Source organism: Biomphalaria glabrata, chromosome 18, assembly GCF_947242115.1.
Source record: "Biomphalaria glabrata chromosome 18, xgBioGlab47.1, whole genome shotgun sequence".
NCBI classification, from domain to species: domain Eukaryota; kingdom Metazoa; phylum Mollusca; class Gastropoda; family Planorbidae; genus Biomphalaria; species Biomphalaria glabrata.
The window spans coordinates 18,833,556-19,121,913 of NC_074728.1; the positions used below are offsets into that span (position 1 = coordinate 18,833,556).

The 288,358-nt window shown below is 36.2% G+C and overlaps 11 protein-coding genes and 1 long non-coding RNA gene across 29 annotated transcripts in view; 7 read left to right on the forward strand and 5 right to left on the reverse strand.

The window, feature by feature from the left end:
• Positions 1 to 656: 656 nt before the first annotated feature.
• Positions 657 to 7,509, reverse strand: LOC106053373 (uncharacterized). Its single transcript, XM_056017457.1, has 6 exons — positions 7,484 to 7,509; positions 6,252 to 6,365; positions 4,742 to 4,858; positions 3,569 to 3,790; positions 2,709 to 2,840; positions 657 to 892 (listed from the first exon to the last, which is right to left on the reverse strand). The coding sequence occupies exons 3-5, from the start codon at positions 4,781 to 4,783 to the stop codon at positions 2,730 to 2,732; spliced, it is 375 nt and encodes a 124-aa protein (XP_055873432.1). The 5' UTR covers positions 4,784 to 4,858; positions 6,252 to 6,365; positions 7,484 to 7,509; the 3' UTR covers positions 657 to 892; positions 2,709 to 2,729.
• Positions 7,510 to 17,411: 9,902 nt separating this feature from the next.
• LOC129923919 (prion-like-(Q/N-rich) domain-bearing protein 25) lies at positions 17,412 to 30,888 on the forward strand. Its single transcript, XM_056017008.1, has 7 exons — positions 17,412 to 17,768; positions 18,807 to 18,858; positions 22,470 to 22,601; positions 25,884 to 26,012; positions 27,255 to 27,357; positions 27,877 to 28,001; positions 29,674 to 30,888. The coding sequence occupies exons 1-7, from the start codon at positions 17,751 to 17,753 to the stop codon at positions 29,685 to 29,687; spliced, it is 573 nt and encodes a 190-aa protein (XP_055872983.1). The 5' UTR covers positions 17,412 to 17,750; the 3' UTR covers positions 29,688 to 30,888.
• Positions 30,889 to 31,120: 232 nt separating this feature from the next.
• LOC106062217 (protein mono-ADP-ribosyltransferase PARP14-like) lies at positions 31,121 to 41,562 on the reverse strand. Of its 3 annotated transcripts, none has more exons than XM_056017006.1 (7): positions 41,379 to 41,562; positions 40,315 to 40,379; positions 39,579 to 39,689; positions 36,206 to 36,322; positions 35,398 to 35,619; positions 34,645 to 34,789; positions 31,121 to 33,266 (listed from the first exon to the last, which is right to left on the reverse strand). In XM_056017006.1, the coding sequence occupies exons 1-7, from the start codon at positions 41,389 to 41,391 to the stop codon at positions 33,052 to 33,054; spliced, it is 888 nt and encodes a 295-aa protein (XP_055872981.1). In that variant the 5' UTR covers positions 41,392 to 41,562; the 3' UTR covers positions 31,121 to 33,051. The 3 variants fall into 3 exon arrangements, with proteins under 3 accessions (XP_055872981.1, XP_055872980.1, XP_055872979.1); XM_056017005.1 differs by having other exon boundaries at positions 36,206 to 36,319; positions 40,315 to 40,382; XM_056017004.1 differs by having other exon boundaries at positions 40,315 to 40,382; positions 41,379 to 41,561.
• Positions 41,563 to 44,989: 3,427 nt separating this feature from the next.
• LOC106050491 (peroxidasin homolog) lies at positions 44,990 to 71,373 on the reverse strand. Of its 2 annotated transcripts, XM_056017884.1 has the most exons (9): positions 71,211 to 71,373; positions 68,296 to 68,431; positions 64,276 to 64,424; positions 62,038 to 62,247; positions 58,142 to 58,231; positions 52,810 to 53,022; positions 52,019 to 52,099; positions 48,079 to 48,202; positions 44,990 to 46,164 (listed from the first exon to the last, which is right to left on the reverse strand). In XM_056017884.1, exons 1-9 carry the CDS (start codon positions 71,260 to 71,262, stop codon positions 45,969 to 45,971), a joined length of 1,251 nt encoding a protein of 416 aa, XP_055873859.1. In that variant the 5' UTR covers positions 71,263 to 71,373; the 3' UTR covers positions 44,990 to 45,968. The 2 variants fall into 2 exon arrangements, with proteins under 2 accessions (XP_055873859.1, XP_055873860.1); XM_056017885.1 differs by lacking the exon at positions 71,211 to 71,373 and having other exon boundaries at positions 68,304 to 68,436.
• A 2,795-nt stretch (positions 71,374 to 74,168) lies between these two features.
• LOC106050581 (protein mono-ADP-ribosyltransferase PARP14-like) lies at positions 74,169 to 90,273 on the reverse strand. 3 transcript variants are annotated; one of them, XM_056017269.1, is made up of 8 exons: positions 90,084 to 90,256; positions 88,841 to 88,964; positions 87,553 to 87,630; positions 84,454 to 84,564; positions 84,157 to 84,267; positions 82,260 to 82,481; positions 80,716 to 80,890; positions 74,169 to 78,522 (listed from the first exon to the last, which is right to left on the reverse strand). In XM_056017269.1, exons 2-8 carry the CDS (start codon positions 88,916 to 88,918, stop codon positions 78,314 to 78,316), a joined length of 984 nt encoding a protein of 327 aa, XP_055873244.1. In that variant the 5' UTR covers positions 88,919 to 88,964; positions 90,084 to 90,256; the 3' UTR covers positions 74,169 to 78,313. The 3 variants fall into 3 exon arrangements, with proteins under 3 accessions (XP_055873244.1, XP_013061039.2, XP_013061018.2); XM_013205585.2 differs by lacking the exon at positions 88,841 to 88,964 and having other exon boundaries at positions 90,140 to 90,273; XM_013205564.2 differs by lacking the exon at positions 88,841 to 88,964 and having other exon boundaries at positions 90,084 to 90,254.
• Positions 90,274 to 90,602: 329 nt separating this feature from the next.
• Positions 90,603 to 115,231, forward strand: LOC106050566 (neuroplastin-like). Its single transcript, XM_056017431.1, has 9 exons — positions 90,603 to 90,767; positions 96,817 to 96,955; positions 98,480 to 98,613; positions 101,427 to 101,615; positions 104,962 to 105,051; positions 106,956 to 107,165; positions 108,604 to 108,681; positions 110,247 to 110,364; positions 113,249 to 115,231. The coding sequence occupies exons 4-9, from the start codon at positions 101,459 to 101,461 to the stop codon at positions 113,256 to 113,258; spliced, it is 663 nt and encodes a 220-aa protein (XP_055873406.1). The 5' UTR covers positions 90,603 to 90,767; positions 96,817 to 96,955; positions 98,480 to 98,613; positions 101,427 to 101,458; the 3' UTR covers positions 113,259 to 115,231.
• Positions 115,232 to 119,953: 4,722 nt separating this feature from the next.
• LOC106050557 (zwei Ig domain protein zig-1-like) lies at positions 119,954 to 137,748 on the forward strand. The gene is made up of 9 exons (XM_013205532.2): positions 119,954 to 120,464; positions 125,791 to 125,914; positions 126,398 to 126,531; positions 126,739 to 126,906; positions 128,074 to 128,163; positions 128,903 to 129,109; positions 129,484 to 129,564; positions 131,689 to 131,794; positions 132,992 to 137,748. Exons 1-9 carry the CDS (start codon positions 120,392 to 120,394, stop codon positions 133,023 to 133,025), a joined length of 1,017 nt encoding a protein of 338 aa, XP_013060986.2. The 5' UTR covers positions 119,954 to 120,391; the 3' UTR covers positions 133,026 to 137,748.
• A 779-nt stretch (positions 137,749 to 138,527) lies between these two features.
• On the forward strand, positions 138,528 to 161,526 carry LOC106066407 (neuroplastin-like). Its single transcript, XM_056017045.1, has 7 exons — positions 138,528 to 138,657; positions 148,297 to 148,470; positions 149,754 to 149,834; positions 150,073 to 150,285; positions 151,758 to 151,838; positions 154,358 to 154,481; positions 155,784 to 161,526. Exons 1-7 carry the CDS (start codon positions 138,591 to 138,593, stop codon positions 155,836 to 155,838), a joined length of 795 nt encoding a protein of 264 aa, XP_055873020.1. The 5' UTR covers positions 138,528 to 138,590; the 3' UTR covers positions 155,839 to 161,526.
• Positions 161,527 to 165,548: 4,022 nt separating this feature from the next.
• On the forward strand, positions 165,549 to 203,341 carry LOC106050507 (uncharacterized). 10 transcript variants are annotated; one of them, XM_056016924.1, is made up of 27 exons: positions 165,549 to 165,637; positions 169,607 to 169,765; positions 170,246 to 170,489; positions 171,919 to 173,256; positions 173,875 to 173,990; positions 174,704 to 174,868; positions 174,960 to 175,134; positions 175,742 to 175,807; positions 176,965 to 177,173; positions 177,625 to 177,745; positions 178,151 to 178,292; positions 179,422 to 179,611; positions 180,158 to 180,302; positions 180,718 to 180,988; positions 181,346 to 184,455; positions 185,199 to 185,355; positions 185,484 to 185,626; positions 186,323 to 186,607; positions 187,709 to 187,963; positions 188,734 to 188,810; positions 189,470 to 189,647; positions 189,951 to 190,056; positions 191,718 to 191,817; positions 192,194 to 192,340; positions 193,692 to 195,787; positions 196,112 to 196,190; positions 197,465 to 203,341. In XM_056016924.1, exons 2-27 carry the CDS (start codon positions 169,652 to 169,654, stop codon positions 197,561 to 197,563), a joined length of 10,128 nt encoding a protein of 3,375 aa, XP_055872899.1. In that variant the 5' UTR covers positions 165,549 to 165,637; positions 169,607 to 169,651; the 3' UTR covers positions 197,564 to 203,341. The 10 variants fall into 10 exon arrangements, with proteins under 10 accessions (XP_055872899.1, XP_055872897.1, XP_055872896.1 ...); XM_056016922.1 differs by lacking the exon at positions 165,549 to 165,637 and adding an exon at positions 166,597 to 166,933; XM_056016921.1 differs by lacking the exon at positions 165,549 to 165,637 and adding an exon at positions 166,947 to 167,099 and having other exon boundaries at positions 169,547 to 169,765.
• A 4,750-nt stretch (positions 203,342 to 208,091) lies between these two features.
• On the reverse strand, positions 208,092 to 239,019 carry LOC106052811 (uncharacterized). Of its 4 annotated transcripts, none has more exons than XM_056017739.1 (15): positions 238,954 to 239,019; positions 237,536 to 237,599; positions 236,549 to 236,760; positions 234,275 to 234,464; positions 231,947 to 232,158; positions 227,510 to 227,696; positions 226,245 to 226,453; positions 224,488 to 224,674; positions 221,580 to 221,797; positions 219,310 to 219,496; positions 217,360 to 217,568; positions 215,412 to 215,601; positions 213,940 to 214,043; positions 211,507 to 211,744; positions 208,092 to 208,299 (listed from the first exon to the last, which is right to left on the reverse strand). In XM_056017739.1, exons 1-15 carry the CDS (start codon positions 238,954 to 238,956, stop codon positions 208,208 to 208,210), a joined length of 2,502 nt encoding a protein of 833 aa, XP_055873714.1. In that variant the 5' UTR covers positions 238,957 to 239,019; the 3' UTR covers positions 208,092 to 208,207. The 4 variants fall into 4 exon arrangements, with proteins under 4 accessions (XP_055873714.1, XP_055873713.1, XP_055873712.1 ...); XM_056017738.1 differs by lacking the exon at positions 238,954 to 239,019 and adding an exon at positions 238,782 to 238,936; XM_056017737.1 differs by lacking the exon at positions 238,954 to 239,019 and adding an exon at positions 238,770 to 238,932.
• Positions 239,020 to 242,547: 3,528 nt separating this feature from the next.
• On the forward strand, positions 242,548 to 246,649 carry LOC129924057 (uncharacterized). The gene is made up of 4 exons (XR_008775973.1): positions 242,548 to 243,044; positions 244,239 to 244,345; positions 244,693 to 244,761; positions 245,122 to 246,649. It is a non-coding gene; the product is annotated as an uncharacterized LOC129924057 (long non-coding RNA).
• Positions 246,650 to 249,113: 2,464 nt separating this feature from the next.
• The window catches only part of LOC106062887 (uncharacterized), a 43,958-nt gene continuing 4,713 nt past the window's right edge, over positions 249,114 to 288,358 (forward strand). Inside the window, exons 1-14 of the mRNA XM_056017846.1 lie at positions 249,114 to 249,431; positions 251,081 to 251,139; positions 255,956 to 256,170; positions 260,730 to 260,904; positions 263,378 to 263,571; positions 267,625 to 267,805; positions 270,354 to 270,460; positions 271,816 to 272,071; positions 275,996 to 276,210; positions 278,230 to 278,419; positions 280,696 to 280,880; positions 283,895 to 284,090; positions 287,091 to 287,197; positions 287,960 to 288,209. Coding sequence (XP_055873821.1) covers positions 251,094 to 251,139; positions 255,956 to 256,170; positions 260,730 to 260,904; positions 263,378 to 263,571; positions 267,625 to 267,805; positions 270,354 to 270,460; positions 271,816 to 272,071; positions 275,996 to 276,210; positions 278,230 to 278,419; positions 280,696 to 280,880; positions 283,895 to 284,090; positions 287,091 to 287,197; positions 287,960 to 288,209 — 2,317 coding nt within the window. The 5' untranslated portion in view covers positions 249,114 to 249,431; positions 251,081 to 251,093. The remainder of the gene's footprint in view (positions 249,432 to 251,080; positions 251,140 to 255,955; positions 256,171 to 260,729; positions 260,905 to 263,377; positions 263,572 to 267,624; positions 267,806 to 270,353; positions 270,461 to 271,815; positions 272,072 to 275,995; positions 276,211 to 278,229; positions 278,420 to 280,695; positions 280,881 to 283,894; positions 284,091 to 287,090; positions 287,198 to 287,959; positions 288,210 to 288,358) is intronic.

Genomic DNA, 288,358 nt, shown 5'->3' on the forward strand with positions numbered 1-288,358 from the left:
CTCATATCATTTTGAGTGCGTAATTTGCTTTTTTTCTTACACTGAAGATGTATTTTTTAGCTTCAAACCCCCCTGACGGGGAGTTTAAACTCAAAACCCCTTTGACTACACTCAAAACATTTTGAGTGTATAATTTGCTTTGTTTTTATTATTAAAGAGGTATTTTTTACCTTCAAACCCCGCTGAAGTGGGGTTTAAACTAAAAAACGTCAAAACCCATTTAGCTACGCTCATAACATTTTGAGATCGTAATTAACTTTTTTTTTTATATCGAAGAGGGGGTTTATCGTAAATTTTGGAGGGGGTTATAAAATCAAAATCTACCTTAACTGTGCTCTTGGAATTAGGGGATTTTCGTTTGCATTTTTGTTTTGTTTTGTTTTATAGAAGAGGGGGTTTTAACTGCAAAAACCCCAAGTAGGGGGTTTAAAACTCAAAACCCCTAGTAGGGGGTTTTAAACTCAAAACCCCCTGGTAAGGGGTTTTAAACTAAAAACCCCATTGGTTGTGCTGGGGCAATTGATGGTTAAGTATTAAAATCTCACCTAAAATAAACAAAATCAAAGCAAAAAATCATTCACTAAATTCCGATACTCCCCCACCCCCATGGGGGGGATTTCATTTCGGGGGGGGGGGTTGAACCCCAAAACCCCCCCCCCTGGCTACGCCCATGGGGAAGACTATTGAGAACAGATGGATTCTCCAGCCTAGAGTTGGCAGGTGACCCTATAAAATATGACCTAGGATATAGCACAGTCACGGCCTTGTTTGTTGCGCTCTTTGAGGGTTTGAACCATCACCTCATTGTAAGCGTTTTGAAAAGCTTTGTCCAAGTGGGTGATGATGGGATGTAAGCGGACTTCCACCTGGAACATCAGTCCACTGGGAAGTGCTGTAAGAAGAAGACACATTCAATGACATTTATGTTAATCATACTTATTTCTCTTTATTTTATTTCTAATTTTTCTATTCATTTCTTATTCTGCGTTACAAAGGTCCCGAGTTTGAACCCTGTCCGCTGCGTTCCACTGTCGTCCTAAAGGAGGTTTGAACTAGGACGTACAAATACAACTTCCTTAAAAGAGCTATCTGGCAGACTGCAACAATTGAAGAGGCATCGACTCCTCTCAGTCCTAGGTAAAGAGTGCAGTTCCCTTCTGCTACGACGGTTAGAAAACAGGCCGCAGACAAATGAACAGACAGACTTCCGAAGAAGAACATCATGAACTGAACTGAACAGATTTACGTCCTGCCCTATATTCCCAAATTATTTAATGTGCACTAATCTAAAGATAAATGCTTGAAACCTATAGACCTAGCAACGCCATCTCTATTTAAGTAATTAATTACGCCAGCGTCACATAGAAATCGCCAAGAAACGGCTGGCTGCCTGGTCGTGTGGTATGCGCTCGGAACTGTCGCTCGGTGGTCTATAAAGTTCCGGGATCAAACCCTGCCGGCTGCCATTTCCCGTCATCCTGCGGTAAGTTTGGGCTAGTATGTAATGATCTTCAGAATCTGAAGGAACATCCGGAACATGTAAAACAAACGATCAATGCGCCGAAAGTCAATCAAAAGAACTTTAACTTTTAATTGGAAAAAAAACAAACTTGAAAGAACTTGAAACCCACACAACACGGCAGTTGAGATTACTTTATGTGACGCTGGCGTGAAATACTATTCCCTACTAGTAAACAGTAAGTCTGTGACTGAACCTCCTGCGTATTCGGCAATATAAGATTTGGTGAAAATGAAAAAAAAATCTCCACAGAGGATTGAATAATGTAGCAGTCGAAATTGAAATCATAGTATCATGGTATCAAGCCAAGGCTTGTCTTCGGGTCCCAAGCTTAATGGAGTGCAGGGTTATTATACACACACAAAACTACAAGCGAAAAATCGCACTAGAATTTAATTACAAAACCAATCCTCAGAAATAATTTTATATCAAGCTTAAAACATACAATGTACTACAGTCATCCATATCCTCTCTAGCCCCGGCATCCTACCCTGCCTCATAGTGGCGCCCTGGTGGAAACGATCGTAGGAGGAAACGATTAGGCTAAAGGGTAGCAAAACAAGACTCCCGTGGGGGTGCCTTATGGGGTGCGAGAGCATCCTCATTGCACTGTGCGGATTTGAAAAAAAAACTCCCACAGCCTTGTCACAATCCAGGCGCCGTTCCTCAAGGGAAGTTACATAAATGGCGTGACATGAAGAGCTGAAAATTTACAGAAGTCTCCATCTCCAAAAGTCAAATTAACTTTAAAAAAAAACTACTTCCCATGAACGATATAATTGATTTTAACTTATAGAATCAAATGTGGTACAAACAAATCTGTTTCGGCTTTGCAACTTTGACAGATTTGATTAGGTGACACTATTTTTAGCCTACAATTTGCAAAGATAGGCCCAGGGCTATATGCAGCCTACAACTCAGGCCCCACTCCTTACTTAAACCGAGACCTTTTGTTATAGAAGGCCTCAACGCCGTCGTGCAGTGTCACAGCTTGTGGGCAGTTTAGACCAATAACTCGTTTCCACGTCGTACAGACCTGCGACGTGGCATCGAGCTATTGGTCTAGACTACCCACACGTTGTGACGTTGCAGGTCAGTGTTGAGGCTTTCTATTACGAGTGGCCTTGCTTGAACCGGCACTGATGAAAATTGTGATTGCCTATATTTTAAGCTCGAACAGTAAGATCACCTGGTGCTGTCTGGTTCTCTTTTAATCTCGACACAGTCTCATTGTCAATGACAAGAACCAATTTGCATAGCTGAACTCTGCTAACTTATCATTGCACAAGTTGCTAAATAGAATTGAACTTCTGGCAAAACTCTGGGGGAAGAAAAACGAAAATAGAACAAAATTCTCAAAAATTAAAAACAATTTAAAGCATTTTTGCGAAGCTTATATCAACTCACTCTGTCAGTCTGTCTTGTAAAAATTTTGAATGCGTTATTTCTCCCACACCCATTCTGGGATCAAATTGAACCATTTTAAAATTATTCATTGGCGATAACCAATAATCTATTGACTAATTTGTTAATTTTGTAATTGATTCATTTTTTGTTAGGTGCAATAAATAATTATTTAAAATTTCAACTTGATCCGACAATGGGTGTGAGTGAAATAACGTGTACCGTTATTTAAGGGGGGCGAATCTCAATCACTGAAGGATTAATTTTTCTTGTTGGTATTTTAAAAAATGATTAATAGCCAGTAATTAATTGACTAACTGGTTGATCTTTTTTTTATTGGTACATGCCTTGTCTACGCCCATGAATAATTGTATAAAGTTTCAACTTGATTCGGCAATGGGTGTAGGAGAAATAACGTTTTCTAAGCTTTTACCAAACAGACAGACAGACAGACCGAGTTGATATAAGCTATGTTTAAAAAGAACAACAGGCTTTTTCAGTGTCATTCACAACGACAAAAGACTGTAACGTACCCAGAACGGTTCTTTTAATATTTCTTTTCAAAACTATCCCACAGTCACACACAAAGACACACACACATACACCCTCAGACACACTCAGACAAACATACACACGCAATCTTACCCTCAGTATAGACTCGTTCACCCCGTGCACTGATATATGAATGTTTTTCACTGTTGTCCTGGGCGTGTCTGCGAAAAATCGACCGATCGCTCTCAACATTGCCATCGCCACCTCATAAGGAGGATAACTCAGTCCGCCCATTCCCAAAGCGGGCAAAGCGACAGTATCGTAAGTCTCTCTCGAGGCATGTTTCAGTGAGTCGTAAACCACCTGATACAAATCCTGTGAAGGTTTGCAAAAATTAAAATGTTAACAAGCAATAGAAAAAAAAAGTACTTTTTAAAAACAAAACTGATGTAAGGGAAGGAACCCTTAAGTACTGCCATTAACATGAAAATTACGGGGTTTATCTCTCTGTCTGCTATTTAAAACAAAACTAATTAGTTAGTACTAAATGATTATTTAGTTGGTTAATTTTTCGATTCATTCATGAATTGTTATCGGCTATGAATAATTATGCAAAATTTCAACTTAATCCGAGAATCCACATCAAACAAGATTATTAATTGCCATTTATCTGGTATCTAAATGTTTGTTTTTTGTTGTTGTTGTTGTTTTTAAATTGATATATGTTTTTTCAGGTGTCAGGTTCAATGAATAATTATGCAAAAGTTTTAATTAAATCCGAGAGTAGGAAATGGGAGAAAAACTTGGCTTGGCTTGGCTACCTATGAAGGGGGCTCGAGATTCGATACCCGACTCGGGCAGAGCTGTGTTTGCTGAGTTAACTGAGCGCCTGAAGGCACAAACCTTCTCCTAGATACCCCCTCCCCCCACTGGTTCACAACTGAGATTGGACAAAAGCGCTCTGAGCATGCTATAAGCATGAAAGTAGCGCTGTATAAAAGCCATAATTTAATAGCGTAACAGGTGCCAGTGGGTTTGAGTCCAAGAAAATGAGGGTGCATCCCTCCCCTCCCGGTAAGGTAGCTTTGTTATAATAACCAAATCGAGTTAAATATGTGTTTCTTTTTTTTTTTTTTGGGGTGTGGGGGGGGGGGCTCCTTATGATTATGGAGTAACTCTTTCCCGCCATAGTTGTTACACAATTGCTTAGCATTTTGAACAGTTGTCTACTTGTGATTCTTAAAACTACTCAAAGATTCAACGAAGATATTATAAATGGCATGATTTTAAGCACTCTCCTCCCCAGCCCTCTTATTTCTTCAGTACCTCCTTGCAGTCGTCCTCCCATGACGTAAGGCAGACAAACATAAGTTGACTGAATTTGTGTTTCAGGTTGCCTGGTGACGTCACGATGCGATGACAGCGCTGGAGAGTCTCGGTACTCTGCAGAGAACACAAGCATGCATTATGTCTTTCAATCAATATCTATCTGCCTTATCCTACAAGTGTTTTCGAGCCAATGGTTTGTAAAATATAGGCCAATCAAAATTAATATTGGATAAAAATAAGGGTTATTACTTGAAAATAATAAAACATCATTACGTCAATTAAAAAAAAAAAAAGATTGATCACATTGAAAAAAAAAAAATTAAAAAGGGAGTTTTCATACAAACTCTTAGAGCAGAGGTGCTCAAACTTTCTTTCCGTACAGCGACCCATTTTCAAGCCTCACTATTTTAGCAGATCCCTGACACAGCTTGATTTCTCGGCCCAAAACACGTATGTGTAAAGCCGTTGCAATATTCAATTATCTCTACGCAATCATGTGTGCTTTTTACTCTGCGCTATGCAATAATATACGAAGGCTGAAGACCGTTTTTATTCACTGTTGTTGAATTGTTAATAATTTTCTGCTGATAAGCATACACTTCTCTTTCATGTTTTAAAAAAAATCAACGAATTTGTGGTTAAGTTCATAATGATTTGTTACTAGATGACGCTTCATTTTAGCAGGTTTGAAACTTTCGTTCGCTAACGCACTGAATCATAAGACACCTTGTGGCTGTTATCTTTGTACGGTAGAAATCCCGAATTGCAAATATTCAGGAGCATATTTACCTAATTTTTGGTCTTATGTGGTCGGTCTCTCTTACGGCATCGTGTCACAGTTCATTGCCACTATTTCCATTTAACTCTAGCTCCTCTTGAGACGTCTGCTTAAGTTTCAAACTTTTATTTATAAGCTTAAGTTTAGATTGGCGTGTTTGTTTAATTTTCAATAGCTTTTTAGTCCTAGACAGACCAACAGACAAAAAGCATTGACGTAAGCAGCTTTTATTCTTATGGGGAACTAAACAAAAAATAAATAAAAAATCTGATTATTTAAAATCTTTTATGGGAACTAATGTTACACAATGCGGTTGAGGCCGTCACTCTACTGCAAGAAATTCGCTGCATAAACAGTCCATTTTAAAAAATGTGAGTGATATTTACATACAAAGTGCATTCTTAGCCTTTATAAACGAACATAAATGTTTTCATTTAATTTTAGCAGCTAGTTAACATTTTATAAACAATAATATCTCCCTAACATTTATTTATTGTTTTAGAATTGAAATATTTTTTAGTAAAAAATCGCTTGCGAAGTTAATTTTATAACTAAATGATTTGCTTTTAGAAATAAAAAACGTAGCCGTTGCAGCTAACTTTGCAAGCCACAACGCATGGTGGAATAAGATTTTTCATTTCTCTTCTAGATTTTGACAGATTGCACAAACCTAATAGCGGCTTTTCCCCTTAGGGGGGGGGCCTCTAAAAATAAATATTGTTTACTTACTTTTGTATTGATTTCTGTTTGAATACCAGCTCCCGCTTTGTGTAATATACTAGAAGAGAGACGGCCATTGCGCAAGTTTTTGCTGATGTGTATTGTTGAGACACACAGCGAGGCCTGCAATAAATGAGAGGTGGTGACGTCAGCACTCAAAGACACCAAGAAATGGTTCATATAAAAAGCTAAACTCGTTTCATCAGGTGGACAAATAGAGGGGGTAGCTAGGGAGGCGTCTAGATAGGGAGTGGCACCTAGAGAGAGAGAGAGGGAGAGAGAGGCGTGCAGATAGGGAGTTGCACCCAGAGAGAGAGGCGTGCAGATACTGAGATAGGGAGCGAATCGTTTATTTGATTCCTTTTGAATGTAGAGAAATATTAGTACTTACAAGTATCAGTCCTGGCTCTCTCTCTCTCTCTCTCCCTCTCTCTCTCTCTCTCTCTCTCTCTCTCTCTCTCTCTTGAAAAATAAAAAAGAGGACTCTAGAACTATCTTTTTATGCTATTAGTTTGTTGTTGTTTTTTTGTTTTTTTTTCGAGAGCATCTTAAAGGAAGCGGAAATGATGTAAGGCAAATTAAAAATAAGTTGACTTAGAGGAAAAAAAAGAATTCGCTTTAAAAATACGCATTTTCGTACTTATTCTTTTTATGTTTTACTGGGATTTAGGGGAAATACCGGAAATAAAGTACAAAGGTAAAGGTTTGATAGAAAGCCTGTGCTTTTTTTTTTTTTTTTTTTTTCAAATTGCGGCGTTATAAAGCGAATCTTTCTAAACTGCGTTTTATCAAGAGGTGAAAGGAACCTGGGTATGGAATTTCATGCGAATCCCTACGGCAGTTGTTGTGATCTCTTGATACGTAAGTCATTCAGTGAGTGGTATTTTGCGCTCATAATATAGATTTAAAGCCTATATTCGGTATGTATCAATGTTTCAAAAAAAAAAAAGTACTGGAGGTCCCGGGTTCAAATCCTGGTGAAAACTGGGATTTTTTTTTTATTTCGGGATCTTTAGGGCGCCTCTGAGTCCACCCAGCTCTAAAGGGTACCTGACATTGGTTGGGGAAGGAAAAGACGTTTGGTCGTTGTGCTGGACACATGACACTCTCGTTAACCTTGGGTCACAGAATCGTATGATTTTTACACCATCTGCCCTTTTGACAGGTCTGAAAGGGAACTTTAACTTAAGTACCAACAACATTGACAACATTTCATCATAAAAAAACAACACATTAATTACTGGTAGTGTCGTCACGTCTGCATGATGTTTGTTTGTAAAATGTTTTACATGTTTCGGATGTTCCTTCAGAGTTGAAGATAATTACTTCCTAGTCCAAACCTCCCGCAGGACGACGGGGGATGGGAGCGGGCAGGGTTTGAACCCGGGACCATCGATAAATCTGAACGACAGTCCAGCGTGCAAACCGCACGACCAGGCAGCCATCCACTACCAGTAATTAATGTAATAGTAATTAATAAATGCTAAGCTAAGATTTCAGCAGCGTTTGTTGGGCTTGTCCGAAAGGTGCCACAAATGAACCTTAGTGCCTGTGATTGTACTCGGTCGAGTGATTCGAGGGCAGTTTTACTAGCATATACTTGAGCTGTACTCAATGTGTGATCTGACTGCCCCTAAGTACAATGTGCGTAGCATGTAAGCTTTGGCACCCCACTTTGTGCTGGCCAGCTTTCTTAGTAACACTAACTTCTCCGAGGCTTTTCTTTCAACTTCCTGGACGTGCTGGAGCATTGACAACTTTCTATCCAGGGTCACCCCTAGATATTTTGGCGTGTTTTCACGTTGGAGTCGCAGCCCACTAAGTTGAAGCTCGAATGGAGCCTTAAGAATGTCGATCCATAGGCTGAACAGGGACCAGGTCGTTTTGGCAATGTTTATCTGAATCTGTCATTTGTCGCAATACGAGGAGATGGTTTGGAGGTCTGCTTGTAATGCCGCCTGTATTTGGTCGGCTTTCTTGCCGGTTGACCAGAGGACAATGTCATCCGCATAAAGCAGTTTCTTTGACCGCAGTGAGGTGCGTTTCTTAAATTTCTTAAGTCTAAAGAAGCATCGAGACAATTTCAAGTCACATCATTGCCAGAGTCCACCGACTATAGGCGAGATGTTAATGGGTATGAATTAACTGAACAATTAAAAGCAACAAAGCAAGATGAGACGGTTATCATTCAGAAAAAAAGGATGAGGCCGACATCATGAAAAGAAGAAAATACTTCAATGCCGCAGGTTCTAGAGACTAAAGGACAGCACACAAGCATGTCCTCAAAAATTCATACTGAAGAAGCTGAACCATCAGACAGTGTAAACAATACAGAAAGCAGGATAATAAACTCTAGACTGAACGACATTGGAGATTGGCCTGATGTCATCACAGATAATATTCGCATACACCTTTTCACTCAAGGATCTGAAACAGTTCAGCGTATGGACAGTCAATTCAGAGAGGCGTATAGACATCAAGAATCAGCAAAAGGAAAGGCTAGAAAGCTTTCAAAGGCTTGGTTTTTCCGGCAAATGTCAAACGGCGAGAAAGTTCTTAGAAAGTGGATGTGTTATTCTCCAAAAAAAAAAATATTATTTTGCTTCCCCTGCATGCTCTTCTCAACAAGATCAAGTACCAAATCTTCATTTAAATCCAAAGATGGATTCAATGAGTGGTTGAGGTTATCCCCGAAAATAGAAAAACATGAGACCAGCAGAGCTCACATTCAGTCATCGCTTGCTTGGAGGGAACTTGATGTTTGCCTGAGAGTAGGGAACAATATTGACAACAAGGCCCAAGATTTGATTATACAAGAGACGAAAACCCTGGAGAGTTAGTAAAATTACTATCAAAGTACGATCCACTCTTGAAGGAGCATGTGCTTCGAACTAAGCTTTGTTCCATATCGAATATATACATGTCTCCACAAATACAAAATGAATTTATTACAATATTGGGGGATCACGCTAAAAAAACAAATCATACAGCAAGTAAAACAAGCCAAATATTTCTCTATTATTTTTGACAGTACACCTGACATCTCAAAGCTGGATCAAATTTCCCAAATTTTACGGTATGTTGTCATGGAGAATGACAGGGTGCAGGTTCGTGAGTCTTTTGTTGACTTCATCGACACAAAGGCTATGATAATGCTGCGGTCATGAAAGGTCATTAAGGTCATGAAAGAATTAACAATATTTGATTAATGAATAGGCCTACATATTATTTTGAAAAAAAGTAAGGTTTTGCAATGTTATTAATTAGTTAGTTGTTTTGTGTTGTTTTTTTTTTTGGGGGGGGGGCATCAAGATGAGGTACCGCACCAGGCATCATATACTCTAGCTACGCCACTGGCTACATCTGACATACATGCATCAGTTACACTGCATCTCCGTCAAATCTTTGCAGAATTCATCGCTGTAAAAAAAAAAAAATCTAAAGCGTTCCCCTTCCTGATCTCGCGATCTATTGGGCAGACGATGTAAAAGTCCTCTGTTTCTGTGGCCCACGGTTAACGAGGGTGTTAAGTGGCCAGCACAACGACAGGTACTAATTAGAGCCGGGCGGGCTAAGAGATCCCGAATTTAAATTCCCAGTCTTTCCCGGGGCTCGAACCCGGTTCGAAACCCAAGCGCTTTGTCACCCAACCACTGCGACATTCCCTGTGGTAGCAATATATATCCTTCCCTTTCTAGAAGAATGTCTCCTCTGACACACAGAACAACAGTACCCCTCAAGACTAAACAAAAGTATCCTACCTCCTTCTTCCGGCTACTTCGATTACTAGATTCTTATCTCCGTCACTCCATTTAAGAATTTCTTCCACCTAGTGCCGGATTCACAATAGAAGTGCAGACGTTAGGGGCCTTGCCCTTAAAGTGGGACTCAATATTTTAGAAAAATTAAATTTTAACAAAAAAATACCTAGGCCCCTATTAAAGTGACATTAAAGTAAATTAAAGGAAATGTGTATTAAATATGTTAAATTGACTAGTAGGGCCTGTTCTATTTTCTTTCGTTACAAATATGAAAAAAGTTTTGGGATGTGTTGATGTTATTAAAGTAGGCCACTAGTGCTGTGTACTTCAACTACAAAATCGGTGACTGGTTTAAACCACAGTTGGAATGAGACCAGGCTGCCTACTTTCACCAACTCTTTTTTTCAATATCTTCCTTCAAAGGATAATGGAAGTTGCTCTCGAGGGCTTTGACTGTGCAAAAAAAAAATCAAATCTTGGGATTATATTGTACCAATAAGTCTTCCTGCTCGATCTTACTTTAATCAAATTAACTAAACTGTTAGTCAAAGCAAGATGGCATTTAATGCAAGAACCAAATGGTCATAATTGAGATACGGACTTTTGCAAGCAAACGCGATGTCATCAGAGTGATGTGATAGTGGGGTCGGCAAATTCGGAACCTCCCCCATTGGGTCATTACTCCTCTTTTTTTTTTTTTAAACAGGCTAAACAAAGTGCGCACTGACCCAAATTCAATTCTTCATGGGTAGAAAGTAAAGCCAATAACGTGGTCGCGTTGTTTTTTTTTCGTTTCTTTAATAACACCCCCCCCCCCTTTTTCACACCCTTTGCCCCCAGCAAAATGTTACTTTGCCACTTATATATACTCTATATACTTATATTAAATCAGACTTACGTTGGCTGCAAGGGTTTAAAAAAACTTTTAGAAGCACAAAACTAATAACAGTAACTCTCCCGATGGAATTAGAAGTCAGAGAACTTAAAGAGAATGTCATCAATAGTAAACATTTATTTACGATAGGCGTCATTACGGGAATTCCCGAAACTTGACATTTGCTTTCCGTAGAAAATTTTTGACACAGCATTGACCGTTTCACACGGTTGATCAGGTCACAGTTTGATAACTTTGAAGTCAAAGGATGGCTGCCTGCTCGTGCGTCATGCCTTCTGCACTCTCGTCTCGATAGTTCAGGGTTCAAGTCATGCCCGATGTCATCCTTCAACTTCCTGCTGAAGGTTTGGAGGCTAAGATGTCATTTCTATTTTGAAAGAACTTCCAAAACATACAATGCAAATAAAGTCATAAACTGTTCCAAATAATCTTTTCTCACTTTTTTAAGAGAATATCAAAGTGAGCATTCTTCCAGCCCACCAGAGAGAGAGAGAGAGAGATGGATCAAAGTGTCTTCAGACTTGGAATGGGTGATTCGTTTATTTGAACAAGGAAATGCTCACCCTGCTAATTCTACAAATAATTCAGCCCAAAATGTGCACGTAACAAAAACGTAATAGAAACTTAAGAAAAAACGTAAGAAAAATAAAAATATGAATGGGAGAAATTCTGAAATCAATACATAAACAATGTCAAGGACGATGTATTGAAAGATCCCAATTACCAACTAAAATAAGAAGACAACTTGTGCTCCAAACAAAACATTCTTTTATGTTGAAAAGTGGTGGCTGAGTGGTAAAGCCCTTGGCTTTCTAACTGAAATCTCCCGAGTACAAATCTCGGTGAAGATACGGTTTTTTTAGTAGACCCCCGAGACCATCCAACTTTATTGTGCTGATCACATGACACTATCTTAAACCGAAACAGATAATCTTCACAAAAAAGGTACTTTGCTTTACATAACAAAAAAAAAAGGTCCGCTTATCAATAGGCCTATTCTGCATGGATTCCTCCAGGTAGGATAAAAAAAAATGTGTGAAAGATTTGTTGAGTGAGAAAATAAAAGGTTTTAGACTTTCAAACATATAGGCCTATGTGATAGACCAGCAACCGAAAGCTAGGAATATGTGACATTAACATTTCGACTCCCCAAAAAAAGTGTTCGTTTCGTGTCAGACTCTTAAATAGCCTAAGGAGATAACAGACAACTTGGTATTATCTACGGTAGTATCTGATACCATTTGTCTCTTGAAATTAAAGGCCTTCAAGAGAAACCACATAGAAGGTCATGATAACTGCATCAACACATTACACAGGCTTTGGTGTTGGTTGAATATATGTCGTAACCTAAGTGAAGGTCTGATGCTTTAACTCTATAGAAATGTATATCTTTGTTTCTAAATCTTTAAAACAAAATTAGCTGATGATTTTACGCGATGATAGTGTTATGATCATAGACATAAATAAATGTAGACTGGCCGATTAAAGAGTTTTATGAAACGAAAATTTGTGACTTGCAATTTTGTGTACTTTATTATACAGCATTTATGAGCTGTGATTGTTTTTTAAATACCTTTTACTATGTTCCGTTAATAAATTAAATGTGGTGGGGGGTGGGGGGCAGGGGTACTAAGCATTACAAAAAAAGATAAAAGGGGTAAACATAAGTCAAACGTTTGGATAGACTGAAATGAGCCTAGAGGACATAAGTAACAGAGGATGTAGGACACGGTCAACTAAACATAAAGGACATAAGTAACAGAGGATGTAGGACACGATCAACTAAACATAAAGGACATAAGTAACAGAGGATGTAGGACACGGTCAACTAAACCTAAAGGACATAAGTAACAGAGGATGTAGGACACGGTCAACTAAACATAAAGGACATAAGTAACAGAGGATGTAGGACACGGTCAACTAAACATGAAGGACATAAGTAACAGAGGATGTAGGACACGGTCAACTAAACATGAAGGACATAAGTAACAGAGGATGTAGGACACGGTCAACTAAACATGAAGGACATAAGTAACAGAGGATGTAGGACACGGTCAACTAAACATGAAGGACATAAGTAACAGAGGATGTAGGACACGGTCAACTAAACATGAAGGACATAAGTAACAGAGGATGTAGGACACGGTCAACTAAACATTAAGGACATAGTGAACTGAACGTGGTGGTTGTGATTTCTGTTGCTTGATTGCCTGACAGATTATGGATTAGTATTATTCTTTCTATACAACTTTAACTAGTGGACCTTCAACTGTTTAATAACTCAACACAAGAACCATTTACAATAGTTACTATGCAAGGACCCCGACTACCTAGCTTTCCCCCAATTTATACTTTGCTAAACCGTATCTTCCAGAATCTTAGAAACTTCTATTCTAAATATTTTATTAACTATGACTTTCTATGCGATTTTTTTCCTAACCTCTTTCCCTGAATGGATGATTATAATTAACGTGTGTTTGTTCTGCGTCTACTTTGACCTGACCCCGGATTGTAGAAACAGGTCGAATTAGGTCACACTATCGATTCGTGACAGAGGTAATAAATACGCTTTACTCCGGTGGCACAGTTAAATGAGCGGAGGGGACAGGGTAAAGTGAGCTTAGAGAACATCGACACCGGAACATGATGAGGAGATGACGAAGAGATATACGGAACAGACGTCAAGTCTTGTCTCCCGCCACCCAGTTCTCTCAATGTTAAACAGTAAGTAAAGTACCCATGTCAGACCTTGTGATCTATAGTGCAGATGATGTAAAGGTCATATGTTTCTGTGGCCGACGGTTAACGAGAGCATTATGTGCTACAAAGAGCAGGGTGCCAGGACATCCTCTCTGTTATCAGCAGCAGACGCCTTGGCTGGCTTGGCCACGCTCGTAGAATGCCAGTAAGTCGACTTCCACAGGACATCCAGTATGGCGATCTAACAGACGGCAGGAGAGCCGCTGGTCGCCCACTTTTACGTTATACGGATGTATGCAAACGCGACATGAAGCTCTTCAAAATCAACACTAGCAGCTGGGAAGAGGTAGCACTGGACAGATCCACATGGAGAGAGAGCATAAAGGAAGGGTCAAGGATTGCAGATGTCATACACAACAGAAGCAGAAAGAAGGGTGAAAATGCAACGGCGCCTGGTGATTATATGTGCCCAACCTGCGATCGCAGCTGTGTATCAAGGATTGGCCTCTTTAGTAAAACAAGAAGTTGCAAAGGGAAAAGATCATCTGTCGAGACGTAAAATGCCACAGATGTGTGGCCAGCACAACGATCTACCACCTTTACTTTCTTAAAGGTCTAAAAATCCAATAATTCAATTCCAAGTCTTCATCGAGAATCGAACCCAGGACCCCAGGTTCGGATGCCAAGCACCTAGCCAACGCGTCCCTTTAATAATTGCTAGTAGTGTATATTTCAAATGTGTGGCTCAAATAATTCAAAGCTGTGTTAATACTTTGCTAAACTTCTTGAAATGGAAAATAAAATATATTTGGAAAAAAGAAAAAAATGATTAATTTGACATTTTGGGGAAGGAAAATGCTTTATGTCACAAATGACGTTGGATGTCTGAGACATCTTGACATCATGTCACTTTCCTTGACGTATATTCATTGTGTATGTGTGTGTTATGTTTTTACTTGTTTAAATGTTTCTTTTGGTCAATTGAGTAAGAATTGAAGGGAGGCGACTCAAGAAATACAGATGTTTTATTCACATCACTAGCACATAATAACAACGTCTGCGTAGCTTCTTCATCAGCTCTAGACCTCGTTCTCCTCTTCAAAGTCAACATTGTTTCTCAGTCTCTAGCAGTGCACACCTACTGCACTAGCTTGGATGGCGGTGTGCATGGCAGGGCTATTATAAATTTAAGAATTAAATTTTTTTAGCGCTGTTAAAACATAATGAATGATTTAGGCGCTTTGAGAAAATAATGCACACAAATAGAAGTTTTAGAAGGCGCGAATGGCAAAGTTTTCACAGGTCTGCTTTTTACAATACCTCTATTGAACTCATAACTTCATGGAAAAAAAAATTAAACACTGATCTCGAAAACGGCACGGGGTATCCTGTCCAATATGAAGACTACAACGTCATAGCAATAACTCGTCTAGGTTTTTTTTCAAGCCGTGTAGTGTGCAAGTGCGCTTATAGTATATATAACTTCTTGACTATGGATCATTTCATGGAAATGAGATGAATGCCTGGGCATTAGCTGTGGTCCACACATCAGTTCCCCCCTCTCCACTCAGCTGATGTATCCAAAGGAACGGCAGTGCCGATACACTTTGGGGTCAGCGGCGTCGCAGGTTCTTCCAGGATGTAGCACTGGGTGCTGCAAACTGCCTTAGGGTCGCCAGCTCCTGTTTTTTTCTCAGGGTTGACTCCCGAAGCCTTTCCCATGTTTGGGTATAGCTGCAAGGCAGCAGATGTTTGAATTCAGAGTTTTCCTTCTCCTAGGTGGGCAGCCAGCCATGGCTAACGAGTTCTCCTGCCCGAAGCTTACTGGTTTAGGCACCAGTTACTCGCCTTTGCCCCTTCTTCTGTTAGTGAGAACAGTCCTGCCGGACTCAATATCTGAGCCACGCATGAAGGAAGGCCAGGAGTTGGACTGGTTGTCAGAGGTTATTTGAGACGCATGCCATTAAGAAGCATTTTATAGGTAGTGGAGTGCTTACATTTGTTACCACTTCCGGCAATGACAACCTTGTGGAACTTAGTCACACATGAACTACATACTTTTTAGAAGCTAACAAGCTGACATACAAACTCTTTTAAACAGCTGAAATGTTGACCACGCCTAATTAGTCAATTAATAACTGGTAATTAATTATTTTTGTTTCATGCCAAAAAGTGAAATTAATCTTTCAGTATTAAGAGATATGACTAAAAATGTGGGACTATGATCCGTAATTTCTAGCACTCCTTTTCTAGAATAAAGTTGAAACATCACATAACTATTTATTGTACCTTAAAAAAAATGAGTAAATTTAAAAATTATCGATACTTTTTATATAAAAAAAACGGAAAAAAATCTACATTATTGGAGATATAGAGTTATAAATGTGGTGTTATTCCCCCCTTTTTTATTTTAATATTTTACTCATTCTATTATTTAAACAGAAGATGAGCCTTTTCGGATTGCTTGGTTTAACATCGACAGTGGTAGCTAGCAACAAGCGGCACACTCTCTTGGCGCATCACTGTTCGGGTTAGGCAGGGCCGGTCTTAGGCCACTGCAACCAATGCGGCCGCAGTGGGCCCCACACTTTCATAGGCCCCGCGCGAATTTTAGGTGTAAATTATTAAAATAAACCTTTTTAACTTAATATTAAAGAGTTTCTCGAATTCTTCTGAAATTGTAAAATATACGTAAAAAGTCATGAAAATCTCTTGAAATTATATAAATTTTCTGAAAACTGATGCACATCTACTTAAAAACAGACAAAATTGTCATTTCTGGGTGTCATTCAATATGGGAACGCCAATCCAACTAACAATTTAAAAAAAATTGCATTGTCAGCTTTCATTTAAAAAATTGTAATAATAAGGCGAATTTTAACCAAAACAAGAAGTTCAAATTCTTAATTTACTTTAATAGTCACAGGCATACAAATATACATCTAAATCTATCTCGACCTCTAAAAAAAAACAACAAAAGCGATATTTTGATAGTCGATGGTAAATCTAAAAGGCATGTTTATCAGCTTTTTGTTGAAAAACTACTATCTTCTGTAGATGGCTCGTAAAGCTAATTTGCCAGTGATTTTATAATTAGTAATTAGTATGAATAAAATGCAAACACTAATTTATTTTCTAATACAAAATCTTAATTTTCAGTTATTATCCTTATCACAACCCAGAATAGGCCCCGCGCAATCCGTTTCGCATAGGGCCCCGCAACCTGTAGGACCGGCCCTGGGGTTAGGAGTTAAGAGGCTGGCTGAAAGTATCAATTAAAATGTGACAAAACACTGAGATTATTCTAACATGCAGCGGACGCTGTAGCATGCCTAGACTTAAACTCATTCTGTGTTACAAAAGGCCTCGCCTAGCAAATATGAATACTTTTGCCAAGCCTTCAGCCCGGTGAATTACGGAATTAGTTCTCAGCGGTTATGAAGGATGACAAACAATGCTCCGGTTAAAGTTTATAAACAAAGTTTCAATGACTGCTACGCAAGTGTGCTACTTTTCCACTGTAACCCCCCCCCACCCCCTCAGAAAAAAAAACGACGCTTTTCTGGCTATTTAACAACAAGGCTTCAGTAAAAAAAATACTCTGAACTCTTCGAAAACCAGGTAAAATTGGTAAAACATTTAGAAGCATAAAGCCAACGTCAGCTGTAGCCTATTATTAATGACTCCCTGTTTTGAATTCTGCCCCCTGCCCCACTTTTTTCTTTTTTTGTTACCTGTGCTCACGCCCCCCCCCCCATATTTCTGTATCGGTCAAAAGCTAATTAATTCAACTCTCTATTGCGTATACACTCTTTTCTGTCTTTAAATGAAATGCAAGCAAGGAGCTCGCAGTGTATACAGAACTCAAGGAAAGAACTCTTACCAAGGGATTGTCTGCCGATCTACCTGTGTTGTCTCCGCGTTGTAACTTAAGATGTTATGACTTTATTCACAGTGCTTTCTCTGTTTTATGACAAATTTTGTCAATACAATTAACATTGAAACGAGTATTTCAGTTATGTTGGCTTTAACGCGGAAGCAGCGATGAAGCCTAGCTTGGAAACATTAAATAAAAAGATCACGTGAGCATAGAAAAGGTCATCACCAAGATTTGGAGTCTCAATTTATAAGAAGGCATAGAAAAAAAAAAAGATGTTGGCAATTTTTAAGGTTAGTAACCACAGTCTTGTTGTAATGAGTAATTCTAGCATTTGATCGTTTTCTAAAAAAAATAATAATAATAACTAGTCGCCTGGCGGCGTAGCATACGCCGCTATTTTGCAGGGCCAACCTTAGGCCACAGCAACTTATGCGACCTCAGTGGGCCCAGCACCTTTATAGGACCCGCGCTAATGTTAGGTGTATAAATTATTAAATTAAACCATTTTATAACTTATAACAGATTTCCCGCGGCCTCCTGTCGATTTAACAGGAAGTCCTGGAAATCTCCTGAAATTGCAAAATATAATGGAAATATTCGGAAATCTATTAAAATCTTTTGAAAACTCAAACAAATCTCCTGAAATATACAGACGAATATTGTCTTTTTTTTTTCGCTCTTAAATTACCTAGGACAACTCTCTTCGTCCTAGCTGCAAAAATTAAAGAGTGATCTTTCCGTTGTGTCCCAACTCTTCGCCTCGATAATTACTACAGAGTACATTACTCCCCCCCCCTTTTTTTTTAAACGTGAGGTAGAAAAAAAAGAGTGATATTGCAACGATCCTGCCCTGCTATGTTGTGATTACGTGTTCTCCCATCCCTCTTGTTTTCTCGTGGACTATCCGCATATCCGCAGAGTGATCTTTCCTTTACTTCTTACTACTCGACAAAACTCTTGAGGGAAGAAGAGAATTATATATTTAGATAGATAATCGGACAGATTTGATATCACGTAATTATCATTACGGTATTTTAATAAAATTCTGCACATGACCATTTCCTGACCATAATTCCTGGCCCTTTCGCGGACTGGCTGGCCAAATCACAAAATAGCCGGCCATTTCAATGTGAAGCTATAATGGACAGTTTGAGGAATGGCGATGGTTGACCGAAAAACATCTGGATTTCATATGGGTTTCTTCATTCATTATTTTGTTTGTATAATTCGCATATCGCTATAGTGTTTTGGATTTAATGTCATTTTATCAATAAAATTTGTCTATTTATTGTTTCGCGATTGACCATGTTCTGATTATCTATTGATAGCAACTGATGACTTCCTTGATGGCCATCTCGGCATACAGAATGGTTGCAGCCGGTGAGTGAATCTTCTACTTAAACGGTCTTCATTGTATTCCAAAGGCTGATAATATTTTCATTTAGACTCACTTAATCATTCTTGGTTTGTTTTGTACAAGCGAGTAAATCTCGTGGACAATGAAAGTAATATTTTAAACGACTTTGTGAGTATTTGCTTTGAGAGTGTTGACGAATATTCAATAAACGTATTCAAGAGATATACTGTTTAGGTTATTTTGTGTAAGGAAGTTAATTTTTTTTTTATTAAAACTAGTCTTTAAGCCTAAACCACATAAACACACACACACACACGTGCACACACACACACACATGCACACACACACACACGAGCACAAACAAAAACGGTATTAAGAAGGTGTGCAAATATATTAATTCTAGCCACACCTAAAATGTCAAAAATTGTCCCATCTTTTGATAACTTCCTGCTTAATATTCACATTCACCTATTCTTAAGCCTGCTGGACCGTTTGGGGCACCACACAAGATCTGATGATCGTCTTTATCCATTCCTCTCTGTCTTTAGCTTTCGATGGAATCTCCTTCAATGACAAGCACGACCTGTCCCATCGCTTTCTCTGCCTCTTCTGCGTGTTCCTGGTATTGTTCCCTAAAAGAAGGTCTTTGCTAAAGTGAAGTATTACTCTGTGATGAACAGCAAAGTCAATTATCACTCTGTTAGGACCAACTAACTAAAGTATCACTCTATTAGGATCAGGTAACTGAAGTATCACTCTGTCAGGACCAGTAAACTGAAGTATCACTCTGTCAGGACCAGTAAACTGAAGTATCACTGTCAGGACCAGCTACTGAAGTATCACTCTGCCAGGACCAGTAAACTGAAGTATCAATCTGTCAGGACCAGCTAACTGAAGTATCACTCTGTCAGGACCAGCTAACTGAAGTATCACTCTGTCAGGACCAGTAAATTGAAGTATCAATCTGTCAGGACCAGCTAACTGAAGTATCACTCTGTCAGGACCAGTAAACTGAAGTATCACTCTGTCAGGACCAGCTAACTGAAGTATCAATCTGTCAGGACCAGTAAACTGAAGTATCACTCTGTCAGGACCAGCTAACTGAAGTATCACTCTGTCAGGACCAGCTAACTGAAGTATCACTCTGTCAGGACCAGTAAACTGAAGTATCACTCTGTCAGGACCAGTAAATTTGAAGTATCAATCTGTCAGGACCAGCTAACTGAAGTATCACTCTGTCAGGACCAGCTAACTGAAGTATCACTCTGTCAGGACCAGTAAACTGAAGTATCACTCTGTCAGGACCAGCTAACTGATGTATCACTCTGTCAGGACCAGTAAACTGAAGTATCACTCTGTCAGGACCAGCTAACTGAAGTATCACTCTGTTAGGACCAGCTAACTGAAATATCACTCTGTCAGGACCAGTAAACTGAAGTATCACTCTGTCAGGACGAGTAAACTGAAGTATCACTCTGTCAGGACCAGCTTACTGAAGTATCACTCTGTTAGGACCAGCTAACAGAAGTATCAATCTGCCAGGACCAGTAAACTGAAGTATCACTCTGTCAGGTCCAGCTAACTGATGTATCACTATGTCAGGACCAGTAAATTGAAGTATCACTCTGTCAGGACCAGTAAACTGAAGTATCACTCTGTCAGGACCAGTAAACTGAAGTATCACTCTGTCAGGACCAGCTAACTAAAGTATCACTCTGTCAGGACCAGTAAACTGAAGTATCACTCTGTCAGGACGAGTAAACTGAAGTATCACTCTGTCAGGACCAGCTAACTGATGTATCACTCTGTCAGGACCAGTAAACTGAAGTATCACTCTGTCAGGACCAGTAAACTGAAGTATCACTCTGTCAGGACCAGTAAACTGAAGTATCACTCTGTCAGGACCAGCTAACTGAAGTATCACTCTGTCAGGACCAGTATAGTGAAGTATCACTCTGTTAGGACCAGTAAACTGAAGTATCACTATCAATGAAAAGCGATATCAAACTAATTAAATTTTAATTATTAAAGAATCGTTAGAAATAAAAAGAGATGTGTATAAATATCGAACTTTAAGGAGTCACGATTATTTGAAATCAGATTTTCGAACAGTAAAAAGTGAAACAGGAGAACTTCGTTCTGAACGAAACACTTTATTACTCTAATTGCTGCGTTAAGTGTAAAACCTGCTTTCTTTTTTGCCACCAGATCTGGGATTTGTGGAAAATGTTCTTACTGAGACCACGTTTGTCCTTTCGGTTCCTTTCATTAAAGCTCTTGTGGGAAGCGCGGTCGAGAGGCTAAGTACGCTAGGCTTGGCTTAACTATGAAGGGAGCTCGGGTAGAGTTGTGTTTAATAAGCGCCTAATGGCAGCACTCCCAGATACCCTCTCCCTGGTCCTCAAATCTGAGCATGCTATAAGCATAGCAAAACTATAATTTATTTTATTTTATTGTTTATTATAGTGAAGTCAACTTTGTTCTTGTCTTTATAGTGAAGTCATCTTTGTTCTTGTCTTTATAGTTAAGTCATCTTTGTTCTTGTCATTATAGTTGTCATCTTTGTTCTTGTCATTATAGTTAAGTCATCTTTGTTCTTGTCATTATAGTTACATCATCTTTGTTCTTGTCATTATAGTTGTCATCTTTGTTCTTGTCATTATAGTTGTCATCTTTGTTCTTGTCATTATAGTTACGTCATCTTTGTTCTTGTCATTATAATTTTGGTCATCTTCAAAGATCATTTTAAAAAAAACATATGATAATTTAAAAAAAAAAAAAAAAAAAAAAAGTATTTCTTGTCATTTGTATATAAAATTAGTCACGACTATTTCTTTATCATAAACACAGGCTGTAAATTAGGCTATTAGGCCATTACTTCCTCCCACACAGGTGGGGGGGGGGAGACTTCTTTATTCATTAAGTCATTGCTGAGGCTCATGTTGAACTATAAACATGTGCACTTACTTTTGAAAAGTGTTTTACTTATTAAAATGTCCAAGTGCATTTGTAAATGCCAAAAGCAGCAACAAAAATTGATCTAGGTTAATAGAAATTGTTGATAGTGATAACCATTTTTATCATTATCTAGGTCAATCATAATAATTATTATCAAAAAGTAATTATTATTATTATTATCATCATTGTAGGCCTAGTGGTAGCGTATATAAATTTTCACTTAAAATGCCTAGCAAAAAAAGAAACTAACTATTAAAACTATTGTATTGTTAAGAACTACAACTAAGGGATGAAGATGGTTTCCCGCTGGTGTGTCGTTCGGATTTATTGATAGTCCCGGGTTCAGATATCCCCCGTCGTCATGCGGGACGTTTGGACTGTGATTAAAATTATCTTCAACTCTGAAGACCATCCGAAGCATGTAAAACATTTTACAAACATACGAAATAATTTATTATACTCTTCGTTTTTCCTTTTCATTAATCCGTATTAATTCGCTACTTATACAGGAACGGAATTTTATTTTTCTTTTAATTTCACTAAAAGTTATACTTGTGCTATACATATTTGACAAAACTATTCAGCTCTCTCTATATCATTAGCATTCATTAACTCTGTTCAGTTTGTAGATTGGTGTTACAGTTAATTTGAGAAAATATCTTTTGTTCATTGGCAGCTTTGACAGATGTGAGACTCTGTTCTGGACCAGGACAATGTCCTCTTCACTTCGACTGCACACTAACTGCCAGGGGCGGACACTGTGACTGTATCTCAGGGTACTTTTTAAACGCAGGGGAATGCATTAAAGGTTTGATTTTTTCTTAATCCATTTCAACATGGGGAGTCGTCTTTGAGTTTGTCTGAAAACAAAAACTTTACTTGTAATCTTGTTTTCCTCTTATTCAATCTCAACATCGAGGGCTGCCTCTGACCTTGCATATGCAGATGATATTGCTTGATTGGGTAAAGACGCCTCTGACATTGCTGGAGCTTTCACTCAACTGGAAGAAAATCAGGCAGAAGAAAAATATATTAATACTAGTCGACCGGCGGCGTAGCATACGCCGCTATTTTTTATGGCCGGCCATAGACCACAGCAACCTATCCGACGCAGTGGCCCCACACTTTCATAGGACCCGCGCTAATTCTATGTGTAAATTATAAATTAAACCATTACATAACAGATTTCTCGCGGCCGCATGATTTACCAGGAGCTCCTGGAAATCTCCTGAAATTGCAAAATAAATGAAAAAGTCATGGAAATCTCCGGAAATTATTAAAAATCTTTTGAAAACTCAAACAAATCTCATGAAATATATAAACAAAAATTGTCATTTTGGGGTGTCATTCAATATGGAAAACGCCAACCCTAAGGGCGATAAATAAAAACGAATTATGTATTAGCCGTAATTGTGTAATCTGGTGAAAGAAGCTTCTCGCGCCTCAAACTAATGAAGAGTTACTTTAGTTAAACAGTTCTCGTAGATATATTGAAACCATAGACTTATATATACTACTCTAGACTGGACATGGAGATTTTTAACACTACAAAAAATACCGTGAAAATGTTTTAGAAAGTTGGATCAAGGCGTTGTTTTGTAAATTAGTTAAAAGAAGTAAAGTTGTCTTTTTTTCAACCATAACCTATGTAACATAATTTAAATTTTATATCTAAATCTAGCAAAATAAGAGTACTGTAGTCTCATAATTATTATTTTGCAATTTTTAGATACATAATCTAGAAAGATCTAGGTAATCAATATATTTAAATGTACATAAGATGAATTATGAGTTATTTCGATCTAGGATTTTTAAAACATTATCTCAATGGAAACAAACAGAAAATGACTTTGTTTCATATATTTGCGTGAATATCCGAGAAATGATTTTGCATTATTTCTAAACTTTGAAAACAAAAGATCATTACTTACTTTTCTAAGACAGAAAAGATTGATTCGGGCGTCTCCCCTTAGAGCCTGAAAAAAGAGTTTACTTACATATAAATCTATATATGGATAGGTCTGTGAATCTATCAGTCGCGGATAAGAATATATTTCCGGTTTTTTCCAGTCTAGATATACTATATAAGTCTATGATTGAAACGTCTGTATATTGTTACTATTGAGCGTGATCTATGTAGGAAATAAAATTTTCATGATACACTGTATGACTTCGCTACACGCAAGGCTCGTAAAGTTCGTGGGATAACTCTATCCGCAGAAATAAAAGAGTGATCTTTCCTTCTTCTTCTCGTCCAAACTCTTGAGCGAAGAAGAGAATTATATATATAGATTACTAACCACAAGTTTGAAAACGTAGAAATGTTTAAATATTTCAGCGTGATACATTCCAACAATAAACAAAGGTCAGAGGTAAAGAAACGATAAGCGGGAGGCAACAGAGCTTTCTATAACACACAACACATACTTAAAAGCAAACGTGTATCAAAGAAAACAAAGAACGCCATTTACAAAACCATCATCAGACCACTGGCGGATCCAGGGGGGGGGGGGCGGTAGGGGCGATCGCCCCCCCCACTCGGCCGACCCCCCCCCCCGAAGGGGGGGCGGACGAACTTTAGTATAGGATTCACACAATTTGTATACGAATTTATTACTTATGTTAAAAATATATACTAATTATTTATATTTCAACTTATTTTTAGATTATTTCGCCCCCCCCCTCTAGTATGTTGGCCGATTTGGTGGGGTCGGGAGGGGGCGATGGTATCAATCCCGCCCCCCCCCCTACACTTTCGAGTGGGGGGGCGGTCCAATTTAATGGTAGAAATCACAGCCTGCTAACAAATCAATTAAATATCTATATCCTTGTAACTTGTTATTGATATTTTAACCGATCTTTATATTATGTCGTTCCCTGTTTGCCGATTGGTGGGGGGGGGGGACGAATACCTCTTCTGCCCTTCCCACCTAAACCCTTTGAGTGGGGGGGGGGCGGTCCGTTTTCATGGAGAAATCATAGTTTGTGAACAAAATTAGTTGAATTAATATATAAATTTTATATTATGTTTCTCCCTTTCTGGTATTTTGGCCGATTCGGTTGGGTGAGGGGGGGGGGGGGCGATTGCATGTACGGCCCTCCCCACTCTAGTTCTCTGAGTGCTGGGGGGCGGTCCTATTTTTTTGGAAAATCATAGTTTGTGAATAAAATTAGTTGAATATCTATATAATATAAACTACGTATTGATATGTGACCCATTGTAAATATGTCGTACCACACTCTAATCTCAAATTGTATCATTAGTAAATTTAAATGAAAAAGGGTTGTACCAGGTGGGAGGGGCGATACATGCAATCGCATTTCCCCCATCGGACAAATCAATACTTTTTCTTTTTGTATTATAGTTAAGAAATTGCAAAATTTAAAAAATCTGTCACTAATATAATTTATATATACTATAAATTAAATTCTTATATCGAGTCGCCCCATACCTATTCTTTAATGCCAAATGCAATCTTTAGCAGAAATTAGTAAAGGAGCGAGGATTAATCGTTTTCACTCTACCGCCATTCCCATTTCCAGACAGAGTTTTTGTAATTTCACATGAAGTTATCATAAGTATTTTAAGAAAGACTTTGCATTGGAAAAGTTAGAATTCAAACGAAATTTTTCAGTATAAGAGTCATGATTGAGATGAGTTCTAAACTCAAATAACATTTTTATAGTCACCTTTTCCCAACCTTTTCAATCTGATATTTTTCTAGCTAAATAAATTTGGGACTATAACTCACGATTTATACTCGAGTGTGGAGTAGTAGCCTACTTATTTTAACCTTTGTCCACGGACATCTGTAACACTACCTAACTTCATTCTGTCAACTATTTAGCATTAGATCGTAATACACCGTTACATGGAGAGATGAATGTATAGTAGAATGTGTAGATAAAACAAATACAGAAACATTGCAACATGTTTGATACATCTTTTTTCCCATTATAATCTAACATAATAATGAGAAAATTTAAGGGTTCTCTTGCGAGTGATACAGATTCAGTCTACAGCCTAGCCAGCATTGAATTTTTTTAAGTATCTTACAATAATTAATAAATGGTTTTCTATTAATTTCAGCCATCGAGCTTGGTCAAACATGTCGCGACTATGGCCAGTGTGTCCAGCACGCGGAGTGCGGAGTGGACAGGTCAGGAGTGTGTGAATGTAAAAGTGGCTATTACGCAAGCGCAGGCGTATGCAAGTCAGGTAGGCCTGGACAGGGGTTCAGCTTGGCAGTCTGAGAGGTCACGGGTTGGAATCCTTTTTCAAAGAGTTTATTTTAATTTATTAATCTATAGGGCGATATGCGAGATTTTGCAATGTTTACATTGGTAGTAAGCTGCTTGGGATTGTTACGATAATCTGAGGCCAAAACTATTGACAGGATATAAGGAAAAGTGGTAGTTCTATTTGTTGATATATGTTGTAATGTTGCGTGAGTGTTAGTTCCCTTAGCGGATTCAGAAGTGTGTGTTGCTGTTCGTTATCTAATATGGTGGAATAAAGCATGTGTGTGTGTTTTGTAAATCGGCCTTGTCGTTTATCTATTTCTACTGGTATCTATAAGCTTATTAACACTATTATTATCTTATAAATTACAAACGTTACTTCAAAAGAGAAGATGACTACGTCCTACGCGTGTCCTTGGTCAATCTAGTCATCAGTGTCTTAAACTCTGCTAAGTCGTTGGTTTTCCTGGCTGATTCAGGCAACCCATTCCATCCTCTACTAGCAGTAGTGAAGAAGGAGCATTTGCACATTTGTGCTTTCGGAATTGCTGCTTACATTATATGTAGCTTCCATTATAATTCTGTGTGCTGGTACTGTGTCATTTTTTAAAATTCGTTAAACAGCTAAGGGATAAATAAAACTCGTTTTAACTAGTTCAACTTTCATTAGGGCCAGTGCATTACTATCTCTACTGCGTACTGCTTTCTCTCTCTTTCTCTCTCTCTCTCTCTTGTATTAATCTATGGTAACCCCAAAGCTACTATGGTGGATCATCTCATAGAAATATGAATGCCTGGGCATCAGTTATGGTTGGAAAGATGTCGCCCACACAGCAGGTGATGCATCCGAAGGTGCTGCAAACTAACTTAGGGTCACTGAGTTTTCATCAGGGTTGACTCTCGAAGCCTTTCCCATGATTGGGTATAGCTGCAAGGTAGTTTTCCTTTTCCGAGGTGGGTAGCAAGTCATAGCAAGGAGGGCCTTCAGCCGAAACTTACTGGTTTACGCACCAGTTACTCGCCTACAACCCTTCTCCTATCAATGATAATAGTTCTGCCGGACACACCTGAAGGCCTTGGGTTGGACTAATTGTCAGAGGCTATTTGAGATACAAGAAATTAGGAAGCATTTTATAGGTAGTGGATTGCTTGTATCCATTACCACTTCCTGCAATGATAAATAATTATCTGATGATTCGACATATTTTTTTGTCCTCAGCAATCGGTTTAGGGGAGCAATGTGTCCAGGGAGAGAAGTGTGTCAACAAAGCTGAATGTGTCGGCAGCAGATGTGTCTGTGGTCAAGGCTTTCACAATTACAGGTAAACTGTTTATTTCATCTGTATTTTTATTATTATTATACCCTTGTCACTTAATTGTAAGCGGCAAGTTCTCAAGAGATATGTAAACACAATGTTTACTTTTAAATATTGGTTTTGAGAAGCAACTTACCTGGTGTCCACTGCTCTGAAGTCCTCCATAAAAGTGTGGCGCCAAGTTATACGAGGACGTTCCTGTTTGCGCTTTCCTCGTGTTGTCTACCCTGTCATTGCAATTCTTGGTATGCGCAATTCATTTTAAAGGAGGTCATGTTCCTCAAACCTCATGCGACGCTCGGTCACTACCTCATTATGTTGTAAGGAGTCCCTACTGGGAATAGGATTTCTTTGTTGGAGAACCGATCTCTGTAACTAACTACTAAAATCTTAAAATCCGTCAGCAGTTGCACATCAGACAGATCATTCATCAATATAAATTATTTCCTTTCTTTCCGAAGCGCGACCACTAAAATATGACCCAGCTCTAGTTCTTAAATTTATTTTAAAACAAATTTCTTTCAGAGGTCACTGCACAAAGTCAAGCCTCGCGGGAGAACTCTGCTTCTCATCTGAAGAGTGCATCCGCACCACTCATTGCTCGGCAGATCACATCTGTGTCTGTGATGTCGGTGTCGCCAATGCGGACGGTGAGTTCGACTATTATTATGAAAAAAGGGTTTTGAACTCAGTAACTCTATAATGTAAGCCTTGTGAATAAAAAAAAAGTTGCCAACTTTGAGATGGAGCAGTAGATAAAAACAAGAGGAGCTTAAACTTCAAATTCCTTAGGAACATTTAAAACAAAAAAAGAATATCCATGCTGTCCCTTGAACAAAACGTAAGGCCTACGTCAAGATGGATGAGGGTGGGGGTATCCCAGTTGGGATATTTACTTAAAACATCGGGTATCCCAGTTAGGATATTTACTTAAAACATCGGGTATCCCAGTTAGGATATTTACTTAAAACATCGGGTGTCGCAGTTAGCTTTTTTACTTAAAACATCTAAAAAAATCCAGAGAAATGATTGCAAAAAGCGAGTATAGGGCGCTTAAACTCTAAACCCGGGTAGATAAAGCTCGTTAATAAGATATAGTTATTCATCTAGAGGGGACAACTCCGAAATAAAGCAAGTGCTGTCTTACAAATGATCTTGGATGATCAAAGGCTGTGGGAGCATTTCCAGAAAGAAAGGCAGGCTGAGGTCGGAGTCATTGGGCCTCCTGTCACATAACACATTGACACGCAACTTCAACTATGTTGAGGAGTTCAGAAATTGAGAACGAAGAAGAAGAAGAGGAAGTCAAAATACGAGTCCAGAGCGAGACGGAGAAGCCAGTAAGGTTCTATACAGCAGTACTGTTATCAGTGGTGATGCATGTTAACGGTCGAGTGTTGCGTGTTGCCTTGGCACGGTACTGGCAGCGAATTTATGAGACATTAGGGAGTTACGTTATTTGGAGTTCAAGGTTGGTTGGATCATACATATGTTTGCAGAGAGCCTGATTTTGAGAGAATCGTTTCATTAGTATAATTAATTCTTTTTTCACGTTTTGATTACTATGTTATAGGTTTTTTTTGTTGTTGTTTTTTTCTTGTATTTTCGAAATTTATATACATCTTTTCTTATTCTGATTTCATGACTGTGCTCCATTTTTTTTTTAAGCAAACAATTAAATAGAAATAAATTTGAGTTTTATAATTGGTGCTCATGTTAGCAAATGATTTATGATCCGAAAGATTTTGTAAACAAAACTAACTCCAAATTTTACTAATTCCATAGGTCAAATGTATTAACCAGCCGCCTATCCTTGTTCTACTTATTGTAATTCTGTCTCTTGACCTCAGCTTAACCCAATATCTTCCATTTATTTTTTTTGTCTTTCTGCTTTTTTGGTGTTATCTTAGATGGTCTAATAACATACGTTTTTTTTTTAACGGAGTAGTTCCGCTTTGGTGAGTCAATGAAGTGGCTAGTGGCATGTATTCATATAATATTAACCCAACAACCTCAATAAGAAATTAAAGCCAATTTTCAAAATACATTTATAATATGCAGATTATGGAGGCAAATCCATACATAGAAAGATTTTTGGCTTATCCGATGTATAGAATACGAAAGTATTGAAAAACTTTTACAGTTTTAAAACCGCGAAATAATTTTTTGCACTTCTTTTTACCACTTTCGAATAAAAATAATTGTAATGCAAACAAGAACAAATTGCTATGTATTATTCTTAATATCAAAAATCCCCCCGTATAAAATTAAATAAACTGTTTAACATTATTAACATTATTTTTATTTTATTTATTTTTGCAGGTTTATGTGTGTAAGTTGAATTTAAGGAATGCAGAAATTTTGTTTTTGTAAAATGGTTGCAACTTTGAAAGATTACAATATATAATACAAAAAAAAATACATTTGTTTAACTTATTCATCTATTGACAATATCTGTTTTCACATATGAACCAGAGAATCTGGCATTGGATTTACTGAGGATGGAATAACGTATTTTCGCGCATATACCCCGCATACGAGTATAACCCGCACAAATTACAAAATAAGTGGAAATAAAATCGTAAAATTCTTATATACCCCGCATGTGCAAAGCGTTGCCATCCGTAAAGCTGTCTCAATTGATTGGTGGTATATATTAAAGATTCTCTGCCGCATCGGTACTAGTTGTTTTCTTAAGTTTAGTAGGAGATGTCCATAAAGCTTTCCAATGTACATGTCACAACCACACAGTGAACTAAAGAAGGTATAAAGAACAACTGGTATGCCCTTAGTTTTGGTTATACTATGTTTATGAGTAAAATAAATTAGTAAACCCCATACCTTTGTATACCCCATAAGGCTACCATTCCTTTGTAAAAACTTGTATAACTCGCGGGTTATATGCGCGGAAAATACGGTAGTTAAACTAGGCCTCGTTTTGAGAACGACTGTAGAAAATATGCAAATGGGATAAGATTGACACACTTGTTGCTACACATGTGTTAGACAAAACAAGTATAGAGACAAATCTAGGTCACGTTATGGACACACGAAACAAAAGCCATTTTTTCTCTTACTTTTACCATTGAAGCCTCCCGCCGCCTCTTAGACCAGAAAATTTACTTCTGGTTTCTTTGTCCATCACTTATTTCAATATGGTCCAGATTGAATAATAGGCTTCCGTGATCAATCATGGATTCCTATAAATGTTGTAAATTTAAGTGTATTGAATTTTAGTTAATTTAAAAAAAAAATAATTTTTTTTTAATTTACAGATTAGTGAAAAAATTCAGGCCTTAAAAAAATATTATTACATAAAATCTGATTATTAATCATTTTGCGATCTCACATAAAGCAATGCTGAAGAATTAGATTCATTACGTCTGCCAATAGTTACAGCTTACAACAGAGTGAATTCCCCTTGTATCTCATTAAAAAAATTACATTTTTACTTAGATACTTTTCATCATCCTAATTGTGATATTATAATAATTGTGGCACACTCACTCTTGTACACCCTGTGGTATTTTATGTTTTATTGAATTGGAAAAAAAAAGTATTTAGATTCCGAAGTATAGAAATAAAAATGTGTTTCTTTTTTCTTTATTTTTATCAACCAATTTTCTAAATTAAAACCAACTTTCATTAATTCTATTCCATTCCATTTGAAGTAATTGAATGGAATTAAAACATATATTTAAACAAAAAAATTAAAGTATTATAAAATCTTTGTAGATGGATATTGTATATAAATGACAGCACTCTAGGCAATGTGAATACATATATTGTTATTTAAAAACACGTGAACAGGATAAAATGCATACCTTTACATCTCAAATTCTTATCATGACAAGAATTTTTCTACAATCCACATCAACGAATAAAGTAAACAAAATATACATTTTTTAATAAAATAACATATTTTTCTCTTTGAAGATTTCAAAGTAAAATCTTAATTCCTCGAAAGAGAGGAAAGCTGTATGTGTGAATAAAGAGCTTGAAACAACCCAGGTAAAAATGGGTGGACTTTTAAGGAAACAACACAGGCAGAGCTATGTACAAGGAAATGACCATGCCAAACAATCTGGACAGCATTAACTTCCTCCCCCGCAAAGAGCAATCTACAATCTTCCAACTAAGTACAGGACACACACCTCTGTTAAATTACCATCCTAGCAAAATAAATCCCACACAACTTCCCCTTTGTAGACACTGCGCCCACCCTTAAGAGTCCGTAAGCCACATCCTCTTTTTATACCCCTTCCAATTCAATTTAGGCAGACCCTACTACCATTTCAGCCCAGCATAAGCAACACCCTGTACGGCAGTGCTGAACAACTGAAGAAAACAGCACACTATTTTTCCTTGGCACAGTCTGAAAAAGAGCTCACAGCTCAGCAGCAAAAATCTGACTAGAGGAAGATGACGAGTTTGAATTTTAAAACAGTGTAACAGTTCAGTCACAAAATGTTTGTACAAAATCTCTACATTTAAGTTAATGAAACACGTTGTTAAAATTTGTTTAAATTATTCGATATTTCCAGAAATAAAGAAAAAAATAGTTCCAGATATCTAAGTGGCACCCATTGGTGCACTGTGACATGTGGAGGCAGGGTCGAACTGGGTGTCAAAATCGGCCCGGGCATTTGTATACCTTTCGGACAATAACTTCTTTATCATATAATGGGCATACAATCCTAATTCTACCTGTCCTAAAAATCATTTTGTAAGTTTGATAATGTATCGATAACTTTACGCATGCATACAATGAAATCTATATCTTTATAAGAAATATAGGCCTTATGCTGCTTTTTAATTGCTAAGTGTGTAGGCCCTTAAAAGATAAAGCCTAATAGAAGCACTGTCAACGGGTGTAGGCTATTACATTATTTCAGAAAATGTGATAGATTAAATTAGCATTACACTGTAGAGTCTGTAAAAGAATTATTCTTAAAACACGACGCTCAGTGGGCCCCTCTTACAACAGAATATTATAAAACCTTTAATAATTGAATAGTTTCTAACTTTCTATAGTGGCATTCATGAGGCCCTTTAGGTTGCCCTACCGGTCCATTTGAGTACCAGCCTACAGAACATCTGCCCAAACGCCCATCTAGGCAGTCTGCCCCTGATGTGGAGGATTTGTGGAATACTAAAAATAAAACAAATGCTTTAAGGTCATTAAGATTTAAAATTTTAACATAAACAGAATATTCAAAGTTGTCTAAATACGATTAAAATCCTCTTTTTTTTTTCCTCGGTATAAATATAGTATGCGTAATATTGAATGACAAGGGAAGGAATCCATTCTCCTCTGGGAAATAGTTGGTCACAAATATTTATATAAAGGATCCGGAGATAAAATTTGTTTCTCTGGCAGGAAATGAAAGTAAATAATGAGTACTCCCTTTGTAAAAAAAAAAAAATGAGTGATCCATGCGGAGAGGTTCCGAAAAAAAGAACGGTATATTTAATCTAAATAATGTGAATAAATGAATTCGACTGATGTAAAAATATGCTATTGCAGTAAAGAACAGAGTGAAAGAAGGACAATGTAATAATTAATGCCTAAGCTTTCCGGACATGTCCTCTTTTTGCCGGACCTATGGTAACCTTACAAAAGCAGACTTATCCCAATGATTAAAAAATCTATTTAAAAAACAGTAATAAAAAATTAATTTCAAAATTACAATAAAACTTTTATGACAATTTCTCCTTAATTTTTTGCTTTACAATGTTCCAGCCTTTTTTTAAGGCCGCCGGAACATAAATTTTTACTTCGCCGCGGAAACTCAATTCAGAGAGACTTATAGTTTTCTGGGCCGTCACGGTCATTGCATCGTTACTGTACAGTACAGTGGCGTCTCCAAGACAGTTGATAACACTCAGGGCCTTGGAAGAAAGACTGTTAGAGACTGGAAGGATTTGGGTAAAAAAAAAAGACATCGTGTTAATAGACGTTAAAGATAAATAAAAAAAAGAAATCCACTTACATATGGCTAATGATAGATAGATAGATAGATAGATAGATAGATAGATAGATAGATAGATAGATAGATAGATAGATAGATAGATAGATAGATAGATAGATAGATAGATAGATAGATAGATAGATAGATAGATAGATAGATAGATAGATAGATAGATAGAGTGATAGAGTGATAAAGTGATAGAGTGATAGAGTGATAGATAGATAGATAGACAAAACCGGACATATTTAACCATAATTGTGAATACTGGATTAGTTTCCCTTGTTGGTATCAAAGAAAATAATCAATAACCGGTAATTTATTAACTTATTACTTGTTTTTTTTTATTTCTGTAATGTCTACGCCAATGAATAATTTTGCAGTTTCAACCTCATTCAAGAATAGGTGTGGGAGACTAAATGTGGCTCAATAAAGATGGCTAAGACGGATTTTAGGAGCCAGTTATAGAGATCGGGTCTCAATCAAGGCAATCCTATGCCAAACTGGGAGTCGACCCTTTAGTAAGGTTGTGACAGAGAGTCGCATGGGGTATGTTCTCTGACAAAATGAATTACACATATTAAGAGTTGCGATGACATGGAGGCCAATACGAGGAAAGATGGCTGCCTGGTCGTGAGGTTTGCGCGCTGGACTGTCGTTCGGATTTATCGATGGTCGAGGGTTCAAATCCATCCCCCGTCGTCCTGCGGGAGGTTTGGACTAGGAAGTAAACTATCTTCAACTCTGAAGGAACATCCGAAACATGTAAAACATTTTACAACAAGTGCAAACAGGGACATCCTAGTACAACTTGGACCCACACTTTTATGGAGGTGAAGGTGGGAAGAGGCTTCAGACATTGCCAGAGACAAATTTTTGTGGAAGCAGCTTGCCCCCCAATGCGCCGAACGGCGTGAGAGGATCTAAGCAAGTAAGAATAGCAGATTAAATTTTTGAAATAAAACTTTTTAATAGCAGGATAATGCACTGAAGATACCTCAAAATATACAATTTGTTGGCTTTCAATACTGGAAATAGTGCTTGGAGGCGGGGCTCCGCCCCGAACCCTGATGAGGAATCTCGCAGCGCTCTCCCAGAGCCCATTGCTGGCAAGGGTGGGAAGTCTAAAATACTCCATGTAGAGCCTATTCTAGGGTACAATAAACGTCTTCCAAAAGAATGAAGGGTCGGTATGTAAAAAAGATTAATTATATATACACACACATACAGACAGACAGTGAGTTGATTTAAATTTTGTAAAAGAAAAGGAGATGAACATCTACAGCTGGCCATCAATCAGGAAACAACAAAAGTTATTGTTTACCTTTGGCTGGCTTGGAGCGTATCAGCTCAGTTAAATGTTGACCACTAATGGTCAGCCAAGAACCTTCGTCACCAGGCTCTGTTCGTTGCAAGTCCAGCTGGGCCTCGACTCCTCTACAAAATGCCATGACACACTGAACAAACGTCTGTTGAAAAAAAGGAAGCAAAGTAAAGTTATCTTTTGCCCACCACAATCCTGTTCGTCCCCTCTCCCAAGGCACAGACACATATTTTTTTTTTCTGTACGCATTTCATACAAAATACTTTAAAACCTCAAGGGTCTACATTACAGATATCACAAATTGCAGAGGACAAGAGAACAGCGCTGGCAAAAAAACCTTTACTATTTTAACTGTGAAAAGACTTTTGTTTTTAATAACTTAACTAAGTAAAATTTAGCTCTTGTGGTATGAAGGGAGAGTAACCTTCTAGGGATTACAGGCACGACATGGCCTAAAGTGTGCCGATGTGCCGAAAAAAAAAACTCAACTCTTCTCCCTCCTCTTTCTCTCTCTCTCTTCCTTTTCTGTCCATGGCCTCTCCTCTCCCTTCCTCTTATTCCTCCCTTTCCTCATGAGCATCATCTGCGAATCTTAAGTTTGTTAACAGAGAGTCTATTCATTTAATTTCTTGTAAAAAAAATGTTTTAGAGACTAGAAATGGAAAATGGGACCTTATATACTTTCAATAGTATTCACGATATAATGATTGCTAAAAATATATTTGAAAAATGTAAATTAAAATAAACACGGACCCTGATGGAGTCTTGGTCTGGATCATTCAAAGCGATGTAGACTGTATGTAGCAAAGTGCCAGGGTTATCATACACAAAGGTAATGATTGCTTCTAATAATGCCATGGCCACTTCGAAAGGAGGGTATTGATTTCCACCCATTCCTAAAGCAGGAAAGGCAATAGTCCTGTAATTCTTGTTTGAGGCAATCTGTAGACAATCTCCAATAGCATGCTTCAAATCCTTGTGAAAAAAAAAAAGTTGATAAAGTAACACATATTTGTTAACAACAGTTCACGTGTACAAAGCACAGACCTATGTATAATCTATATATAGAGATCTATGGTACAAACTTTTGACCAGACAGAGAGACAGAGTTGTAAATTTCCAAATTTTTTTTTAATATATTCTGCTTTCGCTAGTTAGTTTACTATGAAGACTATGTTTAGGCCTCGCCCCAAAAGTTGTAGCCTACTATGCCATATTTATTATATACAGACAAATAACACAATATTGCATTACTAACAGTGCTAAGTCATGCAACTGAACATCTGGCGTTTACATATGAGACTAGATTAACTCTTTCTCACCGTAATTATTTTCCTCGTTCCAATAGTATTATTCATTTTGCTCATTAGTATTTCACTATGCTATTCAGTTTAAACTTCAATAAATTTTTCGTTTGTTATCAGAAAATGTTATATTTGGTATCGAATTATAGGAGAACGCACGCTCTTTTTACACAGCACAAATTGTTTATAAATCTATCTATAGATTCTATATAATATTTTGAAACTACAAGTTCAAAAAAAAAAAGAAATTCCCATACCACTTCATTGCCATCTCTCCAGTGGTACAGACACATAAACATGACAGAGTTAAAGTTCTTTAGTGCCCCTGGATTACATGTGACGATCTGCTTAAACTGGAGCTCGCCACGAATCTTCTAGTGTCAAAAAAATAAAAATTAAATATAAAAAGAAATATTGTTTCTTTTGGGACATTTTCGCAATAAACTAAACAATTTCATGGAAGCCAAATTAAATTTTAACTTTAGTATACTATACCAGTGGCGTCACTAGGGGGGGGGGTGCGGGGGATGCGGTCCACACCGGGTGACACCCATTAGGGGGTGGGGGTCACAACCGAATGGAAAAAAAAAGGAATATTAGCAAAAACTAGAAAATAAAAAAAAACTATAGATATATACCTAAATATGTCTAGGCATATCTACTGTACTAATCTAAATCAATATATTTTATTTTAGGCCCTATTGTACATATTTTATTTTCTTTGGTACAAATGTCAAAAAAGTTACTTGATAACAAGGGGGATGCAAAGGCAACCTTTTTTTAAGAACGAAAATTTGTTGCATTTGCATAGTTATTTTATATTTTAGTATCAATTAGGCAAACGTGACTTTGTTAAAAAAATTTAAGAATAATTAAATTATTAATTATTGCACATCACTTCATTGTTCAATTAGAACTTTTCTACTTTAGCAGCAAGATCGATTCAAAAGGCTTTTTTAAACAAAACGTTTTATTGCCTCTTCAATATGATTTTAGAGTCTAGCCCGTTTTCACCCGACCAACGTACTATCCTACTATTGACGTTTTTTTGTTAGAACAGAACAGGCCCGCTACAAGACGCCTTCTAAAGATGAGGATGATCCTAGGACAACAAGCCCATTAGAAACTCGCATAAACCACTGCAGCTTTCCTCAAACTGTGGAGGGGTTCACCACATGGGGGAGGGCGCGACGTCCTAAGCAATGGGGAGGGGTGAGGCAATTCAAATTATTTTTCACTGGTAAAATTTAAAAGTTGCCTGTTCAAATGTTGAATAATAACCCAGTGAAATGGCATTATAAAAGTTTAAAATGTTAAAATATTGTAAGATAAAGACTACTAATAAGGATCTGTTCAAATGTATACCAATTTTGTGTGAGGCATCTCCAAAAAAAGCGATTAAAAAACGTCTCTGTTGACGTGATACTTTTTGAATGGTCAGAATGGTCCAAATTCTCTCATGTGTTTAACGTCGCTATGTTGACGCCTTTTTGTGACAAAAACGACAAGCTCGCGGCAAGGCTTCTGACTGAACACGAAGATGATGTTAAGACATACGTGCGCTATAAGTAGCTCGAACATCCCTCGTATAATAGTATTGGCCAATGCTACCTCCTTCTTTATTAGACTTAATTTGAGCTACTTTTTAAAAACTAGTATAAATATTGCGCTCATTGTCGGAACGTCCCACCCTGTTATATTTTAAGACTGACATGAGCTCTTCTTACTACGGGAAGAAATGTGCGTTGAAGGGGAGGTATCCCTAGAGAAAATTCAGTTTTAGGTCTAGGATATCGATTTTTAACTAATAACATAATTAAGTAGATCAATCATTTTTCTTTACATTACAATCATTTTTATTGCTTAAATCTGTGTCTAAAACATGTTTTTTTAATGTTTTTGTAAGGGCTATGAGACAAAATCTTAATAAAATGTATACTTTAAACTCATTTTTCTCAAAATGTTAGTTTTTGCACATGTCATTGTGCCTTACTAGGAATTTCTCCTAAACTACTTGATAGATTTTGATGAAATTTGAAACAATTCTTAAGGACATCATTAACTTAACTCGTACAATGATTGTTTTTCAATATTTTATTTACTTTTTTTTTAAAGTATTTTTAATTAATATTTATCCTGTTTTTTAGGTCTAAAAAATACTAAAAATTCAAAAATTTGTTAAAAATTTAACATACTTAAATCTTTAATTCTAACGTTGTACCAATTTAGAGGATCCTTTTTTCTTCTTTTTTAATTCAATTTCATGTATTTCTGATCAATAGTTTTTGCAAAATTCAGAGTTTTAATTTGTACATAACAAACAATATGCCTGCCGTTACCATGGCAACCATCATTCAAAAAACGTTTTTTTAGCATTATTTATTTTAGAATATCATTATATGTTACCATAACAAATTTCAAAGGCCTAGCTTTAGAAATAACAAAAATAAGATTTTTAGGGATACCTCCCCTGAAGACGACACAAGCTGAGAACGAAGGAAAACACTTGGAGGAGCTTCAACAGACCACCTTGCTGGATGGATAGGGAACCTGACAGTGCTGATGCCTCTCTTTCGGTTATACAAAACACTTTAAAATTATATAAAAAACAGTATTTGTGAAAAAATGTGGGTGGAGGGCGCCAACGGTAAAAGTTTGAGAAACTCTGCTCGTTTGCCTCTAATGTCTCTCACGCTTCAGATACGGCCCATCTATTCTTAATTTAATTTTATTTGACGTGCAATCTTCTTACAACTCGAAATCGTATACGCTACGGAGAGTGAGTTTCTGAAGCCCAGAAATGCTGAAAAATGCTTGGCGCCCGGACATCGCTAGAGGATCTTTAAACGCTCCCCGAGACAAATAGATATATAAAATAACGGCAAAGTTCATATTCTCCTTTAGGTGGTTATCAAAGTTTGAATAACACAGCGAATGTTATACCGTTTCCTGTCTGTAAGACTAACAAAGTAAACATATTTAGGTGATGTTAAAAAAATTATATTGTAAAATATGAGAAACTATATTAAAAATATCATAGACAATGGGATTTAAAAATAGTATTGCCACTCATTTTACATTTGTGCAAAAAAGTAGGACATCAGCTCTGACTGTATTGGTTCAACAAAAAAGTAGGACATCAGCTCTGACTGTATTGGTTCAACAAAAAAGTAGGACATCAGCTCTGACTGTATTGGTTCAACAAAAAAGTAGGACATCAGCTCTGACTGTATTGGTTCAACAACAAGAATTAACGATAGTTTCTTTTGGATAAAGTTGATGGCGGGGGGTGTGACACCCTGAGCTAGCCGCACCGGGTGACACCGACCTTAGTGACGCCACTGTACTATCCTATACTAAAGTAGGCCTAGAGCTAAAACTTAAAGTGCTACACTGTAATCAAGTGTTTTTAAATGCCCTATCGAATAACACTTTTAAAACCAAACGTGAAGAAGAAGTGTTTACTTTTGTGATTTGTTTAGAAAATGAGTGGAGAGCTTCTTATCTTATAAAATAGAGACGTTACTTCCAAAAAGAAGATGATTACGTCCTACGTCATGCATTTTGACCCTGGAGATGTGAGAGGACAGTCCAATGGAAACGGATTACTAGTTCACCTGTACTACTTACCTCGTTTAACTGATTCTGCAATGATGGACCAGCCTTTCGGCTGATGTGTCTTGAAAGTGGTCCTCTGGACAAAGTCTTACTACGATGAACTGAACTGACCAACGCGTGTGCCTAGAATTTTTATAAAGAGATGGATTACAGACTGACATGTAGATAGATAATAGATGTAGACTGCCATATAGATAGATAATATAGATAGATAATAGATGCAAAACATTAGATATGTATCATTCTTTTAAAGGCAAAATAAAATGAACATTTATAATATATCTAAAACATTCAGCCTCAAAACGACCACTGCGCCAAAACGGCGTCACCAAAACGACCACTGCGCCAAAACGGCGTCACCAAAACGACCATTGTGCCAAAACGACCGCTGCGACAAAACGGCGTCACCAAAACTAACACAACGACAAAACGGCGTCGCTAAAACGACCACTGCGCCAAAACGGCGTCGCTAAAACGTCGTGTTCCGGCAGGCAGGCGTACAAACAGACAGGTAGCTAAGTACGTAGATAGATATGCAGGTGTGCAAGTAAGTTGGCGGATATGTGAGGAGAAATCTGTTAGCCACTTATATAGCATAGCGACGCACCAAAGTTGACGGACTCTGCAATAAATACACCCGTACAAGAAACTCTAACACCTCCTAAGTTATCTGTCAATGTCATTCAGCCACACACAACCTGCAAGACAAACCTATTACAATAATAGATTAAATTAGCTATAGACTTACATTCAAGTCAGTTATATCCCCTTGGTAAAGCTCGATCTTCACTTGTACACTCGACATTCTCTTTTCTTCTGAAGAATAAAACAAAAACACAAACACGATAACCTTTCAATTACATACAAAAATGCAACATTACATTTACCAAAAATCAGTAATATCATAATACAACTAATCAAAAGGCTAACTTCATGGGGATGCGTAGCTATCTAGCACATCTCTCCGCAGCTCCATTGGATAAGCACACCCCCATGTCTGGTAAACTAATGCCTCCAGTTTCAAGTTCAACTTCTAGGCACATAATTTTGTAGAAGTGACTGTTCAAAGTATTTGAAAACAATGTCTCTGAATGATTTTCAGACTCTATGCTAGTGTTTTGTTTCGCAGATATTTCACCCTGGTGGGGGAGGTTATAAAAAGAGGCTTTACGTATGAAAACCTTTTTGCTTTATGTTTTACCTTATGGCAGGTCGGGGCGCGGTGGCTGAGTGGTTAAGCGCTTGGCTTCGGAACATGGGATCCTGGGTTCAAATCTCGGTGAAGACTTGAATTTTTAATATCGGGATTTTTAGAGCGTCACTGAATGGGGGAGCGTTTACGTGTGGGCCTTTTTATAATTATTATTACAAGTAAAAAAAGGAGAGGGCATAGCCTAATAACAATATTTAGCCTGGGAACAAATCAAAGGGCGTAGCCGGTAGGTAATGGTAATAGCGGCTAAATAATCTCTTTAAAAATAAAAAAGTAATTTGTAATAACTAATTAGAATGTCTATCACGTCAATCATAAATGATAAATTGTTTAGCTTTTTTTCTCTCAAGACAAAGGCATAACATGCCATTATGTAATTCTTATCTTATCTTATATAATACAGACGTTACTTCAAAAAAGAAGATGATTATATATAATATATCTAGTAAAAGTGCTTTAGCAAATCATAAACTACTAACTAACTAGGCGGAAGTTTTTAGATATATGGAAGTTCGACAAGACCTAAATCTAGATCTAGACCAGAAATAAAAATAATAAAAGAATCGCACTAAAAAAAAAACTATGAAGTCTATACTTACGGGAGAACGTCATAACAATACTCTAGATTTTATACCATAGGCCTACATGGAATATTCCATTGTCCTGAGTCCTCAGTTTAGACTTCATGGAGAATTAGAACAGTAACATGTAGTCTTTGTGAAATTCACTATTTCGTTGCTGACCACTTTGAATGACCTAGATTTACGCAACCGAGACATCGGGCTTTCCCCCTCGTGGTTTTGAGGGAGATAGGTAATTCTGGAATTCCCGGAATGATTTAAGCCACAAAAATTGGGTCGTCCAAAGAAAAGCTGGCTGGAGAATGTAAAAGAATGGACCAGCCTCTCTCTTGACATCCTGCTGCTGACCGGGAAAGTGGAGGGATATGGTTACACAAAGTATGACAGCACCCTTACCACAAAAGAAAAGGGACAGATGAGATGAGATAGAATTCGGGAGAAAAAAATCTGTTTTTGGCGGAGCCATCTTACAATAGCGACTGGCGGCCACTTTACTGATGCTTTTGTCTTTCAAATCTGCATACTTTATCAAATGGTTAGATTGAGAAACTTGTCCCAGAACATAAACAAAATATAAAAAATCCTTTTGAAAAAAAAAAACAAAGCTTATCTAAGGAGTAGAACCTCACATTTACATCTTTATCACTCAAGAATTTAGAAGTTATTTCCCTTTTTTCGAAATAAAAGAAATTAATGGCCAATAAAGAAATTTACTAATTTGTTAATTTTTTAATTGATTCATGTTTTGTTAGGTAAAATAAATAATTTGTTAAAGTTTCAACTTGATCCGAGAATGGGTGTGGGAAAAATAGCGTGTGCAATTATTTGTTATATTGTGACAGATATAAATAAAATACTGTAGACATTAATTAATAATAACAATAATAATAACAGACTTTGTGTTCATACAAGTAGACATAGAAGACAATCTTTGTTTATGTTACGTCACATCCTACTTTCTCATAAAGCATTCACAACTATTCACATCCTTCTTTTAAAGTTCTTAAGACTGATATCTACTAGGAACTTTAACAACTCCACCACTTCGGGTTGTCTTGACTGGCACAAAGTTCTCTAGACGTTGGTCTATAACTGTCTGTTTGTTGCAACAGTTTGCTGTTCATTGTCTTCATCGGTATCATAGTTCCCAGAGATGTCTTCATCGAAGCTCTTATTTAAAAAACGTTGATTTCTTACGTAGGTTTTCCCATCATTTGTCTTTAAGATGTAAGATCTGGGTGACGAATGTTTTTTAACAACTGCTTTCTGCCATGTTTGTCCTAGACGAACTCTCACTTTCTCTCCGACATGGTAATTTTTAGGTAGCCTTGCTTTTGCATCGTAAATCACTTTGCTTCTCATCTGTCGTTCTTTTACTAATGTTTCTGCATTTTCAGCTACTGATGGTTTCAATAGTTTGGGATCAGTTGGAATGATGTCCCTGAGTCTTCTACTCATCAGCAGTTGTGATGGTGAATACGGCAGTCCGCTTATCGGAGTATTTCTATACTCGAGCATAGCGAGAAATGGATCTTTCCCACTTTTGTATGCTTTGTTGAATATCTGCTATACGATACCAACGTACACCTCACTTTGACCATTTCAATGAGGGTACCTGTGGCTTGACGTTGTCATCTTAAAACCCCACTCAGAAGCAAACTCTGTATATTGATAGCTGTTGAATTGCATATTGTCGCTCACTATTTCTTCTGGTATGCTATGTCTAGCAAAAATACCTTTCAGTGCCTTAGTAACACATTCTGCTGTTTTGCTCTCCAGTCGTTTTATTTCAGGGTATTTGGAGAAATAGTCCACAACTAGCAAGTAGTCATTGTTCCGCCATTCAAACAAATCTGTCGCAACCTTTTTCCATGGTCTGTCTGGTACAGCATGAGGTAGCAATTTTTCCTTCACATTATTTCTTTTGAACATTGCACATGTTGAGCATTTCATTATTGTCGAAAAAATATCTTTGGACAATCCTGGCCAAAACACACTCTCTCTTGCCTTCAATCTGGTTTTCTCAAGACCAAAATGAACTGCGTGCAACTTGTCGAGAATTTTATTTCTCATACTAGAAGGAATTATAATTCTGTTCTCATAAAACAATAATCCATTCTCGTCATGAATACTATCTTTTAATGACCAGTACTTTTAGCAATTTAGAAACCACTTCCTGTTTAGTTATATCTGTGAATACTGAAGAATTTATTTCCCTTGTTGTTATCAAACAAAATAATTCATAACTTGTAACTAATTGGTTAATTTTTTTATTGATTCACGTATCCTATATAAAACCCTGTACCATGATTTACAAATACAAACCCTAATTTTTACAAGAATACTCAAAAAGACTCAGAAAGACAAAGGCTTATTTCTTATTCCATATGCTCGCTTCTGATAGGCTGAACCGGTCCGGATATTATAATTTCTGGAAGTTTATGCGCCATTTATGCGGTTTTGTCAATAACCTGAACTTCATAGCATCGTCACTTCTGTCTGTTATAATATTCAAAGTGGAAGTAGTGAATGCAATACTTACAGACCCAGCATATGTTCATATTCTGGTTTCTGGCCGCTGCCTTTGCTACATTGTTCAGATTAGATAGATAGATAGATAGATAGATAGATAGATAGATAGATAGATAGATAGATAGATAGATAGATAGATAGATAGATAGATAGATAGATAGATAGATAGATAGATAGATAGGTTGGTAGGTTGGTAGATAGGTAGGTAGGTAGATAGATAGATGACATGGAGGCCAATACGAGGAAAGTGCAAACAGGGACGTCCTCGTATAACTTGGTGCCACACCTTCATAGATAACCTCAGAACAGTGGACACCAGATGGGAGGAGACTTCAGTCATTGCCAATAACAGATCTTTGTGGAGACAGCTTGCCGCCCAATGCGCACAACGGCGAGGGAGGACCTGAGATAAGATAAGGTAGATAGATAGATAGATAGATAGATAGATAGATAAATAGATAGATAGATAGATAGATAGATAGATAGATAGATAGATAGATAGATAGATAGATAGATAGATAGATAGATAGATAGATAGATAGAGATATAGAGAGATAGATAGATAGATAGATAAATAGATAGATAGATAGATAGATAGATAGATAGATAGATAGATAGATAGATAGATAGATAGATAGATAGATAGATAGATAGATAGATAGATAGATAGATAGATGGATAGATAGATAGAGAGATAGATAGATAGACAGATAGATAGATAGATAGATAGATAGATAGATAGATAGATAGATAGATAGATAGATAGATAGATAGATAGATAGATAGATAGATAGATAAATAGATAGATAGATAGATAGATAGATAGATAAATAGATAAATAAATAGATAGATAGATAGATAGATAAATAGATAAATAAATAAATAAATAGATAGATAGATAGATAGATAGATAGATAGATAGATAGATAGATAGATAGATAGATAGATAGATAGATAAATAGATAGATAGATAGATAGATAGATAGATAGATAGATAGATAGATAAGATTATGAAATTCTTAGTGTTTCAAAAGGCAACAACAAAACCACAAGAACACTAAAGAACTAAAATGGTTTCACTACTAAAAAGCAAGTCATTTCATTGTTGTGTTCCAAATTTATTTAATGTACAAAGTCTGATCCTAACCTTCCTATTTAATTTAATTTCTTTTCCTTATATCCAGGTTCATCGACTGTCTCTGACCTGAAACAATGAAGCGACTTATACGGAGATGCTGCGTCTTTAGCTGTCGTCTGTCATCAATCAAGGCTCGTCTCAACACAAGCCAAGAAGATAGCTCTATGAACTTAAGCCCAAGTGGGCGTTGTTTAAATAGGCGTACTCTTTGGCTTCTCTAAGTCGTCAACACAAAGGCGATCCTTCGCAAAACTCATGAGGCAGGAAATCTTGTCTTTCTCTTATGAGTAGGAACCGGCTTAAAACATTTTGGTTTTCCTGCAAAGGAGACGCACTTTGTTGCTAATTGAAGTACTTCCTTCCTGTCTTTGATGTCACTAAAGTCTTTGATCGCCAAAATAATACAAGAGAAAAAGGTGCAACAGTACATACAAAGCTGATAAAAACCACAGTCCGTCTATTGTTATGCTGTTAACTGGAACAGCTTCAAACTGCCATTGGCAGTACGATAATACGGTTCAAACTTGTTTCTGAATCGTAATAATGTAAATCTCTCATATTCAACTTTTTTTTGCTTTAATTGCTTTGAAAATAAAACATCCTTTCCCATTAATTTAACTGTATTTGTGAAGGCTCGCACGTTCGTTCAAAGTAAACTGCTTTTGTGGTCAACTTATTTTTACAATGTTTGCTGCTATGTTGAGCTGGAAAAAAATCTTGTCAATATTTTACTTTTCTGAAGCTCTTTTATGGTCAACGCCTATGTTGAAATTAAAAGCTCTGTTAAAGTTAAGGTCAACACGTATTCTATAGTTAGTTCTGTTAGGGTCAATACCTATCAATACCAATTCCGAAATAAGAAGCTCTGTTGATGTGAACAGCTATTCTGAAGATTAAAGTACTATTATATACGTCCACTGCTATTGGGTATTTAAACGCTATTCTATAATGGCCTCTTCGGGTGGGCTGTGCCAGGTCTCTTGCTGGATATTATCCTCTGACGAAGTTTGCTGTAGTGGTGAATTTTGCATTCTGTTGCCTTCGGAGGGTGACTCGACTTCTTCCTCCCGTAGCTCTGCCTGGGAAACATTCACAGGTTCATCAAGTGTTTCTTCCATTTCAGTATATAACGTCCTGCGGTGGACCAAAAAAAAAACAAGTCTGTCAGTGTAATCATGCTAGTCCAATGATAGGTACAACAATAGATGTTTTGTTTTTGTCTATCACTTACTGTCTTAGTGGAGTAAACAGGATATGACGTAATAGTCAATGAAATTAAAGTGAGATAGATGAGGCTCTTCATATTTAAAGTAAAGCAATTAGAGAACACTAACGGATGCGAGGTGGCTGAGTGGTAATACACTTCACTTCCGAACTGGGGGGGGGGGGTTCGAATCCATTTTTTTTTAATTTCGGGATCTTTAGGGCGTCTCTGAGTCCACACGGCTCTAATGGTTGGATTCAGGGACGTCCTCTTATCGAAACTATCTTGCTTAAGTGTCCTGAGCATTATTGTAATAATGGATAACTGCGTTAGAGACATGGTGTTAAGCCAAAAAAAGATACTAGTTGTTATGATGAAAAAATTGTATTACAGACTAGTTGTTAAAATGAAAAATTGTTAGAGGCTGGTTGATATAATGAAAAATTGTGTTAGAAACTAATTAGTAAGTATAGTTCCCCTTTCAAACCTTGTGGGCAGACGATGTAAAGGTCATCTGTTTCTGTGGCTTACGGTTAACGAGGGTGTCATGCGGCCAGCACAACGATCAACCGCCTTTACTTTTCCCAACTAATGTCAGGTACCGATTAGAGCTGGTTGGACTCAAAGGCGCCCAAAGATTCCGAAATTAAAAATCCCAGTCTTCACAAGGATTCGAATTCGGGACCTCCGGTTCAGAAGCCAAGCGCTTTACCGCCCAGCCACCACACCTCCTAGAGACTAATTATAATGATAAATTGTGTTAGAGACTATTTGTTGTAATGAAAAATCTTGTTAGAGACTATTTGTTGTAATGAAAAATTGTGTTAGAGACTATTTGTTGTAATGAAAAATTGTGTTAGTCTCATTTATTGTAATGAAAATTTCTATTGTAATTAAAAAATTGTGTTAGTCTCATTTATTGTAATGAAAATTTCCATTGTAATTAAAAAATTGTGTTAGAGACTTTTTGTTGTAATGATAAATTGTGTTAGAGACTATTTGTTGTAATGAAAAATTGTGTTAGAGTCTCATTTATTGTAATGAAAAATTGTGTTAGAGACTATTTGTTGTAATGCAAAAATTGTGTTAGAGACTACTTGTTATAATGCAAAAATTGAGTTAGAGACTATTTGTTATAATGCAAAAATTGTGTTAGAGACTATTTGTTATAATGCAAAAATTGAGTTAGAGACTATTTGCTATAATGCAAAAATTGAGTTAGAGACTACTTGTTATAATGCAAAAATTGAGTTAGAGACTATTTGCTATAATGCAAAAATTGAGTTAGAGACTACTTGTTATAATGCAAAAATTGAGTTAGAGACTATTTGTTGTAATGCTAAAATTGTGTTAGAGACTACTTGTTATAATGCAAAAATTGAGTTAGAGACTATTTGTTATAATGCAAAAATTGTGTTAGAGACTATTTGTTATAATGCAAAAATTGAGTTAGAGACTATTTGTTATAATGCAAAAATTGAGTTAGAGACTATTTGTTATAATGCAAAAATTGAGTTAGAGACTATTTGCTATAATGCAAAAATTGAGTTAGAGACTACTTGTTATAATGCAAAAATTGAGTTAGAGACTATTTGTTGTAATGCAAAAATTGTGTTAGAGACTATTTGTTATAATGCAAAAATTGAGTTAGAGACTATTTGTTATAATGCAAAAATTGAGTTAGAGACTATTTGTTATAATGCAAAAATTGAGTTAGAGACTATTTGTTATAATGCAAAAATTGAGTTAGAGACTATTTGTTATTAAAAAAAAAGAACACATTGAGCTTGAAACCAGTCGTTAAAATGACAAACACTAGGACTTAGTGAGAATGAAAAGGTTACCTTATTTTTTCTTCCCTTGCCAGTCTTCTTTTGTTTTGTCTGTTAGTCAAGACAATAGTTAGAATAACGGTAATGTTAACTTCAAAGATTAACATCAATACTGGAAATACCCACTCGTATCTACCTGTGCAGACAAAGAGGCATTCAAAGTGTTGAAGCATGGTGTGTCTTGATAAATTGGACATTGTTTCTGCAAAGCTTATATCAACTTACTCTTATCTTATCTTATATAATACAGACGTTACTTCAAAAAAGAAGATGATTACGTCCTACGCGTCATGCATTCAGTCATGCATATTAACCAAGGACTTAAATTCTGCCAAGTCACTGGTTTTCCTGGCTAGCTCAGGCAACTCATTCCATGCTCTAATAGCACTAGGGAAGATGGAGTATTTGTACAAATTTGTCCTAGCATATGGGATGAGGAACATGCTGTTATCTTTGTGTCTTTCAGAGTATTTTTATTAAATTTTGTATTTGTATTTGATTGTGGTTCAGTGTTTTATGTATAATTGCTACTTTACTTTTAAGTCTTCTGTCCTGAAGGCTTTCTAAATTTAGTGATTTTAATAAAGGTGTTACTCTAGTCAAATGTGAATATTCGTTTGTCTGTCAGTTACTCTGTCTGTTTGGTAAAAGGTTTGCACACGTTATTTTTCGTACACCCAATCTCGGATCAAGTTGAAACTTTGCACAATTATTTCATGTACCTGACTAAACAAGAATTAATAAAAAAAAAAAAAAACAATTACGTAATTAACTATTGCTAATACATTTTTTGTTTGGTATTGAGCCAGGGGACAAAATTGTACTAACCGATGTCGTGGTATAAGTTGAATTAGTCCCCTTGAGGAGGCTTGAGCCCTAAGTACATACAACTTTTTTTTTTAAATGGATTTAAAAAGCGATCACTGTAACATTCACACAAATACACCCTTCTTCTTCCTCCCTTCCCCTCCCCCACTCTTGTTTTTATTTCTAATCGCAATGATTTCTTGTTTTTGGGCTAGATTTATTAGACATTTAATCACGTGACTGATCCAAACAAATTGATACGATTGCACTTAATGCAAGCTGTGTTTTTTTTTTAAAGTATTTTTGATATTTTTCTTGTTTGTTTTCATCCGAAAACTTTCAGAAGTACGTTCATGAGTGATACTTTGTTTCTTCTCTCGCTACAAACTTTCCTACAGGCAACAGTACCAGGAAAAAAAGAAGGAGAGGCAGACAGAGAACGCGATTGGGAGACAATATAAAAGATTGGACGGGCCTGTTACAGAGGCTTAGTCAGCAAAACGTGTGCCTGGGGCAAGAAACTTTATTACCGCCCCCCCCCCACCACCTGCATATTCCATGAACATCACAAAGAAAATATAGCCTTATATATATATATATAGAAAGTACTTAATAATAATAGAATACAAATAACCTTAAAATGTATTACCTAACTAAAATATCTACAATAATTTTACTTTTTTGGGGGGGGGGGCCTCTTTGCGTGTGACGCCCCCCTGAGGATGGCACCCATGGCATCGTGGCCCCTAGCCCCCTTCTCACTACGCCTCTGGCCTGTCATTGAAAGAAATTTTATCCAAGAAAAAGACAATGAGGAATGGAGAAAGACGGTCCTACAGACTAACGATGTGTGGAAAAGTGAAGTTTCGAGAGGTGGGCAAGGGGTTGGCAGAGGGCGTGACACGAACTCACGACTATCACGACAATAGTACAAAGCGTACACTATGACCACACAGCTATTCATATCAATGAGAAGAAACAAAAAAACGTCCCGGAAAAACAGTCACGTGACTTGGGCGAAAAAAACAAGTAACATATTTAAAAAAAAAATACTTTAAAAACAAAACAAAACAAAGCTTATATTGGGTGCAACAAGTAAAATATAAGCAAAAAAAAAAACAACATAAAAATAATAAAAAAAAAAAAGTTTACATTAAGTGTACTTTTATGAATTAGCTTGAATCAGCCATGGAATTATAGGTATGATTGACCTATACATTAGAAATATTTTCACCATTTTTTTTTGTTTAGCTTTTAGCTTTCTCAATGCGCTATGATCCTATTCAGTTGGGGGGGGGTTTACATTAAATATAAAATATATAACGCAAAATGCAGGGGCCCCCAACGAGGTCAAGCCCCCCGGGCCCACAAATGATGGAAAATTCCTAACTACACCCCTGATCCGATCACTTGTCTGGACCAGTTGTGAAAGGGGGAAGGAAGAAGATGGTATCGTGGTGAATGATCGTTTTTCTAGATGTATAAAAAAAAATGTTCACTCAGGGCTGAAGAGTCCTCAAGGGGATTAATTTAACTTATACCACCACATCTGTCAAGTACGATTTCTTTCCCTTGTTCAATATACCGAACAAAATAATCAATTACCAAAGATAATTAAATAATTAGTTGATTTTTTTTTAAATTGATGCGCATGTTGTCAGTTAAAAGAAATAATTTAGTCAAAATTGTCAGCTTCATCCGAGATGGGGTGTGGGAGAAATCAGGTGTACAAACTTTTACTAAACAGACAGAGTGACTCCCAGTCCATTTCTTATGTTTCGAAAAGCGGAGTAGAGTTGTTGTCTGCAATATGGGAGGGGAAGGGGGTGGTTCAGCAATAAGCAAATAAAGAGAAAGACAGAGAAGTAAGGGAGAAAAACGGAAAAGAGAACGAAAGAGAAAGGAAAAAGTGAGGTACCAGGAAGTGGGTGAGGCGAAGAGGTAAGGAAGGGAGAGACGGAGAAGTGATGGGGAGAGAGAGACAGAGAAGTGAGAGAGAGACAAAGAAGTGAGGGAGAGAGAGACAGAGAAGTGAGGGAGAGACGGGGAGTTGAGGGAGAGAGACAGAGAAGTGAGGGAGAGAGACAGAGAAGTGAGGGAGAGAGACAGAGAAGTGAGGGAGAGAGAGACAGAGAAGTGAGGAAGAGACGGGGAGTTGAAGGAGAGAGACAGAGAAGTGAGGGAGAGACGGGGAGTTGAGGGAGAGAGACAGAGAATTGAGGGAGACAGAGACAGAGAAGTGAGGGAGAGAGACAGAGAAGTGAGGGAGAGACGGGGAGTTGAGGGAGAGAGACAGAGAAGTGAGGGAGACAGAGACAGAGAAGTGAGGGAGAGAGACAGAGAAGTGAGGGAGACAGAGACAGAGAAGTGAGGGAGAAAGAGACAGAGAAGTGAGGGAGAGACGGGGAGTTGAGGGAGAGAGACAGAGAAGTGAGGGAGAGACGGGGAGTTGAGGGAGAGAGACAGAGAAGTGAGGGAGAGAGACAGAGAAGTGAGGGAGAGACGGGGAGTTGAGGGAGACAGAGAAGTGAGGGAGAGACGGGGAGTTGAGGGAGAGAGACAGAGAAGTGAGGGAGAGAGACAGAGAAGTGAGGGAGAGAGACAGAGAAGTGAGGGAGACAGAGACAGAGAAGTGAGGGAGAGAGACAGAGAAGTGAGGGAGACAGAGACAGAGAAGTGAGGGAGAAAGAGACAGAGAAGTGAGGGAGAGACGGGGAGTTGAGGGAGAGAGACAGAGAAGTGAGGGAGAGACGGGGAGTTGAGGGAGAGAGACAGAGAAGTGAGGGAGAGAGACAGAGAAGTGAGAGAGACAGAGAAGTGAGGGAGAGAGACAGAGCGTTGAGGGAGAGAGACAGACCGTTGAGGGAGAGAGACGGAGAGTTGAGGGAGAGAGAAAGAGACAGAGAAATAAGAGGTGACGGAAACGTGAGGATGAAAGAAGCATTGAGAGCGAGAGAGACGGAAAAGTGAGGGAGAGAAAGAGGGAGAAGTGATAGAAATAGAGACAGGGAAGTGTGTGAGAGAGAGACGGCGAAAAAGAGGGTGAGAGGAAGGGAAAAAGGAGCGAGAAAGCGAGAGAACAAGAGGAAGCCAGAGAAAGGTGGAGACAGAATGAAACAAAGAGAGCGAGAGAGTGTCGCCTCACTTTTTACGTATATCCTTATACTTCTGTGTGGTCTGTGTCTGAAAACCTCATTCTTCGCAAAACAGGAATACATTCCACTATCTGCACAGAATAGGAATAGTTCCGTTTTAGAATCAATGCTAGATCTAGATCTACATATTTTAAGGACTTGGAAAACATTCCACTATCTGCACAGAATAGGAATAGTTCCGTTTTAGAATCAATGCTAGATCTAGATCTACATATTTAAAGGACTTGGAATACATTCCACTATCTGCACAGAATATGAATATTTCAGTTTTGGACTCAGTGCTAGATCCAGATCTACATATCTTTAAGACTGCAGTAAGTTTACAGACTAGGGGGGTTCTAACAGCGAATCATTGACCATCAGATAGCCTACACTTATGGTTTGGACTGTATAACAAGATTTAATGAATTAAAACGTTGAAAAGGAGATATCAATAGCAGTGACCCCTGGGCAACTTGCAGAATACATTGCTTAGCGCCGTAGACTTGAAAAGCTATTTGAGATGTGGGGTTCTTTTGCGGACCTTTATATATACGGCCAGAAGAGGACAAAATTGAGTACAAAACCTTAAAGAGAAAGAAACACAAAAAAAGCCAAAATAAATTTAAAAAAAAAACTAAAATTATTTATTGGATGAAACATGTCAATAAATTAAAGGCTGCAACATCTGTAACATCTTTCTAACAATAGTTGGGGGTGCGGTGGATGAGTGTTTAAACGCTTGGCTTCCGAACCTGCCTGGGGTCCTGATATTCTAAAGCAGAATAAATGAATTCATCACCTGATTCCTGAACGTCGTTGATGTTAAGAATGCTGTTATTGTGCCCGCCGAAGTGACCGTAACTAATTCGAAAGGCGTCGTTTGTCAAATTTAAACTGTCCGACTTCCAGGTCACGACTGTTTTCGGGAAGCTTATCACTATACAGGTCAAGGTCGCGGTATGTCCAATCGTAGCAGCGATTGATCTTGGTGGAATCAGAATAATGGGCGAAGCTGAAACAAAGACAATCAGTGTTGGTTTGTTTTTCATTGTTTTGTTGTTGTTGTGTGTGTGTGTGTGTTTATCAAAGCTAAATGACAGTGGTCTGTGTGTGTGTGTGTTATAATCGCACAACTAAGACACAAAGATAAAGGCACATTCCTCATTCCATATGCTAGGACAAATTTGTACAAATACTCCATCTTCCCTAGTGCTATTAGAGCATGGAATGGATTGCCTGAGCTATCCAGAAAAACCAGTGACTTGGCAGAATTTAAGTCATTGGTTAATATGCATGACTGAATGCATGACGCGTAGGACGTAATCATCTTCTTTTTTGAAGTAACGTCTGTATTATATAAGATCAGAAGCAGAGCCGGTCCTACAGGTTACGGGGCCCTATGCGAAACGGATTGCGCGGGGCCTAATTTGGGTTTGCGATAAGGATAATAAGTGAAAATTAAGATTTTGTATTAGAAAATAAATTCGTGTTTGCATTTTACTCATACTTTACTAAGTACAAAATCACTATCAAATTAACTTTACGAGCCATCTACACAGGGGCGGACTGGATGTCTAATTCGGCCCAGGCATTTCTATACACCACAGCAAATATTGTATATTATATGATGGGCCTCCAATTATAGGCCTATCTGTTCTCAAAATCATTGAGGTTTTTTTTATAATGTACCGATAACTGTATGTATGCTCTATATCTTTATAAGAAATATAGACATTATGTTGCTTTTGAATCGCTATGTTTGTAGGCCCTTAAAGGATGAAGCCTACTAATAGTACTGTCTACGGATGTAGGCTATTATATTATGTGTTAGATTAAATTAGTTTTACACTGTAGTCTGTAAAAGATGTTTTTAACATGACGCTCACATATCCCCTTATATATGAGAATATTATAAAACATTAAAAAATTTAATGCGTGACATAGTGGCATTCATGAGACCCTTTAGGCCCGTTTGAGTACCGGTCCACCGGGCATTTGCCCAAATAGACAGTCCGCCCCTGCATCTACAGAAGATAGTAGTTTTCCAACAAAGATCCGATAAACATTCAGATCTGCCTTTTAGATTTACTATCGACTCGCAAAATATCGCTTTTTTATTATATATAAGAGGTCAAGATAGATGTAGATCTATATTTGTTTAATATTGACTATTAAAGTAAATTAAGTATTTGAAGTTCTTGTTTTGGTTAAAATTCGGCTTATTATTACATTTTTATTAAATGAAAGCTGACAATGCCTTTTTTTTAAATCGCGAGTAGAATTGGCGTTTTCCATATTGAATGACACATCAAAATGACAATTTTGTCTGTTTTAAGATTTGCATCAGTTTTCAGAAGATTTTAATAATCTCAGGACATTTTCATGACTTTTTCTTATTTTTTATAATTTCAGGAGAATTCCAGGAATGGTTTAATTTAATAATTTACACCTAGAAATTGCATCGCGCGGGGCCTACGAAAATGCGGGGCCCACTGCGGCCGCATAGGTTGCAGTGGCCTAAGACCGGCCCTGATCAGGAGATGAGATAACTACACCCGGCGCCCGAGTGAAAACGATTTGTCCAAAAGTGCCTAAGAAGTACGAGAGTTCTCTCATTGGACAGGTCGGAGCTGCAAAGAGCGGGTTGTAATAAAGAGTGGAGTGTGGTGAAAGAGTGGAGTGTTGTGAAAGAGTGGGGTGTGGCGAACGAGTGGGGTGTGGTAAAGGAGTGAGCGTGGTAAAGGAGTGTGGTGTGGTGAAGAAAGGGGTGTGGGAAAGGAGTGAGCGTGGTAAAGGAGTATGGTGTGGTGAAGAAAGGGGTGTGGTAAATGAGTGAAGCATGATGAAGAAAGGGGTGTGGTAAATGAGTGAAGCGTAGTGAACTAGTAGGGTATGGTGAACGAGTGGGTTTGGTGAACGAGTAGGGCGTGTTGAGCGGTAGAGTGTGGTGAAGGAGTGGAGCGTAGTGACGCCACTGCTCTAAGATATATCTCGAGATTTAATTTTTTTTTCAATGTGTCTCCTTTTGCCAAGTTATAATTTTTCCAACTTGATCGTCACCCCCCCAAAATGGTGTAGACCGGAGCGGATCGTACCGTCGCCAACCCCCGCCCTCAACGACGCCACTGCGCCAAGATACCTTCTTCTTCCCAACAATTTCCATTAATATATTGGAGTAGACGTAGTATGAAATAAAATAAAAGGGGGGCCTGCACAACTTAACAGGTTTCCCATGCGAACAGAATAGGCTTAGGATTGGTAGGCCTACTACTGAGTTACAATTTCACTTCTTGATGTGACACTGCTGCTTACATAATAAATAAACCTACATCCTTTAAAGTTGTTAGAAGATACACTTTTTTCTTAATGGATTATAAATGTAAGTTTTGTTCAAAGTGTTAAATATAATTAAATCTAAATCTAGATCTATGTCTGACCTCTATTCATTGTGGTGTAGATTGTCGTCAAGTGTATAGCCTAATGACGATGTGTAAAAACTGAGCGGTATAAAAGTGGTTTTCACTTCTTTGTTTGTTAAACTTACAATTGAAACCGAAATTCGTATTAAAATTCTTTTTTAAAATCAACTTTTGAATCAGTATTCTATTTCATGAGTTACTTAATAAATGAAAAATCTATTTTATAATGATCCATTGATACTTTTTCAAAGTGGTGTAATTTTTTTTTAAAATCTGCTTGCATATATAATTTAAAAAATTAGATCGTTGACTTTCGGAAAAGAAAAAAGTAGCCGTTGCATCAGAACTTTGAATGATCTAAAATATGATGTCCGAATTTTCATTTTTTCTTGTGGTTTCTGAGATCTAAACGGGACGGACGGATAGACAGGCCACACAAAACACAAATAGCGTCTTTTCCCCTTTCGGGGGCCGCTAAAAATCAAATCTACTATATATTTGTAAGTTACCGCTGACTCATTCATTGATCAAGAGATCTTTTAAACCGTCGTACATATCCGCATAAAATTTCGTACACAGGTTCTTTTTTACCTCCTAGACGCTCACTATGAACGTTTTTTTGAAAGAGTCACAGCCTGAGGACCGCTATTCGCGAAAAAACTGCAAGCTTTCTAACAAACATTTGTATTTTATTTTCGGTATTTCCCCAAAAGTCTAATTAAAAAGGTTCAACAGAAATATGTCACAAAATCCACATTTAAAAAAATATGTTTGTTCTTTTGCCCTAAAGTTTACTTATTTTAATAGGCCTTACGTCATTTCCACTTCCTTTTAGACGCCATCTAAATAAAAGAAAAACAACAACAAAAAACCAAATCCTAATAGCATTAAGATAGAGCTAGAGTCTTTTTCTTTTTTTTTTTTTTTTTTTTTTCGATAGAGAGAAAGAGAGAGAGAGCAAGGAACGGTACTTTGTGACACTTTTTAAAAAAGTTATCCTAATAGCATTAAAAAGATAAATCTAGATTTATTGTCTATGCTCTACATTCAAAAAGTGGTGAGATAATCTATTACAGTAAATAAAAACAAATTGATATTTTTTTTTAGATACCAAAATACAAAAAAAAATGTAAGAAGGAGGAACGAGAATGTGGCATTCCATTGGGGCCTTCGAAAAATGCATTTTTTCTTTTGTCTCTAGCCCTGAAACTGGTGGTATGCAGAAATGTATTCGCTGTCTTAGACCGTACATTACTTGCATTAAGATTAAAAGTTGAAAAAAAAAGAAAGGGGCACTCGCGATCGATATATACATTGAATTAAGGAGCCGAAGAAAAGTCATGGAGTGTACGAAGGATGAAGGGGCGTAAGCGGATAAGCGAAAGTGCTACTATAACTAACGTCTATGTGTGGGGAAGGGGGCGAATAATGAAGCGCGTCTTTCCAAATCAGGTCAAGTCAAAAGTCTATGTCGGAGAAATGACGAAGCGCTGGTTAAAAAAACAAAACAAAAATGGCGGTTCCAGAGAACGAAAATGCGGGAGAGAAAGAGAGAAGGTTATAGAGAGCGAGTCGTAAAATTGCAACAAATTCAATAATATAAAAAAGATGTTAGGTTGATCGTTAAACTGTGGCTCGTTTATTATAATCCAAAAAAAAAAGAAAGAAAATAAGGTGATTTCCGGTCATAATTATTAATATAAAGCCTAGGAACCAATCCATGGGCGTAGCCGGTGTGTACTGCTTGTACTATATATTTAGTTACTTTCTGTTTTACTGTATGACTTTTAGTGTATCTGCCAGGCTGGACTAATGGTCTAAATTAATAAAACTTTACACATGAACAGTCTTGATATTTTCACACAAAAGTTATACAGATGTAATAATTGAAGATTAATAATACTTAAACATATACACAATTAAAGCATGAAAGAAAATTATAATACTGTACAGGGTGGCCAAAAGTAGGTTTACAGTTATTAAACTACCTTTTATATGGTTGAAGTTACTTGCTTAGTTATACCAATGTAAACATTCCTGTTGAGCATCTGAGAGATTCAATTGTTTATGTGTAAGTTAACAGGTGTACGAATTTCCAGCTGTTTTTAGTGTCCAATTTTCAAGTCAATAGTCTACGTGATGACTGTAAACCTACTTTTGGGTTACCCTGCATATTTAATAACAAAATGTAGGCTCGGTCAGATTTTGGCGCATGTCTGCCTCATTATGAAATTCTTCAGGATTTATTTTTGTAGGTTTGCCACAGTCACGACGCTCATTGGACCAAGAACACCGTGAAAAAGCGGGACAGGGTCCGACCGCTGACCATCACAGCGTCAGTCCGAAGACGCCTATCACATGACCAGGCAGACATCCATCTTTAGACTAAGCCAGTTCCTCTTGTTTAGATAAAGACTGTAAACTAAGTCTTAACAAAACGAAAACGTTTACATCAGTGATGCCCAACCTACGGCCCGCGGGCCACATCCGGCACCTCGGAACGTTTACCCACTAGGAAGCCAAAGAGGCTGTTATATTGGACACCACAATTTAGTTGTATTATTATTATAACCATCATAATTATTATCACAGTTACCTTATTATTATCATTATTATTTTTTTTTGTTTTGTAGTGGTACGGCCCGTGTTGGGAATGCATATAGCCCCAGGGCCAAACAGGTTGGGCACCACTGTGACAGACGGCGCACTAACCTTCAAGAGCCACCAGACACCGATAAGACAAGGTTGTATGTGGGTATACGATGGCGAACTCGGAGGTGTAGAAGCCCGAGTCATTGCGAACTAGTGTGTCAGGGAAACATTCATCAGAAAACAAAACAAGAGGCAATAGGGAATAGTAAATGTAACACCAAAAAAAAAAAAAAACTGCATTCATCCATTCAAAAGTCTTCAACGCCTAGGGATGGCAATGGTGATGAGCTCCCATTGTCTATTACCTTGCTGTTGCATGTACCAAGGCCGGTTGAGAGTTTAGTGTGGGGCTAGCGACCGCACCCTGTGCAACCTCGACTGCTACAGAAACGGTAAACTTTAAACATGAAGATAACGGCCATGGACCAAATCAGTCAGGACACGCCCAATGCCTGATACGGGAAGCGTAGTGGAGGAGCTATGAAGACACCCGAGTTGTGTTTACTGAGCGCCTAAAGGCAGCACGGAAAACCTTCTCCCATATACCCTCCCTCCACTGGTCCACATATGAGATTGGACCATAGCGCTCTGAGCATACTATAAGCATGAAAGTAGCGCTATATAAAAGCTATAATTTATTTATTTTTATTTACATGGCAAGCCCTTCAAAGCAAAGACCTAAAATCCGTGGGCAACAGTTAGAAGGGGGTTGTGAAAGTTGTCCGATTTCTATTGAGAGAGCTTGTCGTTCTATGCGTTGAACGTCGCGGTAGAAGCTAACTCTGTGGAAGTCTAAACAAATACTTCTAAAAGGCAAATAGCTTGGACACTACGTCCAGCACAAGGTCTGCATCTACGGATAGATAGTAAAAATGGCGATATAGCTTCTTCTGGCATTTAGAGTGACAAGTGAAGGCAGATACCGGGCGCTTCTAAAAACCAGGAGCTTCGGACAGAGCTCGTCTGCTTAAGTATGCTGATTCATCTATATATACATCGATATTATTTATGGTCGGGTCGATGTCGCCCACACAGCAGTACCCCGGCTGTCCTGATTTTTCCTTAGGATTATCTCCCAAAATCGTTCCCATGTTAAGCCAGGTAGCGTAGGTTTGGATTCAGACTTTTCCTTCTACCAAATGTGTAGCCATCCAAGGTTAACGAGCCCCTGCTGTCCGAAGCTTACTGGAATAGGCGCCAGTTGCTCGCCTTTGCCCCTTCTCTGAGTAGTGTTAACAGTTCTCCCGGGCTCAATATCTGAACCACAAGTGAAGGCTCTTACTAGTTGTCAGATGCTATTTTAGACGCGTGCCATTGGAAGCTACATTTGCTTCAATCTTTCGCTACGTCGCGAGGCTTCTAGAGTCATCCGCGAGAAGAAACCTGGAGAAGAGTCATTTCAGCGTTAAATCTTTAAAACTGTCATCCATGGCATTCTTTCTAACACACCCTGCCAGTCTTGCGTTAGTCGAATAGCATTCCATGAGCAACCCGTGATTCGTTTATCTAACGCTTAGAAATGTACCAACCGGCATATCTTAAGTCTCTCGAGTCAGAAAAATCCACAATAGTAGGCCTAACAGTACACAAGATGACCGACTTCGAAACAAGAGGAGATTCTTTTTTATCGAATTTAGCTACACGTTCAATGCTATCATGGCACGGAATCTTGTGGATTCATTTGCTTCTTAGCCTTAAGTATGGTCATTTTATAGACATAGCATAGATCTAAGCAACAAGCACTGTAACAAAAAAAAAATTAAGTTCCACTTTCAGGCATAGTGATCTATGTGGCAGATGATTTAAAGGTCATCTGTTTGGGTGGACTCAGAGGCGCCCTAAAGATCCCAAACGTAAAAATCTTAGTCTTCACCAGGATTCGAACCCGGGTCACCGGTTCGGCAGCCAAGCGCTTTGCCACTCAGCCACCGCGAATCCAGACAGCATTTTACTAGTCTATATAGATCTAAGCAACAAGCATCGCACTTGTCTATATAGATCTATAGATCTAGGTAGGGCTTACACCTGCATGGCATATGCATCTTTTCATGTTCAAAAGCTCGGTCATGTGATATTCTAACGAAACTATAATAGTGTATAAATACCATATCTTTAAATACATCTTACAGGCCGCATATTACCCGCGACCCGCAGGTCTTTATTTGTGTATCACTAATCTAGTGCCTTAGAAACTAAAATGAAAACAAAATACGAATGCTTGAAATCTAAAATGTTAATTAAAATTAATTAATTTAAAAATTTGAAGGTAATTTGGATATAAATCTAGCTCTAGAACAGTGTTTCCCAAACTTTTGACCAATGATTTCCCCTTCTAGAATTTTCGTAACGCTGAATACCCCTCGCCCACCCTACCCCCACACACACACACAAATAAAGGATTTATTTTAATAACAATCACATTTTTTCTGTAGACCTACACATTCACAAAATAATGGTGACTCTATCACAATTAAGTTTATTGAGTTTATTTTTTGCATGTTTCAGAGACACATCAAATCCATTCTTAAAAAAATGGAAAATAGTATTTACATTCAAAAAGTGGGCGTGTCGAAGGAAGTTTCCTAAACATTTCCTGATCTTTGTAGAAATTCGTCTAAAAATGTAAAATAGCGCCGTATTTGAGTTTGTAAAAACTTCTTTAAAAAATAATAAAAAGGATTTAAAACTTGTTATATTTTAATCTAGTTTTAAAAAACAAATCGGGTATTTTAAAAAGAATCAGCATAGTTAGCTATGTGCAGCGCGTACCCACTTCAAACTCTTCCCGTACCCCTGGGGGTACGCGTACCTCACTTTGGGAGACCCTGCTCTAGAATGTAAGGAATATTCATGGCATAGCTGCTAATGACTAACACTTTGATCTCGTGTTGACCTACATCGCTTTATAAACTGAGAGGTTAACGTTATATATCCTATGCATAGTAAAGACTTACCAGGTCTTATATAGTAGACTAGTAGCAGATTTATGAAATATAAGTAAAGACTAGTAGCAGATTTATGAAATATAAGTAAAGACTTATATAGTAGACTAGTAGCAGATTTATGAAATATAAGTAAAGACTTATATAGTAGACTAGTAGCAGATTTATGAAATATATAAGTAAAGACTTATATAGTAGACTAGTAGCAGATTTATGAAATATAAGTAAAGACTTATATAGTAGACTAGTAGCAGATTTATGAAATATAAGTAAAGACTTATATAGTAGACTAGTAGCAGATTTATGAAATATATAAGTAAAGACTTATATAGTAGACTAGTAGCAGATTTATGAAATATATAAGTAAAGACTAGTAGCAGATTTATGAAATATAAGTAAAGACTTATATAGTAGACTAGTAGCAGAATTATGAAATATATAAGTAAAGAGTAGTAGCAGATTTATGAAATATAAGTAAAGACTTATATAGTAGACTAGTAGCAGATTTATGAAATATATAAGTAAAGACTTATATAGTAGACTAGTAGCAGATTTATGAAATATATAAGTAAAGACTAGTAGCAGATTTATGAAATATAAGTAAAGACTTATATAGTAGACTAGTAGCAGAATTATGAAATATATAAGTAAAGACTAGTAGCAGATTTATGAAATATAAGTAAAGACTTATATAGTAGACTAGTAGCAGATTTATGAAATATATAAGTAAAGACTTATATAGTAGACTAGTAGCAGAATTATGAAATAGAAGTAAAGTAAAAAAAAAAGTAAAGTTCCCCTTTCAGACCGTGCGATCTATAGGGCAGATAATGTTCAGGTCATCTGTTTCTTTGGCCAACGGTTAACGAGCAGGGTGTCATGTGGCCAGTAAAACGACCAACCGCTTTCACTTTGCCCCAACTAAGGTCACTGAGCTGGGTGGACTCAGAGGCGCCCTAAAGAGACCCAAAAGTAAATATATATATATATATGTTATAATAGAGACTTACTTACTAGGACTCCCAATGACCAGGTTGCTGGTCACTAGTTTGCCCGCGAATCTGGTCATAGTCACGATAGTATAACGTGAGCCTTCCGTCAATGGGAAGGAGCCATAGTGCCAACCGTTGAAGATTAATGAGCCCTCGTTATCCAATGTGGACAAGTTGCAGCTCAAATCTACCCTTTTCATCTTCCATTCGAACGTGACGTTTTTTTTCTCCGCTGCAAAACCAAAGTAGATCGCAAATGCATTTTATTTTCAAGCAAAATATTAAAAGCAATAGACAAAAAAAAAAAGAATACTTTAAAAAAAAAAAAAAAAAAGCTTATCTAAAGGGAAGAACCGCCATTGATCTAAAAAATTACAGAGTTTAGCTCCCTTTCTGCTTTATAACACAAAAGTAATTAATCAGTAGGCTACTAAATGATTAACTAATTGGTTAATTTTTTTGGATTGATTCGTGTGTTGTCATTGACTATGAATAATTATTCAAAATTTCAACTTGATCCGAGAAAGGGAAATGGGAGAAAAAATACATGTTGAAACTTTTTACCAGACAGACAGAGTGATGCAAGCTTTGTAAAAATCCTTCTATGAAAAAATTATCAAAGGGAAAAAGCTCTGCACTTACAACTGTGTATCTTAATAATGTAGAAGTTAGTTCCCTTATTCTATTTCGAGCAAAATCATTTTTTACCAAAAATTAATTGACTGATTGGTTAATATTTTTTTATTGATTCTTGGCTATGCCAATGATTTATTGTGCAAAGTTTCAACTTGAAGAATGGGTGTGGGAATAATAACGTGTACACACTTTTTACCAGACAGACAGAGTGATTTTTTTTATAAGTTTTGCAAAAATAAAACGGCCTCCGAAAAGGGGGGAAGTCTCTATTACTTTTTATTTGTCGTTCTATCGTCCGTCTGTCACGGTTACATAAAAAAGTAATAATAAAAAAGCTATTTAAAAATACGATTTCATAATATTGTATCACAAACTCTACTCAAATCAGAACTTCATGAAGGAAACTGGAACCTAGACACGGATCTCAAAAACGGCTTTAATGATTTTCCAAGAAATTTAACAGTTGGTGTATTTTGGTGAGAAAAGAATTACTAGCTCATTGGCCACACAGGGAAAACTTTAGTTTGACCGTTATAATTTTTCAAAGTAAAAAAAAAAATAAAAGAAATCTACTTTAGAAAATGCGAAACACTACATGTTCTTGTAACACTTGACTTTTGTAATAGTATGTCTGCTTGTTGTTTATTGCCTTCGCCTAGCAATTCAATAAAGAAACTCCGTTTTAGTTAAGCAAACAACAGCAACCAACTTTATTACTGAAACTTTTATATACATCTTACGCCTCTAGGTCCCTAACGTCGGCTGCTGGTAAATAACTCACGGTCATACGTTGGTCAGACAGTACACCCACACACCTGTATGTCTGTCATCAATACAGAATAACGTCCCTCTATTCCTACATTAGTTTTCTATGTAAAAATTATCAAGAGGCTGGAAGAGGATTGGATCTGCTAGAACAGCAGTTCTCAACCTTATAAGCTCGGCGACCCCCTTTTACAATCCCCCACTCTGCCGCGACCCCCCGACCCCCCACATACACATACAGCAATAGAAGAGTAGACAATACCAATACATATTTCGATGGTCTTAGGCGACCCCTGGCAAATGGTCAATCGACCCCCAAGGGGGTCGCGACCCACAGGTTGAGAACCCCTGTGCTAGAAACAAGGACACAACAAGAGACTTACCAATGCAGCTCCTCCTTCGTGGTCCAAGATGAGCGCATTTCTCATATTAATTCGAATCCTCGCTTTGAAAAGCCGGCCACATACATGGCATGGGTAAGTTTGGTATAATGCGGATAAGCCTGCTTCTTCTCCCAGCCTTTTTTTTTCCTCTCTGCGTTCATTCATGCTGGCTGCGCTCCTTCCCTCGTATCTTCAGACTCTGACACTCATAGCTTCACGCCATCCTGAGCGATCAAGAGTCAGTGTTTCCCAGCCGTGAATGTCGATATCATACTCCTTGAAGGAGCTCTTAGGGGTGTCTTTGTAACGTTTGTGTTGAACCCCCCCCCCCTCCCTCTCTCCCTTTCCGAGAGCGCTTTCCTGCACACAGCTTTCCACGAAGAATTAGTTTGGGGGGAGGCGACTTCCTGGCACACGGACTTAAGGCCCCCGCCCCCCAATCGAGATTGGGAAATAACAAAGAGACTAAGACTTACCGAAGACGGCGAAGACCGTAACGTCGACGTGATTGTTGTTCCCCATGTGACACATATACTTGCCGGCGTCGCCCAACTGTAAAGATGTGGAGATGACAATGGACTTGATGATGTAAAGTCCGTCTGCTAGCTGGTTAGCTTGCCGAAACCTGCGACACCGACCAGGGCAAAACAAGGTCATGTCTGCTAAGTTACATTCCCGCTGACCATATAACCAATGCTAGCCTGATGTGAAGTCGACATAGCAGCAGGGCAGGGCCCATTTACGACAGAGCAAGACTGTGCATGTGGTGGGGGGGGGTCGCGCTCAGGACTTCATCCCTTTAAGTAAGCCTCCACACTTTCAAAAAATATAAGATTTTAAATAAAACACGCATATTGAATATATGAAAACGAGGGGGGGGGGGCGGGGAATAGCATTCACGAGTACTTTCTATCTTTCTTCACAAATATGGCATGCTTTTAGATTTATTCATTCAATTAGGGATGGCTGCCTAATCTTGCGGTATGCGCTCAGGATTGTCGTTTTGTTCTTCTCGTTGGTCTCGGGTATCTACCCTGCCCGCTGCCTTTCCCCTTTATCCTGCGGGAGGTACTTCAGCTCTGGCGCAACATCCGAAACGTTTTACAAACATGCTAACAAGTGCATTTATAGTATATATTTATATTGGGCCCCCAAACGATGGCACATTCCTTGCTACGGCACTGGTAGGAGTATCCACAAAATCCTGCCCATGGGCTCCACAGAAAAAACTCTGGCGCTGCATACTAATTCAATGGGTCTGTCCGATAATCATTTTAAAGATTGAGAGTATCAATAAGTTGATCTAGTTTTGTTTTTTTTTAAATTGCTTTTATTTACATCTACTTTCATTCTGCATCGGTCAGAACGCAAATGAATGAAACCAATCTCCGACTGCAAGGAAAGAAATTGACTTTCATTGATCATATCATTTTCTCTTTTATCGAGATATTAAATCTATTTGAAAGAGTTTTACACTCTCACATAGCTTATTTGTTGACGAGTTACTGCCTAAGGACATCGATATCTATGCAATTCACCTAACAATGCTCTATGAAGAAACGACGATTCGCTTCTAGGATGTAAAGTTGTAAATAAATAAAAATAAATATATATAAATAACAATGATTAAATATCTGTTACTGATGTTCATATTGAGTTGCAGGAAAAAAATAATTTACAAAATTATGTCTTCAGTAGAAATAATGTTAACCTAGGAGGCACGACAGAGATATGGCTGCACTTAAATGTTTCAGTAAAACTCCAAAACTGTGGTCGAAAATGGAGCTATTTATTACCTTTTTTCTATCAACATACATGTTTAACCTAGATTTAGTGCGTAACAAAATGAATAAGCAAAGAAATAGACTGGATGTAGCCACTAGAGGAGATCTTCGACTTGTTTTGTCAAATTTAAAGCTTGAAATTTCTAAATATTGTCAGACTGCAGGAGGCACAAGGTTTCCATTTCAAAGTGAATTCGGCAATAATAATGTTTTTATTAAAAATAAAACTGAATTTACAATTAAAACTAAAAACGGTTGGCCCTAATATTCAATAATTTAAAAAGGGACTATTCTTGGGATTTGAAAGAAAGTCATGACAATGAGATTAAGTTTTGTGTGTAATCAGTGCAAATTATTTGACATAATTTTTGTATAATGATAATAATGGCAATGTCTTCTATTCCGAAGATTAAGGCTGAGTGCAGTGTTTTACATGTATTACATAACTACGCAAACCCAGTTGCGACCTACATATTTTACCGAATTTTATGCAGACAAAGCCGTTGTCTGCTGGCGGTCTATTTAAGTTCTCTTTCCGTCTTTTGCGCCTTTCTTCAATAATGGCTTTTCTTGGAGTCTCAAATCTTTGTCCCGCAGCTCATGTGAGAGCTCTCCAACAGTCTCTCTCAGAGGCCATCTGCTGCCAGATACTTTCCTCTATGCCAGTAGGGGGGGGGGACGAAATGGCGCCTAAGTTGATCGTTATTGCGCTTACAAAGCCTGGGGAGGGCACCTCTGTTACACCGTCTCTTTTAAACTCGCCAAAGAAGATCGCCTTTGGCATGCGGTCGTCTCCCATGCGGGATAAGTGTTATTACTTACTTAGACTTAGGATCTCCCGCGCCGTTCGGCACATTGGGCGGCAAGCTGTCTCCACAAAGATCTGTCACTGGCTATGTCTGCAGCCTCCTCCCACCTGGTGTCGACTGTTCTGAGGTCCTCCATGAAGGTGTGGCGCAAAGTTATACGAGGACGTCCCTGTTTGCGCTTTCCTCGTATTGGCCTCCATGTCATCGCAAAGTCCTGATATGCGTAGTTCATTTTGTCGGAGACAAACTTCATGCGACGCTCTGTCACAACCTCACTAAGTTTTTGACTCCCAGTTAGGCATAGGATTTCTTTGTTTGAGACCCAATCTGTGTAACTGACTCCCAAAATCAGCCATTTTTTGTTGAGCCACAATTAGTTTTTTTCAGTTTTGACAGATGACTTCCATGTCTCACATGCATATGTTGCTGTTGGGATGACGATTGTGTTGAGACGGTGTACTTTTGCCTAGAGCCCAATGGCTTGGCTTGTCCAAATAGGCTGCAGCCTTTGGAACATGCATCATGGTAGGCATCCCCATCAATTGTTATGATGCTGCCAAGGTATGTGAACTTCTCCAACTCTTTTATGGTATTTCGTAGAATGAATATCTGCTCTGCACATGATCTGCCTCTTCGAAAGCCTGCTTGTTCTTCTCTGAGCATCTACAGACAATGCTGAAAACTTTGCCAGGGACAGAGAGGAGAATAATGCCCCTCCAGTTGTTGCACTCTGTCAAGTTGCCCTTTTTTTGGAAGCTTTACAATCACTCCTTTTTGCCAGTCCTCTGGGACTTTTGAAGTTCGCCAACAGAGATTTAAGAGATCAGTCATTCTTTTAACAATGCACTGCCCACATGTTTTAGCATTACTGCTGACACCGTGTCTAGCCCTGGTGCTTTGCTGTTCTTTAGCACTGCAATGGCCATGGTAACCTCCTCTGCAGTTATTGGGTCTGTCTTGACCTAGAGATCATTGTCCGGAGAGGGGGGTCCTAAACGCGTAAGTCACATTCAAGTGTTAATTGACAGCATACAAATTAATAAATAAATGACAATTTTGTTCAAATTTGCCTTCCCACGCTTCTTTATAAGCGCTGGCGGATTTTTTAATTAAAAGAAAAAAAAATACGAAAAAGGGTGCGGTATGCCAAAAATGGTTGAAGAACACTGATCTAGACTAATAATAGTAAATTTGTGAGATTGGAAAATTTGTATTAATTGTTTTTTTTTTTTTGTTCGGCACAACTTTCATGCTCAGACAATGCTAGGTGCGCAATGGTCCAATCATTTTCGTGCATCAGTGGGGTGGGGAGGAAATGGGTATCTGAAAGATCAACGTGCTGCCTTTACAAAAGCTACTTTAAAAAAGCTGCTCGCATCTGAATTCAACCTCGAGGTCTCAAGCCTTAATGACGAAGTCCAACATGTCAGCCACTGAACTATCTAAGTAGCCTACTTATAAAATTAGAAGGTTTAATAGTCCATTAGAATTAGGTGGATTCAGATCCCGAAATTAAAAAATCCCTGTCTTTACCAGGATTCGAACCCGGACCCCAGGTTCGGAAGCCAAGCTCTTTACCGCTCAGCCACCGTGCCTTAAATTTGTTAAGATACTATTATGTCACCTAAATTTTCTACAAAAAAACTGTATTAAAGTTGAAAGCTGTCTATATATACTGTAAATAAGTTTAGTTCAATGTTGTTTGAAAAGAGGTTTGTTCAACTTTTTTCCGCGTTAGTAAATTAATACGCCTACAACGGTTAAGTTGAACTACTTTCTAAACTACAACCCAATAACCGTACAGCAACGATCAAATCATATTTACTTGTTAGCATTTTTTTTTTGACAAAAAACTTATTGGCTGCCTTTTCGTGAACACATTTAAAAACTAACGAGTACTCACATACTAACATTGGCTGTTTTTGGAATATGCCAGGAAGGAATTAGTGCGTAAATCCTAGAGTAAAAAGTGCAGGTGATTTCCAGTTTTTCCCCTAAAGAAAGTACTATATTTCCAGAAGGTTCAAGAGTAACTTTTTCTGAAAGAAAAACAACAATGAACACTCAGTATCCCTATATGGTAACTATCACTATGAAATAGTGTGTTGCATACTTCTGGTATGTTAAGATGTTAAATCTGATATCTCAATGTCCAGTGTATGCCAGGGATACTTGGTTCGGGGAAGAAATATTGGAATTCGTTTTATGGAAATTAAATATTTTAATCCTCAAAGTAGAAATGATAAAACACACACTATAGGCCCTATATATGTGGCGATTTAAATTTGTAATCGATCTAGACTGATAATAATAAATCTATGCGGTTAGAAATATTTTTAACTATTGATTTTGGTTAGCACAATTTCATGCTTTTAGCTTTCTCAATACGCTATGATCCTATCACTTGTCTGGACCAGTTGGGAAGGGGGTGGGGGAGGGTATGGGAAGAAAGAATGGGGTATCTTTGTTATCATGATAGCTTTTAAAATTCATTTTTTATTTCAAAAATTAAACAATCTAAACTCAAGGGTCTTAATTCTCATTAAGTAAACAAACTAACTACTGTGACAGAAAAGTGCTTATGAAAATAAAAGTGTTTATAGTAATGTATTGTTAGTTTCAAACTTTCAAGTGGTGACCAATTTCTTTCTGCAAAGTATAAAGGGGGCTAATTCAAATTATACCACCACAACAGTTAAGTACAATTTCTTTCCCTTGTTCGATATAAATTGAAGTAACTATCATTAGTTAATAAACTATTTTTTTTAAATAGATTCTTGTTTTGTCTGGCAATAGAAATAATTGTCCAAAGTTTTAGTTTGATCTGAGATTCGGTGTGGGAGAAGTAACGTGTGCAAACTTTTTACCAGACAGACAGTTGGTGTAAGTTTTGTAAAAAAAAAAAAAAGTTTTGAGTTGATCTTGTTAAAGACAATACTTAGACAAATGTTATTTCTGACAAGGCTTCGGTGATCTCATTCAGTGACTCGGCTTCGTGTGCATACGTGTTAGTATTGGCTGAATAGGATGCCGAGAGACAGTAGGTGTGTTTATTGCCATTTTGAATTCAGGTCGTTCAACTTTTTTTTTAAATGCATTTAAAAAGCGATCACTATAACACTCACACAGATACCCCATTCTTTCCCTCCCCCACCCCCTTCCCAACTGGTCCAGACAAGTGATAGGATCATAGCGTACTGAGAAAGCTAAAAGCATGAAACTGTGATTTCCCGCGCTTTTACACCAGCGTAGCTCATTTCTTTTCTGCCTCGATAGAGAATAACATCGGACAGATAAGTTCAATTAAGACTATTTTGTGTTAATTGTTTGTCATTTTTTCTGTTTGTTTTGTAGCTGATGAAGGCCTCGTGGCCCAAACGTCATTTGTTTAATTTGGTCCTGCAGGGTTACATATATGCATGCTTTTCGTATTTCTAAATGATAAAGGCATTAATCACCCTGAATTAGAGAACGACAAATGGTTGCAAACATTTTACTTTATGGTGGACCGTGGATATAACAGAGAAATTAAATGAGCTGAATCTAAAACTGCAAGGAAAGGAAAACCCAGCCTATGTTTTGGTAGAAGAATTCATATGTTTTGAAGAAAAATGTATACTTTTTGAAGAAGATATTCAGAGCGGTCAATTACTTCATTTTCAATTTGTAAAGCAATATTGTGATAAAACTAGTGCAACTGTTGACACGAGTTACTTAAGCACAGTTATAAAGAAAAATTAAAGATGAATTTGCTGACTGATTCGAGCAATTCAAAACAAACAAAACGACTGTAGCGTTTATAAAAACAAATTCTCTCATTCAAATAGTAACGAAATACACATTGAGCACATAGGCCTACACATTTGAAATTGATACTGGATCTCTAGACATGCAATTGATCGATTTAAAAAGTAAAGCTTTGTGAAGTGAAAAATTTACAGAGTTGAAAATCAATTTGGAAGAGTATGTGAACGTATAAAAAGTGGACCGCATGTCGCGAGATGAGGCACACATACTGCCTGGGCGTGCGGTTTGCCCGCTGAACTGTCGTTCAGATTTATCGATGGTCCCGGGTTCAAACCCTGCCTGCTCCCATCCCCCGTCGTCCTGCGGGAGGTTTGGACTAGGAAGTAATTATCTTCAACTCTGAAGGAACATCCGAAACATGTAAAACTTTTTACAAACATTTTACAGTCAGGTGAAACATGCCATTCTTCACCTTAAGAAGGCTGACTATTTTCGTATATATTCGAGCGAGCAAGCGTTGTCTTGCATGGATATAATTAAAATGAAAGAAAGAAGCCAACTAACAAATGAAAATTTAAGAGTCGTGTTTGGAACTAAAAACAAGCTTCGAGCCAAATGTATCCAAACCTTCTAAATCCATGCAAAGCCAAAGTTACTATTGAATTTGTTTGCTCACCTGTTTGTTATTGTAGTAGAATTTTTAGTTGTATGTAAATGTTTAATTGGTTAAATAGTAGGCTATACTTAAATAATAAGTAATTATCTGGTAATACCATATAAATATGTATATATAATATCTACTTTGCTGTGGAAAAACACTTTTTATATAAAGATAAATATATTTTTTTTTCTTATAAATAAATAGATTCGCTTTTTTTTTTAATCAAAAAACTTTATTTATGCGAGCACTATTTATTGTTTGGAGAAAAAAATGTGTGGCTCTTTAGAAACGTTGAAATTGTGTAAATTGTAATTTTTGGCTCTTCCGACTCATAAGGTTGCTAACCCCTGATCTAGTCTTCTCACATAAATGAATTAATCTACAAAGCTGACATACGCTTTTATAAATACCTAAATGCGTAGACGTGAAGGATAATAGGATTATAAAGGCAATGTGTTGCATAGTATTCAGCGTGGATCTATTCTGACTTTGGTCGAACTTTTGTCTGGTTGTTTGTTTAGTTTGTTTACATTGCGGCTAACAACCGTCGGCCGACAGAGCCAGATTTTTAAACAATGTTTCGCCAAAAACATAGGCATATGAAAATATTTTTTTTTAGATTTAGATCTGAGTGATGAGAAAACGTAGGCCTATGAAAATATTTTTAAAAATTTAGATCTATGTACGAGTGATGGGAAAGATAAAAAAGGATGTAAATTATTACATTTCCATTACCGATGGCTCGTACCCAAGACGCTCGGGCAAGAAGCTAGGTCAAAGGCGGAGCACACAGGGGAAGTTCCCCGTTATTCCTTCTCTGTACCACATCGAATAGATGTCCACTTATGGTTCGAGATGACCGCATCCCTTTTATGAGCCATGTGACCCGGAAAAGGGTTTTATCCCGTGGCCAGGTTGAGAAATTGGCTCATCACCAACTCCTCTGTCAGGACTCCCCCGGCCCAGGCAACTTGGTGATCATGTAGTCACACCCGGCTTGTCATGTTGCACCGTCCTCCTAGCCTCGACATGAGTTCCTCCTCCCCTCATGCGGGGCCGGAGGCCCAAGCCCCACGTGGGGTTCCTTATGCCAATACTGTGCCACCGCATCCGTGAGGGGACCATCACCACTCGTATGGGCCCCGTTGGGGAACGGAGCGGTGGGTTTCGGTCTGGTTAGCGAGCACATCCCCACCACGTGCAGGTACACTCGCTAGAGCATACAGTGGTAGCTCACTGGGAGCCATGTCTCACATCCCCACCACGTGCAGGTACACTCGCTAGAGCATACAGTGGTAGCTCACTGGGAGCCATGTCTCACATCCCCACCACGTGCAGGTACACTCGCTAGAGCATACAGTGGTAGCTCACTAGGAGCCATCTTTGCTCTCGTTCTTAGCCTATCCACTTCCCCGGGCGGACGGGAGCTGGTAATAGTCCGATGAACCATCAGCCTTGACTTAGTGATAGTGATATGGTTGCTGAGGCTTTTTTCCATCCCGCCAAAGCAATGGACTCGATCTTTGGGGACCCCATAGGGCGGGGGTATTTTATGCTTCCCTATTGGCCTAATTATCTGTTTCCACCCAAGCGCCACGTTGAGACAAAGAAGCATTGCCCGGGTTAATATAGACTTATTCTAGATTTTGTTCGTCCAAGGCCTAGCGCACGATACCTAAATAGGAATATGTAGTGTCTCTTCCGTAAATTTGTAGAATATATGTATTAGATTATGCGTTTTCCGAGTGGAAATCCGCTTGGCTACCTATCAAGAAAGTCTAGTTCGAATTCCGATTTGAGCTTCGTTGTGTTTGCTGAGCGCCTAAATGAAACAAGAAACTATTCAGGTTATTCTAAATATTCTTCAGAAGACAGAAAGTTCTATCTTAATAAACCAGAAAATTCTGTCTTGGCTAAACTTCAGAAAGTTCTGTCTTGACTAAGCTTCAGAAAGCAGAAAGTTCCATATTGAATTAAACTTTAGAAGACAGTTTTATCTTGACTAAACTTCAAAAAGTTCTATCTTGCATAAACTTTAGAAGACAGAAAGTTCTACTTTGAATAAACTTCAGATGACAGAAAGTTCTATCTGGACTTTATTTGAGAAAGTTCTATCTTGACTAAACATTAGAAAGTTCTGTCGTGACAAAACTTCAGAAAAGTTCTATGCTGGTTTAGCTTCAGAAAATTCTATCTTGAATAAACTTTAGAAGACAGAAAGTTCTGTCTTGACTTAACTTCAGAACACTTAGTTCTATGCTGACTAAACTTTATGGCATACTAATTTATACATTATCAGATGATATATACATATAATGAAATACCAGTATATAAAAAAATATACAATAATGTATGTATATATAAAATGGTGACCGGCCACTTCATCCCCGGTCACTTCATCCCTGGTCATTTCATCCCCTGGTCATTTCAGTCCCTGGTCACTTCATCCCCCGGTCACTTCATCCCCCGGTCATTTCATCCCCTGATATTTTAATCATCTGATCATTTTATCTAACAAATTGTAATTTTAAAAAGCATTAAGTGAGCAATATTTAATGTATTCCTTTTTTATTTAAATGACAAAATTGTAACACTTAAGATTAGAATAAAATTAAAATTAAATGCCATTAAAAACTAAAAAAATTTAGCATGTAAAAATAAAGAGGTAATGTAAAAAAAGTGTTTTTGTGTTTATCTACATCAGTAAGATAGATAAGCTATCGATTGTAAGTACAGAAGACGATCCATCGATTCATATTGATGAACAATGTTTGTTATTCTCTTAGCCAGTGTTGCATCTTTCAAGGCTAAAAATGACTCGCCCATTTTCAGGAAAGAGCGATTGAAAAATAAAATAAAGTGAAACATGGTCGTACTTTCACCACAGCTTGGCCTTTGATGATAAGTTATCAGCGGCACGGTCATAATTATTCTAATCGCACTTCTATCTCTCAAAAGATTCCCACTACTTGAACCACACCTTGGCCTTTAATCATTACGCTATAGATAAGTACACATCCAGATTTACCATATAATATTAGATTTCTCATTAAGAATACAAAGTGGAAGAGGAAACACTATAAACGCATCAGTAATATGTTATAAAATGTAAAAAAGAAAGCATTCTACATAATCATATTTATATATAAAATATTTAATTGGGGATGAAATGACCGGGGGATGAAGTGACCGGGGGATGAAGTGACCAGGGGATGAAATGACCAGGGAATGAAGTGACCGGGGATGAAGTGAACGGGGATGAAGTGACCGGGAACCATATAAAATAATTGTACTTAATTTTTTTGTTATCAACACAGTATAAAAAAAAACATATTACGGACAAAAAAACTAAGACAAACAAAAATGTATGAAGTGTTTGTGATTCTTTTAAATACTCTTTAGCAACCATAAACAGTTTATGAAAAATTAAAATTATTTTTTAGCAATTATCACATTGTAGGTAGAAGGGCAGTTTCAGGGTGTGGGTTTGTGGTACAAAAATGCATGTGGTCTATAAAGTAAAGTTTAACATATTGACATTCAAAATATAAAACATTCTTCACTCCCAGTTTTAAATCAAGCTTTTTAAATTTAAATATGGTTACAAAGGCAGTTTGTTTGGAAACACACGTAACTTAAAATCGGACTCCGAAGTGGTCTACCCACGCAGGTAAAAAGGCAGGTTTCAATGTTTTCAGAAAGAGCACTAGAATTAACATAAAATTAACATTAAAAAAATATTTTTCAAATCCTTGACGAAACCTAAAAAAAAAAAGTTCCATCTTGGCTAAACTTCAGAAGACAGAAGTAAGTAACTAATACATTTGAACTACCAATACTATTTTATTTTAGTTTACAACAAATCTTTTGACATAACTATAACTATAATTATACAAACATATGTTGTATTTAGGTATACTACATAATATTTTGTTAAAAGTCTTTAAGTCTAAGCATGTAGGCATAAAACTACACTTGTATGGCAAAGTACAATTTCCTTGGAGTGAACATAGCAAAAGAAGAAATAACAAAGGTTGATTTTGAAACTAATTCATAGGCACAACCATGCATCAGCTGTTTGGTAAGTTTGAGTTTTAAAAATTTAGGAAAAGTTCATATATAATAAACTACAAACTATCAATAACACAATGCTATCTTCCCCATACAAATTGTACATTTTAAACATCACTGCCTGCGATCACTCATATCCATGAGTTCGTAACAGGATTTTCTACATGTAGACAAAAAGAAATTTTGGACATTTTGGTGTAAACACTGTGTTAGGAAGTGTTTAAAACTTGTGACTTTTAAAAAAATATGCATTTTTATATGCACACAATGCACATTCTACATTTTTAAAAAAAAAAGCATTTTCAGTAGACCATAAGTATAATTTTATACATAAATAAATGTTACAAAAAAAAATTCACCTTCTTTTGATAAACCCATTCATTACTATTAGTTGTTAATACTATACAAATCAAATCTTTTAAGTATTGTTTTAAAAAATATTGTATAAAAAAATGTTAGCGTATTTAATTTTAAAAAAAAAAGGGTGTTCCTCTTCAGAATACCAGAAGTAGCTGTTGAGGCTACTTTTAGAATGCTACAAAATATGGTGAAATTGGATTTTTAACAGCGTTTTCAATTTGTGAGATCTGAACTGACAGCTGGACAAAGATACTACACAATACTAATTGCAGCTTTTCCCATCTTGAGGGTTGTAAAAAATAAAACTCTGAAGTTTTAAAATTAGTATGAACAAAAAAAAAAAGGAATTAAATAACAAAAAGAAATGAAAGTCAATATTTATACTAACAAGGTAGTTCACAGTAGTTCATAGATAAAAGTTCAAATGAATCAAAATAAAAAGTCACAACCCATACTAATAAACAATAAAGAAAAGAAAACTTTAAAAATGACTTAGGGAGCAGATTGCACACAAAATAAATAGAAATATCAGAATTTTAAAGACTTTTGATGCTTGGAAGAGATTAAATTTCTCTTTACACAAAATGTAAAATATTGTTATAACTTTGCTGGTGATAGGGAGAGGGCTAATTGTGTGTATGTAATCAGATGAAACACATAACACCAGCCAGCGCTAAACAAGCGGTCAACCGTGACGAGTGGCAATGCTTCAGGAAAGTCACATCATAGTCAGATGATTATTGAGAAAAGACTAGCAATCTTCCATTGCTCTTGAAAAGGCTTTCTGGGACCCAATATAAAGGTGTCACAGTCGAGAAGGTATGGTTTGGATTCAGAGTCAAGACCCAGTCTGGTGCAGAGTCCAGTTTGAAGTCAGTCCTAAACAGATGAACCCAGTGCAAGTCCACGACAAGACAGAGAGGCTAGAAACATTTGTCACAGCAGTACGGAATGTATACGGCAGTATTGTTATCTATGGTGAAGCATTTAAACAGTCAGTGTTACTTGAGAGTTGTACAGTATTGGCTGTGATTTATTAGACATTTAAGTGTTACATTATTTTGGAGCTTTGAGTTGTCAACTTCTTTGAGTAGTTGTTGTTTTGAGCCTGGATAGAGAGATTCTTTACAATATCATTATACAAACTCTTGCCCCTAACCCTAATACTCTTGGTATAACCCAATTATGCCCAACCTAATTCGAATTGCGGGCCATTTTAATTTCTAGCAATAGCGTGGCAGGCCACATCAAGAAAAGGTACAAAAATGAAATAAAATTGACTCAAAACTATTTTAATAGAAACCCGAAGTGATCTAGCATTTACTATAATTAATTAAATATTTAAAGTTTACCTTTTTTTTACGCGTCGGAAAATGGCTTCAATTCTTTACTTAAAATGTGAGCAACATTGTAGCCAGCATTACCATGGGCTCATTTTCTGGTCTCTTTTTTGGTAAATATTTTCATGGATTCTCCAATCTCTAAGCATAGCTGAAACCAAGAATACCGCCATATTTGTTTCATAATTCCGTTTTTATGTTGTTTTTCAACTAACTACATTTTCTTTATAAAACGAACATATTGGCCTATCATTATGTTCCACAAAAAAATAAAGATCCGTTCACTTTTCCTGGTCCTACATTCTGAGTCCCATGTCTCAAAAGTCCAACTGTTAAAGGTCACGGTACCAATCTATCAATTAAAAAATGAAGCCCCTCTCAAAGGTAAAGATATGTTTTTCAATTTATTATTCTTTTGGTGGGGGGATGGAACCATGTTGCGGGCCGGATGGGCTGTATTTTGGCCATCACTGGTTTAACCTATTGTAAACAAAAATAAAATATATAAATATATAGAGAGAGATATACAAATTTAATAGTCCATAATGACTTGAGGTTGCCTGCATTCAAACTTATCCTTTGAAAGAGACAAATTAAGATTTTAAGAAGTAAAACATTTTTATATGTATTAGAAATCTAGCCGACACCAAAAAAAAAATAGACTTAATGACTATCAACAATAAACTTGAACCACATTCGACCTCGATCAGTAACGCTTAGCCTCATTCAGCACTGACCCACTTCTACATCAGTCCTACATAACACACTTTATTAACATCTCTTTCAACCAAATACTAGCAATAAAGGTCAATTTATTTGTCCATACACTGTCCCACACAATACACTGCTAGTCACTCAAAACAAACACACTTACTGTCACCAGCAATATAATTAGTGATAGGAAAGAGATTAAATAGGATTCGGTTTTAGGGATAAAATTTTAGAAACTTTTGAGACAGGGCAATGAGATGGTGTGGCCTGAGGAGGGAGAGCATGGAAACTACAAACTCTACAACCTGAGATCAAATAGGATTCGGTTTTAGGGATACTATTTTAGAAACTTTTGAGACAGGTCAATGAGATGGTGTGGCCTGAGGAGGGAGAACATGGAAACTACAAACTCTACAACCTGAGATCAAATAACCTTGTACCCCTGTGAATGGAAGATTTAAATATTGAGTAATACTGATCAATTACAAGTTACAAACTCTACACCATGAGATCAAATTACCTCGTACACCTGTGAATGGAAGATTTTAATATTGAGAAATACTGATCAATTAACAGTTACAAACTCTACACCCTGAGATCAAAATACCTTGTACCTCTGTGAATCAAAGATTTAAATATTGAGTAATACTGATAAATTACCAGTTAACAACTGTACATTGTGTTGGTAATGAGTTGTTAGGTTTAAAAAAAATTGAGAGAAAAAAAACTTTGAGGGACATTCTTGGGTTGACAGAAGAAATATTTCAGGCAGAATATTTCTTATACAGAGAAAAAAAAATGTGTATGTTGAATTTTTTAGTTTTCTCACCAAGCTCTGAATAAGTAAACAGCTATATTATATGTCCATTTTGATATGTCCATTTTGATATGTCCATTTTCATATTATATGTAACATAAAAAATTTGGACAAGTGCTATTTTTTTTTAATTTTTTTAAGCCATCATTATTTTTTTTTAATTTAAAATTTCAATTTGTTATGAATTTTTGTTTTAATTCAAATATTGAGTCTTCTACTTTTTGAAAAATCTTGCAAACAGTTTTGGAAGGCTCAGTCGTATCTCTGCTTTTAAAGTGAATGACTTGTCAGAAAGATTAAATCCAGGCTCTATTATGAAGGCGATTGGTGATGTTGAATTTCTGGCACAGCCCAATCTGATCCCTTTGGTTGGAAGCATTGAAGACACCATCGAAGCGATTTGAACAGGCAAAGCAGAAGCACCTATATTAAATACAGGAAATTATTTTGTTTTACTAATAATAATCTAGGTAACAAGAGGTGGCCATAGGGGGTGGCGAGTGGAGCAACTGCCCCAGGCCCCATGCATGAGAGGGGCCCCACAATATGGACATTTTTTATCACCACCTGCCCATCAAACAAAAAATGCCACCCATCTAATGAACCGTACCACGCTACAAGTTGATTTTATTTTTAACGATTGACATAACAAACACCTTTTAGGCATGATTGTTGAAACTTCTCTGGCAAATACAAATATAACAATTACTGTGAAAGCTTTTAGCATGATATTTTGGATTAGAAGTAAGCATGTGACATTCGCCCAGGACTAAGGCCACCTCTGTGGTTTATTATAGTATTTGATTATGAATGATAAATGAAATGGTCAAAAGCATAGATGTTGAGCTAAAGGTCCTGAGTTGTAGCCCTGGTAGAGGCAGGAAATTAATTTGGAGGACATGAAGACTTAAACAGTCTCAGATAAAAAGGACATCCCATAAAGCCCTCAATATCCATAGGATACAGATACTTCAATAAAATCTGACATATACTAACTAAAACAAATATAAATAAAATACTTTTAAAAAAAAACTTATCTAAGCAAAAGAACTCTGCATTTACAACTATATCTCTCAGTAATGTAAATGTTATTTTCTTTTTTTCAACATCAAACAAAATAATTAATTACCATTAATTAATTGACTAATACATTCTTTTTTTTTTTATTGATTCATGTTTTGTTAGGTACAATATATAAATGATTGTCTCAAGTTTCAACTTGATCTGGGAATGGAATAACTTATACAATTATATACATGGAGTGAGCCCCAAATAATTTGCCATATCACTTAATACTGAAAGATTAATTTCCTTTGTTGGTATAAAAAACATTACCAATCATTAATTGACTAATCATTTAATTGTTTTTATTGATTTTGTCTAGTCTATGGTAATGTATAATTGTGCAAAGTTTCAACTTAACAATACATACTAATTTATTGTTTTTAACCAATTTTATTTGTGTCCCTCACACACACACATACAAATTAGTTTGTTAGGGTTGGGATATTTTAACCAATTTGTATTGTATGTTGCGCTACATTCTAATACAATCACTAGTAAATATAAAATGAAAAATGGTGGTCGTTACCATGTGGGACTATAGGAGGATCAGTAGATGCAGTCTTCACTCTCACCACACCCAACATAACTTAATCTTGGGAGAGGGTGTATTTTAGTGAAATAATTGCATAATTTGTGGGAAAAAAAATGTCTATAATGTAAGTTATATATGCTATATATTACATTCTTGTATCAAGTCACCTCCCCGTATCTAATGTCAAATAAAATCATTAATAGTAAATTTAAATGTAGACAGGACCTGTATATTCTTAATCATTTTCATTCTAACATCATGATAAACATGATATGGCTACGGTTTTTATGTAGGTTTTTAAATTATATACAACATAAGTATATCATAATTATTTAAAGAATGATTCTGTTAGGAAAATGTAGAATTATTAAGTAAGTTTTAAGTGGAATAAATGAGATAAGTTTTGAACCTAAATAATTTTTTCCTAGTCGCCTTTTCCCAACCTTTTCTCAGATTTTTTAATCATATAAGTAGCTTTAGGCCTATAACACACTTTCAAATTATGCTTAAACTGTTTAAAATACAGAAAATATAGAGTAATAAGCCTATTTCATTTCCCTTTACATTCCCAAACTGTTTTTTCAGAGCTTTGCTAGAATAACTACAGTTCTGTAAGAAAATGAAGTTTTTCACACCACATATTGAAAAATATTAATTACAAAGGTCTTTTTATATATTATTTTTCTAAGACATTTTGTTTTCGGCTGCAACCCCCAAATCTCCCTTAATCTAAATTCTCAACCTGAGGAGCACATTTCGCTGATTGGGATGAGGGTTTGAAGGTATTTAGGGCTAAAACAATTGTTGCATAACGGTTCTGTCAGTCCCAGCTAAGCCATCCATGAAAGGCAGATGTTGGACTGGTTATCCAAGGCTATTAGAGACCCGTGCCATTGGAAGCTTTTTATACTTTTTTATACTATCCATTAAGAAAGTAAATATTAATTAGCTAACAACAACAGTCTGAAAGTGACAATGAAGGGCAGATGATGCTCTACTATATTCCAAAATAGTAATACCTGCTTGAACAGAGTGTGTTGACTTATCAGGAGGGGCCTTGTTAGAGGGGAGAGGCTTGGGTTCAGCTTCCTTCGTAGGTAGATTTTCAAATTTGTCCAGGCCATTCACATTTAGTTCAGTATCTTCTGCTTCTATTGTTTGCATAATAAAAGCACAGCAAGTGTCAATAAATGTCTGGGGGGGAAAAATCAAAGAAAGAAAAGGATAAAATGTGCATGTAAATCTTAACTAGATCTTGTCTTATAAATTACATCTTAATCTAGGGCTCAGGATGAAAACTTATCTCTTTTGACCCCGCAATGACGCTCCAACCGTCAATTTGACCCAGCCTTAGTGTGAAGATTGACGCTCCCAACGTCAATGTTCTAAATTTTTTTTTTTCATTTTTTTTTACCCGTTTGTTTTTAATTGCTTAAAGCATTTTCTTGGATAGTTTCCCTTTGCAACACATCCAAAATTTCTTTCCTTTAACATGATTTTACTGAGAAAGATGTTTATAAAGAGTGGGGGCTTAAAAAAGCTCTATTTTCTTGAGATTAATGTTCCAGATAGTAGCGATATGGGATAACAGCTCAAGACAATCATTTTATGTCTTATGTCTCATTCATCCATTGGCCTCCTTCAGTCGTAGAATGACTATGGTTCATCTCGCACACGTCCTCTTGTGGCTGTGGAGCCCTATTTTGGAGAGACACTCCCGTCCACAAATATCGCAGGTTAAGGTGGCTTTTGCTTCGGTGGTAGAGGAGCTGGCCATTTTTCGCATTGTCGGTTTTTCTTCCAGGGCTGAGGCCCATGTTCTTTCGCTATAGCTTTCTTGGTAACTGTCTCTCTCCATCTGGTGCAGTCTAGAGCTATGTCTTCCCAATGGTCAGTATTGATGTTCACTGATTTGAGGTCCCGTTTTATTACATCTATGCAACGGAGGGGGGGGTGACCAGTTTTTCTTGAGCCGGTCGCGAGTTGTGCATAGAGGATGACCTTCGGGATGCGCTTGTCCTCCATCCTCCATCCGGCGAACATGTCCAAGCCAGCGCAAGCGGCGTTGTCTGAGGGCTGTAAAGATGCTGGGAATAATTGTTCGTGCAAGGATCTCAGTGTTGCACACTTTTTCTTTCCAAGTGATTTTCAAGATCCTACGGAGACATCGCAAATGGAATGAGTTAAGTTTTCTCTCTTGCTTTGCGTAGGTGGTCCATGATTCACTACCTTACAGTAGTGTACTCATAACGCATGCCTTGTAGACTTCTATTTTGGTCACTGTAGTGAGCTTCTGGTTTTCCCAAACTCTTTATGTCTATATCTGTTTCCCTTGTTGCTATTTTAAAAAAATTATGAATTACCAGTAATTAATTGTCTAATTTGTTACTTTTTTTTATTGATTCATGTCTTGTCTATATCAATGAATAATGGTGTAAAGTTTCAGCTTGATCCGAGAATGAGTGTGGGAGAAATAACATACTTTTTACCAGACAGACAGACAGAGTGAGTTGATATAAGCTTTGTAAAAAAAAAAAGCTCAACAAATGACTAAAATCTTCACCTGAACAAGTATAGGATCCTTATTTTGAACTGCAATGTGAACTGCTTCTAATGATGATTCTGGACAGTCATCAAAGTACTGGACAATAGCTGTCAACATTGAAGTGGCACATATAAATGGCTTGTACTTTAAACCTCCCATGCCAAGAGCAGGGAAGGCTATACTTGTAAAGCTGCTATCATTAGCCTTTTTCAAACATTCATACACACTTTGACGAAGAGCCTAAACAGAAATATTTATTCCTATTGTTAGAAACATGCCCATGTTTATATCATGTACATTTTTCAGTGAGTTGAATTAGGACTCTTACAATGCATTATACTAAATATGTTCATTTAAGCATAATAAACTTTTGTAACAAAAAAAGAGATTTATCTAACTCTTGATATACCATAGATAGGAAATTGAGCATTTTTTCTATGTAATAAAGTTGGCAATTAAATGTATACAATCCAACTTTCTGATGTAAACTTCACATGTAATGTTTGATTGAAATTGTGGTATGAGCATATATTTTGGCGACTTCTGTATAAATGTTTTGTTCTGTGTAATGCACTATTGCCAAAATGTTTCTTCATGGATAATCATGATATAGTAGATTTTTAGATTTCTTTGTAGTGCCTGCCACTTGCTAAAAGCTTTATTTGACAACATACACTTAAAATGGATGAAAAAAAGACCACACTCTTATTGAGTCTCATTATGCATCACACACTTAGATTAGTCAAAGTGATGCAAAGTATGAAACCATGTAATTGTTGCGAGGAGTATTCTTGCTAAAGAGCATAACAAAATTTTTTTAATTGACGTCATCCGAACAATATCATAGATGAAAATATGTAAGGCTATTTCATTTATTCTACTGATTAAATATTTCTGAAAAATCATACAATCAAACCATAGATTTCAGTGTGTTTGACATGTTTCTGATCTGAAGATGAATTAGCCAATGATTTTTTCCCCAACGATATAAACAAACTGTCAAATTTTTAGGATAATGGTTTTGAAAATAAAATTTAGATCTACAAGAACATTTCCTTCCATCTTTTTCTTTCCACCCATGAAGGAGTGCAAGCTGACAGCAGGAATTGTAATAATTTGTTAAATTATTAACTCTTTCAGTGCTTCATTACTCTCAGGGAGTAACTACGCTAGCACTGGTGAGTAGCGTTAAATTGGAATACAATATTTATTTCACTATTTTTATAATGTTACACTTCTTATTTCTCTCTTATTTTTTATTTTCTGCATGTGAGAGTGACTGTTCTTTGTTTAGGTTGTAAATAGGATGCGGGACCTAGACTTTTCTTTTTAAATGACAAAATGGTGGGACCCAAAAGATTTTTAAAATACAATTTCTTAGTGAATTTTGTCACCTTTTAAATTTAAAGTGACAAATAGTATTGAGTTTGTGATTTGTCAATATTTATAAATTATAAATAGAATCCTAAAATTAAATCTTTTTTTTATGAATTTTTATATATTTTGTTTTTCCGTACTCAAATTTAATGAATTAAAAGAATTTTTTTTTTAAATAATATATTTTTTATTACACTTTTATAGCAAATTCATTGTCCTTTAAAATAATGACAAATATGTTAGATTTTATAATAAAATAAAAAAGTTACGTAAGTTTTAGTAACACTACCCCTCTTGCTAATTTTTTTTGTCCTGGAAAAAATCAATTTTTTTCTTTCAAAATAATTTGCACTGAAAGTGTTAGTACATAATTTGTATTAGAATTCGAAAATTGCAAAGAATGTTTAGGATATGATTTTCTGACTTTGTTTACAAGTTATATAAATAGGTAATCTTGAACAATATTATACATATTAAATATAAATAAAAACTCAAAAAACTCTTTCACATAGGTTTGGAAAATGTATTCACAGCAAACCTCTTCGTTTTCTCCATTCCATTCTGCAAGGCAAACAAACAGAATGCATTTTGATGTCAGCTTACCAGGTGATGTCTGCAAAATCTGTCCATAGATTAAATCTGATGAATCCTAACAAATAATAATGAAAATAGTTTATATAACAGAGTGTTTTAATTGCCCACCAAGTGGAAGGCTCTACCTCAGTTATTTATGTCTAAAAAGTTTTTACTTATATCTTTTACCGACATTATTAAAAATTATTTACTACTTATTTACTCAAAAGCTTTTAAACGTTCACTTATATTTTCAACATACTTTTAATACTTCTTTGCATATTTCTGGGCCTCCATTGGTGCTAATGTGACGAGACAAAAACCCATTGGACAGATTCTTACTTGGGTGGATGGAACTGACTATTACATCAGCCTGTAAGTTTAAAAGCATTATAATTAAATAACAAGAAATATAAAAAAAATTTCCAAAAATATAAAATAAAAAACATTTTTTTTTTAAATATATTGTACTCTCCCATTTTTTATAAACTTTTTTTTTTTTTTTGGCTTATTTTGGTTTATCTCAAGACACCATCAATAGCTACCTCACAAAATAACACAAAAATAAAATACATAAGATAATGTCCTTTAACTTTATTTGCTACATGTCACACTTAAACATCTTTTCCAAAAAAATAAAAAATTCCTCTATCTTTTAGAGACTGGTGGGTGTCTTGGAAACACCAAATTAAAGAAGTCTTCAGTAAGATGCAAGATTAAAGCTCTTGGTGATAATATTTATTTATTTATTATTGGGCTATTACAAGTTAAGCGTCAAACTATGTTATAATAGCATGAATGCAATGTTATAGTAGGATGGCTGCCTGGTCTTGTGGTAAGTCCTCTGGACAGTTGTCTCAATGGTCCAAGGTATGCCATAATTAAGCAATCTTTCAGTGGGATGTGAGATAAAACTCTTAGGGATAGAATTTATTATCAAGTAAAGTTCCTCTTCAGACCTTGCAGATGATTTAAAGGTCATCTGTTTCTGTGGCCCATGGTTAACGAGGGTGTCATGTGGCCAGCACAATGACCAACAGCCTTTACTTTTCCCCAACTTATGTCATTAGAGCTGGGTGGACTCAGAGGCAACCAAAAATCCTGAAATAAAAAATCCACCAAGATTCAAATAAGGGACCTCTGATTCAGAAGCACTACGCCTAACAGCAGAGTTTCTCACCAAGGCTCTTTGGGAGGACTAATCCTTCCAGTCTTGTTACCTATTAGAGTTCATCTCAGTTTGGGGCCGGGATGGGGGGGGGGGGGGGTCAGAAGCCTAACACTCTACTGCGCAGCCATCACGCCTCCTAATAATAATAATAATAATTAGCCCGGATCTGCTGTTCATCGATAAAAAAGAAAAAACCGCTACCATTATCGATATCGCCGTACCACTGTCTCATAATTTAAGAAAAACTGAGATAGAAAAACAAAGAAAATATGGGAACCTGGGCTTGGAGATTAAGCGTCTATGGAAATTGTCCAAAATAACAATATACCCCATTGTTATATCAACCGAGGGGATAATAACAACTGACCTCACAGACACATTCAAGGCCCTTAACATTCCTAGGAACATATTCGTTGCCTGTCAGAGGGCGGTACTGCTGCAGACCTGCCACATCACCAGAAAATTCCTCAGTGGAAACTGTTAAAGGGACTACAATGAATTTTGTTTCTCTTTAGCGAAACTCGACCCTGGCAGTGCCAGAGAATGACTACTCGTTCATTTCTAACATAATAATAATAATGGCAATAACTTAGATTCCGAAGATTAAGGATGAGTGCAGTGTTTAAAATGACTACGCAAATCCAATAGCAACCTGCATATTATTCCGCTCATGTAGACAAAGCTGTTTGTATTCTGGACAGTCGTCTTGATGGGTCCTGAGTTTTAAATCCTGCCCCCCATAATTAAACCACTTTCCATTAAAGCCCTTTGTGATAGAATTTATTATCTGGTGGGCAATTAGAAGTTCAGGCTCCACTATGTTATAAAAAGATGGCTCCCTGATCTGATCATGTGGTATGTGATCTGGACTGTTGTTTTGATGGTCCTGGTTTCGATTTCTGCCCGCCAAAATACACCACTGCCCTGCAAGAGTTTCAGCTGCAATAATCTTCACTTCTGAAAGAATGTCCAAAACATGTGAAACAATAAAACTTCTTCTTCGTTCTCATTTTATATGTCGGATAGTTCAGATCAGTAATCCTATATCTGAGATGAACTGCACAGTGGTTTCCAGATCAGGCAGTTCTTCGGTTTTGGGGCCAGAGTCTTGTTCATGACATAGCAAGCAGGTTTGAAGGACATGGTTTGCATTCTCAGGTGATGCTCCCCAAGGGCAGGTTTCACTCGTCCCGACTTCAAGCTTCCAGAACATATGTTGTTCATTCTGTTGTATCCAGTTCTGAGTCAAAAAATTATGCGTTGGTCATGTCAAGATACTTTATAATAGGTGTCCTTTTACTTGTAATTGGGTTGTAAGCTGGTCAAATTTTCATTTATTCTACAATCTATTATTTTCATAATTTTTTGTAGGTAAAGAGGGATTTTCATTTGTTTGTTCATTCTTGCTGTTGATGTTAATGTTTACAAGAGCTGTCCTGAGTTACTTTATATAGGAAGTATCCAAGTTTTCCAGGCTTCAAAGGACTGTTTTGACATCGGTCAGTAAGACAATTCGGCTGTTGGGTGTACATGGGTAGTTTATTACTGTGGTAGCTGCTAGTTCCAGCGCTTACCTTTCTGCTCTATGGCTGTCTGAGAGATCGCCAGTTGCAATAATAAAACAAGATGAGCTCCTTCATTAAAAACAATTAAATCTTGTTTTGCTTTTGTAGATGAAACACATTAAAAGTATTTCAGGCAATGATAACAATGTCATGAGGAGGAAGCAGATAAATTTTGTCTCAGTATTATTAAAAGCATAAAGAAAATGTTAGTGTGATAGTAAAGGTGCTTTATTTGACTGACCAGTAAAGTTATTGTAATGTGCTGACAAGCTCAGATCTATGTTGATGACATATTGAGTGAATGAGAGGATAAAAGGCGCAGTAGTTAGTTCACAGAAGAGGGTATATGCGGAGTACTGAAAGTATGGTAGCATTGGCAGGCCTAAATAATTGAAGACTAATAGAAGTTCATAAAAATTTACATAAAATTATTATATATCCTGAACTATGTGTTAATCTAGTCATTGAAATTCCTAGTTGTAGCTACACAGACATGAAACTGTTAATGTTTTATACCTTCTGTTACAGTCAGGCATATTTCACTTTAAGCCTCATAAATCTTTGAATTGTACATCTAAAAATATTAAAAATGTAGATTCTTACATGGCTAACAAAAAGAAATCACCTTAATAGAAATGATGTCTTCAGGAGTCATTAGTATACGGTGACCAGATTTTGTATGCTCCATGATCAATGAAAAATTCTGCAAACAAAAAACATTATCTTTTATGATACAGACATTAACTCAAAAAAGAAGATGATTGCGTCCTACGCGTCATGCATTTAGTCAAGCATATTAACCAATGAGCTAAATTCTGCCAAGTCACTGGTTTTCCTGGCTAGCTCAGGCAACCCATTCCATGCTCTAATAGCGCTAGGGAAGAAAGAGCATTTGTAAAAAATTTGTCCTAGCATATGAAACAAGGAATGTGCTTTTATCTTTGTGTCTTTCTGGGTATTTTATTAAATTTTATGGTTCAGTGTTTTATGCATAACTTAACTTTTAAGTCTTCTATCCGGAAGGCTTTCTAAATTTAGAAATTTTACTAAAGGTATTACTCTAGTCGAATGTGAATATTCATTTGTTATGAATCTCAGTGCTCTATTTTGTGTCTGTTCCAGTTTCTTAATGTTTTCTTGAGTTGAGGGGTCCCAAACAGAGGATGCATATTCTATTATTGGCCTAAAACAAGGTTAAATAACATTTTAGTTTTATGTTCTTATTTGATTAATAGAAATTTCTTTTCATAAACCCTAATGCTTTGTTTGATTTTTTGATATTTTTATCAATATGGGGATTCCATGACGGTTTTTCATTTATTATAACACCTAGGTATTTTGCGTTTTTAGTCTGTGTTACTGGTTTACCATGAATAAGATAAGTGGAATTAATTTCTTTTAGTTTTTTTGTTACTCTTAATAACTGACATTTTTCTGGGTGGAAAGACATGCTCCAATTTGATTCCCATTTCTGTAATTCATCTAAATTCATCTAAGTCTCTTTGTAAAATTTCAGTATCTTGTGTTGTTAGTAATGGACCTAAGACTGTTCCTTGAGGTACACCTGAGTTTACTGTTATTGGTGTTGATTTAGAGCCATTTATTATTACAGTTTTTCTCTTCCTATCAGAAAATCTTTAATCCACTGATGTAACAGACCATCAATGCCAAATATTTTAATTTTTTAAGCAAACTATGGTGGTGAACTTTGTCAAAAGCCTTGGAAAAATCTAGTAAGATAGCATCTATTTGCTCACTATCATCTAAATCTTTTGAAAAATCATCAATTAGTCCTATTAGTTATGTTTCACATGATCTATATTTCCTAAAGCCATGTTGGTATGGAGTAAGGACATTATGTTTGTCTAAGTGGTTTATGATGTTGCTACATATTATGTGTTCTAGGATTTTACATGTGATGCTGGTAAGTGATACTGGTCCGTAGTTTCCTGGGTCAGATTTTTCTCCTTTTTTAAATAGGGGGTTGACATTAGCTTCTTTCCAGTCCCTTGGTACTCTGCCCTGGTAAAGAGATGCCTGAAAAAGTATTTTGAACACTGGTGCTAGCTCATTGCTTAGTTCTTTGAGTAATCTAGCTGGAATCTATAAACAGGTTAAGTAATTACAATTTAAATGTAGGCTATTCAGCTATGTATTGATCTAGTGACATGGTCAAACATATGATGAATGGAGTGGTTGAGAGAGGGAACTTGGGGTAAGGCATAAACAGACTAACCTATAAGGGCACTAAAAAAATGTCAACATCATTCCGTAGTAGTCCAACAAAAGCTAATATCCATAAGAAATTTCACGAAAATTTGTCTTACAATTTGTGCATTAGTCGTTACACCAAACAAAACATCATAATCATTATTATTATAACTATAATATAATTGACTATATATGTCTATATTGTTATATATAGAGTAGTTTATTAATTCTGGACATTACATGAGTCCGTACAACTCACTGTTTTTGTGGCCATTACATCTTTATTTTGATATTTAATATGAAACTAGCAAGCTGTATATAAGTGCTTGTCCATTTTCCAATGATTCTGACCCAATTTCCTTACATTTAGTTGTCTTTTTAAGAAAAAAGAATTTCAAATTTGTAAGTCAGTTGTTTTTTTCCGATGTTACCAAGATGACTTTACCTCTTCCTATGGTTAAGACTATATTTTTTGGTAGGCTAAGTCTATGCTAATGAGCCGGCCAAAATTTATTCTGTTTTTGGAGCTGATTTATTTGATTCATAAGTCAAGTTGTTTGATTTCATGCAAAAAAAATCTAATAGGGTGTTTGTATTAAATTACAATTTTCTAACCAAAATTTATTCCAAACAACCAGTTTTGGACATCAATATTAATGATCATATATTATATGTTTTTTTTAATGATTTAATGTTTGGAGTGAGCTTGATACATTAAATGAAGTTAAATGCCTAGATTCTAGATCTAGTCTAGACTCTAGACCTACTAGACGTCTAGATAGATCTAGAATAGATCATTTATAATTTATATAGAAATAGAGAGAATATAGTCTATTATTATAGAGGCAGGGCAGAGGATTCAGCTATTTAGTAATTTAGAATTTAGGCAAGAATGGCCATCCTAGCCTGTCCATACTAGAGATCTACAAGTTACATTACAATTACAAGACACGACTAGTCACAAGAGATCATCTGACATCTGTGGTGGACTCCAGACTCACTCAAAATTTAAATCTATATAGATCTATCTAGACTCGTCTAGACTCTAGATCTAGAAATTCTAGATCAACTCAAACTCAATCAATCACAATCAATGCTCAATGCCTGAAAAGTGTTATCGGGAATTCTCATCGGGGACACAGACCTAGATCTATATATAGACTCTCTCTCTCTCTCTCTGTCTCTTTCGATCTCTCTATCTATATATATAGGTCTGTGAATGGTAAATTTTCACGCTAGACTTAGCAATGTCAAGGACGCTAAAGGGAACATAATGATTTTTTTTTTTGCCAACATAGATCTAGATCTAGAATATATATATATATATCTATATCTATATCTATCTATATATATTTTTTTTTTGAAGTAACGTCTGTTAATTACTAAGATGGGGGTAGTGTTGTGTGTGTTTTGGACTAGACGAGTGACAGTACGCGCCAGTTCGGCGAAAACCCGTCTTGTAAATATTACGCACGCAAGTCACGGCACATGTGATCAACCAGTTGTCAAGCGACGTTCCATCCGATTCTAGAAGGCCTGTAAGGAGTCAAGACCACGTTACCTCGCAATGTGACCAGTACGAGGCGAAGTCAGAACCAGCACGGTGTGTGAAATCAGTCCGGAGCAGAGGCAGGTTTTTGGATAGTCAGTTTAATGTTGTTACCAACTGTACAGTATTTGTGACGTATTTGAAATTAAACTGTTACTGTTTCTTTAGAGCCCGGGTTCAAACCCTGCCCGCTCCCATCCCCCGTCGTCCTGCGGGAGGTTTGGACTAGGAATAAATTATCTTCAACTCTGAAGGAACATCCGAAATATGTAAAACAAACAAAACATTTTACAAACAAACGTTACAATATTTTAAAAATATTATAATCCTTTAGACTGAAAACCGGAAACAAATTCTTATCCGCTATTGATCAATTCACAGGCATAAATATAAACCAGTAAGCTTCGGGCAGGAGGGGCTCGTTAGCCTTGGTTGGCTAGTGGCTACCCATCTAGGAGAAGGAAAACTCTGAATCCAAACCTCCGCTATCTTGCGGCTATACCCATGGGAAAGGCTTCGGCAAGACAACCCTGAGGAAAAATCAGGAGCTGGTGACCCTTAAGCAGATTGTTGCACACTGTGCTGCAGTCTGTCAGAGCCTGCGGCGCTACTGATCCCAAACTGTATCGGATATTCCGTTCCTTTGGTCTCATCAGCTGCGCGGAGAGGGGGGAACTGCTGTGTGGGTGACATCGTTCCGACCATAAACAATGCCCAGGCTTCCATCTCGCTTGTTCGAGATGAACCATAGTCGTCTCACGGCTGAAGGAGGCCAATGATGATGATATATATAAATATATAGAAAAGAAAATCTAAATCGACCACCTGCGGACAATGGTTAATATGCTTGCCCTGGATGTGGCAAAATATGTAGGTCACAGCTAGGGATGCGCAGACATGGGAAATACTGCATTCCTCACTAATCTTCGGACTCGAAGACAAGGCGTATTATCATGGGCGTAGCCAGGATTTTTTTTCGGGGGGGGGGGGGGGGGGTTTGGGGGTGAATTTTTTTTCTCCTCCCTCCCCCCCCCCGGCGAAAAAAAAATTATATGTATTTATGTGTGTGTGTGTGTGTGTGTGTACATAATCTTTATTACATTCTGACCCTTCATTCTTTCTGAAGACGTTTATTGTGCCCTAGAATATGTTCTTCCATGAGTTAGTGGAAAAATTGTAGATTCCGCGACATAACTAGTAAAGGGTCTGGGGGAGCGCTAGGAGCTCCCCCAGCGCGGGGCGAAGCCCCGCCGCCACGCACTATTTCTGATATTGAAAACCAACAAAATGCATATTCTGAGGTATCTACAGTGCATTTTCCTGCTATTAAAAAAAAGTTCTATTTCAAAAACCTAATGTGCTATTCTTACTGACTTAGACCCTCCCTCGTCGTTCGGCGCATTTGCCATCAAGCTGTTTCCATAAAATTGTAGACTCCCCCGCCATTACTAGCCCTGTTCGTCTATTGACAAACCTGCTTTCGTCCCTCTATGAGGTTTGTAAAAGCTTCTAGATCTGGAACTACATCATCTAGATCAGGGGGTGGCCAATTTTTTTTTGCTTCCATGAGCCAATTTTTTTTTCACTTCTAATTCAGATGCGCCACTTACAACTTTGGAAGTCTTAACTCTTTAAAGTAAGGTAATTTGTACATATTTGAAAAAAAAAATAAAAATAAACTTTACTTATGGAGTCTTTGTTAACATTTTTTGTTTGCATTTATAATTTAATTAATTATTTCTGAATTACCTATATATGGGTTTCTGGTATATATAGGCCTAACATGCTGCAAGTTCAAAGGTGTTAAACACAGCGTTTACAAAGCAATGATAGGTCAATCTCAGAGAAGGCATCTGTATTATACAAAGTAAGATTACTGTTCCAGTAGCTCTATATATCATGCAGTCATTTAGCCTACAGCTTAGTTTACTTTAGTTAACTTTATTTAATTGATGATTTCCTAAACATAACTTTGCTTCCTCAAACATACGTCAGACCATCTAGTTTTCTCCTTGGAGTGATATAAGCCAATAATCTCTTTAAAAATGTTGAAGTTATCATCATTTATTCTAATTAAGGGCTAAATTGGTAACATTCAAATGTCCAAAGATTACAAATTCAATGCTAACATTTACATTGAAGAAGCGAGCTTTTTTTTTATTTGATCTGATTAGTTTCGGTCAATTTGGGCGTCGCGAAAAGTTTTTTTACCCCTAGATATCGGTTATTAGGTCTTTAAATATTTTTTTTGCGAACATTTTCTTTATATAGACAGCTTTTTAAATTACAGTGTGCCGTTTCTGCCCAAAAGGATACGTTCGCCCAATGCGCATTAAAAAAAAATAATTGAAACGATTTCATAGTTCTAGATATATATTTCTTGTATATTATATGTATCTAATCGAAAAAAATCATATAATTAAAATTGATAATATATATATCTAAAACATCTTGGTCAAGATAAGATAAAATAAGACCTGAATCTTTATCGCGATTAAGTTTTTAAAAAACTTTTTACAAAAATCTTACGCTAAACAAATATATTTTTTTAAGTTACCTGAGCCTGTAAACTGGCACCGACTATTGTCGTTTGTGTATTTATCCAGTAATACAAAGTTAAAGATGGTGAAAACTCAGAAAACATGAGAAAATAAGTTTTTAAAGAATGCAATTTTACTTTTGTATATTTTTCTTATTGTCGTGGTCATATGCAACTGATATCATAACTTCAAATTCTGGTATATAGATCTATCTCTTTTGGTATTAGATCTATTTTTAACGATCTGGAGGGGATAATTCTAGACTAGAAACTAGATCTATAACTATTGAAATTGACTCAGAAATGTTCAAATGACAGTATTTACTATTTATTCAATTTATTGTGATAATTGTCAGTAATGACAGTATTCAGTATTGACGTACGGTAATCATGGTATGCTGCGGTATGGTATTGTAATTGTGAATTCAAGAATTGTGTCAATGTGTGTGTCACTGACCGACAGTCACCGTGGACAGTGACTTAGGACTCACTTAGTGACTAGACTAGTAGTAGTTAGTAGATGTAGATCTATAGACCTACTCGCCTACTTAGCTACTAAAATGTAACTAAGCTACTAGATGTACTAAAAATTATTAGTCTAGTTGAGTAGGCCTACTAGATCTAGATCTTGATCTACATCTAGTCTAGTACTACTCTAGGCTCTTGTGTTTCCTCTAGTCTCTACTGACGTACTCACAGTACTGTGTGTGTCGATGTGTTGTCTGTGTCCTACTTATTCTTGGACTTACATCTACTTTTAATTAGGGCTGCTACTCTAATCTCCACTAATCTACTTCTAGATAGGTAACTAGTAGTTTTCAATCTAGATCTACTCCCACTGATGGCATTTTCAATTTAAAATACCATAATATCTACATCACTATGACCACTACATGCAACAAACTCATACAAGTGCTCTTTCTTCCCTGGTGCCATTAGAGAATGGAATGGGTTGCCTGAATCAGCCAGGAAAACCAATGACTTAGCTTAGCAGAGAATTGACACTTAAAATGCGTAGGACATAATTATCTTCTTTTTTGAAGTAATGTCTGTAAAATATAAGATGCAACATCCCCACTCAATTTTTCTCTACTTTGTGACAGAATGGTCAAAATTCTCTGTTTTATATTGTTATGGTGACAACTAATTTGTAGCTAAAAAAAGATGTCTTACTAAACTAAGAGAGCATCATACTACACTCATATCCATCACAGTGATAGGTGCGCTATTTGATTTTAACACATAATACAGAGCTTGACAGAAGGGCTCAGCGTCTGAAAGTTAAAAACAAATTGGAAATGTAGAGGAAGTTCTACACTCAGATGGGATCTACTGACCAAATATGTGTACTTGTAAATGCATTCAATCAACTTGACACAACATTTCTCAGTAAATCATGATTTCTAATGGGTAAAGTTTGTGTATTTGATGTAATTACTTTTTAAAAAAAAAATAGCATGTTTACCCCTAAACTTTAAGTAACTGGTTCACATAAAAACACATAAATAATTTATATCTATATTTTGCATTTCATTATTTTGAAAAATAACAATTATAATAAATAAAAATAATAAAGATTTCTTCTTCTTTGATGTGTTATTTCAACATTAAAATAGTGGTCGAATCTTCTAGAGGCTAAGATAATGAGATTTCGAGTCCTGTTAGCTATTGAAACTCAATTTCCATGTTCTGGTAGCAAGGTACAACATAAGCAATAAACTGCATGTTTCCCTGCCTAATTAAAATCATAATATGTAGGTCTTGTTTTTTTTTTTTAATGATGGATCATTATTTTAAAAAATATCCTTGACCCATGACCTACTTCATTCTTCCCAAAATCGATCAGCCAACTAAATATCTGTTCATCGGTAGCGTCAGTAGCAACAAAGCAATGACCCCTGTCTTAATAAAGGGAGATGTAGTCTATCCTGCTTAGTCCAAATTAAGGTTTATTTCTTTCAAGCTCTTAACAGAAAATGACATTGAATTTTCAAAAATAATTCTTTTGTTATAAAAATTATATACTATACTGTATCAGTTGTCGTTCTTATGTTTACATGTGCTTGTAACTCGTCCATAAGACTGTGTTTTTAGAAATGTGTTGTGTAGTCTTTCAGTGTATTAAAGCCATACTAAGTGGACATGGTTTTCGACTCTATTATTATTATGTTAATAACAAATTTTTAATATGCTGTTATTGATTTTAGTGGTTCAAGTTACAAGCTATGTCATACAATGTTTAGGGTAAAAACTCTGTGTTTGCCTCCATCAACCCTACATCCCCTTTGAAATCAGATTTATTTTTAATAAATAATACATTTTATCATATACCTATTTTTTATAGACCAATGTTAGATGCTTTCCATTTTTTTTTCTGGAGTTATAAAAATTCAAACATAAAAAATGGCATCAACTAGGCTCATGGGTGAGCAGAAGTAGTCCTTTACTATCTATAATATAAGTGCAAAATACCACTCAGTGGCTGATTCATTGATTATAAAATCTCTTGAACTCTTGTACATATCTTGTACATAATTTCGTACATAGATTCCTTTTCCTATGGGCTTACTAAGAACAGTTTTTGACAGATTCGCCACCTTAGGACTGCTATTTGTGAAAAAACGCAAGCTTTCTATCAAACTTTTGTTTTTTATTTTTGGTATTTTCCCAAAAGGCTACAATTTACATATAAAGCATTTTTTTAAATATCATGAATTCCATATTTTTAAAGCAATATTTTTTCTTTTTCCCTAAGTCTATTTATATTTAATATACCTTACAACAGATGGTCAGACATATATGAAGAAGCAAAGTCATGTCTAGGAGATCATCAATTAAATAAAGTTAACTAAAGTAGTGACAATGACTGGTAGAGTTACTGGAACTGTAATCTTGCTTATACCTGTCAGATACTGACGCGAGCAAGCATTTTCATTGATGCATTGATCAAAAATAAATTAAGGTCACGAAATTAACTCTTAATATTAGAAATTTGGTGAAAGTAAAGAGAATTTAAAGAACTTGTCAAAGTCATATAATATATAAATATATATTGTCTTTTTGTTTATTTTTTTTTTAAATTTAAAACTGCTAACAGTGTTCATAAATTATAATTAGTCTATATAGAAATAATAAATTAAAATTATAAATATAAACTAAAAATGTTAACAAAGACAGACATAATAAGTAAAGTTTATTTTGTTTTGGTTTTTTAATTCCCCTCCTCTACTATACACAAATGTGTACAACAATCCAAATATTTGCAAATGACCATACTGGGTCATCTGAATCAGAAGTGAAAAAAATTGGCGCATGGAGCCAAAAGGTTGTCCACCCCTGCCTTACGTCATCAAAGTGAGATAGATGCTTTAGATTCTCCTTCATAAATAAAGATCATTAAGTCACAACTCAAACCTCCTGCATGATGGCAGGGGGATGGGAGCTATTGGAAATTTGAATGATTGTGATGGCTGTTGGATGAGCTCACCAATATAGGTACTGGTACCTGTACTTATGAAATAGATATACATGTATATTTAAATACATATTATATAAATTTAGAATGATTCTTCTTTTTTTCTTTACTCTAGAGCACGAATTGCAACTGTTCCCTCCATATAGAAATGCTGCTGTAGGAATCGGAGACAAAGCAGTTTTTGATTGTAGCATTGATCCAAGAAATGGTGGTACACCCGCTTGGAAAACTAAAACTGGAGGCAATGTCCAAGTGTAAGTTTAAATGTTTTTTATAAAAATTAAAAAGTTGACGATTTGAAGTCAAACTCAAGGGTCTCAAGCCAACACACTAATCACTGTGCCAGCAAAGTGCTTATGAAAATAGAAGGTTTCAGAGCTATTTATTGTTAGTTTCAATTTGTTTAAGTGACTACCTAATTCTCTACTTGACTTATACCGTCACAACTTTTCCTTGTTCCATACCAAACAAAATAAGTAATTACCAAAATTAAGTAAAATTTCCCCTTTCAGACCTTGCGAGCTATAGAGCAGATAATGTAAAGATCATCTGTTTCTATGGCTGACAGTTAATGAGGATGTCATGTTGCCAGCACAACAACCAACCAATTTACTTTCCCCAACTAATGTCACGTAGTTGGGTAGACTCATGTAAATATTTAAATGTTTCTCACTTATAGTTTTGGCCCCATCCATGAAACGATAATGCTTAAAAATATTGGTTAACATTTTTTCCTGAAATAGCAGAAATAAACCTTAATGCAAGGGGAAACGATTTATTTTTATACATTATATTTGTTTTCATTGTTATAGGCCTTGTATCTATTCTCCTACTTATCTTATCTTTGAAAAAAGATCATTTATTCGTCCGTCGCATTTGTTTCAACCTAGTTATACAGGTTAAGCAGTGAAGTCTATAGCTCTCTTGGCTGATCCTTTCTCTAATGACACTAAGGAAGAAAAAACATCTGAAGGTGTATGGACTAAGAAATGTGCCTTTATCTTTATGTCTTTCTTTGTACCGGTATTTTATTTTATTTTGTTTTTCTGTTTGTAAAGTATGGTTCAGTGTTTTAGGAATTATTGCTACTGGGTACTTTACTTTTTATTCTTCTGTCCTGAAGTGTCTCTCCATGTAGTAATTTTACTAATGGTGATTCTCTTTATCAAATAAGAATATTCATTTGTTATAAATCTCACTGCTCTGTTTTGTACTTTTTCTAGTTTTTCATTTATTATTACACCCAAATAGTTTTAGTTTTTATAGTCTGTGTGACTGGTTTACCGTAAATAAAATGTTTTTTGTTACTTTAATAACTGGCATTTTCCACCAAGAAAGACATGCTCCAATTTGATTTCCATCTCTGTAATTCTTCTCATTCTTTTTGTGTTTTTTTTTGTTGTTCTTTATATTATGCAATAGTCTGCAAATAATTTAACTTTTGTTCCTGAACTAATGCTATTAGGTAGGCCATTTATATAAATGAGAAACAGTAGTGGGCCTAAGAATGTTTCTTGAAGTACACCCAGTTTACTATTATTGGTGTTTATGTACAAATAATGATCTTTTAGCCCATTTTTTATGCTGTCATTATTATTTATTTTTTTTATTAATAAAATTGAGCAGGCATGAATACTATAATTGATTTGCTTCTCTCAAAGCAGAATTTTAAATTCTTGAAGAGTCAACATATTTATTGCTTTTTCTTTTATACTTATATTCTTCTTATTCTAAAATTTTATGAGTATGTGACATGCTTTTTATAAATGTTCCCTTAGTACTAACCAGGATTTCACATCCAGACTTGAGTTTCTACATTTTGCAGTGCACAATGTTGGAACTTATTTATGTGAACTGGCAAAGGGTAACGAACAACAAGAACAACTTTACCTTTCAATAGTAGGAGTTGATGGTAAGTTGATCATCCTGAGTTATCTCTCTTGAAATGTGTGTTATATTACGTATATAAAGGCAGCACTAGGTGGAGTTGATGAATCGGAGGATCCACAGTCAGGACATTCCCTTATTTGCTATATTTACTTCACCATTTTCTCTCATAAAAATATATGTTTAATATGTATGCATCGTTCGTTGATTCTGCACTTAGCTTCATATTTGTATTTGAAACTTGTTGTATATATACAATTTCAACCCTGAAACATTTTTTGATGATAGACCAAAGAATGATACTTAGGTCAGTGAAATGATTTCTACACATTTTCTTGTAGCCAGACATTTCAATTATCTTTGAAACAATAAAACAAAGTTAAAATCAAGTTGTTATTTTGTTATGCAATAGACCACTGGCGAACAACAGCTTTGTTTGCATGAGATGCTGAAAAATATGCAGGTCGGGACTGGATTTGCGTAGTCATGTGAAACACTGCATTTATCCTTAATCTTCAGAATCAAAGACCTTGCCATTATGCAATTATTAATAAGTATTGCTAAGCATTAGGTTTTGTAGACCTGCTACATTTTTTTGGTTCCTTTTAAATAATTTTGAACCAATATTTAATACTGGTATTGAAAATTTATTATTAAAAAAAAAGATATTCTACATAATAATTTGATTAGAAAAAAAAATCTTCATATATAATAAGTATGCATCATTCATTGTTTCTGCATTGACTTTCATATTTGTATTTAGGTTTCAACTTAATTGCTACCTACTCACTGAAGCTTTTATATGTAGTGTGTTTGTTTTGTCTGACTTGTTGTATTGAGAGGTATACAGTTAAGCCATTGTTTGTCTAATCTCTATGCACTTTTAAGATTGTTGGTGGAGTTTGATGATACCATGTGGGAGCAGGATTGGGTCAGTCAAGTGCATTCTGGATTAACACTACTTGTCAAAAGATTATTTATTGGGGATCTAGATGATCCAGTGGTTTGCTCATTGTTGCTATTGGTTGGAGTTGAATCAGCAGGTTGTTGGTTTGTGTTTTGGTCAGGACTGTCCCTTATTTCTCTATATTTAATTCACCACTTTATTTGGTCTTTAAAGTTGCCTTTATTTATGAAATATGCATGGACAAGATTTTCATTTTTTGCTTATTGGTAGAAAGCAGTGTAAATTTCTTTGCCATTTTTCAGGCTATCATGACATGTGTGCCTGGCTGTGTGCTGCTGCTAACTTTAATAATCTGCGCCACCAAATTTGAATGACTAGGTTTTCTACTTGTAAAATGCTTATCTGTTAGACATGTATGGTTTTGTTCTTTAGTGGCTTTGTGTGGCTTAGTGAAAAAAAAAAATTATTATAAAAAAAAACCCAGTTGTTTGTGAAAGGCAATTTTAAAATAAAAATCTTGAGCATGCCTTATAGCTCTAATTGGTACAAAGGAAATTAAAGGCAGTAGGTTTTTGTGGTGCTGGTTACTTTATGCCTTTTTAATTATATTTGGACACTGATGCATGAGTTTTACATCATATGCATCACTAGGGTTTGTACAGAAACTTCACTTTTATAGTGTGAGTATATATATGTAACTAGCACTACACACCAGTTATGCCCATTGATTTGTTCCTAGGCTATTATATATAGGCTATGTATTGTTTATTTTGGCTGGATCTCACTGTCTCATATTTTAATGCTCCCCCCTGACATACTTTTTTAGCCTGGGAAGTCTAGTATCATTTGCATTGAATTCAAAAGGCTTGCTCACCCTCCCACATAGACTTGTGGTCCTTGAATTTTTATTTAAGCTTTTCTCCTCATGTGAAAGAGTTAGAAATGGACACCACTATTCGCAAATAAGTACACTCTTTAAGGATCTTCACCAGTTATATTTATGGACTTTACATCAGGCCTTTATGTTGGGGTGCATCTTATACACACTTAAATTGTATTTTTCCATTTTTTTTAAGACTTGCTGAGACAAAGTATCCCCACCTCACAAACCATAATGAATGAAAAATCCTTCCCAAAGCTAACACACACACACACTTAAGCCTCCACATTCGCGACTCCATACACAGAAATTTGGTGTTCTTGAGAGAAAATAAAAAGGAAATTTTGGAAAACAGTTTTCATGACTTTTTAAATTGTCCACAATGGTGAGTTATGCACCAAAGAATTATTGTTTTCATTTTGGTTTTATAACTTTGTACACTCAAACACACACATTCACACAGTTATCTCTTATTCAGGGAAAAAGATGGAAGTCTATATGGAACATTTGTATTTAAGTTTTAAATAACTACTGACCCCACTTTGAGAAAAACAGTTCAAAAGTTTAATAAAAGCTTTAAATACGGTACATACTGACCCCACTTTAAGGAAAATACAATACAGAATTTAATAAAAGCTTGTGATGTTTAGTGAATAGCCAAATTCAGACTGTAAATCAATCAAAACTATTTCTTAATGAGCACCTAAGATGTAAAAAGGGTCTGTGTACAAAATTTCCTGCTGTTCCATACTGCAGGTCCAGAGATATCTTAATAGATTAGTATTACATTGTTAAACAAAAAGAAATATTTTTATAACACTATTGCAAAAATATAGTTTTTACTAATCAGTAATTAAGTTTTTTTCTTGTTTGGAAAACCACTTCAGTTTTCAATTTATTCATAGACATTATTACATTATTTTAAAACTATATTAAGAGTTAGCACTGGGCCACTTTTCTATTGTAAACAGCTTCGTAAAATGTGAGAACTTGTTTAACTAAGATCCTGTTTTGTATTAAAATCATCTTACTAGTATACTCGTTTTGGCAGTACATAAATCCAGCAGCGTGTTTGAATACGAGATGGAAAGCGCCACACTTGAATGCAAAATAACTCCTATCAAAAGTATTATTACATCAGCATTTGAGGGATGGTATTATGATCAAAACTCCACAGAAATAATGCTGAGTGGAGACAATTTTATCACTACTAATGGGAAACTAGTCATCAAAGACCCAAGTAAGTCATTTCTATGGTCTACTCAATAGTTCGTCTGACTCTTTTTAGCAACTGTCCTTAAAATTGTTCTTTTAGGATGTTGCATTTATTGCCATATATTACATTGCATCAGTAACATGGTTGTTGCAGTTATTGTTTAAATTATGTTTTGTATTACAAGTTTAGGATATTCCTTCAGAAATGAAGATGATTAGCCCAGACCTGCAGGGAAGTACATGGCTGGCTTTGAATTGGATACCTTCATGACCACAGTCTGAAGTCCTTACCATACAACCAGCCAGCCATCTTTGCCTACAAAAAGATTGTTCTAATTTTTAAAAAATCTATAATTTTATTTACTCACAAACCTTGGTATCAAGGATTTATAGTTCCTTCAGAATATAGTAATGGTGAGAAATTAGGCCCATTAAGACAAAGAGCTTGTCTAATTTACAGACACGTCAGTAATAAAAATAGCTTATGTAACCCTATATTCTTTTAGACAGTTAGTTTGTGTCAGGATGATCGAGTATTGTATATTATTTGTTGTAGGGGATTCCTGCCTGATTGGTTAGACCTATGGACAAAACTGGCACATATTACTTATAATGGCCTCCTTCAGTTGTGAAAGGCTATGGATCATCTCATTTCAATGAGATGAATGCCTGGGTGTAAGCTATGATCGGAATGATGTCAATACTACTTATGATCAAGAAACTCTACCATAACAGACGCATATCTATCTTAAATAATACTTGATAATAGTTGAATATTTATAGTACAAAAAAAGAAAGACATATATAAAACAACTCATGACAATATGACATAAGTATAACTTACTTACTATGAAATTAAGATGTTATGGAAATCAAAAAGAATGTAAAACTGTCTGTAGAGAAAGAGTTCCCTGTGCAAGCATTGTTCAGGTTTTCAGTAAAATAATTTAACCTCTTCAATTCAGAGCCACTTTAATTTTTAGACTTCTCAAATCTCAAACAAAGGGAAATAGCTCCGCAAGAAATTTAAATGGGTTCACACACAAAAAATCTCCAAAGGTAATATAATAACTCCATCTGCAATATAATCCGAATGGATTGTTTTCTATTAGTCTAACGACTTAGTGTTTTTGTATGTATATCTTTAGTCCTCTACTTACGACAAAGTTCTTGACCTATAACACTCATATCTAGATCTAAATGGCTACTTCATTTTCATCAGTAACATTTCCTTTTATATGACAATAAACTTCTCATTTTGGATCATTGAAGTACTTAAATAATTCATTACATTTGAAACATTTTCTCATTTAAATGTCTAGGATCCACTCTAATTTTTTATTTAAGGTTGTGACTAAAAAAAAATATTTATGAAATTTATATTAGTTGCTGGCCTAAATTGCAGCTATGGGGGTGTAATGACCGAGTTGTAAAGTGCTTGGCTTCCTAACCAAGGGGTCTTGGAGTTCGAATCTGAGTAAAGATTTGGATTTTTATATTTCGGGATTTTAATGGATACTTGACATTAGTTGTGGAAAAGTAAATATGGTTGGTCGTTGTGCTGGCCATGTGTCACCTCATTAACTGTGGGCCACAGAAATAGATCTACCCTATAGATCGTAAGGTACTTATTTTAACAATGTGCAGCTTGCAAAATTTTTATTGTATTTTTACAAAACGTATCAACTCACTGTGGCTAAAAGTTGATGCGCACCCAATTTCAGATGAGGCTGAAATTTCACAAAATTATTTCTTTTACTTGGCACATAAGAATCACAATTTAAAAAAAATAACCAATTAGTTAATAAACTATTGGTGATTTATTATTTTGTATCTTGAACAAGGGAAAGAAATTGTACTTGACAGATGTGGTGATATAAGTAGAATTTTTTGAGAACTCTTGAACACTTTTTTTTTATGTATTTAAAAAAAAATCATTCACCTTCTTCCATTTTCCCAACTGGCCCAGACAAGTGATAGAATCAAAGCGCATTGAGAAAACTAAACAAAAGCAATTGGTAAAAATATTTATAATTGCACAGATTTATTATGTCTAAGTCGGTTGTAAGTATAATTACATGACTGATCCAAAGTAATTGATACAATTATACTTAAAACTGTAAGCTTTGTTTTTTAAAAAGGTATTTTTTAATGTTTATTTATTAAGTAAACTAGATTTTGTTGAGCTCTTATTGTATTTGTCTGCCCATAGCATTTTATGTTTGGAAACATGCACTTTTTGTAAATATTTTTTTAGAAAAATAAATAGTATTTCATTTTTAATTTTAAAAAAAAAGAAATTTTTTTTTTCTTTTTAACTATATTAACACTTTTTATTGCTAGCAATTCTGAAGAAAAAAATTAAAATAAAAAGTAAATTATCAATAATATATAAAACACTCAACCGTAATTTACAAAAAGAAAAAAACAACAACTAATAAAATACTCAGACATAAAGATACAGATACATTTGTTATTCCATATGGTAGGACAAATTTGTACAAGTGCTCCTTCTTTCCTAGTGCACTAGAGCATGAAATGGTTTGCCTGAATCAGCTATGAAAACTAAAGGAATTGTCAGAGTTAAAGTCTCTGATTAACATGCATGACTAGATTGACTTATGACATGCTTAGGACTTAATCATCTTCCCTTTTAAAGTAACGGCTTTCATCTATAACATAAGAAGATAAGTTAAATCCCAAATCAGTTATAAATTCTATTTATTGCATTATTATTCTTCATACATTGTATGAACCTCTTCCCATTTGTTAAATCTAACCCAATTGAACCCATTTCCAGATTAAAAATATTTTTTTTTAAATATTAAGAAAAAAAAAGTAAGATCTAATAGTTATAAATAACAATTTAAAAATATAGAACAACATGTCTAGTTTGAAAAAATATATACTTTTTATATCTTAAGAATATCCCGGGTGTGGCTCAAGCACTGGGGGTATGGGCACTTTCCTTTAAAAAAGTCACAACGCTCTTGTTCTAAATGAGACATGAGCTCATCCTATAGGTAAGTTTAAGAAACTGCTGATAGTATCCTGATGCATTAGTGTTATATGCCTACCGCAGTAGGATCAGATTGGGTAGTGGAGACTGCAAGTTTGTCTCAAGCTTGGTATAGCTGTTAAATTGGTGAATTATAGCCACATACACACACACACACAAACATCTCTATCTTGTTCAATACTGATAGAGCTTTCTACTCTTTAATAAATGACAATAAAGTTATATATATTTATATATATATATATATAATCTTAAAACATTTTAAAATTGTTTTGTTTTTGTTTTTTTGTGTATAATATATTTGACAAAATAGGCTTCCTATGTATGTTTTTTTCTAACATGGAAATCTCAGGGCGGATTGATTCAGGAATCTATTCAGCTAGATTTAATTTGAATAATGAAAACACCAAAATAGTTTACAACTGTCAAGTCCCCCTTAAAGGTAAGATCTTAATATCTTATTTTAACTTTATGAAGCTGTATAGGTTTATAATGAGGGGTTTAAGTCTTTTTAATGCATTTTAATTTTTTTTTTTTACATCTGTCCAACCAAATTCGATCGATTTTATTGCCAATTTTTAGTATTAATCACTTATGTTCAAACGTTTCTGTTTATTTGAACCAATAAACAAAAAAAGCTATGACTTCTTACCACAATATTCCAACTTTTTCTAACATCCATAGCCTTAGCTTGGGTGTGTTAGATGAAGGAGTTGGACAGCTAGGTACCGACTTAGTCAAGAAAAGTGTTGTCCCTTTCTTGACAATCCTACAGCACATTTTTTATTAGATACTTACAACTAGGGGGACATGGTGGCTGAATGGAAGTGCTTAAACTAGGGATCTCCGGTTTGAATCTCAGTGAGGACTGGGATTGTTAACTTTATGGCATCACTGAGACCGCCCAGCTCTTAATGGTACCTGACAATAGTTGTGAAAAATAAAGGCGCTGGGTCATTGTTTTGGCCACATGACAGCCCCTTGTTAACCTTGAGCTATAGAAACATGATCTTTAAATCATCTGCCTGGTAGCAAGGTCTGGAAGTTGTTGTTTTTTTAACTACAACAGGAATTTACATCGTTTATGGAATTGGATATCAAAACAACCCTTTTATTACAATACAACCTGGCCCACTAATGGCTAGCCTTGTGATGTATTTGTAACTGTCATCCTAATATGTTCATAAAATGGCATAAACACATAGTTTTTGCCAGATATATTTAATTGTACGATTGCAGTATTATTTAAAATACTAGGCTCTGCATCTCGCAGTACTATGCACTATGTTCCTTAAAGTATTGCATTTCTACATGTAGGTAGGCTGGTAGACTATTTAAAATTTCAATGTATAAAAAAATATGTAAAGGGAGCTAGCTTACTACAAACATTATTATAGAAAATGTGGTATTAAACTTGTATTACGCTATAAAGTGTATAAAAGAGTGCCAGTTACAATACTTTGTTGGCCCCTTTAATACTGTCCATCATCAAAGTGCATAATTTGCGTCTCCATCTACACATTGGGTGCCGGCCCACCAGGCATTTACCTGATGAATACCCTTATAGCCAGTCCACCTCTGTCTCTTGACATTATTCTTGAACCACTTCTGGCCTCTTCATCAAAGTAATAGCTGGAGAAATCAGTGCATAATAATAAAAAAAAACATACTTACAAACAGACAACCTAGAATTGATCTCTTTATCATCCACCCCAAAAAAAAAGGCTTATATGAAAATGAAGATAATCAGTAATGCTATTGCTGCAAAATGCAAAGCACCTGGTAAATGAGAATGTTATGCCTAATCAATTCATGAGCTCAGGATGCTATGAAATGCAATTTTTTTTTTCTTGTTATTTTACTCAATAAGGAACTGAAGGACAACTCATTATATCACTGCCACTATATATTATTGTATATGTTTTGTTAAATTGTAATCAATCATATAAATGCATTGGATAGACTGGATAAGTTTCTCAAATGCTGATAGGAATCAGGAACTGTAAATGACTGTATTTTAATTTAAGGAAATCCAGAGTCAGTCTGACAATTGCAATTAGAGGTAACAATCATTTTTGTATAAATCACATCAGTAAATTGTTTTTTTTTTTAATTTAGCAAAAATTGTTTCTGTTTTAGCTGACTTAGTCACAGTGTAGCCCTTTAAATACTCTTGTTGGCCATAGAAAGGGGTAAACTTCATTTTAACAGGCATTTGTTTTTTATGGGACACACATAATATAGAGCCCCATTTGATGTTTCCGCGATTCTACGATTCTTTCTGTAACACTTAGGCCATAGTATTTAGAAGTCTCAAAGTTTTTAAAATATTTTTTTATCTTACAGCCTCACCGCTGGTACTTAACTTACCCCGATCTATCAGCTACTTTATGGACAACGATGCAAATATAACCTGCATGGTGTTGGGTTATCCAATGTCAACAGTGACTTGGACTTTTGAGGATAGAGAGCTGCAACTGTCTAATCGCTATCTCCTGTCTGACATTGGTGGGAACAAGAATAACAGACTTACTATTCTGAAAGTGAAATATTCAGGTCAGAGATTTGCTTCTTTGTGTCATATGAATTTATATACTATGGTTATCAAACTTTTTTAAAACTTACTATTCCCAAGTGGAATTTAGGCTTTTTCAACGTACACCTAAGTTTGTTATACCGGTAACTTTTACATATACACTTTTAATACCTTATGACCGAATCAGTTAATGGGTTTAAACACTGCAATATCTGCACTTTCTACAGAACCCAATAGCTCCAAGTTCCTCGTTAAAAAACTAAACTAAACTATATCCAAAGCAAAGAGAGGTAACTCTAAATTGTTTAAAATTCTTAAAAAAAAAAAATTTCAACAAAAAAATTTACAAATTGATAAATTGTACAAATTTAGAACAAACGCTACAAAAAAATAAAAAATAACTTTTATAAAATAGAAAAATGTGTCTAGTCTTAAAAGATATATTCTTTCTTTTAATAATAATACTCAATTTCCTGGGTAACTATACCCTGTGTTATCAGCACTTTTGTTTAAAAAATTTTCTGGAAAAAAAAAATTAAAGGTTATACACATCTGGTTTTTACTTTTAAAAGAAGTGTTACCATGCTTCTTTTCTCTATTTAAATGAGACATGATGAGCAGTTTCTAAAAAAATGCTAACAGCATCCTAATACATTAAAAGTATACCTTAATACATCCTACTGAAATAGGAGCTATAAGGGAACATTTAGATATTATATAATGCCAAAGATCTTTTATTAACATGCCCCTCCCCCTAGTGAAAACAAATCTTAATAAATTCAATTTGAAAAGACATATTTATTAATTATCATTTTCCAGTATTACAATTTTCATCAAGGCATCTGTAAAATTGATGTAGTCATTTTTTTTTTCTAAATACTGTACACATACATTGAGTGGCCACAGGAAACTCATGATGTTAAAAAATAAATGCAGATTATTTTTTTCCGTTAATATTTTTTTATTGAAACCCCGTGCTTTAGCACCTCCGCAAAAGTCTGACCTACGGAAGTTAAGGGGCCACTGTACCTGTTATTTTCTTTCATTATTTTTTTTGTTATGTTAGAAATCTTCACACTTCCATCTTTCCCTTGCAACAAAGAGTAACAAATTCCTTACATGTTCAAATGTTCCCTGAGGTTGACAATGTTAAAAAAGCCCAATACACATCTGGTTTTCACAGAAATAGATTTACCAATTTTATGTTGTCCTTTTGACAAAGACTTAAAGAGCTTTTCTTACATATAAAAATATTAAAAGACTTTACCTTATCATCAAAAGTCTTCTTCATTCTCAAAACTTAAGTCCTCAAATTTACCAGCTGCTAATTTTATACCTGGGAAAGTAAAATCTTTCTTGTGGCAACTGAGATTACATTAAAAGTTCAGGTGTAAAAAAAACTGATGATTTAAAAAAAAAATTCCCATTATTTAAATGAATTGTGTGAATTTCTTATAGATAGAGGTACCTACAACTGTACAGCTTCGAATGGAATTGGCTTCACTTCTTCCAAGGTTATCCTGCTTCGAGTTAGAGGTAATGTTTATGTTTCTTTTTGTTTTATACATTTGGCATGTTCCTTTAAACTTAGATAAATACCTCCTAGCCCAAACTTCCTACAGTGCGGCAGGCAGAGTTCGAACCTAAGACCATCAAATGAAAGTCCAAAGCGCTTACCAAACAACAAAGCAGCCATTCAGACTAGACACATGTTGATGCTTTTTTACCCAGAATCTGAAGATACAAGTTTTCACTCATTAAAATTACATGCAATTATTTAAACATAAGTGAGATGTACAAAAAAAAGTTACAAATTTAGAGAAAAACAAAGAAGCCATTTATTATATTGTTCCCCCTTTCAGACCTTGCGATCTATAGAGTAGATGATGTAAAGGTCATCTGTTTCTGTGACACGTGAAGCGTGGTCGAGAGGCCAAGTGCGCTTGAACTTGGCTTGGCTTTTCTACCTAGAAGGGGGCTCGAGGTTCGACACCCGACTCGGGCAGAGTTGTGTTTACTGAGCGCCTAAAGGCAGCACGGAAAACCAACTCCTAGATACCCCCTCCCCCCCACTGGTCCACAAATGAGATTGGACCAAAAGCGCTCTGAGCATGCTATAAGCATGAAAGTAGCGCTATATAAAAGCTATAATAATAATAATAATAATGGTCAACGGGGGTGTCAACAACCAACCGCCCAACTAATGTCAGGTACCCATTAAAGCTGGGTGGACTCAGAGGCGCCAAAGATCCTGAAATAAAAAATCCCAGTCTTCACCCGATTTGATCCCAGGACCCTGGTTCTAAAGCCAAGCACTTTACCGCTCAGCCACCGCATCTCCATTTCGTATATAGCTGTGGCATTTCTGGTTGACTAACTCAGTGGTGTTATAAATATTTTTTAATTTGTACTAATATCTGTAATGCCAGAGGTTCTAGAAAGACCCACTACTGTTTGTAATTTACATAATTTTCTTAAAGGGTTGTATTAGTTCTTAATGTAAAGATTATTTACATAAGACTGTATAAACAATAAAAAAAATGTACACAAATAACTGAAAGAATATTAAAAGAATTGGATGAGTTAAACAAGTCAGAATCTAAAGAGTGTATGTCTTTGTCCAGAGAAGTGCCAATTGAATGAGTTAAACAAGTCAGAATCTAAAGAGTGTATGTCTTTGTCCAGAGAAGTGCCAATTGAATGAGTTAAACAAGTCAGAATCTAAAGAGTGTATGTCTTTGTCCAGAGAAGTGCCAATTGAATGAGTTAAACAAGTCAGAATCTAAAGAGTGTATGTCTTGGTCCAGAGAAGTGCCAATTATTATGTGCAAGATCATAAATCTATGTGTTGTATTACAGAATTCCTACATTTTTGAGATAGTACAGAATTAAACAAAAGAGTTACACTTATTTTTTTTTTTTATGAAGACATTTTAAAAGGACATAAAACTATAATGCCAATTTTTTTATGCATTCTTGATTCTGGATCCCTGAATCCAAGAAAACTTGAAGACAAAAAAAAATATTTTTGTACCAACTGTTCTGTGCCATGAGATTCAAACTCTGCTTACTACATGCTCTGCTTACATGTTTTGTTACAGATCCTTTTGAATGGTTGTATCCACTGGTAGGACTTATCATTGAGGTAGTTGTTGTTGGTATCATTGTGATCATTTGCGCTAGGAAAGAGAGACGTCGCCTGGAAGAAATCACACCAAAGTAAGTGTGCAGAAGTTGGTTGGAAACTCCTTATATTTCATGACTGACGCTGTGTAGGTTGAACTGTTTAAGCTGGAAATATTGTTTTGTTTTGTCTTTACTTGGTTTATTACTTTAGAATTCATATCATAATATCTCTTAATTTTCCTTACTAATTGGAATTTTAACTGCAGTAATCTCCTCTTTGTGTAGTTTTCATTTTCTAAGATCTGGATTACATTATTTAAGCAATAATACATAGAAATTAAAGAATCATATCTGGAGAAATGGAGGGGGGAAGGCTATCAAGTAAGAAGATTGTGAAAGATTTGGCTATAAATAAATAATAAGCTACATTGAATAACACCTGTTGCCTACTAAATACAAAAGGACGTAATCATCTTCTTTTTGAAAGTATCAGGGCTTATTAGATACAAAATTAAAACAGAAAAAAAGAAAAAGTGGACCACAACATGGGAACAACTGGACCTAAACAAGGATGGTCGAATGGCATGGACCCTCCTACATCGGCTAGCAGGAAAGAAACAAATAACAAACCCCCAACCTTAAAAAGGCCGAAACCTTTAATAAGTACTTTGCTAGCATCAATAAGTCACATCCAAGAAAACAACTGGACCAGGCCTTTAGTAATATCCTAAAGAGAGAAGAAAAAGCTCCAACTGTCAACTTTCAGATCTTTGACTCTCCCTTCACTCAATACGAGCTCAATACTGCCCAAAAAAAAAACTTAAGAAAATCTCCTGGACCCAATAAAATAACAAATGAAATGATCCTGGGACTAGGATCACAGGCCCAAAGTTGTATAAATAAATTTACTTACCATACATGGAGAACTGGAGACATACCACAGGAATGGAGAACTGCAAACATAATACCCATTTGAAAGAAAAATAAACCACCAGGAGACCATAAATGTTATAGACCAATATCTCTAGCATCAAAAAGTGGCAGAAAAAATGATCAATAACCGACTTTATTGGTGGCTAGAAAGCAGATGCTCACTCCAAAATGCACAAGCTGGCTTCAGGAAAGCAAGTAGAACAGAAGACCATCTCTTTCGTTTTATCCAGGACACAGTAGAAGGGTTTCACGAAAACAAACACACTACAGCAGTTTTTATAGATTTGCAACAAGCCTATGATAGAGTGTGGAGTAAGGTCTATTTTTGAAGATGAAAAAAATGGGCATCCATGGAAGAATGTATAGCTGGATCAGGGCTTTTCTAAAAAAACAGAACCATCCAAACCCGATTCGAAGGTGCCATCTCTACTAAAAAAGTTTGGAAGAAGGCCTACCACTAGGTTCAGCCCTTAGCTGCACACTCTTTCTAATCTTCATGAATGACCTCCCAGACCTCATTTCGGTCAATAAGGCACTTTATGCAGATGACTTCTTAATTTGGACTACAGAGAAATACCCAGTGCTGACTAGATCCAAATTAAACAGAGCCCTCACAACTATCTCCACGTTTTCAAAATTATAGAAAATGGAAATAAACAAAGAAAAGTCAGTTTATTCAATCTTTAGCCACAGCAACAAAATAGCGAAAAGAAACTAGATCCTAAAAATAGACTCACATCCAATAAATAAAGAAGAAAATCCAACATATCTTGGTGTAAAATTAGACCAAAGACTGTCTCTTAAACACTGAATGGCAGATTTAAAATATATAAATATATTAAAATATATATTATATTATATATTAAATATTAAACCTAATAAAACACCTAGCAGGAACATTCTGGGGAGCTGAAAAGAAAACCTTAAGACAGTTATATACTGATACATCAGATCTGTCATGGATAACTGTCTCTCCATACAAGCAGATGAAAATCTGCAAAAATACTACAATCTTGTTTCTTGTCTACTTAATTGATCTTAGACCTGCAGTATTCTTTCTATTCTACATTTTCACTCTCTCTATGTATATATCTCTCTATTACTTTTTCTCAACTTTTAGCATTATCTGATGTCCAATCTGTGTGATTGTCAAAAGAGCCGAAGGCTCTTCGAACTCTAGGCGTGTAAGCCTGCTTGAACTAACAGTTCTGTCTGGAACAGGTCCAAGACAATTATAAAACATTGCTATTTCCGATGTAACTGGCACTACGGGCGCATACATTGCCGAAGGCCGAGCACTCCAGGAACCCCTGCCATTTTCCTATATTGTACCAAGCTAACCGTGCAGGACTGGCTATTAGTGTAACAATCCCTTGAGGAACGGCACATGGATTATCGACAGGGACATGGAAGCTCTCTTTCAACTCGGCACTGTGCAATGGGAAAGCACTCATATTCCCTTAGACACTCCCACAGAAGTTTTGTTTTGCTATTTATTTAGCCTAATTACTTCCTCGAATGATCGTTTCCACCCAAGTGCCACGTTGAGGCAGAATAGCATACCCAATCCTGATTAGAAGCTAGTCAGAGAATTTAATCACACCAATGTGCAGAGGTTTTGCACAAGTGCTCAATAATTATCTTATAACTTTTAAAATACATAGCTTATTAACACTTTCTATTTACTGTATACCACTTAATTGTTAAGTGAGATAATTTTTTATTATATAATACATTTATTATCATCATATTTGTTGTTAAATATACAAAATTTAGCAGGGGAGTCTACCACTATGCCATCATAACAAAATATACAAGAAAGTCGGTTGATAATGGGGATTATAGTGTTTCAAACATGCAATTCACTAATATTTTTATAATTCTAGGATCTAAAGGGCACGACCCCTGTACACTGTGTCTTGGATCTTGTGCTTTTTTGTTGTTTTATTTGTCATTGTCACTAAATGAATACAATGTTGCATATTTGAATGTGTTGTGAACTTAAATTAAAAATCTTTTTTGTTTTTGTTTTTTGCTGAAACAGGAAAAAGTAAACTTGACCTGCTAAGAAGCACAGAAGCCCCTAAGGGAATGTTGTGATAAGAAAATAGTTACAGTCAAGTCAATGACCTTTTTCTGAAATCGTGAAAAGTGACATAAATTCATAAAGAATTGTTTTATCTTCTTAGCTAATCACTGTTATTAATCATTTTAGCCATAATATTTTAACTTATTAACATAACTTCTCTAAGCAATGATCTTAAAAAAGATATTTCATTATTACATTCCTTATTCTGTTTGGAGTCTGTTCTTTTTGTGTCTTATTATAGTTTTTTTTTTATTAGAGTTGAAACTTTATGCCCATAGTAACATTCTCATACTGTTTGTCTTTGTTGCTCTCATGTTTTCGTAATATACGACTTTATAGGTTATGATGACTGCTGTTTGTTGGATTTTTCAATGCAAACCACAGAAACTCCCCCCTCCCTTTTCATTTTGCAACGAATTTTGCTATGTGTGCATGAAGAAAGTTCCATTTTTAAGTGTGAAAGTTGGCAAATGCACTACAACCTGCCACAAAATATATGTTGCTATAACATTTTATATCTTTAATATATGATTTCTTTTGTTATTTCATAGTTTAGAAATAATATAAAATATTTTTGGCTAATGAATTTAAACATAAATTTGTATTGTATGCCAAAAGTACTAAAAATTAGTTCTTATGTCATATTTCACAATGAATGAATGAATATAATTTACTATGATAAATTAAAGTCTTTTTGAAAAATATTATTAGCCGGATTAATATTTCTTGCTGTGAAAATTCAAAAAAAAAAAGAAAAAGACTGAATTTTGTCTTTGAACTTTGTTCAAAATTTTGCAAAAGAAGTGAGTCAAAACCTTCCCCCTCTTAATGCCAGTTAAGTAATGAGCCATTCTCTTAACGCCTGTTCTATTATAAACTTAAAGATAGAAGCACTTAACATTGGCTGCATGCATGATTGTAAACTAGTAAAACACCACATGTCAGGCATCAAACCAGTGAACTCTGATCTTATCTCATAAGCAGATACCGACTACGTCCAGTGTTTTATGACATTGATCTCGTATCATCAGTGAAACCTTGTCCCTAACCCTAAATGTGGTAGCTAACAGTTTTCATATTGTTGTGAATGTTTTCAATTCTGCATCCCTTGTATCTCTACAAACACTTTTTGTAGACTTATTTTTTTTTCTCTGTTTACTATAATAATTAGGCTTGTCTTCGAGTCCGGAGATAATGAGGAATGCAGTATTTCCCATGGCTACGCAGCCCCAGCTATGACCTACCTATTTTGCCACATCCAGGGCAAGCATAAAACTATTGTCCGCCGGTGGTCGGTTAAGATTTTCTTTTCACCGTCTGCGTCTGTCTTCGGCAGCGGATTTTATTTTGGTCTCATATGTTATCCCGCAGCCTTTGTGAGTGACTTCCAGCTGTCTCGTTCTAAAGCCGCATACAACCAGGTGTTCTCTTCTATGTCAGCTAAGGCAAGCTGGCACCTAAGCTGGTCTTTGAAGCGTTTCCTTGGGGTACCTCTGATACGTCAACCACCATTTGGCTCACCAAACAAGCTGCATTTGGCATACGTTTACTATAGACCAACAAAAAAAATAACATAATATTGCATTGGATTTACTTTCTAGACATGTTTTAGAGGCAACTTATTACCCTTGGTTCTTTTTTTTTATTTTATTTTTTTTTTTTTATTTGTTTGCATATGATATAAAGATATTGTTCACAATTCACAAAAGTGATGTGTATTTTTTTGTTTGGTTTAATTTAAGTATAAGGAAACATACATTTTGTTTCAATTTTATTACTGGGTAGACATAATTTTAAATGTGTGTAATGTATCTATAAGATAATGCTTGGGGAGAAACAAGAAAACTCAGATAAATGTGATATAACCTGTGCTGGATATTTGTTGAAGATAATTTTAAAATAATAAAAAAGAGATGTCATTTGGATATATATATTACATTCTTGTGTTTGCTGTTTATGTTTTAACTACATTTGGAAATACTTGTTTTTTTTTAATAACTCTTGATACATATATCATTGATAAATAGCTCAAAAAAAAAAAGGGTAAGCACTTAATGAATTCTAAGTTTTGGTACAATGTAGATGACCAAAAAAAAAAAAAGGGGGGGGGGGAGGGGGAGGAGTTCGGTAAAGAATTTACAAAAAGTTATTCAAGTGCTTATCTGTCACATTTTATAAATAATTGTAGTGTCCTTATGTGGAGGAGGGGTGCTGAGTGGTAAAGTGCCTGGCTTCCGAACTGAAGGGTCCCAGTTTCGATTCCTGGTGAAGACTGGTATTTTTATTTCTGTATCTTTAGGGTGCCTCTGAGTCCACCCAGCTTTAATGTGTACCTGACGGTTCCCCGACAAAATAGCGCTGAAAAATATTTTTTCATTCATTTGCAAAAACTACTTTAGAGATCGTAAAATATTAATAATTAAGTCTTTTTTTTTTAATTTTAATCATTATTTTATCAGTAAATTTGTTGGAAACACTTAAGAAATCTTAATATATAAATATGCTACATTATGCAAGAATTATAATAAGCTAAAATGAATAATTTCTAAATATATCATTTATTTATATTCCGAAAATGCACCTTAAAAACACTCTAATATACTTATTCCATACTTGTCAGATTTACAAACACATACACGTGGATGCTTTCACAGTTAAATTGTATGCAATGTCACATAGAAACTCCATCAGTGGCTTGTTACCATACATTGGCAATTTAGCTGCAATTGAAGACATCTAGCTGTTAAGTTGGAGGTACTTTGGCAATGTTTAGCTGCAATTGAAGACATCTAGCTGTTAAGTTGGAGGTACTTTGGCAATGTTTAGCTGCAATTGAAGACATCTAGCTGTTAAGTTGGAGGTACTTTGTCTTGTTTGCATCTTTACTTCGTACTCCAGCATTCATTGTAGGCCTACCTCAGAATCTTGTTCTCTGAGGAAGTGAGAGATTATAGATATTGGGCTGATGATCGTCAATAGACAGACCTTCACTGAATTGCTTGTTCTTGGTAGTTTGTTCTGTACTCGTTCTCTAACATTCCATTATGCTATCGGAAATCTTGGAGTCACTCCGTGGTTTTGTCTCTGGCGACCAATATAGTGGTTCTCCTGTCATACTAATTCCCTACAACATCTGTCAGAGCATCATTGAGTTCTTCGAAGGCAGTATTTATAGATAGAAAAGAGATCGCCATTACAGCTTAACTAATCCTGACACATCTAAGTTTGCCAATGTTGCGGCAAGAGATGCGGCCTGGTTTGATCAAAGAGAGATGCCGCAGATAATCAAGATTTCTGATTATACTATAGCACCACACACGTGTAACACACACATAATCATTTACTTCAACATTGAACGGGGTCACTACGTTTCAAAATAATTGTTATGCAATTTAAACATTGATGAAAAAGGAAAATGAGATAAAATTTTAAAGTACTCTTTTCCTCTTCAAATATGGCATAATAATACCTTTGGATCTATGAATATTGAAGAAGATAGAGGCCTAAACGAAAAATGCTGTTCAGGACCTTCACTGTCTAAAATCCAGTACTTTTGTACACATAATATATAAGTCCGCGCTATTTTGTCGGGAAATTTCGCTCTATTTTTTCCGTGCATTTTTGTCGGGTCACCGTACCTGACAATAGTTGGGGAAAAGTAGCCTAAAGAAGATTGGTTGTTTTGTCGGTCACATGACGCCCTTGTTAACCGTGGGCCACATAACTTTATGTGCTCTATCAGTTTCAGCCGGCCTTATATGTAACTGGAGGCCCTAGGCGAGGCGAATTTGGTGGCCCCAATTAAAACGTAAAAGTAACACAAGAAATAAAATTACTCATGGTCTGTCGTCCGTCTTTGTCAATCTGAAGCCTAGCCCGCGTCTGCCGTCACATTGCCCATGACTTACCCCTGCCAATTCGTTGACAACTTCTAAAGTCATCTGACTACTGTGAAAAAGGTTGTGTATATCTTCTTCAATCTATCCAAATTTAATTCTGCTGAAAGTGGCGAGCCACACACACATTGGGGGCCCTTATATTCGACTACCTAGTTTGACTATATACCTATAGTTAGGCCGGCCCTGGCTCCATGTTATTGGCTACGCCACTGCTCTTGTCATAAAATTGACCTAGATTAAATCTTTTTTTAGACAACCCATCTGGTACCTGCCCTAGAGCTTTGTCTTTCGAGCTATTTATATATAGGTTATTTATGGTCTTTCTCACAGGGTCGTGTGACAAATAATGTACGTAATGTGTCATGTCGTCTGGTAAATGATGTAATGTAGGCCTATAGTGGATTATTAGCATCATCAGCTTTTCTTCATCTGAAATACGTGTGCCCCTTGTGGGCAGGGCCAGATTTACTGCCGAACAGACGGTGGGCTGCCCCATTCAGTAGGCCTAAATCAGAATCCTCAAAAGTGGGGGATAAAAAAAAAGGGGGGGGGGCGGGCTCCACAGACAAACAAAAAATATAGGCTACAAATAATAATTTACTTCATCAATACATCCAAAGAATTCAACATAATCATCGTACCTATGATGCATAGCAAAGTTGCATAAAATACTTTTTTTTTTTCGTGAAAATTTTGTAAAGCTTTGGCAAGATTTACTGGGATACATTTACGGGCTCAATGACTACCGCCGTAGTAGTCTATTAATTATTGTTCAATGGTTGTTTATTAAATGAGGGGCCAAGTAATATTTTGAAAGACACAAAGATAATTAAAGGCCACTCCTCGTTCCATGTGCTAGGACAAATTTGTAAAAAAATGCTCCTTCTGCCCTATAGTGCTATTAGAGCATGGAATGTGTTGCCTGAGTCAGCCAGGAAAGCCAATGACTTGGCTTAATTTAAGTCATTGGTTAAAATGCATGATTAAATGCATCACGCGTAGGACGTAATCATCTTCTTTTTAAAAGTAACTTCTGTATTTATAACATAAGATAATAAAAATTCCTATTTCCTAAAAAAAATAAATAAGCATTAAAGCAAGGGTGGGCAAAGTAGGAATACACGCGGGCCACATATGCGGCCCGCCAGAGAGTTTTATTAGGCCCGCGGACACCCACAAATATTATGTGTGCTCACAAAGTATATATCTATATATATATATAATGCATATTTAATAAAAATAAAATATCTGTCTGTTTCAATAATTGAAACTTCTGATTATTGTGATGTAGTGGCTAAAGAAACATTGTATATATATATATATATATATATATATATATATATACTTATACACATGTCATTCTAAAAAGTTTAAAGTAAACGAAGATTATTCTAATTGGCAATATTTTCAATTATTCAGTCAAAGACGCTATAACTCAGGCCACTATTTATTCAATGCTATGAAGAGCTGTGTCCAAAGTGTTGGGTTGGCTTTGAACAACTGATGATGCTTGTGTTTGAAAAATAAAACATAGATTTTGTGAATAAAAATTAAAGAACAATATCCCAACCATAAACTATACACAGGAAAGTTTGCGCAAAGCTGTATGGAATAGCAAACATATTGTGGACCAAATCTTCTGATTAACCTTATCAGTATAGGGCTAGCGGTCTAATTATAACCACGGGCAGTTTCGGAAACAAAACATATTCCGATGTTTCGGCACTGCAGAGTAGTTGGCCCTATCGATCATCTGGCTTAGCATGGGCGAGATGTTGAGAAGAATATAGGACCTCAATGAAGAAATTATGCTCCTTGAAGGACATTGACTGTGACTTTGTTATTGATATTTCTAATGAAGAGTTGAATGAGTGAAGAGTTGTTCATGTATGATAGCGACATATTATTGCAATCGGTTCTTATCACATGTGATGCAAGTGCATATTAGGCTAAATCTTTACAAACAAAGTAATCCTAATTAATTTTTTTTTTTTACATTATTTGGTTTCACATACCTCGGTGAACAAACGTTCTCTTGTTTGATAATAAACAAGTGTTAGAACAGGCCAAAGGCGTAGCCAGGATTGTTTTCCGGGGGGGGGGGTAATTTTTGTATGTGTGTGTGTATCTAAGGGCCTGCGTGTACGTAAAAACGGGTATTATAAGCTCAAAACCCCTCTTGGCCACGGTTATAGAATTCGGTGACTGTCGTTTGCTTTAGTTTTATATCGAAGGGGGTTATTTTAACGTCAAAAACTTTAGAAGGGGGGAGGTTAAAATAAACTCACCCCCCCCCCCCTTTAGCTACGCTAATGGAATTTTGTGACTGTCGTTTGCTTTATTTTTTTTTAATTGAAAAAAAAGGAGGGTAACCTTAAAACCCCCTGTATGAGGATTTTTAACTCACCCCCACCCCGGCAGCGCTGTGGCAAGTGATAGTTTAATTAACTTTAAAATCTCACATTAAAAAAAAGAAACTTACAAATCCCCCACCCCACCCCGGGCTACGCCCATGATTGAAAAACGCCGCGCTTGCGTAGTTTTCTTCTCACCGCGTCGATACCCAACAACAATGACGGTGGGAAATGAAAGGAGAAAAATACTTCAACCAAAAAAAAGTCTTCAATTACATTTTAAAAATACACTAGTTTACACATTTAATCCAGATCTAGAGATATTTAAAAAAAAATTAACAACATTGTTAGATTTTTTTTTTTTCAAAGAAAAGGAAAAGTCGAATAATTAATTAACCTAAAATCTGGCACGCGCATGTACACATTTACTGATTTAGGAAGTGACGATAGTGTTTTGCTCTTTTATTTCCATAGAATAAGCATTGAGTGGGGGATTGAGCAAGACTCATCTAATTTATAGCTAGATCTAGGTTGTTAGTTCGACTAGTAGATCTATAAATCTAAATGTGCTTAGACCTAGTGAAGCTTATTCTCGGTTGCGAACGGAGTTTTAGTTTTGCTAGTCACCTAGGCTAGTGTAAGGAAATCAGAATAATTTCAAGTTTAACAGGTTACAGGTTTCTGAGTTTCTAACACACTGACTACACTACACAAGACAAGTATCAAGCACAACACAGCAGTGGCAACACGGTCATTCAAGTCATTGTACCTGAGCTGAGTAGCACAGTTACATACTCAAGTTACACTTAGTTGGAAGTTGAATAGTTATTATAGTTGACTAAGAAATGGGATCATTATCGTGTATTTTACTGGCTTTCACTTTGGCATCAATTTCTAATGCTGTATCAGGACAGTATGGTAAGATTTGTTGTTATTTTAATTTTAATTTTTTTTAACACATTATTATGATTTATTACATTATTATATTAAATTAAAGATCATTAATAGTATATTATATAAATTATTATAATTATAATATGATCATTCAGATTCACATGTATCAAATGTATGAGTATGGATGATAGATCAATAATTAAACAAACTCATTTGTTGGACCAGTGGGGGGTATATCTGGGAGAAGGTTTTCACTACTGCCTTTTGGTGCTCAGTAAACACAACTCTGCTCAAGGTAGCCAAGTTCAAGGTACATGCTACCCACTGTAGTTAAAAAAAAACACAAGATACACACATTTTCAAAGAGAATTAGATGAATTACAGTAATGGGAATCAAATTGGAAAATGTCTTTCCACCCAGAAAAATGTCATTAAGTGTAACAAAAAAATTCAAACAAATAAATTACACTTTTTATCTTATTCATGGTAAACCAGTAACACAGACTAAAAATTCAAAATACCTCTAGGTGTTATAATAAAGGAAAAACTCTTTATTTATGGAATCCCCATATTGTAGTTTTCCCACTGTAGTTAAAAAAAAACACAAGATATACTCATTTTCAAAGAGAATTAGATGAATTACAGTAATGGGAATCAAATTGGAACATGTCTTTCCACCCAGAAAATGTCATCTATTATGTGTTACAAAAAAAATTCAAACAAATAAATTACACTTATTATCTTATTCATGGTAAACCAGTAACACAGACTAAAAATGCAAAATACCTAGGTGTTATAATAAATGAAAAACTCTTTATTTATGGAATCCCCATATTGATGACATCGCCAGGCTATCCTGTAGAACATCGTTGGATATGATGGAATGGTTGTGTTCTGAGCTAGTATTTTAGTCTTGCTTTGACTAATATTTAAGCCAAACTTATGGCAAGCAGTAGATAGTTAGTCAACCAGGGTCTGATGCTGAGTAGCAGTGTCAGCAACAATAGCTGCATTATCAGAATAGAGAAGTTCCCTGATTAGTAACTTCCTATTATATGCTGTCAGCAGTTAATATGCTATTATATGATTACAAACAATGATTTATTTTATAAAGTTGACTTCAGATAAAGAAGATTTTAAAAACTTAATGCCTGTGCCTGTGGCTATACTATTAAAATTTGGGCAGACAAATCCTGCTTTATTGGGGTCCCAGAAGGGAAAAAGTTTGTAAACTGCTGATATTTATGCAGAAGCTCTCCTTTTAAAAATGTCCTGAATATCCCCAATGTTAGATCCAAAATTATATCCCTTTAGTAGAGATCCTGGGCATGCTGATAGGTAATACATTTGAGGCACATACACAAGATTCTTAAATCCTACACTGTGGTCCAGTGCACAAAACTGGTTGTACAAGGTTCCCTTGACAAATGACAAAAATTCATTTTTCCTCAGGCTCATTATTTACTTACAAAAAAAAAATGTTTTGCTTTCAAAATACATGTTTCCACATACCAATCAAGCCATTAATCTTTCATATTATTCACACTGCATTTTTTTATTAGGCAACATTAGAATGTGAATCTTTAGGTCACATAACATCTCTGTGCCATAAAAGAAGTTCATTCTGTTGAGAATTTTGCACCAGAGTCTCATACCATGTTCATGATGGCATTTGCTTTATAATATAAGACATGGAAGATTTTTACATTCACTTTGAAGATTAAATGTTTTAAATGTGCGAAAAATGTGGTATCTGAATAACACTTTAAAAAAAAACAACTTTGCAAACTGTCACTTACATGTGACAGGAATTGTGGTGGCTGAGCGGTAAAGCGCTTGGCTTCTGAACCGGGGGGTCCCGGGTTCAAATCCTGGTGAAGACTGGGATTTTTAATTCGGTATCCTTGGGCGCCTCTGAGTCCACCCAGCCCTAATGGGTACCTGACATTAGTTGGGGAAAAGTAAAGGCGGTTGGTCGTTGTGCTGGCCACACGACACCCTCGTTAACCGTAGGCCACAAAGTCAGTCATCCCCTTTACATCATCTGCTCTATAGACCACAAGGTCTGAAAGGGGAATTTTACTTTTTTTTTTTTACTTACTTACATGTGACAATCTTTTTAAGGATTTTAGATGAAGAGACTTTTAAAACTCCTGTTTGTGGACCTAATTGCTCATAATTGTATGTCATTAGAAAAAGTATCAACAAAATGATAATTCAGTATCGTATAAATTAAAAGGTCATCAATAGTTGTGTTCTTGTTTCGGTAGGCTGGATGATATCTCAATTTTGTTGACAAAAAAATGATTCAACACTTTGTGAATAGTTTTTAAAAAATCCACTTCATTCTTGAGTGGCACTTAAAAATAACATGGACGTTTAACTTTTGTTGTTAAAAAAAAAAGGGTACCCCTTTCAGACCTGCAAACTATGGGAAAAGATTTTCTATTTCTATAGCCAATGGTTAGCAATGGTGTCATGTGACCAGCACAATGGCCAACCATCTTTGCTTCCCCAGCGTAAATCAGGTGTACTCATTTTTTTTGGGTGGACTCAGGGGCTTCTTAAAAATCGTGAAGCTCAAAATCCTAGTCTTCACTGTAAGAGTGTTTTGTTCAGAGGCCAAGCACTTAACCACTTGATCCCCCCCCCCTCCCTTTTCTTCTCTGTAGTTTTCTTGATTCATTGTAATATTTTTTTGTCATCATCCTTTTGTCAAAATGTTTTTAGTCATCTTTAGAATCTCACAAGTATTTCAGTTTTAATCACAAGACATTAAAAAAGAATAAATTAATGTTTAATTGTTTTTAACATAACTTCTAATAGCTATGTTTGTATGGTGTAGATTGACGTCAGACACTCTTTTTTTATCTACCCAATCCAAATATAGAACATGTTAAGAGGCTGTTAACATTACTGCTATAGATAAAGATAAAAGGGCTTAAAATAGCTGACACAGTGCTGTAAAGGTGAAGTGTGTAAATGGCTTTGTTTACTTAGGGTCCCAAGGTTTTATGGGGCTGGTACCTCATTTTCATCACATTTTTTTTTTAACACTTTTTTTTTTTTTTGATATGCATAGTTCTTTTTTTTTTTTCCTCTTTCAAGCAAATGAAATAATAAGTTGACTGAAAATCGCTAGGTGAAACCTATTCCTACCTATGCAGTTCTAAAATTTTAATAGGTGGCTAGTCAATGTAGTTAGTGATTATGTTGAGCCCAGACTCCCTTTGTACCTAAAATTTCACCTTTTCCTTCTTTTTTAGAAATCTTTTTATAATCTTATAAATTACTGACAACCCTTATCAAGCCATTGTTTTTCTGGCTAATTTATCTAGCCGTTCTATGCTCAGAGAGCACATAAAGTGTTTTATTAATTATTGGTTAACTAGGTGGTGACAGTTTCTTACTCTTGGCTTATTGATTTAGCACATCTGATTATAACATGCTTGCTCTATCATTTCTGAAATAGATTCTTTTAAATCATTTGAATAATGCTTGGCTGCCTATCAAGGGAGCTGGAGATAGAGACCCGACTTGATCTAAGTTTGCTGAGCACCTGGTCCACAAAAGAGTTTGGACCCTAGCATACTAAGGGTGCTAAAGCATGAAAAAAAAAAAGCCGTTCTCTTGTTGTACATGTTTATGTTTATGTATTACATCACATTATCTACTGTAAACTAAAATAAACTTTCTTTCATGTTAGTTAGCTACTTCTATGTGGATAGGTGTAGTTAATTATATAAATTGTCCCCCACCTCTAATCATAAAAAAAATCTTTTCCTTCATTACTTTAATCTATATGCTGGTAGTTTCTCACAACCATGTTTGAAATAAGCCAGCTGTTCCTCGAGCAACTGTTAACACCCCTCATTTTTCTTCTGTCTTTTTTTTTGTCGTCCAGTTAGTTAATGTTCGTAGCAGATGGTGTCAGTAGATAGCTCTCCCTTACCACTGTAGCTAAAATTTTTTTTTAGAAGATAATTAATAATTTAAACAAAAATCAGCCTTAGGTGCCCAACTATTTTGCATTGAATGCATTAAAAAGAGCCCTAAAATAATGAAGGAAGGGTTGGATACCCACATGCTGTTTTTTTTTTTAAGTAGTTAAATGTTGCATAAGAGCCTCCTATTAAAAAAGTTTAAAAAAGAATGCCTAATGTCCAAATTGACCAAAATGTTTATAAAACTAATCAGACCAAAAAAATGTTAGATCAATGTAATTGTTTGCTTTGAATTACTTTCCTATGAAAATGTATGCTCTTTCTGTTCATTAGCCTTGATCATTTTTATTTTACCTATTTAAGCTTTTTGTTATTAGAAACAATTATTACAATTTCAATTTAAGTCACTCTAAGGAAAAAAATAGATGGTCAGACATATTTAAGGAAGCAAATTCATGTCTAAGAAATCATCAGTTAAATAAAGTAAACTTAGCTGTCAATGACTGGTAGAGCTACTGGAACTGTAATTAATTAAAACTGCAGCAGTGTTCATAAATTATAATTGGTCTATAGGTCATACAGAAATAGTAAATTTAAATTAGAATTGCAATCTAAAAATGTTAACTCAACAAAGACAGACTTATAAAGTAAAGTTTGTATTTTTTCTTAAATCCCATCCTCTTCTGTACACAAATGTGTATAACAAACCAAGTATGTACGAATGACCATACTTTAAAGGACTGAAACTTGTAATTTTAAGTGGTGCATCTGAATCAGAAGTTTATGGTAATAAAGGTGTGCCACCCCTGGTCTAAAGTACTAATAGTTCAGGAACATTTGTAGGCACTGTTTTCTAAGTCTAGATCTATAGGCCCATCATAAAAAAATTTAATATACCCTGACTCTACTCTGAGTAGATTTAAAATATCCTTAACCAGGACTTTTTTTCATGGGAAGTGGAAATTGGTGTGTGGTAGAAAATGCTGCTGCTGAGATTCCACTTTTACCTATTGTCATGCATGCTTTACTTCATGATTTGTTGAAAGGCCTAATGCTAAGTTTGGTTCAAATACCAGCGCATTGGTGTAGTACAAGATATTGACATTAACCATAATAAAGTAAAGTTCCCCTTTCAGACCTTGTGGTCTATAGGACAGATGATGTAAAGGTCACCTGTTTCTGTGGCCTACGGTTTACGAGGGTGTCATGTGGCCAGCACAACGACCAACCGCCTTTACTTTTCCCCAACTAACGTTAGGTACCCATTAGAGCCGATTTGGTAGCCAAGCGCTTTACCGCTCAGCCACCGCGCCTCCACATTAACCTAAACTAACATCATTTGCTATGTAGAATATTTTGAAGCATTTAATGGCCCCCATATAAGAATGCTGTTATTTCTTTTCTAGTTACTATTCAACCCAATGTCCGTGGCCTAGCTGTGACACTTGGCAGTACACTCAAACTAACTTGTTATCTAGATGGCTCACAAGGTAGCTCCCCGATATGGGTAAATTCTAGTTCTACACAGATGTAAGTACCATATTGTTGTTGTTTTTTTCTTTTTGTATAGCTCCTAGAGCTGCCAACTTTTTTTTTATTTACCAAAGAAATAATCAAATTTCATAAGAAACAGATCGAAAAGGTCATTGTTTCGGTAGCTGGGGAGAACATTGCAGTGGAATAGTTCTCTGCAAGTCAAGCTGAAACTCTCCTCTTTCACCTCCCTTTCAGAGTACCAAGAATCAATTACAAGATGGTAACACTTTGTCATCAATGCATGTGAAATGATAAAATGCCCTTGTACCTTAGGAAACTGATCACTTCATGTGTACCCTAAAGATAACTGTGCTCCTTTGACTCATTTCTAGATATGTTATACTTAGCTGACAGCCCATCAGATTTCTCTCCGAATTGAAGATGTACCTTTACTTAGATGAGTTAGCCTATAAATCTTTTATTATTAATTATGAAATTTTATTATAAATAATTTTTTTTTTTACATTTGAATTTTAGACAAACTTTCACTATGAAAAATTCAATATATGGATCTACGTTAACCATTGAAAACTACAGCGAAATTGGAGAAAAGATATTTATTTGTTCATCTGATAAATCTAAAGCTGAAATTACAGTAATCACAGTGGAAGGTAGTTTTTCATAATTTCTATTAATATAATTTATTTTTTTAATAAACTTTTTGGTAAACTTTTCTTTGATTTTTCTTTTCTAAAATTAATGTCATTATAATGGGAAGCATTCTGTAGTGAAAAACACATTGATATTTAACTTGGTATAGCAACCAAAGTTTGAAATCCATATTGTAAAATGATTTTGGAATACAAATCTTTCTACAGAAACCAAAGAGGGAGATCACTTCTATTATGGCAATAAAACAGCTGCCCTGACTTGTGCTATTTCTGGCCTTGAAATCAGTCCCAAAGATTGGCTTTTTAAAAACAGAAGCCTGTCTGGTGACAAGAAATTTAAAATGGAGAATTCCACAATCATAATTGACAAACCAAGTGAGTGTTTATGTTTTTTTAAGGGATATTCATATTATTTGGTACTAGCTGGGTTTGTTAATAAGGTTTTTGCTGTGGCATAGGGACTTGATCAAGCTCAAGGGGACAGGGGTCATGTTTTAAATGAACTTTTCATTTGATTGTGGGTTCTTTAGTGTACACCAGCATTTCTCAAACTGTGACCGTGGGTGTGCCCCCTGGAGGCCCTATCGGGGTGGGGTGGGGGGCAACATCCTGACAAAGAAGGGGGTAAGCAGGACAATCTCTTTTTCAATGGGAAGTTGTGTTTTCATTGTTGTTATTAATGCATGTTTGATTATTAACCAAATAAAATGACATTATTACCATTGTTTACAGATAAAAATATTTTAAACATCATGTATTCTTTTTATACAGATCTTTTAAAACATTTACTGACTAAATATTTTGAAGAAGGCATTTCATAACGTCTCAGCTAACATGATTCTTTTTTACTTTCTTCTGTTACAATTGTCTAATTGTCTCGTTTGTTTTACCTTATTATGTTGACAACTTTTGTGTAACAAAACTAAAAAAGTTTGCAGCAAGTTCCCTTAACACAAAGATGATCTTACAACAATTACAACCATTAGAGATTGCGCTCTATGTAACTCGTTCTTTATTAGACTTAATTTGATCTTTAAAGAATGGTGTCCTGTGCTCTTTTGCATGAAAATTACTTCAATATCAGTCTGTCATCCTTTTTTTTTCTTAATTTAATAATACTATAATACTGACTTCAGACATATTACTGGTCAGCTGCTATTGTGTGCTGTCAATCATAACATTTATACACGCATGTGACACACTGTCAAGAAAGTGAGAATGCAATATTTACCATTTTATAAAGGTTCTTAAGCTTTTGATAGCATTTAATTATCTACAAGTTTAAATGTCAAATGAATAATTTAAAAAACTATTATTTTTTTAATTTTTATTTTTGTTTTTTATATTTCAATACTTTTTAATAAATGTTGAAGCTCCAGGTTATTGTAAATGGAGCTAAATTACCAAGTAAACAACTGCTAGCAACTGCAGTTGGCAATAATACTTAAAATAAAATATCTGTCAAATGAAAGTATTCATCATGGATTATGAAATTCTACATACTTTTTATGAAACATTTAAAATAAGTGTTTAAAATTTCAGACCGTGATGATGCTGGACCTTATACTGCAGTGTATGAGATTAAAAGTTCTCAAGGGACATTTGAACACCAGTGTGTTGTGGAGTATACAGGTCAGGCATTACTGCTAAGTAAAAAAAAAATAATGGGGAGGGGGGGGGGCTGAGTGGTAAAGTGCTTGGGTAAAGAACTGAGAGCCTCGGGCTGGAATCTGGGGGACAAATGTCCTTATTTATAATAAAGATTATTATTTTACTGGGATTTTGATTTTTAGGATATACCCATTCAGTTTTAACAAGACAAAGAAACTAAGTCCAAACCTTTGTAAAACACAGATGATGGTTTAATACTGAAAAAAGGCCACAGTCAAGTCTCTGTCTATAAAACATGTTATCTCTAAGAAATCCTAACTTTATTTACCTAAAGTAGTCTCTAACCCAACTAAGTCATGACATCACAATATATATAGTATCAGTCAAAATTATTGTACTTTAGAAAATTTTATGAATACAAAGTGTGAAATGTAAATAGTGAACAGGAGTTAAATTTGACCTAAAGTAAGGTTAAGCGAGAGATCGAGAGTTTTTAGTGAGTTGGAGAATTTGAGTTGAACAGTTGGCAGTAGCAAGTGAGAGATGAAATGTGTTAGTCGAAGAAGTAAGTCGAGTCTTAGTTGGAGTTGAAATGATTAGTTCTTGTTTTATTTAAAAATTGTCTTACAAACTTGCCAGCAATGGGAAACAATGTCTCTGAACAAGCTATGCTAAATTAGGTTTAAAAAACACTAAAAAGCCTATGTTTCTTCGTCTTAAGTTTCAGGTTTTGATGTGTTTCTCTTTTTCTTCACACCAGCTGGGCCACTAGTTATGGACATGGCTCGCTCACGTAACCTTGAGCAAGGTGACGACTTAAAATTATCCTGTGAGGTCAAAGGTTACCCCCAAGCTGTAATCATTTGGCAGAGGGATAAGATGAACATCACTAGGAACGGAACAATCTTCAGTGAATACATGGGCTATAAAGATGGACAAATTGAAATAAAAAATGTCCAGTTTGATGGTAAGTCAGACTAATAGTTACTTTGACACCCCCCCCCCCCCCCCCCCAAGTAATAAAAATGGATGAATTGCTTTTGTAAAAAAAAAGATTGTATCATGTTATTATTATTATAGCTTTTATATAGCGCTACTTTCATGCTTATAGCATGCTCAGAGCGCTTTTGGTCCAATCTCATTTGTGGAACAATTGGTGGGGAGGGGGTATCTAGGAGTTGGTTTTCCTTGCTGCCTTCAGGCGCTCAGTAAACACAACTCTGCCCGAGTCGGGTGTCAAACCTCGAGCCCCCTTCTAGGTAGCCAAGCCAAGTTCAAGCGCACTTGGCCTCTCGACCAATGTTCGTTTAAAAAACAATATTTTTTCTCTTAAATTTATAGATGCCGGAAATTACACCTGCACCGCTTACTCTGAGAGGTTTGGAAACTCATCAACGAAGAACATCATTGTTAGGGTCAAAGGTAGGCATTGCCAGCGCATCAGGCTCTGGCTTGTTGGTTGGTCTTTTCTTGGCACAATTATAATTCTTGACATATCACATTTTCTTATACTAGTCATAGAAAATCTCTTCTTCAAGTTAACTTTAACAAATCAAAAACATTTCTTTGAGGTATTTTCATCAGAATGTTAGATATGTTTACAATCAGCACTGATCTGAGTTTTGTGTTTGCAGACAGAAGTTTATTGTCTAGAGCAGGGGTTCTCAACCTGTGGGTCGCGACCCCTTTGGGGGTCGATTGACGATTTGCCAGGGGTCGCCTAAGACCATCGAAAATATGGATTGTTATTGTCTACTCTTCTATTGCTGTATGTGTGTAAGGAGGGGGGGGGGTCGTGGCAAAGTGAGGAATTGTAAAAAGGGGTCGCCGAGCTTTAAAGGTTGAGAACCGCTGGCCTAGAGTTTATTTGTAGTTTTCCCTTGTCGTCTCATTTATGTCCCTATTTGATTGGTATTTACGTTGGCCATTCTTTTTTAACTGATTACACCACAACTTTCATTTACACTGTCTCCATGACTTTCCATTAAGGCTAGAACAGTAGAAATTGTAAAACTCCTTTTTTCCTCTATCAACCAGATTATTTTAAGGTCCTTCCAGACCTGCCTACCGTTAGCAAAATGCGTATTCGTTACGCAAAATCTCCCAAAAATGACCGTCAGTACGCATATACGCATTTAACCCCTCGCATTACGCATGTCGTATCCTTTTTTTTTTCCCCCTCTCTTGACTAGCTTATGAGCGGTCACGGAGGTCATGCTAAGCCCTCCTGTTGGGGGGGGGGGTGAACAGAAAAGGTTGGGGAACACATTGTGTCCAGATCTATACGTTGATTGGTTCTTAAAGCAATTAGATTTAGTCTAGAAATGAAGAACTTGAGAGTGAGGGAGTGGCGGGTTGGTACCAGGTTGGTACCGTCAGTTAGCTGATACACCGTGACTTTTTTCTTTTGTAAGTTCATTAGTAGAAATTAATTATGTTGAATCCCTGATTCCCGTATTCATTTGTATAGAAAAAAAAAATATCGAAGTGCTATCGATTCAAAACACATTGAATGACATTGTAGACATCTAGTCTAGATCTAGATCTGGATTCTAGATGTAGAATCTGGATTCTAGATGTAGAATCTGGATTCTAGATGTAGAATCTGGATTCTAGATGTAGAATCTAGATAACTTGTTATACTGGAATAGATTTAGCTAGAGTCTAGCTAGTCATTACGTTATGTCATGATTCTCTACATTACTCTACAATCTAGATCCAATTTAGTTGTATGATTTAGATTGACTAGATCTAGATCGATAACATCTACTACCATCTAGTCTAGATCTAGACTAGATTCTTAATCTTAGTCTTAGTATAGAATAGATCAAGGATGAAGGTAGGCCTACGAATGTTTGGAGTAGACCTACGTTTGTAGCAGATCCACGGCATCGGTAACACTCTTGAGCCCAGATCTAGAGTAGATTATATTCATTATATAGACATAGATCCAGATCTAGTCTAGATATCATCTCTATTGTCGTATTGATCTAGATTTAGATAGTAGATCTAATCATGACATCTAGATCTAATATTTTATATATATATATATACGATATATATATATGACAAAATAGTGGATCGCGTAACACCACTTATGCATTCTGGTTCCAAAATACGCATTTTGACCATCAGCGTTACGCATTTGGACTTTTTTTGGTAGGCAGGTCTGTCCTTCATCAATTCATTGTTCACTGATTGTGCATGAGTGTCTATTGTTTTTCTATTGTATGTTGTTTGTATTTGTGTCAATATTTTTATTGTTACAATAGTAATGCTGAGGTGGGCTATTGTAGTTAAATCGAATTTCTTTTTGTTTGGACCAAAAAAATAATTTTATCTTATCTTAGTAGAGATAGCACTCATGATATTTTAAATGATACTCTTAAAAAAAAAAATTGTGAATGAATCAATATATAGAAATAAAAGCTATTGAGTCTTATAAAAATTCATTTATTAATATTGTTTTTTTCTTGACATAAATACTTAAGTAAACAAAATGTATTTTATGTAAAGGCTAGCTATACATTGTAATTTCCTTTACAGATCCTATAGCTTGGGTGTGGCCATTGGTTGGCATCCTAGTTGAGGTTGCACTTCTGGCCATCATCATCATTGTAGTCAAATTGTGTGAGAGGAGAAACAAAGACAGGTGAGTGATTAGTTTTAGATTACTTTGTTTGTTGGAGGATTGTTTGAGAGAAGTAGAAACAAAGACAAGTGAGTGCTTTGTTTCTAAAGTTTGATTTTTTTTTTGGGGGGGGGGGCGGGATTGTTAGAGGAGAAACAAAGACAAGTGAGTGCTTTGTTTCTAGAGTTTGATTTTTGGAGGGATTAGTAGAGAAACAAAGACAAGTGAGTGATTTGTTTTAGATTACTTTGTTGGAGGATTGTTTGAGAGAAGTAGAAACAAAGACAAGTGAGTGCTTTGTTTCTAGAGTTTATTTGTTGGGGGTATTGTGTTAGAGGAGGAGAAACAAAGACAAGTGAGTGCTTTGTTTCTAGAGTTTATTTGTTGGGGGTATTGTGTTAGAGGAGGAGAAACAAAGACAAGTGAGAGCTATGTTTCTAGTATTTTGTTAGGTGGGATCTGTTAGAATGGGCAGCACTATTTAACATTAAAATTACTCATCTAAAATGAACTTGTAGTTTGTATTCAGATTTTTGATGCATGAAGCAGAGATTAATTTACTTCACTTTTTTCAAAGTTGGAAATGTTTTTCATGTTTCTGTTGTCTGGTCATTTAGTGGTTGCATGCCTTATAAGAGAGAGTGATTTGAAATCCCAAAAGAAAGCTGTTACTAGATAAATAGTGGAAATAGTTTTGAACAGAGACTAAACATTATGGTCTTCGGTCTGTTGTTTGGGTTGAAACTTAATTATCTCCAATTCTGAAGGAATGTCAGAAACTTATAAAAGAAAAAAAGTACCAAGTGTGTAAGCTGTATAAAATTACTTTCTTACAAGGACTGCCTGACTTCATTTTTAAAAATTAAATTAAATTGGAGCTTTTATACAGCGCTACTTTCATGCTTATAGCATGCTCAGTGCACTATGGTCTAATCTCATTTGTCGACCAGTGGGAGAAGGTTTTCCGTGCTGCTTTTAGAGGCTCAGTAAAAACAACTCTGCTCGAGTCAGGTGTCGAACCTCGAGCCCTCTTCATAGGTAGCCAAGCCAAGTTCAAGCTTACTTGGCCTCTCGACCACGCTTCCCACAAAGTAGAAATTAATTTAATTATATAATAAAGCTTTTTTACTAAATCTTAATTTTGCATTTATGTAAAACTTTGTGTTGTTCAGAACTATCTACTCACATAAATATTTTTTTTCTGTTTCTTTACTACAGTTTATCAGAGCCCCCCAGGGAGAAGAATGAGTAAGACCATTCAATAACAAGATCCAAGGGAAATCATCTTTTCTAACGTTGCGATAATTTACCATAGGACTTTTTCTTGGAAATTCTTTTATATTTTTTGCCTCAGAATATAAAAAATTTAAGAGTTTTCTAATTGTCCAGTTTTGCTAACCCCAAATGTAGATAAATTATATTTCTTTAATCAAAATGTTATATTTGCCTTAAAAAATATTTTATTACTAACTCTGAAATAATTCACTATTTTTATTTAAGTAACAGAAAAAAACTACTTAAACGTACCTCCCATACTGTTTCAAGGGGAAAATTAACACTGACAAATTCAACTAAACATGTTAGCTAATCATGTCATCAATACCTTTGACCAATTTATTTTCCTGTAACTAAGAAACTAGGGCACTCAATTAAATTTTTTGTTAAAGTTTTAAATTGTGATGTACACCAGTATAAAGAATGGTAACCCCAACCCTAGACTAAGTCATTACTGTTTCTTTATTTTCAAATAAAGTAAAAACAATTTCTGTCGTCACTTTTTTACCCTTGATCCCCTTATTATACCTGTTTATGGCTGAAATGTCCATCCATTTATGTATTAATTACAATATTTAACGATTCATCCAGAAATAAGGTAACGAAATTTAAAAAAATGTGACTTTGAAGACTTTGTGAGACTTTGTGTATACTGTGTGAGACCAACTCTGTGTTTGTGTGCAATGGTATGTTGAGCTTAACCTTATGACTAAAAGGTGCTCTAATTGATGTGTCCCCCCAGTGCTGTGATCTTTTTCATTCCTTGCAGCACTCATGATACCCTCAGCTACAGCACCTCCAACCCATTACCCTTCTCAGTCATGAATATTAAAAAACTAAACAATTACAATCTCCCATTAATTGGCACCACTCGTTTTGTGTAATAATTTATTTATGTACCGGTACTGCAAACATTTTTAAAAAATCATATACACTTTGTAGTTATATGTATATCCATTTTTTGTAAAGAACTGTTTGAATCTATATAATAGACTAGCTGATGTGGTTGAAAAAATTTGTGTTATTTCTTGCAAATTAAAAATATTTTTTTTTTAAGATTGTATATACATACTTGTGAAAGAGAAAATTCTGTGAATTTTTCACAATGCAACATATTTCTGACTAAATTAGGACTTAATTAAAAATAAAATAATGCTACTGAAATTGTTCCTTGCCAATATATGCCCTGTACCATGGCTATAACTATTTGTATCTGAAGGATGCTAGTAGCTCAAAATTAGGCCAGTGTTACATTTACTGCTATTTCTATGCCTACTAGGGTGTTGTGAAACAATTTGCTTCAGTTGAATTATAACTAATTTTATTTCTTTCTATTCTAAACATTTTTTATTTACCAACCATTTCAAGTAATTAGTACTAAAATTTAAGAAACTTGCAATCATTATCTATTAGACAGTTTAAACAGTTTTTCAAATGTATACTTGATCATTTATCAGCAATTAGATTTCTATTTTTTTTTTATCACTGATTCCTAATTGAATGTAGCATATCATATTTATGTAATGTCAATGGACCTGAGCATCATAATCGTAAATGTCCCATTTTTTGTATATTTTTTTTTTTTTTGGTTATTCTTCTTAGTTCTACTGTACAATTATTTTACTTTTGTACATCCCATTTCTTATAGGTGTAGTAGCATTTTCTTTTTTGTCCACTCATATTTTGTTTTTATTTGTACACATATAATAAATTAAATCTCCATTGGTGTAACATTTTAATTTGTAAATAGTTTTTTTTTTTGTACATTTATTTCTTACGTGTGGTGTACCAGAAAAGAATGATGTTCTTACTGTCTTTCTGTGAGTCACCTGAATGAGGTTTTAATTACGAAATAAAAAGTCATTGAAAAAAAAATTGTAGATGAGACTTTCTGTAGTAAATAATTTAGCTGACTGAAACGATACATATAATACTGATCTTCCATCGGTTGAAGCAATTTTTTTCTCAAATTCAGAAACAAGCAATATCTATAAATAAAAGAAAAAGATTTATCTGAGTTTGTTATTGTATGGGATTTAATGGTGTTTTGATTTTTTTAATTTCTTTTCCATGGAGGCCTTTTCTTTGCTGTATTAATTTGTACTGGCAATGTAAATTATATACATTTATTCATGTGACTGTGCAAAAAAGAAATTTTGGTTTATAGACCATTGAATTATTTTATAATTATTAATGTAAATTATTTTGAAGTCTGAAACATTACGTTCAAACATTTTAATGTTATTTAGTTTCTTGCTTAAACTGTTTATTATTCAGGTGCATTAAGTCACATTATGGTGTTATCCAAAGCCTGATGACATTTGTTTACAACTCTGGTGAATTTATTCTTGAGTACTGACATTTATTTACTCAGTATTTAAACTGTGGTCTGTGTTTCATGTTTTTAGCTCAATCATTACAATCTTCTTTCACTTTGCACAAGTTGATGTTTAGATAAGCAGGCTTAAAAAAAAAAAAAAGAAACATATAATCACTTTGTCAAGTACTGGGGAAAACAACATTTTAGAGTGTGTATATTTACCACTGCTTTTCTAACATTGGACCTTTGCGAATACACAGTCCTGCTCAGCCTAACAGAAACACTTGTAGCAATATTGAAATCTACTTAGATAAACATCAGTAATATATTTGGAATACCAGTATATGTTTAGTACTTACTACTTAAAAGTAATTGCCTTTTTTAATTAAAAGTTTTTTGTTTCAATTAACATGACCCAGTTTCTATTTGCTTAAGAAGTCTCAGTCGCAAGAATCCCCCCCCCCCCCCTATCCATTTTAATGGATATAATGTTCTGTTGAGAATGGTATTTTGAAATGGTCACATTAATAATATGAATGGTTAGTACAGAGAGAACTGGATGATCAGCTGAGACAGTAAGAAAAACAATGCCTGAGTGATAGTGCCCTAAATTGCACTACTGTGTTGTGCTAATTGTGAATTATTTTACTTTAAAGCTTCTTAAGTATTTCTGTGCTAATTAATAGTTACACTGTGTGTAATACCAATTATTGTTTTGTAGTGCTTAATGGATAAAAGACTGTCCTTAGTTCTTAGAATATATGCTATATAAGCTAGAAATGGATATTTGAAAAAAAAAAAAAAAAAAAAAAAAAAAAAAAGCACAATTCTGCTAATTTTTGTGTTAAAATCAGTCAAGTAAAACGCCTTAATCCAAGTATTTTATTTTTCTTTTAATAGCTAAATTTTAACAAAAATTCTAATTTTTTTAAAGCTTTTGTTTATTATTACTTAGTTTAATGTTGCTAACATATATATTATGTATTGATTCCTGTTTGATTTATGAACAAATTTAAAACTTTTTTGATATTTCCATTCATCAACAAATCAGTATGCCTTCTTTCTATGCAGCATTATTTCTCTGTTGTTGTGCCTTGCTTATAAGTCATTATATTATATACAGTATATAAAGCCAGACTGTCACTTTACATGATATATAGAGAGAGTACAACCCTATGACTAGGGTTATTCTATTCTCACATAAATATTACAAATGGTTACTACAACAATAGTTCTACTGGTTTCAAAAAGGTTAACAGTTGTTTTATGCTAAACAATAAGAATGATTGAAAGTCTACATGTGGGCACAGTCTTGATTATTGATATTATTTCTCAGTCTGATGTTCACTCAACAAAGATCATTACATGTATCTATATTGTCAAAATGCACTTGATGTCAACTAAGAATCAAACATTTTTTAATTCTTGTCTGTCGTCTCTTTAGCACATCAATCCACAATTAAGATTCAATTGTTTTTAAAACTATCTTCGCAAAAACAATTTGTAATAATCAAAAAGTAGAAAAGTTTTTTCATCTGTCAAAGTATTATTTTAAAATATTTCTCCAATATATTCTAGATATTATTTATAAGAAGATTAAGTTCACTTTGTGACCTGACATGGGAATTTAATTAAAGTCGCTAGAAAGCATTTTGCTAATTGGTATTGTTTTTTTTTTTAATCTCCTAGTTCATAGTCTGTTATGAAGTCATTTTTAGTGAACATTGTGTCACCTAGCTATGCTTGTGTGGACTAAAAACCAGACCCAATGCTAAGACATTTCACAGGCTCAGTCTTGAAGGAAAACCTGCATGCATTTGTTTTTGTTTGGTAAATAAATAAAGTTTGGACATTTTTTTTACATTTCGAATTGTACAAGCTTAATACTGTATCCATATGTCAGTGCAAGTGGGCTTGATTGGTAAATGCATTTTTAAAAATGTTCTTTTAAGTTCATTCTCCAATTAATAAAAGGTTAAGTGTCTGATAATTACACTATCCCTCTCTCTCTCTCTCTATATATATATATATTATAGTTTTTTCAGTGTTTTGTATGATCCAAATTGGCCAAATACTTTTTATATCTGTATTTTATATAATTCTTATGGTAAGCTACCGAAACAAAACCACATGTGATGAACATAAAATTTAAGAATAGTTTCTACATTTTTCTTTTCCTTTTTAAATATTTTGTAATAAAATTTCTTGGACATTTTGTAACACTTTGAGTACAATTAGTTTATAATTTTTTTAATTGAAAAAATTTTGCTAACAGTATCTTTTTTAAGTGTTTTGTTAAACCATGCTACATATGAATTGTATGTATTTCTTAAACACATAAATATATATATTGGAATAAAACTTTTATCCTCCATTTAAATTATTGTTATTATTTATTAAATCGCTACTGCTGGGAAAAGCTGTTATTGTGTTTATGCTCAGGCTTTTGTTTTCAAATACTTCACCCTGCTCTAATCAGGTGCAAAGACTAGGTTTGATCTTCCCTAAGCATCCCCATTGGTTTGCAAATATGTATAAATCATTTTAAAACTGAGTGAAACAGGAAGCTCCTGTCACATGATCATAGCCTACGTCACGTCTGATAAACCTCACACCTTAGATTTTGAAAACTGAGCTTGCAATTGATTGGATGAACCATGCCAGTAAGAACACTTTTTTAAAATAAAGTTTCTCAAAAGTATTTCATATTTCATCATTAGCGCAAACAAAAATTAAGTCATGCACAGCATCTTCTTTGGATTGTTGGCCCCCTCCCTAATTTGTCAAAAGAAATGACTTGCAGTGCATCAGTTGAGAGATTCCCTTTTTATTTCTCACTATGCATTGATAATAATATAAAAATAATTTAAGTTGATCAGCGAAAACTACTTTCAGCATTAGACAGGAAATGTAAAAAAAAAATAAATCTACAGGTTTCTTTTGATTGATTTTTTTAAATTGAAACATGTTTTGTCAGGTACACTAACTAATTGTACAAAGTTTCAACTTGATCCGAAAATGGATGTGGGAGAAATATTCTGTTCAAACTTTTTAACAGACAGACACGATTGATAGATTGATATTAGCTTCGTAAAAAAAAATAATTTTTTAAGGTCTACTTTTGTAGGTCAGTGAGATCTGATAATAAATGTTATGGTAACAGGAAGTTGCGTAAATCGTTGCTATCGGGAAGACAACACTCTTCGGAATACGGGCATTAAAATGTCGGGTTTTACATTAATTTTGACCTTCTGGCTTTCTGCGGTGATTGCTTTGTCGTTTGCTGCAGGTAATATAGATCTAGGTCTATAGATTTATTGTTTGCAAGTTATTACGGTATTAAGTTGGACACCTATTTATAATCTAGATCTCCTAACGTCATGATTCACTCAAGGACTCAAAGAGTCTCAGTCTCAGTGAATGAGTGATTAAAAAACATTAATTTGCATTATGATTATTTATGTATTATCTTATTTTTTTTTTATTTAGATCTAGTATCATCTAGAGATCTAGATCTAGTCTTATTTTTTTTAGTATTTCTGTTATTTCCGTATTTGAATGAAGTAGATCTAGAATCTATCTAGATCTAGAATCTACTTTCATTCCATTTGATTTTGAATATTTTCCATGTCCATCATCCATGATTCCAATATTCAATGTATTGAATATTTATATTATTATTATTATATAATATATACATTTCATATTCATAGCATAACATAATGGCATAATAATCATAATTGGCATATAGATTATATATCATATAGATCTATTTCCATACGATGATAATTGAATCTAATTATTTTAATTCATTGATAATTCATTGATCGTAAACAAACAACATTTAGTCACTTGATCTTATTGATAAGACTTAACTTAAGACAACGGAAAAAAACTGTCACGTGACAACCATCATAAATTAAACATAAGATCGTAAATTATATAGAAGTGATAGAGCACCACGTGGCTAAATGTTGTTTGTTTACGATTGGTGAATGAGGTCCATTATTTGATATACTCATATATACTAAAATTAAATATAGATCTAGATGAATCTAGAATAATCTAGATCTAATTGTATGATTGTTTGTGTGACTGTCAGTGGTGTCATTTAAAGTCATTTAATATTAACTAAATCTAGAGTAATAGTCTAGATCTAGATCTAGAATCTAATTTAAATTATCATTATTATGATTAATCATTAAATAATGATCAAGTCACAAGTCAACTATTAATTCTTGGTAGTGCAAAAAAAAAAAAAAAAAGCCGGAGGGGGTGTTAAGTTTTAAAAAAAACATACAATATAAAGATCTAGCTAAACAAGACATAAAACTGCCTGACAAATATTTCAAATTAAGGGAAACCAGAAGTAATATATTTAAGCCTTGAAAAGTATGTCTGTGGGAGCATCAGAAGTGCCCCCAAAAAAGTGTTGTTCTGTTCAAAATAAGATATGTAAGCAACATCAAGAGCCTTTTCTATCAAATATTTTAATGCAAATGATGCAATTAATGAAAAATAAAATGTGTTGGTGAATTGGTTTTGGGAACATCTTGTATTTTAAATATAATGGCTGAGAAGGATCCAAGGAATAACATACCAAGATCATGTCACCAATAGAGAAGTTCTTTCTCGCATGGGCAATTGTTCCCTGAGTGAAATTACCAAACCATGCATTAGATTCGTGGGACATGTATCCTTAGTAAAGGCAAGATGAGGATAGCGAAAACAAGGCCATTTTAGTATAACATGGCTGTTACGACACAAGACTCTTTGAAATAATAATAGACTCTCAGGTTATTACTCTATAAATACTTTAATATTACAACAAGTTATGTAAATACGAACATTTCATTTCTCTTCCTGTCAATCTCTCCCGGCTTCCCCTTTTTAACATCACTTCCATTCATTACACAAATTCGCACCATTATTCATGCACACCGTGCTGCGCTACGACCGTAACACCCCCCTTGTTTGCAAAGTTCGATGTACATCGAACGTCTTTTAAATATCAAATAAAATTATAAATCACTGTTCAATATAATTATATTATCTTCATTAATTCTCATTCTTTTAAACCAGGTAAAAGCCAACAACAACAAAAAAAAAACAAAAAACAACAACCTCCAACAGCAATATTAAATATCACCATTCTTTACATTATTATTTTAGGTTCAAAATTACTTACATCCATCCCAATGTATAATGTCCAGGCTTCCCCAACGAACCAATCAGAATAAATCTCATAATTCACAATTATAAACTATAAGTAACTATGTAACTGTAATACTATATTTTACATTTCTAACAATGGTTTCATCAAATTCTCAATATAACACCATATATTAATATCTCGACACCTCACACATGTAACAAAGCTTCGTCAGTCCATACAGTCTTCGATTACATATACATGTAATATGTGTATATTTACAAAATGTTCCAATCTGTTAAAGATGTCTATTCATTACACTGCTATTCATTGTGTTCTCACCAAAATGATTTTACTGACATTATTCTTTTAACCAACCAATAGAAACAAAATTGACGTGGCCTAGCTCTTTTCCTCCTTAGGTACACCGTGATAATGTGTCAGCTATCACATTGTCTTTCCCTGGTATTGTCCTGACCTCAAAGTTATAATCCATAATTTGCAATGCCCACCTGGCTATTCTGTTGTTCCCTAGTTTATTTGTATTAATGAAGGCCAAGGGAGCGTGATCCTTCCATAGTTCAAATTTAGCTCCCATTAGATAGAACCCTAATTTTGTTATACACCATACAATGGCTAGTCCTTCCTTTTCAATGGTGGCATATTTCAACTCAGATGCTGTCAGTTTTCTACTCACATTTAAAACAGGATGTGGGACACCATTCCATTTTTGCATTAGACAGCCTCCTATTGCAATGGCTGATGCATCTGTAGCCAAAATAAATTCCTTAGTATTGTCAGGTAATTTCAAAATCGGTGCCCCAGAAAAGAAAGTTTTAATTATGTCCAGTGCTTCTTGACATTCCTCCGTCCAAACTATATTGTTAGGTTTTCCTTTCTTTGTTAGATTTGTTAGTGGTTCAATTATTTCTGAAAAATTTGAGATAAATTTTCTATAAAAGTTGCATAGACCCAAAAGGCTTCTAATTTGCTTCTTTGTCTTTGGTACCTTAATGTCCAATATTTTTGATACAGTTTCTTCTAATGGTGTAATGTACTCATTTTTAATCTTATACCCCAAAAATGAAATTTCACTTAGGCCAATTTTTATTTTTGTTGGTTTCAATGTTAAATTGTTTTCTTTGATAATTTTAAAAACCTCTCCAAGGCTTTGTATATGCTCATCCCATTGCTCACTAAAAATGCATATATCATCTAAATAACAAATTATGTCTCTTCTATGGCTGAATAATTTGGCCATCATTCTGTTAAACGTAGCTGGAGCATTTACCAAGCCAAAGCTCATCACATTCCATTGATATATGCCCGAAGGTGTCTTAAATGCCGATAATGGTTTAGCTTCTTGTTTTAGAGGTACTTGCCAGTATCCTCTTGACAGATCCAACGTGCTAAAAATCTTTGCATTTTTTAGCTTAGTAAACATTTCTTCTGCTTGTGGCATTGGAAATGGGTCAAATTCTGTGACTTTATTCAACTGTCGATAATCCACACACAATCTTAAGTTGCCACACTTTTTTTTAACAAGCACGACTGGTGCAGCCCATGGTGAACTAGATGGTTCTATCACTCCAAGTGTTAGTAGCTCGTCAATTTCCTTCTGTAATGTTTCTCTATGGTGTAATGGGATCGTATATTGTGGCAGTTTATTCGGTACTTTGCCGGTTAACTTGATATCATGTTCTATAATACTTGTTTTTCCAGGTAAATCCGTAAAAATATTCTTATAATCCTCAATTAGTGCCTTGATTTCTTTAGCTCTATCAAGAGAAACTCCATCCACCATGACATCCTTCCATGTTTGCCTACTTTCTGTTGCCACTGTCTCTATTGGTCTAAACCTTTCCTCTGTCTCCATTTCTTCCGTCACACAGGCACTCATTGTCATTGACTCATCCTTACTCCTTTCTTCACTTCTTTGTCTTGGTGTCAATTCTTTTAACAAATCCACATGAAATATTTTTAACATCGAATCAATGTCTATTTCATAATCCATATCGCTAATTTTCCTTGCTACTTTGTATGGTCCCAGCCAATTTGTGCCCGAAGCATTATTGTTATCCTTATGTAAGACCAAAACATCTTGTCCTACCTTTAATTCCGTCATTTTTCTATGTTCATTCACTCTGGAATGTGTTAATTCATTTCTCTCTAGCATCTGTCTATCTGCTTCTTCACATGCCTTTATAATCTGATTTCTAGTTTCTGTCACAATATCATAACTGTCATTAGTTACTATATGATCATGTGGGATTATCAAATCTTTCAATATTGTCATTGGACCTCGTGGATTTCCTCCATAAATCATTTGAAATGGTGAAAACCCTGTTATTTCATTACGACTCTCCCTGTATGCAAATAGTATTGACGGTATTGCCGTATCCCACTCTTTGGGTTTATCATCCATTACTTTATATAATGATTTCTTTAGATTGACATTAAAACGTTCACAAGTGCTCTGTGGATAATACGAGGTTGTAAACCTTTGCTGGATCCCAAACATGTTCAATAATGTTGTAGCCAATTGACAGTTGAATTGAGTCCCCCTATCCGACAATATTTCTCTAGGAAATCCAAATCTTGTAAACAACGTATATAATGCTTGTACTATATCTCTGGCTTCAATTTGTTTGAGTGGGATAGCTTCCGGCCATCTGGAGCACACGTCTATCACAGTTAGGATATAACGGTGACCCCTATTTGATACCACTGGCATTGGACCGATTAAATCAATTGCTATTTTACTAAATGGTCTATCTGGTACATCCACCCTTTGTAATGGTACTTTTATGTTTCTTGCTCCTTTCCTAGAACATAGTTGGCACGAAGTCACATAACTTTTTATGTCCTTATTAATTGATGGCCAATAAAAATTCTGAAATATTCTTAGTTTCATTTTGTGTAGTCCCAGATGTCCTGTGTGTGCTATATCGTGCCCATTTTCCATTACAAGTTGCCTGAATTCTCTGGGTACCACAAACTGGATTACTTTTTTTCCATGCCATTCAATCTCTCTAACAAGAGTTCCTCTTTCTACATAGAATCTTCCTCCTCTACCTCCTTTCTTTGCTAGTTGGCGTAACTCTGGATCATTTTTTTGTTTTGTGATAAATTTTTCTTTGTTAAATCCTATGTCTTTGATTTCAATTGTTTCTGTGTTTTCATGTTGTTCTTCATCTTGCTCTTTTTCCTTAGTTGATAACTCGAACAACTTTGCCAAATCTCCTTCATCCACATCTTTACTACAGGATCGAGTAGTGGCCATTCCACAACAATTTTTCCAAACTGCTATCTCATTTTCCGTGCACTTCTTTATGTTTGGTATATTGCCAATAATCAAATCAATTTGATCATGGTCTATAACACATGCCTCTACGATCCCGGTATAATACGGTGTTTTAATGTTCACTCGGGCCACAGGTAATCGAACTGTTTTACCATCAAACATAATACATGCTTTGTTTTTTCCAGTATATTCATGATCTTCAACCAATTTTCGGTTTATTCCAACAATAGTGCTCCCAGTGTCCCTTATCGTTCTTGCAGCCTTATTTCCTACAAGTGTTTGAAAACAATCTAGACTTCCCGAACTCGACAATAACGACAAACTTTGATCTCTTCCATTTCTTCTGCCGTCATATCTTCCCTGTCTGTTTCCTTGATATCTTCCTTGATATCTGTAGCTATTATACTGGCCTTGTCTACTATCTATTTGGCTCCTTCCTTGTCCTCTAAACCTATTCTGTCCTTCATATCTAAATCTTCTATTGTTGCTATAACTGTCTTGTGTTTCTCTAGCTCTATTAAATGCTTCTATTTCTTCAATATCGCTACCTCTGTTTAACTTTTTTTCAGGATGTGCCACTTTGTAAGCCCTTATTAATTTTACAATCTCATCTACAGATTTTGGCTTTCTCTCCAGCAGGAATATTTTTAGTTCGTCCTGACTCTCATAAATGACTTTATCCAGCATAAGAAATACCTTTAGTCCATCAAACGTCTTCTCTATTTTTGATGACTCTGTCCAATTGTCAAAGTAGCTATTCATCTTGTCTAAAAATGTTTGGGGATCCTCTTTGGTTTCAATGGTGCAATTAACATATTGTTGACGATAAAACGCCTCAGTTTTTCCAAATGTTCGTAGTAATTGCTCCTTTACTATTTGGTAATTATTCTGATTCATGCAGATCTTTGACAGTACCTCCGCTGCAAAAGACTTCGATAACAAAAATGTCCATTTATCTTCAGGAAAAGCCAATTCTTTCATTTCAATTTCAAACTTCTTTAAGAAAATATCTATGTCTATTTTATTCTCATCAAACATTGTACCTTTATATTTTGCCAATTTATTTTCAGACACGTCATTTTTCTTTCCAGTACCTTCATCTTTAGCTTTTCCTTTTTTTATTTCCAACTTTTCTTTCTCTATGGCTAACCTTTCTTTCTCCATAGCTAGCTTCTCTTTCTCAATTTCTTTATCCGTAACTAATTTCTCTTTACTGATAGCCAACTTCTCTTTCTCTATTTCTTTATCCATGGCTAACTTCTCTTTCTCTATTTCCTTTTCCATGACTAACTTCTCTTTCTCTCTTTCTTTTTCCATGGCTAGCTTCTCTTTCTCTATTTCCTTTTCCATGGCTAACTTCTCTTTCTCTATTTCCTTTTCCTTGACTAGTTTCTCTCTTTCTATTAATCTTTCTTGTACATATTTTCTCAGCTCTGCTCCTTCTAATTCCAATAGTCTCCCTTCTTCTTTCAAAGCAACTATTTCAGCTTTATCCGCCATTTTTAATTTTTCTTTATCGAGTTATCTGACCATATCCATTAAATATATTTGATTCTCATATACTTAATGCTTTTCTCATATACTTAATGCTTGGACCCAACAATGTTCATATCTAAATGTAATGTAATGAACCAAACGTTTAATGTTATTCGAATACAAATATGTATCTACTTCCCGGAATACTCTTCTTCCTGCTGGTATAACTTCCAATGCTAGTGTATATTCTCCGCCGGTGATATGAATCTTTCGTTGTTTGTTTATATGCCGTGGTCAGTGTATATCCGTTGGTCCTAAATGGGCACTGTTCTCCACCGTAGTCAAAATTCACTAGTGTTGCCCACGGCAGTGCTAATAATCGTACAAATTTCCATTAATATTGAATGTTAAAGGTTATTGTTGAGAACTATGACCCGCCAGACCAATGCAGATGTACGTTTTCACATTGGTGAATGTAGAGAATGGGCCGTCATAATAATTATAATGATATAAATCTAGATTTAAATGTTAATCCAATTGATTAATTCAGCAATAATGTTTTTAGTTAAGTTTCAACTAAAGGTTTATGTTTACCAGTGAGTCTAGTACATAGCTTTAGAGATTTAGATGACGCTAACTTTCTCAATCTTAATAGATCTAGAGATCTAGAGATTTTGTTACACTTTGTAGTACTAGTAATACCTCAGTAGACAGGAATTAGATATCGTTGTAACGCAGGTCTTGCCTTTTCCGTTGGGCGCCACTTGTTACGACACAAGACTCTTTGAAATAATAATAAACTCTCAGGTTATTACTCTATAAATACTTTAATATTACAACAAGTTATGTAAATACGAACATTTCATTTCTCTTCCTGTCAATCTCTCCCGGCTTCCCCTTTTTAACATCACTTCCATTCATTACACAAATTCGCACCATTATTCATGCACACCGCGCTGCGCTACGACCGTAACAATGGCATTGTTTCTTGCTACAAGACCTAAAATCTGCTGGTACCAACTAGGAAAAGGCTGAACCAGTGGAGAAAGCTTGACACCCTTTGCACAGAATGGCGTGAAAGGACCTGGGTCTAAGTCTTGGAATATTGTTTTAAAAATTATGCTCTTGTTGTCACCTATTTTCAAAACTTCCACCTGTGTTATATATATATATATATATATATAGATAGATAGATAGATAGATAGATAGATAGATAGATAGATAGATAGATAGATAGATAGATAGATAGATAGATAGATAGATAGATAGATAGATAGATAGATAGATAGATAGATAGATAGATAGATAGATAGATAGATAGATAGATAGATAGATAGATAGATAGATAGATAGATAGATAGATAGATAGATAGATAGATAGATAGATAGATAGATAGATAGATAGATAGATAGATAGATAGATAGATAGATAGATAGATAGATAGATAGATAGATAGATAGATAGATAGATAGATAGATAGATAGATAGATAGATAGATAGATAGATAGATAGATAGATAGATAGATAGATAGATAGATAGATAGATAGATAGATAGATAGATAGATAGATAGATAGATAGATAGATAGATAGATAGATAGATAGATAGATAGATAGATAGATAGATAGATAGATAGATAGATAGATAGATAGATAGATAGATAGATAGATAGATAGATAGATAGATAGATAGATAGATAGATAGATAGATAGATAGATAGATAGATAGATAGATAGATAGATAGATAGATAGATAGATAGATAGATAGATAGATAGATAGATAGATAGATAGATAGATAGATAGATAGATAGATAGATAGATAGATAGATAGATAGATAGATAGATAGATAGATAGATAGATAGATAGATAGATAGATAGATAGATAGATAGATAGATAGATAGATAGATAGATAGATAGATAGATAGATAGATAGATAGATAGATAGATAGATAGATAGATAGATAGATAGATAGATAGATAGATAGATAGATAGATAGATAGATAGATAGATAGATAGATAGATAGATAGATAGATAGATAGATAGATAGATAGATAGATAGATAGATAGATAGATAGATAGATAGATAGATAGATAGATAGATAGATAGATAGATAGATAGATAGATAGATAGATAGATAGATAGATAGATAGATAGATAGATAGATAGATAGATAGATAGATAGATAGATAGATAGATAGATAGATAGATAGATAGATAGATAGATAGATAGATAGATAGATAGATAGATAGATAGATAGATAGATAGATAGATAGATAGATAGATAGATAGATAGATAGATAGATAGATAGATAGATAGATAGATAGATAGATAGATAGATAGATAGATAGATAGATAGATAGATAGATAGATAGATAGATAGATAGATAGATAGATAGATAGATAGATAGATAGATAGATAGATAGATAGATAGATAGATAGATAGATAGATAGATAGATAGATAGATAGATAGATAGATAGATAGATAGATAGATAGATAGATAGATAGATAGATAGATAGATAGATAGATAGATAGATAGATAGATAGATAGATAGATAGATAGATAGATAGATAGATAGATAGATAGATAGATAGATAGATAGATAGATAGATAGATAGATAGATAGATAGATAGATAGATAGATAGATAGATAGATAGATAGATAGATAGATAGATAGATAGATAGATAGATAGATAGATAGATAGATAGATAGATAGATAGATAGATAGATAGATAGATAGATAGATAGATAGATAGATAGATAGATAGATAGATAGATAGATAGATAGATAGATAGATAGATAGATAGATAGATAGATAGATAGATAGATAGATAGATAGATAGATAGATAGATAGATAGATAGATAGATAGATAGATAGATAGATAGATAGATATATTGAGTCTATTTATTTATCATGTAGAAAAAAAAACACATCTTTTTAGCCTACTTATTTTTAAAGTATAATCATGCTATTATTATAGATCCTGCAGATGTGATCTTTACTTTCAATGACAAAAACGCAACCTTGACATGCAATGCCACAGATAACAACTCATATTATGTTGGTTGGTACCACCTAGGTCAATCAGTAACTGGCACTAGATACACCGTTACCAACTTGACACACGTCACTGTATTGGTGATAACTTCTCCAAGTAAGACTTTGTTTTGTTTTTTAAATTTTTAAAAAAAAATCATCTCTCTCTCTCTGCCTGTGGTCCCTTTTGTGGCATAGGCCACCAACCAGCTTCCTCCAGGCATTTCGGTTCTGGGCGAGTCTCTCCAGCTGTCCCCATGTCTTGCCCATCTGCTTCCAAATCGCGGCGCCTTGTATTCCTGGGCCGTCCCTCTTCCCCTTTCGTGGGAGTTCCAGGTTAGCTTGTTATGTTGGATGCAGGCTTGCGAAGGGTGTGACCTATCCATCTCCAGCATCTATGAAGGATATCTATTTTAATGTGCTGCTGCTTTGTTCTTTGCCACAGTTGCTCATTCGAGATCTTGTCTAGCCAGCGGATCATAAGTATCCTCCTCAGGCAGGTATTGATGAATACCTGGATTTTTTTCATGGTGGTGATGGTGGTTCTCCTCTCTGGAGAACCACCATTGTTTTAAATCAGCATATTATAATTCAGATTCTTTTGATGTGAAATCTTGGGAATCGGGCAGTAGAATTTCTCAAGGTTTATGGTTGTGTCTGTATAGAAGCTTAGAATTTCACATACTATACCCTGCCCCATCTCGAGAACAGACTACGTTGGGCAGGTCACCTTGAAAGAATGTCAGACAACAGAGGGGCGAAAATCGTATACAGGCAAAAACCAAAAGGCAGGCGACCCAAAGGCAGACCCCGAATGCGATGGATAGATGACGTGGAAGCAGATCTGAAGCAGCTTGGGGTTAGGGCATGGAGACGAAAGGCCCAGGAGAGATCTGAATGGAAGGATGTGTTAAAGCAGGCCAGAGCCCTCCATGGGCTGTAGCGCCACTGGGATGGATACCCTGCCCCATCTCGAGATTAAACCAAAACCAGTGACTCATTTGGGCGCATCCATTGCCTTTCGAGACAAAAAGAGCCATATATATATGTGTTCAAACCAATTCATCTGGTGTATATTTCTCAGACAGTGAAATGGAGTTCAGCCATTTGATTGTCAGCAATGTCAAGTCAAGTTCATTTTCTTCAAAAGTAAAAGCACTAAAGATGTTCATTTTTTTTTTTTTTTTTATGTGCTGAGTCAATTTCCTGATCACAATCGTTCAACTAGAATGTTAAACACAACCCTTGATAGAATCACACATTTTAAATTCTTGTATAAAAGATCCTAGCCTCTTATAAAAAAAATACTTAAAAGTTAATATTTTGTTTGATAGCCACCACCTCAACACCATGATTCATATAGCAAAGCATTTAAATCATTAATAAATATTTTTATTTTAGCTCGAGAAGATTCCGGAGAGTATGTGGCCACTTTCTTGAAAACTGGAGGCACTCAAGAGAATTGTACCATCAAGTATACAGGTCAGTTGTTTCACTTCTCCACTTTACTTTTTAATTTTTAAAGTATGGTTTAGGTAAAAGAAATAATTGTGCAAAATTTAGAAGTTAAGCTCTTTACCACTTAATCAGTTAGGAAGCTAAGGTCTTGACCACTCAGCCACCATGCCCCCCCCCTCCCCCCCATGTTATAGATACATATCTTACTGAGATATTTATATTTTTTTACATTATTTAAAAATAATAATTTTTGGTTCTACAGCTACCCCTCTTGTTCTTGATCTGGCCAAGTCTAAAAATCTTGAGAAGGACCAGGACCTTGACCTTCACTGTGATGTCAAGGGTTACCCTGGGTCAGTGGTGTCCTGGTCAAGAGATGGGATAGACCTGACAAATACCACCAGCCGTGTGACACTAAAGAATGATGGCATAGTTGAGAATGCCTATTTGCATATCAAATCTCTGGAGTACTCAGGTTTGTATGTTCCTTGATCAGTGGCTCGATCATTTTTACAAATCTTACGATAACGGAAATGCTAGGCTAGAAGTTTGTTGGAAACGCAAGAAAAAAATGGAATCTTTTTTTTTTTCAAGCTAAAATTTCACTTGATCGCTAAGCTGATAGAGCATCCTACTAACACAAATGTCATGGATTTAATCTTATTTACTGGCCTTTTTCTTTATTGTTTAATGACAAATAAAATCTAATTGTTTTATTTTCTATATCATTTGAACATAAAGTAAGAATGGATTTTTTCTTTTTACAAATATATTATTTGTAATACTTAAGTTAACCCTCAAAATTTCTTCCATCAAATAAAAAAAAAATTAACCTATGGTTTAATATAAAAGTGTCTATATCTTTTTCCAAGCCTAATGACTATCAAAGATGGTGAATTTAAGAAATAGCTGTTTAATATGCTATGCAGATATAGAAAAAGTAGTCAGGCAGCAATACTAAGTTGTAATTAATTATATTAGAAATACTTTTATGAAATAGATACAGTTTATGAAAAAACTGAAACACTTTAACCAAAAGTATCAAACATCATTAGAACAGTTTCTTAAAAATGCTATTGTTTATTGCCAGCAAGCTCATCAATCTTTATGCATTGAAATAGCATTATAGTCACAACAGAAGATGGCACTGATACCAAGCTGTCTATTGACACAATGTTTCTCAACATTTTTTTTTCTCCCAAGTGCCCAAGAAGAGACTTTAAGTTTCAATTACTATTGTTTTTTGCATCATCTGCCAGCCAGTTGAATATGCTTCATAGGCCACCAACAAGCTTCCTCCAGGCATCTCGGTTCTGGGCAAGTCTCTCCAACTGTCCCCAAGTCTTGCCCATTGGCCACCAACAAGCTTCCTCCAGGCATCTCGGTTCTGGCCAAGTCTCTATAACTGTCCCCAAGTCTTGCCCATTGGCCACCAACCAGCTTCCTCCAGGCATCTTGGTTCTGGGCAAGTCTCTGTAACTGTCCCCAAGTCTTGCCCATAGACCACCAACCAGCTTCCTTTAACTGTCCCCAAGTCTTGCTCATCTGCTTGGAATCTGCTTCCAAATCGTAGTGCCATGTAGAGCTAGCCTACCCTGTAGAAAAACCACTACTAGCTACAGAAACATGATTACAGCCAATTCTTAAAAAAACAAAACAATTTTATTATTTCAGTTTGTACAATAATTTTACCGATTTGACTAACTTTGTGCCATATAACATTGCTCTTCTTCTTACCTACACTTTAATTCTGTCCTCTGAGTGAAATGAATTGTTGCTTTTTCTCTGCATATGAAATGCTTCATTGAACCTCTTTCCTACTCATGAACTTCTTTGTTTATCTTTATTTTGATTAGAAATTCAATCCCAGCATTTGTTTTATTCAATTTCCTCTTTGTTCTGTTTAAAAAAAACAACTTTTTTATGTAAAACTTCGTTTTGTTTCAGATGAAGGCACATACAAGTGCACAGCATACAGTAAACATTTCAACTTTTCACATTCCAAGTCTTTGGTTATCAGAGTCAAAAGTAAGTCTTCTTTTTTACTATTGACATGTATATTTCCTTGAATAATTTAGAAGTGAAATGCTTTCACTGTTTTAAAATCAGTAAACTTTTAAAACATTTATTTAAAATAAACTACAAATCTATCATAAGACCCAGTAGTCAAGTATTTGAGACCTGATCATCTGCATAACAGAACATATGCAAAAAAAAAAAATTCTTTAAAAAATATATGAAATTGTGTAAGGACCCATCTTTAATGACAGAAACAAAAAAAAAGAACTCAGACTCTAGGTGAACCAAATGTTAATGAATCATTTGTCATTAGAACCAGTTAGTGTGAACCAATTGTCTGGTGAACAATTAGTTGAAAATCAAGTGTTGTTTTAGTCAGTTGTATGTGTACCAATTGTTATGGAACTATCTAAATTATGTTAATACAGTTAGGATGTCACCTTTATCCCTTAGTCTGTTGGACTGTTTGGGCATCACAAAAGATCTTTCTCCATTCCAGTCTTTTTGCCTTGGATAGAATCTCTTTCAATGGCAGGCCTATCCATTCTTTGATGTTGCCTTTCTAAGTCTACCACTTCTTTTTCCTTTTCTTCTGGACCTCGTGATGTGGCCATTGCTGTATTAATCCTGTCTCTAATCTCTTTGTCTGTGATGTGGTCTTTGTATGTGATACTCAGGATCTTTCTGTAGCATCTCAGTTTGCTAGGATCCTCCTCTAGTTCTGCAGTCAGCCTCCAAGATCCGCAAGCATTTAAGAATGCGGACATGCCCAGGGAGCACATCAGTCTGATTTTAATGTCCAAGGTTATGCCTTTGTCTAAGTCCCAACTATTTCAAATTTATTTAATGCTCATTCCAAGATAATTATTACTGAGTTGGCTTTTTATTCAACTCTATCAGACATAGATCAACTTAAATAAAAGTTAAAGTCAAGTTCCCCTATAGGGAGATGATGTCAAGGTCATCTGTTTCTCTGGCCTACTGTTAACGATTGATCGTGTGGCCAGCACAACGACTGACCACCTTTACTTTTCCCCAACTAATTAGAGCTGGGTGAACTCAGGGGCCCCCAATAATCCTATAATTAAAAATCTCAGTCTTCACAAGAACTAGAGCCTGGGACCCCCGGTTCAGAAGCCAAGCGCTCTACCGTTCAGCCACCAGGCATCTATCAAATTTGGTAACTCATTGATATTTGTTCAATTGATTTGAAACGGAAGAGTCTGCATAATGTGATGATCTGATGTTAATGTTCTCAGCAATCAGTTTAAACATCTCTAATCAATGTTAATAGAATATACAAGACAGCTCCTTTAATAAACATTATGGTTCATTCTCTAAGAGGGCATAATTTAGTCCTCTCTTGTCTAACCTAATCTATCATGTTACTTCCCTTTAAACAGCCAAAAAAAATTTCTTAATAAAACTACATGCTCAGAACCCTTACAACAAGCACAAGATTGTTAGAAAAATGTGTTCATGATGTAATGAAGTTGCATATGCACTAGAGGTATAACATCTACATCACTTTCACACACACGAGATCGGAAAATCTTTTTTCGAAAGAATTTAAAAATTATAAGATAAGATGATAAGGCATAACTTCTGCATCACTTATCATCCACTCAATTATATTCTTACATGCAAATATGTCTGCAATTTGACCTCTGGACCCATGAAATGTTATTGCCCATTTTACTGTAATGGTACTCACTTGAGCAAGCAGCTGAACTGCACCTTGGAAAATGTGGAACTTATCCCATGAAGTTTTGATTAATGGAAGTTTGGGTGTGTGAAAGGATACTAGATCTACCAGAATGTATAAATAACCATAAGTGATTACATCATATGATCTTAATACCACAAAAAAATAATGTGACGGCTTTAAGGAAGTGAGGAAGTGACAGGCTAGTTAAACAGGATTCTTCCTAGATAGAGAACACATTTTATCATTTTTAAAAAGCTCTTTCTTGTTCATTGTATGAACTTTTTAAAGTTACAGAAATCATCTGGTGGTGGAGGTCATTTAGTAATTGTATATCATACAAGATTCAATACAAAGTGCCAATATTAATTAAGCAATGTTGAAGAATGTCATTTATAAGAGGTGTCGAGGTGCACCAGCAGTCTCAAGTTTACATCCTGCTGGTGATTGACAATTTTAATTTAGGATTTTTAAATATTCTCCCAACTCTTATGAGTATCCAACATAGCTGAGTTGCTAGTTAAATTGTTATGCTTCAGGAAACCCAATGGAACTCATTCACCAATCGTAAACAAACAACATTTTGCCACGTGGTTCTCTATATCTTCTATACAAATTACGCAATCCATAAAGGCTGTCACATGATACGTAATTTTCATTGTTTTATCAATATTATCACATGGCTAAATTTTCTGTTTACGATTGGTGAATGAGGTCCATTGACCAACTGATACAGTTTACATTCTCATTGGAGTCTTATATCTTAAAAAAAAAGCACATCTTCTTACTTACTAGTATCCAACTCTCAATGTATACTCCACAGATCCCATAGCTTGGGTGTGGCCATTAGTAGGCATCCTCGTTGAGATCATTGTATTGGCCGTCATCATTTTCGCTTGCTCCAAGTTTGACAAAAGAAGGCTGATCCAGACAGAGCAAAATGACTTGTGAGTTTTTGTTTTAGATACTCCCTTTACCTTATTGTTTGATTGACACATGATATGTCTCACACACCCCAAGTTTGTGGTGTACATGTTTTAAACAAACTTTCTGAAATTTAAATAGGCATGTATATATATATTTTCAAATGTAAAACCTCAATAATGCAAGTCTATGAGCCCTTACAGATTTAAAAAAAAAATCAGAATTAAGAAATAATTTTTAAAATATTCCAGAAAATAGTTGGTCATCGCTGTGCTCATTGGGCCCTTTCAGCATAGTAAAGATTACTTTTGGCCATTTGAAAACCTTTTGATAATACTAATAATTAGCTGTTTTAAATTTTCTGTTATGATATATTGACACTGATTGCCAACACTTTAAATGACATTAAGAAACAGTTCTGATAATTACAAGTGTTTACCTCCTGTGTGTATATTGAACTATGAAGGTGTTTTACTGTTGTTGACATATCCTTGTTAGTATGCTGAAACTTGACCCATAAACACAATCAGTTCATTGTGCTTGTCAACAGGAGGATGAGATACTTTGCAGCAAGTGAAACACTTGCTTTCAGGCGCTTGACCAAAGTTTTGTCATTTGTTATTAGACAGCCAACTTTGCTTGGTAGTACTGAGTGTAACTAGAAAAATAGGTAATCTCACTTGTGGGAAAGTGCAGAGTCTGCCTCTTGGATATTATTCAATTCAATTGGATATTAATTTTAAAAAATTGTTTTAAAAAGAGAATAAATCATCGCAGAGAAAAAAAAAGTTTTTTTTAAGCATATTGAAATTAATGTCCTAATGGATATTATATTACTGTTGAACTGCAACTTCTATTACTTTTCAGTAGATGTGAAGTAGGCTACAGGCCATGGAACAAAATGGATAAAGTTTGCCAAAATGGCTCATATCGTATTGTAAAATATAATGGTTACAGTTTGACTACATAGCTCATACCATATTGTGAAACAAAATGGTTTGGTCTTACTAGGTTTGACTTAATTGAAACCAGTGGGCTGAATGGCATGATATTATTGCTTAAGGTCAAGTCTTAGACCTAATTCCTAAAGTATTTGGAGTTTTTCTTTTGGTTTTCAAAATCTTAAGTTCCTGCCTAGTATAAGTGTACTGTGTTACATGTTTTGAAGAATACTAAATTGGTTTGGTTGTTTTGCTAACCACCTAAAGTCCTTAGTAGTTTTGGATCACAGAAATGGGTAAAACCCTCAGTAAACTTCTAGGACTTGACATGTAGAATGTGTTTTTATTTTAATAAGAATATTAAATGTAATTTTTCTTTTCTAGGTATCGCAATGAAGGACATGGAACAAGGAACCATGGAGCTGAGAAAACTGACTAGTTTACATGCAAAGCATCTTGGAAGATTATTTAAAATTTTTTAAACTTTGGGTTTTTATAAAGACTAATATCGATAAAATTCTCTCTTAAACAGTGTATGCATAGATTGTTGATATCCAGACTTTTAACATTTGTAGAATTTCTGCTTTCTTAAAAAAAAAGGACTTTGCTTTTAAATGTGATGGTCAAGGCCATTCATAATGGAGAATCATTAAAAATGGGCTTTTTTGTATTCAAATAGGCAAACGTTATAATAGAAGGTCCATTGTCATTACATTTAAAAAACAGACGATGTCACAAACTTAAATGTCTCATTAATGAAAAAAATATTTTGTATACCTTTAAAACTAAGTAGTATACTAGTATTTTGTTGTATAATGGAATTTTTGTATCGACAGTGATTCTAGTCATTTTAACAGCATAATATTTCTTTTTTTCAATTGAATCTATTGTAATTTTTATTGTATGAAATTTATGTAATTGAAAAACACCAAAATTTTTCATGTTTAACAAACCAACTTTTTAAGAATTTTTTATACCTATGTGTTTATTGTTCATCTGTTAGTTTAGTTTGGGCTAGTTGTTTTTTTTTTCCATTGTCAAGTGTAGACCAAATGCTGAGTGTTGAAATGCTTTATAGTTTTGAGGAAAGCGGAGAAATCACAAGCTAAAATTTAAGTCAATGCTGGGCAATTTTTTAATTTAATTTGGTACATGACTGTACACTAAGTATTTAACAGTAGTTGTGGAATGTTAAGTGTTTCCACAATAACTTCCACATTCAAGTCTACTCCATGGAGCGCTAGATCTCATAGGAACATGCAAGATTGTCACAATGGTCAAGAGATTGAACCATGCCCACTTCTATCCCTGGTCATCCTGCAAGAGGTTTTGCCCATGATGTGATAATCTTCAGTTGAGGAGAAATGTTCAAAACTTATCAAACTAAAACAAAAAAATTATTAATTGTCTAGTGTCTGCTTCATACTGGTAATATGTTTCAAGAAAGTCTTATTTTGACCTTCCAAAACCTTGCTTTGGTCACTGTACATAGTGTGTTCTCTATCCCTTGATACAACCTTCTCTCTTAGATTGACTTTTTAGACATTCATCAAACAGCTGAATTATGGTCAATTTACCCAATGCCAATGGTCAAGGCTATCAAAAGCAAAAGTATATATGATAGGATTTTTTATAGTAATTTTTTACTTCGTTATTGTTGCTAAGAATTTAATGTATACAATTTTGGGTCACATGCTATGGATACATGTTAATTTTTTGTTCGGATAATAATTTATTTAAAAACAGTTACTTGGGACATGTGCAATTTAATAGATCTCCATTTTAGTGCAATTTATAGATCTCCATTCTCATTTATTGTATGAATAATTATATATTTTGTTTGGTTTTTACTGATGTATTTATATATTTGGCTTTATCTTTTATTTGTTCTTTCAGTCATGAAAGATGGTAAATTTCCAATGCTTGCACATGTAGACACTAATACTTTTTTTTCTAGCAAACATTTTCTTAAGAGTATTATAATCACCTACAGTCAGATAATATTCACACAAAAATAAATTTCTTAGTTGATAAATGAAATGCGCAAAATAATTTTGATGCTGTTTTTTTTTTTGAAAAAGAATAAACCATCTGTAGAGCATACTTCGTCTTCACTCATTGTACAATGCAATAGAAAGAAACCAAATGGAAATTTTGTCATTCAGAGATAACATTTTCTCACAATTTTATCTGGCTGTGAATCAGATAACTGCTTCAGTATTAAAAATCCTATAAAGTGCAATGCCCGCCCATCCCCAGCCAACACACATTCACATTTTGTTTTGCATGTATTTTGTTTGTTGTATTTGCATATCACGTGCATGCTTTTTGATCTTGTGTTCCATTGTTTAGGAATTGCTGACAGTATTTTTATTTATTTTTGTTTTAAATACTCACTTTGCATCTATAGATGCAGAATAATAATTTCATTTTATTTTGAACATTGGACTTCTTGAATTGATGATATGACTTAATGATGACTGTGCAATGTGTTGTTACTTTGGAATCTTCCTGGCCTGAGAAATTTAAGTCCCACAAAATTAAGACTGCTTAATGAATTCTTAAACAAATGTCACTATTTTAGATGGTTTCCTGACCTTTTTTTTTTTACAATAATAGGTAATTTAAGTTTACAAGTTATATTAGAAAAAACAAATTGTTTAATTATTATTGTTTACTCTTTACATGTATTAAAATGGATGGCTGTCTGGTTGTGTGGTTTGCGTGCTGGACTGTCATTTGGATTTATCAAATGGGTCCAGGGTTCAAACCCTGCCCGCTCCCATCTTCTGTCGTCCTGCGGGAGGTTTGGACTAGGAAGTAAATTACTTTCAACTATGAAGGAACATCCAAAACATGGAAACCATTTTACAAACGAATAAGAAAATTTTAAGAGAAGATAAAGTCCATTCCTAATAGAATTCTGTTTACATTATTAGAACATGTCCCATTCCCATGTAAATATTTTTTTTTCTGATCTTTACATTAAAATGTAACAATGAATACTTTTTTTTTTTTTTTGGTAGGAATAATTTTTGTTTTCCACCAAACTAAACACGTGTGTGTGTGACCTAGCGTGATCATGTCTTCTAACTATTCTAACCTGTTTCCATAACTGGGTATTATGTTTATCATTTTATTTTCATTTGTGAGTCAAAAGCACTGACTTACTAGCTTAGATCTCTGGTACTGATCACTTTATATGGAATGTTTTATTTTCCCCTTACTTTTACTATCAAATATTATTTATTTATTTATAAGAAGCGTGTGAAAAGCCTTATTTATTTATAATCAGATTTGTTTTTATTTACATGCTTGTCAATTGTTATTATTTCCAGCATGAATTGAAATGTATTGGCTTCTTTGAAAATGTAATTTTGTCTGATTTAAAAAAATATGAAACGTTTATTATAATGAAACAAATTGGATTGACAGACATCTTAAATATGGCCAAAAGGAGCACGTAAATGGAATAGCTTGTCCAAGATCTGACCCATTTTTACTAGTAGAAATAATAACAGAATCCTATGATGTTTTGAAAAAAGAAAAAAAAGAATGTTTTTTACATCTGACTGGTTTAATCAGATACTGACATGATGACATAGTAAAAATCTAACCCTAACCCAGCTAACAAGTACTTATAAGCTAAAGTTCAATTTAAAAATCTTTTTTTAGGTCAAGTTTTTTTGGGGTTCTGTTTGAGACTTTATTTGAATATTTTTTTATTGCTTACTACTATTCCATTTTCTTCACCTTTGATATTTTTGCCATTTGATGTTGGATAATAAGTAGTGTCCTAGTTAAACTTCATGTCAGTATTAGAATAGTTGAAATTGTGATTGTATTTTTTTGAAACTTTTTTAGTATTTTTGTTCACACTAGCATAGTTACAGAAAAGGCTGTCATATGTGTTACTTCACATGCCTAGATGACTATAATTATTATAATGATATATAGTTGTAATCAGTCAAACCCATTCCTAGTTTTCATAACAAAACATTTTATAGCACAAAAAAAAAAGCTAACTAGGCATAAAAGAGGATAGAGATTAAATGAATTCAATTAATGTATATTGGAGAAACTGGAATGAAGAAAAATTAACAATTAGAGTTTATTACATCATGGTGTTAATTATTGAAACAATACAAAAATTGTTTTAATACTTTTTCCAAAGACACTGTCAAAACGTTTTACAATGTCAGTCAGTGTGTGGCATATACCACTTGGCTACCTAACTTGAAGGTTTGAGTTTGATTCCCGACTTGAGCTGAGCTGTGTTTGCAGAGCGCTCAAAGGCAGCACAGAAACGTTCTCCCAGATACCCCCTTCCCCCCAAGGGTCCACAAAAGATATTGGACCATAGCGCACTGAGCATGCTATAAGCATGAAATATGCGCTATCGAAAAGTAAAAAAAAAAACTTAAATTATTTTGTGTGATAATACCTCCTACATTTTCAGGATATAAAATGGGTAATATCTATAATTTATTGCTATTTAATAAATAAAATCAGAGCTTTTTTTTTACCATTACTATTTATTTCTACACTTTATTTTCTGTACTCTTAAGAAATATGGCAAATGTATTCACAGCACTTTGTTGTACACATTGTATTTTGCAATGCTCTGAAAATGTATTTGTTTTAAATTTACCATTAAATAGTTGTCATGAATGCTGGTTATATGTAGCGTAATTAAATTATTTTTTTTTTAATTTACATTATGTAAGTATTATGAATACTGGGTAGTTCTAGTGTAATAAAAGTTTTTTTTTTTTTAATTTAACAATGATTAAAAACCATGAATACAGGATATTTTTTATAGTGTGATGAACAGGGATTTTACTTTATTTTAAAACCAGAGTGCAATTAGCGGCTTATAGGTCTGGTGTGATATAAACTTTCATCATTAATTTTTAATTCATTGGCTTTAACTTCTGTCTCCCATGAGACAGTATTTTTCAGTATATGTGATTATTCATCCAAAGAAAATGATTTGGCCAGGGGGGTCTCTATCTTGTTTTCAAGCAAGAGTTGTTTTTTATGAGCTTAGCCTCAATGAAATAACTTTCTGATTCTCACTTCTGTAGCTCCAGGAAAGTAAAGAGAACTATCTGGTTGGTTTGCGCTCTGGACTGTCTTCATGGTGGTTCCAGATGGCTGCCTGGTCGTGCAGTTTGCGCGCTGGACTGTCGTTCAGATTTATCGATGGTCCCGGGTTCAAACCCTGCCCGCTCCCATCCCCCGTCGTCCTGCGGGAGGTTTGGACTAGGAAGTAATTATCTTCAACTCTGAAAGAACACCCGAAACATGTAAAACATTTTACAAACATTTTTACAGATTCAAACTTGGCCCATAGGCATCTCCTGCTCCCCTGAAGGAGATTTAGGCTAGATAGTAATCATCTCCTGCTCCCCTGAAGAAGATTTAGGCTAGATAGTAATCATCTCCTGCTCCCCTGAAGGAGATTTAGGCTAGATAGTAATCATCTCAACAAGTAATGGTACTTGAACTCTTTCTGAAAGACGTTAAACTGACTTGATTTGGGCTGGGAAGCGTGGTCAAGAGGCTAAGTACGCTTGAACTTGGCTTGTCTTGGCTACCTATGGAGGGTGCTCGAGGTTCGACACCCGAGTCGGGCAGAGTTGTGTTTACCGAGTGCCTGAAGGCAGCACGGAAAAACCTTCTCCTAGATACCCCTCCCCCCACTGGTCCACAACTGAGATTGGACCAAAGCGCTATATAAAAAAGCCATAATTTAATTTGATGTTTTGAGAATTTATTCATCAAAGATGGTGTGTATCACAATTAACTGCCCTGTAAGCCGCCAACCAGTGGGAGGTATGGGCTAGAATGTAATTATCTTCAGTAGAAACATCTCAAAAATGTAAAACAAACCCTATTGATATTTTGCATCTTTACACAAACTGCTGCACCTCTGCCCTAGGGGTGTAGACATCCTTGGCTGAGAACCCCTGGTTTAAGTGTGTATATCTAGTCTTATGAGACATATTTTTTTATACCTTTCATTGCTGTTCACCTTATTTATAATAATCTTTGAGTTAATTTTGACTACAGCTGTGTCTAGTCCTACCACTTCATAAAATAAATTAAAAAAATATAGCCCAGATCTTGAGAGTCTTTTTTTTTTTTTAAATATCTAATTTGTATTCATGTCAAAATATTTAAACATTTTATGTTGTATTTAGTTTCATTTCTTCTGGTTTCTAAATTTTTAAGTTGGATGTCTTTGAAGAAAAAAAAACGTGATTGACGTTCGGAAGCATTCAGGCATGTGCAATTAAAAATAATTCTCTTAAATTCCTCCTTCCATTTTCAAAAGACCAAAAGAGATCGAAAAGAAGGAAAAGATAATTGCGAGGTGCAATCTGTAGTCGAGATTTAGTCATAGTTCACCTCACCCCTCAATTATAGCATCCAAATTCATCGTCACTAAAATATAGATATAAATGATTTATACAGAACTATTGAGTCCGGCGGAACTGTTCTCACTAACAGGAGAAGCCTAGGGGCAAAGGCGAGTAACTGGTGCCTTAACCAGTAAGCTTCGGGCAGGAGGGGCTCGTTAGCCATGGCTTGCTACGCACCTAGGAGAAGGAAAACTCTGAATTCAAATCTCTGTTGCATTGCAGCTTTACCAAATCATGGGAAAGGCTTCGGGAGTCAACCCTGAGGAAAAATCAGGAGCTGGCGACCCTAAGGCAGTTCGCAGCACCCAGTGCTACACTCTGGCAGAACCTGCGACGCCGCTGACCTTAAACTGTATCGGCACTGTCGTTCCTTTGGATACATCAGCTGCGTGGAGTGGGGGGAACTGATGTGTGGGTGACATCGCTCCGACCACAGCTAATGCCCAAGCTTTCATCTCATTTCTATGAGATAATCCATAGTCTTTATCTTTATATAGATTATAGATCTAGATAGAAGATTTATACAGAACTAGGTCTAAATCTAAATATAGATCTAAATTGCCTTTTATTTAGGGTCTTTGCATACACATTTCGGGTCCTAAAGGGAATCATTCTTCATTCATTCAGACCATAGCATAGTCTAGTTCTAAAGATAACACATAGGCCTACAATAAAGACCGAAGATCGAGGGAAAAAAAATATTATTAGAGCCTCTCTTCCCGCTTTCCACCCCCTCCCCCTCATCACGCACACTTTTTTTCCTTCAGTACTAACAGTTTAACCTTGAGATTCTTGGCAAATCGATTTTTTGTCGAATTATACGTCACTGTTGCCAACTCTTGTTTCTTTCCAAATTGATCATTGTGATTTGAATAAACTCTTGGACTGATTATGTAGCGCACCTTTTATTTCACTAAAATGAAGATGGCATCAGAGTTTGCTTGTACAATGTATAAGTGTTGCTGATGTCTAAAAGTGTATTGTTTTATTTTAATAATTTTATAGGCCAACTCACCTTATATTACATATTAATACGAAATGAAAATACGTGTGTTTTTAAATCAATGACATATATACAGATAGTATTCAAAGATGGATGGGTGTTAACATGGGCGTAGCCAGGGGGGAAGTTTCACCTCCCCCCCCCCCAAAATGAAATCCCCCCCCCCCAAATTCCAAGAGCATAGCTAAGAAAGATTTTGATTTTAAAAACCCCTCCGAAATCTACATATAAAACCCCCTCTTCAATATAAGACTATCCATACACCAGTCACCATATTCTATGAGCGTAGCCAAGAGGAGTTGTGTTTAAAAAAACCCCCTCCAGCCGGGTTTGCAGCCAAAAACCACTTTTTCAATATAAAAAAAAAAAAGAAAATTACGCACTCATAATTCTCTAAGCGTAGCTAAAGGGGTTTTGAGTTTAACCCCCTTAAATTCCCTTTCAGCGGTGTTTAAGCTAAAAAATACCTCTTCAATATAAAAAAAAAAGCGAATTGCACACTCAAAAATCTATGAGCGTAGCCAATTTAAGCCAAGGGGAGTTATGAGTTTAAACCCCCTCTTCCAGAGGGCTTTTTTTAAAGTTTAAAATGCCTCCAGAGAGATTTGAGGTTGAAAACCTCTCTCTTCAATTTTATTCTAAAGCAAACTACTGTCACCTAATTCTATACAGTGAGTGATTAAAAGAGAGAAATTGACTCTCCTTTGAATTAGTGAGACGGAGGCGTGGTGGCTGAGTGGTAAAGCACTTGGCCTCCAAACCCGGGATCCCGGGTTCGAATCCTGGTAAAAACTGGTATTTTTACTTTTGAGATCTGTAGGGCATCTCGGAGTCCATTCAGCTCTAAAGGATAACTGAAATTCGTTGGAGAAACGTAAAGGCGGTTGGTCGTTGTGCTGGCCACCTGACACCCTCGTTAACCGTGAGACACACAGAAATAGATGATCTTTACACCATCTGCCCCATAGGTCACAAGGTCTGAAAGCGGAACTTTACTTTTTTTTGTTACTTGAATTAGGGAGAGGCATTTGTATTACTAAGTAGGCCTACAATCTAAATGAAAATGTGTTCCACGCGTACGTTTGCTTACTATGATAAAAAAAAAAGTCGTTTCGTCTAAGAACTATTATATTGTTACGTATTTCTGAATCTTCTGGCTAGATGTATTAGTTGGCACACAAATAAAAACACAGCAAAGAACTTGACGACTAAACTTTCAGTTTCATATAACTTTAATGACTATTAACTCTAACAATTCGTTACTATAACATGTAGCGTAGAAGACTGTACAATATCTGTCAGTTTACAGTTAGCTATACTTCGTTGCAATTCATCTCTTCACTTCGTTGCAATTCATCTCTTCTCAACTTGCATCGAGCCGTATTCCACAGAACAGACCAACGACACACTTCCCAGTGTCGCTCCAGGTCTCCCAAAGCAGAACCAAGTCGTACTCAAGTCTATCGAATCAGAGCCGTACACGTCTTACATCGACTGTATCGACTGTAACTGTAGTTCGCTGTATAGACTTTTAACGACAGTAGTCCACTCCAGTTAACTCTACCCAAGTTAACTTGCATCGAGTCGTACACATCTCTCTTCTACTGTCTCGCACAGTAGACAACAGTACCGACGACTCACTCACGACTGACTTTCACATTAACTCTCTGGCTTATATAGAGTCCCTAATCGCTTGTCCAAATGTGCACAAACACGGCTAATTAATATCCTCTGGAATAACACGTGAGGAAACGTCACATCCTGTCTTTGTTTATACATGTAGATTCCAGAAAACATCGGCTGCAGTGTCATCTTGCCGGGGTCACAAGTTGTGACCTCTATCTGTCACTGGATATTGCTAGTACCTTTTGGAATAACATGTAAGGGTACGTCACATCCTGTCTCTGTTTATACATGTACATTCCAGGGAACACCCGCTGCTGTGTTATCTCGTCGGGGTCACACGTTAACCTCTTCCTGTCACTGGTCATTTGTAACAATATAATTACCAAAACGATGAAGCGACATGAAGCTCTTCAAAATCGACACTGGCAACTGGGAAGAGGTGGCACTGGACAGATCCACATGGAGAGAGAGCATAAAGGAAGGGTCACAGATTGCAGATGTCATACACAACAGAAGCAGAAAGAAGGGTGAAAATGCAACGGCGCCTGGTGATTATATATGCCCAACCTGCGATCGCAGCTGTGTATCAAGGATTGGCCTCTTTAGTCACACAAGAAGTTGCAAAGGGAAAAGATCGTCTCTCGAGACGTAAACTTCCACAGATTAATTACCAAAACAATGAGGCATTGTCTTCAATTCCGAAGAAAAAAGGATGAGTGTAGTATTTCAAGTCACTCTATATTTGCCTGACTTAGACTTAGTTCTTTTGACTCCCAATGGCCGCAACAGTGGCCTACTAACCTTAAACCATACTAAATCTGTTCTGGACAATGACCAACAGTTACGTGTTAAAGGGCATTAAACAGTATTCATTCATTCGGATTTGAGTGAAGACATAGTTTTGAATATAACACGTACAAGAACAATAGAAAGATCGACAAAAATGTTTTATTGTTGGCTTTTAAATTGTATAAATGCAAACTTTTATACATGTAATCGTTCGAAAAAAACATAATTGCAGAGTTTGTCTTTAAAAAAATAGCTGTCTTGGCAGCTCATGTCTACGTGCTTTCCTTTATGAGAATGGCTAAGTAGAGGAAATGAAGATTTGACTTTGTTGCTTAGAAAAGGGGAAATAACCAGACTGTATGAGACAGACATAAATATATGTCTATTATATGGTATGAGACCTTTTCAATTTTGGAATTATCTTAGCCTATCTTTAGATATGGTGATATAAGAAAAATATCACAGATTTCTAATTTAACTTAAGAATTTTCGGGTGTTCTATCAGAAATGAAGATTACTGCGTTCTAGATCAAACCTCTTGCAAGAATTTAAAGCAGCGGATTTACGTTGGGCAAGGTCTGGACCCGGAACCATAATATTGATTATATATATTATTCTAGCTTTTTATATAGCGTTACTTTCATGCTTATAGCATGCTCAGAGCGCTTTTGGTCCAATCTCATTTGTGGACCAGTTGGGGGGGGGGATTCTAGGAGTTGGTTTTCCGCGCTGCCTTTAGAATATAAGAGTCGGGTGTCGAACCTCTAGCCCCCTTCTAGGTAGCCAAGCCAAGCCCAAGCGCACTTGGCCTCTCGACCACGCTTCCCACGCCTATATATTATCGTGACCACAATTCGGAGCGCATACCACAGGGTATGACAGTGGCGTATAATATAGCGTGAATTTCTTGTCGTCCGTGTAATCAGCCTTGCTATAATTAAATCAGTATTTTGTCCTGGCTAAACTTGACAGATCCCTTTCGTAAAAAACAACAACATACAAACAAAACAAAGAAAAAATATAAATAAAAAATACTTTTTAAACAAAAACTTATCTAAGGGGGAAAACTCCACATTCGTAGGCATATCACTCAATACTTTATAAATTGTTTCCCTTTTTATATCAATGCAAATAATTAATTATCGCTTATTAATTAATAAATTGGTTGTTTTTTTTTTCTTTTTCCATTGATTTTTTTTTTAGGTACAATAAATAATTGTGTAAAGTTTACATAGCATTCGAGATTGGCTGTGTGAGAATTTTAAATAACGTGTTCAAATATTGTACCTGAATGGGCGTAGTTAGGAATTTAATTTTTCCATCGTTTGTGGACCCGGGGTGCCCAATGTTATTGTTGGAGTAACGTATAGGCTACATTGGCCTACACTAGGTTTTTAATTTTCTATTTCATTTGGGGCCACCAAATTAGACCTATGTATGATTATGTAAGGCCAGCCCTGTTATAATAATCATGACTAGATAGTCTATAGATGATAGTTCTATCCAGTACAAAAAAAAAAAAACAACAACAATAACACGACCCCTTCTCCACCCTTGGATGTTTGTTCGTTTGTTATCAGCTGGCGAGTTGAAAAAAAAAAAAAAGGAATTGCAAAAGGAATGGAATAAATAATTCGCCATTAAAGAGAAAAAAATCCACAGCCAGCCTCGCTCTGGAACCACTGTAGGTGAGTAGTTCATTATCATAATAGGGTTCCAAGATGGCGATGGAAGAACTAACCCTTCTGGATTCTCTATTTGTTGTGTAGATGACATATTGTACATTAAATACTCAATCTAAATCATGTGGTATGCAATTTGTTACAATGAAGAAGTACGAGTAAGTTGAAAAATGTAAGTTATCTACCCTTTTGAAGCTTTTCATCCCATTAATCACAATGAAGAAAGTTTGTAAAAAAATAGAAACAATTCATTATTTAATTTAATAAATAAAATTATTTATAAAGTCATTGTGAATGTGACTAGTGTCTCACTGTGACTCTTGCGTCCACTGTAACAATCACAATGTTGAATGATAGATCTGATATTCAGTGATATTGGGAATGATTGAATCTGTCGTGTGTAAGACTGTCTCAGTGTCTGTCTCTTACTCTCTTCTCTAGTCTCTAGACTCTGAAGTTACAGTAGAGTCACTTCTGTCTTCTGACTCACCTAAACATTTCCCAAGTGGATTGGCCCAATGTTTATTTTTATTCTTGTGTCGCTAGCTACTAAGCTACAGCTAGCCCTGAGTTGCCCTGAGACTTAAATTTAAAGAGTCTTTAAGACTAAGATTAGTAAGAACTAAGATATATATACTTATTACTTTATTAGTATAGAATAGTATAGAGTATAGATATAGAACAATAGATCTATATAGATCTAGAATCTAGTTTAGTAGATCTAGGGTGTAGGGCTCTAGGCAGTCTAGCCTAGTCTAGGGCTAGGGGAATCTAGTCTCTAGCTCTAGAGTCAAGAGATTATATATTGATTATAAATTCTCTAAGAATTAGATTTCTTGATATTTATGCTTTATTTCCACTGAGTCTGAGTGAGGGCTTGACGGTCTAGAGTTAGAGATTATACTTGATTATAGATTCTATTTAAATCTAGATCTAGCTAGATTGATCTATATATATTCTATATTTAGATAATTTAGATAGATCTAGACCTAGTAGTAGTATTTTTATATAATTTATAATAATTTTATATTTATTATTAATGTAGGTACATACTAAAATCTACATTCTTGTAGAGTTCACTAGTATCTTTAATCTTATATTATTTATTCATTATATTATTATTATACTTCTAATCACTAATCACTATTGATTTATTGATACACTGATGACGACTAGTCTAACTCTAGATTTCATTAGAATCTAGTAACGTAGACTGACTAGAATAGATCTATTCTAAAATTCTAGATCTAGATGTCTTAATACTATTTTGATAATGATTAAATAAATATCAATACTTCATAATAGATAAATAGTGCACTAATAGTAATAGTACTAATACTTACTATTGTAGACTTCAATTACAATCATCTACTGATCTATCTATTCTATATAGTTAGAGGAAGAGTCTAGATCTAGTAAATTCTAGTATCATCTACAGAATACTTTATTCATTTATTTTTAGTAGATTGTACTTGTAGAGATAAAAAATTTAGAATAGAATTACAGAGTCTAGATACTAGGGCAACTTCTAGAATTTATACTCTAGAGTGACTAGAGTAGTTTAATATTTATGTAGTATTACAACTATAGTACTTTTCTTTAAGGCAGTGTTTCCCAAACCTTTTCTTAAAGGAACACTTCGCTTATTCTAAGTATTTAGTGGGACACTTTGCTTATTTTTTAAGAGAGATTCATGTCATGGCCTACTAGTTAATTATTTCAGTAGTTTGCAGGCTTTGCAAAACACTAGGGTTCCACGAACACAGTTTGGGAAACATTGCTTTAAAGCCTAGAAATATATAATTTTAGATTATATTGCCAATATTGGTGTGATAGGCAGAAATGCTAGATTTTTTCTTTCTATTTATATAATGCAGTCTTTTCCAGTATTTAATTTTTTTCTCCAAAACTGTTCTATTTTGTGTTTGATGATCAAAGTATCAGTAGATTTGTGTAATAATTATGTTTAATCTTTCGAGGGTGTATTTTGATTACATTAGTTCTGGCTTGATTTTGCTCTATCATCAGATATCTAAAGATGTATTAATTTTTACCTTAAATATGTTTTAATTAAACCTTTGCATTTAATAAGCCTTAATAATCATTTTATAAGAGATCAAATTCTATTGTAAGTATGCATATATTTGAAAAGTTTTATGCGTCTTGTCAAAATAATAGTGTTGTAGTTCAACCTTGTGACCTATACATTTATTACTAGATTATTCAAAATTTCCCAAGTAAAAAGTGAAATGTATCAGAGAATAATATGAAAACACATGATAAAGAACACATCTCCTTTTTAATATGTCTATATATTTATAGTTCTAACAACTAGTGTCATATGAAGTTATCACACTTTGTCATAAAATTTGAATATAACTTTACTTTTGTTTCATTGCTAGTCATTTTTTAAATCTTTGTCATTGGTCCACTAAAATTCATACTAGCCAATAAAATATAACAGATTTAACACTCAATTTAAAACATTTTGTTGTCACTGTTGAGAAGTTTTTCATTTTGTTTATTTTTTCTAAAATTATCCAAAAATGATTTAAACAAACCTTTTTTTTGTGATATGGATTTAACCCATCATATCTGTTCTTTGATTTCAACCATCAGGTCTAGTACCTAGATTTTCCAATATTAGCCCAATTTGAATATTCTGTTCTTTACTTCAAGACTGAGGCTTGAGTATGCCGTTGCTGTGACATAGATGGTGAAAGCATGCCTTCACCTGGTCGAGGATTTTGTTTGGGGCTTAGAATGGATGGAAATGAAAATATAGCAGCAACCACAGTTTCTACGCTTCCTCTCCACTCACATACTGCTTCGACAAGGGTGAGAATATTTAAACTACTACAAAACAAGTAGGACTCAACAACATAGCTTTTGTTAAATTTAATTGATAATTTCACATACATGGGAAAACAAATTAAAGCATTCTTATATTTTATTTTGTATACACTGCAGTTTCTGGTTTTATTTTTATTATTATCTGAATTTTGATGACTAGTATGATTAAAAGTCTTTTTGTAAAAAAAAAAAAATGAAAAAGAATGAGAACAAAAATTCTCTTTAAAATATTATATAAATTTATGTTTTATTCAACAAGTTATATCGTCAGATCTCCAATTCCAAAATCAGTGTAAAATTCAGAAGGAAGGTGAATTATTTAAAATAATCTATGATGATACCTTTCATTGTAGTTCTTTTAAAAATCATATACATGTTGGATTGTTTTAAAATGTCAAAGTCATTAGTGACTCAAATGCTAGTTTAGTTTTTACTGTTTTAAAAAGTCCATGTTTTGTTATTCAGACTTGGCAAGGCAACCAGACAATACCACTCAACTCTAGGGATCAGAGCTATAGTAGTAGCCTGGACAACGACCGCAGTTCCATTGGGGACTCACAGATGTCTTCTGACAGCACAGTAGACAATATTTCACCAAGCTCAACCAAAGCCACCCTGTCTCACCCAAGCACTTTAATCATGGAGCCAGGTCCAGTCATCAAAATGGGTACAGGTGCTCTTGGACAGAGGAAAGGTCTTGTACATAAAGGTAAACATTCTCTTCCAAACTTTGTCTCCCAAATTTGGAGCTGATACTTATTCCCACCCATACTGCTTTCTTCTTGTCATATGGTTTAATTTGTGTGTGTGTGTGTGGTACAATTGTTATTCTTCTATCATATGAGACATTGGCTCATTTTGTCAGCCACTCTCTAAGTAAAAGTAAAGTTCCCCTTTCAGACCTTGCTATCTGTAGGGCAGATGATGTAAAGGTCATCTGTTTCTGTGGTCCACGGTTAATGAGGGTGTTGTGTGGCCAGCACAATGACCAACATCCTTTACTTTTCCCCAACTAATGTCAGGTATCCATTAGAGATGGGTGGACTCAAAGGCGCCCTCCTAAAGATACTGAAATTAATAATTCCAGTCTTCACCAGGAATCGAATCTAGCATGTCTCGGTTCGGAAGCCAAGTGCTTTGCCACCGTGCCTCCTACCTACTCACTAGCTAACTAGTTAATGCATAGGTGTCACCTGTTTTTTAGTTAGTTGGGTGCTGTTGATCATTTTCTTCCATACCTTTTTTTTTCTGCTGTTAACTTCTTTATGTAATGAGCGTTCATTCCTTGATGCTTTCTGCTTATTTTTTTTTTTTTTGCCTGCCTATTTCTTGTTTTACTGTTTAAAAAATTCTTTGCAAACTTTTTTGATTCTAGTAATCTTGGCTTTAAACTAAAGTCACAGTTTTTTGGCTCCAAAAAAATGTACACTTGTTGATCCTGTTGATATTTGCAAATGTTAAATTGCACATTTGAGTCTTAAGTAGCTTCTTGAAGCATCTGAATCTCTATGGCTTGTTTAGTTATCCATATAGAGTGTTTAGTCCGAGTCAACCAATATATCAGTTTAAGAATAACATTTTTTCTACACATCGTTTTAATAGTATCAGATAGTGACATTATTAACAGATAATCTATGTACCTTCTTGGAGGTACGGTGGCTGAGCGGTAAAGCGCTTGGCTTCCGAACTGGGAGTCCCGGGTTCGAATTATGATGAAGACTGGGATTTTTAATTTCAGGATGCTTTGGCGCCTCTGACTCCACCCAGCTCTAATGGGTTCCTGACATTAGTTAAAGAAAAGTAAACGGGGTCAGTCGTTGTTAACCATAGGCCACAGAAATAGATGGCCTTCACATCATCTGCCCTATAGACCACAAGGTCTGAAAGAGGAACTTTACTTTTTCTTTTATGTACCTTCTTGACTATTTGACAAATTTTGTTTAATATTATGACTGACTTGATTACACAGTTATTACGTATGTCTTATTCTCACTACAGTTTTGTTGTATATTAAATATATCTTACACCTGAGAAAGAAACTGAAAAAATTTTGAAATAGACAAATATGTAAAAAAAAAATATAATTTCATATATTCTTGTGGTTATTACAAGATTCTATATGTTGATTTGTATTTCAGAAGTATCCAGCTGGAAGGATGTGTCCCCGAAATCTGAAAGCTCCTCTCCGACCTCATCTCCCAACAATGATGGTACCAACGTTGGAAAATTAGGAAATAGCCCTTGTGGAGAAGGTAGAACTAAGGTCCTGTTGAGAAGTCCAGTCAAGTCGGGCAACAACGATGCGAATGGCACAAACAGTAACATTTCATCCTCTAAAAATGGCCCCAAGAAACAAAGCTCTATATCAAAAAGCCCAAGGGCAACTAGAAAATTTGTATCAGGAGCAAAAAATAGCAACCTATCAACAAGTCCTAAAAAACCATCCATGCCGTCATCGTCGTCATCCTCATCATCCTTTGAGGCCACAAGCCCTAAAAGGGGCAAAATCAACAAAGGGAAGAGCCATTATGGCTCAGAACTAGACACAGGCCAGCTAGATAAACTAAAACTAGCAGATAAATATAAGATAAGTGAAACTGTAGATTTTTCCAAAGCCACCCCCATAATAGAGGCTTTAAATGCCAAGGTGGACAAAGGTCACTCTAACACAAAGGCTTTGTCTCGGCTGACAACCTGGAAAGATATCTCTCCGACAGAGTCAAAGATAGAAGGTGCCACTCCCTCTCACACTGACAAGCGTTCTCGGCCAGAGAGTGGCTATTTCTCAAACGAAGTTCACAGTGAGTCAAGGGAAGGAATGGATGGCTCTCTGTCCTCAGAAAGTGACCATGCAGGAACTATAAAGCACAGGCCAAAAATCAAGAAAGACAATCAAAAAGATATATGTACAAGTAGCGATACAAAAACTGTTTTACAAGAGACTGACAAAATAGTGGACACTGACCAAAGAGATACCCCAGACCAAACATCTTGCCCCTGTAATGATAGTGAAGATACCAATGGATACACTGATGGCATTATTCCAAACTCTTCCAGCCACTGTCCCCCTGACAAGGATGCAGAGGAATCAGCTGAGCGGCAAACTGTCTCCAAACATGGCGGCCATGCTGACTTGTCCAAACCACTGCCCAGCCATGTGGCTATGATGGAGGAATCAGAGTCCTCCTCCTCATCTCCAAGACACTGGAGGAACACTAGAGAGCCTGGCCCTAGTGGAAGCTACTCCTCTGACCCTCGATACCAGCGTCCAGAACTGTCTTCCCTCACCAGCATGGACAACAGTGACAGTTTTGATCACAACCCTGACCAAAGGGCATCTCAGGATGACAGCTCCTTCAACGATTATTTCTTTGATGAGGATTTTATTGTGCAATTTGATGGCAATCTGCAGAGCTCTGTTGGAGTTATTCTTCAAGGATCATGTGCTTTTAGTTTGGCTGATTCTCTGGCACCAGGTATGATGAACACATATTTAGTCAGACTAGTCATACCATAGAGTTTTGCTGTTTCAGAGATAAAGTATATTTTATTTATTATATTTGTTTTCTTTAATCAGCCATCTAGTTTACTCATTTCTGAAAATATTTAGCCCTCAGGAATTTATATTAACTTAAAAAAAACATACACACTTTTTATTATATATATATATGCTGTTTATCACTAGCCAGACAGGCATAACTAAGTGCATCTAGTTGACTTTAAAAATATATCTTACATAGCTAAATATTTTAAGAGGTATTTCTTTTAAGCATTCTTTGTATTACTTTTGAGAAGACATGGAAACCAACTCTGAATTTTGGAAAGAAAATATATATCTGATATTTTTTTGCATTTTACAATCTGATTCTTTATTATTAAATAGTTTCAAAAGACACCATTATAGATCAATAATTATGTTATATAAAGAATAAAAAAAATAAATTATTTAAGAAATATTTAAAAATAATACTGCACAGACTCTTATTTGAGAGTTAGTCTATATAGATCTCTATTGACTCAAGTTTTATATGAAATTTAATCCTATTGTGCATCCCTCGGCTATTAGATACAATATTTTTTTTACCATGTTTCAGCTTTTCAAGGTCGGCGAAACAACCATGTATCAAGTCCCGGCCAGCAGGCTTTACTACCACATTCCTTTAATGGAAGCTACCCTACTTATGGAGTCCTTAGAGACTCCTTCTTGCAGGTAAATGTAATTGTATTGAAGACGTTTATTTTCTCCACAACTTTCATACTACACTAAAAAAAAATCCTTTTAGTATCAGACTCTGATAATATTTTCTGCATTCCATTTTCAGGAGACTATCTGTTGGTCTTAATAGAAACTAACTTAAATCCAGAAATCACATAAAAATAAACTGTCAAAATTTGTTTTCATGCATAGGAATTTCTGAGTCTTATTAGTTGCAGCAGTTAAAAAAAATATTGTTGCATAAAATGCTTGTAGACTGAAGAATGAAGATTCATATAATGCTAATAAGTCAATTTGTGATGTTGTCACCATAAGTTTTAGGCAAGGTGTCTGACTATAGATGTAGTCTAGTATTGTGACAAGTTAAAAAAAAACAAAAAAACTTTCCCTTTTTGCTTTCAAATGTTACTGAAATGAATACAAACTTTCCTATTAGAACTTTTTAATGAAAAATTCACTTTAATGCATTGTAAATATAAAATTATTATAACCTCATAAAAATGTTTTGGATTGTCTTAAAGAAACAACAAACACAATTGCACATTCACTTATGAACTACGGGACTAATAATGAGAACATAAGAAACATACTTTCTTAATGAAGAGTACATAACTCAAGCATATTCTACCAGTATTTGTTTGTAGCTTATGTATGAAACATGATACACATTTCTTCCCCCATAACATTTAACATTTTTGTTTTGCTAGAATGAAGATCTGTATTCAGGCCCATGCGAGTCTGAAGTATCAGGCACTGGGAGTAGAACTTCCATGGACGTGTCATCGTCAGAGAGAGAGATGATGTGTTCCAGTGACATGTTGGACTTCCCAGGGAATGAACCCTTGTTCACCCCTCCTGTCATTACCTCTCAGGTTGGGGATTCTCTTCTCATATCTTAATGGTATTGTGGATTTAACTATGAAATTATGATAAACTCATTGTTTTGTATTTGGCCCTCTCTAGGATCAGAACTTGTCAACTGATAGCCTGTCTAGGCAGTTGGAGGCAACTGAAGGTGAAGTGGCTGCTGCACACAGCCTTAGTGGTAGCCGTTCATCCTCCACGACGGCTGACATCACAGTTAAATGTGGACCGCATAAGGATGCATACTTCCTGTCATTTGATGGTGGATCTCAAGGTACAGGGTCATAAAACTTAAATCTTCATTACTGTTTTTTTTTTCGAAAGCTCGAGAATATCAATAAATGAGTAATCTGTTAACAAGAACCATTTTGATATATTGACCTAGTGACAGGTTTCATATTGTGAGGGCTAAGTTTTGTGACTGACTTGTAGCTTAAGCGTAGAATTAGATCCTCCTTGCCAAGCTCTCTCCATAGAGTTCGGTCTTGAGTGATGTTCACAGCTTCTTCCTAACTTGTACCCAAGGATTTTAGGTATTTAAGAAGGTGGGATGCCCTGCTTAACTTGGACAGCCTTGCTTTTGCATGGTTATAACAAAATCTCTTATTGTATCAGTTCAATGACTTGTAGAAACATTTGTTTATTAATGAATCTTTTTTTTTTATATTTCTTGTTCATCCCATCTTTTCAAAGGACATTCCCTTCTCATTAGAATATTAGAAATTAATTTAATGGGTGATTTATATGTTATTTTTTCTTAGAATAATATTAGAAATTCACCCCTTGTGTGATTTCTATATAATTTTATGTAGATGACCAGTAAAATAGTTCAAACCTTCTCTGACACTTTCTTATTTTATGTTTCATTGGAATCATTTTAGGCAAGTTTTCTACAGAGAGTGAATCTTCCTATGTCTCTCAGACCTCCTCTCAAGATGACAAACTAGGTTTGTGGTTAATTTGTTGATCTTGCTATTGAATAACAAAATCCAGCATTGCATTTATAATGCACAAGTAATGAAATAACTATTCTAGAATACCAATATTACACAATGTGTTACACTACAACACATTGAACTAGCTTACACAACTTGACTTGTATAAATAGTTTGGATTAAATTCGATTTTAAGTAGTGTTTCTACCTAAAGTTCTTGGCAGCAATTACACACATATTTCAATAAATCGGAATATTTAAAAAAAAAGTAAAGTTCCCCTTTCAGATAAGGCAGATGAAAAAGGTCATTTGTTTTTCAGGCCTATGGTTAACAAATGTCATGTGGCCTGCACAATGATCAACCACCTTTACTTTTCCTCAACTAATGTCTGGTACCCATTAGAGCTGGGTGGACTTAGAGGTGTCCTAAAGATCCCTAAATTAAAAATTTTAGTCTTCATCTTAAAACCTGGGACCTCGGTTCAGAAGCCACATGCTTTACCACTCAGCCATTGCGCCTCCAATTAGGAATGAGTGATATAAAATTAAACAGAAAGATTAAGAATACTGAATAAATTAAACAAAAATTCAGCAAACTTAGTGGGAAATAGTTTCGCTGGCTCTAAAACAGTTAGCTTTTAAAAAACTCTGTTCATACATCTATATTTATAATTCTCCTCTTCCCTCAAGAGTTTGGACGAGAAGAAGAAGTTAAGGAAAGATCACGCTCTTATTTCTGTGTTACGGTCGTAGCACAGCATGGTGTGAATGAAAATGGTGCGAATTTGGATATTGAATGGAAGTTGGATTAAAAAGGTGGAAGCCGGAAGGGATGGATATGAATATTATTATAATATTTAGATAAAAAATAATATAAATAGTAGGATGAGATGACCAATAGAATAGAGATTAAAAGAAGCAATATTTTTTAGTATTTATGAAATTTGAAACAATGAAAGTGTATTTTTCATTTTTTTAAAGACTATTTATTAATAGTTTTTAAAGAACATTACATGAAAAAAAATTGTCAGATTTCTGCATTTTTTGGTCTTGTCCCAAATCATAAAGTTTAACTAAATGCAATGCTTTCTTGGGATAGTCTAGTTCTGCTTTATAGTCTCTACTGCAAAATAATGTTGACTTGTATGTATGTTGTGCTGTCTCTCCAGGCAGTAGATCCATGAGTTCTGGGGGAGAAGCGGAAGATGAACAGTCCAGCAGTTTCCAATTTGCCAACCTGAAATCTCGCAATGGAAGTGTTGGGACGGGGAACAGCACTGCCCTGGTGCCAGCTGGCGGGGAGGGTAAGGGAAGGCTGTGCACTTGGAACATGAAAGGGAGTCGCTACCCTGGGAGAATTTGTCTGGAAGCTCTTCAGGTAACTGATTTTGGAGGTTGAAAAACTTCCATAAGCTGTGGCACCATCATGAAACATTTATTTTCTCTTTGCATTGTAACTTTAATATTTTCAATCTGAACTGTTTGTTACATAAAGTTTTCTCCTATTCTTTTGTTGCATTCAGTAAAAGCTGGTATAATTATGACTGATGTAATGAACACAATATTTTCATGTTTTTTCCTACTGATTATGGAACATTTGCTGTTGCTCTTATATGTTACTTGTCATGTCAGTCCATAATGTTTCATGGCTACAGCTTTAAACTTCTTATTTTTATTTTTTGTTCTTAAATGATTTTTTACTATGCATTACTATGATACCAAGAGTATTAATATCTTTCATTATTTTTGGCTTAGTAAGTAACATATTTTGCTAAATATTATTATTATTTAAAACAATGCTCATTCACTGCTTTCATTTCTAACATTAGGAGTACCTGTCCCAGTCATCTGGGTCTCCTGGCTCACTCAGTCAGAGTGCTGGTTCTCACAAGTTGTCTCCACTTTGTGCTGCACTGCTGTCTAGTGGAGAGTTGGAGAAACACTGTGCTCGTAAGTAGAACCAGAATTCTATGTTTGGTCACTTGAGCTCTTCAGGTTGACTCCATTCACTTTTTATTTATTAGAAAAAAAAAGTTACCAAAGAAAGTGCTTGAGGAAAAAAAAAATTATAAAGATCATGTTCTACATGTTGCCTGGACAAGGCTCAGAAATAATATGCCCAGTTTGTTCACTATATATAAGAATGGCAACATTTTATCTAATCGCTTTTCTACAAGATAGTTATTCTAAAGCCTAGCTGAACAAATTAATAAACAAATTATTGTAGCCATGGATCTTTAAATGATAAAGTACAGATTTTATTGGTAGTTAGCATTTATAGATTTCCCATCTTACTGTCATGAAATCTTGACAGCTTGAAGCTCTTGTGAGTAAATTTTCTCTTGTTCTATACAGCCAAACAATCAAATGGCTCATTCATCAAACGAAGTGGTCGCCTCACCACCTGGAAACAGATTAGAAATTTGCGCAACCTAGGCAAGACTAAAGATCTCAATGTTGAAAAATCAAAATCTCTTCCAGAGCTGACTACCAATAGGTGAGTTTGTCAAATATTTTCAGAGAGATCAATTATTAACTTTCGAATGTTCAACCTAGAAGTTAAGTATTCAAACTTTTAACATATGACTTTTACATCCTCCTAAAACATTGTTTTTTTTCTTCAAAAGCTTTTAAAAAAAAATCAGTTCTATATCATAAAATAATGAAACTTTAAAATAACAGGCAGCTGATTCTTTTCTTTTTCTTTTAAAATATAACTCATTTGTCTTAAATTGAAACTTATTAAGATTCAGATATGGGTTTGGTTTGTTTAACCTTTAAATATTTTTAAATAAAAAAAAAAACCTCAAGAGAAATTATTATATAATATTTGATTATTGCATGTTTTATACAAAAATCTTTTGGCTTAGTAATTATTAGTTCTATTTATATGAATGATGAATTCATGGTCAGTGAAAAATCTGCAAAGCTTATGAAGTAAAGCTATGTAAAATGTACAATTTAACATAGCTAAATATCAGTTATAGCCTATTTCAGTCACTTTCTTTAAATGACAAATAAATGAATTGGTACTGCTGTTTTTAGGTAATAAATGAATTATTTATTTTAACATTAACATTTTACCTGTAACTTTTAAGTGAACCTGCTGTATATGTTTATTTTGTTTTCTATAATTATAATGTTTTGTAATAAGCTTGTAGTTGTAAATTGGCTGTCTGACTTCGACAGATTATTCATAGATGTTTGAGTTTCTTGTATTTGATGAATTTAGAACTATTAAGAACAAAACTTTTTATGATAACAAGTGAAGAACTAAGTCCAGACAGTTGAATATCTTGAATAAGGGCTACAGTCGAATCTCTGCCCGTAATACGATGTTGTCACCTTGAGGACCTAACACAGATGAATAATATTTACATAAACAAGTTAAACCCCATTATCTGTGATGTCACTAAATGTCCCATTCAAAGTCTGTCAACTATGGTGTGTCTCTATGCTAACTAAATACCTAACATTTTTTTTTTTTGTAATGCACAATTTGTGAGATAAATTTCATTACGGATAATAAAGATTACTATTATTCTCCAAGTAATTATGAGATTTAATCTCACAGTCCATTCTCCTCTCCCATTCAGTAAAGTAACATTTGTGTTTTATTCCATCAGTGGATTCTCTGAAGAAACTACTGATGAGGAGGAGGTCAGCATTGCTAAGGAGAAATCTCGTCGAGACGCGGACAATGCGGAACGCAGTTTCCACCACAAGAGGCATTCTTCCTATGTGCTTGACTTGTACCAGAGACTGCGGAGCCAGTCCAACCCCCCTTCACCTGATACATTGGCCAAAATAGATCAGGTGGGACACAGTTTTTTTGATAATAAGCTAATTTTTTTTTGTTTGTATCTTTGTTAATGTCCCTATGTGGATTTCATAGCATGGGAAACAATGCGTTTGTCACAATTTTTATCTTTTAGTTTTCTTGATTTTGATTTGTGCAGATTCTATGTTAAGAGATAAACTTCAAGCATTTTTAATGTATAACAAGTATTAGTTATGTTAAAAACATATATTTCTATTTGCCTGATGATCTGTTTAGATTTCAGGCTTGACCAGGATCTTGCAATAGTCTTGTAATCCTGATTGATTAGAATGATAGTAAATTGTAGAAAACATCAACGATCCCCATTTAAATGCTGTCTCAGAAGAATTTAGGTTGTCTTCTGATATAATAATATTATGAACATAGTTATAATGCTTGATTCAAATATGAGTCTTGAACATAGTTATAATGTTTGACTCAAATATGAGTCAAGTTGCCCTTATTCTCTTATTGGATTCTCTTGAATCAAATCAAAATTCACTATTATCACATCAATAAGTTTGTTGTTTTTCTGTTGTCAGATACTTCTGAGAGAAGGGTTCCTAAATGCTGATGATCTGGCTGGGAAAGGGGAGGCCCAGCAGCAACAGCAGCAACAGTCACACCAGCAACAAAGAAGCTGCTGCCACAGTGCTGCCACCTCATGTGACTCGGCCTGCTCCTCTGGTAAGGCCTAATTTTTGTGTGGAAAGTGTTTTGAACTAGATCTATATACATGGCTTAAACAGTTGGTCTTAAATCAAATTTGTTTTATTATCAAGATATTAAAAAAGAGTAGATCTACTGGGCATGAGTAAGAATGAATGATATATAAAAAAAAAGGTTAACTAGAAAGCAAGAAAGTCACATGAGTTTGTGATTCTCAGTAAAGTCAGATTTGGCAGTGACCTTAACACAGGGGTTTCAGTGAAAAGTACACAGGACCTTATTATCTTCTTCATCTTTTTCATTTTATGTGCATAACCTTATTTTAATCTTCATTCATAACAGATAGTGATATTTCTGAAAGAATTTTAAATAAAGATTTTCTTATTATTTGCTTCTTTGCATTGATAAGTTACAAGGTCAACAAATGTTTCAGGTCATTACCCATTTTACAACATGTGTGTCCAGCGAAGCGACATATTACAGAAACGGGCCCAGCTTAGAGCTGACTTTGAAAACCGGGAGAAGCTCCACTTGGATCTAAAGATGGCTGACACTGCCACAAACACCCCACCTCACGCCAAGACTGGCTGCACCCAGACACTACGTTCTCTTCGGTTGATGACCTCCAAGGAGACATTGATGTCCCCAAGCACTGTGACCCTATGGCTTGGCACTAGGAACTTCTCATCCCAGTTCCCACCAAAGTAAACAGTTTGTCTCTTTTCTTTTCTCTGACTTGATTGATTTTTTTTTATGAACCAAAAAATTTTGGAAATATCACATTTCTTTGCCACGATCCATTTCTTATGGTCCACAGTAAATATTGAAGCTTTGCATTTTAAAAAATTTGACATGACTAGTGATGCATAAGAAAAGTGTTTTTGTTAGCAGTTTAAAGCTGGATTTTGTATTCAGTAATTCATTGTCACAATACTGTAAAAGTACTAACTTGTAACTTTAAAAAAACAGACATACAGATAAAACCACATTACTTTTGCAATATAGATATACCATATTGAAAATATAAAAACTTTAAAAACTAATACTATCCTTTTTTCCAGAACACAAGATTTTGGTTTGCAGACATCATTGGAAGGGCTACCAGAAACACAGCTGAATCACCAAGCACAGCAGACATCACCTTACACACCAGAGAGAGATCTTTTCTCTCTGCTGGAAGAGGTGTGTGCTCGATATAGTAAGGATGAAGATCAAGGGCAAATCTATAACAGGGACTACAGAAGTGCTGTCCCTGAGCAAGACGATAGAGCCGGTCACAACTCAGATAGCCCATACCGCAGACAAGTTGGTCAGAGCTTGGACTCGAGACCATATGGTTCTGTGAACAGACTAGAAGAAGTACCCATGGATTACTATGGTGAGGCTCACCACTGTGGAGCTTATGAGGTAAGGGAAACCTCCAGGTCTCCACAGAAAATGTCTCCATCACACCAGATGCACAGAGCAGCTTCTGCTAATGATTGTCACATGGCCAGGGTGAGAGCCTCTGAAATTTACCGCAACGCAAGCCTGTCCCCATCCAGAATGGGTCTCAACTCTTACTACACACATCGGTCTCTTCCGGATCTCAGCTTCTTGCGAGAGAAGAGGAAGTCTTTTCTTTCTTCATTGAATGAGGGGGGTGATCACAACCCAACTTCCCCAGACTCGTCGTTGTTTGACCCGGTTAAGATACCCATTATACTTAGCCCTATTGTGGATATGGAGTCCACTCGTTCCCATTCTTGTTCTCCATGCAGGTCGCAGTCCTGCTCCCCATCCAGAAGACAGACGGTGTCCTGCTGTTCTTGCACTTGTTCCCAGAGGAGCCATAGTTCACCAGCCAAAACTGCAGACGGTTTCTCAAACAAATCCAAATCTTTCACTGGGTGCTCCCCAACCAAGAAGCAGCATGGCTCATCTCCCCTGCGCTGTGCCCAAGCTCAATACCCAAACCACAGCTCACCAGACCTGTATGTCGATCATTGTCTCCCTGACCGTGCACAGCACATGACCAATGTCCGGTTGAAAAACTCACCCGTGCATGCCTTAAATAAACCCAGGTCAAGTAGCTATGAGACTCTGAGAGACCAACAGACCAAACTAATGGCAATGAAAAAGGCTTCCAGTATGTCTAATACAAAGACAACTTCCAGAGCTACTCAGAGAACACCAGCTTCTAACACTAAAACCAGAGCTGTTTCTCACTCTCCTAGTTGTTCTCGTCTTCTCAGAAGCTCTGGTCAGAAAACAAACAGCAATGAATCTCTCAACAGGCAGGACTTGAAAGAAAACATTGCCTCGCCTGTAGGACAATCAAGTAAAACAAGTAAAGTGGAAAAAGTTGTCAGGGGAACTGATCTTTCCCCTTTTAATGGTGAGGGGTCTGATGACGCTAAGGTAGCAAAGTGTTCTAGCCAGTGTGATGAAGATGGATCAGGACACAGCGGTGGTAGTGGTGGATTTACTCCCACATACACACAAGGCCCAGGCAACACGGCATCTTCCAAGTCTCTTTCATCCACCTCTTCTTGTACATCCTCCTCCTCCTCCTCGTCTAAAAAGGTGACCAGCGGCCAGTATGTGGTCAGCTGCTTCTCTTCCTCGTCAGCATCCTCATGTAAGAGTGACCAGAGGAGTTCTTCCACGTCAACCATTGAGTCCAAGAGCCATGAAGAGGAAAACAGTGGCGATGGAGAGCCACAGGGCAGAGTGGTTAGTCGAACTGCTCCCAGTGGACAAAGGTTATCTGCGCTTTCTGCTAAGCTTCAGAAACAGAGCAGCACTGAAAGTGACAGCAACTCGGTTCGACTAAAATCATTTAAAGCCCTGACTGGTAAAGAAAACAATGCTGATCTAGCCAAGCAAAAAACAGGGCTTAAAAGGGGTAAAATTCCAGTTCCTATCACTAGAAGCCAAGGTTCTACTGGTTCGTCCTCCTCAATAGCTTCATCCAACTCAGGCTATGTTGTTAGCAAGCCAGATGTAAAGGCTACTAGTAAACTGCCAATGATAGCTAAAGGCAAGGAGGCCATTAGTGACAAGAAGAGTGGCAGTAAGTTTGCATCCAGAGCCAGAGATGGAAACAATGCTAAATATAGTTCACCAAGGCTGAAACCGAAACAGTCTCAAGAAGCCATGGCAGATGCCTACAACCATGATGATCTACACATAGTTGAGTCAGATGGCCAGATCCCTTGCTGTGAGAATAAGAGGGATGAAAGGTTTGTTGACAGGCAGACAGAAGATGACATTGTCTCCTGTAACTGCCAGTGTAATGATGACCAGCACCTGGCAGATGGTTGTGGGGCCCATGGTCACTTCTGTGATCTTGAGCCTCCTTCTGAATGCATGGGGTGTGAGTGCACAGAGGACATGCCCCCAGTGCTTCAGGAGATTCTTGGGGAGGATTGCCCTACATCTCCTTGTTGCCATTGCAGTCATGCAGATGCCCTAAATGAAAATGACGCTGGGGACCACAATTCTATCATAGATGGCAGAGGCTGCATGGAGATATCGAAAGACCTGGAAAGGATACTGTTCCAGCCTCCTCATTTGGAGAGCAGCCTTGAGAGGGAGAGCATGAAGGATGCACTTGCATGCAATGATTGTGAAGATTTAGAAAATAAAGATGTGTCTGTTGATGGGGAGTGTTGTAAGATGATTGAACTATTAGTGGAGGACCCTCCCAATGTGATGGACCACTTGAAGATGTACAACTCTCTTACAGACATGAAAACTTCAGCCAGTGGTAATGCCCTCTTGGCCAAGAAAATCTCTGATGGAGTTCACAGGCACAGCCAGGGAGACGCAAAAACAGCAGCCGCTGGCAACACTGCTCACACAGTTGTGGCTGTCCCTGCTGCTCACAAGCTCTCCTCAGGCCGAGTAGTGAATGAGGCCTATCCCACAATTCCCAGGCACGACCCGAAAAGCGAGGCGGAACTCAGTGGCCCTGCCAAATCTAGCCAACAGCATCGAATGAATGCCAGACGTCGTTGGAGCACGGGTTCCTCCTTGAACACGTATAACTTTGACGCTCTGTATTCCCTTCAAGAAGAAAGTGGCCACAGCTCAGCATCCTCCAATCTGTCTTCCTATGATGACTTTACCCCTCAGCATAGCAGCAGTTTCTGTAAAGAGATCTGGAATGGGCCATATGATCATCATGGTAAGTCACCATTTAGGATTAGTTCTTTAGTTACTTTAGTATTACTTAAAATTATTTAAAATGAATATAAAAGTTTTGTCAGATTGATCCATTCTAAATAGGTGGAACCAAAAATTAAAATCCCATTCTCCACCAGGATTCAGGCTTACTCCTTTATTTCTAGCTAAATGAATGGACTCTGAGTCATGATGGCCCAGTCATTGGTTCTTTAATTAAATAAAAATTACTAATTATATCAGTCTTTGTTAATTTTATAAAATTAATCCATTTACAGGTTAAATGTGAATGCAATAGTTAAACACAATATCACACGACTTAAAAAAAAAAGACATAGGAAAGATGAATTTCTTTATGAAATACAACACTTAACTTCTATAATCTTAAGTCTTCTTCATTCACAAGTTTCCCTTGCTCTCGCAATTTAGAAATGCTAAACTAACAGAATTTTTTTTTTCATGAATGCAGCATATTGTTTTTTTTACTTATTTGGTATTACTAAATTTATACACAACATAGAGCTGGATGGTTGACAAATACAAATTTTCCATTCTTAGGATCTAAATGCTCAAGTTCATGTGAAAAAGTAATTAGGACTTCCAAATTAAAACCTAGATTTCCACCAGGACTTCCAAATTAAAACCTAGATGTCCAATCAGATTTAAACTATGTATATTTTATCACAGAATCACTTCTAGCCCTAATATTCAAAAGTTTATTAACGAGGGTGTAACATGTTTTTGTAGCCCCCTGCTGCCATGACAGCCATCACCATCACCACCACCATGATGAGAACCACTGTTTGTCAGACCCCAGCATTGACGAGGAGTTGATGAGGAGGTACCACAAGTGGCTACAGGAGAGGAAACCCTTAAAGTCTTGTTTGAGAAAAACTGCATCTGGGTAAGTCTTACAACACAATTTTTCTTTAAAGACAAAATTATGTTTCAGATATTAGACTAAACACATTAATCTGAAAGTAAATATACTCCCTGTACTTAACCTGTTGTAAAACTATTGTATTCCAACAGAACATCCATTGATGTGCATGCTCCAGTTAAGCCACCTCGTGTAAACGCTGGAAACCGCCACTCCATAGCCTGCGATGGCAACATGCCCATCTTGGTGTCAGAAGAAGGGTTTCCACAGTATGATTTGGTCACTATGAATGCAGGTAAGTCTTGTGGTCATAGGTGACTCTTGTGATCTCACAGTATAGACACTAGAAGGACAGGTGAAAGAAACAAATTAAGAAGTAAAAGTGCCACAGCCAGGATAGTTTTCTGTTGAAATATATGTGTAGCTTTTATGGATGCGTTGGGCTACATATAGGGCTGTGATGAAAGCAAAATGATTACATGGTTTTAGTGAGTGGTGTGTATATCATATCTACTTCTATACTTAGGCCACTGCAACCTATGCCGTCGCAGTGGGCCCCACACTTTAATAGGCCCTGCGCTAATTCTAGGTGTAAATTATCGAATTAAAACATTATAATTTATATATAGTAACAGGTTTTTTCGCAAATTCCTGATTTTCTAGGGGCTAGTGGAAATCTCATATAATTGCAAAATATACCAAAATGTTCTGGAGATATTCTGAAATTAAAAATCTGAAAAATAGACCAAATTGTCATTTTGTGTTTCCAATCCTTTGTGCGATTAAAAAAAACCCAGCATTGTCAGCTTTCACTTAATGAAATTTAAGACGAATGTATCTTCTATTGCAAAATCTTAATGTTGACATTATGGTTATCCCTACCCAGACTAGGCCGTGCGCAATCCATTTCGCATAGGGCCCCGCAATGATTAGGACCGGCCCTGGAACACTGTATACATATTAACATCTTTTTTTTTTTTTTTGTGTTAAGTAGAAGTAGTGAGGAGAAGGAAACCCAAGCATAGATCCCGACACTCTCCTTCGTCATCTTCTACATCATCCTCTTCCACCTACCACTCTACTGTCACGTCGTCCAACTCATCCTCTGCCACCTCGGAAGATTCCGCTAAGCTTAAGAGGGTTAGCTTTGCCTCCGAGGTATCCTTCCACTCCCCGCATCAGTCTCCAAAGCGGCCAAGCGAGGAGAGCAAGCCTGTGCTAGAAGTAGAGGCCATAGAGATGGGTGGTGACCTATTGACCTTACATTTGGTCGAAGGTGAGTTTATTTTTATGATTCTTTTAATCTTCATGATGAATGACGTCAAACTTAATTGAAATAGAATCACCTTTAACTGTGGTTGTCCTTAAAATGTTTAGAATACCTGCTTATACTTAGTGTTTCAAGTTCTACCTACTCAGTTATAACATAGATACAAAAAATAAAATTCTCAGTGAAAAATATGGAATAGAAAAATATATTGTGCCTTAAAATGAATTCTAATAAAAACAATTTCCAAATTATGAGTGATGTTATGCACAGTGGAATGCCAATTGAATCAACACAATTTTACTGAGAAAAAAAAAGTTGGTGTAAAAGATGTCTATTTAAAAAGTTGCTGTTCCTTTGAAAATATTGTTACTGAATAACATTTACATCTTTCAGTCTTAAATTGTCAGTAGTTGAAAAATATTGACACCAATCATTGAAATCATAAAAGATTCTGTTTCTTTACTAATCAATACACTGTGATAGAGGTTACAGCATTCTGGTATAAACATGGACAACTTTTATAGCAGTAGACATTTTATATGCTGTAGTTGTGGTCTATACTAAACAGATTACTAAGCTCACTATAACATTCTGTTGCTTTCTCTTACTGGTTGTTTTTCTACAGTCTGTTTTTTTTTTTACATTTAATTTAATAATCAGCTTTTTTTTAACGCATTAAAATGATTACCACTTTGTGTGTGCTATGATATATGTAGAGAGGTAGTTTTTATAGGACCATTCGTAAGTGAACACAGGTTTTAATAGATTCATTGCTAACTATTATGTTTATGTAGGTTTATGTCTAATCTGATATTTTACCTTTTTAAAGAGTTAAACTCAATACCAACTTTTAACTAGCAAATAATTTAAAATTTAAGTACAATAAAAACAAAAATTGTATTGACTTTGAGAGCTTATAATGACTAGGTATACTTACAAAATGTTTGCAATATAATTTGTTAAATATTTTAGTCAGTTTAATGTGTTCAGCTGTATGATTGTAATGAATATAACTTCAAAGTATTTAGATGCTTCTAACAACACTAATGTTGCAGGAGCTATTGGCATCTCTGTAACATGCATGTTTTTGCTAATGAAATAAAATAGGTAAAAAAAACAGAAGTGGTTCAGTCTCTAAGAAGCCAGCCACCTCAGATTTAGGGACCACCACCACTACTACAGTGAAACCAGCAACTGAGCCGGCCCCACCCGCCGCTTCCACTTTTGTAGCAGAAACCTCTGTCAGTCTGCCTGTCGATAGCAGATCCATTCCAGCCCCAGCTGTGGTTGCTGCCCTAGTTGAGACGACTGTCCAGGAGCCCACTGCCTCCCTGATGGAGAATAACAATCTAAGTATGTGCTGTGAGTAGACACCTAATAACCTGCTACTCATATGAATACCCAAATACCAGTCTGATGACCTTAGTATTGTTGTGGCTTTTGGTAGTGAGATTTTTTGTTAGTGTAGGGAAGGGAGGAGGAGAGGTTTGATTAGTTTAGCTAATTATCTATTTGTAATTTTACTTGATCTAGGTTTTTACTCTAGGGAGGTTTTTAGTCTAGGGAGGTTTTTAGTCAAGGGAGGTGTTCTAAACAAAATACTAACTGAAATGCTGACTAATTATTTTGCATTTTTAATAATTCTCAAGTATAACCCTTTAATTTCAATAATAAAAGTAAAGTTTTTTTCTTGTATTTATTATTAATGTATGCTTCCTAAAAAAAAATGTATTCAGCTTATCTAATAGTGTAAGATTAAGCATGCCATTAACAGCTGAGGAAATGGTAATGATAGTCTTATAGTTTATATGGCATAAAGATGTGAGTGTATCCATTTTTGTGCTCACCCATTGACAAGGTTGTCAAGGTTGTTTCATGTCATTCAAAGTGACTAAATCTTTTCCTGCTGAAATTAGAAATAAAATGTTCTTAACCTCAGTCCATAGTTAAAGATCCCAGCATCTTCTTAAAGACAGATCCAAGGCTTCATGTTGATAAACTCTGTCCCTTAGATAGTATATGAATGAACATTTAAGTTGGCATGTAGAAGTTAATGAATAGTTTTATATTAAGCATGAAGTAATGATTTGCTTTGATCTAGTTTTTTGAGTTGTGTTTTTTTTTTGTTCCAGTGCTGCTGAAGGGTATAGCTCAGGCTGGCGAGTCACTGCTGCAACATTTTTCTCAAGCTAAGGATCCTTTTGAGAAGGTAAATACTTGAGTTTAAATTACTTACAGTACTTCACAAATGTTCTTTGTATGAATTGTAAAGGCAGTTGTCATGACCTGTATGTCTGTCCCCAGACATTCTAAATTGTGATTTAGTAGGTCTGGAAAACTACTTGTTCTTGACTTGTAAGGACAAAATACATAAATTATGTGCAGCCAAAAAGATTTGAAAGGGGGAATAGAGCCCATGAATCCTGTTCTATAACAGAGTTTGATAATCAGAGATAACGCAAGTTTAAAAGACTCCAATTTTTTTTAAAGACCAGGAATAAATAACTTGCTGCATAATGTGCTAGGAAACAATTCTTCTGTTTCAGCATATAGAATGCTTTAATGAATGAAACTCCAAAATTGACTCTTAGCCATTATTCTAGAAATATCAATTCTGTCATGTCGCAAATATTGTTGGCTGCCTAATAGGATATCCTATTGTGTAAAATCATTTTGCTTATTTTAGCTATGTTTTGTAGGATGCTATCATGAACATCCTGTAACCAGTCAGCTCTTAAGGCAGTCACATTTTGTAGACATAATTCTATAGGAAATAACACAACATCGTCTCCTTGAAGTAATTCAGTGTCACATAGTCAAATATTCTAATCATTAAATGTAAATTTGTATAAATTTTTTGTCTTTCAGTTGAGGCTGGGCAGTTCAATAGACTCTCCTGAAGTTGCTGCCCTGGTCTATTGCGAACTTTGCCCTGCGGTGGAGAGGGTGGTAGCCCATGGCATGAGGGACTTTGAGACTGGGGTCCATCTGTTTGGTAAAGTCAAGCTGACCCCATGGAGAGTGGCTGAGATGACTGCAGAATTAGGTATTGTTACTTTGGCAGTTGATGTTATAAACTGTGTGAAGGTTTTTATGATGCTTTGTTTTAGTTTTGGAAAATGCATCAACTATTTTGCTTTTGTCCAATGGGATGTCTTAGGAATATCCACCTGTAAATAATAGAATTTGGTATAGATATAATAATTTTTTTTAGATGCAATTTTTGTCCATTAAAATCAGATTCTTATAATTATATACCGGTAGTCTTAGTGAGACGAAGGTGTACAAAATGTTCAGATTGGATAAGATTTGTTTTCTGCTGTTATGAAATGTGCATTGTCTTACTCAGGTCCCTACACCAGACCACTGCATGATTTGGCCAAAGCATTGAAGCAGAAACAGAGTCTGGCATCCAACAGACACAAGTTTTATGCTTTTGTGGCTGGGTTGCTCAAGTAAGTCATTTGAGTTGGCATTCTCTCCTCACAGTTGTCAAGTACGTCCTTGCTGCTCAAATTACTCTATGTTCTCCGGATAAACTTGTGACTATAAAACAAATTTATTTTTCAAACCATGATCTTGTCGCCTACATTAAGTGACAATTACGTTGATGAATTTTTTCTCTATTTTTTTAAAAACATGTTATTTTACTTTGAAATCTAATTTTGTATTTCTTTAAGGCTTGTATTTTATTGATAATTTTATATATTTTTGTGTGTACAGAAAAGAAGTGAATATTTATGAGACTTACATGTCCTTGAATCAGACCATTTTTTTCTTTCTTCTTCTTCCTCGTTCTCATTTTTATGTTGGAGAGTTCAAAACATGAGATGAACTGTGCAGTGGTTTCCAAATCAGGGAGCTCTCCATATAGTTTTCTTTCTTTTGGGGGTTTTGGGGCCAGTGTCTTGTACAAGCCTCTTGAAAAAGAGAGCAGTTTTGGAGGGCATGGTCAGCATTCTCTGGTGACACTCCACATGGGCTGATTTCACTGGTTCCAATATTTGCTTCTGGTACATATGTTATCTCATTCTGTTGTGAATCATACCATTGAACTCAAAAGAACATAGCTACCAAAAATTATAGAAATATTTTTGACTACGTGTAATGAGTGCTTCTTAAACTATTGTGGAATGTGTAGAAAATTGTCCACAAGGTTTACATTAACTTAAACTTAAATTACAATATCCAATTATCACTTCATAGAGATCTCTTGTATTTTTGCACAATATATTTTAGTTTTCAGTTAGATAAAAGACTTAAAAATTGGTGCATTGACAACTTTTTAGAACTGAATGTCACAAAGTCTAAAGAACAATAGATTTTAGAAAGGAAAAACAATTGATACATGAACTTCAGATAAACAATATGCAGACACAAGTGAACTCGTACAGATGTTACTGGGTGTTATTGTTGACAAGCTTTTGTGAGAAGACCATATTGATAATCTGGAAAAGAAAATCACCCTCTGGCTATTTTTGTTATATAAAATTAACAGCTTCAAACTCTGAAAAAACATCCTGGTGAAATCTGTTCAGTGCTACAATTCAAAATCTACTAACATATGCAATAACTTGTTGGCAAGGCAACATGGCATCCAAACTTGTACCCCTTGGCCAGCCTTATAAGAAGAGCGTTGAAAACCTCACACACACTTTTACCATATTTGAATGGAAAAAAAAATCCTTCGTCCCTCATTCTTTCAGGCTGTATCAGAACTACTAGTTGACAAGGGATCATAAAAATATAAATATGTCTGTGTGTAGTCAGTCAACAAAAGTTGTGGGTTGTGTATGTTCTCCTTTTTGGAAGGATGTTATTTTTTTTTTTATTGAAAAAAAAGAGTCAGTATAATAACAACATATTTATAATAAGGATCTAACAACATATTTATAATAAGGATCTATAGTCTTATGTCTTCAATGTAGTCAAAGTCTAGTTATCAATATAGAAATTAAAATATACATTTGACAATTGAGAGAAATAGATCATTTAGCTAAAACCATAAACCTATTAAGTATATGTAATTTGTTATTGTTATATTCATAAGTAGTTTTTAAAAGTTTATTATATACTTAATTTAAAAAAAAAACCCTGTGTGATACTTTCTTTTCAGCCTGAGGTTGCTGGACTTCTGGTTAGGTTATGTCAGATGTAAAGAGAACTTGGTACTTAAAGTCTACCATGAGGATGCTTGTCTAAGAGCAAGTTTAAAGGTAATTTTTATTATATTCAAGTTTTCTTAGAACCTGGGCACATAGATATATTTGATTCTTTTCTATCCATTGGCTCTTTTGTTTTTGTATGCTTGGTGTTCACATAAAAGTCAAGAAGGAGGCTTCAGTAGTGGTGCATGTGTAAACAGAATGAATCTAGTCGATAGCCATTATCAGTCACACACATTACATCCAACTAGTAATGGTACACACATTTCAAGCATGGCTTCCCTTCTTCAAAACATTTATTAGCAGACGTCTTAAACACATACATCAGTACAAAACATCACATTACTTACAAAGTATATTGATATGTTTGGTAACATTCACCTTTTCAAAATGTTCATAAATGATTTTGACCTACTTGTCTTTTAAGGGTGTATTGGAACAGACTTACAATAGTTTGCTGGTAACACTGCAACCATTGGCTGTTCTTCCTTTCCAATTGGATTTTGGACCAATCACAACTCTTGTCATGAGTGAAAGTTGCATTATGGTCACATCAAATATCTCCACTTATGAGGTGAGTGAATTTGCTGACAAGAACTTTGCTTACATGGAATTTTGATTTGATATAGGTTTAATTAAGGCATTAAAAAATTTCTTTAGACATTTTTTTCTTGTAAACTGTTATATATCTTGCAATGAGATCTGTGTGTTGATGTACACAGAGTCTTGTGAAATGTTTTAAAAACAGATTCTACATCTTGATATCTTACAAAAGTAGTTAATCCATGTACTGCAACACTAGAGTATTATAAATCTAATCATTTTCAGTTATTTGAAAAAAACAACTTACATTCTCTAATCAAAATCCAGAAAGGGTTTGTAAGGGAACTCGGGGTGAGTTCCTTACTACATACATATGGCTCGATAATCTAGAGTATGATTCTCACATGCAGACCTTAACAGTTGTAACTATTAAAGTATCACTCAACGAAGGAGTATAAAATTAGTATTTATTTACAGTCAACAGCAAGTACACATATAATAATTGAATGCATAGTCATTAATAACTGAGATACTAAAACGTGCCCAACTGACATACTACATGGCACTTAGATTAGATTCATTGAACAAAAGGCTATCAATGCCATACATAATATTACTCACAAATAGTCAGTTCTCATACATAACAATGAATAGAAAAGTTATAACATCTCCTTACGCTAGGCATAAAACTGGTAAACAAAACACAAGCACCCTACTCAGACCAGGTCAGCTCTCCATCTGCTAGACTGACCGCTAGAAAACCTAATTATCCCCCCTTGAAAATCCCGTGATAAAACAATTCACACACCAACCAATAAAATAAACAAACACACACACAATCTCACATCTTACACACCCCCGCTCTTGACAGGGTTGTTCACACTTTTGCCATCTAATCTTAATGCCAGTTTTTTTTATAAAAAAAAATAGTATTGTATCAGATCATTTAATCTTTCATATAGTCCATAACAATCAGCCTTAAAAATTAGGTGCAATACCCATCAAATCCCCCCTCCCCATTAGGTTTTGAAAAACATATATGCCCCCCTTCTAGAACATAGAAAATTGTATGTTAAAATATCCATTTTTGATTAAATTAAAAAAATAATTTTATTTTTTTTGTTCTACACAAGATTCCAGTTAAGAAAACCAAGTCATTGTGGTATGCCACACAATTGTACTCATATAGGAGAGATTAAACTATTAAATACAGTGGAAGAATATGCATGAACACAGTCTAAATGTCTGTCATTTTTCCTCTTCCAAAAATCTAACAATAGTTCCTATGTGTTCTCTCCCTTAATGCGATCTTTTACAATACAGTGTTTGATAACTATTATTTTGTTTTGAAATAATTTTTTTTTTTCTTGTATTTTTGCTAGAATCCTGGTGATAAAGTTTCAGAATGTGCTAATAGCTCACAAGCTGTTGCTCAACAGCAGCAGTTGAAACAAGTTGTGACCACATCCTCTTCAACTGCAGCTACAACCAGCTTGAAACCAACCACTGCTTCTTCCACCAACTCTGGCTCTGCGTGGCGCTGGTTCAAGAGCCCAACAATCTCCAATGCGTTGGCTAGTGTGGCTGCCAAAATTGGCTCCTCTTCAGCAGCACCTATAGCCGCTGCCCAGTCCACAAAGCCGAATGTTGAGAAGGAAGATGTTGCCAAGCCAAAACAGGAACAAACCAAGATAGTGGAGGAGGTAGTTAACATTAAAGCCAGTCCCAACCAGGATAGGAATGATGTAGATGAAGTCGATAGGACTATGCCTGTAAACATTAACATCCCAGATGACTCCTCATTACCTGCGGTGGTCAGGGACCACAGTAGCCCAGTGGAGTTGTACATTCGCAACAAACCAACTGAAATAGTTGTTGAAGACTGTGAACCATTAACTAAAGAAACAACTACCTACTCTAAAAACATAAAGCCAGTTGTCTCAGATCTCGCCCTTATAGACAATGGTTCTTACAATGTGAATATCTGCATCAAGGGCAACAATGTCACCACTGCTGCAGTTAGCAACGAGTCCAAGGTCAGTGATGGATCCAGCTTCTCAGAGATGGTGATCATGAATGAGAACTACACCAACTCCATCAAATCTGAGGACATTGACTGGGAAGATGTCAGGAAGTATGAGGAGCATGTGAGAAGGCTAGAGGAACCGATCAAGATCTGTGAGAACAGTGCTGTTTACTCTCTCCCTAACATAGAACTCATCAGACAGCCTCAGCCTGTCATCAGCCACCTGCCAGAAAAGACTTATGTGGAGGTTATTGATGACTTTGCTGAGAAGTGTAGTGAAGACAAAAGTCAGTTGGATGAAAAGCTTCAAAAGCTTGACCAGGCCCTGCAGAAAACAAAAGAGCAACATACTGCACAAGAGACTGACGCAGAAGTGCAGCTGAAAGACAAGCTTGACCTGGTCAGAGAGGCCATTACCACCCTAACAGAGGTGGATGTTACTGCTGGCACAGAAGAAGCTTCTCCTCCCACAGATTCTGGCAATAATGTTGGTTTAAATTTACCTCTTGAGAAATCACAGCCTCAGCCTATTCCCCAGCCATTGAAGAAATCCCCTAGGTCTGGGTTTAGTCTTTTGTCTTTCTTTGACAGAATTCTGCTACCTACAGACAAAGCCAAAAATGTGACGGACAAAACTGCAGAGAGTAAGCCAGAGGACGTAACTGGTACCAGCGATGGAACAGCAACACTTTCTCATGACTCTCCTTCCTTAACCCAAGGGTCAGACTCTGTGGCCAGTACCCAGCCAACAACGCCGCTCACGCCCACTAAGCCTACCACACCTGTCATGCCCACCACACCTGTCATGCCCACCACACCTGTCATGCCCACCACACCTGTCATGCCCGCCAAGCCAACGCAGCTTTCCATCGACCCCACTGTGGTGAAATCAAACGAAAGCACTCCAAGCCGAATTCGCTCTATTTTCTTCAAGTCCAAGGCCCCTAACCCTTACAAGGAAAAGATAATTCAAGAGGAAAAAGAACTGAGCTGCAAAATCATTACAACTGCAGGGGCAGTAAGAAACAAGAGTGCTGAGAATTTCCCCAAAGCCAGACCTTTGTCCGCATTTATGGAAAGAGACTGTGATTTGATGGAGGAGAGTGACTTCGCTGACCACAAGCCCCACATTCGGCCATTTTCAATGTATGATGTCCCCCATGGTTCATCATTACCTCTTGGGGAAATGTTCTACCAAAGAAAGGATGCTTCAGAAGTATCAGTCCAGGCTGGGATAGCTTCAAGTTGTCCTTCACCCTCCATTATGCCTAAAACCCAGGCACCATGCTCAGCACTGCAAGTGGAAGCACTGCCAGAGGATGTGATGTCAGAGGCTTCATTGAGTGACTCAGACAGCAGTGCTAGTGAGGCTCAAAAAGCTAAGATTGATGTTGCCCAGACCTGCCAGTGGGATGGAAAGACAGACAACACTTTCCCTATTCCAAACAGCAGGTAAATCAAATAGTTCATATCCACTTGTTCACATAGTTGCTGTACAGTGTTAGAAAAGAAAATTGATTTGCCCTTAAAGTGAACATGCTCTAAAGATCCTGTTCAGTCTGATTAGCACCACACCATACATGTAAAACAAAGTTCATCTAGAATATTACTTTAAATCATTGTGTTAGCTGTGTTTTCAACACTTGATCACCATAGATCAATTTAACTTGAACAAAAAAATAATTGGATTCAAAAACAAAAGCTGTTTAGTTACAATATATGCTATGTAGATCTAAATACCATGCATGGTCTTAGAGTCCAATAATCTATCTTCAGATATGTTATTGCAGTCACAACATGTGTAGAGGAAGAAGATTCTGATAAATTGGCTTTCAAAGAAGGTGACCAGCTTCAGGTAAGTGTTTGGATTAACCTCTTACTAGTATTTGTTTCACAATCATAGTTGGGTTAAAATCAGTAGGATTTATGTATTAGAATGAAATAGTCTACCTTGTTATGTAAGTTGTTTTACTATTGTTTTACTGTTGACTTCATCTTTAGTCCTAAGTTCTAAGCCTAATAAAGCTAACTATTTTAAGGTTATGACCCAACTAATCTACAAGCAAACTTTTTTCCTTCTGTCCCTCCTAATTGTTGTTTATGTATTTTTAATGCAATTATTTGATTTGAAAAACAAATCTACTTTGGTAGATACCATTTTATAATAATAAAGTCTAATATGCTAAATATTAGTGAAACTAATTGATTCCTTTTAGTGTACCGGAAACTCAACCATTTTAGTGAAACTTGTCAGATTCAGCAATTTTTAGTTAAAGTTGAATTGTTTTAGTTTTAAAAACTTCTTTTCTGAAGTGTATTTAGAAATAAAATGCTTATATTTCAAATATAGGCTAATTGTTTCTATGGGATAATGATTCATTCAGTGAACACCAAGTTTGGCAATAAGATATAATAAATAATTATTATAGATAGTTTTTATATAGCGCTACTTTCATGCTTATAGCATGCTTAGAGCGCTATGGTCCAATCTCATTTGTGGGTGGAGGGGGTATCTGGGATTAGGTTTTCCATGCTGCCTTTAGGCGCTCAGTAAACACAACTCTGCTCGAGTCTGGTTTCAAACCTCGAGCCACCTTCATAGGTAGCCAAGCCAAGTTCAAGTGTACTTGGCCTCTTGACCATGCTTCCCCCCAAAAGCAAATTGAAGGAAAAAAAAAGGAATAATAATAAGAGATGTTGGTAGTGTGAATAATTGAATGTAAAAAGTGGCACAACTAAAGTGGTTGTTCAATTACTTGCAACTTGTTGGTTTTCCAAGCTTCAGACCCCAAGTTTTTCTCCAGCTGGTCCACAAAAGTGATGAGACCATGAGCACACTGAGCAGTCTGTAAGCATGAAAGTTTGGTGCTTAACCAAAACACAAAATTAATGAAAATATTTCCAATTTCACTAATTATTATTGTTAGTTAGATCTATTAAAAATTAATTACATAATTGATTCCAACTAATTGATGCATTTTCACTCCCTGTAAGCTTTGTCTTTTAAAGTATTTTTTACTATTTGACTTGTTTGTTGTTTTTACTTTACCATTTTATGACCCATTACCACAACTTAATGATTGCTGGAGATTTCATTTTAATTTAGATATTTTTTTTTTATTTCCTCAGGTGCTGGAGCAACTTGACTCGCAATATTTATACTGTAGCAGCGGCAAATGTGAAGGACTTGTAGATCTAGCAGATGTTAGACCACTTGCCAGCCAATAACTTGAAAAGCCAATCATCTCTGTGTGATTCTAGACTTTATGTGTACAATGAGTTTTCATTACTTTCAGTCTTTGGTATTTCTGACTTCCAACTCTGATGGATTAACAAGTCTGACTAGGAGAAGACTTTGTGCTGTTCTACTTTCTAGATGGATAGGCTGTATGGATTACTGTGTTGACAAATCTTGGATGTATATCATGTAATGTGATCATCATGGTCATAACACAAATAAAAGCTTGTTTTTTTTAAGGCAAAGTATGATTTTTAAAAATCAGTACAGCATCTCTTGTGTAAGGATTTATTTCAGGTTTAGTGAAATAATTCAAAAACATATACAGATTGATATATAAAGGTTTACATTTAAGTTGCAAATTTATATACACCTCTTAGGATTTAGTCTAAAGTGTGACTTCTTTATTGTCATCTGGTTATTGAAAGAGTCAAATAACTAGCCCCTTCTAGAATTTGGAAGGTTTCTTTGGTTTCAATTTTTGGAATATTTTCTCATTTTGCCAGATGCAAAAAATTATATTTGATCATATCAGGATAGCTTCTAATTAATGTCATCTATAGTGTTATGACCGTGATGATATTTTGTGATCTCTGAGAATCTAGTTGGCGCGAGATAAATTTTTCTTGTCGTTGTTGCTATTGTCCCTATGAAGATTGTGTATAGAACTAGAGACATAGCTAGTACACATGACATACTAAATGATATGCTGGAAAATATTTCGTAATTCTGTTATGATAAATTGTCAATAAAGTTTTTTTGTTTTGTTAGAAGCTTCAATGCCATTTGCTCATCTATTTGTTACAGGACAGTGGATGGCATTCTAGTCAACAGAAAGCTAGTCAGTGTTTTCCTGTCATTGGTTTGAAACCTTGTACTTGATGACTGTAGAAAACTCTTTGACCTTTCTTGTTGTAATGGTATAATTGAACGGGACCAACTAAAAAGTCCTAATAAGTCATTTTGTTTGTGGCTGTTTATAGTACTCGAAAGAGGACGCTAATAATGGGCACATGTCTGTGGACTGATATGTGCTACATGTTAAATGTAGAATTCTATTAGTTTTCATGGAACAAATCATTGAGTTGAAAATTAAAAAAAAAAAAAAAAAGCTGTCACATGGTTTTAATTGGCAGTAGTCCAGAAGACACTAAAGTAAAGACATTAATGTATCGAAATTGACTAAAATTGTTCCTAATTTTTCTTTCTATTATAGCCAAAACAGTTAAATTCCATTCAGAGACTGTTTATGAGTTTGTTTGATGTATAAACTTTATTCTTTTGTAATTTCTTTGGTTGTGTACCTAATACTTAACAAGTTTCATGTGACAGTTCCTTGTCGTGTATATACAGTCAAGTTCTTTGCTACCTGTTTGTCCTACTGTTTAAACATTTTGATGCTTCAATCTCATGCATTTCTCCACAGAGGACTTCTTGTCTCTATTAGACTGGACCACACCCGTGCTGTGCTAGTCGTCACTTTGCATAAGATTGTGGCCCATGGACTGTCAGTTTTACAACATATTTTACATGAATATTTGATGTTGATCACTCCTATGTTTAAATAGATTTTTTTTTTTTACTTGATTATTATTATGTTTTGTTTTTAATATTTTGGCTACCTATTATTTTGACTCAATTTGATGTTTTCCAATATTTACTTAGGAAACAAGTGCAATGCTTATTTATTTCACATTTATTTAATTTTTATTTTACAAACAATTTATACCTGTGAAGGGAGGGGCTGCATACTTTTTTTTTAATTTTTTTTTTTTTGTGTGTGTGTCAATTTGTAATAATGTATTTATAAAATATTTGTGCTTATTTATTTTAAAATCAAAATCATTGCTCTATTAGAGCAAGATTGCTTGCTGTGATTGGCTATTAGTTTCCCCTGACTAGCAATGTGATATAACTAACACAGCAAAAAAAATAAATAATTATATTTTCGAAAGGATTATGTCATTTTATATCCTTGTGAAGAAAACAGAAATTGATCTTGACAACCATACAGTGCTAAGATATTGGATAAAAAGTAAAAACTGGAAAATGCTTGTAATAAGTAACTTGGGTAACCTATCTGGAATGGTAGAACTCCTGGATGCTAAGGGAGAGCTCTTGGATGCTAAGGGCCTGATAATGATTGAAACTTCGATCCTTGTTTCCAGACTTGTGAAGTGGGTATCCATTATAGGAATTAAGGAGTGGATCACAATGCACACCTGACAACATTCTTTTTCATAATCTTAGCTCTCAGGTGAACTCTGTTAGTCTTAGGATAGGAAGTAATAATCAGTGATCTTTATACAGATCATGACCTATTACTGACTGATGCACTTGAAACAGAGAATCTTCAGTCTTGAATTAGGTAGGCTTGTTTATGTCATAACAATGTCACTTGAAATATTTTGATGGGGATCAAGGCCAGTTATTGCATTTCACATTTTTAAGTTGGATTTTTTGGCTTTTATGTTTTGGCTTATTTCTTTGATATGATCATATTGTATCTTTTTTTTTTGGTGTATGTAATACATTTGAAAATATTGCAGTGTGAATATACCGTTATAATGACTTCATGTTTCAAAACTAACATATTGTCTTGTGATTTTCACATTCATATCTCTATGGTTTATGATTTTGAGAATGTCCTTAAAGATTTGTCACGGATCAAGAAATCCTCTTGGCCTCATTGAGACTACATCTTTCCCCCACATTGAATGTAGTTCATGTCAACCTAATGGCTGTGTGCTTTTCATACTTTGTGTGTGTGCATGTGTTTCTTAGTTCAATTCTTTTTATGCTAAATATTTTATTTATACAAACATGTGCATTTTTTTTTGTAAGATAGTGGCTTATACTTGACCTAAGATAGATCTACATATTCACACCTGATGTAGACCCCAACCTCTGGCACTAGTTCGGTCTTAAAACAAGAGGAACTCTTTAAAACTTTTTTTTTTTCAGTATGATCACTAATCTTAAAAGTTTGCAGTTCACACCTGCTGTAGCATAATGTCAAATTTAAAAACCTAGAATGTTGACTGAATTTAACCCAAATAATCCCCAGATTGATATAACTTGTTTTGCTGGTGTTATAATCTGAGATATTGTGTTTTATGCAATTTTTTTTTTTTTGTTTGAGTTCTCCAATGTTTCTTGTATTTGTAAACATCAGTATTATTCTCTACATTTCTTTCTATTTCAAGTCCTCTACTTTGATTGACATTTGCCCTTGGTGTAGTTTTAGTTTTCGTCTCACCTTTTGACCCACTTAGGTTAGCATCACCGAGCCACGTCATCCATTTTCCCCGCTCTTGCGACATTTTCCTAGTTTCTTCCATGCAAGTATCATCATTGCATTTCGAACACAAAAACTTCATGAACAGTTTCGCTATTCAGCTTTTTTTTTCTTTTCTTGGTCATGTGACTCATCAGTGCATGTATGTTGCATTGAGATAACTACTGCAAATGACACTGTCATCTTGGAAGAAATAGGAGATAGTTATTGCATCAGAGAATGAAAGATTATGAACTGGTTGTGGAAGGGAGGGAAGAGGTTGTGGCTTATAGCCTCCCCTTGTTTTGTATTTGTGATTTTTTTTTTTGTTAACTTGGCTTGGGCCTCATAATCTTGTACAAATTTAATTCTTTTTTTTTTTACTTTACTACACTGACTTTTACTTTGACAACTTTTGAATTGGGTTGTTATTGTTATTGTAATTTTTAAAGAAAATTGAATAGATCCTTATTACTACTACCTTTTTTTTTTTTTGTTTTTATTACAATGGAAAGATTTTTCTCTTCAAAACATTTTAATGTTTTTTTTTCTGCCATGCTATGAGCCAGGAGAAGTTTTTGCCCCAGAAAGATATTTGGTGTTTGTTTGGCATCACTTAAAGTTGCACCGTGCCCATCATCTAGTCATGCACACACACACACACACACTCTCATAAACTTAACTTTGGTATGTCCTAAAAACACCCTGTGTTTTGACTATTTTGGGTCAGCTCTTTCTAACATCTATGTTCTACCCCTTCCGTCAAAACTTTAAAAAAAGCATTTTAACATTTTGTGTTTTCCTGATGGTTTTGTTTAGTCAATCTTTGCGGTGTTTGTTGATAGCTACTGACACATTGACATGTATGAACAAATAAGCAATTCTATCAGTAATAATAGCTGCTTTGGATTGATATGATGAACTTTGATGCTTTGAACATGTTTTTTTGGTAGATGAAGTTTTTTTTTTGTTGTGTTTTTTTCAATTGTAACGTAAAACTTTGGGAATTTAATTTCATATGTAACCATTTTATTTAAAAGAAAAACAAATGTGAAAATAATTTTTTTTTTAAAACCCTTTCCAGAATGTGTCTGACTAAAACAAAAACATTTGGCTGCTCTGTTTCCTTGTTTGTATTTCCCTCATAGGCTAGGTATTCACATTAGTCTTTAGTTTTTATTTATTCAACAAGAGAGATAGTAAATTTCTTCTTACCTGTTTGCTGGACATAATTCAAACTACCTGTAGAGATGTGTATTTCATGAGTAGAGTCCTAGTACCATTGGATTCTGTACCATAATTGTGTGTGTGGATACCTTTGTATACATATTTTTTTTTAAGTATTACTTATTTACTAGTAGTGATTTTCTTTTAAAGATCTTTTATTCATTAAAAGAAAAATGTTAAAATTTTAAAATTTGTATATAAATTGATGAAATATTTGTCTGTGTGTTTCTAGATCTTAATTGTGCATGTTTTTTTTTCCCTTATTGGAATCTCTCTCTTTCCCTTCACACAGAAACATGTATCCACAGCTGAACATGACATGGATATGCTGTTATGAACAGCATATAGAACACATAAAGTAAAACAGCAGACACTTTGTGTGTACATTGAAGTTTGTTTTTATGTCTTGCTGTTGGACAGTTCGCCAAAGGCTGTGCCGCCCTCTCATGATTTGTCTAACTTGATTAATTCAGAAAGTGTATAATATTATTCTTATGATTAACTAAGTGTTGTGGCACCAGATCAGCCAAAACTAAATGGCACACCTGAACTGAGTGGTTGACATCTTTGTTCTTCTTACTCTACAAAAGTCTTCTCTGATTTCACTTGGACTTGTGCCAGATTTAGTGGGAAAAACAAACATTGAACTGTGTCATTTAACGAACAGTTTGAGGCGCAATATTATCATAGACGTTAGGGTTGTTATTTTTGTTAAAATTGGGCTATTATTGTGTAATGTAGGTTCCAGGACAAATGAAACACTAAATGGTATATGTTCAATGTATGGGTTTATTTTAAAAGTGTTTTGCTGACACAAGGGAACAAAGTTCAGAATCTCACTGGCAAGTGGCGGATGAATACAATGTCAATGATCTTGTAGCCTCGATTCAAAGGTATATTCCGCATATCTCTAGAAATAAACTGATTGAATTCACATGTTAAAGGAAAAGTTTCAGTTAAAAACCAGCAGTCTCAGTTGAATGTAAATGATGCCCAAAACAGAAAGATGCTAGTCTGGAAGCATAACGACTTCCTCAGTTAACCAAAACAATGTTAACATAACATTTTTGTGTTCTTTTTAATTCTATTATTATCTTCTTAATTCTATAGCAACAGATCAAAATGTTGATGGTTAACTCATTGGATATTTACTTTTTTTTTCTTTCAGATTTTTATGTTCTAATTACTTTTTTTTCCCTAGAGTTTTATTTGACAGCTCTATGTGTCCACTCAGATGAAATAAAACTCCATTTGGCTGTTTAAAGGCTTTTTTAAAATTATTCTTTGTATGAACTTTTAGGTCGGTGATTTGACTTTGTGAGTTTGAGATAGAAGATGTATGAATCAAAATGTATGAATCACTCCTGGCATTAAGTTAAGATGAGCTTGAAGATAAATTTAAGATTTATGAATCACTTTGACACTAAGTTATGTTGAGCTCAAAGATTTATGAATCACTTTGACACTAAGTTATGTTGAGCTCAAAGATTTATGAATCACTTTGACACTAAGTTATGTTGAGCTCAAAGATTTATGAATCAGTTTTACAATAAGTTAAAAGGAGTTTGAAGATGTATGAATCACTCTGACACCAAGTTATTTGAACTAGAAGATTTTTGAATCACTCATTACTCGGTCACCGGTGTAGAAGTTTGGCTTGAAGTCCAGCCCCCATGTAAACAAAGTCCAGCCCCCATGTAAACAAAGTCCAGCCCCCATGTAAACAAAGTCCAGCCCCCATGTAAACAAACCCAGTTCCCTTGTAATGTGCGATCTCTCTCTCTCTCTCTCTCTCTCTCTCTCTCTCTCTCTCTCTCTATTGTTATAACTCTGCCGTGCGCACCGCCATCTAAGCTAGTGCAGAAGGTGGGCACTGTTATAGACTAGACTGGAAAGGATGTCAACATTAGGAAGGAGAACGATTTCCGCCCAAGTCCGGAGAGCCAATATGGAGAGACTGTGCTAAGAGAAGATGTTGCTTTTGTGTACCTGTGATGTCCTGTACATAAATATCTATGTCTCGTTGAGTTGCCTCACTTAGGTTATTACAATCTATTTATAACCCGGCTATTCACACCGCCATCCATGTAGTGCAGTAGGTGCGCACTGTTTGAGAATAGACTGAGAAATAGTGTTGACATTAAAGAAGATAACGAAGTTCCGCCCATGTCTAGGTACAATATCCTAACGAAGTTCCGCCCGTGTCTTGGTACAATATCCTAACGAAGTTCCGCCCATGTCTAGGTACAATATCCTAACGAAGTTCCGCCCATGTCTAGGTACAATATCCGGTTTCTTATTTTACTATCCGGCTTCGGATATCAAAAACATGCTACTCCGTTTCAGCCCTACATAGAAGTCTTGCGGTTTCATTTCTTATGCCGCCTACTATTCTGTCATTAATAAATAAATCTGGCTGCCTGGTCGTGCGGTTTGCGCGCTGGACTGTCGTTCAGATTTATCGATGGTCCCGGGTTCAAACCCTGCCCGCTCCCATCCCCCGTCGTCCTGCGGGAGGTAGGGACTAAGAAGTAATTATCTTCAACTCTGAAGGAACATCCGAAACATGTAAAACATTTTACAAACATCTTTTAGGGATTCCAATTATACATGACCTTGCGTTGAGTTTAAAGTCTGTCACAAAACTCTCCATTTGCAAAGAATAAAAATATAATTTTAAATGGTAACATTCTTTCCATATATTTATATATGTCTACGATTCGTTCTCTCGAGGAGATATTTGCCTAATTTATTTAAAATGCAGTTCAGTGTACGCGAGGTTTGCGCGCTGGACTGTTCGGAGTTATCGATGGTCCCGGGTGCATACCCTGCCCGCTCGCATCCCTCGTTTAGATTAAGAAGTAAATTATCTTCTACTCTGAAAGAACATCTGAAACATGTAAAACATTTTTAACTTAGTGACAGACTGTTATAAACCTCTCCAGTTGTCTTCAACATTTCCATTAAATTCCAGTACATCGCACATACCATATATAAGCCTGTTAACTAGCGCATTCTTTCGACATTCCAGCACTGGGTTACAATAATGTTATGGACGAGACAAAACAATAAAATTTACTATCACGGACACCCCACCTCAGGATTCGACTCCTCAAACCTTAATCCTTGAAGGATTACGGGCACGACATGGCCTAAATTGTGCCGATGTGCCAACAATTCAAAAAACTCACCTTAAACCTTATAATTCAATCCCAATAAGACAGGATTCATTCTCCCAAAGTAAAAAACCAAAACCCACAAACAAGATCTGACTTCAAGATTCAAGCCCCTTAACCTTAGAATTCGACCCTCCTCCATCCCAAAATGCACCCATTAAACGCTGGATTCATCCCCCCGCACCGCTGGATTCATCAACCCGCACTGCAGGATTCAGCCCCCCGCAACGCAGGATTCAACCCCTCCCCTATCCACAGTAATCAAACGCCACACAACAGGATTCGACACCATAACGTAAAGATTCAACCCCTCAATCTTACAATTCGACCCCACCATACAGGAGTCGTTTAGGGATGCGGCGGTCTTCCATTCTGCTGACGTGTCCTGCCCATCGATTGTGTGGATGCTTTGCAGACCCGCTCTTCGAAGCACTTCGGTATCTTGTATTTTTTCTTGTTTGACATTTAGTATTTTTCTGTAAGCGTGGTTCTTCACTAGATGAGCTTTATTTTAAAAAAAATGGATTTTAAAAATATTTTGCTGGTTTTAGTGTGTGCTTTTTTTTTACATTTGTAAGCCGACTCTACAACTAGAGCAAAATCAAGACATCAATCTTGGTCTAGATAGTTATGGATTTTGTACCTGCCTATTACACCAGCTTCTTCGGTCTCTGTAACATTTCCAATCAGTTACACAGTTGGAGTTGTGCAGTCTAGTTAGCAAAGGCCTGAGCCTGAGACTGTAAGGCCCCTGACCTCAGCAAAGTAAAGCAAAGTTTCCCTTTCAGAACTTGCAATGTATGGGCCAGATGATGTTGAGATGATCTGTTTCTGTGGCCCACGGTTAACGATGGTGTCATGTGGCCAGCACAACGACCAACCGCCTTTACTTTTCCCCAACTAAGGTCAGGTGGACTCAGATCTCCCTTAAAAATCCCGTAATTCAAAATCCCAGTCTTCACCGAGATTCGAACCCAGTGCACCGGGTTCTGAAGTCAAGCGCTTAGCCACTCAGTCACCTTGACCCCATCCTGTACCGCTGACCTCAGCTACCTTCCAATGTTCACTCCACTCAAGAGGTTCTACATTTGATCTGCTAAGATCGTAATAAGACATTTTCTTATTGTGTACTTTCCGTAACTTTCATTTCTTTTTTTTTTTAAATTCATGAGTACTTGTCATTTCGTTAATGTAACACCTTAAAAAGCTACCTTAACCTAATGTAAATTAAACATTCGGAAATACCCGATGACGTAAAGTCCGTTCAATATAAATACTTTCTCGTTCTCTTGACAAATTTAAATCTATTTCTTTTCATACTTTCAAAAATTGGAACGGTCAAATTAGAGATTTCTCAGTGTGACCAACGAGCTTTTCCCAACAATACACATCAACTGTCAAGTCTCTAGGAAAATCATTAGAGCCGTTTTTGAGATCCGTGTCAGGTTTTTGAGCCCACCCAGTTTCTACAAAGATAAGAGTCGAATAGATCTGTTGTAATAAGTTTTTCAGAGCGACACTGTATAGTATAAGAATACATAGTCATCATTTCAAACGTTTACCTTTTTCTGTATCCACCGTTCTATATTTAGATAACTACGCAATGTTTCGCTTGAAAAAATGTGAACTTGTTTTATCTTATAAAATACAGACGTTATTCCAAAAAAGAAGATACATCCTTCGCGTCATGCATTTAACCATGCATGTTAACCAACCATTCTGCCAAGTCAGGCAACCCATTCCATGCTCTAATACCACTAGGGAAGAAGGAGCATTTGTACAAATTTGTCCTAGCACATGGAACGAGGAATGTGCTTTTATCTTTGTGCCTTTTTGAGTATTTTATTAGCTTTTGTGTTTTGTATTTGAAGATTATGGTTCACTTATGTATAATTGCTACTTTACTTTTAATTCTTCTATCCTGAAGGCTTTCTAAATTTAGGGATTTCACTAACACTGTTAATCTAGTGACAGCCAAATGTGACTATTCACGTGTTATTAATCTCAATGCTTTATTTTGTGTCTGTTCCAGTTTCGTAATGTTTTCTTGAGTTGAGGGGTCCCAAACAGAGGATGCATATTCTATTATTGGCCTAACCAAGGTTAAATAACATTTTAGTTATATGTTCATATTGATTTTATATCAAATTTCACAATGGTGCACATTTGAGCTGACCTTGAAACTAATAGAATAATAAACAAAGGGTTGGGGGGGGGATGAAAAACAAAGAAAATATCAGAGAGCCTAGAAAACAAAGAGCATTTCAGACTGCACAGTAAAATTAACAAATTGCAGAGAGCTTATTAACTCTTAGTAAATATTTGAATAGTGAATCGTATTCGAATTTGCGGGGATTCAATTTGGTATTCGAAAAATAATCGAATATAGACTTAATTCACGAAAAGGATTTTTGGCTCTATCCAAGATTGCATTACTTTAAAAACATCTGAAACTAACAATATTGATGGCAAGACTGACAGCCAAAAGTCCTCTTTGCACCTGGTTTTCGTCTGCCTACTTTAGAGGAGAACGCCCACAATCACCACGCACCTGACTGGCAGGAATCGTCTTCTCGGCAGTACAGTTCAATAAAAACCAAACCTCGAGTCGTCTTAAGTCTTGGAAGTTTGTTAATCCATTTGAACGCTTATTAAGAAAGATGTAATTTAAACATTTCCAATAATTAAATTGCATTTTTGTTTCTGGCCATTATTCATATTCGAATAATCAACGTCAAGCATCGAATTCGGAATGGACAAAACAGCATTCACACAGGCTCTATCAACCCATATATACAGACATATAGATAAACAAACATGAATAAATACATTAGTAAAATTGTATCTATTTTGGGCCTTTTCTCTCGTTCTTTCTCACGAAATATACTAAAAACTTATAATACATATATAACCTTATTCAAATGTATACTGCTTAGTAACAAATATATATTTTATTATATTAATACTAAAAACATGTACATCGTAGCAAAAAAGAAACTGGTCCTCGGGTCTTGACTTGAACCCCCTGAATTAAACATACTTCTTGCTGTAAATAAAAAAAAATGTAAACACTTAATAACTTCATAATCAGAAGTTTGAAATGAAAATTGTACACTAATAACATTTATACACGTAAAGACACGTCAAGTATTGTGTATAATGACACTGTTGTATGCCTCCTTGTAGTCACTAGGGGCTTTGAAGGGTGCGGTCCGCACCGGGGGGCACCCTTTTTGGGGTGACACTCAAGTTTGAAAAATTATATCTTGGCAAAAATCAGACGCATTGGAAAAGATAATAATAAAAAAAAACACTCTTGATATATGCCCAAATATGCCTAGACACACCTAGATGGTAGTTTAAGTTTAAATGACACAGCACAACGTTATAACAAAGGAAACCTGTTCAGGTGATGTTAAGTCTGTTAAGAAATATTAAGTCTGTTTCTAATTTTAATTAAATTTCATTGTAAAATTTGCATTAATAATTGAATACATTTTATAATAGAATTGACACCCATTTTACATTTGAGTAACAATCAATTAAAGTGGATAATCAATTCACTGTAGTGGTTCAACAAAAAGAACTAACTAACAAATAGTTTTTATTGGAACATAGGTAAAGAAAGTTGATGGGGGGAGGTGACACCCTGAGCCAGGTGACATCGACAAGAGTGACGCCACTGCCTCCTTCATCTTCAATCGCACTTCTTTGTTTGGCTCTAGAATCCGACTCTGGAGGTACATCCACAGACAATGTCGTGACGTTTGATTTGGTGGTAGAAGAGCCAGTCATTTTCATTTGGCTCGCTTCTCTTGTAGATTTGAGTTCGTTTCTTTTTTGCTGCCCATAACCTTTTTTTGTTACATTTTGTTTTGTAAATGACGTTAGACTTGAGCCATGGACTCTTGAAACTCTGAGCAAACGAAAGCTTCCTTCGGCATGTTTGAACGATTGTCCCGATTGGAGAGATCCAAACAAATGTAAATGAATCACATCTCTATTTCCTGTAAATCGAATCCTGAGGCTCTCGGGACTCCTTCATATTCCTTCTACGTACCACAGCTGCCGTGCGGGTGTCTGCCATAAAACGGTCTCTTAGGATTGTGGCTCGGGCTGTTTTAATCCCAGACCAGTGAAATGAGGAAAGTTCTTAAGTACCCCAGCGAGATTTTTAGTTTGCTACCCCACTAACCTAGTGGTCTCCTCTAACAATAATTTCCACCCGAGCGCCACTTTGATGCTGGATAGTGATTCCCGGGTCTTTATTGCATTAGAGTTTAAAGCTTAATCTAGGATCTCATTAATACACACTATATTTTTTTGCTATCTGAGTTTTCAATGTATACTATACAGCTTGTTTTCATCCATGAGAATGGAGAGTCGTGTTGTAGCAGGTGGCTCCTTCTCGTTTGTTTACTTTGTGCCAATAGATAGCCCTGTGAGATACTTGCTGGAAAGGGTCTTCACCTTCTCTTCCTCATCCTCAGATGACGTCCACTGCTGTTGCTTGGTCATGCCCACACGAAAGCATCCCCGAAAAAGTCATCCTTTATGAACATCTCACGATGGGCACAAGGAGGCGCGGTGGCTGAGCGTTTAAGCGTTTGGATTCCGAACCGAGGTCCCGGGTTCGAGTCCTGGGGAAGACTGGGATGTTAATTTCGGGATCTTTGGGCGCCTCTGAGTCCACCCAAAGATCTAATGGGTACCTGACATTAGTTGGGGAAAAGTAAAGGCGGTTGGTCGTTGTGCTGGCCACATGGCACCCACGTTAACCGTAGGCCTTAGAAACAGATGACCTTTACATCATCTGCCCTACGGATCGCAAGGTCTGAAAGGGAAATTTTACTCTTTTTACGATGAGCACAAGTAAAAACTAGTCGACCACACCTCGGACATGTGGACGAAGTCTAAAGGGACGGTGGACAGGATGTGGTAGCCCGAGACAGATGGGGATGAAAAAAAAAAGTTATGGACAATGTAAGATATTGATCTCAGCTCTGGAATCAAAGCAAACCAAAGATAAGTGGGTGACGCTTTAATCGCTTTAAGCAACATGGCACCTTTACTTGCCTTCTGTCTGTACGGGAGTGTCTCTTCAGAATAGGGATCAGCAGCCACACGAAAGAGTGCTGTATCAGGTACACCATTGTCGTTCTATGTCTTAAGAAGGCGGACAACATATCGTTAGACGACTTTAGAAGGCCGACACAAGGAGTTTAAGCTCAGTAAAATGTAAAATAATACCCAGCCTTTTTTTTTCTAATTAAATATAACTATCTACCAGTCCAAATGTTTAGGAGGATATAGCGGTATTTCCAGTGGCTAAAAAAGTCGTTGCAAAAAAATTAAAAAAAAATAAAATTATAAATCTCATTACTACAAGAATAAGCTTCTTTTTTTTTCTAAATGAAACGAAAATAATTAATTACCCCTAATTGACAAGCTAAAAGGTTAATTATTAAAAAAAAATTGATTCGTGTATTGTCATGACTATAAATACTTACGCAAAATTTCAAGTGGATCCGAGAATGGGAAAGAGGAGAGAAAAAATTAGTAAGGGGAATAACTTAACATATACAGCCACATCACTCAATAAGTAGCATTTATTTCCTTTTTCTTGCACCAAACAAAATAATTAATTACCAGTATCATTTCCTTTTTTTAAAAAAATTGATTTATGTTTTGTTAGGTACAATAAATAATTGGGTAAAGTTTCAACTTGATCCGAGAGTAGGGGTGTCCGAAATAACGGGTACGAAAACTATACCAGACAGACAGAGTGAGTTGATAGAAGCTTTGCAAAATAACTACAAGTTTCTTTTTGTCCCTTAAAAATGATCAGAGACCTCCCTACCCTTTGTAACAATTCGTAAAATATTTGTAGACCCATCCCTTTTTTAGTCGTAACGAAATGTCCAAACTTTCTCTTAGGGTTTACATTTACAAACACAGCTTTAACTGACATAGAAAAGAGCACCTGCCATCAGACCACTGGAGATCACTTACAAAGGACGAGGGAGAAACATTGGAGATCAAGAGAAAATCCACTGCTGAGGACAGACTGAAAACTACATTTTAATCGACCACAGGCGGACAATGGTTAAGTCTACGTTTCGAGTGAACAAAATATGTAGGTCGCAGTTAGGTCTGCGTATCCACGTGAAATAACTGCACTACTCATTGAAATCTGCGGACTAAGGAGACGAGCCTTAATATTCTGACGACGACTCAACACAAGTGGACCAACCTTTTTTCTTTATAGTCACTGTCAGATTGGCTGCTTGTAACAGCTGGGTGCCGTTGTAAACAGAGCAGATGAAAGTCGTCCCGTCATTCTCGCGTGACACGGTGTAGGTCATCAGGGAGTCATAGAAGGTCTTCAAACAGTTATGGGCGTCGTACCATCCTATCGGCTCCGTTTCTGTTATGGTTCCAAGTTTCCCAGGTCCGAGCGTAGTCCATACGGCCCTAAGCGTGGACGAACCCTGTTGGACAATAGAACAAATGGATGTGACTGTCACGTGGTGTGTGCGCGTCAAGGTCTCAAGAGATGTGTAAACAGCAGTTTTACTTACACATTTGTAGCAAGGAAAGGGAGTTGATTAGAAATGAAAATTGTGTTTTTCTGATCGAGATATTTGTATTTAAAAACCTATTAAAAAAAAAAAGGGGGGGGGGAGACGGCGATTAGCCACTAAATTTCATTTTTTTAAAATGAATCTTATAGTGAAATTAAGTTTTGTGTGTTTTTAGTGTGCGTTCCATCACTACGTCTACATTTAACAATTAAAAGGCTTTATTTCGTAAAGAGGATTTCATATATATATATTCTCACCAAAACGAATACTTCTTCTTATCATATCTAATATAATACAGACGTTACTTCAAAAAAGAAGATGATTACGTCCTACGCGTCATGCATTTATATATAGTCATGCATATTAACCAATGACTTAAATTCAGCCAAGTCACTTGTTTTCCTGGCTAGCTCTCAGGCAACCCATTCCATGCTTGTGACCTTATTGGATACTTTGTAACCAGAAATAGTTTCTGAAAATAACAAGACATACTAAACATACATTGCCATCGTTATAACCATCAATATAAATGTTTCATGTAGTGCTCTCAACAAACATAAGGTAGGTCTCTCTATTTATATATATATGTATGTATAAAAGAGTTTAGAAGTTAAATTATTTCATGTAAGTTTTGTACTGACTGTGATACCGTGTCGATCATCACTCTATCGTTGACACTCACAGACTGAGTGTCCAGCCTCAGTATCAGGTCAACTGAAGACTAGAGAAATGAGTGTTTACAAAATTGCTCTCTAAATGTGTACTTAGTATATCTCATTGGAATTAAGTCAATTCGTGAAATATAACGTGTAGTTCTTTATGGCAGGATTTGTCAGTTTAAGGTGTGTTTTATTTATAGTCAATAAAGGAAATGTCTGCTATTTGGAGACTTGATTGATCAATTTTAACATTTGTTGTGCTTCGCTAATTAGAGTAGACCTACGCGACAAAAAGTAGTGCAGCAATTTAAGTGAAACAAGGCATCTTTAATTACTTTAATATGCATAATCAAATGTCACTTAATTAGTAGTGACAGTACAGTCAGTCTATAGAAATAGGTTAGCATTTTGGTTACAAAGTTTATCTATAAAGCGATATATAAGCTTCTCTGAAGGCCTTCAGCATTGACCCAGCCACCTGGGAGACAGAGGCACATGACAGAGCATCATGGCATAGCGCTGTGATAACTGGCGCACAAATTGCTGAGGACAAGAAAACAACGCTCGCAGAAGAAAAAGGTCAGGAAAAAAAAAGCAAGGCCAATGACACAAGCTCCAGCTGGAATAACCTGCCCAGTGTGCAGCCGAACATTCCGGGCTCACGTAGATCTCACCAGTCACATGAAGAGGCACAAAACCCCAGTGCAAAGCCATAAGCCCCCGAATGACAAAAGTGGTCATCATCGAACCACGATGGACGAACTTCGTTGAACTATATATAGAGATGTTATCTATTTCTTTGAAGGAATTTTCTATTAAGTCACATTGTGTTCTTTGATAGTAGTATGTACTATAAATCAAGTCGTGTACTACTATTCTCTACTGTATATGAAAATGGGTATTTTAGTGTAAATAAAATATATGTTATTGTTTGCTATGGCAAGAGTTATTCAGTCATTTTACATTTGGAACGATACACTCTTTTTCTCCTGATTGACGATGCCAACGTTGATTTGACCCCCAATAAACTAAATTTATTTATTGGATTTATAAACTTTAATTTGTGTTGTGTAAAAAGAGCATGCATTCTCCTATAATTCAATACCAAATAAAACATTTAATGCTTTAATGCTTGTGTTGTAACTAAAAAAGTCGTATGACCCCCCTCCCCCCCCCCCCCCCAAAAAAAAATAAAAAATTTTATAAGAAAAATAGACAAAAAAAAACTAAGTTTCTGATGGTCTTAGGTGATCCCTGGCAAATGGTCATTCGACCCCCAAAGAGGTCGCAACCCACAGGTTGAGAACCCCTATCCTAGTAGATTTACATAAACGGATCCTCTGTGAATCTGACGTATAGACAGCGAAAAGGGTGCTGAGCTATGCATTTAAAAATGATAAAACACCTCCGAGATGCAAATTTAAAAGAGATTATTATTCATACCTGATATGAACAGCCTAAAGTTAACTCGGTTCCTTCTTCTTGATCTGAGGTCAACCCGATGTGAATACCAGGGTCAGTGGTGATTTGGTAGAGGTAAAAACCGCCTGTCAGATTGACATTTTTTGGGGGTTTGTTTAGAGAGAAACAATAACTATTGAAGATGTTATTCAAATTTCTCAAACTAAAAGTCCTAACCAAATTAATTCATGTAAAAAGGTGTAATAATAAAATTATCGTAGTTGACCATAGTGGCGAAATGTCATTAGCTAATTAGAGTAATTAACTTAAAACGTCAAAATGCTATGACAACCTGAATGTTACTATGTTCAATGCCATGTTTGATGACATTGTAACTATTTAAATTGTACATTTTTACTAATAAAATCGATAGCCCCCCAAAAAAAGAGGCATAGATAAAAAGGATACAGCCCAGGGATTCCTAGGGTGTAAATATCTCGACAACTGATGTCTAAAAAAAAAGCTGACATATCATTTTTTAAGGAAAAAAAATGCGGCCAAAGGTCACTTCCGGCATTTTTATGATGTAAGACTGGAACGTGCTTTCTAATGGTTAGCTTAACGTTTTGGACAACAGACAATCTCAATGGAGTTAGATCTCAGTGTTTTATAGGTCATAGAAGAAGTAGAAGTAATGAGTTTAATACAGAAATACACGTACAAGAACTTTTTGAGCATCGTTTGGGGTAGACCTGAAGTTCTAGAGCACAAACATATTTGTTGGCCTGTTAATAGAGGAACTTGATAGCGCAAAGCTACCTGAAAGGACTTCTTTCAATAATGAAGTACAAATATTACAGTAAATAAACAGAGTAGGGCTCTACCGTTACCCACGGCTTGTTATGAGAAATTGCGTTAAAAAATATGTTTTATGTTAACATACTTTATTATGGTCTGTGACACTTTGAATACCGTAGCTCAGGATATCAAAAAGCGAAAGTGGAGCTGGATAGGACGCACCCTGTGAAATCCAGCTACCAATGTTGCAAGTAAAGCACTTATTAGAAAGTGGTAAGTTAAGTAATGTTCCCCTTTCAGAGCTTGTGGTCTATAGGGCGGATGATGTAAAGGTCATCTGATTCTGTGGCCCACGGTTAACGAAGGTGTCATGTGGCCAGGATAACAACCGACCGCCTTAACTTTTCCCCAACTAATGTCAGGTACCCATTAGAGCTGGGTGGACTCAGAGGCGCGCAAGGATCCCGAAATAAAAATCCCAGTCTTCATCAGGATTAGAAAGTGGACAGGTCTAGAAAAACTGAAAGAGGTCAGGCATCTGCAAAGCTGAGGATACTAGAATGCTATGGGAGGAGATGAAGAAACTGCTCAGGGCCGAGCTTGCTGGAGAGGCTGGTTGAGACCTTATGCTCCCCCCAAAATAACTCAGCTCAACTCTACATTTTGCATATATCTTATATTAATTTTTTTGTAAACATTGTCCCACTTAGTTTTACCTTCACTCTTAAGACGGAAAGGTTTGGAGTAGGCGTTAACTCTGTCGTTATCTGGGCCTATATCAAACATACACCTGTAATCGCCAGCGTCCGTGCAACCACCGTCTGGGAAAGTCAGGCTAAGAGATAGAGTTAGACCACTGTCCGCACCTGTCATCCAAACTTTCCACTCACGCCCCACGGGTGTAAACTGTAACATAAAATAGAATAATAAGTAACCATTTATTTACTGCCACAGATCTGGAAAAAAAAAAGGAAAATATATATATATAAAAACTTCAAAAATAAAAGCTTATATTACGTGTAATTGTATGAATTAGTTTTTTTTAATTCCTTAGGAGGTAAAGGCGATAAATATATTTTATTAATTTATAACCTTGCTGATCATGGTATTTCCTGTGCCAGACCAGTCATGTGCTCATCCTTCCAGTTGATGCACATATAATAAATCCGTGCGATAATAAATATTTGTACCAATAGTTTTTGTTTAGTTTTTAGCTTTTTGAATGCGCTAAGACCCTATCACTTGTCTGGACCAGTTGTGACAGGGATAGGGAAGAAGGGGGTATCTTGGTGAATGATCTTTTTATAAATGCAAAAAAAAAAAATGTGCACTCATTGCTCAAGAGTTCTCAAGGAACTAATTCAACTTATACCAACACATCTGTCAAGTAAGGTTTCTTTCCATTGTTCAAGATAACAAACAAAATAATATATTACCAATTGTTAACTCTTTCTCTCCGTAATTATTTTCCTCATTTTGAAGGTATTATTCATTTTGCTCATTTGTATTTCACTCTCCTGTTATGATTAAACTTCCATAACTTTTTGTTTGTTATCAGAAAATGTTTTATTTGGTATTAAATTATGGGAGAATGCATGTTCTTTTTACACAACACAAATTAAAGTTTATAAATTCAAAATCAATTTAGTTTAATGAGCCTGATTACTCAGTCTGATTACTGTACCTGATTACCATGCCAGATTACTGTACCTGATTACCCTGCCAGATTACTGTACCTGATTACCCTGCCAGATTACTGTACATAATTACCCTGCCTGATTACTGTAGCTGATTACTCTACATGAAAAATGTACCTTATTACCCTGCCTGATTACTGTACCTGATTACCCTGTATGATTACTGTACCTGATTACCCTGTATGATTACTGTACCTGAATACCCTGCCTGATTACTGTAACCGATTACCCTGCCAGTTTACTGTACCTGATTACCCTGTCTGATTACTGTATATGATTACCTTGTCTGATTAATGTACCTGATTACTTTACCTAATTACTATACCCGATTACATTGCCTGATTACTGAAATGATTACCTTGTCTAATTACTGTACCTGATAACACTGCCTGTTTACTGTATCTGATTACCCAGTCTGATTACTGTACCTGATTACCCTGCCAGATTACTGTACCTGATTACCCTGCCAGATTGCTGTACATAATTACCCTGTCTGATTAATGTACCTGATTACCTTGCCTGATTACTGTAGCTGATTATCCTGCCTGACTATTGTGCCCGATTACTCTGCCTGATTACTGTACCTGATTACCTTGCCTGATTACTGTAGCTGATTATCCTGCCTGACTATTGTGCCCGATTACTCTGCCTGATTACTGTTCCTGATTACCCCGCTGATTACTGTACTTGATTATCCTGTCTGAATGATGTGCCTGATTACCTTGCCTGATTAATGTACCTGATTACCGTGCCTAATTACTGAACCCGATTATATTGCCTGATTACTGTACTGATTACATTGATTACACTGCCTGATTACTGTACCTGATTATCCTGTCTGAATACTGTACCTGATTACCCTGCCTGATTAATGTACCCGATTACATTGCCTGATTACTGTACTGATTACCTTGATTAAACTGCCTGATTACTTTACCTGATTAAACTGCCTAATTACTGTACTTACTACTCTTGTCCGATTTTGTCCAACTTTAAAAGGATCATACATCGCCAGTGTATAGTATTTTGAATCCCATTCCAACCTTCTCTGCAGTGTGAGGCCAGCCAGTGGATTCCCCTTGCTGAGGTCCGTCTGATTGGACTTGGTAACGTCACAGCGAACCACGAACACGTCGTTTGGCTTGACAAGGCTGATGTTTATAGACGGAGGGTTAGCTGCGAGGGAAAGAACAGTGAGTTCATTTGGTTTGACAATGCAGAAGTTTTTAGACGGAGGGTTAGCTGCGAGGGAAAGAACAGCGAGTTCATTTGGCTTGACAAGGCTGATGTTTATTAGACGGAGGGTTAGCTCCGAGGGAAAGAACAGCGTTTGTAAGGCAAGACAAGAACTCTTACCTTATTTTTCCAAATGACATAGTCGCCATTAAACCGCAACGAAAAATGTCTAAGTGATAACATTACAAAATAAGATGGATAGATTTGTATTACAAATACAGGCTGAGAAAAGAAACAGTTAAAAAAAACAAGTATAAAAACCCATAAAAAGTAGAAGGAAAAAAAATGGGAAAGAGAGACAAAGAGAGACAAAGAGAAAGAAAGGTCAAGATGGAAAAATTATTTTATTGAAAACAAAAAAGCGACCTAAAAAGTTAAAAAAAAGAGAAAGATAGAGATATGAAGTACATCGTAAATTTAAAGAGGAAACAAAGAGAATGGTCACATTGAGAAATAAAGAGGAAACAAAGAGAATGGTCACATTGAGAAATCAAGAGGAAACAAAGCGAATGGTCACATTTAGAAATCAAGAGGAAACAAAGAGAATGGTCACATTTAGAAATAAAGAGAAAACAAATAGAATGGTCACATTTGGAAATGGGAAATGTAAAGGTATATGAAACTAAAACATTTGCAAAGAGAATCAGAAAAATGTAAAAAGATAAAAAATATTAGAGATATAAGAAATGTAAGCAATTACTTAGAAAGAGTAAAAAGAGATAAAGAGATATAGAGAGATAGAGAGAGATAGAGAGATATAGAGAGATATAGAGAGATATAGAGATATAAAGAGATATACAGTATAGATAGATATTAAATATTATAGATATTTATATATAGAGAGAGATGTAGAGATATAAAGAGATATACAGTACAGATAGATATTAAATATTATAGATATTTATATATAGAGAGAGATGTAGAGATATAAAGAGATATACAGTACAGATAGATATTAAATATTATAGATATTTATATATAGAGAGAGATGTAGAGATATAAAGAGATATACAGTACAGATAGATATTAAATATTATAGATATTTATATATAGAGAGAGATGTAGAGATATAAAGAGATATACAGTACAGATAGATATTAAATATTATAGATATTTATATATATATAGAGAGAGAGAGATGTAGAGAGAGTAGAAAGGGAGAAACAAATAGGGAGAAACAGGAAAACTTAGAGAAATAGAAATGTAGAAAGAGAAAAAGAGACTCTATTAAGTGATTGAAAGAGAGATGTGAACGAAGAGAGAATGTACAAGCTACAAGAGAAAGAGAAAAATTAATGACAGAGTAAAAGAAACCTTGAAGAGACAAAAATAGAGAGAAGTGAAAATATAGATAAAAAGAAAGTTTACGGTAAAAAAAAAGTTAAAGAGAATGTAAAAGATAAAGAGAGAGAGAGAATGAAAAAAAAACAACAAGAAGATAATAAGAGAAAACGAGAAGTGGAAAAATGAGACATAGCTAAGGAGAAATGTAAAGAGGCGAAAGGAAATAATGTAGAGAAAGATAGAGAGAAAATTAAATGTAAAAAAAAAAAGAGGAAGAGATAAGAGACGACAGAGAAAGGAAAGGATAAGATAAGAGACGAGACGAGGAAAGGATGAGAGTGTGCCAGTGAGTGACAGAAAGAAAGAAAAGAGAAGCTTTATGTAATGTCTGTCTTACGTTCTGGTAAAATAAGTTGAGCCTCTGAGTAATATTTAAACATGTAGTCCTTAAAGTGGCACCTATAAGAACCAGAATCTCTGTAGCTCGCGTCCATCATGACCAGCACAATTTTAATAGTATCCCTATTGTTGTCTGTATCGGCACCTATAAAGTCTACAATCCAACGCCGCCCGCCAGGTATATTCTAAATATAAAAAAAATTATACAAGTTTACTACACACAGGGTTTTTTTTTTCTCTCAGTAGCAATACAGAATCTCAGAATGGTTGCATGATTGTGGGGTTTGAACCCTGGTCTGTTATGTCGATGATACCGGTTTTGAACCCTACTCGCCTCAATTACCCCCCCCCCAAACCTCCTGCTGATGATTTGGGCTACAATTTAATAATCTTTAATTCTGAAAAAAAAATAAAACTGCCCCCTAGAGACAGTTGGACAGCTCTCAAAAAGGTCTCGAAACATTCACAGTTGGACAGCTCTCAAAAAGGTCTCGAAACATTCACAGTTGGACAGCTCTCAAAAAGGTCTCGAAACATTCACAGTTGAGGCATACAGAAAAGCCATTGTAAAAGACAGGCGCAAGGGCTTGAAAAAACATTTTAAACCTTGGTTTGCATTTTGAGTAACAGGTTTATTTTAAAAGACCTTGAACAAACTAACACCTGCTAAAGAAGGAGATTGTGAAAAAAAAAATGTCATCTTACTTTCTGTCTGTTTGTGAGTTTGTGCTATTAATCTAGAAGATAGAAAGGAATAAAACCGATTAATGGATAATTGTTAGTAATTAAAAAAGCAATCATTTTTTTCACACTATAGACCAACTGTTCTCAAACTTTTAAGCTCGGCGACCCCTTTTTACAACCCCCCCCCTCGCACACACACACAGCAATAGAGGAATAGATAAAAAAACAATAAACTTTTTCGATGGTCTTTGGCGACCCCTGGCTAATCGTCAATCGACCCCCAAGGGGGTCGCGACCCACAGGTTGAGAACCCTTGCTATTGACCAAAGCCAGCCGGACGGACGGCACGATCCCTAAAAAGAGGTCTGGTAACCCTAGTAATACAGGGGCAACTAGTTGAAATATCCACAATCGAGGAACTTAAAACTAATGATTGAACAAGGAGACTTCACATTCTGGGTTACAAAAACAGTTTTTATATCCCGCATTATGGGTCATTGTACAAAAGTTGTAGACCTCTTTCCTGTCTTATTATTAAGTAATACGTGGATTCATTACCGTCATGGACAGCATGACAAAGAACAGAACTTTGCACTCTTGAGATGGACATAATAATAATAAGGCTTGTCTTCGAGTCCGAAGATTAACGAGGAATGCAGTATTTCCCGTGGCTACGCAGCCACAGCTGTGACCTACATATTTTTGCCACATCCAAGGCATGCATAACCATTGTCGCAGGTGGTCGATTTGGATTTTCTTTTCGCCGTCTGCGTCTGTCCTCGGCAGCGGATTTTCTTTTGGTCTCAAATGTGTATACAGGCGGCCATTGTGAGTGACCTCCAGCTGTCTCGTACTGAGGCTGCATGCAACCAGGTGCTCCCTTTTATGTCAGCTAAGTCAAGTAGGCGCCTAAGCTGGTCTTTAAAGCGTTTCCGCGGGGCACCTCTGTTACGTCGACCACCTTTTAGCTCACCAAAAAAGACTGCTTTTGGCATACGTTCGTCTGCCATACGGGAAACATGCCCTGCCCAGCGTAACTGTTGGACCATAAAAAGTCCTATCTATGCTGTCCATACAGGCGTTCGCAAGGACATCGCTGTTTGTAGTGCGGTCTGGATATAAATACTTTCATAAATCTCATCCACCTCATCCAAGTCAATAAATTTTTTTTTCTAAATTTTTATTTTCAACAAAAAGTTATACCACATGCTTACATAAAAGCTCCAAGAACAAAATGTGTTTGTTTTTTTAAACACATATAATATGCATTTATGTAGCATTTTCATTTAGGGGTCCGTGGGCAAGTTAGAACATGTAAAACTGTTTCAAAGCGCCGCATGGCATTTTTTTCCTCACTGTGTAATGTGAAAGCCACTTTCAGTTATCAGGAAGTCTAAATACTATTGTTTCTTACTGAGGATGTTCTGTATACGAAACCCTGCAGTGTGCAAGCAGACTTAACTGATCTTTTTTTTTATTTGTTGTACATACAAGCGTTGCAGTGTGCAAGTGGACTTACACTGATCTTTTTTTTTCAATACCCACTTTCAGTTAACAGTAAGTCTAAATACTATTGTTTCTTACTGAGGATGTTCTGTATACGTCCGTATAAGCAAAGGGAGAGAAGGTGGACATTGTCACGAAGTCGTTTGTCCCTGCCGGCATCCACTCAATGGTCAGCCAATTGATATACGGAAAGTTCGGATAGTCCTGGGCCTTAAACTTCTTGACGTCGCAGACGATTATCAGTGTGTCGTTCTGGGCCACGCTGTTTTTGTTCACTATTTGATTTTCCACTATATCTGTGAGAGGTTGGGACAATAAAATGTAACGACTTCAGATTCGTTATCATCTTTGGTTATATTTTGTAATCGTTATTTGACCATTATTACATTAGTAATCGATTTTCGAAATCGTTTTTTAGCTATTTTTATGTTAGTAATCGAATTTTGTAATCTTTTTTGGCCGTCATTATATTAGTAATCGATTTTTTGAAATCCTTTTTGACCATTAATGCAATAGTAATCGATTTTTAAATCGTTATTTGACCGTTAGTGAATTAGGAATCGATTTATTATATTAGTAATCGATTTGTTATCAAAACATTGAGATCTCTTTGACGTCGATTCTACTAAAATTTCATAAAAATTCTAAAAGCTCAATGCCATTCTCCACCGATAATTCAGTATGTATCTGGCTGTGGAGTATATTGTTGAAAATTGGTTTATCCAGATATCCGAATAATAAGGAAATAGGTACAAAGCTATATGAATAGCCTATAAATATTTGGAAGGTGATGCTGAGCTGCATAAACCGCTTGGCTGCCTTTGATGGCGCTTCAGTAGGCACAAAAACAGATGACCTTTACATCATCTGCCCTATACACCACAAGGTCTGAAAGGGGAATATATAAACAAAATAAGATCAGGGCCGGTTTTAGGCAGATGGAGACCCAAGATGAAATAGAAAAATAAAAATAAAAAGATCGAAAGACCGAAAAATACAATTATGCAATGAATTAAAGCCTTCCGCCATCTATATCTAAATCAACAGATGAACTAAATTCCTTATAGCGTAACTCCATTAGCGTTCTCTGTGGCATCTTGAATCATAATAGAGACTATTAGAGACCTAGAGTTAGGCAGGCAGACGAATTCTGTTATTTTTTGAGATTTGATCAAAGCTTTACAATTTTATTCTCTACTTTTGTTTTAGTCCTGTTCGAGGCCCCCACCAAATCGGAGGCCCTAGGCCGCTGTCTAGTTTGTATATGCCTAATATGCCTAAGCCCGGCTCCCTCTAGTTTACAAAAGAAATAGTATTGTAATTGCTGTAAGCAAGAAAGATGCGCTTTATTGAAAGCTATTCAATTGAAACAAAAGAATAACGATCGCATTTATTTGCATAGAATCTGCAAGATCTGTCAATAAGCCACGAACTAATGGAGCAAATACTATTTCAAACAAGGCTACTAATTGTCTGCCCATGCCGATAAAATCCAGAATTTCGATGGGAAAGATAAGTGTCTATACGTTTCAGACGGATGTCTTGGTAACTTAAAATAAGCTTTTGTTTGAATATTTAAGCCTGGACTTCGAAGCACTCACTTCGCCTCACTCTGTCAGGGGCAATTCTTTTACACGTTATTTCTCCCACTTCCCATTCTTGGATCGAGTTAACTCTTTCTCTCCTAATCGACGATACCATCGTTGATTTGACCTCTATAAATTAAATTAATGTATAATTTTATAAACTTGACTTTGTGTTATATAAAAAAGAGCATGCATTCCTCTTTACGTCTATATCAAATAAAACATTTTCTGATAACAATCGACTGTAATTGAAGCTTAATCATAACAGGGGATTGAAATAGAAATGAACCAAATGAAAAAGTCCTTCGAAACGTGGAAAAATAATAACGGAAAGTAAGAGTTAAAATAGTGCCCAATTATTAATGGTTCCAAACTAGCCTTTAATCAATCCCCCTCAAAAAATAAGAATAAATTAAGAAATTATTGCAAATTAATTGATATAGCTTGGTATTAAGGGAAATCAATCTTACAGTATTGCCATGTGTGACTATGAATACACAATTCTTTCCCTTAGATAAGCTTTAAAAAATGCTTTGTTTGTTATATCAATATATAATTGCTAGTCAACCCATGGTATAGCATACGCCGCTATTTAGTGATGGGTGAACACTTCCTGAAAGACACAGTTGTCCAAATGGAGTGGGTTTGGGCAAACGACTCTAAGTGAATGAAAAGAATGAGCTCTGAAAAAAAACTATTTGAAGATACAGGCATATCTTTTTGAACGTTTGGCCTTTAGCTTTATTAATTGTCATGGCAAAGGCTAATCTAACAGGGAATTGTCTGCGCGTAAAGGTAAAAGGCAAATTTGAATCTGATGGAGTCAGGGATATTCGGGGAACAAATACAGTTTGTGAGGTAGCAGCTGCGATAGTCTCACACCCCAGAACGTTGTGGTGAATGCAACCCCTAAATAGCAGGGATATGGAGAAACGTTGACCCGGATTGTAAACTCGAGGAGGGTCATGCGGACGTTCTTGAAAGTGAATAGTGATAGTAGCGGGAAGTATTTGAGACATCGCCACAATTTCAGCCTCGCCACCGTAAACGCTGGAAGTATTCATGTAGGCAGCGTATTGTCGAGCAGAGTGTATGACTGTGCTTCCGTAAGAACCACGCCCAGGGCGTCGTCATTGTTATTGTCCCAATGTTCGCAAACAAATCTTACAGCCATCTCGCGAAGTTCGAGAGCAACAGTTTCGTCGATGACATTTTCCCAGAAATATGCGACTGATAGAGAAATACACAGTTACCTATATGTATGTCAAATAAAGGATTTGAGCAATTCTCAATAAGTTTGCTGTTATTATGTGCATCCCATGCCATTTTCTGAATAACTTTTTTTTTTTTTTTAAACAAGCTACTAGCCTAACTGTAATGTCTCTCTGGATGCATCTTACCGTTAGTTGGGAGGTACACACGATCGGAGAAATGCCGCTCATATTGGTCCATGTAAACGCACCTATACAGACCCACGTCTTTGACACTGGCGTCTTTCACTACCACAACCACCTTCAGGAGGTCTCTGTTGTTGCTGGCGTCGCCATCGAAGAATTGTATGTCCCAATGTCGACCAGTTGGTGTATTCTAGGAGATTCATCAGAGAAGAAAGCACAACTTTGACACAACATGATCATGATCATAAGAAACAGAAGAACAACTTTACAACTTTATCATGATTAACAGTAATTCAGGGAAAGGAATCCAATGGACTTTCACACAAAAGCTGGAAGATCTGGAATTCGCTGATGACATAGCCTTATTATCACACAGACTACAGGATATGCAAGAAAAGGTCACAGCGTTAAGTGAAGTAGGAAAAAGAGTAGGTCTCAAAATAAACCACTAAAAAAACAACAACACAAGTACTTAAAATATACAACAAACAAATTGGAGACATAGAACTGGATTCTCAGACCATAGACCTAGAAGATAGTTTTATATACTTTGGGGGTGTTGTCCGTGTACCAGGTGGAATAGATGAAGACATTAAACGTCATATAGATCTAGCGAGTCAGACTTTTACACACCTAAAAAAAAACCTGGAATTCTCCCCACATATCTAAATAGACTAAAATAAGAATCTTTACTATCAAAACGGTCCTACTGTCTGACTAAGACTAAAAGACTTCTTTATTTATCCTTATGGAAATTTGTTGTGATTCTGGTTCTGAAACATGGAGAACAACTAAAGTAACAACAACAAAAATTACAGACCATCATCAACAGATGTCTGAGAAATATCTTAATACACTGGTTAGACAAAGTAGAAAACACCAAACTGTGGGAGATGAGTGGGCAGAAAAATATAGAAGTGCAGATCTTAGAGAGGAAGTGGAGATGGATTGGTCACACCCTTAGAAAAGATACCAACAACAGAGCTAGGCAGGCCTTAGAGTGGAACCCCCAGGAAACAAGACGTAGAGGAAGACCAAAAAGAACATGGCGACGCAGTATACTAGAAGCCGAGAGGACAGGAAAGAGCTGGGAAGCCATTAAAAAACTAGCAAGAGACCTTGGAGTGTGGCGTGTTTTTACTGAGGCCCTATGTTCCACGAGGAACGCAAAGGAAAGATAATGATGATGATGGTTATCAGAGATGAACGAACAACTTTACAACACCACTATCATGGTCATAAGAGTCTCTAATCTATTTCCCCTTCTAAGTTTTTAATATACCGTCGCGTCACTAAGGACCTGCCTAAATTAGTCCTAACTTCTACGCGTCTTACTAATGAGTCAATGCAGAGGAACTCTTTTGTTTTGAAAGAAACACCCGAAACTTGGGAGACGAAGCAAATTCTTCCCTTAGCTTTTTTTTTTTTAAATTTACCTAGAACAATTAGGGTGGCTCGGTGGCTGAGTGGTAAAACACTTGGCTTCGAACCGAGGGGTCCCGGGTTGAAATCCTGGGATTTTAAATTTCGGGATCTTTAAGGCGCCTATGAGTCCACCTATGTGCTGGACACATGATAACCTCGATAACCGCGTACCATAGAAACAAAGGACTTTAACAAGAATAAAAGGGTACTTAAAATTAAAAAAAAAATCATTGTAAATATTTCATATCAAAATGAAAATGACAAAAAATGGACAAATTGAAGTCGATTAAATGACATGAAATATGCTAACAATAAATTGGATTTCATAGTCTTACTGTCGTTTTTTTCTTAGTCAATGGTTCAAATTTGGCCATGGAGGTGAATGCATCTTCTCCTACAGGCTTCCTGTCCACGGACATTGAATAGAGAATTTTTGTTGCCGGATAGTCGTCTGGGCTGAATCGTTTGATGTCACACGTGACAGTAAAAGTATCATTGGTTGGATCGATACTTTCTTTATTAAGTATTTTAGTATCGTTTTTAGCTATAAAATGTAAAAAAAAAAAAAAATACAAACAAGAGTTATGTTGCAAAAAAAAAAAAAAATAGATGAATAAGTTTAGTTAATTTTTAATAGTGTTTTGAAAATAAAGTTTTAGATGTTTTTTTTTTAAGTTTTCTCTACGTTAAATACAATAGTACAGTTTTGGAGGACCCCCCCCCCCCCACCCGGCCTTAGTGTGGCACCTTGGTTGTAAGGTCCATGTAAATAACTGAGGACTGCGTTTAGTGATCTCGCTACTGGGGTAGTGAGTCTGTCTGAGCTCGGCCTATTACGTTGCGTGACGTGACAATATAACTATTGCTAGCCGACCCGCGGCGTAGTGTACGTTGCTATTTAGTGACGGGTGAACACTTCCTGAAAGACACAGTTGTCCTAATGGGGTGGGTTTTGGGCAAACGACTGTGAGTGAATGAAAAGAAGGAACTCAGGAGAGAGCAACATTCAATTGTCCATGATATATATAGATATAAGGAGTGAGATAGATAATTTAGTTAAACATTAGTGTAATATGTATGATTTGCTGTACTTAATGTAAAACAAACTTTAGTGGTTTAAATAAAAGTAATTATAAACGTTTTCCATTTGTTCAGAATTAAATAGTATGTGGAAGTTGAATACTTCGCAATGAATCTGACGTCTGAGTGGCAAAGTTCTTGGCTTCCGAACCGAAGGGTCTCGGGCAAAACAAAAATTTTAAATTTCGGGATTTTAAGGACGTCCCAGAGTCCACCCGGCTATGATGGGTACCTGACATTAGTTGGGGAAAGTAAAGGCGGATTGGATTCCGAACCGAGGTCCCGGGTTCGAATCCTGGGATATTAATTTCGGGATCCTTGGGCGCTTCTAAGTCCACTCAAAGATCTAATGGATACCTGACATTAGTTGGGGATAGTTAAGGTGGTTTGCCGTTTGCGCTGGCCACATGACACCCTCGATATCCATCGGCCATAGAAACATGATCTTTACATCATCTACCCAATAGGTTGTAAGGTCAATGAAGCACACATGTTTATCAATATTGTGGTCAAGGCTTACGTTTGAGTGTAAGCGTGAAGGGGTCAGAATATTTCTGATCCTTATATTCATCAACGTAAGAGCATCTGTATCGACCAGCGTCCGCTTCTCTGAAGTCCGGCACGTAGATTGTAATGGAGAAATCGTACATGTCTGCCGTGTCCCCAATCACAAAATGGATCTCCCAGTGGCGTCCATCGGGAATGTTCTGGTCATTGAAAAACAAATACAAGTTAAAGTGAGATATTTTTATATTATAACAACGCTATCTGTCTGGTGCTATTCTCTTACACGCTTTGAGATGAGCCGAAGGCTCTTCGAACTCTAGGCGTGTAAGCCTGCTTGAACAAACCGTTCTGCCTGGAAGAGGTCCAAGTGTCTTTGAAAAACATTGCTATTTCCGATATATCCGGCACTCAGGGCGCATGGACTAGAATGTATGACCATTTTCCTATGTTGTACCATGCTAACCGTGCAGGACTCGCCATTAGTGTAGCGGTCCCTTGAGGAACAGCACATGGATTATCGACAGGGACGTGGAAGCTCTCTTTCAACTCCTCACCGTGCAATGGGAAAGCTCTCGCATTCACTTGGACACTCCCACAGGAGTTTTGTTTTGCTATTCATTTAGCCTAATCACTTCCTCTAGCTTCCACCCGAGTGCCACGCTGAGGCAGAATAGCTTATTCGAGCGTTTTTTCACATTCACCCAATCTCGGATCAAGTTGAAACTTTGTACAATTATTTTCTGTGCCTAACGGAAACATGAATCATATATGTGAAGTTATTCCCCTTGTTACGTTTTGAACACGTTTTTATTTCTCCATCTTTCCATCCTCGGATCAAGTTGAAATTTCGCATAATTTTTCATTTTCGATTAGTGGTAATTAATTTTGTTTTGTATAGAAAAAAGGAGATTTTCTTCTGCAGTATTGAGATTAACTTTGTTTAAAATTTTGTTCAAAAGAATGTTCCACTTGTTTTTGAATGAACTTACTATTTTTTTATAGTCAACAATTTAAATCCTTTATTTTGACAGCTTATAATTTTTTTTTTTTCTTTTTGAGACAATATTTCGCATATAAACTTGTACTGTGAGACTAGATATTGTATTAAAAATGTAAGATAAATTACTTCATTAATTATTGAATTAACTTATCTTTATTATTTACTGTTAAATGGCCAGCGGTACTCGGGAAATCTAACAATTATATTGTATTCTTTTTTACCTAAGTATCAGTAACATCCGTTTTTGCATATCACCGCCCAAATATACGAACCTAAAAAACAAGTATACACTTCAGATCTTTCGATTTTGGCGCAATGGGCAGATGATGAAAAGGTCATCTGTTTTCAGTGATTCAAGGTTAACGAGGGTGTCATGTGACCACCACAACGACCAACCGCCTTTACTGTTCCCCAACTCATATCAGATACCCAATGGAGCTGGGTGGACTCAGAGGCGCCATTAAAGGTTCTGAAATTAAGACTCCCAGTCTTCACAAGGAGTCCAATTCAGGTGCCCTCGGTTAGGAAGCCGCAACGCCTCCGCCCCGTGTAAAATCTTTCTTTAATTAATATAATAAAAATTATGTACTTAATTAACATGAACAGTATTTCATTTGAGTTTATTATCTATTAAGTATTAATTAAACTTTAAAATCATTTGGTCATGGATGAAAAAAAAAATTAGATCTAGATGAGCGGTGGCCCTTGTTTCCCACGCACTTACTTTATGTTCACGTCTAATTCAGAGTCGGCACACACACACTGTACTCCTATTTTATTTTTTCCAAAGACACTACCTCCTGTTTACAACATAGAGAGCGATTGTTTTTCTATTACTAAATAATGAATATTAGAGAACGAATCCCTGTGAAGCGAATGTATAAATCTACTACACTTTATAATATTCCAATGATAGGTTTTTAGATCTAGACTTACAAGACGATGGGTGAAATCTTCCTGAGCATTAACTCTTTCTCTCCTAGCTGACGATACCCACGTTGATTCCACCAGAATGTGGTAAATAATTACGGAGAGAAAGAGTTAATAGTTGGCAAACTCTCAAATGAATGCAAGAATACCCGAAGACGCATAGTTAACTATTTGTATAGTGATATACTTAAATGTCTAATTGATTGAATTGTGGGAATTTAACAAATCAGAAACGCATTGTCTGATCAACACAATCTCATAGTGGCAATCAACCAAGACATCGTGGCAATCAACCAAGACATCGTGGCAATCAACCAAGACAGCGTGGCAATCAACCAAGACATTGTGGCAATCAACCAAGACATCGGGGCAATCAACCAAGACATCGTGGCAATCAACCAAGACAACGTGGCAATCAACCAAGACATCGGGGCAATCAACCAAGACAGCGTGGCAATCAACCAAGACATTGTGGCAATCAACCAAGACATCGGGGCAATCAACCAAGACATCGTGGCAATCAACCAAGACATCGTGGCAATCAACCAAGACATCGTGGCAATCAACCAAGACATTGTGGCAATCAACCAAGACATCGGGGCAATCAACCAAGACATTGTGGCAATCAACCAAGACATCGGGGCAATCAACCAAGACATCGTGGCAATCAACCAAGACATCGTGGCAATCAACCAAGACATCGGGGCAATCAACCAAGACATCGTGGCAATCAACCATGACATCGTGGCAATCAACCAAGACATCGTGGCAATCAACCAAGACAGCGTGGCAATCAACCAAGACATCGTGGCAATCAACCAAGACATCGTGGCAATCAACCAAGACATGGTGGCAATCAACCAAGACAGCGTGGCAATCAACCAAGACATCGTGGCAATCAACCAAGACATGGTGGCAATCAACCAAGACATCGTGGCAATCAACCAAGACATCGTGGCAATCAACCAAGACATGGTGGCAATCAACCAAGACAGCGTGGCAATCAACCAAGACATCGTGGCAATCAACCAAGACATCGTGGCAATCAACCAAGACATGGTGGCAATCAACCAAGACAGCGTGGCAATCAACCAAGACATCGTGGCAATCAACCAAGACATCGTGGCAATCAACCAAGACATGGTGGCAATCAACCAAGACAGCGTGGCAATCAACCAAGACATCGTGGCAATCAACCAAGACATGGTGGCAATCAACCAAGACAGCGTGGCAATCAACCAAGACATCGTGGCAATCAACCAAGACATGGTGGCAATCAACCAAGACAGCGTGGCAATCAACCAAGACATCGTGGCAATCAACCAAGACATCGTGGCAATCAACCAAGACAGCGTGGCAATCAACCAAGACATGGTGGCAATCAACCAAGACATCGTGGCAATCAACCAAGACATCGTGGCAATCAACCAAGACATCGTGGCAATCAACCAAGACATCGTGGCAATCAACCAAGACATCGTGGCAATCAACCAAGACATCGTGGCAATCAACCAAGACATCGTGGCAATCAACCAAGACATCGTGGCAATCAACCAAGACATCGTGGCAATCAACCAAGACATTGTGGCAATCAACCAAGACATTGTGGCAATCAACCAAGACATCGGGGCAATCAACCAAGACATCGTAGCATCAACCAAGACATCGTGGCAATCAACCAAGACATCGTGGCAATCAACCAAGACATTGTGGCAATCAACCAAGACATCGGGGCAATCAACCAAGACATCGTGGCAATCAACCAAGACATTGTGGCAATCAACCAAGACATTGTAGCAATCAACCAAGACATCGGGGCAATCAACCAAGACATCGTAGCATCAACCAAGACATCGTGGCAATCAACCAAGACATCGTGGCAATCAACCAAGACATTGTGGCAATCAACCAAGACATCGGGGCAATCAACCAAGACATCGGGGCAATCAACCAAGACATCGTGGCAATCAACCAAGACATCGTGGCAATCAACCAAGACATCGGGGCAATCAACCAAGACATCGTGGCAATCAACCAAGACATCGGGGCAATCAACCAAGACATCGTGGCAATCAACCAAGACATCGTAGCATCAACCAAGACATCGTGGCAATCAACCAAGACATCGTGGCAATCAACCAAGACATCGTAGCATCAACCAAGACATCGTGGCAATCAACCAAGACATCGTGGCAATCAACCAAGACATCGTGGCAATCAACCAAGACATCGTGGCAATCAACCAAGACATTGTGGCAATCAACCAAGACATCGGGGCAATCAACCAAGACATCGTGGCAATCAACCAAGACATCGTGGCAAGCAACCAAAGCATCGTAGCATCAACCAAGGCATCGTGGCAATCAACCTAGACATATTGGCAATCAGCCTCAAAGGTATCCTGTCACCTAAACGCCTAGGTGTTTATATTCTCTTCCTAGCCGGGACTTCTCTTTGCTTACAAAAAAATCTAAATGACTTTACCGTTACTCTTCTATCAACGATTCTAAATGCCTTTACCGTTACTCTTCTATCAACGATCTTGTCTAGAAAAGGTCGAAATCGAGCCATGGTGGTGTAAGCATCTGCCCCCTCAATCTTTCGTTCGACTATCAACTCATTGATACGTGGTGACTTTGGAAGACCTGGTCTCTGGAACTTGTTCCTGTCACACTGTACGATGAAAGAGTCGCCCGGTCCAAAGCTTCCCGTGTTTACAATTCGACCCTGAGCTTGTATGGAGAAGTAATTAGAGATGTAATGTACAAACATGCGAAACTAAGAGGACTCTTTGGTTTATCGAATTAGAGACACGCTTGTATAGTCTCTGTTTTGGCAGTGGACTATTTTTTTTTACACAACACTTTAGAGACTGATATACACACGGCCGGATTTAAGAAAGTGGCGGCCCCTTATTATTATTTATAAGTATGCCATATTATGGAATATAGGAATAATCTCATTTTCCTTTTCTTTTTAATAAATTCCATAAGCATATCTTGGTCTAAAAGCTTTTGCATATTATGAGAACTCTCCAACTTCCAAACCACAAGTGTAGCCAGTGTAAGCCTACTGTAAGGTTTAAAACAGTGTCAGTAAAGATGCGAAAAAAATATTAGGGGAAAAAAGTGTAAAGCTGCTGACCCGTCGAAAGATGGATTTATTTTCTATATTTTCGGGGGTCCTTTCATTGTGGAGGCCATATTGGCCCCTGCCCTTCCATAAACTCCGGCACTGGATACACATAATGTTAATTTGCGTTTATCTTACAATAAAACCTAAAATGTATTATAGAGTACAGACAATAAAAACATATTTGATGATCTTATCAAACCACTTTAGCAAATCATATTGTAACGAATCTCTCTATTCAGGCTCTCTGCAAACTACACCACATTACAACACCAACTGAAAGAACTTCACAACCTCAGGTCTTCAAATTATCGTAATGGTATAATGTCCAATAAATCACAGCCAATACTGTAATATCGGTCTAAACTGCCAACAGGGGGCGACGACGCAGGTCACTGTTCAGGCCTTATATGACAATAGGTCTCTGTTCATACCCTGTCCTCCACGGTCTGACTGCTGCCATCCTCCGTCGTCCAGAGCGAGGTCTGGACTAGTAATAAATTATCTTCAACTCTAAAGGAACTTTCGGAAGGTGTAAACATTTAACAGAAGACAGTATCAACTCCTTCCCCGTTCCACGATGAGAAATCTTCAATGTTTCAACTAAGGACATGCACTTTTAAGATTTCATCTAAACATAATCGACACCACACACACCCACCCCACTGTAGACACCAGCCAACCTTTAAGGAACTGTCTATCGCACCCGCTTTGACTAGCCCAGAATTATTTCACACAAGACAAAACTCTATCACAACAAGAGCCTAGAATAACCAACAATCAGGAAGTTCGGAACTGTTGTAAAAGCAAAAGAGAGGTCGACCTTTTCTTGGCATCAACAACAAAAGACCTTACAGCTAGGAAGTAAATAGCTGGCTAGATGAAGAAGTAGAAAGGTGTATATTTGTTTGTTTGACATGTTTCGGATGTTCCTTCAAAGTTGAAGATAATTACTTCCTAGTCCTAACCTCCCGCAGGACGACGGGGGATGGGAGCGGGCAAGGTTTGAACCCTGGACCATTGATAAATCTGAACGACAGTCCAGCGCACAAACCGCACGACCAGGCAGCCATACTATCCTACATCGTCTAACAGTAGGGCCATTAGGTCATTAGAGGCTCTAGGCGAAGTGAGAAGTGAATTAGGTGGCATCAAATTAAAAAGAAAAATAAAAAGCTAAAAAGAAAGTTCAAGTTCGTTTTTCGTTTGCATTTCGATAGAGTCAAGCTCACAATTCAACATTTTTGACAAAAAAAGTCTGCTAACCAGGGGCGTAGCTAGAAATTTCCATGGGCCCAGGTGGAGGGGGGGGGCTTGACCTCTTTGGGGGCCCCTGCATTTGGCGTAATATTTAATGTTTGATGTAAAAAAAAACCACATTCATTTGGAGGCCTCCTCAAGTGGAGGCCAGGGGGAATTTTCGAATTCTCCCCCTCCTTCCCCCACCCTATCTACGCCACTGCTCCTAACACAGGTAGTCTAAAAAAGTAAATCTAAACATTCTGAATAAATCTTTATTTATAGTAGAGACTTAGAGCTAAGCTGGCTTAGAAGAGCCGTAAAGCTTTGCTATATATGAGATTTGATCCAAGTTGAGCAATTTTTTTTTCTGTGAGAGGCCCCCTGTTTATTGGTGGCCCTAGGCGTCTGCCTACTTTGCCTGTAAGGCCGGCCCTGCTAACAGTATGCCGATAGTTTGTTTAAAGAATTTCCTACCATAAGCTCTCAGAAAAAAATTGTCGCTGTATATTTTCCTGTTAAGGGGATCGATGTAGTAGCACCTGTACAGACCAGCGTCTTTGTAGTTCCCATCATTGACCACGATGACTATCCTGATTTTGTCTCTGTTATCGAATGAGTCGCCATTTAGAAATTGAAAGTTCCAATTGCGTTTAGATGGTAAGTTCTAAAAATAAATAAAAAAAACCAAATCAAATTAGGTTAAACCGAAATGAGTATGTAAGTATATATGTTGTAGGTGTAATTGTACCTCTGCCCATAATCTATAACAGCACTTGTATGTTCACATAGTACTACCGCTGCAAAGAGTCATTTCACACGCCTGTAGTATAATCTAGCACACTTCTAGCCCATTGAATCCACATCTAACTCAATCTAGCACACTTCTAGTGCCATTAAATCCATCTCTAACTCAATCTAGCCCACTTCTAGTGCCATTAAATCCATCTCTAACTCAATCTAGCCCACTTCTAGTACCATTAAATCCATCTCTAACTCAATCTAGCACACTTCTAGCACCATTGAATCCACATCTAACTCAATCTAGCACACTTCTAGCACCATTAAATCCATCTCTAACTCAATCTAGCACACTTCTAGCACCATTGAACCCACATCTAACTCAATCTAGCACACTTCTAGCACCATTAAATCCATCTCTAACTCAATCTAGCACACTTCTAGCACCATTGAACCCACATCTAACTCAATCTAGCACACTTCTAGCACCATTAAATCCATCTCTAACTCAATCTAGCCAACTTCTAGCACCATTGAATCAGCCATCTCTAACTCAATCTAGCCCACTTCTAGCACCATTGAATCAGCCATCTCTAACTCAATCTAGCCCACTTCTAGCACCATTGAATCAGCCATCTCTAACTCAATCTAGCCCACTTCTAGCACCATTGAATCAGCCATCTCTAACTCAATCTAGCCCACTTCTAGCACCATTGAATCAGCCATCTCTAACTCAATCTAGCCCACTTCTAGCACCATTGAATCAGCCATCTCTAACTCAATCTAGCCCACTTCTAGCACCATTGAATCAGCCATCTCTAACTCAATCTAGCCCACTTCTAGCACCATTGAATCAGCCATCTCTAACTCAATCTAGCCCACTTCTAGCACCATTGAATCAGCCATCTCTAACTCAATCTAGCCCACTTCTAGCACCATTGAATCAGCCATCTCTAACTCAATCTAGCCCACTTCTAGCACCATTGAATCAGCCATCTCTAACTCAATCTAGCCCACTTCTAGTACCATTGAATACACCCCAATCCCATCTCTTAACACACCTTTAACCTGTGTCACCACGAGGGTTGTGGCCGCATGAGAGCAATAGTTAACTAAAAACAAAATGCGGGCTCACGTGTGTGTTTGGTGTTTTATTTTGTACTATCCAAATGCGACCCGCGGAAGAACATTAAGACCTACCTGTTTAAAACCTTTTTAGATTAGTTGTCATTTTTGCTCTCGTGTTTATGTTTGTAATGTTATTACAGCGCCTTGAGACCTACATTTTGTTTGTTAACAGCTCTTTATAAATAAAATTATTATTATTATTATGGCCCGCCTTGTGCATTGAATTTAGTTCTTTGTTAACTACGGCGATTTGTTCCCTTAATAGGCTACTTTTGTAATTTCACACGAAAATGAAAGTAGACTATGAAAACGGGGTATACCCTTCATAGCTAACAGGGGTGCGGTGGCTGATTGGTTGAGCGCTCGGCTTCCGAACCTGGGGTCCTGGGTTCAAATCTCGGTGAAGACTGGGATTTTGAATTCGGGGACTTTTAGGGCGCCCCTAAGTTCCCCCAATTCTAATGGTTATATGTTGAGGACAGTAACGGCGGTTGGTCGTTGTGTTGGTCACATGACACCCTGCTCGTTAACTGTTGGCCATAGAAATAGATGACCTTAACATCATCTGCTCTATAGATGGCAGGGTCTGAGTTTTGTATGACGCTGCGGCCTACGGCTAATATGAAATACGAAAAATTCTTCAATGTAAATAAATTGTATCAAAATTGGTCAAACGGTTTTGTTTTCTATGAGTAACATATATATAGATACATACTCCTTACATTGTGCTTCGCCTAGTAGATTGGGAGTTCGCACAAGTCATCAATGACCCTAGTTATGCTGCTGGAGTTTTAAAGCAACTTATAGCCCCCGTTTGTTTAAAAATAAATCGTAACTCCAGTCAATTATGAAGCTTTACTGACAGTGTCCTTTTTATCTCACCGTGACTTTCCTGTACTCTTCCAGGGGAGCGAACGGAGAATACTTGGCCATGAGTTGAAAGTTCTCTTCCCCTGTGGGTCTCCTCTCAGCGGCCAACGTCACAACATAGGGGGATTCGGGATAGTCTTCTGTTCGAAACTTCTGTATGGTGCATCTCACAGTAAAAGACTCGTTTTGACCGACGCTGAATCTGTCAACCACGTGACATGTGCCTGTTTCCGTACGGAATAAGGGGGAAAATAGCTTTGGTCTCATGTACTTTCTTAAAGAGATAAATACAATTATTTAACTTCATTGTACAATAGTTATCGTTTGCGACATTAATGACATTAACGTTCAATGTTACAAAAAAAAAACTACAAAAACAAAAAAAACAACAAAAAAACAACAGCTTTTTAGTATGCAAATTATTTATAGCTTAAACAGTAAATCGTGTATTGTCATAATCAGGCGAAGTTCTATTGTCGTAAACAGTGGCAGCAACATAGTTGTAAACAGTCAATGTTGTAATTTCATAAACAGACATTGTTGTCGGAACCCCCCCCCCCCCCCCCAAAAAAAAATGGACATTGTTGTGAAAAATATTTTAATGTCTTAAAAATTAGGCGTTATATTTTTGTAGAAAAAAACTATGGCATTGTCGCAAACTACTAGTAGACAGCGATATGTTGTCGCAAAACAGACAATGATGTATTGCTTTAAAAAGAGAGCTTTGTTAATTTCTGTTTATGACATTGTTGCATTGTCGTAAAAAGACATGTTGCTTTACCGTAAACAGGCAGTGCTGTATTGTCGTAAACAGATAATGTTGCATTGTAAACAGTTTATTTGTTAGTCATATAGCGACATTAATGCATTGTCGTAATTAGAGAGTTTTATACAGTCGTAAAAAGGCAGTTTTGTATTGTCAATTCTGACAAGTGAAAAAAAAAAAAGGTTTTTAATAATAATTTATCAAAATAATAACATTGAACAAAGTGATCTTACTTAACGCGATCCACGAGTACACTGTCAATAAGAAACAGCTGTTCATTCTCAGTGGGATGGATCTCTGCATAAAAAAAAACAATATACGATGGTTAAGTTTGTATCTATATTTTACATTTTCTTCAACAGCCTACTCAGTGCTTTTTTTTTTGTAACAAAATAGGTGCCGGTATTCAGTGATGGATTGCCTAATTTTTAACTACTATTAAATTACTAATAAACGATAAAATGACAGAAAAATGAATTTTTTCCCCACATTGATAAAGGTGCCGGTACGCCGAACCGGTGCGTACCGTCACAAAAAAAACACCTGTCTCTTACCTACACTCAACTAGTTAGACCAGAATAAGTCTAAACACTGATAACTGATATTTTTATTTGGTTAATCATGGAGACCAATCGTTATTAGAAGGCCGGAACATTGACCTGCGACGTCGCAACCTATGGGCTATTTAGACCAACAGCTAATTGCTACGTCACAGCTTTTTTCCCCCATTGTCCTCAGCTTTCTTATTTTTTGAACCACCTTTTCCCACATAGTGCGGTCTAAGGGTCTATGTTCCCTCTCTTCGATGTTTGGATGCAGTCACATGGGACTTCAAAGCAGCGGGCAGTGATGTTGACGTCTGGGAAGACCAATACTATATATTTACGCATTTAAGTCTAATGTAGGGTTATTTCCCCTTTATAGCCTAATAGCTAAATGTTGTACAGCTAAGTTATTCAAAATTAGCTCCACTTATAGCTCAAATAGTAAAAATAGTAAAATGTTCCAATGTTTCTCAAGAGATTGGTGTTTAAATTAAGAACTGACATCACTCCTCCTTACTAATTAAATCAAAATTATTAGTTAAATCCTAAAGGAGAAACCATGAAAAGATCCAACACACACTACATCTATGTAGTGAGCAATAATTAACATTATAATGTTAGGTGGGGCAGAATAAGTAGGTCACGGCTGGGTTTGTATTGTCGCACTCATACTTAATCTCTTAATCTCTCATCTTAATCCTCATTGCACTCATCCTTAATTTTCGGAATGTATGCATTATGATTATTACCACATGCTCTATACTAACTTTGGTATGTGGTGTAACTATTTAAAATGAACCATTAATCTAGAATCTATCTAAGGATTCTATAGCTAAACTCTATTATCTATCTATTCTAGATCTAGATCTAACTCTAAATCTAAGTTATGTTACATTATCATCATTATGTATTATCCAGATACCATTCTTAGTACCATGTTTATCATGAAACAATTAGATCTCTTTTGATTGTATTGCTCTACGAATTGGTTGGATGCTGTAATGTTCTTTGGTAGACCTAGCAGGACATTACTGACTCTCTATCAATCATCTATTTAATTCTATTATCTAGTTTTGTGCCATAAGATCTCAAATGTTATTGCTCACCATGTTATGATGGGCCACAGGTGTATGTTTAATTGCTTCCTGTGGTGGACTCGGGATTCAATGGCGGTGCTCAACAGTGCAAGTTCGAGATAGTGTTATATGGTGCGCATCTGAAAATGTTTGTACAGCTATGGAAACGAATCGTACGACGACTATGGCATTTCTTGTGAAGCTTTTCTATATGTGGCCGTGAGCCCTTTTTTTTTTGGAGAGACCCTTTTGACCGCAAATTTGACAAATTGTAAGACGGAGAAGCCATTTTGTTTTGTCGGATGAAAATATCTTGAGTGGCTACCATGTCTTCCAACATGCTTTAAGAGTTTGGACTCAATGTCTTATTTTATAAATTACAGACGCTTTTTGTAAAAGAGAAGATAATTACATCCGACGCTTATCCATGTGTTCATTAATCAAGTCGTGCGTGTTTAGATGAAACTTAATGTCCACTGCTTTAAGATTCCTTATGAGTTGGAACATAGACCTAGATATAGTTTAAACTTTTATCTAGCACTGATTCAATTTTCTAGTAAAATTAATATTTATAACAATTCAACCAGTAAAAAAAGCAAAATAAAAAAAAAAAACAACAGCAACAAAGCCTACCTAATAGGAAGAACTGTACATTTACAACTATATCTCACAATAATGCAGAGTTGATTTCCCTTTTTTATATCAACCAAAAAATGTATTACCAATAATTAATTGACTAATTGGTTATTTCTCTTCTAATGATGTGTGTTTTGTTAGGTACAATAAATTATTGTGCAAAGTTATATCAGCTATATCCGAGATTGGGTGTGGGAGAAATAACGTGTACAATTATTTAAGGGGACAAAATCTCACATATTTAGCCATATATCTGAATGGTAAACGATGTATTGCCTTGTTGGTATAAAAGATAATAAAAAAATGAATAAATAGTTGGTTTATTTTTTGTATTGATTCTTGTTTTGTCGGGTACAAGAAAGACATTTAAAATTTCAACTTGATCCAATATTGGGTGTGGAAGAAATAACGTGTACAGTAATTGTACCAGACAGACAGTGACTTATTATAAACTATGTAAATATTAGCTAACTGCTGTATTCTAAATCTGTAAAATTCTTACATACAGTAAAGTATGTATGACATGACGGGGAGTTTACTAATCTAACCAACTGTAATGGCAGGAGTGATTTCCCTTAAGAAAATATATAAGGCCACCTAAAGTGTGTTTAGTTTCCATTTACACCTTAGTTATCACCTTGACCACTGGACCTTGCTGTGTGTTGTGTAAACTGTAGGTATTTTCCTCTTAGTTACAGGTTGTGTGTTTGGGGTATCCAGGAGAGGTTTGCCCTGCTCTGGAACTCCTTGAGCTAAATGATTTCCAGACAGTTTATTTTATCAATGACGACTTTTATCCAATGATAATTTTTTTTTATGCCAAAGGTGATATTGAATCTATTTTCTAGCCTTATGTCTGTGATAAGCTCAAATTTGTTTTGAATCATCCGAAAGGCTTTCCTGAGCGGATGACTATAAGTGGGTTTTCATGAAGCTTATAGCTCATCAAGACATTATTTCGGCTAAAAGTTGCCATATGTTGGCCTGAAACCTGTGACCTTAACAGGCATATTGAATGGTCTTGTTTTTTTTATCTTATAAAATACAGACGTTACTTTAAAAAGAAGATGATTACGTTCTACGCGTCATGCATCTAGTCATGCATTTTAACCGATGACTTAAATTTTGCCCATCGAATATCGGACCTTTTTACTATGACATGTTAAACAACTGTAGGATTGCAGTATTTGGTATGTGGTCAGACCATTGCACCTTATAAATATTTTCCTTAGGCAGCGTAGGTGGAAGAAGTTTAGCTTCAGTTTTGTGGATATGCTGAGTCCTCTCCGTTGCCACACTTGTCCTTGAAGTCTGTCAATAGCAGCACTGGCACGAGCAACACGGAAGTCTGCCTCATCATCTAGGTTGGCGTTTGCTGATATGGTGCTTCCCATTAATAAATATAATCTCATCTCTGCTAAGGGTCCCGTATGGGACATAGACTTCCCAACCGGCTTCCACCAGGCGTCTCAGTTCTGGGCGAGTCTCTCCAACTGTCTCCCCCCCCCCATCTGCTTCCAAGTCGCGGCACCAAATATCTTATCATCGTATAAAATACAGACGTTGCTTCTGTACCGTCCCCTCTTTCTCTTTTCTTGGGGTTGGGGGTGTCCTTGTGATGACTTGCCACTGGAAATACTGCATTCCTCATTAATTTTCAGACTCGAAGACAAGCCTTGTTTTTATTACTATGCATATCTAGTCATAAAAAAACAACTAACCCTTGCACTGTTTAGAGCTGAAATTAAAAAGGGAAAAAAGTATGTAAAAAAAAAAAAGAAAAGAGCTCCTATGACTTATAGATCTAACCATGGAACTATACTAATGGAACAACAGCTCCTAGTTTTTACTAGGGGAGTGCCGTCGCGCATTTTTTTTCGCGCATGGTGCAATATGGAGAAATTCAGGAGGATGCAAAAGAAGAAATTTACTCCTCCATTCACTTGGACTGACCTTCAATGAGAGTAAAACTTTCCTACGCTTTATTTTATTAGATCTCTAAAAACTTCATCCATTTTCTCACAATGTTTTGTGATTTATAAAATTTTCCTGAATAAGGGATCGTCACAAAAGTTATTTTTTTAAGGCCACCCCATTAAAATAGCTGTTTTCAGTACTTTCACATTTGGGTATTTTACACAAAATCTGGATTTTTTTTATGTACATGAAATCATTATCATCTGTCCCGCGTAACCAAATCCTCCACTTTTCCCGGTCACCAATGTTCTTAACAGATATCAAGAGAGAGAGGCTGGTCCATTATTTGCGTAGTCCAGCCAGCTTTTCTTCTGACAAACCTTTTTTCGTTTATTCTCTTGAAGGATATTTTTTAAAAAGTTAGTCTTACAAAATACAATTCCAAACCAACTCATGCAGTTATCGTCTTTTCACAGTATTGAGGAGTCATCCTTTTTGCCGGCCAGAGTGTTAATTGGCAAAAGTAAAAAATTCATTATTTTAATTTTTTTAGTAAATATTCACAACTATATCTTTTATATAATAATAAATTATTTTAATAATAATATCTTTTATATAGACATGCTTTAATAGATCTAATAAATGATTATCGCGGCCCTACCAATATTGGTATATTAATACTTAAATCTGGGTATTTTAAATTTCGAATGCGCATTTTTTAAAAACCGAACTTATCTATAGAAATAGATCTCTTATATCTAGAATAATCTAGATCTACAACACTGAACACCCAGACTTAGACTATGGTTCTAGATCTATTTAAAGATATTTTTAAAAAATAACTCAATAGATCTAATAAAGTCATGATTTCCACTCTATTTTCTCTAGATCTAGACCATACATGAGATCAATATGAATGTTTATAGATCTAGTCTACGTCTAGAACTCTAGATTAGATATAAATATAAGATATCTATCGATCATCATAAATCATACTATTTAAAATTTAAGTATGTCCATACTCATACTACTATTTACTATAGACTATTATAGTCACTATACTATAACTATAGCTATAGCAGTATAGCTGTATTAATATTAGTATAGATCTAGTCACTATACTGACTATAGTCAATAGTGTATGTATTGCCTGTAGATCTAGTACCTGTAGGCTACTAATATTAGTAGATGTAGATCTATAATAACAATACTTTTAATTACTTTTTAATAGTAAAAAGTAGATTTATAATCTATCAATTCTATCTAATCTAGATCTAAATCTAGACTTCACTTTCACTAGTTTCACATCACATGATTATTGATACAGACAGTGAATGAAACGAATGCAGTGATTATATTATAGTTTATACTGATTATACTTATAGCTCTAGGAGCCTCTACCAGTTGATTATCATCATCATAATAGATAATAATCTAGACTAGTATTCTAGATCTATAAATAATCATAGTCACCGTGATAGTGCCCTTTTTAGTCAATGTAGTCAAGTCAAGATAGTGGAACGTAAACTCGAAGGTTTAATACAATACAGTATAAGTAGAGTCTATGAGTTAGTATAAGATCTAATTATTTTGTTTCTTTGTATGTCAATGTCTCAATTAAAATAATTAATATCATCAGCCATATCATTTTAAATATTAAAATAGTAGACATAGATTTCTATATTATATATAGATAGATTAGATCTATAAAATATAATTTTACAAACTTTAGAAATGATTGATTTTATTTTTAATTGATCAGCCTTCTAGACTAGATCTAGCATCTCGACTCTAGCTAGACTCTAACTTGTAATTTGTAGATCTTGGAATTGGTCGAAATTCACCTTCCTAAATTGTCTCTAAAGTCTGTAGCTGATTTGAGAGGCTCAACGAGGCAAGAGTCTATTACTATTAGTACTCTGTCTCTTGATCTATCTAGTAGGCCTACTTAGCTAGTGCCTTAGCCATAGTGTAGTCAGATCTTGACAACTAGTCTTCTAGATCTAAGCTTCTAGAATAATTAGATCTAGATCCAGTTTAGATTTAGAATATAAAAGTATTTTACTAGCTAAAATACTAAATCTACTGATCTAAATTCTAGATAGATATACAATATATAGATCCACTTTAGATTGGGAATATACAAATATTTACCAGCTAAAATTCTAAATCTACTGATCTATACTTAATATTTTAGATATTATATGACATCTACAAAAATTATTATTAAGATATAATTATAGAATCTAGACATATATATATATATGCACATAAAATATATAAATAAAAGATAAAATGTATGCAGGCCTAGATCCCATAAATTTATAATTGATCCAGATCTATCAGTAAAAGTTACCTTCGATGGGAAGTTTTATCCAATCTAATCTATACAAGACAATTTATAATCCATGCCTCGCCTACACCCCATACATTAAATAATAATTCCCATGCCATGCCCAGACCCATGAGTTCATGAAATAATAAATGATGTGGTGTCAAGTTGGATCTATCCCCTGAAATTCAGCACTTTAATATAAAACTCACATATCTAGTTAATTATTTGCTATGACACTCTGATCAACTTGGACTTGTGTGATACATATATGTTTCTTATCAGATTTAATGAATGAAGTTTTGGTGCATTTTAAGGCTACAAAAGTATCATCAGGTGCATTCTAACCATTGGTATTTTTCCTGGCAACATTTCTATTCTAGTCTGTGATAAATTATAAATTAAAAAAAAAATGTTTGTAATGTTTCAGTTATTTTCAAGTAGAACCATGCCAACCAGTTCTGATGATGTACCAGAATGGCTCAAGGATCATACTTATACTATTTCAACTCTCTGGGCATCCATTCAATATTTAATGTAAGTACTACTATACAATTTTTATTTTAGTTATCTAATAGATGTTTTATGAATTGTGTGATTTTCATGGTCAAGCAACATCCAAATATCGGGGATGGAATTTAACATTTTTCTCTAGATTTTTTTTTTATAACACTCTTAAGCAAATTCATCTTTCATGAATGCCTAATATACTTGGCTGTTGTGCAGGCCATTCCTTTACAATAAACTTTTAGATGAAATTAGGCAAAATTATGTCTGATAATTTGTATATTTGATACAACAATGTATTTAATTTAATAATATTATTTTTTAATTTTAATGTTTTCAAAAGAAATTAGCCTTTATGCCTAATTGTATAATTACAGTTATGTTTGGAAATGTAAGAAAAAGGCATGCATTCCTGACAAGTCAATGATTGGTTGCACCTCTTAAAGGTAAGGTACTGCAATTTTTCCCTATGCACTTTTCTCATAAGCTGAAGTACTTGTATTTTTGAAAAACTAGTTTTCCATGAAAATGTAAATCATAATATATGTTATAGTTGCTTTTAGATGAGTGCAATGTCCATCAAATTAACTGAATATCTGCCTTCACCTTTAGTAATAATTCATAACTATTAAGGTCAGGGCCATGTCTACACATTAACGCAGTAGCTCCTTTTAGGTACAGACTATTTTTAGAATGGCAAAATTATATAATTATACTTAATAACATATATACGTTTAGCATGGTCAACACATATGTCACACATATTTTTATTTTTTTAAAATCCTTTTATTTATTTTTATAACTAGATAACTTTCTGTTATGAGAAAAGATGAGATTCTTGGACTCCTGCATAGCACCACCAGAAAGGAAAATCCCATCATGTTGCAAAATAAAAGTCTTGGACCAATTTTAATTTAAGATATATATATTATGCTGTAAGCTCTATACACATTTATGTATATCCTGTCATTCAGCCAACAGGTTTGGATTTAGTATTTCTTTAAATCTGTTTGATATTGTACTTGAAAACTATTAATCTGAGCCCCATTAAAACAATAGGGAGTGCAGTGAAGTGGTAAAGCACTTGGCTTCTGAACTGAGGGTTCCTGGGTTCGATTAAGACTGGGATTTTCAATTTCAGAATTCAAAAGGCTAGGGATACATGGCAATAGTAAGGAATAAGTAAAGGCAGTTTGGGGATCCATGGCTGAATGGTTAAGTCATGGGTTTGAATCTCTGTGAAGACTCAGATTTAAATTTTTTAGATTTTTGGGTGCCCCTGAGTCCACCTAACTCTAATGGGTAGCTGACTTTTGTTTAGGAAAATAAAGATGGTTGGTTGTTGTGCTGGCGACATGATGCACTGGCCAAAGAATCAAATGACCTTAACATCATCTGCCCTATAGATTGTGAGGTCTGAAATGGGATTTTTTTTCAAAAGGTGGTTGGTCGTTGTGCTGGGTACATGACACCCTCGCTAACCATGGGGCACAGAAACTGATAAACTTTATATCATCTGCCCCATAGATTGCAAGATATGTAAGGGAAATTTTACTTTTTAAAAATTAAAATAAGAATCTATCAAAAGTAAACATAAAATATGGTGCATTCTCCTTAAAACTAAAACCTGGTGCAAAGGTTTAAAATGTTGGCAAAAAAAAGCAACATCATATATTCTTAATTCCCTTTGCAAAACTTACTGAGAAGAACATGCATGTTGTTCCCTCATAAGTTTCTTGACAGAGGAAATCTTGTTTATATTAGATTTGAATTAAGCAAATTAAGAAAAAAAATTATAATCATTATTTCAAATGGTTGTATCTAAACCTTAAATGAATTATTTTTCAGTTATAAGTACATTGAGATTAATGGATAATCATGAAATTGTTAAATAATTGCTGCTATCATTCCATTGACTAAAGAACCATAATTTTTTTTTTTTTTTAATTAATTTCAAAATGATTTTTTTCAAGCATAGAGTTCACATAGGTCTTGAGTGAATTTTTTTTTATTTGACTAACGCTTCAATTTTATTGTATCATATTAGTTGTTAATTTTTATTACCCAGAATATTTAAAAAATGAGTACACTATTTTCATGTAATAATGTAACTTGGTATTCACACAATGCTCAAAATACACTATAATCTTTAGGCCATACAGATTTGTATAAATTAACTTGTTTAAATACATTGTAAATGTATATTGTTTGGATAAGAATAAAGTTTTTCTGTAGACAATTATTGTTCAAGATTTGTTGATGCTCCTGCTTAATCAATTATATATACAGGTCATTAGTTTTAACACGTCTGATAATAAATGACAGTACAAGTTAGTGAATGAAAATTTGTCATTATTTCAGCTGCTTTAGGCCAACATTAATGTGAGGTACCAGTACTTTGATTGTGTCATATAACAATTTAAAGCAACATTTTGAAATGAATAGTCTGTAGAATTGACAGTAAATACATTTAAGTGATGGGCTGTGATCTGCGTGAATTGGGAGCTGATCATGTATTGAATTTGTGTTTTTGATCTTTACTTCAAGTAAATGTTAATGAGCAATTAATTTTTAATGAATAAATAATTTAGAAATAAATACAAAAGAACCATAAACATCTACTTTAGTTTAATAATTTTTTTTCATCAGAACAGAATTTCCAACTTTGCATTCTTAAAATAAAATATAATTTATTTAGAGTAGTCAGAACACAAAATCATAGTTTTAAAATATTAACTAAATTAAGCTAAGCTGTGATCTCTTATAAACATTTGTATATAGACTATACACAATTTAATTATTATTTTTCATCAAATTGCAGGAACTAGTACATGTACTAATGCCTATTTGACAATAAAAAACCTTAGTCAATGAAATAGTAATACTAGTAAATGAGATAAAAGTAAACTAAATATCATCAATGCTATTGAAGCCACACTTGTTTTTTTTTTTTTTAATCTTGTTTGTTGGACTGCAATTAAAGTTGCTATTAATTTTATTGATCGTCTTAGCTGAAGTGCCAGTGTCGTCTCTTTGAAATGTAAGCTTATTTTCTTGGTAACTGGAAGTCCAGATATTTGGAGTTTCATTTTAAGCACCTATACTTTCCGAAATGGCATTCCGATAGGCTAAACCATTTGCCTAACATGTCATATGCACGTAAAGAGGTACCACAGAAATGCTTTAAAGACAAGCTTAGGCGCCAACTTACTTTAACTGACATAGAATAAGAGAGCACCTGGTTGCATACAGCTTCAGAACGAGACAGCTGGAGGTCACTTACAAGGTGTGGTATACACCAATGAAAATTAATTGCCGAGGGTAGACAGCAAAAAAAAAAAAACAACTGATTCTACCACAGGTGGACAATGGTTATGCCTGTGCTCAGTGTGGCATAATATGTAGGTCACAGCTGGGGCTGAGTAGCCTCTGGAAACATAGCATTCCTCATAAGTCTTAGGAATCAAAGACAAGCCTATCATTTTTTGTAGCATAGTTTGTAGCTTCTGTAAATGCATGAAATGCCGTCACAAATGACACAAGTCCTCTGTGAGTTTGATGGATTATAAACATCTTACTTCTTTGCCTTAGGCTTATATTAAATGGTCCTTCTCTCTGTTCCTCTAGGTACTTGCGTTTATCTAAATATCATTGATATATCGTAACATGTCATCAAAATAAAAGCTAGAATCTCTGCAACTCGTGTACAAGTCAGAAGTCATCAATAACACTTGCCATTTAAAAAATAACAATTTAGATTAGTCAAATTAGTGACTGATTATTCGATTCATTTAGGCCTATAAATTTTTTATTTGAATATATAATGATCCTTTACACTTTGTGACTTTACTAGTATACTTTGGAGTAGACTTGTTGAGCTAAAGTCGGAAGTACACATTGAGTTTTACTGTGATCTACTAGATTACTAGATCTATATTAGTATATAGATCTATATATTATATAGAAGTAGAGAGAGTATCTCATCAATAGTATCTGTCATATCGTGATCAGTAGATCTAGGCGGCTGCAGGTTTATAGATCTATTCCATGACAAAAACCCTGGCTAGATTTAGATCTACTGGTCTAGACATCTAGATCTAACTAGAATTAAACTAGAAAACTGAAGTAGAGAAGTAGCTTTCTGGATCTAGAACCAGAATCTATATTATTAATATTAGATCTAGTTGCGTCGAACGCTTAATTTTTGGTAGTTGTTTTTAATAAATGCACATAAAATACATTGTATTTTGGCAATAAAAATACCCAGTTGGTAGTCAAGTAATTCTAATAATTAATTAATGAATGACTATCAGTATTTGTTTTAGATCTATCAGATTCATATGACTATGACTTATTATTTATACTTATTTTGTATCATTCGTCCAAGAAAATCTAGCTCTAGATCTATTTCATTTTAGATTAGGCTATAGTTGTTGTTTTTTTGTCATTTTATTTAGGCTACAATATTACCGAGATGAACTTTTTCTTTGTTTCCCACGAGACGTGTATGCCTATAGCCTAGTCCTTTCGAAAATAATAAAAAAAACGATTAGAAATGCGTAGCTTGGAGTGTCAAAACTGTATTAGGCCTCCTATTTTTATTTTTATCTCGTGCAATTTAGTATATCGTAACAAATACGCATTTAGCGGAACGGTAGACAGGTCTTCATCCAGATTTAGTGTAAATAAACCAAACACAGAAACACTGAAAGATTGTATTTTCGGAATTTAGATTCCATTTTTTTGAAAAAATGTGGCATTTTATAGGGTGGTCGAAAAAAATAACTTTGGTGACGATCTCTTATTCGGGAAAATTTTATCTATTATATCAGATAGTCAGAAAATGGATGAAGTTTTTACACATCTAATCAAATAGAGCGTACGAAAGTTTTACACCCATTGCAAGGGACTGACGGAGTAAATCTCTTCTTTGGCATCATCATGGATTTCTCCACATTGCACCATGCGCGAAAATGATGCGCGACGGCACTTCGACTCTCTTTGGCTTTGTAAAAAACTCGAAGCTGGTGTTCCATTAGTATAGTTCCATGATCTAACATCTAGTCACATCCTGGAGAGGTTTAATTGCTCAATAGAAATTTAAATCTAGATCTAGGTTTGTTTGTCTTCCGTTTAGATTAGGCATTTAATACTGAGTTGATTAAGAACGTTATTAGAAACTTGATTATTGAAACCTTTCTTTAAAAACTCGTGTACCAAATATAATAAGCCATAGATTATTAGATATCTAGATCTAGTTTTTAGATTGTCAAGATCACTAGATCTTTTTCTAGATGATAGGTCTAATTTTCAAGTGTACGTCAATACTATAGATCAAAATCTAGTAAGTACTGTTCCACACATAGGTGTAGTTCTACTGCAAAAATATACATTAAACATTCCACGTTCCATAGGCTAGGACAAATTTGTAACAATACTCCTTCTTCCCTAGTGCTATTAGAGCATGGAATGGGTTGCCTGAGCTAGCCAGAAAAAAACAGTGACTTGGCAGAATTTAAGCCATTGGTTAATATGCATGACTAGAGGCATGACGTGTAGGACGTAATCATCTTCTTTTTAAAGTAAAGTCTGTATTATATAAGATAAAAAGAATATAATATATATATAAACCTTCAAGAAAAAAGCTATATGAATGCATATTATGAATGAGGTTGATGGGATTTCATGAAAGTATTTATGCCAGGTTCAACCAGCACAAATTTAATTTCGAGTCGGTTTGTTTTACGTGTGAATAGTTCCTGACGACAATGAATCCACGTTGTACCAAGCAGTCAACAACTTCTGTACGATGACCCGTTACGTTGTGTATAAATTAGGAAAATGTTTTTTTAAAAAGAATTTGTAGCGTCTTCTTTTAACATTGGGTAAAGTCCCTGGTTTGTGAATATTTCAATAACCTTCTCATGTATTAGAATGGATTCATCTGTGATTAGGATCTGAGTTTGTCCGAGCGCTAAAGGATTCAATGCCTAGTCAGGTTAATGGGGAGTTAATGGCTAAGTACGGTTGAACTTGGCTTGCCTTGGCTACCTATGAAGAAGGCTCGAGGTTTACTGAACGCGTAAAGGCATCACGGAAAAACCTCTCCCAGATACTCCCTCCCCCTCACTGGCCACAAATGATATTGGACCATAGTGCTCTGGCCATAATATAAGCATAAAAGTAGCGCTATATAAAAGCTATAAATAATAATATTATCCCAGTGAAGAATGTTTTCAAATCTTTGGTTTAGGTCGTCATAGAATAGTAAGTACTAGACATATTAAATAGTAGTGAGGGGCGAATTGATTATTATGATGCGTTGTCGAGAGGATAAATACGTTTGAACATGGCTTGGCTACCTATGAAAGGGGCTCGAGGTTCGACACCCGAGCAGAGTTGTGTTTACTGAGTGCCTAAAGCCAGCTCGGAAAAACCTCCCAGATACACCCCCCTTCCACCAATAGTCCACAAATGAGATTGGACCATAGCCGTCTGAGCATGCTAAAAGCATGAAAGTAGCGCTATATAAAAAGCTAAAATTTTATTAAAAAAAAAAACAATTCAAATTATCCGATCCGATAAACTGGCTCTTAGCAAATACATTATTTCGATTGTATACAATGTTAATTTTGTTCTGCGGACCCTCTTCCGTCGTCTAAATATTGACATTCCTTAGAAAAATAAAAGTAAAACAAAATAAAGTATCTGATTGATAAGAACAGAGAAAGAAAACTGTATAACATGTTTAACATTTTGTTATAGACCCTAAAGAAGAATGTTCAGCATCTTGCTATGGACACAGCTAGTCTGGATCGTTTCAGGTCAGTTAATGTCACAGTGAAGAATTGATTATTGGAACAAAAATATATTTATTTTAATGTAAAATATCCATTTACTACCGTGCGATGATGTCAAGGTCATCCCGAAATTCAAAATCCCAGTCATCTCCCAGATTGGATCCTGAGACCCCTGAGAAGGCCAAGAGGGTTTGAATCTTTAAATTGTTTTGTATAGACACCTTTGTTTCCACACACGATCATCCGCCTGTTTTTGGTCAATAAATGACTGCACATGTGCTCACGGGTCAATGAGAGAGAGTAGTCCTTAAGGGACTGCAGGCACGACATGGCCTAAATTGTGCCGATGTGCCTCAAATCAAACAAACAAACAAACAAACAATGAGACTCATAGGCCGGCTAATGTGCGAACACAGTGACCTGAGACCAATAGAGGAAAATATTTCAACACACTCATATTTGAGAACACTTTTTGAAAGTGTATATCTTGAGAAAGTGGGAAGTGGGGCTGATAGGGAGGGCTGATTACCAGACTCTAAGCAAGGTAATTAGAGTAATAATGCATCTATACATAAACAGGCCACATGAGAAGGCACATACACGCGGTGCATAGCCATTAGCCGTCCGGAGGGCGAAAGTTGTCATTATTAAAACCATAGATATATTCCTAAAAACCCTAACTGACTCACCTTCCTCTAATTGGCCCACTTGCGGTGGCAGTTACTAGTTATCTTGCCTCTAGAAAAAGTAAGCGATAATCATAATAGAAATCGCAGGGGGGTTAAATTTAGCAAAATCGACTTTTGATTCTCAATTGCGACCCGATATGTTTCTTTTTTTTTAAAGCCGGCATATCAAAAATATCTGTGCTTGTTAAGAAATACTTGAAATACATGATGCGTAACTTTCTTTTGGAGACATTGTATTAAAATATATATTTTTTAAAATCTTAAAGCTTATAGCACTCACTCCATTCGTTTGTCTGTCTGTCTGTCTGTCTGTCTGGTACGAGATTTGTACACGTTATCTCTCCCGCTTCCCATTCTCGAAGAAAAATTTAAACTTTGCACAATTCCATGGCCCTTAGGAAAAGTAAATTTATCTAAAAGAAATGGAAATAAATCTTACAGTATTGATTTATATGGATGCAATTGTGCAGCTCTTTTCCTAATATAAGCTTTGTTTTTAAATTTGATTGAAGTTGTCAAATGAAATAGTAATTAATCGTATGTGTTTTTGTGTGTAAAGTTTATTTTAAAAAATGATTTATATAATCTATATTACAGTTAATTGATTAATTGATTGATTCACTGAATCATCTATCACTAATTTTCCACTTGACTAAGACTAAGACTGCTTTATTGATCCTTGTGGAAATTTGTTGTGATTACAAAGACTCTTTTCTCAAATAAAAACCAACACAACTGAAACATTCACATAAATAGAACATACACAATATAAAGAGTTCATTGAGTGACTACACACAGACGTCTAGATGCTTTTCACGTTCCCTAATCAACGAGTAGAGCTGATACAGTCTGACCGAGTAAGGAACGTCTATTTTTTACAAAGCTTATATCCTCTGTCTGTCTGGTAAAAACTTTGTACGCGTTATTTGTCACACCACCAATCTCGGATCAAGCTGACGTTTTGCAAAAATATTTCTTTTACCTGACAACACAAGAATCAGTAAAAAAAATAATTACCTATTAGTTAATTGACTATTAGGAGGTAATTGAGCGGTAAAGCGCTTGGCTTCTGAACCGGGGGTCCTGAGTTGAAATCCTTGTGAAGACTGCGATTTTTAATTTCGGGATCCTTGGGCTCCTCAGAGTCCACCCAGCTCTAATGGCTACCTGACATTAGTTGGGCAAAAGTAAAGGCGGTTGGTCGTTGTGCTGGTCACATGACACCCTCGTTAACCATAGGCCACAAAAACAGATGACCTTTACATCATCTGAAAAGTCTGAAAGGGAACTATAATTGACTATTGGTAATAAATTATTTTGTTAGGTATCTCGAAAAAAAGAAAGAAATTGTAATTGACTGAAGTGGTGATATAAGCTGCATTAGTCCCCTTTATGGGTCGTCATCTGAGTCTTAGTGAACACAAACGTGAAATAGGACGAGGCTATAGAAGCAATAGATAACTAAACTCTCCACTAGCAGAGTGGTAACCGTGTTGGCTTGAGAAGTCTGAGAAGGCTTGAGCCATGAGTACGAATTCATTCGTGCCTCCTTTTTTTAAATATATATTCTTATACATGCTTTTATTGCAAGTCTAGATCTATTAGGGAGGGCCGCATCAATCTTCGCTAGACTCCGACCAAGAGTTTGGGAAAACCAGAAGCTCACCACAGCGACCAAAATGGAGGTCTACAAGGCAAGCGTTCTTAGCATGTTACTGTACGGCAGCGAGTCGTGGACAACCTACACAAAACAAGAGAGAAAACTTAACTCACTCCACTTGTGCTGCCTTCGAAGGATCTTAAAAATAACATGGAAAGAAAAAGTGTGTAATACTGGGATCCTCGCGAGAACGGGGCTTCCCAGCATCTTTACGGTCCTCAGGCAACTGCATCCCGAAAATCATTCTGTACAGGCAACGTGATAAAAAGGGATTTAAAATCAGTGAACATTGATACTGACCATTGGGAAGACATAGCCTTAGACCGCACTAGTTGGAGAGAGACGGTGCCCAAGAAAGCTATGGACAGCGAGATAACATGGGCCTCGATTCTTGAAGAAAAGCGTGCCACACGGAAAAAGGCCAGCTCCTCTACCACCAAAGCGAACGTCACCTTGACATGCAGTATATGTGGACGGGAGTGTCTCTCCAAAATAGGGCTCCACAGCCATGTGAAAAAAGTGTTCGAGATGAACCATTTGACGCAGTTATGATGGAGCGGACGGCCGCCGCCTTCCAAGAATTTTCCGATTTTGCTGGGGCATTTTTGTTCAAAAGCTGGTTTAAATATGGTAGTGTTGTTAGTGTGGTTTTCGATGCCCAATTTATAATGCTGTCTAAGGGGTGCAACAGTTTATGATAGAGTGGACAGGACCAACATTTGTATATTGTAGATGTAGGACTATTTTCTGATGCGTAGAAAGGGGGAGTGGGGGATGGTATAGGTGATATGGGAGATCAGGTTCACTTGCAAACATACCTGTACTTGAGAGGGGTAGCATTCTAAAGCGGGCCTTGCAATTAGATATAATAGATACTAAAATTCAAGGGTTTTGAGATTTGGACTAAAAAAAAGGGGGGGGGGGAGGGCGAGAAAAGTGATCTAATAAAGTTCACAGACCAGAAATGAGTGTGTTTGGGAGGGCGATTTAAAGCGGGTCTTTCCAATAAAGCGTAACATACACTCTAATACGCTGACCAAATGGGGGGGGGGGATGTTGAAATGCGGGTAGTTTTATTAAGGGTGCTGAAAAAAAAGGGGGCGGGGTGCTACTCCCTAAAAAGTATTTGAGCACTTGAAGGATTTAGTAGGATAAAAGGACCCATGCTACACACACACACACACGCACGCGCTCTCTCTCACACACACACACATAAACACACACACACAAACAAAAATCATACAGCCTTTGGAATATTTCCAATAAGAACTGAAAAGCAGAATAATAGTCCGAGAGTGTAAATAACACTAGACCCTGTTTGTTAGGGAGGAGAGATATGAGTGGAAGTGGAGAGAGGTGATACTGGAATTCAAGGGCTGGTCTCATTCAAACTGATACATACAAGAATTGGTTGCCGAAAAGGAATGTAGTGAGGAGCGTTTAGCGCTATGTCATTCTATTGCAGGGGCGTAGCTAGGAATTTTCCATCGTTTGGGGGTCCTGGGACATGGCCCCTGCATTTTGAGCAATATTTAATTTATGATGTAAAGAACACTCAAGTGGGGGGGGGGGGCGGGGGGCGGGGGGGATTTTTTAATTCTTCCCCCTCCTCCCCCACCCTACCTACGCCACAGTTCTATTGCTATATGGAAGACTAATTGAGATGTTTAAGTCAAAATAAACAATATGTAGCCTGGAATCAAAGTATCGGGCGAAGACAGTAAGTAACGCTAGTTTTGTATATATTCTATGTCTTTTATCGCAGTAGTACAAAGTGTGCTGGTGTGAAAAAGCTTTATGCCTCCAGAGTGATAACAACAAAAGGTGTTCAATAAAAGCATAAACTTACGAAATACTTTAATATTGAAATACGAAGCCAAAGAAAAAAAAAGTTAGTTATTGTAATGTAGAGTTATTTTTTAAGTGCTGGTGATGTGTGTGTGTGGGTGTGTGTGTGGATGTAAAGAGTTATATCAGAATTTTCAGGCCAGAAGTATATGTGTATTTAGGAAGTCTATATAATAGGGATGTTTCAAAGAAAACAAAATCCCCTTAAAGACCTTGCGATCTATAGTGCAGATTTTGTTAAAGTCATGTTTCTTTGGCCAACGGTTAACGAGCAAGGTGTTATGTGGCCAGCACAACGAACAACCGCCTTTACTTTCCCAAACCAAACTAATGTCAGGTACCCATTAGAGCTGGGTGGACTCAAGGTCATTGTTTCTATGGCCGACGATTAACGAGGGTGTCATGTGGTCAGCACACAACGAATAACCACCTTTACTTTCCCAAACCTAAGTAAGATACCTATTTAAGTTGGGTGGACTCAAGCCGTTCTTCCTCCCCACTTTTTTCCAAAATAAAACAAAAAATCCCAGTTGTCACCGAGATTCAAAACAGGGGACCTCTCGGTTCAGAAGCCAAGCGCTTCATCCAACACGCCCATGTTCATTTACAGGCGATGTCTTAAATTTCTTCTTTCTCCCATCAGGTACAGACAAAATACTTTCCCTTTACGCTGTTCGTCCTTACAGCACCAGACTTGCCGTCACGTGCGCCACGGGCACGTTCAACCCCAAGGACCAGGCTGCGCCAGAGAACATCACCACGTTGGCATTGGAAAGGAGGCTGGTCAATCAAGCAGCCTTCACCCTGTTGGTTAAATTCACTCCGGATGATCCAGTGGAGGAGAATAGGATGATAAAGGTGAGCTAGCTAAAATATAGACGTCTATTATGCCCTGCCCATATTCTTCTTCTTCTTCTTCTTCGTTCTCATTTTACATGTCGGAGGGTTCATATCAGTAATCCTATATCAGAGATGAACCTCGCACAGTTCTCCGTATAGTTTTTTTTCTATAGGAGGGTTTTGAGGACAGAGTCTTGTTCGGGCTTTGAAGGACACGGTCAGCATTGTCCGGCGATGCTCCACAAGGGCAGGTTTCGTTAGTCCCAACTTCCATAACATATGTTGTTTCATTCTGTTGTGTCCGGTTTTGAGTCGAAAAATTATTGTTGGGCCCCTGTCCGTTGATTAATGTGATTAAAGTGTAAGGACTCAAGTACTATTTTTAGACAAGTGGGTTGATTGTACCGTGTAAAATAGCGTGATAAAAAGTTCCTTCTTCAGACCTTGTGATTTATGGGTCAGATGATGTAAGGGTCATCTGTTTCTATGGCCCACGATTAACAAGGATGTCATGTGGCTACCACAAGGACCAACAAACTTTTCTTTATCCTTCACTAATGTCAGGAACCATTAGAGTTCAGAGGCGCCCAAAGGATCCTGAGAGTAAAAATCCTCACTCTTACCAGGATTCGAACCTGGGACCCTAGGTTCAGAAGCCAAGCGCTTAACCCCTCAGCCACCGCGCCCCCAAAATAGCGAGATGCACGTGAAGAATGGAGACGGGTTCACGTGTGAATGTCGACTCGCGATACCAAGAAGGGATTAGAGAAAGTTCGATTTAACTCTTTCTCTCCGAACTGACGATACCAGCGTTGATTCCACCAGAATGTGGTAAATAATTACGGAGAGAAAGATTTCAAACTCACGGACATCTTATGAGTTCATTGGCGTTTTCGATACTACTGTAATGCCCTTGAATTAATCTCAGAACAGAGCCATGGTGCAAGGAGGCTTAGAAATGGTCGAGGTCCCGCGCATACCAGGAAGGTATTTGGAGAGATTGCCAGGGATCTTTATTCTCAGTGCTAGGAAGCCCGCCATTAGCGGGGCGGCCCAATGCATGGTGGTTTCAACCTAACATCAGGCTTGTGGGCGTAGGTGTTAGGCATTCCAAAGTCAGAATGGGGTCAGAGTGGGAAGCGTGGTCGAGAGGCCAAGTGCGCTTGAACTTGGCTTGGCTACCTAGAAGGGGGCTCGAGGTTCGACAGACTCGGGCAGAGTTGTGTTTACTGAGCGCCTAAAGGCAGCACGGAAAACCAACTCCTAGATACCCCCTCCCCCCCCCCCCCCCCACTGGTCCACAAATGAGATTGGACCAAAAAGCGCTCTGAGCATGCCATAAGCATGAAAGCTATAATAATAATAATAGACCTCGAGTAAATTGTGGGCTCAAGATTTCTTGTATTCTACATGCCACTGGTTGGGTTGAAGAGTTTCTCACCCCGAATAAAAAAACAAACAAATAGGAATCAGTAAGAAAACTTTATCTCATGATGGATTTATTTTTTTGCAAACCCTGTGTGCTATGATTATGAAACTATACTAAAGGAACAGTAACTTCGAGTTTTTTTTTTATAGTTTTTTTTTTTTTTTAGTTTTTTATTTACAAAGCCGTAAAGAAAAGAAGTCCTCTTCTGCGCATTTTCAATAAGTTATTGAGACAAAGATGGATTTTAAGCCTCGAACGCGCGTGTTGATTAGAAATATTTTATTTTTGACTATTGAGAAACAGATTCTTATAAACTTTATTCATTTTCAGACAAGCTATTAAGGTAGGTCTCTCTATATAGATCTAGTCTAGAATCCTTTCCATATTAAGTTGTATTCACTTCCTAGAAACCAATGTGCTAGCTAGACCAGGGGTGGGCAACATTTTTGTATCGAGGGCCGCATTAAAAAAAGTTTGGGAATGGCGGGCCGCATATATATATATATATATATATATATATATATATATCTTAGAAAGATAAGCTTGCTGTGTAGAACGTCTTTTAATTCATATGTGCACTGTATTACGATTTTTTAAAATCGCTGTTGTCTTTTTATATCACAATATCCTCACAAATATACATTTGTACTTAATGTGCAGTATTTTGCTTCTTACACTCGTGCATAATGTTTCTTAATTGTGAAACTATCTTACTAGTTGTTACCCCTGTGTGTGACTGCTGTCAAATTACAGTCAGTCAACATTGACCAGTGATTATACTTGTTTAGTTTCCACAAAAAATGCTTGCTCACTGAATGAGACAATTTATGTTCCGGAAGTTAAATTTCGGGACGAGCGAAGCCTGCCCTTGTGGAGCATCACCAAAGAATGCTGACCATGTCCTTCAATGGTGCATACTAAATCAAGGGACCCGAACAAGACTCTCCAAAGACTATTCGGAGAACTGCCTAATCTGGAAACCACTACGCGGTTCATCTCAGATATAGGATTACTGATCTGAACTCTTCAACATGTAAAATGAGAACGAAGAAGAAGAACTGATGTATGTGTACCCAAATAGTGTGAACAGCAGCAAGGTTTTTTTAAGTGTGGAATTGCAGCTTCTGGCACCCATAAAGCTCCCGTGGTAGTGCTGACTGGAACTTCTCTTTGCTTTGAGTTATGTCCTCTGGAGCTGAATCGGCTTCTCTTAATAAGTGTTGTTTTTTTTAATCATTTCACTAAAGATAGTTTCACCTTTCAGCAAAGGAAAATGACAAAAACTTTTTTTTTTTTTGCTTGCCTTTAGAAATGGGAAAGCCTTGTTTGAAAAGATTTAACATGCATTTACATTTCATATGTAAACAATCAATTGCAATAGTAACTATTAAAAACATAAAATTTTGTTTTCCATTCTTCATTAGAAATATTGGTAATAAACTCACAGTCGATGTCCTTCAAGTAACATATCAATTTCTTCCTTGAGATTTTATATTCTTCTCCCATGCTAGGCTAGCGGATAGATTGGATAATTTTTTTTCAAAATCAGAACTACCAGTGGTTAACTCCCCTGTGTTTAGTATTGGGATTCCACATATTGCTCCGCAATTTAAAGTTTAAATTATTGCAAACTTTCCTGTTTCAAGTTTATGGTTCTCAGTCAATGATCGCGCTCCATCAGTTGTTACACTTGCCATCTTGTTCCAAGCCTACCCAACACTCAGACATTGTGTCTTGAATTGCGTGTATTGATGTATAGCCAAAAAGCATAAACTTCATTTACTTAAAATCTTTTTATAATGAGACAGTTTCAATAATTTATATAGATATTTTTTTTATATTTGCATTTTAATTTCTATATACTGTGGGCACACCTTATTTAGGTAGGTGTCGGCGGGCCGCATAAAGCACCTCGGCGGGCCGCATGTGGCCCGCGCGACGTAATTAGCCCACCCCTGTGCTAGACACATTGTCTGGAAAAGTTGTCTTGGCATCATTATCAATGACTACATGAATAAACCAGATGTAGGCCGCACCTCTAGAAACGTTAATAAATGTATTTCGGATTTTGATCTACATTTCGCATTTCCATACACATATTGAAAGTAACCGCGATTTTTTTTTATTTTTTTTTGAGTATTAGTTTACGTGACTAGAAACGCTAAATCAGGTTTCTCTTATATTTTAAGAATATGCAGAAAAAAATGCAGATTACACATATGTTATATATGTTATTTGATTTCCTCGGAGATAGATATTTTTTAAAATATATTTTTTAAAGTTTTATTTCTTATTACCATATATTGTCATTGGAAATATGTCATTTTGGTTTTACTAGACTATCTCCCTTGAATTACTTGCCAACTTTTTTCGTGTGCTGTTTTGTCTTTCTTTCTAGCATCTATTAGATCTAACATTAAAATTCATTTAAAATGATAGCATAAGAACAAAAAACTCTCTTTAAAAAATGTTATTGAAAAAAAGAAGAAACAACTTCATCAATTTATTATTAACATTTTTTAAGACCTTCATTTCAGTAAATACACTTTAAAATTCATAAGTTGACAGAATAAGAACAAAAATCTCTGTTAAAAAAGTTATTGAAAGTTTAATATAGATAAGGGAGATAAATATGCTTAAAAACAACATGGTGGTCAGTAAAGGTATCTGGGCATCTAAACTATTACCTTTTTCTGGTCAGAATTTGGACTTGGCAGAACAAAAAAAGCGCCAATGTTGAACGGCGGAGAATGTGAGTTTTTTTTTTTTTTGCGGGGCAGTTTCACGTAATGACATATCTGCGATTACCACATGATATTTCACCAAGCCTTGTAAAAAATACCCGCCCTGGAATCACTGCAAACATATACCAATAGTAGAATGATCAAAAATAAAATATTTTTGTGATGATCTCTTATTCTAAAATATTATATATCTTGACTGAAAATGGATAAAGTTTTTAAAAATCTGTTTGAATAGGCCAACAAAAATTTTCTAATCAAAACGGGTATAATCCTTCTTTGTCTCAATAATAAAAAAAAAATACAGTGCAGGATGCGCAGACAGGATGCGCAAAGACCCAGTGTGTAGTTACTGTTCCTCTAGTGCACTTCCATGGTGTGATAAGATGTCTTTGTTTACTATCCAGAATATTCCAGAAGGACGGAATTGGGAGATAAAATTTTACGCCTTCACATGGGACATCATTTTTCAAATCGTTATGAAGGACGCCAATCACACAGATGTGGGAGAATATAGATGTTACTTCTTGGATAAAAACAAAAGCCTACACTACTCGATTATTGAACCACTAATAGCCATACGTGAGAGAAACTAGAGAGATAGTAACTGTTCGCTCTCCTTCTCTCTCTTTGTTACTCTCAATTTCGTTCTCTCTCTCTTTCTGTTCTGTTTCTATTTCTCTCTTGATTTCCCTTCTCTGTCTTTCACTCTTCTCTCTCTCTGTTTCTCTCTTTTTTTTATACATACTTTTTCTCTCGCTTACTCTCTCTCTCGCTCTCTTTCGCTCTCATTTGTTCTCTTTCTCTCTCTCTCTCTCTCTCTTCATTTACTCTTTTTTTCCCTTCTTTCTCTAATACTCATTTAGTTTTTAGAATTTTTTTAAATTTCGGAACATTAATGAATTTAGTTCTTAATATTTTTACTATTTCTTTAATTCGCAAATACTTTTTTATTCGCTCGTAATGACCGCCTAATTTTTGGTTAATGAGATTTTGGTTAGCGCTACTTTAAAACTGTTCTGCTGCCACTGTTTCTTTCAACTTAGATCCAGTGGCTACATTCAGCGCATAAAGTGGCCAGATTTCTCTACAAAGATCTGCCAAAATTAAAATTTTACAGCCTTTTCCTCAACGCCTCCAATTCTTCTTCTTCGTTCTCATTTTACATGTCGAAGGGTTCAGATCAGAGATACTATAGCTGAGATGAACCGAGCAGTGGTTTTCTGATAAGACAGTAATCCGTATGGTTTTTCTTCTATAGGAGGGTTTTGGGGCCAGAGTCTTGTTGTGACCTCTTGATATGGTGTGCAGATCTGAAGGACATGGTCAGCATTCTCAGGTGATGCTCCACAGGGGCAGGTTTCGCTAGTCCCGACTCTTAGCTTCCGGCTCCACTGATTTTAAGGTCTTTTAAAGAGGTGCAGTGCAATGTTAACGCGAACTGCTCGGTTTTTGTTATTTGCAATTTCAGCCTTCATGTTGAGGCTTTTTTTTAGGCGAACATGTTGTGTCCTGTGTAAGGACATGTCCTGTGAATCTCATTTCAGTCACCACTTTTTTTAGGGTGGTAGGGCCGATTGGACAAAAAAAATTTCTTGAGTAATTAATGCTTTTCTTAGCATACTTTTCAGCCATGGGAGGTGTGGTGGCTGAGCGGTAAAGCGCTTGGCTTCCGAAACGGGATCCAGGGTTCGAATCCTGGTGAAGTCTTAGATTTTTAAATTCGGAATCTTCGGGTGCCTCTGAGTCCACCCAGCTCTAATGGGTACCTGGCATTAGTCGGGCAAAAGTAAAGCCACGTGTAAACTTCTTTTCCACCTTCCAAGTCTATTACTGAAGAGGTCGGTGGGTGAGCGGTAAAAGATTGCTTGACTAGAAAGCCCAATTTTATGTTGTACATTCGTACTTTCTTTGGTGCCCCATGCCGAGATGTAGTAGTATCGAAAACACCAATGAAATCCTAAGATGTCTGTGAGCGGTTAAGCGCTTGTTTTCCGAAACGGGGGTCCCGGGTTCGAATCCTGGGATTTTTAATTTCGGGATATTTGGGCGCCTCTGAGTCCACCCAGCTCTAAATGGGTACCTGACATTAGTTGGGAAAAGTAAAGGCTGTTGGTCGTTGTGCTGACAACATGACACCCTCGTTAACTGTGGTCCACAGAAGCAGATGACCTTTACATCAACTGTCATATAGATCGCAGGGTCTGAGAGATTTGCTTTTCTTTTTTTAAAAAATATTTTAAAGTCTATTACTGGCTCCAAATGTTATTTATGAAGATTGATGGTTTAGGCCTACAACAAAAACAATATTAATTTTATTTATAAAGATTGATGGTTTACAACAAAAAAAAAAAAAAAAAGCAAAAAAAAAAAAAAAACAACAACTCAAACGATAAGTAATTATTTTGTTTGGTATCTCGAACAAGGGAAAGAAATTGTAATTGACTGAAGTGGTGGTGTAAACTGAATTAGTCCTCTTTATAGTTCGTCTCTTGAGTCTTAATGAGCACAAATCTGAAAAAAAGAGGACGAGACTATAGAAACTATAGATAATTATACAAACTTCCCTGTTCATAAGCTCTTCGCTAGTAGAGTGGTTACCGTGTTGGCATAAGAGGCCTAAAAAGGCTTATAAGCTTTAGGTGTTGATCCAGGTCGATCCTCCTTTTAAAAAAAAAATTATAAATGCTTTTTTATTGCTAGTCTCTATGGAATAGTCTAATTCTATTACAAATTTAATTGGATGAATAATGTACCAATCAATACAAGTATGCTTAATGTAAGCTTCGTTATTTTGTCATATACTGTGTCTGCAGAGTATGTTTTATCAGTGTGTCTTTTATTTTTCATTTTTTAGGTTTTACTTTGGTTTAAATGATCACCCATATTTTCTCTTTACTTCTCAAAGCATTTTAATTGCTTGAAGAAATTGATCAGAATCTTTGAAATCTAAGTACGACCAAAGAGCAGATCGGATTAACTTTTAATGGGAAAAAAAATCCAAACAATTCTCTTTTTCTCATTACATATCAATGCTTCATAATTCTACTTGCAGCTAGTCAGCCAACCATAAATGTTACCAAAATCAGAGTGGGAGAACCTTTCTATGTACAGTGTGACATGTTCAGGCATATGGCTACGCTCAGCCTGCGAATGGTAAATGAGCGCAGCAAATTCGGGTTAATATCGCTGTTTTCGTATGATCCTATCACGGATGCTCATAACCCACAGGGCCCCAATCTCTTCACGGTAGGTCACTGGAAAACATGTCACGAAATGACTTGTGCGGCCCACAAGGAACGTGTTTGTCTGTTTGTCTGTCTATCTATCTATCTATCTATCTATCTATCTATCTATCTATCTATCTATCTATCTATCTATCTATCTATCTATCTATCTATCTATCTATCTATCTATCTATCTATCTATCTATCTATTCATTCATCCATCCATCCATTCATCCATCTATCTTTCTATCTATCTATCTATCTATCTATCTATCTATCTATCTATCTATCTATCTATCTATCTATCTATCTATCTATCTATCTATCTATCTTTCTGTCTGTCTGTCTGTCTGTCTGTCTCTCTGTATGTCTGTCTATCTCCTTCTTATCTCTATAATCGTGCGGAGCAGTAAAGCTCCCAGTAACATCACGTGACGCCTCCGTGGTAACATGAAGTAGTTGAACTAAATATTCCAATAACGGGGGGGGGGGGGATCAAAAAGGGCCACTGCCTAGTAAAGTAGTTAGGCTAGGGGAGACGGATGTCCAAATTTGAAAATCCCCCTGGGCCCCCACTCGAGAGGGGCCCCAAACGAGAGTCCGAATTTTGTTTTCACTTTAAATATTAGGCCATTATCTTATGTCATGATGTCGAATATCAAAATGTTAGGACCTCTAAAGGTCAAGCACCCTGGGCCCCCCAATTCCTTAGCTACGCCACCTCTCCTGCCTATATACTTAGAGGCCAGCTTTTTTTTTCTTACCTCCTTCGGGTTTGGAATGAATCGAAAGTTGAAGGACTGGCTACTATTTGCATTCGGGCCGGTACCAAAAGGGGCAGGTAGTACTGCTGAATAGCAGCAAGTCAAGTTGAAGGACTGGCTACTATTTGCATTCGAGCCGGTACCAAAAGGGGCAGGTAGTACTGCTGAATAGCAGCAAGTCAAGTTGAAGGACTGGCTACTATTTGCATTCGAGCCGGTACCAAAAGGGGCAGGTAGTACTGCTGAATAGCAGCAAGTCAAGTTGAAGGAGTGGCTACTATTTACATTTGGGCTGGTACTAAAGGGGCAGGTGGTACTGCTGAATAGCAGCAAGTCAAGTTGAAGGACTGGCTACTATTTGCATTCGAGCCGGTACCAAAAGGGGCAGGTAGTACTGCTGAATAGCAGCAAGTCAAGTTGAAGGACTGGCTACTATTTGCATTCGAGCCGGTACCAAAAGGGGCAGGTAGTACTGCTGAATAGCAGCAAGTCAAGTTGAAGGACTGGCTACTATTTGCATTCGAGCCGGTACCAAAAGGGGCAGGTAGTACTGCTGAATAGCAGCAAGTCAAGTTGAAGGACTGGCTACTATTTGCATTCGAGCCGGTACCAAAAGGGGCAGGTAGTACTGCTGAATAGCAGCAAGTCAAGTTGAAGGAGTGGCTACTATTTACATTTGGGCTGGTACTAAAGGGGCAGGTGGTACTGCTGAATAGCAGCAAGTCAAGTTGAAGGACTGGCTACTATTTGCATTCGAGCCGGTACCAAAAGGGGCAGGTAGTACTGCTGAATAGCAGCAAGTCAAGTTGAAGGACTGGCTACTATTTGCATTCGAGCCGGTACCAAAAGGGGCAGGTAGTACTGCTGAATAGCAGCAAGTCAAGTTGAAGGAGTGGCTACTATTTACATTTGGGCTGGTACTAAAGGGGCAGGTGGTACTGCTGAATAGCAGCATGTCTAGTTGAAGGAGTGGCTACTATTTGCATTCGAGCCGGTACTAAAGGGGCAGGTAGTACTGCTGAATAGCAGCAAGTCAAGTTAACGTGATTGGCTCAAGCCTCTTATAAAAGATCTTAATAGATTTTACGGTGTGATACTGGTCAAACTGTCAGGAAAGCCTCAATTCTTTATACACTTAATACACTCTTAGCGATTACCAAAATTTTTTCTATAGCTTTAAATGTAGCGTTAGTGTGATTCTACTCGGGAGAATCTGTTACCGGGCCCTAAAAAAATAAGTACTACTAATTTCCCGATGTTATAGTTGGTATCGTATGTAATAGTCTTTAGTTCCACTGGTAAGAAAACTGTCTCGGCGTGTAGAGTCACATTTAAAGTAAAGTTCCCCTATCAGACCTTGTGGTCTATAGGGCAGATAATGTAAAGGACATCTGCTTCTGCGGTCAGCACAATGACCAACCGCCTTTACTTTTCCCCAACTATTGCGAGGGTTACAGCTGGGGGGACTCAGAGGTGCCTAAAGATCCAGAAATTAAAAATCCCAGTCTTCACCGAGATTCGAACCCGGAACCGTTCTGAAGCCAAGCGCGCTTTACCGCTCTGCCACCGCGCCTCCATGTAGTCCCATGTTCTCTATATTATTGGGTTGGTTGGTTGGTCGCAAATTTCCCAGGAGTTTTTTCCAATAAGGATCCTGACACTCCAGTCCCACTAGTCCGTAATTCCGTTCCACAATAGGGGCCGTAGTAGTTGTGGGCAAGCTGAATTGGTGGTCCGTAGTAGTTGTGGGCAAGCTGTTCCGTTAACGGTTTTACTGCTGGATAAAGAATAGGAATAGGAAGAAATTTGCTGGCAAGCTGTTTCCACAAAAATCTGTCACTGGCAATGTCTGAAGCCTCTTCCCACCTGCTTTGAGGACCTCCATGAAAGTGTGACGCCAAGTTGTACTAGGATGTCATCGCAACTCTTATGCGTAATTCATTTTGTCGGAGAACATGCCCCGCAAACCTCATTCGACGCTCTGTCACAACCTTACTAAGGGGTCGACTCCCATTTCGGCATAGGATTTCCTTGATTTAGACCCGATCTCTATAACTGACTCCTAAAATCCGTCTTAGTCATCTTTGTAGAGCCACATTTAGTACTTTTCAATTTCATTGCACTTTATTAATGGAGCCCAGCCACTGATAGACATGTGTAACTTCTCATGACTACGATCTTGGAATTAGGTGACTATTTTGCTTTAGATGTTATATTGAAAAGGGAAGTTTTATCGTAAAAATCATCTGTTGGGGGGTTTTAAACTAAAATATATCTGGAGTTGTTGTTTTTTTAAATTCAAAACCACATTTAGCTACGGTCATAGAATTTGGTGACTGTAGTTTTCTTTAGAAATACTATTGAAGAGAGAGGCTGTCAACCTTAAAACGCTCTGTAGGTGGATTTTAAACTCAAAACTATCTTGAGGGGTTTTAAACTTTTTAAAAAGCCATCTGGAGGAGAGGGATTGAAACTCAAAATCACCCATTGGCTTGGCTACGCTTTAAGAATTTTAGTGTGTAATTTGCAAACCCCTCTGAAGGGAAATTTAAACTCAAAATACCCAATAGGCTTGGTTACGTTCATAGCATTTTGATTGCGAAATTTTTACTTTGAAGATTTATTTTTTAGTTTCAGACCCAGCTGAAGAGGCCTATGCTCATAGCATTTTGAGTGCGTAATTTGCTCTTTTTTTCTATATTGAAGAGGTATTTTTAGCTTCAAATCCAGGTGAAGAGGGGTTTAAACTCAAAACCTCTTTGGCTACGCTCATACAATTTTGAGTTTGTAATTTGCTTTTTTATATTGAAGAGGGGTTTATCGTAAATTTTGGAGAGGGGTTTAAAATCAAAATCTTCCTTAGATGTGCTCTTGGATTGTCGTTTGCATTTATTTTGTTGAATAGAAGAGGGGGATTTAAATGCAAAACCGCCTGGTAGGGGGTTTTAAACTCAAAACCCATGGTAGGGGGTTTTAAACTTAGAACCCCCTGGTAGGGGTTTTCAAAATTAAAAACCCCCTGGTATGGGGTTTCAAACTCAAGACCCCTTGGTAGGGGGTTTCAAACTCAAAACCCCCTGGTAGGGGGTTTTAAACTCAAAACCCCCTTGGCTGTGCTAAGGCAAGTGAAGGTTTAGTATTAAAAGTTCACCTAAAATAAACAAAATTAAAGCAAAAGATCAGTCACTAAACTCCGACCCCCCCCCCCCCCTGGCTACGCCCATGATATATATATATATTTGAAATGTACTTAGAAAGTAAAGTATATTTTTGTTGTACATGAATATGACCTACTTTTGTCCTGTGTATAGGATTTACGGCAGCGTGACGCCCAAGTGTTAAATGTAAGTACTGAAAGCAATGTATCGTTTCGCGTCGAGTTCAAAACTGGACGCTGTTCTGACGGTGGCTTGTACCACTGCCTGAGTGGTATCTCCTGGGGAAGATCGCGTCTTACTGTCCAATCATTACCTGTCACTCTACGCAATGAAGGTACATAGATCAATGAAATTAGTTTCACCAATAGATCAATCAAATTAGTTTTACTAATTAATCAAGGAAATTTGCTTCCATATTATATCCGTGAAATTAGCTGAAATTAGATATATTAAATTAGTCTCACCAATAGATCAACTAAATTAGTTTCACCAATGGATCATTGAAATCAGTTTCTCCAGTAGATTCACTAGAACACATTTATCTTTGTGCCTGAAAGACACAAAGATAAAGGCACATTCCTCGTCCCATATGCTAGGACAAATTTGTACAAATACTCCTTCTTCCCTAGTGCTATTAGAGCATGGAATGGGTTGCCTGAGCTAGCCAGGAAAACCAGTGACTTGGCAGAATTTAAGTCATTGGTTAATATGCATGACTAAATGCATGACGCGTAGGACGTAATCATCTTCTTTTTTGAAGTAACGTCTGTATTATATAAGATAAGATAAGATCAATGAAATTAGCTTCACCACTATATTAGTGACTTTAGCTTCCCCAATAGATACATTAAATTAGTTTTACCAGTAGATCAATTAAATTAATATCACAAATAGATCGATAAAATTAGTTTCACCAATAGATCAATAAAATTACTTCTCTGAAAACAATCTTCGAACATTGCATTGCCACATTTGCTAATGCCAAAATGCCAATATATTGTATGCTTTAATGTTACCATTTAGCATGCACATGATGTACAATAATTCATTATTAATATTTACCGAACCGGGCTAAGCAAGTGTAGAAGGCCTGAGGCGTAAATGCTACACGAGGTCTTTTAAGGGTTATTCTGCAGGTTGCGGCCGTGGGATGGAGCTTAAATGGCAAACTTATGGGTTTTGGGTTTCAAACTTCAAGTATATTTCATATGACATAGAGACAATTATCTAATATACAAAGCAGAATGTAAGGAGTATGTATGTATTTATTTATGTATGTTCTAGCGAATCCAGAACCTTTTGAGGTGGGAGGTGGCGATTTTTTTTCCAAACCAGTAAACCTAACCCTGTGTACAAACAAACACACACACACACACAACATATGTGAATGATGGGAAGGGCAGTAGATGTTATCGCCCCCACCCCAGCCCATCCCAACTTATCGGTCAACATATCAGAAGGGGAACGAAATATTATAAAGATTTGTCAAAATATCAATAAGTAGCTTTGATCACATAGACATGTAAGAAACTGTGATATCTACCAAGCAAACAAAAAAACAGGACCGCTCCCCTCAATCGAAGTTTGTTAGGCCGGGGGGGGGGGCGGATAGACGCTATTACCCCACCTCCACCCACCAAATCGGCCATTATTAGCATAAGTATAGAGTTCGTCTACAAATTGTGTGACCTCTCTACGCCCCCCTCCCAGGGGGGGGGGTTTGCACGTATGTTTGTATGTATGTATGTGTGTGTATGTGTGTATGTATATATGCACATGTGCGTGTGTATGCATGTATGTACATGTGCGTGTGTATGTATGTATGTATGTATGAATGTATGTATGTATGTATGTATGTATGTATGTATGTATATATGTATGTATGTCACACAAGAAGTTGCAAAGGGAAAAGATCGTCTTTCGAGACGTAAAATGCCACAGAGATGTACCTGTGCGTGTGTATGTGTGTATGTAGGTATGTGTGTATGTATGTATGTATGTATGTATGTATGTATGTATGTATGTATGTATGTATGTATGTATGCATATATGTGTGTGTGTGTATGTATGGATATCCTTTATAGAAATCAAAACCGTTTGACCAATCTTAATGAAACATGGCATGAACGCTTGTTAGATAATAGCAATGATCTTGGATATGGAAAGTTGCCCTACAACAAGATGTAGGTCAACGGTCAATTAGGCGTCGTGACATAGATTTTAGCTATTAAAAAAAAAAGCATAGCTGCATTTTAATATATAACAAAACAAAAAATTGAACAAAAACCCCGAGCAAAGCAGGGTAAAAAAATGCTAGTATTACCTAAGGCAATCTTTTTAAAAGAAACCTTGAGATATTTTTCATATTTCGCCAATTAATAAATTATCAAACTGTATCATGAGACCGTGACGTTCTTTAAACATCGAGAGTCAGAGCACTGACCTGCAAAGTCGCAAACATTTAGCTGTTTGCCACCTCACAGTTCTGTACAACGTGGCAACGAGCTATCGGCCTTAACTGCCCACAGGCTGCGACGTCGCAGGTCAGCGTTCAGGCCTTCTATGACGGACGGCCTCGGTTCTAGAGCCCACGGTCCTAGCTCAAATAGCGGTGACACCGTCGTTGCTCTTCCATGCATTCGTATCCATTTCAAATCTTTCCTGGAATCTTCTATCCCTCCATCAATCTCGTAAGTTTCAACTGTACCGAGGAATCTGTAACAAGTGATCAATTAATATCTACGAGATTCGAACCCAGGACCTCAGGTTCAGACGCCGAGCGCTTAACCACTCAGCCACCGCGCCCCCTTGGTATTTTGCACTGACCCTCATTTGTTTTACTTTAGACGCATTTTAACACGTATAAATTGCTTATTCCACAGAGCCGTTTCATCAGTTCCCGTTAGACGTTTATCCACCAGAACATAAAGGACCTATTTTTTCAGTGCAAGCAGAAGGAACTATGGTCAATTTTACCTGCACAGCTCATGTACGAATGTTTGGACTTAACGAACACTTGTATGCAATGCAGTGTTTTCCAAGATTTTGGATTAAGCCTGTTTAACTAGGCCACGCTGGTATTGTGTATATGAAAGTGAAATTTCTATTTCATACCTTGCTATGTATAGGGCAGATGATGTAATGGTCATAGTATAGCTGACGGTTAAAGAGGGTGTCTTGTAACCAGCACAACGACCAGCCGTCTTTACTTTCCCTGACTAATGTCAGGTATTCATTAAAGTTGGGTGGACTCAGGGGCGCCCTAAAAACTCCTGAATTAAACATTCAAGTCTTCACAGATACAATACCAGGACCACGTTTATATAAACAAAGGAAAGGACCTGCATTCGAACTCATGGCTCAAGCTTCCTCAAGCCAACATACTAACCGCTCTACTAGTGAAGTGCTCAGTAATATAGAAGAATTTATAGTATTTTAAAACTTACTTTAAAGCGACTACCTATAAAAGAAACTAATTCAGCTTATACCACCAATTCAATCAAGTAACAAACTTACTTTAAAGTGGCGACATATAAAAGGGACTAATTCAGCTTATACCACCAATTCAATCAAGTAACAAACTTACTGTAAAGTGGCGACATATAAAAGGGACTAATTCAGCTATACTACCAATTCAATCAAGAACAATTTCTTTCTCTTGTTCGAGATACCAAACAAAATAATTAATTACCAATAGTTTTAAAACTTTTAAATATAAGCTTTGTAATAAACGCAATATCTATTTCAAAATAGATTCAACGAGAATTAATTTATGTTTATAGAATTATCTTTACTTTAACCAAACAAAACCTACCTACACAGCTTAGGCTAGAATACTAAGTATAATGCTGCCCACTTTTCACTATTCCTATAGGAATCTTCAGCCTGAAGTTAGAATGGTATTATACTCTCTTCCTACAGGGATCTTCGGCCTGAAGTTAGTATGGTATTATAATCTCTTCCTACAGGAATCTTCGGCCTGAAGTTAGTATGGTATTATACTCTCTTCCTACAGGGATCTATCGGCCTGAAGTTAGTATGGTATTATAATTCTTCCTACAGGAATCTTCGGCCTGAAGTTAGTATGGTATTATACTCTCTTCCTACAGGGATCTATCGGCCTGAAGTTAGTATGGTATTATAATCTCTTCCTACAGGGATCTTCGGCCTGAAGTTAGTATGGTATTATAATTCTTCCTACAGGAATCTTCGGCCTGAAGTTAATATGGTATTATACTCTCTTCCTACAGGGATCCTCGGCCTGAAGTTAGTATGGTATTATAATCTCTTCCTACAGGGATCTTCGGCCTGAAGTTAATATGGTATTATACTCTCTTCCTACAGGGAACTATCGGCCTGAGTTTGCAATGGTCTTGGGTGACCTACGGGAATGGGGATGGGAATGCTATCGAGAAACAAATAATTTTGGACGCCCCTCCCAATGACACTTTTGACTCTAACCTATGCAAGATAGTATTGTACAAGTCCTACTTATCATACCAAGCAGCTAGTGAAAACAGCGGGTGGACATTCATCTGTTCAGTACTTGATGGCAACGCTAACGTACTAAGTAAACAAGAACATAAAGTGATCATCAATGGTAGGTTAACTGTTGGGCTGTTTGTCGGGGATGAGTATTTGTTTTAAAAAAGCTAATATCAAGTCACTCTGTCTGTCTGGCCAAAAGTTTGTACACGTTATTTCTCCGACACCCGATCTCGGATCAAGCTGAAATTTTGCACAATTATTACTTTTACCTGACAACACAAGAATCAATTTAAAAAAATTAATCAATTAAATTTACAATACAATCTTCCATGTTCGTAGACTCTTCGCCAGCAGAATGGTTTCTGCGTTGGCTGGAGAAGCCTGAGAAGGTTTTAGCCCACAAGTCAAAGGTTTTTCTGGCTGATTCAGGCATCTTCTTTCCACCTCTAATGGTATCGGGATTAAGGAGCTCTTGTACAAAAGAGCCCTAGCATTTACAATACAAAAAAGCTACCTTTTTCCTTCTGTCGCATTAGCCGACCTGATATGACAACCCCCCCCCCCTCTTCACCAACCTCGTTCATAACAATAAGATGTGTGTCTGAGTTGCAAAGGACTGCTTGGCTAGTTACCAAAAGGGAGGGGGGGGGGCTAGAATTTGAATCCTGACCGAGTTACCTTCTCTTAGCTCCTAAAAACTTCTACCAGATACTCCCCCTCCCCCCCCCCACATGTCCACAAGCGTTATTAGGGTGTTAAAATCGGCCATAGTATTCCTATACCATCCGGCTCATTAATTGTATGGACATCCAGGTCTAGGCTTCTAGGTCTACCTGTCCTCAAAGTCTTCACAATCATCATGTTTTAGTTGGATAATGTATCGATAACTCTACACATGTATACAGCGAACACTATATCCTTATAAGGAATATAGGCCTAATGTTATTTAATAGCAAAGTGTGTGGGCCCTCAAAGGATAAAGCCTACAAGTAGCAATGTCTAAGGATGTAGACTATTACATCACTTCGGAAAAAATGTGCGAGATTTAAGTAGTAGGCCCTAGCAAAGTCTCTAAAAAGATTTTTTTTTGTTGCGTTGATCAATGGGCCCCTCATATAAGAGAATATTATAAAACATTTAACAATTCAATAGTTGCCAAAGTGGCATCCTTGGGTCCCTTATCTTATAAAATACAAACGTGACTTTAGCGAAATGATTACGGTGGCCCTACTTTCCCATTAGGGTACTGGCCCACCGGGCATTTGCCCTAATGGCCATGTAGCCAGTCCAATGCCCACCGAACATGCTTGAAACAAGAAGGAGGCACATATTGAAGCGATTCAAATTTATAGAAAGGACACTCCTGCCTTTGAATATATTTGTTTATCTATATCTTTAAAAAAAAAACCAACTCTTTCTCTCCTAATTAACGATAACATCGTTGATTTGATCCCATTGATTAAAGTAATTTTTTGTTTTATAAAATGTGATTTGTGTTATATAAAAGAGCATGCATTCTCCTAAAATTCTATACCAAAGGTAACATTTTCTGATTACATGCAAAAATATTGAAGTTTAATGATAATGTGAAATGTGAAAAATAAACAATTCTGTCAGAACGTGGAAAATAATTACGGAGATAAAGAGTTAATATTTTATTTTATGAAAAATGTTAATATGTTATTAAATGAAATGGAGACTGTATATTAACAAGTAAAATTAAAAAAAAAATAAATAGAAACAAAGCTTATGACTTTTAATAAGAGCTTCTTGTTTTGCTCTCTAACGTCCTAAGAGAAACAAGACGAGATTCTGCTGTTGTTCTCTTACCAGCATTCCATTGGCTTTTTGCTAAAGCGAGGATCGACTACAAGGTGGCCATATTTTTGTCATCAGTGTCTCTATTACTAAGAAATGCCCTTGTACCTTAGCGAACTGATCAGGACCGGTCCTACAGATTGCGGGGCCCTATGCGAAACGGATTGCGCGGGGCCTATTCTGGGTTGTGATAAGGATAATAAGTGAAAATTAAGATTTTGTATTAGAAAATAAATTCGTCTTTGCATTTTAGTCATACTTTACTAAGTACAAAATCAGTGTCAAATTAACTTTACGGGCCATTTACAGTAGGTAGTAGTTTTCCAACAAAAAGCCGATAAACATTCAGATCTGCCTTTTAGATTTACTATCGACTGGCCAAAAATCGCTTTTGTATTTTTAAGAGGTCGGCATAAATTTAGATCTATATTTGTATGTCAGTGACTATTAAAGTAAATTAAGTATTTGAACTTCTTGTTTGGTTAAAATTCGTCTTACTTTTACATTTTTATTAAATGAAAGCTGAAAATGCTGTTTTTTTTTTTAAATCGCGCCCGACACCCCAAAATGACAATTTAGTCTGTTTTTATGGAGATTAGCGTCAGTTTTCAGAAGATTTCAATAATTTCAAGATATTTTCATGACTTTTTCGTATATTTTACACACTCAGAGGAATTCCAGGAACCCTTTAATAATAAGTTAAAATGGTTTAATTTAATAATTTACACCTAGAATTCGCGCGGGGCCTATGAAAGTGCGGGGGGCCCACTGCGGCCGTATAGGTTGCAGTGGCCTAAGACCGGCCCTGGAACTGATCACTCCATATGTCCCTCAGAGAGGCCTGCGCTCAGTGGAGTCCCTCAAAAGCTAGGTCTGCGGGCTTATTCAGTGCATGGACTAAAGGTTTGGAACTCAGTCCCCATTGAATTCAGACAGACAACATGCTACACTACTTTTAACAGTAACATTAAGACCTATCTGTTTAAGCAGAGGCGTAGCTAGGAACTTTCCATCGTTTGGGGACCTGAGGGGGGGGGGGCTTGACCTCTTTGGGGAACATGCATGTAGCGTAATATTTAGCTTTTAACGTAAAAAAACCCCACTCATTTGGGGCCCCCCTCAAATGAAGCCCGGGGGAATTTTCCAATTCTCCCCCTTCTTCCCCCTGCCTAGCTACGCCTCTGTGTTTAAAACTTGTTTAGATTAGTTTGTCATTTTAGCTCTCGTGTTTAATTTTGTATTGTTATCACAGCGCCTTGAACCTACATTTTGTTTGTTAATTAACAGCACTCTATAAATTAAATTATTATTATTATTGTTGTTAATTTATGAAAGATAGATAAAAAATAGAACATATTTAATTCAACCCCCCCCCCCAAACAAATCAAGCATAAATCTACTCAGTTTGGGGATATATACCCAGACACGGCAACATTGAAAGAAAGAAGTACTTACTAGAATACTGGATAGTAGTAGGAGATTCCAGCTAGGTGATATTTGTGGTGTTACTTATATAAAATACTGTTCTGCCTCAAGCCTACGCAAAGTATTTTTAAAGTGATAATTGGCTCGCGCAGGCCAATACCACTCTTTAAGCTAAATGCAGTTCACAGTGGCACAGAAGTCTGAGACGGCTGTGAACAACAGATAGCCGTAGGTGTTATATCGGAGTTACCTTCTCCTAGACTGGCTGCCGACCAAAGCTATAGAGCCCAGTCTGCTCAAAGGCCGAATTGCAGTTTTAGGTAAATTTCATCGCCATATCATAGCATATTATAGCTAGGCCTAGGTCGAGACTCCTGAACGTGACGTGACGGATCACGTGGAAACTTCGCCAATTATTCAATGGCATAGATAAGACAGAATGCAATAAAAAAAAATTATTATTTTGTTTTGATATCAACAAGAGAAAATAATAGTATTCACATATATAACTAAATTTGTTGGGTTTAGTCCCCTAAAATAACGTAACGCTGCTTCTCTCTCACACATGCTCCAATCAAGTTGATACTTTAATCAATTATTTATTGTACCTAACAAAACATGAATCAATAAACAAAAATTCTCAATTAGTCAGTTAATTATTGGTAATTAATTATTTTGTTTGAGATCCAAATAAGGGAAATAACGTTTACATTACTGATATATATATCTTAAAGGGCGGAGTTCTTCCCCTTTAGATAAGCTTTTTTTTAACAGGATTTATTTTCCATGGCAGACTCAATTGGAAGCATACCTGTGGACAAGTCTGTCATCATGCCCATGGACACTCTCAACTTTGAGTGTAACATTTACAAGTTCAACCCAGAAGACTACCCAGAGTTCCCCTACGTCATTTCGCTGGGTGCAGAGAGGAGGCTATTAGGCGAAGACAGATACAATCTTTTGGCTAGATTCTCCCCGACGATAACTGAGAAATATAGAAGAGTTTCTGTAAGTCTAGCTTATTTTATCAATTACATACGTTCCCTCTTAGAAGAAGATAATTACGTATTACGCGTATAAATGTACAAATGTATGTTAAATTTAAAATATGTTATTGAATTGGTCATCCTGGCCCATTAAAGTTATCAGTTCAATGCTCCAATGGCACTAAGAAAGAAAAAATAATTATACGAATTGGTCCTAGATTATGGAATATGAAATTAGCCTTTATTTTTGTGTCTGAGTGTTTCATTGTTTTTTTTTTTTAATTTTTTTTTTAGATCTAGACCTAACGCAATTTCTTGTATTGTTTAAAACAGCTTGATATTAATGGTAACCCTGAGGCGCGGTGGCTGAGCAGTACAGCGTTTGTCTTACGACCCGGGGGTCTCGGATTCGAATCCTGGTGAAGACTGGGATTTTTAGTTTTGTGATCCTTTGGGCTCCTCTGAGTCTCCACCTCCAGCTCTAATGGGTACCTGACATTAGTTGGGGAAAAGTAAAGGTGGTTGGTCGTTGTGCTGGCCAAATGACACTCTTGTAAACCGTAGGCTAAAGAAACAAATGAACTTTAATCTGCCCTATAGACCACTCACTTATTTATGGCCTCCTTCAGTCGCAAAGCGACTATGGATCATCTCAAGGAGATGAACGCCTGGGCATTAGCTGTGGTCGGAACGATGTCGCCCACACATCAGTTACACCCTCTCCACGCAGCTGATGTATCCAAAGGAACGGCAGTGCCTATACAGTTTGGGGTCAGCGGTGTAGCACTGGGTGCTGCAAACTGCCTTAGGGTCGCCAGCTCCTGATTTTTCCTCAGGGTTGACTCCCGAAGCTTTTCCCATGATTGGGTAAAGCTGCAAGGCAACAGAGGTTTGAATTCAGAGTTTTCCTTCTCTTAGGTGGGTAGCCAGCCATGGCTAACGGCCCCTCCTGCCCTAAGCTTACTGGTTAAGGCGCCCCGGACGAGTAGCGAACCAGGCCTTCTAGCAGGTCTCCCTGGGTGAGCTTTTGTTTGTTTTCATCTCACTCGGGGTGGGGATGGAACAAGTAACCTTCAACCCAGTCCAAAAAGTCCGCCAGGCCGTTCCACAAGGGGGCCGTCATCAGTGTCCCGTTAGCTGGAGTGGCGGTCCCTGCACGGAATAGTATCGGTTACAGTATAGGAATATGAGACAAGCTCTCCGCAGTCAGCACTGTTCTCGGCCACTTATAGCGAGTGGACCCAGTACCGGGGACGGTGCGCTGTGTACACGGCACGGCCCGATCTGGCCCATTCAACCGATAAGGCCGTTTACCGTTGGGAGCCCTCAGACAGGACATGGGTGAAGAGCCCCATGTCCAGGCCTGGTGGTTGGATAAATGCCTTTCTAACCATCAACGGGATAATGGCGCCTACGGCGCCGATTCCCTACTGGACTTCATCGAAGGTTAAGGCGCCAGTTACTCGCCTTTGGCCCATCTCCTGTTAGTGAGAACAGTTCCGCCGGACTCAATATCAGAGCCACACGTGAAGGCCAGGAGTTGGACTGGTTGTCAGAGGCTATTTGAGACGCATGCCAATAGGAAGCATTTTATAGGTAGTGGAGTGCTTATATCCATTACCACTTTCGGAAACCGCTTAAATCATGGAAGCGCGGTGGTTGAGTGGTTGGCTTCCGAATCTAAGTTCAAATCTCGGTGAAGACTGGGATTTTGAATTTACGAATTTTTTTAGAGAGCCTCTGAGTCCACTCAACTCTAATGGGTTCCTGACTTTAGTGGGGGAAAGTAAAGGTGGTTGATCGTTGTGCTGGCCATATTCATGATTGTTAACCGTTTGCCAAAGAAACAGGTAACATCGTCTGCCTGATAGATTACATTAATTTAGTACAAATTAATAAATTTTGGTTCATAATAGCAGAAAGGGAGATAAACCCCGTAATTTTTTTTAGATAAATGGCAGTGCTTAGCGGTTTCTTCCCTTAGATAAGCTTTGTAATATTTTTTCTTCTTCTATTTCTTGTTACTTGTTTTCATTTCCAGAATATTCCACCGGGACGCAGTTGGAATGTTAATTTTATGGACCCAGGTCCTACAGATAACCAGGATGAATTCAAGATCGTTATCAGTTTAAATGACGCAAGCCACAGAGACGCTGGTCAGTACAGGTGCAACTACATCGATCCCGAGTACAGGAGATATTATACAGAGGCGTACACGGTGCTACCTAAACGTGAGAGGAAGTGAAACTTAAGTAGCCGCCATCTTTGTCTCTTATTTGAATCTTCATTTCTCTTTTCCTCTTTATCTCACCCTTTCTCTTTCTGTGTATCTACCTTTCCCTCTCTTTCGCAGTCTCTCTACTTCTCCCTTTCTCTTTCTCTGTATCTACATTTCCCTCTCTTTCGCAGTCTCTCTACTTCTCCCTTTCTCTTTGTGTTTTGTGCAATTCCTCTATCCATGTTGCACCTTCATTTGCAAACATAAAAAACAACAACAACAAAAAAAAACAACATGAACCTCGGTGGACACTGATCTTGAAAACTGCTCTAACGATTTTCCTAGAAATCTGACAGCTAATGTATAGCGTTGGCAAAAGAATTACAAGCTTATTGGCCACATAAGGAAAACTTTTAGTTTGATTGTTAAAATTGATTCGAAGTTAGAAAAATAAATTTAAATCTTGACCAGATTACGTCTTCGGGAATTTCCGCATGTAGACCCTAGTCATTGTGTGAGTAAGTTTACAAAAACAGTTTGCGCTTCGACTTCTAAGTCTAAATCCTTTTATTCCTTTATGGTCCCGGAAGTCTAGATCTATAGGCCTATCATTAGAACTGTATAAAGAACTTTATAAAGTGAATGGATAGGAACGTAGATGGGCATCCCAGTCTGTCCAAAATCCTCCACAAACCATCGCGACTGACCGTGTCGAAAGCCTTGGTGAGGTCCACAAAGGCAGCGTATAGGTTTAGGTTCTGCTCTTTTCATTTTTCTTGTAATTGTCGCAGAACAAATATCATGTCAGATGTACCTCTGCCGGCTCTGAAACCACATTGGTTTTCAGATAAGACCCCGTCCACTAAAGACTGGTTTGGTCGGTCGAGCTACACTCGAGCAAAGATCTTTCCTGCTACTGCCAGAAGTGTCACCCTTTTTGTATAGGGCGGTGATGCCCAAAATACGGCCGGCCCACCGAAACATCGGCACAGGGTGTGGAAATTTCCCATCCAAACAAAAAAAAAAGGTTGAAAAAATGTATCTCTACCTACGTTTGGACCCACACATTTTCTATGATGGATTGGTATCATGATCTTTAACATTTGTGTGTATATGAAATGGGGCTCTGAATGTAGAATCTACCAGGAAAAGTATACATATATATATAATATATATATTGTTATGTACTAGATTAGAGAGGCGAACAAGAAAGAAACATGGCGTTAGTATAGAAGTAGTTTATTTTGTATGTTAGTTAGAAATAGTGACGTTTTTGAAGACTGGACGGATTTCCTAGTGATAATGTGAAGTAATAATTGAGATAGAATCGAATTCAGATAATATTAGCCCACAATAATTTATATATTGTTACGAATCTCACTATCCAGGCTCTCTGCAAACTGCACCTTACACCACCAACTTAAAGAACTTGACAACTCAGGGCTCCAAAGTAACGTAACACTTTAATAGTTGAATAAATAACAGCCAATACTGTACAATTTGCAACACGTACACTGTACAAATATCTCTCCGATAACACCGTTCCGCCGTATCAACTCTTGCACTGGCCTCTCTGTCTCTTTCCGGGCTTGCACTGGGTTCAACAGTTCAGGACTGACTTCACACACTAGGCTCAACTGTACTTGACAGTACTCCGCACCGAACCGTCGTAATGCTCCGTACAGAACCACACAGCTGAACTGTGCTGTAGTCGACCGGACTGTAGTGAACCGGGCTCTGAACCGTCTTGACTGCGTCACCTCCGCTCTTATATAGGGTCCCTACTGGCCTTCTCGAACCGGACAGAACGCCGCTCGACGTTTCTAGGTGGTCAGATGACTACAACTCTCGTGACGCTCCTGAGCTCTGTTCACGACGGCGATCCTTCCCGAACTGTCCTGTTGACCCTCGACTCGGCTGACCGTCGTAACTCGTCACGGTTGACCGCTCGTCTAGCGCTGGCCTGGGGCGATTTGCGTCGGCTGACTACACACACACCACTACTCCCATCTGTGCCACCACCAGGTTTATAACAATATATATATATATATAATGACTTATCCATACCGCATTAAGAAAAAGAATGTACTCTTTCATAAAATACTCTTTTATAATATATTATTTTAAAGTGTGCACTTTTTTAAATGAATTATTTTACAAAAATCTCTTTAATAATTGCATTATAATTTTCATTTTTAAATGAATTATTTTACTAAAATCTCTTATCATAATAATTTTCATTCGAATCGTGACACTACATTTCTTTAAGCCACTCTCTTGTTCTTACAGCGGCTCGTCCATCCATCAACTATTTGGGAGGGGGACAGAATTTCATTGTGCAGTGTGCCTTATTTAACCCTTTAGCTGTGCTAGCGCTGGTTAGAAAGCTAGATGGCGACACTGACTTTAACGAAGTAGCCAAGTACGACCCATACACTGATATGGATAATCCTGAAGGCATTCGAACTCAAAAGGTACGCTTCAGAAAGAAAATAAAGGATTGACTTTTTTTTCGTTTAGCTTCAATTAGATTCCATTTAAAAAAAACAATTTGTAATGTTGGTTATCATCTATTTTCACTCTTGACTTATTCAGCACTGAAAGTTAGTAAGTAAGATTGGAAAAGGCTCTATTGACATACTCTTTATGTATTTATGTATTTATTTTTACAAAGCTTAAATCCACATACTCTGTCAGTCTGATACAAGTTCTTTTACACGTTATGTCACGCAGCATTAGGAAGCTAAGTTTATGTTTAGTTCTCTGCAACCATCTCTATAGCATGCTTTCTTAGAACTAACATTCTAGGACCACAAAAGGGGGCGGAGATTTAGATTTTAGCAGTGTGGTAGGCGTGGCATATTTGCAAATGCAGAGAGAGCTTAATGTATGCAATTTTAGGAAAGACAAAAAAAAGGAAGTTGTAGAAAAAAAATCTAGTCGAGTTAACTTGTTGAATGAAGAGAGTTAATTTGTTGAATGAAGAGAGTTAACTTGTTGAATGAAGAGAGTTAACTTGTTGAACAAAGAGAGTTAACTTGTTGAATGAAGAGAGTTAACTTGTTGAATGAAGAGAGTTAACTTGTTGAATGAAGAGAGTTAACTTGTTGAATGAAGAGAGTTAACTTGTTGAACAAAGAGAGTTAACTTGTTGAATGAAGAGAGTTAACTTGTTGAATGAAGAGAGTTAACTTGTTGAACAAAGAGAGTTAACTTGTTGAATGAAGAGAGTTAACTTGTTGAACGAAGAGAGTTAACTTGTTGAATGAAGAGAGTTAACTTGTGTAATGAAGAGAGTTAACTTGTTGAATGAAGAGAGTTAACTTATTGAACGAAGAGAGTTAACTTGTTTAATGAAGAGAGTTAACTTGTTGAACAGAGAGAGTTAACTTGTTGAACGAAGAGAGAGTTAACGTGTTGAATGAAGAGAGTTTACTAGTTGAACGAAGAGAGTTAAGTTGTTGAATGAAGAGAGTTTACTAGTTAAAAGAAGAGAGTTAACTTGTTGAACGAAGAGAGTTAACTTGTTGAACGAAAAAAATTAAGTTGTTGAACGAAGTGAGTTAAGTTGTTGAATGATGAGAGTTCACTTGTTGAACGAAGAGAGTTAACTTGTTGAACGAAGAGAGTTCACTTCTTGAACAAAGAGAGTTGAGTTGTTGAATGAAGAGAGTTAACTTGTTAAATGAAGAGAGTTAAGTTGTCGAACGAAGTGAGATAAGTTGTTGAACAAAGAGAGTTAACTTGTTGAATGAAGAGAGTTAACTTGTTGAACAGAGAGAGTTAACTTGTTGAACGAAGAGAGAGTTAACGTGTTGAATGAAGAGAGTTTACTAGTTGAACGAAGAGAGTTAAGTTGTTGAATGAAGAGAGTTTACTAGTTAAAAGAAGAGAGTTAACTTGTTGAACGAAGAGAGTTAACTTGTTGAACGAAAAAAATTAAGTTGTTGAACGAAGTGAGTTAAGTTGTTGAATGATGAGAGTTCACTTGTTGAACGAAGAGATTTAACTTGTTGAACGAAGAGAGTTCACTTCTTGAACAAAGAGAGCTGAGTTGTTGAATGAAGAGAGTTAACTTGTTAAATGAAGAGAGTTAAGTTGTCGAACGAAGTGAGATAAGTTGTTGAACAAAGAGAGTTAACTTGTTGAACGAAGAGAGTTAAGTTGTTGAACAAAGAGAGTTAACTTGTTAAACAAAGAGAAAGTTAAAGTGTTGAACGAATTGATATAAGTTGTTGAACGAAGAGAGTTAACTTGTTGAACAAAGAGAGTTAAGTTGTTGAATGAAGAGAGTTAACTTGTTGAACAAAGAGAGTTAACTTGTTGAATGAAGAGAGTTAACTTGTTGAACAAAGAGAGCTAACTTAATGAACGAAGAGAGTTTAGATGTTGAACGAAGAGAGTTAAGTTGTTGAACGAAGAGAGTTAACTTGTTGAACGAAGAGAGTTAAGTTGTCGAACGAAGTGAGATAAGTTGTTGAACGAAGAGAGTTAAGATGTTGAACGAAGAGAGTTCACATGATGAACGAAGAGAGCTAACTTGTTGAACAAAGAGAGTTAACCTGTTTAATTTTATTGTTCAGTGTGTATTTTATTAGAGAGATTCCTAGTTCCAGAATTAAAGCTTTGTATATAGGAAGTACAATTGATTTTTAAAATGACCTACTAACAGAAATAAAGGAAAGAATAGCTGGAGGAAACAAAGCATTTTAGAGCACCCATCATTAACTTAAGAGCAAAACAATTTCAAGAAAAACCAAGAAAATAATGTACAAAACCACAAGACTAGCAGCAATGTATGCAAGTGAGACCTGGACACTAACTAAGACATCTGAAAATTTACTTAATACTTAGCAACAGAAAATCCTTAGGAAAACTTTGGTGCCCTAAATGATGAAACAGGGTGGAGGACACGCACTAACCATGAGTTATATCAATTATATGAAGACCCACTAATAGTGAGCGAAATAAAAAAGAACTGACTAAGTTGGGCAGGTCACCTTGAAAGAATTTCAGATAACAGAGGAGCGAAAATCATATACTGGCAAAAACCAAAAGGCAGGCGACCCAAAGGCAGACCCCGAATGCGATGGATTGATGATGTGGAAGCAGATCTGCAACAGCTTGGGGTTAGGGCGTGGTGACGAAAGGCCCAGGAGAAATCTGAATGGAAGGATGTGTTGAAGCAGGCTAGAGCCCTCCATGGTCTGTAGCGCCACTGGGATGGATGGATGAATTTATTGTTTAAGGATCTTCATTGTTTGAATCAATAGTTGTGTTTCAATCTTCGGCATGATGATCTTTTTTGAGTGTTCAGTAATTGTTACAACTAGATATTTACACTTAATTATAATATCAGAAACGCATCGTGTGATCAACACATTCTCATCGCAACGCCAAGACATCTTTACATCAAGCACTCAAAAACAAAATATCATTACAATCTGTTACTTGATATTTATTATTTTTTTGGTATTTGTGTTTTTAGTCTGTCCCACCTGGACGTGATTGGACAATTGATTTTATTGGAACAAACAGTACTAGTGATGGCAATATAACCATTCGCTTGACCGTCAATGACGGAGGCTGCGCTGATGCAGGAGAGTACAGGTGTGTGAGTGGAATCAGCCTGGATAAGGAAAGGGAATATGTGAATTCTGATGCTATCAAAATAGTCAAAAAAAGTAAGTTAAAAAACTTAATGTACATTTGAAATAAATATTTAATTAAACATCTAAATTATAAAGTAGAATGTAATGCGTATGTATGTATGTATGTTACGAATAGAAATCAAAACCGTTTAACCAATCTTGATACAACGTGGCATAAATGTTCTTTGGGTAGTAACGTAGACAGTATTTTATGTATTGTTGTCCTAAAACAAACTTATGACCCTCAAAAAAAAAAAATTTGACCAACTCTATGAAAGTATTATAAGTTCATCGATCTAGGCCATGTTTACCATGAATAAATTGAAATGATCTAGATCTAGATTTTATTTTTATAACCACACTTTGCACAGATAGTTTTTTACTTTGACACATGAAAATACAAAATATAGTCTATTGATTTCATTATTTAATAAAATTAACCTTCTAATTTGTGTTTCAAAAGCATTTTTACATAAATTTGTTTCTTATATCTGCGAATTTAGAATTCCTGACGTACATTCATTCATTAGACAAGACCAACATGTACACATCTCTTTATTCCAGGGGTGGGCAACCTTTTTCTTTCGAGGACCGCATTTAAAAAAATTGGGGAATGGGGGGCCGCATATATATACTTACAAATTAGAAATAAATATGCTAACTAACTGTGTATAATGTCTTTTAATTCAAATTTTTACTGAGTATACATTTAAATTTCATTTTTTAACACCACTAATAGAGGAATTGCAACAAGAGTTAGCAATGTCTGAAGCTCATTTTACGAATATTTTTTTAATTTTATTAATATCATTTTACCTCACAACATTTTACCACAAATGTACAGTTTCACTTAATGTGAAGTATTTAACTCGTGCATACTGTGCATAATGTTCCGGAACTGTGGAACTAGATTACTAGTTGTTATCTTTGTGGCTGCTGTCAAATTACAGCCAGTCAGCATCGACCTGTGATTACACTTGTTTACTTTCAAACAAGAAAAAAAAATGCTCGTTCACAGATGTCTGTGGACCTAAATAATGTGAAAGGTTAGCAGCCAAATATTTTAAAGTGTGGAGATACAACTTCTGGCACCCATTAAGATCAAGCCGAAGAACTTACTGATCCTGACTTCGTTTACTGGTCACAGTTTGCTTCTAGAGCTGTATCAGCTTCTGCACTAAATGCTGAGTTGAGGGTATTGAAAACTGGTTCCAAGTTATTGACGTCTTAAAATGTGCTTTCAGACTCCAAAATCAAGGAATCCATATATAAAAGTCTTGTACATTTTAACCATTCCACTAGAATTAGTTTCACCTTTCAGCAAAGGAAAATGACAACACCTGTTTTCACTTGTTTGTTTGGAGAGATGGAAAAGCTTTGTTTAAAAAAAAATTAACATGCACTTATAATTTCATGAGCAAACAACCCATTGCAATACTTTGCGCTGTAAAACTAGAAGTCTGGCATTCACGATTCATTAGAAATATTAGTAACAAAGTCACAATCAATATCCTTCAAGGAACATACACATTTCTTCCTTGAGATTCTAAATTCTTCTCAATACCTTACCCAAGCTAAAACAAAGGATACTACTGTGGTACCAAACATCGGAGTTTTTTTTTTGTTTCCGAATCTTTAAGTACTTCCCTGAACTGTCTGTGATTAAGACCCCTAGCTCTGATAAGTTTGATAATTGGATCAATAATCAATGCAGTTTAGAGTTTATGATTGGGATATTGTTCTTTAATATAATGTATTGTTCTCAATCAAAGCACGGACTTCATCAGTTGTTGGACTTTCCGTTTTGTTCCAAATTAACACTTTCAGCACAATTCTTCATAGTATTGAATAAATACTGGCCTGAGTTTGCGTCTTTGACTCAATGTTTTGAAATAAGAATAATCTTCGTTTACTTTAAACTTTTTAGAATGACTTGTTTCTTTAGCCTCTTCATCATAAGGGATAAGAGTCAGAAGTCTCAATAATTTATAAAGATATTTATAATTATTTATTTCTAATATATTTGCTTTTTATAATATGTGAGCACACCTGATTTCTGTAGGGTGTTCGCGGGCTGCATAAAACACTCTGATGGGCCGCATGTGGCCCGCGGGACGTAGTTTGCCCACCCCTGTTCTCTATTCCATTGGTTTAAAACTCTAATTCAACTCTAAGAGAAAAGAAATTCTCTTCGCAAAGATAGTTTTATACTTTAACACATGAACATACTAATCATAGTCCATTCATTTCATATTATAATCAAATTAATATTCACATTCGTTTTTCTAAAGCATTTTTCATACACTCGTTCGCTATATTCGTTATAACAGTCAAACCAGAGTTTTCACTGTGTGGCTAATTATGTAGTTAATTATTTTCTAACAAAAGACAGACCATACATAATCTGTCTAATTTCTAGAAAAAAAAAACAATGTTAGAGCCTTTTTCTAAATAACCGTTCACCTAGTATCTATTTAGTTTCTACCAAGCTCTTTTTTGTTTCAATTTTTTAACCTATAAGAGTTTGCAAGCCAATAGGAGAAATGTAACAGCACAATGACACAACTGCCCATAGGTTTCTAAATCACGTGTAAGCGTTCAGGTCTTCGATAACAATTGGTCCTGCTTGGCTTCTCCCTGGTCATCTGATTGAGCTCTGTCAAGCGTTTTGTTAAACATACTTCGAGACCAATCGTCATAGAAAGGTCTGAACACTGACTTGCAACGTCGCAACCTGTCTGTACCACGTGTACTCGAGCTATTTGGCCTCTGCTGCCTACAGGTTGTGACGTAGCAGGTCAGTGTTAAGGCCTTCGTAACGAATGGTGTTGCAAAAACGCAACCAGCAGGCTTTTTCTTTCATAGTTTATTCGCTCGAGTGTGAAGGTTCCATTTATTCCAAAACTTCTAAGATAAGTTGAGTGTACGTGAATGTTAATTATTGAGTCTACCGAATGTGTGGGTCTCTTCGATTTATTAATATTAAAAAATATTAGCCACTGTTCTATGTGTCTATACAATTATTTTCTTCAGTACCCATCCGACATGACCCAATAACGAGCGACCCCCCAGGATTTCAGGGGATGTTCACTACAGAACAAGATTTGGGCCGAATGGTCACTTTGACATGCACCTTCGAAGTAAGAATAGCTCTTTGTTTAAGTAAGGTACTAGCTATAGGGCACTATTTATAGATCCTAAGAGTGTTAAATCAGAAGTTTAGTTTAGGTAGATCTACATCCTCATTCTAGTTCCATTTAAATGAAAATGCAAATAGCTCTGTTGGTAACTGTGCTGGGACACCGAGCAGACGTTGCCGAAGTACAAGCTCGATACTAAATCTTTTCTTTTTCTTTGTTTCAACTACAAATCAATGCTGAAAGATGATCTAAAATCGCTAGTCTGACTTATTGTACATATCCGGTAGATGTCATGCCGTAATGTGAAGTATATCTCTTTATCAATAGCAGGCTATTAATTTGTTTATTAAGTTAACAACAATGCCTGGTCGTGCGGTTAGCGTGCTGGACTGATTATCTCGACGGTCCCGGGTTCATGCCCTGCTCGCTGCCATCCCCCGTCGTCCAGCGGGATGTTTGGATAAGGAAGTAGATTGAAGGAACACCCGAAACATGTAAAACATTTTAAAGAAACAAAAAAACATTTATTAGAAAAGCATCTTTAAAACATTATTACTTTTGACAATAAAAAAAAATCACGTCTTGAATATTCCATGCGAATAGGCGTATCCGAGAGGGATCCGACGGGGGCCTTCGCTCTACCTGGGTTTCGAGCTCTTGCCCCCTTGTTAGGTGGCCGCACGCCCCACAATGGTACATATTTAGGTATCTTTCTGTTTGTTCGCTTGCCGAGAAGTCCACACGTTAATGTCTTCCCAACAGGGTGAACACAACCTACAGCCTGTATGGTCAGCGTTAAATCTTCAAGATCTAAGTGCCAGCTTCAATGTTACGAATTCGCAGCCAAAGCAATCTCTTGATGACAAGAACTGTATGAAGTCATCCTACAAGTCCCAGCTGTCGTACATAGTGGCTCCTGAGAACGACGGGTGGACGTTTATTTGCTCTGTCTACAATGAAGGGAATCGCCTTTTAAGTCGCGCCCTTTACACAGTGTTTTCAATCCCAAGAGGTAACGTGTACCTACACACCTTGACCGTTAGTTACAGGAAGGCCTCAACACTGACCTGTACAGACCTGTGACGTGGAAAACGAGCTATTGGTCTAAACTGCCCACAGGTTGTGACGTAGCATGTCAGTGTTCGGGCCTACTATAATGAT

Bases quoted from the DNA above. Each gene is read 5' to 3' on its own strand.
- LOC106053373 (XM_056017457.1), bottom strand. From the start codon at position 4,783: ATGTTTGTCTGCCTTACGTCATGGGAGGACGACTGCAAGGAG. The intron at 3,791-4,741 runs GTACTGAAGAAA...AAACCTTCACAG, and splicing joins GGGAGGACGACTGCAAGGAG to GATTTGTATCAGGTGGTTTA. The intron at 2,841-3,568 runs GTAAGATTGCGT...TTCTTCCCCCAG, and splicing joins TGAACGAGTCTATACTGAGG to AGTTTTGCCAGAAGTTCAAT.
- LOC129923919 (XM_056017008.1), top strand. The intron at 22,602-25,883 runs GTTTGATTTTTT...TATTAATTTCAG, and splicing joins CGCAGGGGAATGCATTAAAG to CCATCGAGCTTGGTCAAACA. The intron at 26,013-27,254 runs GTAGGCCTGGAC...TTTTGTCCTCAG, and splicing joins CGCAGGCGTATGCAAGTCAG to CAATCGGTTTAGGGGAGCAA.
- LOC106062217 (XM_056017004.1), bottom strand. The intron at 35,620-36,205 runs GTATGGGAATTT...TTTTTTCACAAG, and splicing joins GGAGAGATGGCAATGAAGTG to GATTTGAAGCATGCTATTGG. The intron at 34,790-35,397 runs GTCCGTGTTTAT...TTTTTTCAACAG, and splicing joins CAGACCAAGACTCCATCAGG to ACGTTTGTTCAGTGTGTCAT.
- LOC106050491 (XM_056017884.1), bottom strand. From the start codon at position 71,262: ATGCAACACATTGCCTTTATAATCCTATTATCCTTCACGTCTACGCAT. The intron at 58,232-62,037 runs GTAAGTAAGTCT...CTGACACACTAG, and splicing joins CCTGGTCATTGGGAGTCCTA to TTCGCAATGACTCGGGCTTC. The intron at 52,100-52,809 runs GTGATGAATTCA...TATTCTGTGCAG, and splicing joins CAACGACGTTCAGGAATCAG to ATAGTGGAATGTATTCCTGT.
- LOC106050581 (XM_056017269.1), bottom strand. From the start codon at position 88,918: ATGTCAACCCCCTATTTAAAAAAGGAGAAAAATCTGACCCAGGAAACT. The intron at 87,631-88,840 runs GTAAAATCCTAG...TTTTGTTTGCAG, and splicing joins ATCACTTACCAGCATCACAT to AATTTTTCATTGATCATGGA. The intron at 84,565-87,552 runs GTGATTTCTTTT...TTAAACTTACAG, and splicing joins AAGACATCATTTCTATTAAG to GCTGATGTAATAGTCAGTTC.
- LOC106050566 (XM_056017431.1), top strand. From the start codon at position 101,459: ATGGAAAGCGCCACACTTGAATGCAAAATAACTCCTATCAAAAGTATT. The intron at 105,052-106,955 runs GTAAGATCTTAA...TTTATCTTACAG, and splicing joins CTGTCAAGTCCCCCTTAAAG to CCTCACCGCTGGTACTTAAC. The intron at 108,682-110,246 runs GTAATGTTTATG...GTTTTGTTACAG, and splicing joins TATCCTGCTTCGAGTTAGAG to ATCCTTTTGAATGGTTGTAT.
- LOC106050557 (XM_013205532.2), top strand. From the start codon at position 120,392: ATGGGATCATTATCGTGTATTTTACTGGCTTTCACTTTGGCATCAATT. The intron at 126,907-128,073 runs GTGAGTGTTTAT...TTAAAATTTCAG, and splicing joins AATCATAATTGACAAACCAA to ACCGTGATGATGCTGGACCT. The intron at 129,565-131,688 runs GTAGGCATTGCC...TTTCCTTTACAG, and splicing joins CATCATTGTTAGGGTCAAAG to ATCCTATAGCTTGGGTGTGG.
- LOC106066407 (XM_056017045.1), top strand. From the start codon at position 138,591: ATGTCGGGTTTTACATTAATTTTGACCTTCTGGCTTTCTGCGGTGATT. The intron at 150,286-151,757 runs GTTTGTATGTTC...GTTTTGTTTCAG, and splicing joins CAAATCTCTGGAGTACTCAG to ATGAAGGCACATACAAGTGC. The intron at 154,482-155,783 runs GTGAGTTTTTGT...TTTCTTTTCTAG, and splicing joins CAGACAGAGCAAAATGACTT to GTATCGCAATGAAGGACATG.
- LOC106050507 (XM_056016924.1), top strand. From the start codon at position 169,652: ATGCCTTCACCTGGTCGAGGATTTTGTTTGGGGCTTAGAATGGATGGA. The intron at 178,293-179,421 runs GTGAGTTTGTCA...TTATTCCATCAG, and splicing joins CCAGAGCTGACTACCAATAG to TGGATTCTCTGAAGAAACTA. The intron at 180,303-180,717 runs GTAAGGCCTAAT...CAAATGTTTCAG, and splicing joins TGACTCGGCCTGCTCCTCTG to GTCATTACCCATTTTACAAC.
- LOC106052811 (XM_056017737.1), bottom strand. From the start codon at position 238,793: ATGATAAACATGGTACTAAGAATG. The intron at 224,675-226,244 runs GTAAGACTATGA...TGAATCTCCTAG, and splicing joins TGACTAAGAAAAAAACGACA to AATACACCAACTGGTCGACA. The intron at 221,798-224,487 runs GTAAGATGCATC...AACCTCTCACAG, and splicing joins TGTGTACCTCCCAACTAACG to ATATAGTGGAAAATCAAATA.